Source organism: Neovison vison, chromosome 4 (genome assembly GCF_020171115.1).
Source record: "Neovison vison isolate M4711 chromosome 4, ASM_NN_V1, whole genome shotgun sequence".
Lineage (NCBI taxonomy): Eukaryota > Metazoa > Chordata > Mammalia > Carnivora > Mustelidae > Neogale > Neogale vison.
In genome coordinates, this window is record NC_058094.1 from 142,881,356 (window position 1) to 143,135,028 (window position 253,673).

General features: G+C 49.0%; 1 protein-coding gene across 8 annotated transcripts; it reads left to right on the top strand.

Moving 5' to 3' along the window:
* Positions 1 to 2,259: 2,259 nt before the first annotated feature.
* Positions 2,260 to 240,031, top strand: ATXN7L1 (ataxin 7 like 1). 8 transcript variants are annotated; one of them, XM_044245825.1, is made up of 13 exons: positions 2,260 to 2,489; positions 3,005 to 3,073; positions 86,096 to 86,200; positions 184,610 to 184,832; positions 207,785 to 208,068; positions 211,283 to 211,365; positions 212,306 to 212,562; positions 224,473 to 224,665; positions 228,311 to 228,432; positions 229,845 to 230,150; positions 232,709 to 233,645; positions 236,422 to 236,496; positions 238,083 to 240,031. In XM_044245825.1, the coding sequence occupies exons 1-13, from the start codon at positions 2,309 to 2,311 to the stop codon at positions 238,122 to 238,124; spliced, it is 2,877 nt and encodes a 958-aa protein (XP_044101760.1). In that variant the 5' UTR covers positions 2,260 to 2,308; the 3' UTR covers positions 238,125 to 240,031. The 8 variants fall into 8 exon arrangements, with proteins under 8 accessions (XP_044101760.1, XP_044101761.1, XP_044101762.1 ...); XM_044245826.1 differs by having other exon boundaries at positions 238,086 to 240,031; XM_044245827.1 differs by lacking the exon at positions 229,845 to 230,150 and having other exon boundaries at positions 2,261 to 2,489.
* Positions 240,032 to 253,673: the final 13,642 nt, after the last annotated feature.

The following is a 253,673-nucleotide window of genomic DNA, read 5'->3' on the forward strand; positions in this document are numbered from 1 at the left end:
AAATCACACTTTCTACTCACCCTTACGCACCAGAAAGCCCCTTTAGGGGCTCCCCATTGTCAAACAAAACCCAGACTCTTTAGGTGGCCATTCAGTGCCTTCCATAATTTGACCCAGGCCTAACTATACTTCCAAATCCCCAATAATAACTCATCATCCCAGGTAAACCACATTCACCCCCCTCAAACACACCAAGCTTGTGCTCAGTTTGAAACCTCCATGAATACCATCGATCCCCTTCCCTTGGCGAAACCAGTCTTCACCTTACCATGATAAATCCTCCCCAATCTCTAAGGTGCAGAGCAAATCCTATCTTCTCTGTGACACATTTTTCTGGTCATTCCAAACTAGAATTTGGTTCCTCTTTATGAATAGGCGCAGCTCTATGAGACCATACGGCTCACTGCCCTGGCCAGTCGCTGGGCACTTGTCTTGTTTTTCCAAGGAGTTGATAAGTTTTACACTTTCCTTCTTCCACAGAGACCACCAGACTGCATCTATACAAGGGACTAGGTCTCATTTGTCTTCCTCTGTGGAAGGCACTTGTCCATGATAGGCAATATTTGTTGGATGGATGGATATTTGGAATGAAATGTCAAGCACAGTGTCTAGCATATCCTAAGAGGTCAAAAAGTAACACATCTTTGTTAATACCCACCAATTCTTAAAATGAGAATTCTCCCAGGCATCTCAGCCACTTAGTGGTTCCTTTGTAGAAACCCTTCCAAAGACAGCAGAGGCAAATCAAACTTGTCTGGGTCTGATGAAACACAAGCCCATTCCCACAAATACCACAACCAATCCATAGGTCCACCTTCATTGCTCATCCTAGACCTGGTTTGAGGTACAGCATGCCGAGTGCAGGGACATTAGATAGATGGCATAGGCAGGACAGAACTCAGTACGGAAAAACCTCAAATCAGTGTGTTTCAGCCACAGGGCAGAAACAAAAGTGGTAAGAACTAAAAGAGTACAGGGGAAAATGAAATCGATAGTAGGGGAGTTCCATCTATTCTAGGTAATTCCTAGTAAAGGAAAGGATTCAAAGAGAGAGAAAGCAATACCAGAAGACCTTTTAAGGCCTTTGCTGCTTACCCCTAGGGAGAGGAGGAGAAATCTCAATTAAAGCGTCAAACACCCAAAATTCAGAGGAAATCTAACGCTTCCTTTCCAACTGGCTAGAGCAGTTACGCCTGGAGTGTATGCTCCCAGGAGTCCGATTCCTGGCCTAGGTTGCAAACGCTAATCCCGGCCACCGTCGAATCACGGTAGGGAGCGCTGGAAACTGCTCCATGGGCTTGGGCCAGTAAGCAGCGTGTTCCGTGCGGCGAGCAGGCTCTCCCGCTACCGTGATCCTGCAGCAAGGTCTGCGCAGAGGTTCGCGGAGAGCCCGAGACACGCATCGCGCAGAGCATCTGGGGGCACCGCGGCCCTGAGTTTTGAGCTTTGCAATGTCCCGCAGCCTGACTGAGCTGGGTAGGCAACTGGCCTTGCCCCAAACTCACCTGCGTTTTAGAACCACTTCCATCTACCCACGGGTCTCAGCTCCCAAAGGCATCCGCGGAATCCTCCACGGTCCCAAGGTCCGCCGTGACAGGAGAGAGAAAGGGACAAGGGAGTGGTGGCTAGGAGGAGAGGTCATCACCGGGGTCCCTCCCGGGCTTGGGATGCTAGGAGAGGGGAAAACCCTGCCCCGCTTCCCCTCACTGGGCCGCGGCGGTGGGGGTGGGTCTCCGTGGGGGGCGCCTCACCGTGGACGACCGGGAGCCGGAGAGGGAAGGACACGCTGGAAGGGCTGCGTGCAAAAAACTTTCCGTCGTCTGGCGGCCACTCTGCGGGGAAGACCTCCCCGCCTCTGGCCCCGGGTCGTGCCTCTCCCCGACCAGCCCACCCGCCGCCCCTGCCCCGCAAGCCCCGCAGGCCCCGGCTCTTTGGACGCGGGCTCCGGCCGCCGGGCGCACGAAGCGGCGGAGGCGGCGGTGCAGCAGCACCTCCACGCGCGCGCTCGCCGCAGCCTCCCGGCCCCGGCACGCGGCGCTGGTGGAGCGCGCGGCCCCTCCCCCGGCGCGCGGCCCCTCCCCCGGCGTTCAGGCGGGCGGGCGGGCGCGCGGCGAGCTGCGGGCGCCTCTCTGCTGCCTCTGGCGGCCGTGCACCGCCCAGCGAGCCCAGCCGGCCCCGGGCGCCGAGCGCCGGCCCCGGCTCCTCCTCCTCTCTCTCCCTCTCCCCTCCTCCGCCGCCTCCCCGCGCCCTCCTCCCGTCCCTCCCTCCCTCCCCCTTTCAGAGCACTCAATGTCGGAACGTTCCGAAGATGACGTCGGAGCGTTCTCGAATCCCGTGTCTCTCGGCTGCTGCTGCCGAAGGAACAGGGAAAAAGCAACAAGAAGGAAGAGCAATGGCGACACTGGATCGCAAAGTGCCCAGTCCGGAGGCGTTTCTGGGCAAACCCTGGTCCTCCTGGATCGACGCCGCCAAATTACACTGCTCCGACAGTAAGAACCCCACCGCCTCCTCCTCCTTTTATTATCCTGTAACCTTTCCATTCACCTAGAGCCACTGGGAAAAAGTGTGTGTGTGAGAGAGAGAGTGGCCCCCGGTGTCCTCCATGCTTCTCCCTCTCTCTCTAAATAAATACACACAGAGACAGATCATCAATGCACAGAGAGAGGCCCTGCTGCCAGGGTTGGCTGTCTGTCTGTCTGTGCCCGGCTCCCCGTGGCAGCCCGCGGGGTGGGCTTTCACAGCCCCACGGTGTATCTGTTTAAAAGGCTACTCTGTTGCTGCTTGCATAGTTTTTTTGGTACCTATCTGGGCCAGGTAGATGGCAATCCGGACTTGGGAGAAAATGTTGCATTGTCAATTTTTGAAAGATTTTCATGTTCAGTATTTAGATCGATCTGTTTGCAAATAAACACTCTCCCTCCCCCCCCTTGACTTTGGCTTTTCCCCCCTTTTTGATCTTTTTTTCCCCCTCATTTTCTTTTCTCCTTTTCTTTTTCATCTGCAGATGTAGATTTAGAAGAGGCTGGAAAAGAGGGTGGAAAAAACAGGGAGGTTATGAGGCTTAATAAAGAAGGTAAGTGGAGCTACTGGCATTTTAGTGTTAGCATGTGTGGTAGAATCTTCACAGGATTTCGACTATAATGTGAATTGTTCTGCTGGGTACAGAGTGACTAAGGCTTGTCAAAAATCGAGCACGCCCAGGTGACTACTGCTTCATGTTAACTTCTTTCAAAGTATAAATACAACTGGGGTGGTGGGAAGGGGGGTGACTGTGGAAGGCAGAAGTTTACAGCACTTAAGCTGGAGTCCCCCGTTTGGACCCTCTGATGCGTATCTGCCATTCACCTTTGGAGCATCATTGCCAAATGGTGGGTGGGCGGGGGGGGGTGAAATCTCTGAAATGAGGTGCGGGGCTCTCTTCACCAGCATCCCAGCCTTCCTTGTGGGCGAATACACAGCAGCTTAATGAGCCCCACATGGTCGGTCATTCCAGCAGCTACTTCTCCACTCTCCACTGAAAACCATTGTACATGGCAGACCTTCGCAGCAAGTTACGTTCGGCCACTTCGCGTTTGGTCACAGATGGCTGTGCGGCAGGCAGGGCTCGGGGTGTATGTGTGTGCAGCCCCCAGCCGGTTTGCACATCTCTGTTTCCCCAGCCTGGAAATACAGCCCAGAAAGGGGACACAGTGAGGAGATAGGTCATCCCAGACAGAGGCAGGGGAGGGAAGCCACAGCCTGCTGGAACTGGGCGTCAAACACACATGGTCATCATAAATAAATCATATCCTGGTTGCGTTTGCAGGCCTGCCGTATGTAACTCTGGCCTCTGGGCTTCACGTGGAAGCAACTCCAGAGGCCACTTTCTGTTGAACAAATGGATGGGTTCATTTGAATTGCGATTTACTCACTGGTGTCTTGTAAACATGGCTGGCTGAAATTGGGGTGGGAGGAAGGCATGAGGGGGCAGAAAAGGTTGGTGGGAAGTGTTGAAGGAGTTCAGCCATCACTAGGCCGTGGGAGCATTGCTCATCCAGAACGAATGGAGGAAAGGCCAGTCAGACTCCCAAGAATGGTCTCTCCCCTAAACAAGGATATCACCCTGGAAGGCAGTTAAAACCTACTTGGAAACGTTTTGTGGCTCAGTACCCGAGACGGTCGGGTTTCTGGGCCCAGGGATTTCCTGACCATCCAGCCAGAGGAGAATCTGTGCCTTAGAAAAAAGAGCATGGAGGTTAAGATATTCAAGGACAGTTCTCTAGCATAGTGTTCCTGCTAATTAATCACTTCAGGAACGAAACCTTATTCTAAAGATGTTTGCTTCTAAATATCTTAGTGTGATCCCTGCCATGTGTCTCCAGGATGCACGAGGGAACGATGTCAAGTGGAAATCTTACAAGTGGCAGCTTATTGGTGCTAAACGTCCATGTGTGTTGGCAATGGAACGTATCTCTCGAAATTGGTTTTCTTTACAAACTCTTGAGATCTTTAAGAGCTCATGGGACTCCATTGTCAGATCACCGGCCGTGAAAAGGTTTCCACAGAGGAAGATGAGGTTGTGAAAACCTTTAAATAAGTTGAGTAAAGGTCATGGTGTGTCACTGATTGGTACCTTTCAAGCCTGGACGGCAGATTCTGACCATACCCACCCAAAGTTTGTATTCTGCCCCCTCCTCCCTGCATCTGTCTCAAAATCCTGTTGTTCACAGATTCTCTTTGCCTCTTGGGAAACAGATTCTTTTAAGGAAAAATGAAAAGCTCTCCTTTCCTCAGAAGTCACAAGTGGTACATCCTGCTTATTACAGCCTTTGTCCTGTAAAGGTACAAAGATTTAGCTCCTAATTATATGAGTTTGCGTTAAGGATGCCCACTGTTCGGTGTAACGTGCGATTGCTGAGTTCACCAAATAGCCACACATGGGCTGAAATCTCTTTGTTCCTGGGCCTGGTGGAGCAAGCTTGGCTTAGCAGTGCCCGAAGGTCTCCCTGGTGTGTGCATACGGTTGTCTGCAGAGGTGGAGGATACAGTAGTCCATATCTATCACGACCCATCCCCACCCCTGCCATCATGGTGAGGAATCGAAGGGTCACACTGGGACTCTGCATTGGTGTGTTTGGTTGCCGGGATCTCCAGAAACACTGGTTGCATTAGTCTTGCCACGGGCCTTCTTGTCGGAGTCTCCACATGGGTGACCTCCAGATGGATATGGGTTTGTGGATGGGTCTCCAGGACGCAAAGTGACCTAGGTATGATCGTTGTTACCCATGTGTGGTAAGCGCACAGATTGGCTGTGGGAGGAAGCAGGTCTTGAGAAGAAGTTTGGGCTTTGATGGCAGCGAATGGGTGAGGAACGCCAAGTGTGAAATCAAGGGCTGTGATCCATAGTTGAATATACTTTAAATTGTGGTGAGAGAACTGTAATGTGAAATTTACCATTTTAACCATTTTAAATAGTATAATTTAGTGGTGCTAGGTGCATTTACAATGTTGTACAGCCATCATCTCTGTACGTTTCCTGAACTTTTTCATCATCCCAGCCGGGAACCCTGCAGCCTTTGTACAATAACTCCCCATTGCTCCTCCTCTCAGCCCAGGAAACCTCTGTGCTACCTTCTGCCTCTAGGAACATGCCTATTTTAAATTCTCTCTCTCTCCCTCTCCCACTCCTCTTTTTCTCTTCTCCCCCTTCTCTTTCTCTCTCTCTCTGAAATGCAGTATTTGTCTCTTTGTGTCTGGCTTATTTCAGTTAGCATGACATTTTCATCATTTATCCACACTGTAGTAGGTGTCAGAATTTTTTTTCCTTTTTATGGCTAAATAATATTCCATGGCGTTTATAGACCCCGGTTTATTTGGGCAGTCATCTGGTGATGGGCATTTGGCTTGTTTCTGCCTTTCGGCTATAGTGAATAACGCTGCTGTGACTGTTGTTGTGATCCGGGATATTTTATAGATGAAGCTTAGGGAGGAAAGTTAGGCTGGAAATGTGAAAGAAGAAACATTTTGCCTTCTGCCTGTATTTGGCCACAGCGTCAAAGACCCAGGAAGGACTTGCCGGCGTTTATGATAGCCTGGTTATTTGAATGTTCTTCCTTCTTCCTTTAGCTTTTGTGGCTTCGGTTCTCCACCTGTATCAGTAGGAAACATTAACCGGATGCTTCGGAATTGCTGTAGTGAATTCTTCACATTCATGTTGTTATTTCATCCAAAGTTTGCAAAAATCACAGACAAGAGGAATTTGGCAAAACACCCTCAAACCTTGCTAGCTTATCACCTGGGTTCAGAAGGTGTTGCGAACTGCGTGCTTGGTTGTGGTGACCGGGGGTTACGCCGAGGGCGGCCCGGAGTGCCCACAGAGCAGGAGAGAGGGCTCTGGGGCAGCTTCCTGAAGTACCCCTGTATGACCTTGGGAACATCGGCTCCCTTCTCCAGGCCTCTCCTCTCACTTGTAAAGTAAGGGAGTAGGATGACACGTCCCCCAGGGTCCCTTTGAGACGGCTGACCCTGACTCTCTCTACAGAATGTACCTCTGTTTGAGATCCAGTCATACCACTCCAGGCTGTTTTTAAAGAAACAACAGCCCTCGCCTTAAAAATATCTCAGCTAACTACTACACACTGGGTCTATTTTCTCATTTTATAATCTTTTGGTGGCAAACATTACTGTATCTCCTACACAAGCAAATAGTTTGTGAAGAGTGTGTGGCCTTTAGGCATCTGAGAACACTGAGGGTCTGAGTTTCAAAACCCAGGCTCCTGTGTCCTCCCGAAGTAGAGAGTAAGCGGACCTCAGTCAGCCTGGACCATTGAGGCACTGACATTCCTGCAGGGGGAGAAGGGTCCCAGACACCTTGTTAGTCTAATCTAAAGATGTGAAATTCATTCATGATAGAAAATTCCAAGGAAGGCCATTCATCTAGCTAACCTTTTAAAATAATTTTCTCCCTCTAGCTTCATAGATTTATCTGAAGACTTTTTTTTCCCCAGCTAATTGGGAAAAGGCTCTGTGATTTAGAAGGATGGTCTTTGTTTCTCATTGGCTCACCTGAACTTTTTTTTTTTTTTTAAGAATTTATTTATTTATTTGGCAGAGAGAGAGATCACAAGTAGGCAGAGAGGCAGGCAGAGAGAGAAGAGGAAGCAGGCTCCCTGCTGAGCAGAGAGCCCGATGGGGGGCTTGATCCCGGGATCCTGAGATCATGACCCGGGCTGAAGACAGAGGCTTAGCCAGCTTAGCCACCGAGGCACCCCTGAACTTTTTTTAAGGATGTCAATTTGTAAATCGGGAACAGTGTATGAATGGCTCATGAGTGCCTAGATCTGTATAAAATGGAGGTGCTAACAGGGTTGTGAGCACTGACTGAGATAATAGAACAGGAACCAGCAAACAGAAAGCACATAATGTTTGCCTCTATTCTTTTTTTAACTGTTATTATGATTATCATTTATTAATGAAACCAGTTCTAGAACACTTTATTATACTTAACTAGGAGTTTCAACTACCGGGTGACAAATGGAAAGAGAGATCCTGTATCAGAAATTTCATTTTTAGAGTAAACCGTGTTATCATAATTTTATAAAGCTAGCGATTTTTAAAAAAAAAAATGATTTCTATGACATCCATGTGTTTCGTGGAGTGCAGTTAATATGTAATCTTTTATAGCTTTTATCAGGAGTTAGAAAATATACTTAGACAGTTTCGGGCCTATGGCTAAGGAGGGTTTACAGACATCTCTCTGGGGACTGGGGAGATGTAAAGAATAATTCAAAAAATCGATCGATAAGTTGTTTTATCTTGTCACTGAGACAAGGAAGCCCTCCAGAGATCCTTGTTTGGGTCTTTTGGAAGTTGATGCTGGTTTCTCTGGGCATTTGTCTGTGTTTTAATGTTCCCAGATGTTCTGATTTGATGGAGGTAAACTTGTGGAATGCGTCTGATTTGGAAACTGTGCTGGGCCAGTAAAGTCTCGCCGTGACTGTAAGAGTTTGCTGCTGTCCCCGGAGGTGCTGGTGGAGTTGGGCTGGAACGGAGGAGGAAGCGGGGAACGTGGGAATGTGTTCAGCTCAGGTTTAGGAGGCTTGCCGTTGTGGCGGGATGGGAGCAAATTGGGGGCAACGGTGGCAGCTGACTGGGGAAGAGTGAGGCGTTCTTAGAAGCCAAGCCAGGGAGGACCACGACAAGTGGTGGGGATTCCTGGGAATCCGCAGGCCGCTTCCTTTTGTCATTACACAGACAACTCCCCATCTATGCTAATAGGAGGGGGGAAGACACCAAGTCCACAGATTACATAGATAGACCTCATTTTTGCATTAATTTCACCTTCCTTGCCCATGAAGTCTCCCCTTTGGCTAACAAGCAGCAACATTTGCTCGCTTTGACGTCTCTCTCGTCCTGCCCAGCATTTGGGATGAAAGGACAGGAGAGACAGAGCGGCCTCCAGGTGGCAGGGAGGCAGGCTGGAAAGGAGGAGAAAGGCCTGGAGAATGAATAAGCTTTGTAGTTGCCTCCAACTGATGGGGCAGGGAGGGGGATGCCAGGACCAAGACCGCAAAGCAGAGAGAGAGAGAGAGAGAGCAAGCGCACACGCATGCGTGTTTTCAAAGCCATCTAGTTTGGAAAACATAAAGCTTCTAAAATGAGTGACTCTTTATCCATACAAGCGTTTCCATGTGCCCGGGTCCTCATGTGGAGAAAATGTGGCTCTGGCTTCTTCCAAAACAGGAAGCGAGGGTGGGCACACTTTGAAACACTGTATGTGAATTTAGCTTCGAAGCACGGTTCGCTGTGCTGGGCTCTCATCATCTGTCATTCTACACGAGCCATTTTTTTTTTTTTTTAATCTCTAGAAGTCCACTTTTATACAGATGCAGCCATTCAAATGCTTCTTATTTTCTTTAATAATGGACACAGGTTACGAAATCCAAAAGAGTGTGCTGTGGAAAGGAAGTCTCCCTGCCCCCACCCCTTCCCCCATTCCCCTTGGCTTCCAGTAGATTCTTACACTGTTTTTCCTTCTTGCACTGCCGCCCCCCCCCCGCTGATCCCCCAGTGTGGATGACGGCACCCCCTGGAGGTGCTGCTTGGTGTCCCGCCGCAACCACTCATCTTGCAGAGTGGTCCGTGCCCTTCCACAAGGAGCTGCCACTTTCGCCTTTTGGTGCCTGTGCAGCAGGATGATCACTAAAGCCTCTGAGTGTCTTGCTGAGTTTTTAACACCCCCACCTGCATTCTTGGCCTCGGCCGTGCATTGGAGACTGAGCGAGCTCTCGCAGGGCGCCAGCCCTGGGCTGGGCCTGGGGAGACAGCCATGAAATAGCACAGTCTCTGCCTCATGGCACTGCCACAAATTTGTGGTCACTGCGGTGTGCGCTCTGAAAGGGAACATTGGGGTGCGGTGCCGTTGAGCAGCATGTTGGCGGGACCTCACTTAGATTAGGGGCTCAGTGAAGGCCTCCCTCTGGGGACATTTTATGTGTGCCAAAATCTGGAGGACAAATGGAACTCTCCATGTGCAGGGCTGGCCAGGACAGAGTTAAAGGAAGCAACATGTGCAAAGGCCCAACACGTGAGAGAATATAGAATGTTCTAGAAACAAAGAAGTCTGTCCCTAGAGGGATGACAGCAGAGCAGAGAGTTCTAACAAAGTTTCCCAACAGTGGCACTCCTTCTTTGTGGTGGGGGACCATCCTGGGCATTGCAGGCTGCTTAGTGGCATGCCTGGCCTCTACCATTAGAGGCCAGTGGCTCCCGTCCTCAAGATATCTCCAGACATTGCCAAAGTTCCACTGGGGCGGGGTAAAAATCACACAGATAGAGAATCACTGCTATAGAAGGATGCTAGAAAAGAAGACTTAAGATTTTCACAGAAATATTCTGTTCCTGCCTGCCTCTGTCTTAGGCCTATATCCTGGGGCTGGGGGGGCAGGGGGGGTCAACCCCAGTGAACACCCAGCAGGTGTCTATGCAGCCGTGACATCCCTGGGCTCTGGGTTGCATTTAGGAGGAGCTAAAGAGAGCGGACCCGCTCCCTCCAGGAGCTCTCCTCCTAAGGTTTCCAGGATGGCTTCTCCAAACCTTCCATTGCATTCTAAAATGGTGACAGTGGTGAGATTCAGGTTCTAATTCTGGGTGGCCCAGCCCTTCCTCGCTGTGGGTAGAGGAGACCCCAAGGCGCCGATTCCGATAATGGTGAAGCATTAAGGATCTCGGAGTATGTTTAAAGTCAGGCTGGAAATACAACTGGCTTTCTGTGCAGTTTGATTACCCACGGGATTTGTCTGAAATGGGGATGCACATGACAGAGAGCAAAGCAGCTAGCTTCAGGATTCCCATGTTCAAGATGAGGAGATAGGGTGGGCAGAGGAGGTCTCATTCCTGAGGGCTTCTGACCTGGGTGTCAAGTGGTCTGTGGCATTACTTAGAACTGGAAGGCCATGTTTACTGCAGCCTGTGGTTATCAGGGGTTGGCCGGCTCTGCTTCCAGAGTGATTTAGAAGAGTGAGGCCAATTCCGTTCCTGCTCACTCTTCTGTGTATGTGTGTTTCTGTCCTTTGGACTAACCTGTCCTTTGTAACACTTCATTTCATTCATGACATCCTTCAGAAGTAGAACTAAGGTGGTAGCAGACACAGTAAGACCCTGCCCTAGTCAAATCCCCTTTTACCCACGGACCCCATGGGCTGAGCTAGCCCTGTCCTTACACCTGCTAGGATCATTTAGTGACCACAATAGGAGTGATGTCCCCACAATGGTGACTTAGGTCATTCCTGACCTCATTCCTCCTCACAAGAACAGCTAACAACTATTTGTGAATGAGACACCACAGGGAGAATCCAAGAACATGGCGGGGGGCAGGGGCTGAGGCGCCCCCTGCGCCACAGAGAGCAAGACAGACAGCAGGGGAGGGTAGGAGGAGCACTGCTCACTGCCCACAGTGGCCTTCCCCAGGCTGGCACAGCACCACATGGAGAGGGCACCTTGTGCCCAGGCTCCTTTCAGGAGAAGAGAGCCCTGGGTCCAGGAAACATCCAGCTCTTGGGAGTGCCCTCTCTGGTCTCACCTTACAGTGGGAGTCTGTGGGGCTTGATTCCTGGGAGTCCAATTGTGAATGTAATAATCCAATATAGCTGTAATGGAGAGGAAGACGGTTAGCCAGCGGGTTGGCCTTTTTCCGTATTGTGGAAACCGAATGTCAAAGACTGACTTCTACATCTCTCTCCTGAAACTCCTGGTGCAATGTTGTCGATGACATGCTCCAGCCAATGCTGTTTGGCTGGCATCCTCCCACTCTCTCCTGTGGCAGAGCTCAGACTGGCCACTTCAGCCAAATGGACCTGGCTTGAGACCCTGAGGCACTTGAACTAATGAGGGGAGGCTAGGAAATCCCTTCCTGCAAGTGGGCTGAGCCCAAGGAGCCTTAGCATTCAGGGGCTACACTTGGCTTGTCCAGTTGCCTCTAAGCAAAGCGGGAGTCCCACTGTGAGGAACGCTTTTGTTTTTAGGCAGATGTTTTATCCTCGTACCTGTAGTTCATAACACAATCCCACTTGCCAAGTTTAAAGGATCAGGTACTTAAAGAAAAAAGGAAGCCCAGTAAGTACTCCCGACAGCAGGACAAAGTGGTACTAGGTCACCAGAGTGGGGAAGATGAAAGTGACTGCGTGACGGAAGGAGTGGTCGGTGTATCTACTCCTGGAGCTAGATGGGGTTCTCTGGCCGGAGTGGGGGACTGCACCTGCACACCTGGCGTGGGGACACAGGGCACCCAAACCCATGCCACAAACCAGGGTATAAAGATGGTTGAGACACGTTCTCAACTTGGTCCTATCAGACTAAAGTAGAATCTGGCTCTTTCTAAGAGTGTATTGGATACGGGGTGCCTGGGGGGCTCAGTTGTTAAGCGTCTACCTTCAACTCAGGTCATGAGCCGAGGGTCCTGGGATCCAGCCACCGATTGGTCTCCCTGCTCAGCAGGAAGCCTGCTTCTCCCTCTCCCTCTGTCCTTCCCCCTGCATATGTGCGCACATGCTCTCTCTCTCTCTCTCTCAAATAAATAAAATCTTTAAAAAAAAAAGGGGGGGGGCGCCTGGGTGGCTCAGTGGGTTAAAGCCTCTGCCTTCGGCTCAGGTCATGGTCTCAGGGTCCTGGGATCGAGCCCCGCATCGGGCTCTCTGCTCGGCAGGAAGCCTGCTTCCTCCTCTCTCTCTGCCTGCCTCTCTGCCTGCTTGTGATCTCTATCTGTCAAATAAAATAAATAAAATCTTAAAAAAAAAAAAAAGAGTATATTGGGCACAGAGGGGCCGAGACTGTATGTTGCACTTACAGAGGTTCCGAAAGCAGTTAAATTCACAGAGACGTAGTAGAGTGCTGGCTGCCAGGGGCAGGGGGAGGGTGGGGAAAGGGAGACTTACTGTTTCATGGGCACAGAGTTCCAGTTGGGAGAGATGACTAAGTTCTGGAGAAGGATGGTGGAGACAGCTACAGACCCATTTGAACATACTTCATGCCGCTGAACTGTATGCTTAAAAATGGTTCAAGTGGTAGATTTTATGTCCTGTGTATTTTAGCATAGGAGTGCATTGGCACTGCAGACCCAGAAGTTTTAGGGAGGGTTCTTTAAATCTCATCTGTGCTCCTTCCTAGCTGTGGAGTGGGACACTTCTCTGAGCTTCAATTTTCTCCTTTTCAGAATGGGGATAAGTTCTTGGGGTTGTTGTGAAAACAAATGAGATACTCTATGGCATACAGCAGGTGCTTAATAATGTAAGCTCTCATCACGATCGTTGCTTTTACCAGGTATGTGGGTCCTCTCCTTGGCCTTGGTGGAACTGCCACTTGCACGGTCCAGGCGGCATCCACTGGGGTTCTTTGAGGATGCCAGGAATCAAGTCACAAGGAGTCGGACTGGTGTCCCCATGCTATTAGTTTTCACGAGTGATTACCAGTTTGATTTTTGGAGTGTGGTCGTTCTGGGGACCGTGCATTGAAATCTCTAGGTCCTGAGCAACCCAGCCTGTGGTGTACTGAATCAGGAGCACCGGGAGTGGAGCACAGGAAGGTGGATTTTAAACAGGCTCTTGGGGGGGGGGGCTTTGCTATTCACCTAACTTTCTGAATCACTCTTTTTTTTTTTTTTAATTATTTGACAGATAAAGAGTACAAGTAGGCAGAGCAGTAGGCAGAGGGAGAAGCAGACTCGCCGCTGAGCAGGGAGTCCGATGTGGGGCTCGATTCCAGGACCCTGGGATCATGACCCAAGCCAAAGGCAGTCGCTTAACAGACTGAGCCACCCAGGCGCCCCTCTGAATCACTCTTTATGGTCTCTGAGAAATGACTCTCGGCTCTGCCCACCTTGAGAATCTGCAAAGGGATTTTGAAGAACAAAAACACAGGACCACTCCCAGAGATTATGACTCCACAGGGCTGGTTTAAGGGGTTCTAGGTCACTGCGTACATATCTTTAAAAATAACAGCCCTAGCTGCATTTATTGGGTATGGACCAGGAGCCAGATGCAGAGCTAAGTGTGTGTATTGTTTCACTTAACCCTTATGACCACCTATGAGGCAATTCCTATTATCAGCCCCCTTTTAAAGATTGGAAACTGGGGCTCAGAGAGGTTAAGTGATTTACCCAAGGTGATACAGTTGGGAAGTAGTAGAGCTGGGATTTGAACCCAGAGGCAGTCTGACTCCAGAGGCTGTATCCTTAAGCTCTGGGTCCCAGTATTGCCCCAGAGCAGATTTAGGACAAAGGTGAGGTAGGCAGGACCCCCAGAACCCATATTTGAGGAGGTACGTCCTTAACTATTGCACTCTGGGCGCCTCCCTAGCCTCACCCCAGGACCAGCCCTGTGACAGAAGGCGTGTCCTTAAGCAAAATGGTTGCAGCTTCCTTCCCCCCTCATGTGGGGGAAGAGAGGGCCCCACCCCCGCTTCCGTCCCCATTGACCTGCTTTCCCATCTCCGAGCCCGCCCCCCACCCCCATTCTGGGGCCTCTGTGGTCGGAGTCCTGGCCTCAGGGAAATCTCAGGAGCTGACTCAAACTGTTCCTTTTTGGGAGAAGGTGTTAGCAAAGATGGTTGCCAAGCAACTCCAGGGGCATCTATCTCCAGTGATGATTTCTCTCTTTTTTCCCCCCTTTTGAACATCTCCTAGGCCGCTTTTCAGGTTCTCTGTTGTTAGCGTTTTCATGAAGGGTGCACTCCTTCCGATGATGGAAAGAAGATAGCTTTTCAATACCCGCCACCTTAGAGGTGTCCTGTTGATGGGTGACGCGCCCGCTAAGTGGGTGTGAAAGACCTTTGCTTCCACAGCCACACTGACACCCTCCTTGTCACCGGCTCCAAGGGGACTGGAGCAGCCGAGAAAGGCACAGAATGCCTCTCCCACAGGAGGCCAGGGCCAGGGCCATGGGGTGACGTCTGATTCTGGGTCTTGGGTTCATCTACTCTCTGTTAACCTGGGCACTTGGGCTTTTGTGCGTGATGACCTGACGGGTCCCAAAGGAGCTGGTGTTTCTCTCTCTGCTTCTCTTGGTCTCTGTCTCTCTCACTCACCCTCAGTGGTTTCACAGATAAGAGCTCTTGACATGTGTTTTCTCTTCAGTATTGTTCCCACTTCTGCTTGGTCACCTCCTCAGTGTGAGGTTTCAGGTGGCCTTTGACAGACCCCAGACCCCTTGGTCTGCCGGCAGGTGACCTGACCCCTCTGGCAGGGGCCGGGAGCATGTGGGTTGGAGCACCTTCCACACGCAACAGAATCTGCCCCAGGCTGGCTTGGAAGAAAGACAAACACAGGGAAGGGAAACCAGTCTCATGTGGGTAAGGTTGACTCCATTTGGCCCACCCACCCGTGACAGACAGCCCTGGGAGCCCTGTCCCCAAACTCCAGGCTTCTTCTGTTTCTTGCATTGTATCCTTGACCTTGACCGTGGTGGCCTTCCTTACCGTCCTCTGAGAAGCAGGGCAAGGCTGGAAGAGAACACGGAACTCACATGAGTCCTGCCACCTTCAGAGGCTCGGGCCAAACACCGAACTGCAGAAGACCGTGGAAAATAGAGATACGTTCGGTTTCATGCAAGCGCAGTAGATAATAATGCAGCCTTCAGTGGAATGGTTGGAGATTTCATTAAATAGTGGACCTTTATGGAGCGTTTTAGAAATTATACTTTCTTTTCCAAAGTCTCGATGACACCCACTTTTATGCCTCTTCTGCCAGCTCCTTGTGTCCTGTCCATTCCTCCCTCCAGAGTTTGTTCTGTGTCAGGTGAACCCGGCTCCCAGCTCGCACCGCAGACGTTCCCTCTGTGTGGGGACGCTGGTGCGTGCGCCTCCAGTCCTGGCCTCTTCCCCGCGGAGTGCGCAGCTCATGCCTCCCGTGCGCTGCATTGGACAGACCCCCACAGGGGTCTGGACCGCACCCCGTGATGCCACTAGGCAGGTGCTGAGCCTTCTCTGTATCTTCCCTTTTCTACTGTCTTTAGAAAGCCCCCCCCCATCTCCCCACCCTCCCTCTCTCCTCTCTAGAGGGATTCTCTGAGCCTCCCCATTTCTTTCCGCACTCTCCCCACCCCCACCCCCAGGCTAGTCTGCCTCGTAGCCTACCTAGATTTTTTATAATAGCTGCTTACTTGGTCTCCCTGATGCCATCTTCCTGCATACCACTTCAAAATTAATCTGAAAAGTCGCATTGTATCAGATTGTTCCTCAAACGAAAACCTCTCATCACTTCCCCAGCGACCAAAGCTGACGCTGTACTCCAGGTCCCGCCTGCCTCACCCCTCCAAGGGCCATCGGTGGTTTGCCCCTCACCGCCTTAGACAAGCCCTGCTCCTTCCTGGTCCCAGTCTCTGCCTCGGTGGGGTCCTCCGCTTCGAGAACCTTCCCTGTGAGTGAATGATTCTCATTCTGCAGGGCCCCAGGCCACATCCTCTCTCTGAGGAAGCCTCCCCCGGCCTCTCAGGCTGCACAGCCCCAACCCCTGCGGGCTGTACCCGCCACGTCCTTCGGCATTAGAGTCTTCCCGCTTCAAGGCCTTTCCTGTCTACCAGACCATTCCACTATTGACCTGATGGAGGAGGAGGACTGGACCTTCCCTTTTTCCTTCTTCAGGTATTTTCTTTTCTTTTTTTTTTTTTTCCAATTTATTTATTTTCAGAAAAACAGTATTCATTATTTTTTCACCACACCCAGTGCTCCATGCAAGCTGTGCCCTCTATAATACCCACCACCTGGTACCCCAACCTCCCACCCTTCCGCCACTTCAAACCCCTCAGATTGTTTTTCAGATTTCCTCAGGTATTTTCAACCAGCAGAGCGCTTCGTTTCAGCTACGCATCCGATTTGTTTATCAGATCCCCATCTTGACGTACCTGTATTTTAATTTCTTTTCTTCCTTTCCTCTTTTTTTTTTTTTAATTTTTTTTAATTTTTTAAACTGCGGTTACATACAAATAACAAAGAATCGAGTCATCTTACTTCTCAAGTTCAGGAGTGTTAAGTACATGCACATTATGCAGCCCCCCTCCCGAACGGTCGTCGTCTTAGGAAACTGAAACTCTGCGTCCTTTAAGCAATTCCACACTTACATCTTCTTTTTAAATGCCGTCTGGAGATGACTTAGGAGTTTCCTTGATTGATCGCCTGATGTTTTCAAAGTTGTTGAGATTCTAAGCATTGGCAGGACTCCTGAAATTTCTGTCTTGGTGGATATTCCGAGCAAGAATGCAAAAAGGCCCGGCTCAACTGAGGGGTCCCTGTGGGTCCCTCTGCCAGCAGTGTAAGTTCAGTGGGAAAGTGCTGTAATTTGGGCCCCTGCACAGCCTAAAGGTTCCCAGTTCAGATCTGATGTAACCCCCACCCGGCATCCTCCTTTCTGTACCCCTCCAGCTTAAGCTGATCATGAAATTTTCACATGTACAAAAAAGCCGAAACGATAATACAGTAGTCCTTCATCTAAGCTCCACTTAGAGTGAAAAATTAGTGCACATTTCTTCTGGGCTTTCCTATAAAGATAGAAATTTTGGTAGCATTTGGAAATAAGTTGTAGACAGCATGACACTTCACCTCGAAATATTTATCATTTTGACACATCTTGGTTGCATAACCTTGGGCCACTACTCACTTAAGTTCTCAGAGCCTCATTTTATTATAAATATGTATGTGTGCTTTTGCTGAACATTTGGAAGTGTGTCGCAGACAGCATGGCACTTCACCTGTAAATACTGTATCCTGCATCCCCTAAAAACAAAGGCATTCTCCTATATCATCGTAACACCAGCATCGCATTTAGAAAACTAATGTTAATCCCCGGTAGCATCTAATATCCAGTTCATGTTCGTCCTTCCCCTGTTATCCTCCCAAAAACCTTTATAGCTACTCTCTTCTCAGCTGCTTTTTTTTTTTTAATGTATATAGCCAGATTCTATCAAGGTTCTTGCGTTACATTCGGCTGTTATGTCTCTTTAATCAGTTTTAATCTAGAATAGTGCCCCCATATGTGTGTGTATATCTGTATGGATGTTTATGTATATATTTTTGTGTATCATCTATAAAACATTGCCATTTAAAATGCTTCACATTCTGCTCATGGTGTCATGTATCTTGTTTTTCTAGGCCTTGTTTTTCCCTCATAGTTGAAGTTTTAGAGCTAAAGTCTCCAAGTTAGGCTCTGCATTTTGGCAAGAATTCTGAGTGATTCTGAGTGCCTCATTAAGCATCTCGCCATGTCAGGGCACCCCATTATTAGGCATTGGTCACACGGTAAGGGGGTGCCCACCTCTCTCCCTGGCAAAGCTGTTTTCCTTCTGCAATTGGCATGTGGTTCTGTGGGTGCTGCTTTGGCACCAAGTGAACGCCCAGTTCCCCGATAAGAAATTTCATGGAATTGACTTGGTATCCGTCGATAATCCTTGCTTGTATCACTTATTTCTTAGGAGGGTTGTAGAACGATCATTTTCAAATTCTGTCATTTTATCTACATTGATTGGCTGACATTCACCTATAAAGGAGACCTGTTTCTCATCGGCAGGGGTGAAATTTTCAATTACCCCTAAAAAGGCAAAATACAGTCTTTCCCTCTAATTACCAGTTTCCAGAGTAAGGAGTTGAACCCCCGTGATTTAAGGCAAAGAGGAACAAGGCCAAAGACTGGGCACACCAGCATTTCAATAGAATGTATGTGTAGTGAGAAAACCCATTATCAATAGGAAATCTGGAGAGGGTGAGTTTTATAGTGCAAACCTCAGAAGTCAAGTGTGACCCCATCTTGGTTGATAGAGCATGAGTTTACAAACTTTGAGCAACATTACCCCACACACTCAAGTGACCCTCTTCTCCTTTAATTTGGACCTTCTCTTCTTTAATTTGGAGAAGGAAAGAGATAATTACACCTCAAATAATCTTTCTGCCACCTTTTAGCTGGAGCCCAGCGTTTAACCTGGGTCTGGCAACCTGCTCCAGTTAAATTGTACACCAGGATGAGGGATGAGCTGTGAAGTTAGAGTAGTATGTTGCAGACCACTGATTCACTAGGAAGTGACCAAATGCCCAGGCACTGGGCTGGGCTCTGCACAGGACGTAATGGTGGAAAGGCCCTGGGCCCTCCCTCCCAGGAACTCAGGAAACTTCCACACAGGGGGCTGAAATCACTGACCACCTAGAGGGTGAAAAGTGGCCTGAGTGCCCAGGGACTCCAGGAAGGAAAACTCCAGTCTGCTGTCTGCACAGCCTTTGACCTGCAGGGGCTCTTTGGTTTGTGGTTCTATCTAGACCCTGGTGAAGGCATGTCATAGGAGGCAAGTTAATGTTTGAAGGATGAATGAATGAATGAATAAATGGATGCTTCATCAAGGATAGGATTTGGACATTGGGCACTGTGTGGGGACAGACTGACACAAGGAGAGCCCTGGTGAGGGCTGTGAGCTCCCCAGAAAGTCACTTTTAGGAAAAGGAGTCACAGAGAGGCCTGAGCCTGTCCTCGGCACTGAGGAGAGATAGCTCATCATCTACTCCATGTGTATACTTCCTCCATATCCAGCACAGTTCAGCTTCTTAGGATGTAGAATTTTCAGGAAGCATGCTCCTTTTTGGTTTGGTCAGGTTTGTGTGTTTTGCTTTTTCCATTCAGTACTGGGGGAGGGTTGTTCTCTCTCTCTCTCTCTCTCTCTCTCTCTCTCACACACACACACACACACACACACGCGCGCGCGCACGCACACACACTCCCCTTACTTCTTGCTGCCTGGTTCATCTGTCGTTCTTCCCCATCACAATCCCTGTCCTGCTATTAAATGTTTTACAACTTGCCCACTGAATAAATGGGCATGGATACCTATGTGTAGGATATATTTTACCCATGAGAGGCTGCTTCGCATACAGTTTACAAATAATAAAATAGTTGATACTCTCTTTTGTAAATTTCATATAGTCCATTGATTCTAACAGAATGCTTTTGTTGATTTTTGCCAAACTCTGGGATCTAGCCAACCTGAAATCGGACTTGACAAACAAGTATAGCTCCAACCTAAGTATGTTGGTTGATATTTTCATGTAAATCAGTGGGTAAGATGAAAGTGAAAGAACAAAGACGTGTGTTGTAACTTCACTGGATCTTTGGTGACAAGAGTGACTTCCTTTCTGAATTGGAGAATAGTTTTCAAGTACTGAGAGAACATGTCCTCATTTTTTGGTGCTATTCACAATACAGCTATAGACATAAAGCTATATACTTTTGAATAATTTTCTCCGTCACTTTCTCAAATTTAATCACCAAAATAATAACAACAACAACAATAATAATAATGCCTTATTTGTAGCATTTGGTAATTTCCATGGTGTAAATTCCCATCACCATACTATAAGCTAGCATGCTATCACTGAACTCAAAGTTGGCAAGGGATACACATCCAAACGCTGCAATATGGGATTTCCACCACATATATACAACAGGTGTAAATAACTTTAAGAGCATCAGTTCACAACCTATGGCCCATCAGTGAAATTGAGCCTGCCACCTGTTTTTGTAAATAAAGTTTTATTGGAATGCAGCCATGCTCATACATTTACATATTGTCCTGGTCCCTTTTGCCTTTAATGGCAGAGTGGAGTGACTGAGACAAGACACTGAAAACCTAAAATATCCCTGGCCCCTTCTAGAAAAAAAGAGTCAGCCCGTGCTAAAAAGCATAGGTAATAGTAAAAGCCAGCAAAATAAATAGGAACTGATCAACTTTGAGTTTTCTTTTTAAGATATATAACACATTTAACTGTAAGCTTATATAATTTTTAATAATTTAACAATTGGCTCACCATATTCCTGAAAATTTAACAATGGGCTCTTGCACGCGTCCATGCTGGACCCAGCTCACCACTGCAATGCGTTGAGGGCCTCTGTTTTTAGTGCCAAAAAGTGAGACCGTCACTAATAGGAAGAAGCAGCTGACAATGCCAGATTGGAGGGGGAACCACAGCGAGCGGATTTGAACTACTTGAAACTGTGGTCTAATTGAACCTAGAAATCAGAAGAAAGCATTTTTGAGGTTAGTTTTCATATAATTTTTTCCCTTCCCTCTTAGGGTCTGGGTTTGTTTTGTTTTTTCAAATGAGTTTCCTTCAGAGCTGATTTAAAAACTCAGTGCAGCATGCGTTCCTTACCAAATTTTGTGAGCATCTGTCTCGGGCCCGTGGAGCCCCCTGACAGCCACCCGGCAGCTTCCAGAACCCCCACAGATGTTCTGTGTCCCGAGAAGGGCCGACTTCCTGTTGCCGGCCGGGAGTGTGAGGAGAGGTGGTCCCACCAGTTGCGTGGCGCTGGGGTTTTCCTTGCTGCCATTTCCTGCCAGTTGCCTCTGAATGGATTACAGATGGTCAGAGAAAGACTTCTTGGCACAGCGCGAGCACCAGTCTCCAGTGCTTTGTGGGAAGGATTTATAACAGGATGGCAGTTCAGGCCTACCCAGAACGGGCCTGGCGGCCGAGGCCTTCCTGAAAAAACCAGCTGCCAGTGGGGATGGGGCCTGTGGGTGGAGGGGACCAGCAGGAGGGACAGCGTGTCTCCCTTTATGTCACACCGTTCATCCAGCGGGGTCTCAAATGGCTGTGTCTCCAAGGGGGTCAGGCTCCTGTGGAGATGGGAGCACCTGGGAGTCAGGTACTGAGGTCGTGTTCTGGTTGCGGCTAGCTCTTTGGGAAAGTAGACTAGATCCTCCTGTCTTTTCAAAGTGAGGTAAAGGCAGGTGGGCCGTTTCCATTTTTTTTTAAGCCACAATAAAAGCAGATTTAATTGTTAATTTTTTAAAAAATACACATAGTATTTACTACTGTAACCGATTCGGCCGCACCAAGCACAAGCATAGTGCTGTGCATCTGTCACCACCAGCCATCTCCAGAAGTTTCCCATCAGCCCAAACAGAAACTCCAGCACCCGTTAAGCAATAGCTTCCGATCCATCCCTCCCCTCGGCCCTGGTAACCTCTACTCTGCCTCCATGAATTTACCTAATCCAGGGACCTCAGACAAATGGAAGCATGCAACATTCGTCCTTTTGTGACTGGCTTATTTCCTGTACTCCAGTGTGCTCCAAGTTCTTCCGTATTGTGGCATGTATCAGAATTTCCTTCCCTTTCACGGATGGGTAACATTCCGTGGTGTGTGTCTACTGAATTTTGTTTATGCATTTTTCCCACGGATGGACACTTGAGCTGTGTGCCCCCTTCGGCCGCTGTGAATCGTGCTGCTGTGGACCCAGGTATGGGATGGAGTCAGATGGAGGAATCAGTTTGTCCAGGATGACTCGTCAGCCCTTCCAACGTTACTCAGTTCAGGTGCGTCTTTCTGTCAAAGCTGCCAGGAATAGGTGCGCAAGAAGGCCCCTTCCAGGCACCAGCCTGGGGCCCAAGGAATTGTATGTCCTTCTGGCTGCATCCACCCAGAGCAGACACCTTTTCCTAATTGGCACAGGGATGCTTTACTACCCAGAGGAGCCCCGAGATTGAAAACTGACAGGCCGGCGTTCACGTGGTGCTTTTGTGTCTGGAGCAAGGGGAGGCCTTGCTGGGCTGAGGCTGGGGCAGAGGGCTAGATTACCTGCGTGAGGATTCCTGGGTCTCCCACTACCAGAAATCCAGGCCACCATGGGCAGTTATAGGGGCAAGGTCCTCTGTGAGAGAGAGTAGGGCCATAAGCTCCCAGTGCACAGAGCCAGCAAAATCCATCAGAAGGAGGAGGGGTACGGGGCAATGTCCGAGTGCACTTGGGTTCCGTTATGAAATACTCCAGACTGGTTGGCTTGTAAACAACAAACTTGTTTCCCACAGTTCTGGAGGCCAGAAGTCCAAGATCAGGGCACCAGCATGGTTGGACTCTGGTGAGAATCCTTCCTGGGTCACAGACTTCTCATCATGTCCCCACATGGCAGAAGGGGTGAGGGAGCTTTGGTGGGGGGGGGATCCTCTTTTTTATCTGAGAGCCCTAATGCCATCCATTCCTAAGGGCTCGTGGCTCATGACCGGATCAGCTCTCATAGGCCCCACCTTCTAACACCATCCCACCGGGTGTTAGGATTCAACATGTGCAGTTAGGGGGACACAGACATTCAGACCAGAGCAGGCAGGCCTGTGAGGACGGGGTGTGGGCGGCATGAGGCTAGAGACCAGGCTGGAAGGCTCCGGGCCTGGAACAAAATGGTGGTGGAACTTCACAGAGGACGAGGGAAGATGGATGGTACAGAGACCTCAGGGTGTCATAAAGTGTCATAAAGTGAATGGCTGCATTCTTTCTGACCAAAGATGGTGGCAGGAGGAGGAGGAGAAAAAAGTGGTGGCATTTTTCCTTCATAAAATTATTATTCATTTTATGCTTTTTAAAAAAAATATTTGAGAGATTTTATTTGTTTATTGGAGAGAGAGAAAGTGAGAGAGCATGAGCAGAGGGGGAGGGGCAGAGGAAGAGGCAGAAGCAGGCTCCCCGCTGAGCAGGGAGCCCAATGCTAGACTCAATCTTAGGACCTTGGGATCATGACATGAGCCGAAGGCAGACGCTCAACTGACCGAGCCACCCAGGCGTCCCCTCCTTAATGAAATTATTTAGCACCACCTGAACAGAGCCCTCTGCCTGGCATAGGAGGGACACAGAGCAGTGATGCCGGGCTTGTGATGTGTAAAACCCTCCAATTGCATGAAGACTCTTGGAGGGCCTGATTTGTGTGCGCACACTTTTTCTGGGCAGCAGTTTTACGGCTTTCCTGAGATCCTCAAAGGTATGACCCGCCTTCCCCCTTTCAAAAAAAGAGGTGCTTAAGGAAATTTACAGCTCCTGGGGGAGACACACGTGTGCCCAGGTATAACCACGGTGCAAGCTGCACAGATGGGGGGATCCAAGCCAGCAGGGAGTTGTGGGCCTTGGCTTAAGGGTGGATTTCGGAGTTAGGCTTTCATGACCCTTTGAAATCTCCTTTGAGGAAGAGTCCTGCCTGGGCTGGGGTAGAGAGCTGGGGAGGAGCCTTGGCAGTGGAGCCACGTTAAAAAGTTAGCTCTGCTGACATGATTGCAGTCAGGCTTGCCCTGAAGACACAGAGCTCCAGAGATGGGTAACGCAGTATAAGCCACCCGAATCTTATGTCTGTGTCTGGTTGCCTATGGTAGAGCCTGTTGGTGGAGACGGAGGAACTCGGGCTTTGCAGTCAGATCTTAACCTGTCGTCTAGGCCCTGCTGCCTGCAGGCTGTGTGACTCCGGGCACGCGACCTCGCTGCTCTGGGCCTCCACTTGCTCATTCCAACCACAGTGCCGGTCACAAGGAGGGCTCCTCACGAGGAGAAGGCAGCCGTTACTGTCCCCCAGAGGGGACGGGTCTGAGAAGTCCAGGTGAACCGCTGTGTGTGCATAAATTACAGGAGGAGCGAAAAACAGGCCAGAATTTGAGAGCAAAGGACAGGAAGTGTTGTGGGAAGGTGAGTGTGGAAGTTCCAGGTGAAGAATGGGTTTAGAAGGAAGGGGGCCACAGGCCGGAGTAATGTCTGAAGTGAGGTGTTCTTGGGGGCGGAGACTGGACTTCTGCCTCCTTTGGCACCAACTCTCATTCTCTGAGCTCCCACTTGATCAGGGCCCCCAGTGAGGGCATGCCCAGGGCCTGCGGAGCCAGGAGGAGAGGCCAGGGAGCTCGCCCCCCTGCAGGCAAATGAGGGTTGCTTTTGAAACAAACCCCAGGGGGCCTGGACCCCTGTTCTTTGAACAGAGAGGGGACTGGGATGTTTGAGAGCAGACCTCTGTGCCCGTTCAGTGACTGCCTGTCAGGGTCAGAGCCCAGCCTCTTTCCGTCCTGGGAGTCACATCATGCCGCCCAGCTTCATTTTTCCCGTCTGTAAAAGATCCTCATCGGGTTGTTGGGAGGAGGAAGTGAAGGGGACATAACGGCACTTAGCACAAGGCCCAGAGCATCATAAATGCTCACTAGTTCTTTCCTTTCAATGCCGCGGAGTGTCCCCAGAAGGGGCGCCCGAGGAGCGTTGTTCACAACGAGACACGGTGCCTTGGCCAGGGCTGTGTTCTAGATGCTGCTGGACTTAACAACTCAAAAGGAAACCTCAGCTAGAGATAGCCACTATTGATTCTAAGAATCCATTTGGATTTTAAAGATGTTACAGTGTGTTTGGAGGGGGGTGGGGAATATAGCTTAGAATTAAGGAAACACAGCGGGGCAAAAATAGTCTCAAGCAAAATTTACATGAATTTTTAAGCTTAAAGCATGAAAGTTTAAGAGACACCAAAAGCTCTGGTAGAGCCCCACACTGCGACATTCCTGTGAATTAACCTCCACCTTCAGGGTGACTCTGTTTCAAGGATTGTGTAGGGAGGAGAAGCGCCCAGGTTTGACCTCCCTGTGAGTTTAGTTGGGACGTGGGGGGCGGGGAGGTCAAGGAAGTGACCCCAGAGTGTAGTAGGCTCAAAGTCATCTTAGGGCCTGAACATCCTCAGGCAGACGTCACTTGAGTTAACTTCGGTTAGGAGGAAAATCCACACACAGCACTTTGAGGAGGAGAAGGAGGTCATAAAACCAAGCAAACGAGCCCACACCTGGGAAAGGGTGGAAACCACAGTTCGCTGCCCCCCAGTGAGAAAAGGCTGCTTGCTGGGACCCACAAAGCAGCACACTTCCCAGGGGCTCCTAGCACTGGTGTTTTGATACCTCGATGGACATTTGAGGGGACACCCAGCTTTGCGCTCTTGCCCTTAAAAAACTTATGGCAACTCTCGGGCGGCTCAGAAGGGATTTGATTAAGCTTCCTTCTCCCTGCAGGGCCCTTCTGCTCCCACCTGCATATGGCCATGTGGGGACAGGTGTCTGGGGACTCTCAGTGTGGCCCAGGGAGCTTCTGGCACCTTGAAGCAGAAGGACTTCTCCCAGCCCTGTCGAGGCTGAACAGACGACTCATAATAATGGCACCACCAACTTCTGTGGAGCATGTGTCCTGGGAGTGCTGGGTCCTAGGGGTGGTCGATGAGGCAGGCATTACCTTGAAGGACTTGCAGATGGCAGGATGGAGGTGCTGAGAGACTTTGTGATTGCCCTGGGGTGATAGTGCTGGGGGGGAGGACCCGGACAGGAGCCGAGAGCGTGCCCCGGCCCTGCGAGATGGCACTCGCTGGAGGAAGAAGGGACTTGGAGGTGGGAGAGTGGATATTCGGCGAGCTGAAGCAGCGTGCTGAGCCGGCCTTCCTGGAGGCTCTGGGCCTCCGTGAGTCAACTTATTTTAAAAAAATATTTTTTCATTAATACAGAGGTGATGCATGATCGCTGTGGAAAATACATATCAACAAAAGACAAAAAGAAAAGTTAGGCTCATCCTGTCATGTACAATTAACCTATGCTGGCTCTGGCTGTTTCTAGGTAACAATTTACAAAAATGAGATTGTCTTGTCTTGTTTGGATTATGGTGAGCATCTTTTCAAGTTATTCGCTAGTCCGTTGCATATGTGTTCCATAATTTATTTAACCAGTTCCCTGCCACTGGCTATATCGGTTGTTTTTAGTGTTTCATCACGAAAAGTATTGCAATTAATAAATGAATATCCTAGGGGCACCCGGGTGGCTCAGTCAGTTAAGTGTCCGACTTTTGATTTGGCTCATGTCGTGATCTCAGGATGGTGAGATTGGGCTCCACATTGGGCGCCACACTCAGCAGGAAGTCTGCTTGGGATCTTCTCTCTTCTCTCTCTCCCTCTCCCTCTGCTTCTCTCCTCCCCCAAGCCCATCCCATCCCACCCCTGCACAAGCACACTTAATCTCTGTCTCGCTCTCTTTCAAGATAAATAAGTAAGTGAATGAATGAATATCCCTGTAGCTAAATTTTTGTACATGTTCATGATTATTTCCATAGGTATATTTTTTGAAGAGGACTGCTGAGTCCAGGGGTATGATATTTTTGAGGCTTTTGATGTCATTGTTAAATTGTCCTCTAGAAATATTTTACCCATTAATACCCCTGTTAGGAGTATATGAGAATGTTTCCTGAACTTTGGCCAATATCTCACTGAAGATTTTCAAATATTTGGTGATTTAATAAGTTTAAATGTTTCCTTCCTTTAATTAGCCCTCTCCTGATTACTAATGAGGGTGACCATTTTGTATGTGTTTATTACCCACTTGTGTATGTTTTGTGTGAGTTGCTTTTTTCATGGTCTTTGCTTAGTTTCCTCTTGGTCTCTTCATCTTTTTCTCACTGATTTGCAAAAGCTCTCTATATATTAAAGCTAATTTACCATTGTATTTATATGGGGATCACGTGATTTTTAGAAAATCTTGTAGCTTAAGAACTCTGACTCTTTGAGCTAGCCTGAAGGATGAAAGTAGCTAGGAAAATAGAAATTCCAGATAATTTCCAAGCCGTGTGGTAGGTGTTACTGAATGCTGGCAAGGGCCACACAATATTACTTATGCTGACAAGACAGGACTAAGAGTAAGAGCTACCATTTACTGAACAATTGTTATTTACCAGGCACTTTACATGTATTAGCCTTTTAATCCTATGACCCTGTAAAGAGCTGAGAAAAGTGGGGCAGAGACAAATGAAGATCTCACCTGAGCTCACACAGCTAGTAAGTGACAGAGTCAGGATTTGAACTTGGATCTGCCCATCTCTACGATCCACGTGCCTTCCACTCTACCAAGCTGACTCTCGTTCTCAGCGTTAATCGTAGTCTTACAAGATTTTCATCAGCAGTCTCCACAGAGAAAGGAGCAAGTTGGAGAACACGGGATAACTGATCTCCAAAGATGCCCCTGCAGTGAACACGCCTCCCATTATAGTTCCCTCCCTGGAACCCTTAGCCAAGCCCGTGATTCACGTGTGTGGATGTGCATGTTTTATAGTGGCTTTATTGAAATTTAATTCCTATGCCATTAAATCCACTCCTTTAAAGTATATCATTCTATGTTCTTGGCATATTCACAAAATTGTGCAAACAACACAACTATCTAATTCCAGGACGTTTTAATAACCCCCAAAAGAAACTTCATATCCATTAGCAGTCACTCACTTCCCCTCCTCCCCCAGTCCTTGGCAGCCACTAATCTGCTTTCTAGAATAGGATTTGCCTTTTCTACCCATTACATATAAATGAAATCATATAATATGTGGCCTCTTGTGTCTGGCCCCCTTCACTTAGCATAATGTTTTTAAGGTTCATTCATGTAGCATGAATCAGGACTTCATTCCTTTTATGGCAGAATAGTATTCCATTGTATGAATGTACCACATTCTGTTTATCCATTCATCAGTTGACATTTGGGTTGTTTCCACCTTTGGGCGGTTGTGAATTGCATTGTTATGAATATTTGTGTACAAGTTTTTGAGTGGATGGAATTTTTTTTCAGCTCTCTTGTGTATATATCTAGGAGTGGAATTGCTGAATTATAATGGTATCTCTATGCTTAATTTTTTGAGGAACTGCCAAACTATTTTCCAAAGCAGCTGCATCATTGTATCGTCCCACCAGCAGTGTCTGAGGCTTCCAATTTCTCCTCATCGTTGCCAACACTTGTTATTGTCCATCTTTTTGATTATAGCCACCCTAGTGGGTGTGAAGCTATCGCATTGTGGTTCTGATTTGCATTTCCCTGATGACTAATAATTTTGAGCATCTTTTAATGTGGCACATGTGTTTATTGGCACGTATGACCATCTTTTTTTGGAGAAATGTTTTGAAAATTCTTTGCCTGGTTTTTAATTAGGTTTATTTCTTTTTTATTATGTTGTGAGAGTTCTTTATATATTCTGGATATAAGACCCTTATCAGAGGTAGGATTTGCAAATATTTTTTCCCATTCCGTGGGTTGTCTTTTTGCTTTCTTAATGGTGTCCTTTGAAGCACAGTAGCTTTTAGTTTTTATCATGTCCTGTTTATCAGTAATTTCTCTTGTTGCTTGTGCTTTTGGTGTCACATCTAAGGAACCACAGTCTTATCTCAGGTCACAGAGATTTACTTCTGTGTTTTCTTCGAAGAGTTTTGTAGTTTTGGCTTCTACATTGTGATCCCTGATCTATTCCGAGGTGTTTTTTGCACATGATGTGATTCCGAGGTGTTTTTGCATATGATGTGAAGTAGGGACCCCAATTCATTCCTTTTTTATGTGGTTATCCAGTTGTCCCAGCACAATTTGTTGGAAAGATTGGTCTTTGTCCCTTTGAACTATCTCAGAACTTCTGTTGAAAATCAATAGACTAGGGGCACCAGGGTGGCTCAGGTGGTTAAGCACCTGCCTTTGGCTCAGGTCATGATCCCAGGGTCCTGAGATCGAGTCCACGTTGGGCTCCCTGCTCAGCAGGAAGTCTGCTTCTCCCTCTGCCCCTCCCCGCCCTCCTACTCATGCTTTCTAACTCTCTTTCAAATAAATAAATAAAATCTTTTTTAAAAAAAGAAAGAAAATCAGTGGACCATAAATATAAGGGCTTATTTCTGGGCTGTCAATTCTATCTCATTGACATGTATGTCTATCCTTATGCCACTAGCTCACTGTCTTGATTACTGTAGCTTCATAGTATTTTTTTTTAAGATTTTATTTATGTATTTGAGAGAGAGACAGCAAGAGATAGAGCATGAGCAAGGGAGAGAGGGAGAAGCAACTCCCCACTGAGCAGGGAGCCCGACTCGGGGGTCCACCCCAGGACCCTGGGATCATGACCTGAGCCAAAAGCAGGTGCTGAGCCAAAAGCAGATTCTTAACCGGCTGAGCCACCCAGACGCCCCTGTAGCTTCGCAGTATGTTTTGAAACCAAGAAATAGGAATCCTCCAACTGTTCTCTTTTTTAAGATCGTTTCTGCTTGAAACAATATGGGCCCCTTGAATTTCCATATTAACTTTAGGATCAGCTTGTCAATTTCTGCAAAAGAAAAGAAAAGAAAAGCTAGAATTATTATAGAGATTGTGTTGAATCTGTAGGTCAGTTTAGGGAGGATAGCTATCTTTACAATGTTACGTAGTCCCGTACATGAACATGAGATGCCTTTCCACTTATCTAAATAATCTGAATTACTCTTAACTGTGTTGTTTGTGGTTTTCAGTGTCCAAGTTTTGTCCCCCTTTGGCTAAATGTATTCATATTTTATTTTTTCAGTGCTACTACAAATGGAATTGTTTTCTTTTTTTTTTTTTAAGATTTTATTTATTTATTTGAGAGAAAGACAGAGAGAGCTGAGTGAGGAGAAGGTCAGAGAGAGAAGCAGACTCCCTGTGGAGCTGGGAGCCCCATGCGGGACTCGATCCCAAGACTTCGGGATCATGACCTGAGCCAAAGGCAGTCGTCCAACCAACTGAGCCACCCAGGCGTCCCTGGAATTGTTTTCTTAATTTCATTTTCAGGTTGTATACAGGGCTATTATCCTGCAACTTGCTAAACTTGTTTGTTACATCTAATAGTTGTGTGTGTGTGTGTGTGTGTGTGTGTTCTTTAGGATTTTCTGTAGGTAAGACCGTGTCAACTGCAAATGAAGGTAGTTTTACTTCTCCCTTCCCAATCTAAAGGCCTTTTATTCCTTTCCTTTCCTTTCCGTTTTACCTTTCCTCTCCTCTCCCTTTCCCTTCCCTCCCCTCCTTTCTTCTCTGCTCCTAATTGCCCTGGCCAGAGCCTCTGGTACAATATAGGTTAGAAGTGGCATGGCAAGACGTCATGTCTTGTTCCTCATCTTCAGAGGAAGGCATACCATTAAGTATGATACTGGGTTGTGGGCTTTTCATAAATACCTCTTAACAAGTTGAGTAAGTTCCCTTTTATTCCTAGTGTGTTGAGAGTTTTTGTCATGAAAGTGTGTTGTGTCTTGCCAAGTACTTTTGCCGCATCCTTTGAGGGGATCATGTGGTTTTATCCTGTATTCTATGGATAGGGTGTATTACATGGATTAACGTTCATATGTTGAACCACCCATGGATTCCTGGGATAGATTCCACTTGTTCAAGGTATAGAATCCTTTTTATATGTTGCAGAATTCAGTTTGCAGGTATTTTGTGGAGGATTTTTACATGTAATTCATAAGGGATCCAATCAGTAGTTTTCTTATGATACCTTTGTCTGATAGGGTAATAATGGCCTCATAGAGTCAGGAAAGTTTCCCTTTGACTCACTCCTAACCAATAGAATATGACAGATGTCACTATGCGACCTATGAGGCTAGGACATAGGAGCCTTGTGACTTCTGCCTGCATTTGGGGGAACATCCACTGTTGGGATACTCCGTTTTGGAGCCCCACTGCCATGCTATAAGAAGCCCTAGCCCCGGCGTGGTGGGGGGGTACCCCAGTGGACTTCCGGCTCCGGCAACATCAAACACCAATCACGGGAAAGAGCCGCCTCGGACACACAGCCCAGCAGATCTTTGTGTGACTATTGCTTCCATTGACATCTCATCCAAAGAGAAAACCGCCCAACTGAGTCTAGACTATTTGCAGACCCGTGAGACATAATAACAAATTGTGGTTTTTAAGCCACAGATTTGGGGGATAGTTTATAGTATGATGATAGATCAGGAATCCATTGCCTCAGCCTGCCTCTCAGCCATACCTTTCTGTAAGAATTATGGGGGCACACAGTGGTATTTTCCCTCTCCCCAGTTACTGAGAAGGCTCTGAAAAGTGACAAAACAGCCAGAAGGCAGCAATGAAAAGAAGAGGCAGCATGGGGCCCAGGACACCCATACTTGGTGTAATCATTCTTCCCCATGGTAGCCAGTGGCCTGTTTTGAGAAAAGGCACTTGTCCAGTTGTACTTGGCCCCTGCTTTTGGCAGAGTAGCTCAAAATTCACAGTGCTCATGCACTGGTCAACCTGGGGCCATTTTGCTGCCCTGATACCTGATGCCATTTTGCTTCAGTGAGTGCCTAGCCCTGGCATGGCTGGCATTTTAGGCCATCTGCTCCCTTCATATTCAAGATGGATCGGTCATGTGGCATTTACCCTTAGCTCCCACCTTTTTTCTCAGGTCTGCAGTTGGTTCCCCAACTAAGCATCTCCAAGCCTCTTGCTGATCCCACCTTCAAGCCCTTGGACAGAGTTGGGCTGCTATCCTAAAGGCAGAGGCAGCCAAGAAGGCCCACAAAAACAGATGTGCCCTAATAACCAGCAAGAGGAATGGGGCAGGGTGGGCCCCAGGTGGATATGAAAGCTTTTGTAGGCCTGTGCAGCCTTCTCAAATCCCAGCCTACCGTCAAAGGCTGCCATTTGCTTGCTACACACAGGAACTGACAACTCACCTGTCCGTTGGGTGTTGTGTTTGCCACTGCTGTCTGTAAGTGGGTCAGTTCTGTGCACGTATACCAAGCAATACTTCTTCGTCTCAGAAAAGGGGCCCAAGACCTCTTTTATCTCCACTTCCATCATATCAAGAACATAAAGATGTACTACATATGAAAAAGTGTTCAACATCACTCATCACTAAGGAAATGCAAGTCAAAACTACAATGAGAGATTGCTTCACATCTACTAAGATGGTTATAATTTTATATATATATATATATATATATATATATATATATATATATATAGAAAGGGGTTGGACAGTTCCTCAGCAGTTAGACATAAAGTTACTGTATGACCCAGCTCTTCCACTCCTAGGTATATACCCAAGTTCTCACAAAAACCTGTATAACAGTATTCATACAAGCACTGCTCTTAACAGCCAAAAGGTGGAAATAACACAAATGTCCATCAACTGATGAATGGGGAGACAGAATGTGATATATCCACCCAGTGGAATACTATTCAACCATAAAAAGGAATGAAGTACTGATACATGTTATAACATGGACTATTCTTGAAAACATGCTCAGGGAAAGAAACCAGACCCAAAGGACCCCCTATTTATGGCTCCATTTATATGAAATATCCAGAATAGCCAGAAAGAAAGTAAATAGCGGTTGCCCTGCTAAGGAAGGAGGGGCATTGGGACGTACAGGGTTTTCCTTTGGGGGTTCTGAATATTCTGGAATTAGATAATGGTAATGGTTGCATAATATTGTGAATATACCAAAAACCATCAAACTGTACACTTTAAAGTGGCTAAATATAAATTTGATGTTATATAAATTTTAGCTTAACAAAAATTTTCAGAAAAAGATGTGTTCTACTTTTAATGGTCCTTTCTGGGGAATGAAGATGTACCTTGTTTTCCCTGGAAGGACGGGTGTTTTCCCTGGGAAGACCCTTTTCCAGGAAGGATGAGGAACTTGCTAGGGAATAAGTGTTTCCCAGAGGAACTTGACACGACACCAAGAGCATGGGCCTAGGAGCAAGGAAATCTAGTTCTCTATCTCACACGCCGGCCAGACAACCCCAGGCAAGTTCTCCAGTCTATCAGCACCGTGTTGAAGTCATCTCTGAATTGGAGATCTTCCTTTCAGAAACACTTATAAAGTGCTAATTATGTGCTACTCCTTAGTATTAGTCCCAGGTTCCAGCTGGAGAGACTGAGGCATAAGGGAGTAGAGTACTTGTCCAAGGTCAGCCAGCCAGTGAATGGCAGAGCAGGGTTCTAACCCAGGCCCTCTGTCTGCAGACTTTATGCGCCACAAGTTGTCCCCACAGGAGTCTGTACCTCACCTACCTCCCATGTCATCGTAGGGATCAAACGCAATTATACACCGCAAAACCCTCTTCCAAGCATGAACACTGTGCCACACACACAAGGTCTAGGGTTACTCCTGCCTTCCATATTAGCAATTAGATTTACAGGAAGAACACCTGAGGCTCATGTGCCCCAGGGACCCACCTGGTCCCACCCTGAATGTGACTTCACCAAAGAAATTAGGATTATCATCTTAAACCCATGTTTCTTTTGGTTGCAGAAAAATGTCCCAGAAAGGTTTCTGGGAAAACTCCCAAGATTGCCTTATGCTATATGGGGCCAGGACTTGGAGGGTGCAGGCAGACCAGATAGATCCTGGAATTCCTCATACTGGCTGGGGCAGGTAAACCTAGAAGGGTGACCTCACCTCCAATAAGTCATTTGCAGTTTGTATTTGGAAAGGGGCCCAGTCATAAGATCAGGCAGTTTGCATACCCCCATTTCTTCTTGGGGCTTCTGGTCTGGAAGCCCACAGGGATGCAGGGGAGGACGTGAAGGCTCCCTGGCCCAGCATTTGATGGTTGGGTGGGCGAGAGGTTTGGAAGCTGTCGGGGGGTGGGGGGGGATGCATGATCTGGAGAAGATATAAAAGGTAGCAGTAGAAGCCAGAATGTTGCCTGGATTCTGGCAGGGGTGAATCCAGGGATCGGGAAATTCCAGTAAACGTGACCCAAAGAGCTGGTGCGTTGGCAGGCTGGATCGAGACGTGAAATGCATCAGGCTTTTTAACCTAGCAGCACACAGGCGGGCCCCAGGCAGGCCTCTCTCCCCTCCTGCCCGCAGCCCCAAAGCATTTCTGCTCCAGCTCTTCCTCCTCTCCCCTACAGGGGCGGACTTTGTACGTGCCCTCATCCTACAGAACCTTCACAGCAGCCCGCTAACTGACCTCTCTCCTGCTTATTGCCTCTCTAATCTGGTCTTACCGTCTCCAGAGGGGTTTTTCCAAAACTTACATCTGATTGTTACTCTGCTTCTTAAATCACGTTAGAGGCCCCCTGGGCACATGGCCTGTCACACATCCAGCCCCGGCTGCCTTCCCCTTGTTCCTCTCTTTCTCACTTCTGACTGAGACCACCTGGCGACTTACTACGCATCCATGAAGACCCAGTTCAAGGGAAGTTTCCCTGACCCCATCCCACCGTCGGCCCTGTGCATAGTTAACTGAGTCCTTACCTGGTTCCTGGCATGTCTCAGGTGCTTCTGTTATAGCATCTGTCATATCTTATTATTGTTTCTTTTTTTTTTTTTTTTTTTTTTTAAAAGATTTTTTATTTATTTATTTGAGAGAGAGAGACAGTGAGACAGAGCATGAGCGAGGAGAAGGTCAGAGAGCAAAGCAGACTCCGCGAAGCAGACTCCCCATGGAGCTGGGAGCCTGATGTGGGACTCGATCCCGGGACTCCAGGATCACGCCCTGAGCCGAAGGCAGTCGTCCAACCAACTGCGCCACCCAGGCGTCCCTTATTATTGTTTCTTACGTCACTTTTTTTTTTTTTTTTCCGGTGGGCTCATGGTTCCTTTAAGACAGGACCCATGGGGGCACCTGGGTGGCTCAGTGGGTTAAGCCTCTGTCTTCAGCTCAGGTCATGATCTCGGGGTCCTGGGATCGAGCCCCACATTGGGATCTCTGCTAGGCAGGGAGCCTGCTTCCCCCTCTCTCTGCCTGCCTCTCTGCGTACTTGTGATCACTCTCTCTCTCTGTCAAATAAATAAAACCTTAAAAAAAAAAAAAAAAAAGACAGGACCCATGTCTCATACATACCCCTTTTCTCCGCACACCCAGCACACCGTAGGTGCTCTATACATGTATTTTCCTATCAGTGTTTACGACCTATCCGAGTTTGAGGCAGACACTAGACACACCAGCGTTCTCTGTCCTGCATGTGGGGCTGGACCTAAGGCTACCGATCCTCATGGGCTACTGAAGCTCTTCCCTGTCTCCTGGGTACCCTGAGCTGCAGGAGAAGGGAAGGAAGACTCATCTCGCTGTGCCCCTTGCACAAACTAACGAACAGCTGCTGTCCAGACGGCCCAGATGGACTGTCCAATATAGGCCAAGTGGCCAAAACAGACTCATACGTGCTAATCAGGTACCATCTGGAACCCAGTCCAAATGGGGAAGCTGCCAGCAGTTAACACCCAAGTGCCCGACAGACTGAGAGTGAGGGCCAGTACAGTACCCCACCTTGGATCCAGAGCACTCAGGCCAGGAAGAGATGCCAAACCCTCAGGCAACCGCCTTCCAGGTTCAAGTTTTGATACTCATTGTAGGTGCACAAAACCCACAAGCTTTTTTTTTTTTTCCCCTTCCCCTGCGTGCAGCAGCAACAGCTTCCTAAAATTTCTCTCAGCTGCACAACTGCCCATAACCGCGTGCCTTTTGGCCTTTCTAAAAGGCAACACCTCTGCACTCGAATCTAGAACACCCACAGCCAAGTGTGTCACATGTTGTTGGCTTGTTTGGTTGGTGGCTGGGCATGGCGCCTCCCTCGAGGGCTGGCTTCCCCAGAGTTGAGTGGGCAATTCTGAGAGTTCTTCGGCGACGCAGTCTGAACCGAAGGACACGTATCTGTGCAGCAGTCACCCTCTGTGGGGGAATGGATTCCTTTGCTTTTCTGCTGGAGCGAGGGAAGTGCTTGAGAGACTCTCAAGTGGACAGGAAGTGGAGGTGAGCCGCTGCCAACCCTCCAGATGAGGCAGGTAGGTGGAAAAGGGCTCGCTCCTAGACCGGGCTGGCTTGGTTCCCAGGGCCCCAACACTTGGGGTCATTTCTGCTTGGCCTGGGGCTCTCGCCCTGGTGCCAGACTCTGACAGTCAGGAGAAGGCAGTGAGCCATTCAGGGGGAAGTGAAGGTTGCCCCTCAGAGCCCCTTTCCCTTGTCTCTGCAGGTTGCACGGGGGGGGGGGGGGTCTGACCCAGTGGGGAACAGAGATCACTTTTCTTACCTGGCCTCCCAGCTCCAGCTCCTGGCGGGGATCTCACAGAATCCAACAAATCTCTGCAGGGGGGTGTGTTGCGGCGGCACCCCTTGCATCAAAAGGCTGAAATCCTGGGGGGTGTGGCCTGCGCTGCAGCTGTTTCCCTCCTGATTTCCAAGGATAATGTCAAGTGCCTCAGTGTGTGAAATTCTGGCTGAAAGTGAATGATTGAAATGCTTTTTCCATTAAGCCGGCTCCCTTCTGCTATAGGTGTTTTCCTAACAACCCTTATGCAAATAGCTGTGAAAAGTAGGAAGTGGTAAAATGTCGAGAGTATCTTCGGCTCCTGGCTCCTGGCCGTGTTCTAAGCCGAAGCCTTCTGATTTTCCACCGCAAAAGAAAGAAAAAAAGAAGAAAGAAAAGCCGACAGACCACTAGCCCTTGGTGTGGCACTGGGCGACACAGCCAGGAGGCCTGTGCCGTTTTCTTGTCTGCATCTTGGAGGGCAGGATTATGTTAGAACACTGAGCCATTATGGGTCTCTAGGATCACATATCGCGCGTTATTGTCTACGCAGCCAGTGTAAGTTATTGATTTGCAAATGGGCAGCATTCCTTTCCAACTCCCGTGAAGGAGGTTGGAGGGGGAGCTCTTTTCCAAGAGAGAAGACTTGGTTCATTCTTTGCAAAAACATTTCCTGTGCAGCCCGACTCCTGCTTTTAGGACCTGAGCCATAGATAGCGAATGCACGGGGTGCATGGCGTTCATTCATGAGGGAGGTGAACACTTGGCAGGCGGCCCCAAAGGCCCCGCGCACCTGCGGAGATTGCAAGCTTGGCATCAGGCTCGCCATGCCAGCAGAGAAGGGTGGCCAGTGACCTGCGCCCCGCAGCAAACACACCTTCCACAGGGACCTAGTAAAGCAGATCCACGGGGAGCGCCTGCTTGCTTCTGTGGCTCCTTTGTCAGCCGTTCACCCTGTTGAATTTTTCCCTCACCCTGTGGAGATTCTGCACCCTTCTTCAGTTGGTGCCGATGAGGAGGGGTGAGGCAGCATCATGGCTCCACGCACGCCTCCCAGAACAGCGGGTAGCATCTGATAGACCTTGTGGATTTCATTGCTTCCAAGATGTGAGGTGTTGACTCCTCCAGCGCTGAAATGCGTCTTTAAAATCAACGCTGTTATCATAGTTGAACTGCTCTGTCAGTTCTTCTCTTGCTTAGCCGTCCATAAGATGAGGGTGCATTCTTCTAAGTCCTGAAGAAATAGGGAGAACCAGAAAACCAGTCCATTGGTCTGACCACTGCTTCAAGAGAACCTCAAATCAGAAAGATTCTTCAAGGATCTGCTCAGAACTAAGTCCTGCCCTCACTGGCTCCCCATCCCAACAGTTTTGGGGCCCACACGCCATCATGGTTGCCGTCTGTCCCTCATAATTCACTTTTCCTTCACTTCATCTCCAGAAGCCTCACCCTGTGCCATGCACAGGCCACCTCATTGTCCTACCCCTTAAATGTCCTACCCTGGCATCCTGTTTCTCCCTTATTGCCCTCTCCTGGGCTTCTAACGTGTTCATCTCATTCCTTTTGGTTTTTCTTCTTTCTTTCCTTTTTTTTTTTCTTTCTTTTTTTTTTTTTGGAGATACATTGACATACATTATATTAGTTTCAGGTGTGTAACATAATTATACAGTGTTTGTCTATATTGTGAAATGATTGCCACAATACATCTAGTTTTCAGCCACCACCACACACTTAACAGGATTTTCTTAACTTTTTTTTTTTTTTAAAGATTTTATTTATTTGAGAGTGAGAGTGAGTGTGAGAGGGGAGAAGGTCAGAGGGAGAAGCAGACTCCCCGTGGAGCTGGGAGCCTGATGCGGGACTCGATCCCGGGACTCCAGGATCATGACCTGAGCCAAAGGCAGTCACCCAACCAACTGAGCCACCCAGGCACCCAGAATTTTCTTAACTTTTAAAATCTACTCTCTTAGCAACTTTCAAATATGCAATATAGTATTATTAACTTTAGTTACCAATGCTGTCCATTATAGTCCTATGATTTATTTATTTCATAACTGGAAGAATATACCTTTTGACTCTCTTCCCCCATTTTGCCCCACCTTCCCTCCCCTCCCCACGCCACCCCCCCCCCAATAGCTACCAATTTGTTCTCCGTATCTATGAGCTTCGGTTTTTTGGCTCATGTCCTTGTTTTGTTTTTAGATGCCACATGTAAGTGAGATCACAGAATTTATCTTTCTCTGTCTGACTTACTTCACTTAGCATAGTGCCCTCAAGATCCATCCATGTTATTGCAAATGACAAGAATGAGTTCTTGTTTATGGCAGGGTAACACTCGTGTGCGTGTGTGGGAGTATGTGTGTTTGTGTATGTGTGTACCACATTTTCTTCATCCATTCGTCCATCAATGGGCACTTAGTTATTTCTATATCTGGACATTGTAAATAATGACGCAGTAAACATCTTTTTTTTTAAGATTTTATTTATTTGACACACAGAGAGAGATCACTGCCTAGAGAGAGGAGGGGGAAGCAGGCTCCCTCCTGAGCAGAGAGCCCGATGTAGGGCTCGATCGCAGCACCCTGAGGTCATGACCAGAGTTGAAGGCAGAGGCTTAACCCACTGAGCCACCCAGGTGCCCCGCATACATCTTTTTGAACTAGTGTTTTTGTCTTCTTCAGATAATACCCATTAGTGGAATTACTGAATCATATGGTCATTCTGTTTTGAACTTTTTGAGGAACTGCCGTACTATGGCCACAGTGGCTGCACCAGTTTGCATTCCCCAGCAGTGCACAAGGGTTCTCTTTTCTCCACATCCTCATCAACACTTACTGCTTGTCTTTTTGGTTTGAGCCATTCTGACAAGAGTGAGGTGGTATCTCCTGGAGGTTTGATTTGCATTTCCCTGAGAGTGAATGATGTTGAGCATATTTTCGTCGGTCTGTTGGCTATCGTGTGTCTTCTTTGGAGAAATTCAGATCCTGTGGCCATTTTTAATTGGATTATTTGGAGGGTTTTGCTGTTGAGTTGTAGGATTCTTTATATATTTTGGATATTAACACCGTGTCAGATATATGATTTATAAATATTTTATGCCATTCAGTGGGTTGCCTTTTTGTTTTGTTAATGGTTTCCTTTGCTCTGCAGAAGCTCGTAAGTTTGATGTAGTCCCACTTGCTTATTTTTGCCTTTGCTTTTGGTGTCAAATGCAAAAAGTCATCACCAGGACCGGAGTCAAGGAGCTTATGCCTATGTTTTCTTCTAGAAGTTTCATGGTTTCAAGTCTTATATTCAAGCCTCTCATCTATTTTGAATTAATTTTTGCATATGGTGTCAGATTGTGTCTGGTGTCATACTTTTGCATGTAGCTGTCCTGTTTCCCCAACACCATTTATTGAAAAGACTCTGCTTTCGCCATTGTATATTTTTGGCTCCTTTGCTGTAAATTAATTGACCCTGTATGCATGGGTTTATTTCTGGGCTCTCTGTTTTGTTCCCTTGATCTGTGTGTCTGTTTTTATTCCGGTACCATACCGTTTTGATGACTCTAGCTTCATGGTATAGTTTGATCATCTCATTTCTTAGATCATTTTTGGTCCTTGGATCACTTTGGTTGTTAGGGCGACCCTGTGGCTCTTGTGCGACTTGGGGCCTTATAGTCTCAAGCTGCAATAAGACGTTCGGCTAAATAGATATGGCCTCTTCCTCCCGACAGATACATACATTATTTACTGGCAGTCATTTGCCCCTGTTGTCACTGTTGTCTGTAAACTAATGATCCAAGGGCTGTGCTGGAGTGATGGGGCCTGCCCAAATCCTGAACTGTCAGAAGCTCCTCATCTCCGTGGCTGTTCTGAGGCTCCAGAATGAGTATCTGTCTGCTGCCTCCAAGGTCTGTGCAGTTGAGACATTTCCCTTAGGTTAGAGAGAGTTCAGGTTTCCAGTGGTTTCCTTTCTGATCCTGCATCCCACTCTCCTCCTCCTCAAGCCCCCAGGTCTGGGGCACTGCTCCCCTTTGAATTTCCTCGGGGGTTGCAGGAGGACCTGCTCCTTCTTCCTTCACCCCCTCTCACGCCTCAGAAGGAGCCTGTTCTCACACATTCACTGAAGACCCGTCACCCCTCACTTTCATCCCTCCACCTGTTACATCAGCAAAATTCTGTTTCTTTCTCTGCTATTCTTCCCTCTTAAAAAAAAAAAAAAGACATGAGAAATAAGGGTGCCACTAGCCAGACTACCCTAGAAAGGTTTTGGTTTTTTTTTTTTTTCTTTTTTAAAGAAAAGTGACAGCCTCTGTCACCAGTCCTGTGGAAGTCCCTTCAGGATCTCCACCGTCTGGGTTTTACGGTGCTCTATGACAGTCAGATCTATTTTGGTTTCATGAAAGGTCAGAGAAGCTCTTCCCAGCCAAAAGAGAAATTGCTTCCATTTTATAGGGAAATGTATTCCAACTCCCAAACAAGAACTTACAAATGAACTTTGGGAGCAAAACCAGTTTGTAAGATGAAAACTACTTCTCCAGAGCCTTTTAAAGCTGAAATCCGTGTACACGAAAGTCTAAACGGAGATACTGAGATGCCAGATCCAAACAGTAGTCTCAGATCGTCGTCTCCACCAACCCTGTCCCCTTTTCCTCTGGGAACTTTTTTTTTTTCTATAACTATAAAATCAGATTGTAAAATTATTTAAAAAACAACCACCCATAGTCCAGAGCGGCGTGGAGTAAAGAAGGTAAGCTCCTTTCACCTGCACAGACCTGAGGTGGCCGCCCTGCCTCCATTTTGCATTTTGCTTTCTGCTTCCCTTGGCGTTCATCCTAATCATCTTCCCACCGGAATTCATATGGCCTGACCTCATTCTGTTTAAAGGCCGCAAGAATGTTCCATTGTTTGAGTGAACCATTTCTTTAGCGAGTCCCAGAGACCACCTTTCACCCCAGCAAGAGCTAGTTCCCAGGGGCCCAGTGGATCTTGGGGAGACCTGGGCCCTTGCCTCCCATCTACAGGTCATGAAGGGGCAACCTAAAATTTCCCATAACGAAAAGTGCCTCTCCCTTTTTTCCTCCAAGATACGGCAGGATTGGTTCTGGTCATATGGTCTTTGCACATAATACAAGATACTTTTCTGAGCCCCTGCACCATGCATGGCCAGAGGCAGAGGCAAAGAGTTCCTCTCCTTTAAGAAATCTGCAGACTCACCAGATAATGAGAAAATATCCAGCAGTGGCCACTTTCAGGAAGGGAGTTGGCAGTATGTGTGTATCTGGATTCCCAAATGTGATGACATTTGACCCCAGTGATCGGACTTCCAGGAGTGTAAACTGAGTAAATAAATATCCTTGGGCACACAGATTTATACACAGGATTTTCATCACTCTATTGTTGATAAAAGCGAAAAACCGTGGCCGGTGTGTCCAAAGACAGACCAGTTAAATAAGTTGTGGTACATCCATTCAGTGGCATAGTGTGCCACCATTTGAAACCACATTTTCAAAGATAGTAATGACATGTGAGAATACAACAAAACATTCAATGAACCATGTGAGATACAAAATTATAGGCAGTATGCCCATAAATTATTTTTTCCAGTATTATAAAAATTTTCAAACATACATTATACTTGAAGGAATTTGCAGTGAGCTAACTACCAGTAGTTCTACAGTTAACATTTTACTGTATTTACTTTATTTTTTATATATATATAGGAATAATATGTGTCCATCCACCTGTGTTCCTTCTATCCCTCCAATAAGCCATCTTGGTTTTTTTGATGCATTTCAAGTTGCAGACATCAGTAAATACTGAAAGAATCCCATAAATATTTCAGCATGTGAATCATTAATTAGTATTGAATATTTGTCTGTACTTTTTTTATTTGAAGAAACATTTATATACAGTGAACATACAAACCATATACAATCTCATAGTTTTAACAAATCTATTTGTATAAAATTCAAATCCCTATTGAGATGTGGAACTTTGCCACCTGCAACTAATGTGTCATTGTGTGTAAACTCTACTCAAATTAAAACTGTGTGGAGAGAGAGCATTACAAATCACGTTTATTATTTTTCTTATTAGGCACACACTCTTATTTATATATATGTTTATATCTAGGGTATGTGTCTATATGGGTATATGATTTTCTTCACTATCTTATATTTGCCAGTGGTATACAATGAATACATCTGTTCATTCTTTTAGTCATCAGGGACTCATTGATCATGTGGTATGTGTCAGGCTGTGCCCTAAATACAGGGGACTCAGGGGTTTTGGATTTTTGGGAGTTGTTTTTAAGATTTTTAAGTAATCTCTGCACCCAACATGGGGCTCGAACTCATAACTTCAAGATCAAGAGTCTCATGCTCTATCAACTGAACCAGCCAAGTGTCCCTGGAGGATTCCGTGGTTAATAAAACTATAAAACTCCCTATCTTTATGGAACTTGTAGTCTACTAGGTGAAAGAGTCAGTAAACCAAAAATAATGCAGCAAGGAAATAGGGAGTAAGCAATGGACTGTGACTGGCACAGGAGGCCTCTCTCAGGAGATGGTATTTGACCAGAGAACCAAATGATGTGCGGAGAAAACCAACTGAGAGTCAGAGAGTCTGGGGTGGGGGGGATTGGCAGGTGCAAAGGTCCTGGGGCAGGAAGGGAGGGCAGCTGCCATGGCTGGAGGAAACTGAGTAAGGCAGAATACGATAGGAGGTAGGGTCAGAGTGGGAGGCAGGAGCAAGCCATATGGGGCTTTGTAGGTTACACAGAGAGTTAGAATTTCATTCCAGTGTTGAGAGAAGTCATTAGAGTGTTTTAATCAGGAGAGTGACTTGATCTAATTTTTGTTTCTAAAAGCTCTGTCTGTTCTGTGGAGCACTGGCTCTAGTGGAGTAAACCATGAAGGAGGGAAGCCAGGAAGCGGGGCTTGCAGTGGGGGTGGCCGTGAGTGTGACTGGCAGTGGGCACATCCAGGACAGCCTGTGAAGATGGAGCTGACCCTACTTCATGAGGAATTAAAGGTGGGATGGGACTGGGGATGGGGGGCAGGTATCAAGATGGATTCTTAGTTTCTAGGTCCAGGCAGCTGGGGTGAACGATCGTGGTATAACTGAGGCAGGTGAAGAGAAGTAGAGTCAGGAGTTCTGTTTTGGGCGTGTCGAGCACAACATCTTGCAGACCCTTCAGTGGAGAAGTCAAGCAGGCACGGGCTGGGGGAGCATGCCTGTGCCCCAGCAGCATTTTTATCAAAATGGGGGATTGGAGGTGCAGGTCATGTGTGACACCCTTGCGGGCAGTGGGGTGAACAGAGGAGAGAGAGGTCAGGTTGGAGGCCAGGCAATGAGGAAAGAGAAGAAGCCAGAGGGTAGGGCCTCGTGGCGTTTACGGAAGAAACGACTGCCCCTGCCAAACACTCCTGCAGAGAGGGGGAGCATGAGTGAGCAGTAGTGAGGGCATGTGACACATCCAAGGTCATGAGCAACTTTGACAGGAGGGAGGAGCAGCAGGAGTGAATTTCTCTGTGGAGTGGGCAGAGAGGGAGTGTGGTGGCTGCCATGTCCGCGAAGGGCCAGAGGGTGCATCTATGGAAGGCCGTCGTTCATTTGCCATCCACTCATTTACTCACTCATCGGCAGATATTGTGGCGTACCCCCAGGCCCAGACACAGCTCTCAGATTAGTGAATGCGACAGGCCCCTGCCCTGTGGAGAAGGGAGAAGACAGTAAATAAGTAAATAAGACAACCCAGGTGGTGAGACAGAGAGTAACACAGGTTTAAACTGCGCAGGTCTGCTTAGACAGTACAATAAAAAAATACAGTTACAGTCCTATAAATGTATTTCCTCTTCCTTAGGATTTTCTCTCTCTCTCTCTCTTTTTTTTTTTTTTTCAATTTTATTTATCTGAGAGCAAGAATGTGAGCACAGGCAGAGGGGGGCAGCAGGCAAAAGCAGAAGGAGAAGCAGGCTCCTTGAGGAGCAGGGAGCCCCAACATGGGGCTTGATCTCAGGACCATGGGATCACAACCTGAACTGAAGGCAGATGCTTAACCAACTGAGCCCCTCAGGCGCCCCACATACAATTTTCTTAATAATCTTTTCTTTTCTCTAACTCACACGATGGTAAGAATGCAGTATCTAATACACACAGCCTACAAGTTAAGTGCCAGTCAGCTGTTTACATTATTAAGGCTTCCGGTCAGTCAACAGTAGGCTCTTCCTAGTTAGGTTTGGGGGAGGCAGAAGTTACATGCGGGTTTTCTACTGCACGGTGTGCCCCGCACCCCTGCACTGCTTGAGAGTCTGCCACACAGGAACCGGACAGGGCAGTGTGGCCCAGACCGCCACTCTAGGGAGACTGCTCGGGAGGACTAGAGTTCACCTTTGAGCTGAGACCCAAGTGATGAGAAGAGGGAAGGGAAATGCAGAGCAGCCAGTGTGCTGAGTGGAGTGTGCACCCCATTCGGAAGACCTTTGTCCAGGACCCGGGTTGGGGGGTGCGCCTAGGGCCAGGTGGAAGGGCTTGGGAGGCCCTGGAGGAGGAGCAGGCGGGGCCTGGGCAGAGAATCCCCGGCTTGGGAGGGATAGGCCCAGGCTGTGGGTTTCATCTTCCAGCACATGGGCCTGGAGCGGAGGGCAGTGGGATCAGAGGTCTGCTGGAAGATGACTCTGGCATGTGCTGAAAATGCTCCAAAGTTGGCCCTGGAGGCAGAGAGCCAGTTCAGAGATGGTTGTTGGGGGCGGAGAGGGGAGTGATACTCAATTTGTGTCGTCAGTAAAAACTCTTCTTTGGTTAACAAGTCTGTACACCAGCATTGCAAACTTTTATTTTTCTCAAAATCATACATGTACACAATTTTCAAAGATCAAACCATACTGTAAGTCTTGTAAGAAAAATCATCAGTGGGTGGGAGGTTGGGGTACCAGGTGGTGGGTATTATAGAGGGCACAGCTTGCATGGAGCACTGGGTGTGGTGAAAAAATAATGAATACTGTTTTTCTGAAAATAAATAAATTGGAAAAAAAAAAAAAAAGAAAAATCATCAGTCCCCTCCTTTTCCTCCATTTCCACTCCCAGATGCAGGTACTCCAGAACACTTTTCATATTGTTTTGTGATAGTTACTTCTGGAATTTAAAATAACTGGCTTTGGGGCATCTGGGTGGCTCAGTCGGTGAAGCATCCAACTCTTGGTTTCCGCTCAGGTCATGATCTCAGGGTCCTGAGATCAAGCCCCCCCACCCCCCACCCCACACTGGGCTCCAAGCTCAGCAGGGAGTCTGCTGGAGTGAGATTCTCTCCCTTTGCCCTCCATCCTCCCTCTCCCCCTCCTGTTCATGTGTGCTCACTCTCTGTCTCTGTCTCTGTCTCTGTCTCTCTCTCTCTCAAACAAATAAAATCTTCAGGGACACCTGGGTGACTCAGTTAAACATCTTTAGCTCAGGTAATGATCCCAGGATCCTGGGATCAAGTCCCGCATTGGTCTCCTTGCTTAGTGGGGAGTCTGCTTCTCCCTCTCCCTCTTCCTACTGCTCCCCCTGCTTGTTCTCTCTCTCTCTGACAAATAAAATCTTTCAAAATAAATAAATAAATAAAATCTTTAAAGAAACAAATTTTAAAAAAATAAAATAACTGGCTTTTTTTTTGGTGCCATTTCTCAATTTTTTTTTTTAAGATTTTATTTATTTATTTGACAGAGAGAGATCACAGTAGGCAGAGAGGCAGGCAGAGAGAGAGAGAGAGGGAAGCAGGCTCCCTGCTGAGCAGAGAGCCCTATGCGGGACTCTATCCCAGGATCCTGAGATCATGACCTGAGCCGAAGGCAGCGGCTTAACCCACTGAGCCACCCAGGTGCCCCTCAATTTTTTTTTAGAAGTTTTAATTAGGGACGCCTGAATGGTTCAGTTGGTTAAGGGACTACCTTTGGCTCGGGTCATGATCCCAGGGTCCTGGGATGGAGCCCCACCTCAGGCTCCCCCTCCTCAGCGGGGAGCCTGCTTCTCCCTCTCCCTCCCCCTGCTTGTGCGCGCTCTCTCGCTCTCTCTGTGTCAAATGAATGAATAAAATCTAAAAGAAAAAAAAGTTTTAACATCATGTAGTAACGTCCTGCCCTGAGAAATGAAAGTTCACTTCCTTGATAGTCCCTCCACACACAGAACTTCTCTTCCATCCATCCCTCCAAGATAGTTGTGTGGCAATTTTTCACTACGTAGGTACTGGGGGCTCGTAATCCTTATGCCCATGGAGGTATCACAGCTGAGGCTGCTAGTGTACTATGATGACATGTCCTCTCTTACCCAGCTCTGATTCCCGCCACCTTTTGCCGCGGCAATGCAGAGGGTGTGAGGGTATGAGGTTACGGAACTTTCCAGCAAGCTCCCTATGGTTAGCTTCCCCAACCCCTCAACTCCTGGTCTTCCCATCCTTGGCCTCCCTGGGTCCTTGGGGCTCAAATCAGCCTGGGCCCACCCCCAGCTGGGGTTTACAAAGTCCTTCGCTGTTTGTCCAACTGCTCCCCAGGAGCGTCCAAAATTTTGTTAACCTCCGAGATCGCCCCTCTTCTCCTGTCTTATTCCTGTTGTTCATGTAGTTCATGCTTTTCAGACTTTAGATTTGCTGTCGTTGTCGTGGGACTTCAGAAGACAGTCGAGGTAACCGTGGTGACCCATCCGCCCCTTTTAGCCACAAGTCTCCCAGAGCATTTTTCATGCTTTCCGGCTCACAGCGTTTTCCTAACGGATGTCGGCACATGATTCCTACTTAATGATTTTCGCCAGCTGTTGCCCACCTCAGCCCACAGGGTTGGAACTTGGGAGTTCAGAAGTGCCCGTCACCACAGCTGGTGACTTCTAGGCTTTTCAAGCCCCTCCTGGTTTTTTTTTTTTTTTTTTTTTTAAGATTTATTTGACATAGAGAGAGAGATCACAGGTAGGCAGAGAGGCAGGCACAGAGAGAGGGGGAAGCAGGCTCCCCGCTGAGCAGAGAGCCCGACATGGGGCTCGATCCCAGGACCCTGAGATCACGACCTGAGCCGAAGGCAGAGGCTTAACCCACTGAGCCACCCAGGCGCCCCCCTCCTGGTTTTTCCAGAGCAGTCTGGGAGACCTCCTGAGTGGGCCTGATGTGCCTTCATACTCTAATGCTGAGACTATGGGGCCTTCACATTTATTTGGCGGTTTTGAAGCAGAACCCTTTCCGCAACCGAGGTGGCGAAAAGGGCAGAGTGATGAGCAGGCAGGCTGGAGCATGGCCTCCAACCAGCTGTGTGACAGTGCACAACTCACTCTCCCTCTCGGGGCCTCAGTCGCTTCATCTAGGACGTGAGAAAAGTGGACTAGAAAACCTCGTTTCTTACCTAAACCTTGCTTAGAGCCCTCTGTAAAAACAACAACAACAAAAACAAAAAATAAAACACACACACACACACACACACACAACTGTTCTGGTGGAAGGAGGAGTGACAGATGGCCCTGGGGTGATCTCTAATATACTTCTGAAGCACCTCAGGGCTCCTAGGAACCTGGATTGAGAAGCCCTGTACTTGAAGATGTCTCTGAAGTCTCGGTAGGGTAGCCCTGCGAATCTTCACAGTGTTCACTGCCCTGTAGTCAGTCTGTGATAAAATGCTGTTTGCAAGCAGGGTCTCAGGACAGGCAGCCCCCCACTGTTTCCAGGGCCCCTGGACTTATGGGGCCCAGCACGCGCTGTCCTCATCTCCCTTGCCCCCTTCAGAGGTGAGAAATATTGGTTCTTGCTTCTTCTAGAAGGGGTGGATTTGCTGATTTATGGGTTAAGAGCCCTGGGATGGGAATCCTCCCAACACGGGCTCTGTAAGAATACAGGAATTTGTTTTCCCACATTGTTTGCTTTTGATTTACTGTTTTGATGTAGGGCTGCTTTATGACTCAGATGTTATCTTCCGCTGCCAAATCACGTGTTAGGTATGTATAACATTTCCCACACAGCGACGTCTTATCCTCTTCCACAGTCACCACGGGCTGCACCCCACACCCCCGCGCCAGGGAGAGGGAAAGAAGGTTAAATAAATAAATAAATAAATAACAAAAGAAAAAAACTCTTCTAGTCACAATCCAAGGCATGCCGTGGGCATGTGGCAGTGGTTTGCAAAGTCATTGTCTTTGCTGTTGATGACAATGTTTGCAGAATAGGACCCTTTCCCCCTATTTTATCTGTCTTGGTCAACAAGACAGATAAAATGGAGTCCCAGCTCAGGTTGAGGGGTGGGATGGGGAGGGCTGAAACCCCCTCAGCCAATCCCACCGGCCCCATCCCCCATTGTGGGGACAGACCCTGGTGTCATTTTTGCTTCCACTTCCTGTACTTGGTGTGACCTGAACCAAATGATGTCACCTCGCAGAGCCTCCTTTTCCTGATCTGTATAGTGGGGTAGCAGCTGCTAGCTTTGAGCGGGCCATTTGGAGAGGCCTCAGCGACACAGACCCTTCCCCTGACCTCTTCCTCAGACTCTTGAGCTCCTTTCTGGGGGAGCGTCACGTGGGAATGTTTTCGAAAACCTCGCTGTACCCCAACCTCAGCAGTTTGTAATAACTCGGTTTTCTCTTTAATCCCTTCTTTCCAGAGAAGGTCCTTGTAAGGCCCTTGTAACATCAGCTGTTAAGTGCTTGTGATTTTGCTTGGAATGTAAACAACATTCTTCTGTCTCTGGCCCATTCTGAAAGGAAGTTTTCATGTTTTCTCCTCTAGCGGAAATAGCTTTACTCTGGGAAGTGCATTTTGATCATTTGCACTGAAGTCTGCAATTTTGGTCAACGCTGAAGGTGGGGAAGCCGGCGGCAGTGTGGACCTTCTCAGGGAATGTGCGTTTGTGGGGGTTTGTTGCTGTTCGCTCAATGCACAACATTATTTTAAAATTGCACGGCCATGTCTCCCCTCTCCTGCGCGTTGGCCTCCAGGAGCCTTGTCTCTGTGTGGGCAGTGGCTGTGTTTTCAACTCTGCTGTTGGAGGGCTCAGCCCGTCAAAGGTATTGATGCCTTCTCCGAGCTGGAAATTGGAAGCTATGTATTTGCTCATCTTTCCTTGTGAAAAAGCAAAGAAGTCTGCTTATCTAGTATTTAAATTCTCTTTTCATTGACTCTGTCAAAGGCCTTATCCCATGAAGACATAATTTGGAAAGTATCTTCATGGAAAATAGCTCTCGTTGTGTAAGCCGTGAATGTCTTCGCCAGGAGAGCTCGTGTGTTTTTCCTGTAGAGATCACTGCTGTTCACAACCTCCTCATGGTCCTCGTGAGGGTTACAGCTTCTAAACCCTGTGTTTTCCCTCCTCCCTTTTTTTTTTTTTTAAGATTTATTTATTGTGGGGGGGGGTAAGGGGAAGGGCAAAGGGAGGGAGAGAGAGTCTTAAGCAGACTCCACACTAAACTCGGAGCCTGATGCAGGGCTCGAGCTCACGACCCTGAGATCATGACCTGAGCTGAAATCCAGGGCCAGATGCTGAACCGACTATACCACCCAGGCACCCCTGTGTTCTCCTCTTACCAAGTCCTTCTTCCGTTTGGGCTCTGCTTTTCATAAACTGTGAACTGTGTGAGCTGGGCCTCAGTGTCCTCCTCTGTGAAATGGGAATAATCATGGTCCCTCCCTCAAAAGGCTATGGAACGGGTAAACGGCAGTAGTGCGCATGAAGTGCCCAGCATGGTATCCAGTGTAGAGCCTGGTCCAATACACAGCTCTTCTTGCCTCTCACGTTCATAGTCATCAGTCTCACGTGGGACAGAGACTGGTTTACCTGGCTACCCCTGGGACTTTCGGTATCCCTCCTCATCCCAGCCTTCCTGTGGAATTGTGGAATTCAGAGCAGGCCCAGCCCTCTGCAACTTGCTGTGCGCCCCGGGGTCTTTCTGGTTCGTGGTCAGCTGTATGTTACTACAAGCCTTGGCCTTCTAGCAAGACACCCCACCCTTGCTTTCAGGGACAGGAAGCACAGATGTCTCCCAGCTCTCTTACCGGGCAGCAGGGTTCTGCCGTGGTGTGAATACCGGGTTCCTCACCTGCTGGGATGGTGAAAATGTAATGTGTACCTCCCCCAGACCCAATCCCAAACTGTAAGCCATGCACCAGGAAGCCATGGGTCAGGGGAGTTAAGAGCCTAGGTGTGAGGTTGGACTGCCCGGGGTCACCTCCTGACCGCACCACGGACTAGCTGTGTGATTTTTGGACAAGTTCCATAATTTTTATGCCTCAGTTTCCCCATCTGTCAAATAGAGGTAAGAGTACTGCTTTAGTATTAGGGTCTGCATCTCTTAAACCCAAATACTCTGAAAATAGAAAGTCCCCCCACCCCCAAGTTTCTAGTACAGTCATCTGGCATCAAAATCTGACCAGAACTGGCATGTGGCTATTTATTATACTCTTTATTTAGCCAAATTAGTATGATTAGCCCTGTATTTCTCTACAGAAATATCAATGCTTTTGATTATAGGTGCAGCAGGTACAAGCCATGAGGCAATCATTTATTTTAGGACAAGCAAAAACTTACACATGAGAGGAAGTGTAAACGCCAGTGTCTAAAACTGATCAGCGAGAATGTCGTCAATACACACATTTTTGGGAAAAAGAAGAGATTAGTATTCCTTGGCTCTGCTGTAAACATTACAGGTGGTCCTCACTCTCTAGACCCTCACTGTCCATCCACTGGAAGGCAATATATTCGGATACCTTTTGGGAGAGCTCTTCCCCACTATCTGAACTCGCGCTGCTTATATCCGGAACCCAGAAACCACATAAGTATGGACCATGAGGTGCCCCTCACTTTCTGAACTTGGTATCTGACTCAGGAACTCAATAGATTTGGATACTCAACGCTGACAGCATCTTCCTGTCACCACAGTCCCTTCCCTGGGAGCCATGACATAGCCCCGGAGAGTGGGGCTCAGGGGTATTGGGGGCCAAGCCCTCCTTTCCTGTTCGAAGATGCAGGTGATCCCTGGAGTCGATAAATGAAGAAATACTCAATACTCTCATGAGCACATTTCCTGTAGATACAGAGTAAGACAAGAAGAAACTGTTGGAAGAGTGAAGTGGTTGCTTCCAGGGGAGTGGGTAGAGACAGGGCAAGGCGCTGGTATTTGGGGCTTCAACTTTGTATGTATTACTTTGAAAAGAAACAAAAAATTCTTAAGAAGCACAAGCAGCTTGGAGGTTCTGGAGAACTTTCAGTTATCAGCATGGGGAGACCTTTTCCTGAGGCTGTCTATTTTTTGTTTTGTTTTGTTTTGTTTTGTTTTGTTTAGGAGACTAATCCTCCCCTTTCCTGCCAGGTCTAATTGCAGATGGAGGATGGGGACCAAGAGCATCGTGTCTTTTAGTGTGGACTCCTTCACGCCATCCCACAGTTTTTAGCAGTGTCTGTCACTCTGTCCCTCCACCAGGCCTCCCGTCTCCTAGTCTGGGGATTCTTCTAGTTCATTTCCCTAGGAAATAAACCATCAGGCTTTCAAATAGCATCCCCCGCATCAGATTGCCCTTGTCATCTGCAGTGTCTCCAGCTCCCAAGCCTGCCCAGGTTGTATCCCAGACACATAGGCTCACCTTGCATCCATATCCCTTTCTGTAGACGTATTGGTCACTGTTTCCTCCCATCTGCACATTCCAGGATCACCTCTCTTCTGCCTTCTAGAAATATCACTTCTTTATTGATCTCTCCTGTTTCCATTCATTTTGCATTTCACCCCTATTTTCTTAACTGTCATGTTGGGGGTGTCTTTGTTGAGCTAGGAAAAGAGAGTGAAGGATAGTCAGTCAGGAGACCACGATCGTGTTCCCACTGGGTTGTAGGCACTGCTGGGGGTAGAGCAGTGAACAGCTCCTTCTTAAAACACCCCAAATCCTTTGCATGGGACGCTCCATGCTCTTTAGTGCCACAAAATGGCAGCCATGTGACAAACTATAGAAGCAGTTTGGGCTTGTTATGGTTCAAGAGTCAAAGTGCCCCCGGCCAGTTACCCCTTTACTTGCTTGAACCTTTGCTATCTGTAAGTGGTGACATATGATGCTGAAACTGGGGTGCCTCTGCTGTGTGAGCTGGAAACAACCATGTTTGCATGCCCCTGGACTCTTCTTACAAAGAAAGATGATTGGTCGCAGCCCTCGACTCCGTAGGAGAAAACACCTTTTATGAGTCTTTATTAAAACCAAGGTCCTATGGCTTTGCCAGGCTGAGGTGCAACCTGAAAAATGACACATCATTAAAATTTCGAAGTTACCAGTAGCAGTTTACGGAAGAGAAAGGAGCAGAACAATCTGTTAATGGTCGGTAGTAGGAAGACTCCTCCTTAGAGAAGAGATCCCCAAGCTATTTCCGCTGTACACCTGTATCGGTTAAAATATCGGGAGCTGGTCCCCCAGCCTGTGTGTATTTAATACACTGTCCTGTAATTGCAGTTACAATTCGTAACATATTGGGAGTATTATGAAACAGATCCAAGATTTAAAATGTTAAAAGGGTGAGCTAAAAATAACCAGAATAACTAAAACTGCGCTAAAAAAAAATAAAGTATTAATTAACAAATAAGAAGAAGAAAAAGTAACTAGAATCCGAAGTTTTAATATGTTTCGGCTCTCTAACGGATCTTGTTGGCCGTCCAGCCCTCACCAAGAACCAGTCACCGGGAGAAGGGGAGTGAGGACTTGGTCATAGATTGCACTGTAACCTGACGTGGAGGGATGTCAGGCAAGCCACTGGGTTCTGGGCCTCAGTTTCCCCATCTCTGAAGTCATAATAGAAATACAGCAGTTTCCTTGCCTTCCTCATAGGGTGGTGGTGACAGCGACTGGGCTGACATTTCTGAGCATATTTTATAGACCGTAGAGGACTCATTACGCAGACCCAGTCGTGTGACCAGCCACTGCCTGTCCCCGGCCAGCTGTTCTTTTTCACCATCCAGAAATCTGGCCTGCTGGTCTTAGAGGTCATGGGGTGGAAGTGGCCAAGCGAAGCCATGGAGGGCTCCCACTCTTCCTTAAAGAGACAAGTGCCACAAGCAATACAAGCCACATCCTGCAGCTAATGAGTCACCTGTCCTCTCCATTCACAGAGGGCCTCTTTCTCCCTGCAGCTCCAAGGGTTGTGTGCTCTGCTCATACAGACACTGCAAATATTGAAAAGAAAATCTGTTGTTGAGAAGCAGTGTCCATGAGACTTGGAGAAATTCAGGGCGTCCAGAAGTGTGAGAGGAGGGCTCTCTGGCCTCGGTAAGACCATTAATGAGCCACCTGATGGCAAGTCTCTGGGCCCTGCAGCTGGTCCCCAGAAAAGGTCCAGGGCTGACACGCTTTCAGCGTGTAGTAAGACTACATCTCTGGCATCAAGCAAAAGAAAGGATTAATTATTATTAATTATGCAAGAGGAAAATAAATGCTCCAAGTACCAACCAGTTAATGTAAGCAGCAACAACCCCGGTTGTCCATACCGCGCCCGGACTCTGTGCTTGCATGATCTCCTGTAATCCTCATCAGTTTCATTTACATTTTGCAGAGGGGGAAAGTGAAGATAAAAGAAGCAGAATGGCTTGCTCAAGGTCATGGTGGAGCCACAGTTCCAGCCCAGGTCCCTCTGTCTCCAGAGCCCTCGTGCCTAACTGTGCTCCCCTTCTGCCTATACAAAGAGCTATTTGCACCTTTGATGACAATTTACACCCCTCTTGGATATCTGTATAGCTGATCGTTTATGGAGTTATGAGAGGACCCCAAACTGGAAAAAGCCTGGAGATTTCCCAGTCCAGCCACTTCCCTGAGGCCAAGCTGGGATAGAACCCCAGGCCACTGCCGGCCACGGGATCTTCCAACAGCAGCAGCTGATCTGTTGGCTTCTTATAGGCGACTCCTCCAAGGACATGCAGGAGAGTTTGCAATTGAAGAAGCAATGCTCTCTCCTTTTACCCAAAGCTGGAGTACAAGGGGGAGAGCGGCAGTCTTTCATCCTGGCAGCCCAAGAGAAGAGCTGCGTATCTGAGCCTTTACAGTAATGAAAACCACAGCTGTCTGTCCATTCAAGTGGGGGCTCCAGCTTCTCCCAGGGGCCAGATGACCCTTGCAGATCCCACTCCAGGGCCAGCACCTATCCCCCCCATACCCATCCTTTCTCATTCTCCCCAAAAAGCCTTGCTCTCCGGAAAAATATCCAACTACGAGTCATCCATACCCCAATATGAATTTTAGACCAATACACTATTTCCTGGTAATATGTACACTTGAACTATTTTTCTTGAATATCTGTTGGCAACACTTTGCTTCTATTTCTATAACCTCTAGACATCAATATTAGATGGGAGAGAGGACATCTGAATGGGACACAACTTTTTTAAAATTAACATATAATGTATTATTTGCCCCAGGGGTACAGGTCTGTGAATCGCCAGGTTTACACACTTTACAGCACTCACCATAGCACATACTTTCCCCAGTATACATAACCCCACCACCCTCTCCCAACCCCCCTGCCCTCAGCAACCCTCAGTTTATTTTGTGAAATTAAGAGTCTCTTACTGTTGGGACACAACTATTTTTTTAAAAAATCCCAAAACAAGTTAATGCTTTCTACCTTTCTCTAATTTTAAACATTTATATTGTTAAATATCTGACACAAATGCAGAAAACTTCATAAAACAGATGCACAAATTTACATGAGGCCCACGCTACTGTAACCACCTCCCATGTTGAGAAAGGACCTTCGTAGTCATTTAGATGCAGAGCGACCTACATCCTGAATTTTTTTAAAGATTATATTCATTTATTTGAGAGAAAGAGCACACACACACACATACAAGGGGGGAGGAAGAGTGAAGGGGCAGAGGGAAAGAGAGAAGCAGGCTCCTCGCTGAGCAGAGAGCCTAACATGGGCCTCAATCCCAGGACCCTAGAATCATACCTGAGCCTAAGGCAGACGCTTTAACCAACTGAGCTACCCAGACGCCCCCATCCTGAGTTTTGTTTTTTGTTTTTTAAGATTTTATTATTTGACAGACAGAGATCACAAGTAGGCAGAGAGGCAGGCAGAGAGAAAGGAAGAAGCAGGCTCCCTGCGGAGCAGAGAGCCCGACATGGGGCTCGATCCCAGGACCCTAGGATCATGACCTGAGCTGAAGGCAGAGGCTTTAACAGACTCTGCCACCCAGACGCCCCCATCCTGAATTTTTAAAACAAAGTTAAATTCGATGTGAAAATTAGCTACTCATATGTTCAGCAATAAGGAATAACTATGGGCATCGTCTTTCCTAGCTGCAATGTTTTGAGGTCCTACGTGGCTCCAGAAACCTGGGTTTTGGTGATGCATCTCCACCGGGGTGCAGTTACGAATTATTGTAATACATGCTGACCTCAGTGCCTGCTGCAGACTTACCCAGTGGCATCCAAACTTTTGGAGACCCTCCCACTGCCTTGTGGAATTATCTTGACATTGGTCAGACGGTGGATGGTCCCTTTGCTTTGAACGGAAGCTGTGTTGTGCAGCTGGTCCTTCAGCCTTGAATTTGGGCCATTACGGCGTCAAACAATGCCCGGAAGACTAGTTTTCTTCCACCTTCAACATTCTAAGACTGCTTTGCCGCCTTTGCTGCTAAGAATCCCAAAGCTATTCCAAAAGACAAGGATTTTAGCTCAGGCAGCTTGTTAGAGTTAGCGTCTGGTGTCTGGCACTCGACCAAGATGCTTTTGGAATATTTGCAAAGCCATCGGTCATCTTCTTAACGGTTTCACTTGGGATACTATCCGTCCTGTTTTATATGATTTTCAACTCGTTATCTGGAAATAACTTCAAATTTACAGAGACGTTTCAAGAACAAGAATAGTAGCCCCCTCTAGGTCTTACCCAATTTGTTAATGTTTGGCCCAATTTGCTTTATCGATACGTCTCTTTAGCTGGAGAGATACATACGTGCATATGGAGAGGACAGAGTTCTATAGACGCGTACCCGTGTGTACTTTTTAACAGCCACACGTAATATTTTTCTGAGCCGTTTGAGGGCAAGTTACATTCTTCCTGGCACTTTACCAGTGACTCGAGCGTGTGTGTCTCTTACATAACCTCAGTACGGTCCTCAACTTCAGCGCGTGGAGCAGCTCAGCATTCAGTGCAATCAGAAGAAACCGCCAGCCAGCCGTGGTTTATTTTCTTCTGCACGCGGAGCAATAGGGTTCCATTTTCCTGTGGTTGGCGTGCAGCAGTCTTCGAGTCTAATTGTTTCAATCTTACTAAAATTGCCTTCTCCTGTATCCACACTAGGTAGAGGGTGAGTATTGACATTTCTGTTTTCAATCAAATGTTTGTTTACTCTCTGCCCTCATTAGGGTCTCTAAATACATCAGAGACTGAGAGTAAAAATAAATACTCCACCCCACTCCCGGGCCTTGCAAGTGAAAGAGTAAACACCAGTATAATTTAACACTTTCCTAATCCGGTGGGAACACGTTGCCTTTTTATGTCTCCCACCCTAAGGAGGGAGCTCTCAGTTCAGTGGAATATCCCTTGCACCCTCTGTGCCCAGGTTCCCCTTTGCTGACTGACTTGCCCCACCAGATCCATCAGCTGGGCTGAACTACTAAGTGACCCATGCCTGTTCTCCCCTGTTTGTCTTCTAAACTCTGAGGTCACGGTTTGTGACACCTGTCATCAGCTGCATCTCACCCTGCTCCCTATACTCTGTGGGTTTCCTAGAGTTCTTAGCTTCTCCCGCCTCGAAAGCAAACATTCCAGAATATTCCTGAACATTCCAGCTCACCGCTAGAGGCAAGTCTCAGTAGACATATTTCCTAATTGGAGGCCTCCCCTTGGGCCGAGAACAGATGTGGTGGGAGTGACAGTGAGTTTAGGGAAACTTCTCTGTGGTCGAACCCCTTCCTGGAGGTACATGGAATGTCCCTGGGCTCCAGGTGTGGGGAAAAGGAGCACAGCATTGCGGGAGTGCTGTGCTTGGAAGTTTCCGGCAGCAGGAAAATCACATTTGTGGTTTCTGAATTCAAATCATTTCACACTGAGAATTTTGTCCTATTTCCCCTTTGTCCTCCTCCACCTTAATCTCCACCATTTTGAATTGTTTTGTCACTGCATTTTCCGTATTAAAAGCTTTCTTCTATAAAAATGCCAAGGGACTGCATCATTTTCTTAAGTGAAGTTTTATTTTATCAAAGTATTGCAAAAACAAAGATTAAAAGCCTACCGCGGTACCCTTCTCAGCCCCTCTGCAGCCCCCCAGCCTCATTCCCCGGAGCAACCTCTTAAAAATCTTTTAGCTCTTTATTTTGGTATTGATCTCCATAAATTAGATGCTTATCCTGCATTTCCTGATGAACAGGTTTTAAACATTGCCTACTGACTTCCTGTTAGGGAAGTGTGACTCCTCCTACCACCCACACTCTCTTCCCCGCCCCTTCTTCCCAGTAGACTTACATATAAAGTGGGACATAGTCTGTGGGCAGTGTTTCCAGTGCTGTGATGATTTCAGTATGATTCCCTAGAGAACCAGCTCTTGGGCCGGAATTACGCCTCGTTTCTCATATGACTTCTTGTTTTTCTCAGAGTTCATCGTTACCTCCAAAAGATCGCTTAGTTGACTACGTACCTGTTGCATGTTTTTTTCCCAGACACCCCGTAGACCTATCAGATGCCTCCCAGTGCCATTCGCCAGATGCTCCCCAGCTTCAGACAATGTGCCGCTTCAGCCCTGCCCTCCGCCTCCTCCTCCAGTCCTTCCTCCTCCTTCGCCAGTCTAGACCCGTCACTCTCCAGAAGTCATCTAGGGACTTCCCTCCACTGCACCTCTGCGCCTTAGGTCCTTGTTTTTCTTGGACCCCATGGCTTTCTCTTTTTTAGCTTAGTCCTTCATCCGAGGGGAGCACTTCCTCCGGCAGCTAAGAGTACATGGGAAGTGAAGTTTCTGAGGCCACACAGGTCTGGAAAGTCCGGTGTCTCCCCTCAGCCTGAATGGTGGCTCATTGCTTATGGAATTTTCGGCTGAAAATAATTTCCCCTCCAAATTTTGAAAGTAACATTCCAATACCTTCCAGCCTCCTGGAAAAGTCAGATGACATTCTGGGTTTTTAATGTGACGTTTTCTCTCTGCGAGTTTATGAGATCTCCTCTTTATCCTTTGGAATAACATGCCTTGGATGGTTATGTTTCTCCCCCTCCCTCCTTCCCTCCCGCCATGCCTGCCTTTCTTCGTGATCCACTCCTTAAGTTGGCTATTCCCTGGGGATTTTCAACCTGAAGATGCCTTTCTTTGATTCTGGAATATGTTCATATTTCAGATGGTTCCTTTGTTGCCCCTGTTCTTCCTTCCTGGAACTTCCTGCTAGTTAGATGTTGGCCAACCTAAACTGGCCTCTAAGTCCTTTGCCCTTTTCTCCTTATCCCATATCCTTTGACGAGTCTGTGCTGCTTCCTGGCCTATTTCCTAGACTTTATTAGTACTCCAGTATGCTCCATTGGATTTTTTTTTTTCAGTTGACATATTTTTAATTTCTACGAGTACTTTCTATTCTGATTCTTTTTCAGAGCACCATTCTTCCAGCATGCCATGTCTGATCTCACTGATGGTATTAATTACCGGGATTTGGGTTTGGTTTTGCTTTTTATTTCTCTCTCTAGATTTTCTTATTCTTCTTGAATTGCCTATTTCCTTCGAGCTCCACTTTCCTTATCATTTCGGGCTCACCTTTTCACTTCAGGAGGCATTCCTCAAGTGTCTGGTGTGTCTGATCAAGAGGGGGTCCACCTCCTGCTGAAGGACGTGGAGCCATTCTTCCCTCCTGCCGGGGAGTCCTAAACCACAGAGGGCAGTGGCTCATGCTCGGTTCACTGTTCAGGATGTAGACTTTCACCTCCTTCCCTGTTTTCTTCCAGTACCACACTTTTGCCCCAACAGGAGCCTACCTGGACCAGTTTCCCTCTGGAATACTGCTCCTTCCTTGATGGCACTGGGCAGAGAGGGGGGAATCTAGGGGTTCCCTCTCGTGGAGGAACTGGGGTCCAGCCTGTTTCTGGTCAGCCTTGACCGTGGCCCTTCCCTTCCTCTCTATGGTACTGAGCACCCCCTGCCCTGAGCCTTCCCGGGCTGACGAACCGCAGGCTCACAAAGGAAGCCACAGCCTGTCTGCCCACAGGAAGGCACACCCAAGGGCTCCTTGCCTGTCTCTATCCTCAGTGTTCAACCACTTTAATATCTTTAATATATTCTTCCAGGGATTTATGAGGGAAAGGAAACACAAAACAGGATAACATGTGGTTGAATCGGCCATGTTTCAAGGAAACTATTAATTATCCCAACGTAGACCATATAGAGGGAAACAGCATCACTCTTAGTAAGGTAGAGAGGCAAGCTGCAATGTGGGTCCCTTTTCCTGGAGCCACCTGCAAAGGGCAGATGTGAGATCTTGATGCTGTCTGACTCTCTGATGTCTTGTACCTGGCACTCCTCCCCCTTGACTCCCCAATACCTGGCCCTCCAGACACAAGAGAGTCATCTTCCAAGTGTCTGGGACAGAGAGAACGAGCGCCCCTACTTGGGTTACTTAGGTTCAAGAATAATTGCTCCTCTTTCCCCTAAAGAGACAAAAGGGAGACGGGAGCCGAGAGGTGGGAGACCAGCCCCATCCACAGCCCTCGCACCCCCTCTCTGCAGCAATCCCGATCCTTCTATGCTCCCAGTGAATGTTCTTTTCTAACAGCCCTGTGAACTGATTGTTCTAGACTGGCAATTTCTGTGAAGCAGTAATAAATACAAAGCCCCAGGAAGAAGCCGTTCAGAACATTCTCTTCTTATTTAAGGAAGAATTTATTTTTACATCAAACTTTCTGTATCTTCTCTGAATGTCTAGCCATGAGGAGGTGAGAGACTAAGTAAAATGTTATCTTTTAAACTATGCAAGTATTTTGCAACTCTGTCCGTTCCCACTTTGGGTCCTTTCTTCTTCTGTCTTTCTTTTTCTCCGTCCTTACATGTATTGGAAAGAATTTGTGAGCAGTGGAGTCATTGAGTCACTGGAATGAGGGAGGAATTGAGAAGCAGTGAGGGAGAGGAAACTCCACCTGAAGTCCAAGTTATAATAAAATACCTATTAATATCCTATGAGTATATGTAGATATAATCTAGTAGCCAGAGGTATATGGGTATCCTAGCTTCTTTCTTAAAGACTGATTTATTTTAGAGGTAGAGAGAGCAGGATCAGGGGGGAGAGGCAGAGGGTGAGAGGGAATCCTGAGCAGACTGCACACTGAGCTCAGAGCCTGATGCTGGGCTCGATCTCAAGACCCTGAGATCATGACCTGAGCTTTTCGGCTCCAACCAAGAGTCGGGGCACTTAACTCACTGAGCCACCCAGGAGCCCTTTCCTAGCTTTTCTATTCCTCAGACATGAGACCCTGAGCAAACCTAAGTGGGAAATGCTGAATTGAGAGTTTCTTGACCCCCCCCACCCCCTTCTTCTTCAACATCCTTATCATCAAAACCTCAAGTATGGGTGGTGGGGGGGGCCATGCTAAGTTTATTATTAGAGTTTTTTAGAAGTTTTCTGGCCTGAGAGCAATGAACTGCCCGATGAGTTTTGGGTCCACATGGCTGTTTCCCTTGCTGTAGATGTTGGTTGGACGCTGGATGAGAGAATGAACACTGGACAGGCCGGGAAGGCCCCTGGCAGAGAGAGCATCCCAAAGGGCAGGGTCCGACTGCTGGTAGTGTGGAGGGGCTGCAGAGTTGCGGGGGGTGGGGGGGAGCAGCAAAGTTGGACTTTATCCACGAGTGTCCAGAGGACGCAGTATTCTCGGGGAAAGATAGCTTTCACCTACGGGAAGATGGGCGAAGAGAAGTCTGAGGCTACAGAAGCCTATTAATAAGAAATATTTTCAGGGTGCCAGCCTGGTTCAGTCGGTAGAACATGAGAGTCTTGATCTCAGAGTCGTGAGTTCAAGCCTCCCGTTGGGCACAGAGATTACTTAAAAACAAAATCTTTAAAAAGAAAGAAGAAGAAAGATTTTCTAAATGGATAATTTACTAATATCTGCATCATTTTAAACTTCAAATTAGCTCAGTCATTGGCTCAAAGTTAATGTCAACTGAGTTAAATTGGGCTTAGGGTGTATTTGTATGATATCTGCAGTACATTTTGCCCATGGCTTGTAAATATATGTTAACTTTAAAGAACTTGGCAAGAGTCTCATAGAAATGCTTTTATTATGTAAATATGTGCTGCATTAATATAATAATTTGCAATCTTTCCAAAAAAATAAAAAGGAAAGAAGAAGAAAGATTTGCAAACTGAGGGACTCAAAACTAGTAAGAGGAAATAGGAGTTCAGGCTAGATGGAGAAATTACCCAAGAAGACCCAGTTAGTCTAAGTTCAGATTGCAGAACCAGTTAGTGATATTCTAGGATAATAGAAAAAAGGAGATGGACTTGCTTCTGGTTAGCTTGGAAGAGTCACAGAGAAAAAGAGAAGTCCCAGAAGACTGAACGTAGTCAATGATTTTGTTTGTTTGTTTGTTTGTTTTCCCAAAAGGGAAGGAAACTAATTCCAGAGTTTCCAGAACAGAGGAGAGTCTAAACCACGTTGATAAAATGATAGATCGTGAATGCTGGAAAGGGAAGTTAGTGACCAACAGAAGCCACCCTGGGTTTACTAGAAATTACACACACCAGACAAATGCCATTTCCTCCTCTGAAAGGCCACTGGGCTAAGAGGTCAAGAAATACTTAAGATACAGTGTCCCTGATTTTAACAAGGCATTTGACAAAGGTCCCTCGTGAAATGTGTGTGTGGATAACAGGAGACTCTGATCCTGAATATCATCCAAGTAGGTAGATTTGTAGCCAACTTCTGAAAGGCTGTACCTGACTATAAGTTGTTGGGGGCACGGAGCTTTGTTTTGTTAACTGATAGCCTAGAACAATGCCAGGCATACAGTAGGTGCTTAATAAATATCTGCTAAATGAGAGTGCTGTTACCAAGCCAGAGAGAGAATTTGTGGGGAGCATGACAGGATTCTTCCCTTGCCCTACCTTGCTGAGTGTTATATTATTGACTCGAGTAAAGACATTGATGATCTACTCATTAAAGTTTGTAGAGAAGAGAAAATGAGGCTTGAAAACTAATATTTTTCCAGTTTTACTGAAATAGAAGCTACAACTTCCTATAGTTTAGCATGTATAATTTGATACATGTATATGTTACTAAATTACCACAGTAAGTTTAGCTAATATCTGTTGCCCCAATAGTTACAAACCTTTAATCTTGTGATGAGAACTGAGGTGATCTACTCTCTTAGCAACTTCTGCTGCCCTGTTTTCCCTTATACATCCTAACCTTGCCCAACCTCAGGACCTTTGCACTAGCTCTCCCCTCTGCCTGGAGCAAGATTCCCTAGATATCCTTCTACCTCATGATTGATGCCCTCCCCTTCTTCCACACTCTCCTCAGATATCATCTTCTCAGGGACGCCCTCCTCAAAATTCTAACTAGCCTTCGCACCAGTGTTCGCGAACCCCTATTTGCTCAAGTGTGTTTTCCAGAATACTTTCCCTCTCTACATACCACACATTATTTGAAATATTTATTGTTTATTCTTTGTCTTCCTTGCTAGAATGTAATCTCCATGAGGCAGGGATCTTGTTGATTTTGTTCATTTTTTGTTTCCCAAGTGCCTGGAGCCGGGATAGAGCCAGAATCAGCCCTAGGCCTCCCCGGCTCCAAGCTTCCTACTGGGAAGGACCGCGGCCAATTGTGCAAAGGTGAATCCTTCAGATACCATCTCTCACTTACTCTCACTGCCCCCCATCTTTTGCCGTCACCCTCAGTGATGTCAGTATTTCTATTAAACAGATTTGCCTAAAATAAAAAGTATAAATTGTTCCAGAATCAACTTTGTGTTTGTTATGTCCACACCAAGTGATCCTGAGCACATGACTTCACCTCCCTGTGCCTCAAAGAGAGATAGTAATGATCCTGTCCCTCACAGGATGTCCGTGAGGGTTCAGTGAGTTGATATGTCAGTACTCAGGTTCAAACAGTGGGTACCATGTGTTACTATAAGAATATAGGATGTTTCAACCTTGAGGGCATCCTGCTACATGAAAAAACCACTGAAATACCACATGATCCATTTATATGAGGTATCTGTAAAGTAGTCAGACTCCTAGAAACAGAGTAGCGTGATGGTGGCCAGGGGCTGGGAGGAGGGGGCAATTTGAGTTTTCCTTGGGTGTAGAGTTTCACTTCTGTGAAATGAGAAGGTTCCAGAGATCTGTACAGCATTGTGCTTATATTTAACAAGACTGTACTATGTTCTTTAAAAGTATATTAAGCTAGATCTCATGGGGGTTTTTTTGTTTGTTTGTTTTTGCCACAGTTCTAAAAAAAAGAAAAATATTTTTAGTCCCTAACCCCTTGAGTTTACTGAATTTTCTCAAGGTTAAGGGACTTGCCCAAACCTCCCAGCTAATAAATGGCAGGGGGACAGCAAGAATGGAGCCTCTGGGGACGCCTGGGTGGCTCAGTTGGTTGAGCAGCTGCCTTTGGTTCGGGTCATGATCCCAGCGTCCTGGGATCGAGTCCCACATCGGGCTCCTTGCTCGGCGGGGAGCCTGCTTCTCCCTCTGCCTCTGCCTGCCATTCGGTCTGCCTGTGCTCGCTCTCTCTCCCTCTCTCTCTCTGATAAATAAATACAATCTTTAAAAAAAAAAAGAATGGAGCCTCTGACTTCCAGGGCTCTTTGGCCTGCCCCAGGTGGGGCATTGGTCCTGTCTGTTCACGTCCAGATTTTTGAAGTGCCATGTTCAGCCATCCCAGAGGGGCACATGCACACTCCCTCAAGGGAAACGCCTCACGTTTTGGCTCCATAAAATCCTTCAGTGCCCCATAGGTTGGGCAGTGAGAAACAAATAATCCAGACATTGGTGTTATTGATGGGCAGCTAAGGCTTCGCAAACAGGGGGAGTAAACAAAAGAACCATCTTCATGGGGCGCCTGGGTGGCTCAGTGGGTTAAGCCACTGCCTTCGGCTCAGGTCATGATCTCAGCGTCCTGGGATCGAGTCACGCATCGGGCTCTCTGCTCAGCAGGGGGCCTGCTTCCCTTCCTCTCTATCTGCCTGCCTCTCTGCCTACTTGTAATCTCTCTCTGTCAAATAAATAAATAAAATCTTTGAAAAAAAAAAAAAAAAGAACCATCTTCATTTCAAGCTTCATTAGAACCAGCAAAGACCAAAAGTCATTTTTCAAAATGGTGGGCGGCGACAGGCATCTGTCCCCACCTGTAAGGGGCCCTTGGTCTATAAAAGCAGCAAAAATAATTGTGTCTTCTGTGTCACTTGAGTAGAAGCTCCAGTCCCAATTAATTCTTCTCTCCTCCTCCCTTTATAAACATGCTTGGGGAAAGTGACATCCTAGCATTTTGTTATTATTGTCTGTCTTCCTAACAAGGAATTCTCTTTGCTTAAGCATTTTGAGGTTCTAATTTTTCCCATGTCCTAGGGATGCTTCTAATTAGTTGATGCTTCCTTTCCATAATAGTTCACCCCAGAGAGTGGGTTTGGACTGGAGGAGGGAGCAGTTTTGTCACCGTATCAAAGTGCTACTGATCAGGTTAGTCTTCTTGGGTACTCATTCATTTTTATGCCTGTCTGGAAGCAGAAACAGCAAGCTCCTTGCTAAGCGGCGCTGGAGATTGCTGGGTTTTGCAGAGCCTCCCGAAAGAGCTCCTCCAGCACCCTTTGATGAAATGCTGCCTTGAAGCCTTTGCAGTAGTGCTCACTAAAGAGATGATCTCCTTCCTTTCTCATCAGTGGAAAAACACTAGGCTGGGGACAATATGGCAGAAGCATACTCCATGTCACCTTGTCCCCAGATAACCTGGCACCCACCAGAGGCTGTCTGCTGCCTGGGGGCAGGCCCACTGTGCATTCCAGAGGGAAGGGACATAGAAGGCCATCCCTTTCCCTGCTCTCTCTAGGAGCACAAGGACACGCCACACCAAGGATGGCATCGTACTGTTAGAGTGGTTCTTCCATTACCGAAGGAGTCTGTGGACACCAGAGACCCAGGACTTGCCTCCACTTTACAAAGCTAGAAGGAGAAGGCAGTTTGGGCTTTCTTTAAAAACTTATATCAGGGGTGCCTGGGTGGCTCAGTGGGTTGAAGCCTCTGCCTTCAGCTCAGGTCATGATCCCAGGGTCCTGGGATCAAGCCCCATGTCAGGCTCTCCACTCGGCAGGGAGCCTGCTTCGTCCTCTCTCTCTGCCTGCCTCTCTGCCTTCTTGTGATCTCCGCCTGTCAAATAAAATCTAAAAAAAAAAAAAAAAAAAAAAAAAACAAACTTGAATCAATCAGTCTTTGCTGCCAAACGAAGCACCCCAGAATTTGATAGCTTCTTAAGACAGTAAACATCATTTATCATGATTCTGGGGATCATCAGGGTAGTTCTTCCGGTGTGGATGGCTCAGCTGGGGTGGGATGGTCTAGGACAGACAGCCACATTCATCTGTCTCATAGTTGGGAGGCTGGTTGATCAGAAGTGACCTTCCCAGGAATGGCTAATCCCACTCCGTGGTCGGCTTCTTCGTGTGAGACAACAGCATTCCAAAGAGCAACACAAGAGTGCAAACAAACCCCAGTGCACAAGGACTCGGTGTGTCTCTGTCTGTGTCATATTTGCTGTTGTCCCGTTGGCCAAAGCAAGTTGCGTGACCAAGCATAGAATCAGTATGGGAGGGGAATGGTCAAGGGCATGGATATGCAGAAGAGTAAACAAATTGGGGTCATTCCTACAACATCTGCCCAGGAGTTGCATGTCGTAGAATATGTCCTATCCTGTCCCTAGTGGGCAGCATGCGGGGTCGGTACCGGGTGGCTCTTTCAAGGAAGACAAGAATGAGACACGGTCTTCTGTGATGGGCGAGGATAGTGGAGTTTGACCCATGTGGATTCCAATCCCATACCCCATTTACTATCCATGAGACTCTTGGCAGGTGACTTCCTTGTCCAGGCCCTGGTTTCTTCACCTGTAGACCGCACTCTGCCAACCAGCTTCGTGAGATTCTTCTGAAAGATTGGATGATACGATGTTTGTGAAGCTGTGTGCGTCTGGCCCTGACTCACTGGGGGGCAGCTGAAGGGCACTTATGGGAGCCACTTGGGCAGAGAGGGCAAGAGAGGGGTCTTCCATGTCCGAGGGTCTCGCCTAGGAAAGACCCTGGAAAAGGGCAAGGAAGGCTCTCCTGGCTTCTTGGAGACTAAACCCTTGTTCAGATATTTATTGCTTAAATCAAAACAAATAAATCACCTTTTCTTGGTTACTTGTGTCCTGAGGTGGCCACTTGGCTTCCATAACTCAACTTGTCCCCAAAATAGCATTTGATCCTTGCTGTCAGAGGCATGGGGCACTCTGCAGCCTTTTCCTACCTGATGTCCTGTGCATGGTCCTCTGCGGCCTGTGTTGTCTTTGGCGCCTACTGATGACTCCCCTCCCCTCTCTGCATGTTTCTTCTCAGCTTCCTGCGCCCATCCCCTTCCTCTTCTTGTCCTTGCCTGGTTGGTGTTCCCCAGCTTCCATCCTTTACCGTGTCATTATTTCACAGGCTGAGATGTCCCCCCACCCCATATTCCCAACTCAGGGACCATCTACACGCTCGCGGTTATCTTCGCTTCCCCTGGCCCCAGCTTGCTCTTGAACTGCAGATCAGTTGTTCAAACTCAGTAGGCTGCAAGCAAATATACCTGCCCCATCGGTGTTCGTCCATTTGGGCTGCCCTCTCCGCTGTGCCACGGGCTGGGGGGCTTAAACCACAGGCATCTGTGCCTCTCCATTCTGGAGGCTGGAGTCCAAGGTCAGAGGGTCAGCGTGGTTGGTTCCTAGTGAGGCCGTCTCCCAGTCGCATTACACTGGGAGTTAAGGCTTCAGCATATGACTTCAGGGGGACACAATTCAGCCCATAACACCTCCTGCGCGCCTGCTGTCTTCCCACCCACCTTCCTCTCTTCCCAGCATCCCAAGCCCAGAAGCTCTAAGTCATTTCCCACAGTGGGTCTGTGCAGGCTGAGTCTTGGGTGCTTCCTCCTCTTTCCTTGTGGCCACGCCGTCCTAGGTCAGACGTTCCCTGCCCTCCCCATAGACCTCTGCAGCCGCTTTCCCAGCTCCAAGCACGTCCCAGCATGCTGACCACTGCCACCAGCAGGAACATGCACCCCCATTCTCCACATTCCTCTCTTGTGCACATGCACACTCGAAAATCCTGCCTCCCGCCTCTCTGGCCCTGTCCCCCGCCCTTCCTGCCATCCTTGCTCTGTGCTACCTTCGGCTTCCTGCAGGGCCCTGACCAAGCCATCTCAGTACTCTGCTGGTCCCTCGCCTGCAGGGCTGCTCCACTCTCAGCTGCAAGAAGACTCCTGCTCACCCGCCAGGATCCGACACCAGGCTCACCATGGCCAAGCCTTCCCTGCCATCTGCCACAGAACAGGTTTCTTTGTACCCCGTAAACACCCTATTTATCACGCACTGGAGTGTGCTGTGGGCCCGCTTCCCCTCATGGTCACTAGGTTCCTTGAGGGGAGGAATTATCTCATTCGTTTCTCTGTACCCCACTGTCTGTAGTCAGGACAGTGAAGAAGTAGTGAATGAATGAATGAATGAATGAATGAACGTGGTTAAGTGTGTGGGTGAGGGTACTGGGTGAACCCAGCAGTCTTCTCCTTCCCAGACCTTCTCCCCCAGCCCACAGAGACAACCCTCCTCCAGCGGGCCCCTGGCCACCTCAGCAACTGCCTCAGCCCTGGTTCATCACTCCCCGAGACAGCCCGCTTGGCCTTTTCTGCCTGTTCTGCTCAGTTCTGATCGCTGTGTGTTGTCCTACTGTCTGACTGTCTGCGCTGGTTACCCCGTTACCTGGTCAAGCCCTTCAGCTGTCTGTCTGTCTGTCTGTTGTTGGACACGTGTGTGTTGTCCCAGCTGCACCCTCACTGTAGGAAGGGGCTGCAGTTCGTGCTTCTGTACTTCCCCGGGCATTTGGCAGATGCGACTCTTTATTCATAATGTACCTGGGCTTCCTGTCAATTCCCCACTGCTTTCTTTTCCTCCAAACTGCCGTCCCCTTTGGAAAGGCACAATGGCCCAGCAGTTCAACATCAGCAGACCAGGGTTCCCGTCTTGCCTCCACCACTCCCAAGCTGGGAGACTGGGAGACTGAGAGCCAGTAGCTTCTCTGTTGGAGCTTCTGCTTCCTCACCAGTAAAATGGAGACTCCATCACCCCTGCAGGGCTATCGTAGGAATTAAATGAAGCAGTCGATGTCAGGCACTTAGCACGGTGCCTAGCACGGGGTAAATAGTCGATAAGTATTGGCTGCTGTGATTGATGTTGTTGGCGGTATTATTTTATCAATAGATCTTCCCTGTAAGGATCTAGTATAGAGCAGTCCTGACCAGCAGCCAACATGTCAAATGAGTGTTGGTAGAAATATCAAACTAGCATGCAAATGATTTCATAGGGCCACCCTAAAATTCTACCCCTTACTCATTAGTTGGCACGAGAGACTAATTTCCTCCAGGATGGGAGGAGAACATGGGGCAGGAAGACCTCCCATCTTCTCCATGAACATGACTGCTCTGAATCTGATCTGGGTACAGGGTGGACTGCGCTGGCTCCTTTACCGTACGTGCGCACACCTGGGACAGCCCGACCCACAAGTCCCTCTCTAACCAGGCTTTCTTAGAGGTCATCTACCAGGCCCTTCCCATCCCGTCACGTCAGGAGGTGAGGGTTTGCTGACTAAGCCGGTCTCAGCACGGCTGCCACTTGTCTTGAAGGGCTTTTCTTAACGCATCAGTGAGGGGAAGGCAACCTGCGGGACCTGATGGGAGCCTGGGTGGAAGGGAGACCTGGGCCACACCTGTCTAGCACCGGGGTGTGGCTAGGTCAAGGCTGTGGCTGGAGGGAAGAGAGGGGAGCCGAAGCCTTGACACCCAACCCTCACCCATGGTGGCCCCTTACTGCCTTCTGTGGTTGGCCAGTGGCCATTCAACAGGGCCAGAGAGGGAAACAGTGTTCTAGCCCCATCCTGTTTGCTAGGGAGGCAAGTCGTGCATAAGACTCTTAGCCCCGTCCGTTCCCTTCCCTGTCCTGGTTCATAACTGGGTGAAAGAGTACAAAGTAATAGACAGTTTTTACGAGAAGGTTTTTATGGGAAGTCTTTATGGAGGAGCTCAGCCCAGTGCTGAGTTGAATGGCTACCGCAAAATCACCAGAGAAACTTTGGTCCAATATACAGATTCCTGGGACTCACTCCCAGAATTCCTAATTCACTTGCGCTGGCTAGGAGCCAGGAATCTGTACCTTAGAAACTCCTAAGAGATTCTGCTGCTCAGCTAGGTACAGAACCATCCCATGGCCTCATTTCACTGGCAGGGACCAGGGTGCTCTAGGGACCCAGAGAGGTCTCATGTGTTCACAGGTCAGATACAGAGGCCCAATGTACCATAGACACCGGTCTAGCCCTGTCTTCTCCCAACAGCCAGCCAAGTCAGGATGGCCAGGATCCGGTCAGTGGGGTGCTGACTCGGGGGGCCTCCCTCCCCATTGTCCGTAGTTCTGGGGGAGTGGAGGAAGGAGCCAGGGCAGAGAAAGGAGCTCTTCAACCATTCCTTACAGAGGCCTGTACTCCCTCTCTCTGCCCTCCACTGCCCTCTGTGACTGTGTCTTCGGCACCCCTACAACCCACCGTCACTGGCACTGGAGTCCTTTTAGGGGTCCACACTGAAGTTGGCTGGACAGTGTCCCAGCTGTATAGATATGACACAGAGGCAGAAGTGGAAGTTTACCGATACAGATCACCCCAAGGCCCCAAATACACAGGGGGGCTTCTGATCTGAGCATTAAAGCCTTCTAGAAAGATGAGACTGTCCAAAGATACCCAGCCCGGCTCCCAGCATTTCACTCTGGGAAACCTCTAGAATGGCAGGCACATTCTAGAGACAGAGACAGGCTAGGCATCTGGACCGAAAGCAGCATTAAAACCAGGAAAACAGAAATCTACGTACCCTGGGCAGCCCCAGAAGGGGAGCATGGTGCAGTGTGCACAAGGGAGCCTCCTGCCATGGGGAACTGAGGGCCCAGAGCGGTAGCCCCACTGGGAAGGTGTCTTCCTCGAGCCACTACCCCCCCAGGGCTTCAAGAGGAGGCCACCCTAGGCCTACAGGGATGGGGGGAGGTGGGTGGCCTGGCTCTTGCTGGTAGCATTCCAGGAAGGTGGGATCTTTCTGGTTTTTTTGTTTTTTTTGTTTTTTTTTCTGGCAAGTGAGAGGCGGTTTGATGGCACTATGAGAAAGCTTCCCCAGGCATGCAGACCTTAAGTAAATAAAAGCACAAAAATAGATTTTTCAAACCGTGTCCTTCCAGAGCATAGGAGGCTTTACTGAGAAATTGGATTGAATTCCCCTGGACTCACCTGATTGCTGAGTGGAAGAATGCAAAGGAAAAGTGTATGTTTCCCCCCGGCCTATCGGCCAAAACAGTGGCCACAGCAGGGCCTGCAGCTCTTAACGGGTGACCTTTCAAAAGGCAGCTAAGGGCGTCTCAACAGCAGGCAGGGGACTGGGGCTAAAGCTTAGCTCCCTCCCCTCCCCACACCAGAACCATCCACTCCCTGGGATGAGAGGGAGATTTATTTGAGAACCTCAGCCCTGCCTGGGCATTCTAGATTGGTTCCCTGAGGGTCTGAAGACCACTGGGCGGCCCTCGGGAGAACAACGTTTCTAAAAGGGATTGTTCCCGAAGCACCCACATCCGACTCTCTTCCACTTGGGGAATCAAGACCACACTTTACCTCCTGGCCAGCCCAGGACTAGGGTCCAGGGGGTTTTCTCGTGAGGACTTGAACACTGGAACACTGTTAGCCTCATGAGCACCATGGAGCAGGAAGGCTTTCAGAAGCCGGGCTCTAAATGGTCCCAGACTACCCAAGCACCTAAATATAGTGCCTAGTTCCTCATTCCGTAGAATTTGGGTTCCAGCAGAGAATTGATTATGGATAAGAACCAGTGGAGTGCCTAATTTAAGAGGCCTGATTGTACTAGTTGTGATTTTTGAGGTATAAGTGCTCCCACCGTGGTGACTTTCAGAAAGCCAACAGAAGCCACCAAATGCGGAGTTGGGGAAGAGAGGCGCACGGTTAGCTCAGCGCAACACTGTCTCTAACCCACAGACCCCCGGCGCTTAGAGTAGGGATACCTGGGGCGGGGGGCACGAATCCCCAGGCCGTGGGGACTCACAGTGGCACCTCCATATGCATCTACAGAACACCCCGTACCTTGCTAACAGTCTTTGACACACTGAGAGATTCCGTATCAGGAAACTGATGCGGGTGTGTTCCTCTGGCTGTCTCCGTATCCGCAGGTTCCATGGTAACAACAGCATTTGGGCAGCTCTCGGGGAGATCACCTCCCTTGAGGCCCAGGGAGGTGGGCCTTGACCTCCCTTGACCTCCCTAGGCGCCACCCCCAGAGAATCTTATTCCACAGATCTGGGATAGGGTCCAGGCCTCTGCATCTGGCCACCAAATAGCAGGGAGGATTCACACCTTGAGGAAGCCCCATTGTTTCCTCCCCGTGTGGCTTTGACAACTAGAAGTTCAAGGTCTGGAGGCTGTGAGCATCATGATGTCGTTCTCCACAATCCCTGTTTCCCTCCAGTGAAACAGGGCTGTTTTCTTCAAGTCCCACGGTGCAAAAGCAGATCCCAAATCCCAAGTCCAGCTGACATTATTGAGAACCTCGTAAGCACCAGACATCAAAGTGGGTGACTCCCATCGCAGCCCCACAACTCCCCTGTTATTATCCTTCCCGTTTCGTGGATGAGGAAACAGAGACGTGTCCCAAGGGTTCAAGTCCGGACAGTCTGACTCCTGCTCTGAACGTTACATTGAGCTGCCTCTGCGAAGTGGTGCTCCTCGCCAGGTGTGTGGGTTTCCATACAGCGACTTCAGGCTCCGGTTCTGCTGGGCTTTGTGGGTATGTAACTGAGCGCTTGCCAGACGTCGGCACTGGTATGAGCTCTCGTTTAATCCGCCGGGCAGCCGGATGGGGAGGGTATGACTGCCGTCTCCCAGAAGAGGAACGGTAAAGCCAGAGGGGCTCCACGGCTGGCCCCGTGTCACACAGCCAGCTCAAGGCCGAGCAGGAATTTGCCGCTCCGCCTGCCCTCCCCAACAGCTGCCCGGCTATGTCTCCAGGGCACTGCCTTAGTCTTAGGCCGCTGTGATGCACTGGTGCTTTTTTAAGCATTTGAGCATGTTTCTGGCTGCCTTGATTTTGGACTGTTCGGTGTCTGAGTCCGTATGTAAAATATCAGGGTACAAGTGGGGAAGATGAGCCTGCCCACCACTGTCTGTATCCACTGGGTACCGGGGGCCGAGTGAGCCAGTAAGTGCAGGAAATACAGAGGAGGGGCTTGTCGTGTGTGTGGCAGGCTCCCTGGAGGAGGTCACACCAGTGCTGGCCAGGACCTCCGCAAGCGTGGAGGGAGGGGCACAGGAAGGGCTGCAGGGGAGGAGGACACGGCGGAAGCTGAACGAGGGACCCAGGGGCAGGACCGGAGCCCAGGGGCTCAAGGACCCTACCAAGAGTCTCCCTTTGCCCCTCAGGCCCGTAACTAGCTTCACGCTTGATTTGTGATGGAAGACATTGTGATTTTTCTCCTTCAGCCGATCGATCTTATTTTCCATTAGTACCTTCAAACAGCCTTCCGTAATCCTCTCTGTGGTGGATTTTTTTTCTTCCTTGGTCTCTCCTCTGAAATCTGCCAGCTTGAAGCACCGGCCTGCGCAGTGCCTGCCAGGTGCGTGTGGCTGGTTCGAGGAGCCTACGTGCATCGAGATGCTCCTGTCTGTTCTCTTAGAGCAGACGTCCCTTTCTGTCCTTCACGAGCAGGGACAGCAGGAGTGGCTCTGACTCCCCCGTAGGCTCCCTTTCCCCAGGGGATGCCTTGGGATATCTGTCATCAGCCTGCTGCAGGCTGGCTGTCCCAGTGGCTTGAATGCTTTGGACACCGATTCCCAGGGACATTAAACAGTTCTTGCCACGGCCCTCTGGCTATGCCAAGTGGATACTTCTTGTGACAAAGCCAAATGACACACCCTCCTCCGAGCTTGGCAGCATCGTTTGGGTGATCACTGTAGTCCTAAAGGGCGCATGTGGGGCTCCAGAATCTTGATAAATGGCCCTCGGCGTGGGAGGGGGGTGCCGCCTTCTCTTTGCCAATTACAGCCAGAGCCAGCTCAGCGTGGTACTCAGCTGGTGACAGGTGCCACGGGATCCAGGGGTCTCTTAGACCCTCTGAGGGTGAATGAGCTCCCCACTGCCAAGGGACTCATCAAGACGCCCCAGGCACCAGGGCCAGCCATCATTCCTGGCCACTTGTCTCGTGGATTCTGCACGTAAGCTCTTCTTCGTCCCCAAATCTGTGAACGTCACACTGATGTATCCCCTCCTAGCTGAGCAGGTGTTGGCCTGTTGGAAATGATGGGGGCATTTTCTGGCACGGGCGTTTTCTTGACCCTGTGGTCCCCGTCGCGTGTTCTGGATGGCACTAGGAATGGTCATCTGATGGCTGAATCCTGCTGTATTATGGCCTCGTGAAGGCATCTTCTTGTGTCTTTAAGAATGTCGCATTTTCCAGCATTTGTGAGGCACCACTGGAGGGCTTGTTCATAGACGCTGCAGGTTCCAGCAGGTTCCAGCAGGTTCCAGCGACATGCCATCCAAGAAACGTCCCAAACTGCTAGGCTGGAACAGCGGAGCACCTGTGTGGTAGATGCTGCCTGGCCGCTCGGTCCATTTCTAAATTAAAATCTCTACGCGGTGACGGCAGGCCCAGTGAGACGTTCTTCTTACATAATTGTCCTGATCTTAGCAGGGCTGTGAAAGCCCTCAGTGTGGCATGGTTGGATTCCCACAGATGGCTGGGTACCCCAACCCCATCCCATTCCTTTGCCTGGGGCTCTTGGTCTTATTTTCCTCAAGATGGAAAGCCTCGGGGCACCTGGGTGGCTCAGATGGTTAAGCATCTGCCTTTGGCTCAGGTCATGATCCTCAGGGTCCTGGGATTGAGCCCTGTGTCAGGCTCCCAGCTCAGAGAGGAGTCTGCTTCCCCTCTCCCTCTGCTGCTCCCCCTGCTTGTTCACATGCTCTCGCTCCCTCACTCTCTCTCTGTATCTCTCTCAAATGAATAAATAAAATCTTATTTTAAAAAAAAAGATGGAAAGCCTCTCAGCATGTGAGTCTCAAGAAGCAAGGTGGCGGACATTGAGTCCTTCAGTATGCCTTAGAGCAGCCTTTTTTTTTTTTTTTTTTTTTTAGATTTTATTTCTTTATTTCACAGAGAGAGAGATCACAGTAGGCAGAGAGGCAGGCAGAGAGGGGGGAAGCAGGCTCCCTGCCAAGCAGAGAGCCCGATGCGGGACTGGATCCCAGGACCCTGGGATCATGACCTGAGCTGAAGGCAGAGGCTTAACCCACTGAGCCACCCAGGCGCCCCTTAGAGCAGCCTTTTTTAAAGCCTAAAGTCTATTCAGGTTTTGGTGAGAAGGCTGAACTCAGTGGCCTTCGTTTCAGACTTCACTTTGCTCCTGCTGTATGAACAGAACCGAGCCGGGGTGAGGAAGGCGTGGGGCTTGGTCCGTGCTCTTGTGTAGTTTGTGATGCAGCCCTTGAAAACCGACTAACACTCTTTTGGCGTTGTCTCAGTTTCTCATTATCTTCTGTTTCTTTCTTTTTTAAATTTTTATTTATTTTTATAAAGCCATCTCACCTCTGTCACCCCAAATTGTAGCATTTGGTATAGCAATAAAATGGGCTGAAACTAAGTTAAGTCCACCTCAAAACCACATTGCTCGAAGAATATAATGCTTCCTAATATATATATATATATATAGAGAGAGAGAGAGAGAGAGAGATGATAGAAGAAAGAGAGAGAAGAAAGAAATATAGAAAAAGATGTTAGAAGAAAGAAAGAGAAGAAAAGAAAGGAAAGGAAAGGAATAGAGAGAGAGATGATAGAAGTCAAAGAAAGATGAAGACATAGAAGATAGGTAAGAGACGTAGGTAGGTAGGATAAATATGATTGATAGATCAATATAGATGATGGATAGATCAAGATAGATGATTGGTGAGAAAGGTATGGGCGATGAGATAAAGATAGACAACAGATGGCTGGCCCTCACTAACTCCTTTTAAGAATAAGCTGCTCAGATTTTGTGCTTTATTTGCCTTTTCTAGAGATTTCCTTTGTAAAATCAGTGTGGTATCCTCCCCCCTTCTCAGCCATCCTTCTCCTGACACACTCCCCGTTGGACCTGTCATCATAACTGAGGAGCCAGAAAGGAATTAAAGGACCAGTTAGTCCATCCATCCTGCAGACTCTGTGTCAGTTGCCACAAGAAAAGAGGGTCAACTGTCTTATAGGAAAAGGCACTAAAGGGGATGTTCCCATTGATTTCCCCTCGACTCATTTAAGTATTCTTCACAGCAGTGCTCTATTCAGTATGGAACTTATTTTTGACCATCCCTGTCTTATTAGGAAAGACATCATCACCTCCTCATCCCCAAACCCACTGCCCTCTTCCTTGAGATATAGCACCCATCCCTACCTCTCAAAGATCTCTCTTGGGTGGGGGATAGAAAGAGGGAAGGCATCACAGACTTCACCAGGACATCCAACCTGGACGCAAGAAATGCTCAGAATGGAGGTGGAAGGAGTCACCCCAGAATGAACTGGAAACGGGCCTCACACATACCAGCTCTTAAATTTCCTACCCTTAAGGCAACCCAGGGTAGGAAAGACCTATTCCAAACAAAGAAGCAAAGCCAAGCCTCCTGAAGAAGAACTGAGGAACACTGTCCAGGGAGGCCTACTGATTTTGTGAAAACAACAATTATCTCAATCGTTGTCCTCAAGTTGAAGGTGATGTGGGCATAAAGATTCCGGTGAACATTTAAACGTTTAAATGACCCAAGAGGGAGGGGCGCCTGGGTGGCTGAGTCAGTTGAGCATCCAATTCTTGGTTCTGGTTCAGGTCATGACCTTAAGGTTGTGAGATGGAGCCCTGTGTTGGACTCTTCACTCAGGGGAAGTCTCCTTGAGGATTCCCTGTCTCTGCCCCTCCTCCCCTTAATAAATGAATAAATGAATAATGAGTGAATGAATGGATGAGTGACCCATTTGGAGAACCTGAGAGGGAATGAGGTGTGGTGATGACTTGCGGCCATTCCAAACCACTTGTAGGACCTTCTACTTAGCTGAAGCTGCAGAAAGGGACTAGAATTTCCCCCAGTAGGTTGATGCTTCTCTCTCTTGATGAGTCATAGTGAACTATTACAATTTTTACATAGCAGGCCTTTGGCTGTATATGATACATCCACCCTTGTCCCCTCCACAGAACTTTTCTCCCGCTGGGTCCAGGAAACTGGGGCTGATGTGGCAAAGGGGCTTGGAGGCTGTCCTGCCTGTGTAGCTGACCTCTGACCACGAGCAGCCCTTGCTTTAAGCAGAGGACACCTTATCAGGACTCAGCAACTGGCCAAAGTGATTCCATGTTCCTTATCTGTCCTAGGGCCAGAGTAGGGATGTCAGGCCAGAAGCCACCAGTCAGCCAGGCTGGAGTGGTGGACAAGGATGTGCGTGACTGTGCAGGGAGGAGCTTGGGTGTCCCTGCGGCTGCTGGATAGGGAGTCAAGGCTGGGTTTATATCCCAGGCAATATTTTTAGGAACAGATTATTGACATTGTTATCGAGGCCGTGCACAGGCGAAGGGGATCCCTTTGCAAAATGACTTTCTTAGCTCCCAGGGTCATTGTTGACCTGTAGATCCTCCACCAGGCTGGCCTCAGATGGCTCAGTGTGCCTTGGGCTGAGCCCAGATGCTGTGTCAGTCCAGCACCAGACTGGGAAAGGGTGCGTCAGGAAGGACTGGGGCAAGTCTCTATCTTCTGGGCCCTAGATCTCTCACTTTTTTGATGTACAAGACACTTTACAGCCCCAGGATGAGGAAGTGGAGAAGGAGACCAGGGGAGCATCCAGAAAACACCCCTATGCCTGCCCCGAATGCTGGCTCTGAGGGGGCCCCTCACTGGGGTGGAATGGGGAGCATCCATTTTTGCCAGACGGGGAAGGACACAACCTTCGGGAATCTGGCACCAGCAGGCACAGGAATGAACCACTTCTTCCCCACGAGGGCCCACCTGTCGTGTCTTAAAAATTCAGGCAGCACGTGCTTCCAGGGAGCCCAGAGAACGAATAAATGGACATAGTTATTGGCCCCATAATCTTAGATAGCAGCATGGATATGAAGGCAATTTATTATCATTTACAACTTCCCCCTTTGAGGGAAGAGAAAATTAAGGGGCGTAGAAAGTAAATCAACTTCTTGGGGCCTTCCACCCTCAGGAACGAATTGACATTTATTAAGCAGCCACCATGGGCCAGACTGTTTGGCTGGAGAGATAGAAAGGGCACTGAGTCACAACTCCTGTCCTCGAGAAGGTCCCAGTCTGGTGAGGGAGGTGTAGGCCACGTGCTCTGGGATAGCCCGGGAGCTGTGGGCACATGTGGACAGCACACTGGGAGGGAAGGGGGCCGACTCTGCCTCTCCTCTGGGGGAGGCAGAGAAGGCTTCCCAGAGGAGGGGATTGGAGAGACAGAAAGAATGCCGCAGATAAGAGTATTTTGTTCCCTATATCCTTACTGGGTGCCAGCCCCTTCACACATGTGCCCTTTAATTCCAGATGAGCCAGCAATTTAGAGGGGACTGTCATGCCAAACGGGAGAGTCGGGATTTGAACTCAAGATGGTCTGACTGCGGTGCCCAGCTCTGGGGCCCTGCCTCTTACCAGGCCCACATCTCACAGGTTTTGTTCTAAGCCCTGGCGTACGGTCTCCCCCGGGATCCAGCTGCATCCTGTCACCCTTCCTTGTGCGGCAGGGTGGGAGTTCTGCTGGGTCTGGGAGGAAGCACGAGGAGATTCTGCCGAGAGAGGCCTGAGGCCCAGGGAGCAGCCCCCCTCGCCACACAGAGCATGACTGCATGGGAGTTAAGGCCCTTCTGAGGGGGCGGGATTAGGCCGTGGCCGTGGCTGGCAGGGGCTTGTGGCTTGGTTGGGTTAGGGGTGGTTCACACAGCGTCACGGGGAGCGGCCACCTGCTACCGGACCTAGCTCCCGGCGGCCGCTGTGCAGGGGGGCGCCTTCCGGCCCAGCCTCAGCAAGAACAGGCTGGGGGCCCCCGTTAGACCTGGTCTGTCGGAGAAGAAAGGCTCTGTGCCTGCCGCCCGCACTCGCCCGCCGGCCCTCAGGGATGCTGAGGAGCTCTCTGCTGCTGCTTGCTTTCTAGTCCTCCCCTGGAGTTTCCGTTTCCAGATTTCATTGTTTTTGAAGCCCTCACAGTCAGGCCCTGGGTTTTCAGAGATCTGAAAGACGGAAAGTGACCGCATTTTTTTTTTTTTTTTGCATTTTCCTAGAGGGGGAGTTCAACATTCTGCCAGAGAAGTGGGAGGTATTGGGTCCGAGGTCACTGTTTGAAGACCCCACGTTGTTTTGATCTCTAGATTTAAGAAGATTCTGGAGTTGAGGAACAAACAGAATCACGCTGTCAGAGCAAAGGAGAAACGTTTTTTATATCCCCTCAAGCTTTCCATTTGACACAAGTGATTAAAATGCTGCTGGAAACTCCACCGGCAGAGAGAAAAGACGAATTAATAAAAACTGTGTAATGAGCGTATTAAGATTAATGGGGGACGGGAAGGCGCTCGGGCCCAGCCTCTCCCAGCGTGAGGAACGCGCCTCCCGAGGGAGCACGCGTCATTCCTGTAGGTGCCCTTCTGCGTCCAGATCAGAATCCGCTTGGAGGCAGTCACGTGGCTCTTTGAACCACAGCGACTGTTCTTCCTAACGATTTCCCCTGTTTGAGTTTATGGAAGGGGAAGACCACAGATCAGTGCCTCTGGCAGCCACCAGCTCGCCCTTCTGATGGTTCTGCAAGAAGCCCGGCGGCACCCCACTCTCCAGCCCTGGGCGCGGGGTTGGCGCTCCCTGAGGTCCTCCCGAGCTCCGCGTGCCCAGCTGCGTCCCACGGGCAGAGGCGTGCAAAGTTTCAGGCAGGGCTCGCATTCACCTTCCTGGAAAGGGCGTGGTGGGTTGCAATTACAAAAATGCAACCTCCATTTTTTTTTTTTAATTTCATTTTTCACAGTAGTTTTTTGGAGTCTGTGAAAAGGGAAGCGTAATTTTTAAATTAAAGGTAATTGTTATAATAGGGTGTTAGGGCAATGGCTACCTGGACATTTTGATCATTCCTATGGCAACTGGGGTGGTTTCCCAACCCTGGACCAGACTTTTGGGGAAAACTGAAGGGCATTTTCTGGGGCTTTTTTTTTTTTTAATGGAAACTGAAATTCAGCGTTGTCTGATCTGCTGTCTTCCTTTCCGCACCGTGGGGTTTTCTCTAGAAGGCACAGGTACCGCCGGTGGCCGAGAAGCCGTTCCACTGCCTTCAAAGCAAGTCAGCCTCTTGCGGCCTCTCTGTTCAGCCTGCGCTCCCACTCGGCATTCCCACTCGCAGGGGGAAAGCATCAATCCTGACTCACTCCTTCCCAACTTTTTCATCTTCTGAGCTCTCAACCGGTTGTTGCCTCATAATGTTGGAGTCTTGGGCTCTGGAGGGCGTCTGGGGCAAATTCAAAGGCGCACAGCACCTTGGCGGATCCCCGGGTCCACGCACACAGCTGTCTTCCCATCTCAGGAGCCACCTTGTACAGACAGTGGGTTGGACGTGTCACCCTGCCTTTTCCGTGACGGCAGCCGTTTTGCGAACGTGAGGACAGTTTGCAACAGAAGTTCGGGCACACACGTGGCTTTGCGTGTCGAAAGGTTCCCCTCAAAAAGCTGTGTATCTGGAGTAGAACGAGGCTCCTATCCCACCCCTTTCTTTTCGGCATTGACTTAAAAGACAGTCAGCCAGCGACACCAGGACACGAGAGTTAACTGTTTTACTTTCACAGAAACCACTCTGCGTTCTCGAACTGCATGTCTCCTTCCATCACTGAGCTGAGCTCTGTCCCCTACCCCCATCCTGTGCTGGGGTGTGGGGGGGGTGCGTGTAGGGAAGGTGAGGCTGTCTGTAAGCAGGCGGAGGGTGCCAGCTGCACGGATAGCGGTTGACAGTCCACTCTGCCACCAGTGAGCATGTTAGCAGTAGTAAGGAAGGAGGTGAAGGAGTGCCCAGCTTTAAATCAGGGCACTGAAAATGGCCTGCGGTGACCTTATAAGGAGCACTAGGTTAATACCGTGAGTCCATTCTGAGAGTATCCTCCGTGAATAACCCTTAGTAAGGAGGCATTAAGTTGACAGACACTGGAAAGTACTCCAGTAACTTAATTCTCACCCTCTCTCCCTCGCTGTGCCAGCCCCTCCCCCTTCTCGCCACCAAACCGTCTGCACGTTGTGGCCTCCCTGGGCTCATCGGATACAGGAAGCCATCCACACCCCCACCTGGCTCCGTTGTGCTTGCGTTCTGGGGCTCACAATCAGTACCCCAACCATGACTTTATAGTCATGTAACAATTTCCTCCCAAGTTCACAGAAGGCTCTCTGCATCCCACTGTGATAGAGGATGAATATACTTTTCTCCGTTTTTATAATTAGGGAAGTTAGTACAGGGAAGAGTGACCGCAGAATGGCTGCTCATCAGTGGTTTAAATGTTGACACAGCCCGCTCTCTGAGAGAAGAACCCAGCTCTCTCTGGTGTTGGGTGGATACCGATTCACCCAGTGTGAATATGTCCCCCTTGGCTGATTGAAGCTACCAGCGTGCCTCCTTGAATGCTGAGACAGGATGATACCGTCAGCTCCCGTGAGGGGGTACCACGGGCTCCGGCATAAAATTGGCACTAAAAATTCAGTTCCAGGCTCCCAACTCCCACGTGCCCACCGAGGACCAGCTCAGACCTCGGTGAGTCCCCAGTGAATCCTCAGGCGGAGCTCAGCCCCTGACTGCCTCCGTTGCCTTGAGCAGTGTTTTTCAGATACTTGGAGTTGTGACCCACTAAGGAGTCCTGAAATTGTGAAATCTCAATGAGCATTTTTTAAATGAAGTAGAATATAGTAAAACAAAAAGAAATGAGTAGAACAGAACCCATCGGAGTGTGATATATATGTTCCAAGGAGAGATGGTGGATGGATGGATGGATGGATAGATAGATAGACAGATAGATGTTTATAGTGGGTTAGGGTTCAGAAACCGAAAAATACTGACCTAGAAGCAAGCGTACCTGTTTTCTGTATCTGCAAAATGGAGCTGATGGAATTGACTCCCTCCCTGCTCCCTCAGGCCAGGGACGGGACTGAGGTCACCTCTGTGATCGTGCCCTGGAGGTTCTGGCACCCTCCCTGACCTGCAGGTGATCTATTTGCAGGGGCAGAATGAGCCAAAACAGAAGTTTGCCTTTCTCTGTTTGGGAGATGGTTGAACGCTGTGTTTGAAACTGGGCAAAGTCTCATCATTTTTGTGCACATGCTTTCCTGGAATCCAGCCACAGCCAGAGAGAGAGCCCTCCCAAAGGATTTCAGCCCTCATCAGTCCATGCACGTGTACAAATTCTGCAGGTGGCAGGGACCCCCATTCTTCCCAGGAGGTCTGTTGTGAGTGGTCATGAGGGAGACACAAAGGATATGTTGCCTAGAGCAAGAATTGTCCCGATGGAGAAAGAGCTAGTTAGTTCTGGAAAATAGGAGAGATGAGCTCAGTTAAGGGTTTCTCTACACTCTCTCCTGGATCCCTGGTGGAAGAAAACAAACTTTTATGAGCCATCACAGCAACCCTGTGACCTGTAAGCCCCATTTCAGATGAGGAAACTGACACTCAGAGGTTGGGCACCTTCCCTGAGGTTGCAGAGCAATGAGCACTGTCCCACAAAATCCCTCCTTCTGACTCCAGGCCTGTGCTCAAGCCAGTAACTCCCTCTGAGGCTTGGGAAAGCCTGGCAGTCACCAAGGAGACCCTTCCAAACTGGTTTCTTCATCTGTGAATTGGGCTTTTGCTCTCTTAAGGAAGGAAGCAGCCCTTTGCTGAGGAGGGGGTATCCCCTTCAGGTAGAGCGTCCTGGCGTCTCAGCCCGGTTTACAAATCACCACCCCGGGATCGCAAGCAAACTGCCTTTGTTCCCTTGCCTGGAAAGTGGAGGTGATGGCAACTTTCTGGATGCATTATGAGGATTAACCGAGGTAATGTTATCACATCACAAAGTTGAGAAGCAGCCCCTGTTTTCTCATCTGTATTCACTGGTACTCTGCTAAATGCTTGAAAACCAGCTCTCCAAAAGGACCAGACCTGATTGGTAGCCTCTGCCCCTTTCCATGGTGCAAATACCCCCACAAAGGCTGATTCCAAGCCCCCACTATGAAACCACTGAATGAACTGGGGAGAGATGTGTTGGGACAAGTCCACTTCAGCACACCACCATTGGTCTTTTCAACAGTGCACTGAATGTGTTGTTTGGGCAGTAAGTTGACAGAGAGAAAGGAAATTAATGAATAGAATACCTAGCATCGTTCTGGGCATAGTAGTTTTCAGTTCTGCCCGACCGACCTCCCTCCCCAAGCCAACAGCACAGGGACTGTAATGGCCGGTCAGGCTACCTGAGGCAGTGGTCTTCTGAGAGGCGAAGTGCCATTCTCTCGCCCCCCATCTGCTGGACTTTCAGAACCTGGGCGGCCTGCACAGGAGATTCAGAGACTGGCCAGCTGAGGAGTCAGCAGGCAGGCAAGCAGGTCCTTTCACTTTCTGTGGGAGACACACTTTTAACCAACATGGACAAGGCTGAAAGTGCCCGAGAGGAAACCAGGAAGGGTCTCAGTGGAGCGGAGAGCCTGAAGAGGCGCGCACAGTTAAGGGTTTCTCTACACTCTCTCCCGGATCCCACATTCGCGCACACGCATACACCGCTGCGGCCAGCCTCTGGCTAGCTGAACTCATGACCAGAGATGAGTGTGTGTACCTTGGAGGTGAGGGGGCAGTTCTGCAGATTTCTGAAGGATTACAGAAGCGGGAGTCCTGAGAGCCTCCGAACAGGTCAGCAGGCATGCACTACAGAAGTGCGGAGGCCACTCGCTCCCCGGAGCCTCCCGGACTCTGCACAGCTTCCCACACACAGTAGGCACTCAAGACATTTTTGTTCACTGTGTTTTGAATTCATAAATTTGTTCTGTTCCTGCATAGCTTAATCCGTTGCAGAAAGGATGCAAGGCCCCTCATTAAATGCTTGTCGAACCAGTAAGTCCTCAGTCTTAGCCCTTGCCAGCTCCTGGTTTCACATGTTCCCGGATGTAAAATGCGACCACATCTAAATGAGATGCAAAACGTGAATAAAAGTTACCGGTGGGTTTTTTTTTTTCCTTCTGGCTCTTTTGCCTTTTTCAAATGTGTCTTCAAAGAACATGGATCAATTTTGTCATTAAAAAAAAAAGGACATGTATTATAAAAATAAACAGAACTATATAATCCAGAGTAGAACCGAGTGGTGTCAGCAATGAAGGAGACCCACAGCCACCCTCCCCATGCTGCACTGCTTGAACCAGGGGCCCCGGACACATTGGCTGGGCCCAGCATGGACCTCCTCATGCTTCAGGACACTTGTCACGGCTGGGTTCTCTCCACCTCTCTTTCCCGGGGCCTCCCGCCCACGAGGCACTGACTCATAACGTTGCCCTGTGGTAACAAGTCTTAGTCAGAAGTGGAAACAGAGGCGAGTCCTCGAGAGGGGAAATAACAGGCCGCGCCCAGGGCCACTGACAAGTGAGAATTTCAGGGGGCCTGTGTCCCCAGCCCCACCCCCGCCTTGAGAGGACCTGCTGCGGCCAGAGCCAGCAGCACCCGCACAGCCACGCGCCTCCTTCCGGGGCAGCAGAGGACTCAGCCCCTTGCCCAGTGACAAACGTGTCTGTTCCCCTTCTCTCCGGGCAGTGGGGCTCTTCCGAGGGCGTAGCGCTGAGCGTGCCCCTGGGAAGGCAGCTGCTGGGTGATACACGAGTTACCCCCGCATCCCTGGCGACCAGGCTTTCCCTGTGATCTAACTCGACAGCTGGGGGAACCATCCTGTGTGTGCTGGGGTTTTGTGAAAGACACAAGTTGAGTCTAGAAGATGAGGCCTTGGGGGGTAAGGAGAGGAAGTTCGGGAGGCTTGCGACGGAAAGCGCACTCACACAGGCACTGTCTTCTAAGTCCTGCGTCCGCTGGTCGGTGTCCCTGAGCCTCCTGCTGTGTGTGATTCTGGAGCGACTCTAGAGCTGGCGGGCTGAGTGGAGTCCGGGTCAGGTGTCCCCCAGGGCTCCGTGTGCACCCAGTGGTACTCCAGGGGATGTGACCGTGTCTCCTCAGAACTTCTCTTTCTTTCTTTTTTGACAACTTTTATTCACATACTGTACAGATTCACCCATGAGGGGCACCCAGGTGGCTCAGTGGGTGAAGTGTCTGCCTTCAGCTCAGGTCATGATCTGAGGATCCTGGGATCGAGTCCAGTCTAGGGCTCCCTGCTCATCGAGGAGCCTGCTTCTCCCTCTCTCTCTCTGCCCCAACCCCTACTTGTGCGCGTGCGCTCTCTCTCTCTCACTCTTTCTCTGTCAAATAAATAAACTCTTTTTTAAAAAATTCTAATTTTTGTCTCTGAATTTGCCTGCCCTGGACAAACGGAATCCTACAACATGTGGCCTTTTGTGTCTGGCTCCTTTCGCGTCACCTAATGTCTTCAAGCGTCATCCAGGATAGAACAAGTGTCAGCACTTCCTTCCTTTTCGTGGCTGAATAGTATTCCATGATCCTGCTTAGGACCCATTTTATCTGTTCACCGGTTGACGGACATGTGTCTGGGTTGTTCCCACTGTTTGGCTGTTGTGAATAATGCTGCTAGGAGCACACATGAACAAGTTTCTGTGTGGATGTATGCCTTCATGTCCCTTCGGCCACACCACTGATTTTTTAAATGTATAGCTGATCGTGCCCCTGCTTTGCTCAAAAACCTTCAGTAGCTTCTGTCGTTTTTAAAATCAGGTTTAAAATATTTACCGTCCACAAGCCTTACAGCTTCTGGGCTCTCCCCTTGTTCTGTTCCTCAGAGAACCAAGAGGTTCCTCAGACACACAGCGCCTCCTACCTTGGCAGCCCTGGAACCTTCCTCCCCAGCCCTTTGTTGAACCCACACGCACCCCGATGTCTCAGCCAAAATACCCCGTGCTCGGGGAAGCCTCTTCAATGCCTCTGAGCAGGTTGGGGCCACACGCTGTCCTGGGACTCTTCCATCCCTCTCCTTAGCATGAACCCCAGGGAGCGCCACATGGTGATCTTTGTCTAGTACTCGTCTCTTCTGCCGCCGCGCGCTCCAGGAGAGTGGGGCCCTCGTTGGCATTCAGTGGTCCTTCCTGGCACGAGCCCAGTGCCTGGCACTTGGCGCTTGGTAAATATCAGGCAGATGAGTACAGGTAATGAGGGCAGCAAACAAATCGCTTGTTTGGAGGTTTTGCCATGGTCTCCATCAGGCAGTGGAGAACACAGGCAGCAGCACTCCCAGGCCTCTTGCCCCCCCAACCTACCTGAGAGACCTCTGCTGAAGTTGGAATGGGCTTGGGGGAACCCCCCCACACACGTCCTCAAATAACTGGAGCCCCGTCAGGTGCCCACTAGCACGTGGGCTCTCTGTCGGGACGAGGTAACTCCCCGCAGCATAGGACCCCGGGCAGCCCCCCACGCTGTCCACACCGAGGGTTACCGTGGTCCACCTCCAGGGGTGACATGAGGAGGGGGGTCCGTGAGGCTGCAGTTTCTGTGACAGCTGGGAGCCCCATGAGCACAGACCATGTTCCCTTTAGTAAAGATCATTGCCTTTCTACGCGTCTCGTTTGAAAAACTGTCCTTGAGGAAATTGCGAGAGGAAACTGTAGACCTTCTGAGACTTAATTGCTTTTTTCAAAACACCGTGTTTTCATTTCCCCCACAGATATGCACTTATTTGGCCATTATCCCGCACATGACGACTTCTATCTCGTAGTGTGCAGTGCCTGCAATCAGGCCGTCAAGCCACAGGTTTTCCAGGCGCACTGCGGTAAGTGGACCCCCGCACCCCGCCGCACGTTCGCAGCCGCCGCTCCCCCCGCCACTTTGGCCCCCAGACAGGGTCGGCCCCCTGTGCCTGCCTCAGCCCAAGGCGGTGGGGAAACTCTTCCTGCGGCTCTGCCTCTACTCTCAGGGGCACTATTTTCTGAGCTGTAGTCCTTCTTCCGAAAGGCTCAGCCCTGTCAGAGCAAAGGAGAGAAAACGTGCAACTTGTTTAGGGAAACGGGACCAGACGGCAGCCGTCCGCCCACCCTTCCGAGGGCCTCCGCAAGGTGACCAGAGGAAGGGCAGAGCGGTGGCTTGAGGAATGGGCCCTGCAGCCCGATATCCCTGAACGAGGGGGCCAGACTGAGTCTCCTGGGGTTTCTTCCCCCAGGACTGGCTGGGGCTGAGGGCAGCCTAGTGAGGGGGCTGTTGGGAATGCTGCCCCAAGGAGATGCCTGGTACTTCCCGCCTCAGGTTCAGTTTCTGTCTCCAAGAATGCTCTTTGTGTTTGGGAACTTGCTTTCCCTCTGTATCTTTACATCCTTGGTGTCATAGATGCCCTTTGGTAGGTCACCAGCAAACCTAGGCCCCCCTTCAGAGCAGGTGCCACGGACACAGGACAGATAAAGTCCATGTGACTGCTATGTCAGGAACGTATAAACAGCTACTGACCTCGGACAGGCAGTCGCTGAACCTCTGGGGATGGACGTTTCCTTATCGTTGAACAGGGAGTTGTACCAGATGGTTTCCAAAGCTGTGAACTCCAGAAGAGGCTTCCCCGATCTTTGTATTTAAGCCCCACTCTCTTTGGGTAAATGTAATGTCTCGCTGCCCCCTTTTTACTGTTGTAGCTCAAAGCACATTAAATATCGTGCCTTAAAAAATCAAAGCGATAATAATCCTGGGTATGCTTTTGTAAACCACACATTTCCCTTCTCACACTTGAAATTTCTGGCTCTCTCCCACCCCCTTCAGTTGTCACTGTTCGGTAATAAATGGGTTTGAAGTAAAGGGAGTTGCTTATCCAAGCTCTTCAGTAAGTGTTTTGGGGCCTTTAGAATAGTTTTTATGTATTCTAATATCATCCATGAATATGTATGTGTATGATATATCCATATCTAAATATATATATACATATATATGTATATATATATATAGTGGAATATTTTGTGTTTTTAATATGTAGATAGAGAATGCAGGATTTAGAGGTGCTTTCCAAAACTTCCTTACCTACACAAGGTAGAGCGGGGGGCCCGAGGGAAAGGGCCATACAGCGAGCTTCTGCATAGAGGCCCAGTCTCCCGCCGTCCCTGCGGCCAGCTCCGTGAGCTTGGTTTCTGCGTGTCTTCCATGACAGTGATTTCCAGAGGTGCTTCTAGTTCTAATATTTCCGCTTCTGGCAGGCTGAGCCCGAAAGGAGCAAGTTGTGTGCTCGGCATGAGCTGACCTTCTTGCTCAGTGCTCTGCAGCGAGTGACCCTCTCTTCCTCCAAGAGGAGAGAAAAGGGCAGGCCTTTCCAAAGGGAAGCTCTCAGAGACCCAGAGGTGACACCTAACAGCTAAGGTGACAGGTGGGGGGATGGAAAGCAGAGCAGTGGCAGGAGGATCCCACACAGCTGGTTTGTTCAGTGAATGACCGTGGAATCCGCGTGGCCAATGGCTTCTGTTTGTCTCGGGAAGATGCGGAGGCTAGAGCCCTCCGAATGTGGTGGGCATTCATTCATTCGCAGGGCCTTGCTGCTGTTCTGCACACTGGGGAATGGGAACGGATGAATGGGACAGATGCGAATGGGATAGATGAAAATCCCATAGGCCATCAAAACCTTCCCTGGGAACTTGATTCACTGGCAGAGTCTGTGATGGAAGGAACCAGAAAGGGACCTGGGACCTCACCGTGCCTTGCAGAGGTCTGTCCAAGGGGATGCCTCATCTAGCCAGTGAAAGAGGTCTCGAGGGCTTGGCTCCACTGATGCTCCCTCCTCCCTCTGTTCTAGGCTTTTCAGTTCAAGAGCCAAGTCGAGTTCAGGGGGACAGCCTGGGGTTTTGTGGCCATCTTCTCTGAGCGGTGGCAGTAAATGAGTATGGGGGTTTGGGGTGACCGACCTCGTCACTCGAAGCCCAGACTCCACCAAGCTTCTTGCCGAACGAGCTAATGAGTAGCGGTTGGAACACAACCACAGCTCAGCAGACAGAGGCGGCCAAACCTTGTCTTTCAGGTGTGTGTCCTGCTGATGCACAGCCCACACTTATCAGACCGGGAGAATGCAAGGCAGAGCTCGGAGCCACAGCAGTTCTTTGGGAACAGAGAGGAGTTCTCACTGTCCCTGAGAATTCTTTCAGTGGCTTCATGATACTTCTTTTCTCTATGTTTTATCCCCTCTGACTAGCCTTGCTATTTCCAACAAGTTCATAAGAGGGACATTGTGCTAGGTGCCAGGTACCGTGCCGTGCGCTTTCCCGATCTTCGCGTGTGTGATCCTCTCAGCAGCCCTGTGCGGCAGGTACCGGTGTGATCCCTGTTTTGACTGGGAGGAGGCTCGGGCTCAGGAGCTCTGAGCCTACGGTCTCCAAGCGAGGCAGGTGCGGAGCGAGCCTGGTTCAGTGCAGGCAGCGTCACTCCAGAGTGAGGGACGTGCATCGTCAGCTTGCTTAGCCCTTGTCCCTCATGCCATCTGCAGGGGTCCCCTGCCCTCCCCGCCCTGCCCAGACTCCAGGAGCTGCCCCAGTTCACTGGCCGGGTAGTACCTGGGAGTACGGATCTTTATCCCCTATTTTGTTATCAGAACTTTGTTTCAGAAGGCATCTCATGGAGAACCCCACCAAAAATATATATGCAACGGGAAGCCACTGGCGTTGAACTTCCTATAGGGGCTCAAGCCCTGCCTGCCCGGCCTCTCCTGAGCCCCAGCCTGCGGGGGTCCATAAGACAGCATTTGAAGTCTGTTGTAATGGGGAGGATATGGGATGGAAGCCAGACAAAGAAATTCGTGTTAACTGGGTGACCTTGGGCAGGCCGCCTCTGTCTCTCTACCTGGTCTGCCCCATGGAGTGGTTGGTGTGAAATCACTGGCAGGAAGCACCTTCTTGCAGATACCTCCAGAGCACGGGTTCTTCATGGCACCATGCCCCCGTGGCCCCCAGCTAGACGCAGTTCGTCCCTCCTAGGAGCCATCGAGTTCTGTTCTCCTGTGCCATGACATCTTCTGCCATGTGCTTCAGTTGTCTGCGGACTGTCTCATCCCTCTACCTGCCTCTCAGATCTTTTCAGGACCAGGGACATGTCTTGTCAGCTCTGTATTCCCACGTCCCGAAATGAACCCATCATCACGAGTGCTGACCCCAGGAAGCTGAGCTGGGGTGCACTGGGAGGGACATTCCTAGAGGCCAGTGCTCCTGGGGCCAAATCCAGCTCAGCCGTGCCCAGCCCTGAGACCCTGGACTTGTCACTTTTTTAAATGACACGGGACTGGATAGGGTGTTCTCTTAGCCACTTAATCATTCACAGCACGTGTGACTCAACTCCTGGATTTTACAGTTACCGGCATGGAGAGCAAGAGATAGGTGTGTGATGAAATCCGAGATCTCGATGTCCTGGTTGCTTAAGTTAAACTGAAAAAAGTTCATGGTGTGTGTGTGTGTGTGTGTGTGTGTGTGTGTGTGTGAATATTTAGGCAGTTGGTTCTGGGGACTTTGAAGGTTGATGGTAACATGAAAAATGGAAAGCCATAGTGGGAAAATCATGAATTTCGGAGTAAGACAGACCTGGGCTAGAATCTGGACTAACGTTTACTGTCTGTGTAACGGTGGGCTAATTGCATGACCTTTCTGAGCCTCCCTGTCCTCTAAAATGAAGGTGATAGTTTTTGCCTCACTGTTACTGTGAGGAAAGGAGAATAGGGTAGAGTTTCCTGGCACATGGTAAAGAAATAAAGAAAGGGTCACTTTTATTGTCAATAAAGTGTGGCTCCTTCTTATTAAGTTGAATGTTTCTTATGAAAAATGAGAAAACCGATTCAGTAAAATGCTTCCTGTCTTCGTTTCTTGCCCTGTCTCGGGGGACGTGAGCCCTGAGGTCAGCCTGTACACATTGGCCTGTGACTGATCTTCAGCCTCGCATACTCTTGGAGGCAAGAATTGTCAGCCTGGAGATTATTACATGGCCAGGAGTCCCGAGGATATGGCTCTATAGATCGGGTTTACGTTCGCATAAGGTCCCAGTGTCAGATCCTCTGGAAACGCCATGAAACTCCAGGACCCTCTCTGAGGACTCTGCCAGGGTCCATCCTGCTTTGGCCGCTTTGCCAATATGGGGTCCCATGAGTCCCCACTCCCAGGACTCTCTGCATTCCTGTTTGCTCCTGACTTTGTGCCCCATGCTGATGTCCCAGCCATAAAAAGCTGTGCTTTGCACAGGCGGGGGCTCTCTGGGAGCCTGTGTTGGTCCTCTGAGTTCTGTTTCCTGAGTCTGTGCAAGAGTCCTTTCAATGCATTTTAAACCTCTACTCAGATCTAGAATTTTGAGGGCTTGCTCTATTTCTAAAGCCCCTTAGGTGAGTTGATGAGGTGATTTAGGGATAGTCACAGAAAGGGGAAACAGAAGCTTCGCCTTGGAGGCTGTCCAGCCCAAGTTGTAGCTTGATACGCTGCCATGGTGTGATTGGCTTATGACTGGGAATAGCCCCTCTGGGGTCAGTCTGCTTGGAATCAAGTTCTAGCTCTACCATTTGTTAGCTGTGTGACTTGGGCAGGTTACTTGGCCTCTCTGTGCTTTAGTTTCCTGATGCTTAAAATGGGTAGAGAGGTTTAGCCCATAAAGTGATTGTAATGATTAAAAGAACTTGGGGCTCCTGGGTGGCTCAGTCAGTGAAGCGTCCGACTCCCATCACAGCTCAGGTCTTGATCTCAGGATCATGAGTTCAAGCCCCATGTTGGGCATAGAGACTACTTAAAAAAAGAAGAAGAAGAAGAAGAAGAAGTTGCCTTTGCAAAGTAGTTTGTACAATAATTAAACAAATTTTGCTCTAACAAGAAAAAAGTTAAGCTATCGAAAACCAGGCGATAAGCTATAGAGATTTGTAATGAAATCTTGTCCAGGGACTGCCTGGGTGGCTCAGTCAGTTAAGCGTCTGCCATCTGCTCAGGTCATGATCTCAGGGTCCTGGGATAGAGCCCATTATGGGCTCGCTGCTCAGTAGGGAGCCTGCTTCTCCCTCTCCATCTGCTGCTCCCCTTACTTGTACTCGCTGTCTCTCTCTCTCTCAAATAAATTAAATCTTTAAATAAATAAATAAAACAGAGTCGGAGGACGGCATGTGAGACCTTCCTCTTATGTCAGTTGCTGTGGGGCCCACCCTCATTTCAGAGACGCAGTTGTTACCATCTTTCCAAAAAGAACCCTCTCTCTGTGATACGTGTATTGCGGGTGCATGTGTGCATGTGCATGTGTACACGCGTGCACAGGGGTCTTACCTGCGTGCACAGGCGTGGATATAAGCTCAAAACAAGGAGGCGCGAGGTGCCTACCATGGACAAAAAAATTTAGTATTACTTTCAGTAGTGGCACACCTTAACAATTTAGAATATTGCAGTCAGCCGAAAAGAAGACTAATAGATTTAAGTAGTATCTTTGTAATGGGGTTGAACATTTATGAAGTTGTAGTTGTAGGATTTGTCCAAATGAAAGGAGTATGATTTTTTTTTTCCTCTCCTTATCTCCAATATATTTGCATAATGAGCTACTACAGTAAAGCAGGGCTTCTCACCAGTGACACCGGTCCCGTCGGGCGCTGGCTAATTGTCTGTGTTGGGGACCCCCTGTGCAGTGTGGGGCACCGAACAGCTTCCCAGACCTCTGTCCACTCGACGCCAGTAGCAGCCACCACCTCCATTATGACAGCCAGAACTGTCTCCAGCCACTGCCAGTGTTCCTTAAGGGACAAAAACCACCCCCGGTTAAAAACGACTCCCATAACATAGAGCACCCCCACGTGTTATCGCATATCCTGTGCTTTTCTATATTTAAATTTTTCTCTGTATGAAAGCGAATGTGCGTGCACATACACACGTAACCCAGAAATAACTGCCACAGAATATCACACACGGCAGCGTGGAGAAAGTTTACTATTTCGGCTTCCACAGAGCTGGTCACCGGGCTAATTTCCCCGTCACATTTGTATGCCAAGCCTAATACAAGCTCTCTTCTAGAAGCCCCGAAGCCGCCATTTTTCCCACCTCAAACCAAAAAAGGGGAGAAGAGGCAAAAGAAAGAGCACGTCCATAGACACAGATCATTCAGCCACATTTGGTTCCTGCCCTCCATGCCGAGGAGAGCCCCGCAGGCCCACACCCCATCCATCAGACAGAGATAATCCTGGGATGTCACTGCTACTGGGAAAAAAAAAAAAAAAAGAATGTATTCGAACCAAAGAACCTAGATGTCATTCAATAGACAAGAGAGGATTAATTTTTCCCCTCTTTCTCAGAGAGGGCTTTTTATTCCCTTCCCTGATTATATTTTTGAATGCCCTTCAAGTAGCTGTTTTGCATGTTGATGGTGAATGCAGCAGGATTTAATGAACTGTGAGCTAAAGCAGAGAGGCTGAGCAGGAAAATAAATGAGTGACAGCAACTCACCTCCGTTCCTTGCACACATGTCCAGATGCCGGTGTCGGTTGGGTCCCGAGAGCGACACAGCCCAGCAGCCCTGCACACGGGAGCCTCATTAAGGAGGTGCCAGGCTTTCCTGCCATTGTTCTTTTCACTTTGGCTGTCTCCGGGTGACCTCTAGTTGAGGAGGAAACACACCATTTGGGCTTCTGAGCCCTAGAGACAGTCAGTCCCTCTGAATGTCAGTGCCCCCTGGGCTTCTCAGGAATCATCAGCGACTAATGATCCTAGAGGACTTCCTGTCTGAAGGTGCTTGTGTTCACCACACGGAGACCTTGGGTCTGAGTGTCAGTGCAGTTGGATTTGTTTGCTGAGATTACATTTCTGTTGTTGTTACTGTTCGTTGTCTTTTATGAGACTTACCCTGGAGAAGTACAAAATAATTAAAGGAAATTGTTCTCATCAAACATAGTCTTTGTCGAGTCTGACAGCATTAATTAATAAGGCTTGGCAAGAGCATGGGAATATGTGCAAACTTTATTTTGTTAGTAGGGTTCTTTTTTACCTTTAATTTGATGAATGGACCCCAGTCTGGAATGAGCTCCTAGACCGGTATGTCTTTGGGGTTTCCCTATGATCAGAAGCAGTGTCTGCCATTGTTTCTTCTGATAGCATCTTCCCATCATCCTGGTAAAGTGTGGATCCTATGCTAGGTCCTCAGGAAATTCCTACAAATCCTACAGAGATCCCTATGGAAAGAAGCGACAGACCAATTAACAAACGGTTATACCTTAAGTCAAGCATTACATCTGCAAGAACCCACAAGTAGGACTACGTTGTGCTCCAGTTCAAGTGTTTATATTTTGAACTTGCATCTGCCCAAGTTACAGTCAATGCTGGGTCTGGAACAGAGCAGGTTGACCTGGTCCCCAACCCGGACTTTTCTTTTTGCTCTGCTAATGGGAAACAAAAATACCAATAACAACAATGATGATAAAGCTGACGCATGTGGTGAGCCCTCACACGTGCTAAGCTTTCCGTGTGTTAGCTAATCCTGTCACCACATGGTCATATTCTCCCCGTCATCCAGCCAAGAAAGGGAAATTCAGAGGGTTTAGGAAATCTGCTCCGGATCCTGCTGATGTAAGTGGCAGATCCGGGATTCCAACCTCTGTCTGACTCAAATCACTTTAACCATGGTCCAGGTGGAAAGTTTTGAGCCTGGAGCTCCCTGCGGCCCTATAACTAGGCTTGGCTACAGAGAGGTCATCGGGGTCCCCTGCGGGATCTGCACAGGTGCTCTCGGGCAGCTGAGCTCCCTGTCTCTTTCTTACCCACACTGCTGACCTGGTCTGCTCACTGGCAGAGGTGAGGAACTTGGGCACAGTCTCGGGCACAAGGAAGAAGGGAGGAATAAATCAGCCCTAGTGAGTGTGTTCAGAGCCTCAGCCCCGAGCCCCTTTAAATACCGACAGGTAAAAAAGAGGGAGCTTCTCATGGTGGTGGAGTGGGTACCTTCAGCAGTACCTGCGCCTGTAGGTTCTCCTGTATCTCCAACAAAAGAATGGATCCCTGAGGCCCACAGAGGAAACTCTACACTGATCGAAATTCCCTTTTTGCATGTTTCTGTGAATTAAGTAGAAATGCTCACAAACGGCAGATGTAACAGTTCAGCTCAAACTTAAAGCTAAATCAATAGGCTCTTCATAACCTTAGGATTGTTGAATTCATCTTTAATTGAAAAAAAAAATTCTACCTTATAATCTCATCAAAGCCTGTTTCTTGAAGGCTGAATCTCGTGGGTCACCTTCAGAGTCGCATGGCTTTGACTCATTCATTTATTTGAAAAATGTTTACTGAGCACCTGTTACACGCAGGCATTGTTCTTGTGTTGCGGGTGTCGTGGTGAGCATCACAGACAAGGGCATGGCTTTCTTGAAGCCAATATTCTGGGAGGTTAAATGACATAAACAAAAATGCAGTCAAGTCCTATAAAGAGCGGGCACAAGAATGCCCCAGCAGGAGAGGTGGGTGGGGACCAGAACCATAAGCCCTGTGGGCTAGGGCCCACAGTTTGGGTTTTATTCTGGGTGCGGTGAGAAGACACTGAGGGCATCGAGTGAGGCAAAGACATAATCTGGTTGATATTTTTAGATGATCACTCTGGTGGCTTGGAGCCTGGGAAACCTCCTAGGGATGAATGCAGCGCTGTGCAGATAGAAAAGGATAACTTTGAAGTCCGTTCTGGAAAAGTAACTGACAGAATTTGATGATGGGCCACACTGGAAAAGAGAGGGGTCAACATTTAGGATTAGTTAGCAGCAGAGGATGACAACATGGAAGCCAAGGCAGCAGAGCCTTAAGTAGACCTGGTCAAATGCCAAAAGGTTGAGTGAGAGGAGAAAAGAGAAAAAGCCCCTAGATTTGCCACCAAGGCTGTAACTGACCTTGACAATCCCCATCTCAGATGGGTCTTGAGATTTTTTTTTTTTCCCCAAGTGCGGGTGACTTCATTTTTACATCCCTGATGGACCTCTTTTTAGGCTGACAGAGCCCCAAGTATTCTATCTGCATTTGTGCTGAGGTCAGCTGCCACCCAGTCAAATTGTCAGCTCGTTCCTCTGCCCCCATGTTCTATGACTGATTACTGTGCAGCAGGATCACCTGCAAACACCAGCGGATGAGCCGTATGCATCCCTGAGTCCCGGCATGGAGCATATTTCTGGACTTGATATGCAGTTGGGTAGAAGGAAAGACTCCTCTGATCCCTGTTAGGGTGCCCTTGGCGCCCTCCACTTCACCAGCATTAGCATCCGTCAGGGCTATTAGAAGTGCTCGCTGACTTGTCCGTCCCATCTCTCTCCCTCTCTTTCTCCCCCTCTCTTCTGTCTGTGTCACACACACACACACACACACACACACATCAGACCAGGAGTAGTTCCAAGGAGCCAGGACCCCTGTCATCACCAGCATGATATTGCCTGCGTTAATGATGATGCTGGATACGCAGTTGCTGCTCAGTGTATGTCTTTGAAAATGAAGGGAGAAGAGAGGGAGGAAGAAAACAATGAAGGAAAAAGAAGCCAGATTCCACATGTAAACGCGTACATTCATTTGAAGACACCATTCCTTGAAGGGGAATGACCAGCTCTGTTCCAGTCCGGTTGGAGAGGCGGCATTGGGGAAACGTCCTTCCTCGCCAGGCGGCTTGGGAGGCTGCTGCTTTGATCCTTGACCACAGCTGATTTCTGGAGGGCTCTCCCCGTAACATGACCCCCGGCTTCTGACTCATCACTGGCTTGTCCCCGCTATGCGGCTGCCCTGCTCCGTTCCTCGGAACTGTATCAACCAAGGAAAATCAGGGGAACAGTCATCGCTTTATTTAAATCCGAGGAAAGAATGTGGCCAGCACAGATTCAAAGGTCATTTTGCAATCCTCTGCATCCCAAGCCGTGAGGAGGGCAGCACTTCGCAGGCAGTGGTCCCTCCCTGGTGTGGCAAACCATACCGTGAAAGCTAGAGCTGCGGCTAGACACAGCTGGGCGCACGCACACTGGGGGACCTGCGCCCAGATCCCTCCGGAGTTTCGCGGCTGCTCTCTGAGGATTAAAGTGATCTGAGGTCTTGGAGTGAAACACAGGAATATCTCTTTCACTGGGGAGTCTAATCACCGAGTTTATCTTAATCCAGCCACAAACACGGGGTAACTATCATGGTCATCGTCAGGCACTTCTGTTTCCAATAACGTGACCCCAGACACAAACCCACTTCGTCTGGTGCCGGAGCGGAGAAACAAAGATTTTTTCTTTTTCTACCCCACCAACCCTGGAGGAGAAACTGGCCATAGAGAGAGTCCACGATCCCCAAACCCTGGGCTCTGTGCTTTCTAACAGAAGGGCATTTGAGGGCATGGGGATTATACACCATTTTGCCTCACACCCAGATGCAGGACCCCAGCTGCTGTCGAAGCTCGAAGTCTGCTGAGCGCTAGTCCTCTTAGAAGGGTCTCTGGACTTCTCGTTCAAGGGGCTGATTCTTAGTGCATGGCAGGGGTCACTGAGAGCGTCCCATACGAGGAAGCCCTGTATAGGTTCACCTCGGGGATGTGAAGGAAGGTTCCAGGCCCTCTTGTTTCTCAAGTCAAAGCCCTTCTCCCCTCGTGTGTACATTGACTGTGTCAGGTTTCTTGTATCCTCCTCTGGAGGAAGGTGCTGTTAAATTGCCGTGGCTTCTTAGCAGTTAGTGGTGTCCTGGGATTTAGGGAGGGCTGCACCGAGCCAGGCCCCTTGGAAAACTGGGCACAAGTTAGGCGAAGCAGAAGACTCGAGAGATAAGTGGTCTGGGGGCAGTAACAACTGGGAGCAAGCAATCCGTTCCACAACGATGAATCCTGCTTCGTGTGCAATGAATAATAACTTTCTTTCCGGAGAAAGTTCCCTTTGCTTTACAAAACAGCAGCTGTCGATCTCTGTCCAAGGTGTGGCCTCTGGCAAACCCTGTGATTTGCTTGTCTATGAGTGTTGTCGATGCTTTGCTTTTCTCCCCCAGGAATCACTTCTTCAGATTCCTGAGCCTCCTGCAGAGGTGCGTGCGGCGGCATCCGTGCTGGGTCCGTGCTGTCCACCCAACTGCACTTGACTCTCTTTGGCAAGTGCCTGCCTCCAGCAGGGGTGCACTGCCTCTGTCCCCATCAGCAAGGTCACACTGACCCAGGCCCCGACCGACGCCCTTGCTCCGTGACCCACACTACTGTCAGCTCTGGGTGTCCGCTTGATGGTGGCACGATGTCCAGAGATATAGATGACCAGGCTACCACGTGTTTAAGGAAGCAGGACCTGGATGGCAGGTGCTTTCAGAATCCCAGCCCTGCTTTCCCAGCTGTGCTGTCAGATCCTTACCACTGGTGACACTCATCGTGGGAGCTGGTGGTAGGGCACCTCTGCCCTTAGGACAAACCTGGGTCTCAGCTACTCTTCAGAGAAGGGGGAGCAGTGGTGGTGGTAGTGGGTTTGCCGCTGCTGCAAGGAGCCAGGAGACCCGCGGGAAGGCCTGGAGGTGGGGGGGATTGCCCCATCAAGCTGGCCCGCCTGGTGGCCAGGGGACATTTGTGCCCCAGGAAACCACCAGGCTGTTTTAACCACAGCAGATGCACCAGGCACAGTCAGAAGAGCTTCATCCCCTCTCTCTTATCTTCCATCTTTCTGCCTCCTGCCTCCATTCACCCACAGAACTTACAGACCTGTCAATAATTCAGTTTGGGCCACATTGCCCTGATCCTGCGTACCATCCATTTTCCGTGGTTGGGCGGTTTTCTTTTTAATATTTGTCCCCTCTGGGATGCATGGGTGGCTCAGTCAGTTAAGTGGCAGCCTTTGGCTCAGGTCATGATCCCAGCGTCCTGGGATCGAGTCCCATACCCGGCTCCTTGCTCGGCAGAGAGCCTGCTTCTCCCTCTGCCTCTGCCTGCCATTCTGCCTGCTTGTGCACTCGCAGTCTCTCTTTCTCTCTGACAGATAAATAAATGAAATCTTATTAAAATATATATATATAGGGGCACCTGGGCGGCTCAGTGGGTTAAAGCCTTTGCCTTCAGCTCAGGTCATGATCCCAGGGTCCTGGGATTGAGCCCTGCGTTGGGCTCTCTGCTCAGCAGGGAGCCTGCTTCCTCCTCTCTCTGCCTGCCTTTCTGCTTACTTGTGATCTTTCTCTGTCAAATAAATAAATAAATAATCTTATATATATATATTTGTCCCCTCCATCAGCTAGCTCTGGAACTGAATTGGGTCGGCAATGCAGTCCAGGGGACGGAGCATCTGCCTGGTTGGGGTTTTGTCTTGAGGGAGTCCTTGGGCGAGACCCTTCCTCCCCGCAGGATAACCGGACCTGTATTTTTCCTGGGCTTCTCCTCTGCAGCCTTCCCAGATCATTTTTCAGCAGTGGTTGGCCATGGAAAAGAATGAACAGGAGGCCCCATACACTCTGTTACCTGCAGTGTTTGCTCGATTCCAGGACACTGTTCATTGTCAGATGCCACATCAACCGGATAGCACCTTCCCCCAGGTGCCAGTGGCACTTCCAGAACAGTCTTTCCAACCAACCCACATCAGTGAGCGGAGGGAGATGGGCGTAGAGTGGGGCGAGCCGGCACCGCCTGGGGAATGAGCCAGGAGCAGCTTCCAGGCTTACACGCTGGGTCGTAATTAACCCACGCACATCCCTCTTTTCTTCCAGGACTCCTGTACTTCACCTTCCCCCTGGTGTAGAATTAAGTTCAAAGTACAAAAGAATGAAGTTATCATGGCTCAGGGAGTTTCCTGTTTCTGGTGATAGCCCCTGACAAATGTCATGTAAATTAACGTGGTCCCATAGCAACTTGGCCACACATAGAAGAAGAAGAAAAAAAAAAAATCACACAACCACCAAGTGGTAATTTAGGAGTGTGGTTTTAGTTTTCAGATGTAAGAATAGTTGGGGGAGGCCGTACTGTTGTTTTATTTTTGATTTCTGGTTTAGTTTACGATGGACAGAGAATGTCAGCTCTAAGTTGTCCGTTTTAGAACTTATGATATTTCCTTTGTGACTAGTTAGCATGCGATCATTTTTTTAATGTGTCATGTGTGATTAGAAAATGTGTTTACCCTCTCTTTTGTATGCAAGTTTCCCTGTATTTATTATTTTGTTCAAATAATATATCCTGAGCATTTTTGGCTGCTTGGTCTATGATTTCTGAGAAAGGGCTTTTTGTGGTTTTTTAAAAGATTTTATTTATTTATTTGATAGAGAAAGAGAGTGTGTAGGCATGAGCAGTGGGAGGGACAGAGGGAGAGGGAGAAGCAGACTCTGTGTGAACAGGGAGCTCGATGGGGGGCTTGATCCCAGGACACCAAGATCATGATTTGAGCAGAAGGCAGACACTTAACCAATTGAGTCACTGAGGCATCCCTCTGAGAAAAGGGTCTTAAGTCTCCTATGACGGTTATAAGTATGTCAGGCTCTCCTGGAACTCGGATAGCTTTTGATTTACAGTTTCGAGACTGTGCTGTTGGGTGCATATAAGTTTATGACACGTGTCTTTTTAATGGTGGAGTCTTTGTCTCATTAACTTTCCCTTTAGGTCCTATTTTATCTGATTAACTTACCTAGTTTTCTTTTGGTGAATAAATGTTTGTCTTGTCTCCTTCCAATCTTTTATTTTAAATTCTTTTATCTTTCAAGATTTTATTTGTTTATGATAGACGGCAAGAGAGGGGACACAAGCAGGGGGAATGGGAGAGGGAGAAGCAGACTTCCCGCAGAGGAGGGAGCCCAGTGTGGGGCTCCATCCCAGGACCCTGGATCATGACCTGAGCCAAAGGCAGACGCTTAATGACTGAGCCACCCAGGCATCCCTATTTTCAGTTGTTTTGTGTTCTCTTGTCTTGGGCTCCTCTTTTGTAAACAGTATATAGCTAGCTTTTGTGAAAGTCCAATCTGATAGTGACTTTTAATAGTTAAATCTTATCCATTTACATTTATTGTGATTATTTTATATGTTTGGACCTATTTCTGTCTTTTAATTTGTGTTTCTATGTACCTTGCTTTCTATTTGTTTCTTTGTTCTCCTTTCCGATCTTCCATTAGATTAGCCATTAGATTAACCAAGTTTTCTTAAACTTCTTCCCATTTTTTTACTCTGCTAGTTTGGCCAGAATAGATTTTATTTTATATATTAAAAAATCTATCTATCTATCTATCTATTTATTTATTTATGTGGTGATTGCCATTAAGTTTTTAACATGCACACTGAACAATAATTTTTTTCCTAATAAAGGCTACAATTATCCAGGATTTCGGTGTTCTCAAACAACACAAAGACCTGTGTACACTTTTTTCTTAACTTAAAGTCAAATGGTAATTACAATAAAGAGTTGAAATCTTGGCCCAAAACATTGCCATGCATTCTCAGCCTACTAACTCACAGGCAGATTAGAGGCACCCTTTTTGATTTCTAAAGTATGAACTTTTGGCTAATTCACTCCGTTTTTCACCCTGGGGTGCTCTTGGACATCTGTCTAGTTCAGAATGATACATTCATTTCCAGTCTTTTAAAAAAGCTTTCAAGTTCCTGAAAACATTCTGAAGTAGAAATGGACAACAGAGAATTCAGAACCCTATGCTGTACTGCTGGGCCCTGTTCCCATACGTCCTGTTTGTCATGTGTAAGATTTTTAGTGAGAAAATGAAGGGGCCCCTCCTGCTGACTCCTGCTTTCTTATCCCTTGATTCCCAAACGTTAGTGTGCATATGAATCCCCCAGGTGTTTGCTAAATGCTAAATTGCTAACATGCAGATTCTGATTGAGTATGTCTGTGTTTCTGATGGCCTTCCCGGTGATGCTGGTGCTTTCAGTCCATAGACCACATTTGAGTAAACAAGTGCTTAAAGAGTAAAATTTAGCTAGGAAAGTCAGGGCTTCAGTCCTAGGTCAGGGTTCCATGACACCTCACAGACCAGCAGATAGCAGAAGAAATACGCTCTTCGAAGTGTTGAGGGGTTCAGGATCATTCAGAGTCTGAAGGTCTCCTTAAAGCCTTCAGGTCTGGCAGAGCCCAGCTTCAGTGCTCATTCTGCACACCGTGAGTCCCTCTCACCCCCGTGGGCTCTGTCTGCCTCCCTTCTGGAGGTCAGCACAGCACATGCTTCAGGTAGACGTGACTCTGTGAGTCAGTGCCCCAAGAAAGAGCCTGCCTGGGGCTGGGGGCAGGTTTCCTGGTAATTTATGTTTAAGACAAGCTTTTAATAGAACTACACTTTTAAATAGTAACCAGGAAAAAGATTCTCTCTTTTTAACGGGGAGCCATTTATAGGACTCAGCTGTTGAGGCTCAAGGGTAGCATTAGGCTTAAGTTTAATCTTCTGTATGCCATAATTTACAGCACTGAGTAAAGCATTGTACGTACAACGATTTCAGTCATTTGCTGTGATAAATAGCTATCGCTCTTGGCGGAACAGAAACACCGTCTCTGCTTTCCACTTATGAATATTGAATGGTCTCAGGCAGGCTTTGCCTATAAGTTTTTAAAGGGGAAATCCCCGCCGATCACAACTCCTCACTAGCCCAAAGTGTACTTTCCCTGCTCCCTGCACCCGCCAGCCCTTGATCCGGACGGTGATTCTGCATCGTGCGTGTCCTGGGGAATAGCGCACAGGGCACTTCTGATGGTCCCTTGTGCAAGCCCTGCAGTTTGGCACCACACATTCCCCTGGTAGTTTGGTAGATTTAACTAGTGGCAGGAAGCCAGTGACAGAGGTCAGGGAACGAGTTTAAAGGTGATCATCTGATAGAGCAGAAATTCTGTTTGATGCCTCACAGTGAGAGGATGGTGTCAGCTCGGGAAATGGAAACAAATGGGGGCCCAAGGGGGAAAAGAAAAAGTCAAGATTCTAAATCTCTAGGGATCCACTCTTTAGGAGCTCGGAGACACACGTGCCTTCCACCAGACTTCCCTTAGTTCAGAGACTTTGTTCCCTGCCACCTGCCACCTGGGAGGAGGCAAAATGGGTATTTAAGTATGAAGCTTGGTAGAGTGACCAGCTTGTCTTGGGAAGTCACTGGGGCCATGTTGGCCATTTACCCTAGACTCGGGCTTCCAGAAATTCTCCCCTCAGCCCAGCTCCTTTCCTATGGGTGAATTTTCTACACTAGGGACTGAAATCCTTACACTGGCACCCATTGATTTGTCTCATGTTTGTGAGCACCCACTGTGTGCCAAGCCTTGCATTGGGTGGTGAAAGGACTCAGGAGTGAACATGAGTAGAGAGGGTGAACAAGTAAAACAGTGTCCCTTGGCCTCCTTTTGAATGCCATGACAGAGACTGCCTTCCTGTGGCCCATTTGGGAGCGGCCCAATGCCACTTAGCTACAGCATCTCCCTAAGATGATTCCTTTGAACACAGAGACTAGAGGCTTCTATTCTCGCTACAGCCTTCTGAGGGTGAGCATGTATCTCTGGAAATATCTTCAATTTCTAGAGCATCTTGTCATTTATGAAGCACTCTCTAGTAACTTCTTCATTCTCACCGTGATACAACTCAGTGAGGGGGACTGGGCTCTGGCTTCCCAGCTCTGGAAGCTCAAAGAAGCTCCGCGACCTTCCGAAGGTCGCTGACGGCTCGCTGCAGAGATGGGACGAGTGCTCAGGACTCCTGAATCTAACCTCAGTGTGTTTTCCGTGGATCGAGACCCCAGGGAAGAAATGCACAGCAGCAGCAAAATATTGGAAGCAAGTGTACCTTTATGAAACTTCCAGCCTCAGCCAGTTTCTAATTCCAGACGGACCGGCAACCCGCGCCTCCCTCTTCTTGCTTTTTCGTCTCCGCTTCACACGGGATCCAAGCTTTCTGTAATAACTACTTGAAAAACAGCCTTACTGTCCTGATTATTCGGCCTGCTCATAGGCTAGGATCCATCCTTTCATTTCCTGGCCAGAAGATTCCATCAGAACAAAGTTACGGTCATTTGAGCAGACGCTGAAGGCGTTCGGTTGCGTTCCGCCTGAGAATAAATCCGCTCGGCATTCTGATTAGTTACAACTGGTGATGAGAGAATTGTGTGGGCCAAAAACTCCAAGTATGTGTTTCATGCCTGTAAACCTACTAATGAGAATGGGGTTTGGCAGAAAGCTGGGCTTAGTGTTGCTTGTTAGTATTCTGAGAGCTGGATTATAGACACAGATACAACACAATTTGATCTTGATAGCTTCCCTCATTCCCAGGCCTCAGATAAGTTTGTTAAGCAGGAAGATGAGAGGAAGCAGTCGGGAGAGAGAATTAGGTGTGAGTGGCTCAAGAGACCAAACCGTTTAGGACTCCTTGGCAACCTTGCTGTGACTTCCCGCCTCTCTTTGCCCATCTGTGGAATGGGCTTGGTGGTGCTGCTCCAAGGTTATGATTAGAAATGAAGACCTTGAAAATGCCTTGGCATGTGACTTGCGCTATAAATATGCTTTGCTGCCATGTGGAAAAGGGAGTTTTTAGCTGCGATGTACCATGAGGTGAGGCAGGGAACGTCAGTCCCTGGCAGCGGAAGCCTTGCCAGAGTCGGGAGAGGTGTGAGGGAGAGGGCCAGGTGCTTGTGTACGGAAGGAGGATGCAAAGACCATGCCGCAAACACACACGGCATGTTCAAAACAAACAAGCACAAAATAAACATTTGAACGCCTGGCCTGAACTTAGAAGCACATAGGGGATTGGAGATGAGCCTCTGTCCTTTCACATTATGGTCTCTGCTGTCCAGCCCCAGCCATGCACTGAATTCCAGAGGGTTGGGGCTGGGGAAGCAGGAAGACCTAGGCAGACCAGTGGCCGTGTGGGGTTCAGCTGCCGTGTTTGGAAGAGGATTGTATTAGGAGAAGCAGCACAAGTCAGGAAGGAGCCAGCCCCTGGAGCAAGCCGCTTCTGTGTGCTGGTGTCTCTCTCTGCTCCTCGCCAGCCAGGGGACCTTCAGCCAGTCCCTCAGTCTCCACGCCTCTTTCCTCATCCACAAAAGAGGGTGAAATTAGCGCCTGTCTCAGAGGTTTTTAGGAGGATGAAATGAGTAACCGCGAGTGTGGCATTTCCAAGAGCAGCCGGCATCTGTCCCCGTAAGCATCCTGAAGGCTTCCCCAGCCTTGCGAATTCCGGCGTATGGCAGTGACAGGACACACACCAGACTGGCTGAGGGGAGTTCACCTCCGGCGGACTGAGGGTGCTGACCACGAATTACGTGCCCGTTGTCAGAGAGGCAGTGTCGGCTGGAAAGAAGAAGAAGGGTCACAGCCAGACGATAACCAGGCTTGGCTGGACTACTGGCTGTATCCACAAAAGCAGATTCCAGTGGCCAGTCTCCTAGAAATTTCTGTCTGTTTATCTCATGCAAGTCTGTCTTTCCCAGAGTCACTTGCTGATACTGTATCTCGAGTCTGGAATCCTACGAAATCATTCCCCTGTTATCTGTCTGCCTCAACAAGGGAAAAATCCCTGTCATCTGGGACTCCTGTCCAATGCCTGCCGCCCTGCCTGCCAACGGTGTGTGGGCAGCTCTGCTCTCTGCTGCACACGTCTTCAGAATGACGGGATTTCGGGCTTTCAGAGCAAGTGTCTTTAAATCCGCTGGTGAAAGGAGACAGCAGTCATCTGCGGGATGGTGTTTGCCAAAATGTGGCCTCATGACGGGAAGAAGTGATGGCTCCTGGCATGAAACCTGGTTCCCCCTGGGCGTACCCCCAGCCTGAACCGCTCCTTTAAAACCAGAAGCAATTTGTCATCTTTTGATTCTCTTCCAGTACTGTCCCTGTCACAGGTAGATAAATGAGGCGGCACATGGGTGTCCCAATGCAGGAACATCTAATCCCTGCGGTTTCCCACGAAGCCCTCACTCCACAGGGATGGAGAGCACGGTGGGGTAGTCCCTGGCCCCAGGATCGTAGCCATAAGCAAATTTTTTCATCGCATGCCCCATTTCTGTGCACGAAATGCTTTCTCAGAACCTCCCAGCCCCCAGCGTGCCAGTGATGGGTGCGTTTCTCATTTCAGACTCCTGAAATGAATCATACGTTTGCGAGCCCTGCCTCTCATGTCTCTAGTCCCACAGAATGCCACTACTCAAATCAATGTCTCAGCAGAAGCCAGCAAACGCCCCTGAATTAGAAAGAGAGAGGGGTGGGGCTTGGTGTTCCAAAAAGCACTGATAATAGAAAGTCAATGGGAAAGGCAGGTGCGTTTCCTTCACCTCAAGTTCCATGCTCCCTGTATGGCCGGAGAGAAACCCCCATGGTCTTCTACACAACCCACATCGACCATAGATTTTCTTGGTGGCCTATAACTAAAGTCACCAGGTCATTCCCAAGGATGCAATAGGCAGAAGAGGCCTCCAGGGGCCTCTTGCTCGCCAAAACACGGGAGACCTATGACGCCCCTGTAAATAAAGGCTAGTCCTGTGGGCGGATGAACTCCACGAGCCAGGGCAGGCCTGGTGCCCATTCCAAGGTCTGAATGTGCTGCTGGTCCTGCCAGACAGCTTTGATGTCTTCTGGGGTCATTGGTCACACCCTTCCCCCTGTGCCTGCCGGAGTCACCGGGCAGCCCCAGTCACGGGAGCCCAGGCTTGGCTGGATCAACTCAAGCTCGTCCCTAACCACAGGGAGATCATCTGCCCTGATAGTATTACAGTGAGTCACTGAGCATCCCGGGGGCTCCCTGAGAAAGGAGCAAATGTGGAGCGTTTCCTCGGAGCTGGATCTTCTGAGCATGGACCAGATTCTCCGCCATTCTCCGCCACCATAAGGACTTCGGAGCCAGCTCCTAATTACCTGCGACACTGAAGGAGAAAGCCAGCGTGACCTTTATCATTTAGAAAGAAGTCCCCCAGTTGAGCTTTAGCCAGCGGTTTCCTACTAGAAATCTTTGAGGAGAGCATGGCATTTCCTTTTACGTTTTCCCCAGTAACCAGTAGTTTTAATGAGCGACAAAATGACCCAGTGGGACTGGACTAACAGCCCTGGAGGGTAATTGATGCGAGCTTGAGGGCTGGGTCTGGGCCTCTTTCTGCCTCTTCCGGCCTTCGTCCTTCCTCTACCCACTGTGTGTGTTTGCAGCATCTACTTTATAAGGGCAGGAGAAGATCAAATGTAGAAATGTCCCGAGCTTCGCAGTAGGAAGCGCACAGTACATCTTAGCTCTTGTGACTTACCTAGACTTACGGAAACTCTTACTTCATCAGGAGGATGAAATGAGAGAATCGTTTGTTCAGCAAGACAGGTGTGAATTTTAGTGCCTCTCTAAGGTAATTCTGTATTTCATTCATGGCAATATCACATCATCTTTTTTTTTTTTTTTTAAAGCTTAAAAGGCTAAGCCAGCTGACATGATATATTAACCCCACATGTTTACTTACTTTCAAAAAGTTACTATTTTGAGAGTATAATCACTCCTGGAAAAAATAAACAAATAAAACCTTTTGGTGTGCCTCTTGCCCGTCTGGAAAGAGTTGCATGTGAAGAATGATCTCCACTCCTTGGATGAGTGTCTGCAAATTCCTGCTTTCTTTTTAAGCTTTGTCATAAAGCTAGAGAAGGGCGGACTGCAGACTGCTCTCGGAAGGAGTTCCTCGTAATCCCTCTTCCCTGCCCCAGAGTGTCTGGCAAACAGGTACTCAGTCAATGTCTCATGAATGAAAGAATGAATAATTTAGATGTTTAATCCTCTAAGTCAGTGATACTGAACCGTTAGCCATGCATCAGGATCGTTCAGGGGGCTTGTTTAAAACACCAATCGCCAGGCCCCAGCCTCAGAGTTTGTGGCTGGGCGGGTCTGGGCTGGTACCTGGGAATGTGCATTTTTACTAGGCCGCCTGAGGATGCTGATGCCATGGGCCCAGGGACTAGACTTTGAGAACTACTGCTTTGGGGTCCATTCCGCTGCTTCAGTCTTCTGGTACTTCACCTGTTTCAGGACTTCCAAGAGATTGACATCCCTTTAGTTGTCTGACCTTGCCCCATCAACCTAAGATAGACTCTGTAAAAAGTACCAGGATTTAATCAGATGGAAAAGTGACCTGAATTTTTTTTTTAATTTTTTTTTTAAATCGCAAACCACATTTTGTTCCTTGTACATTTAGAGGAGAAGTGAAAATCAGATCACCTCCTTCCTCTTGATGGTGACCTCTGCAGGCGGAATGCAGCCAGGAGGGGTGGAACAGGGTGGTACAGCTTGCAACACTTGAGCCAGATTATATCTCCCTCCAGTCTGGGAATCCCTACTTAGTGTTGGATGCGCTTAGCAGGAAAGTTGAAATGAGACGCGACCTTTTGCAGAAACTGTAGATGAGCAAAAAGGATACAGGAGATGAGCATATGAGACAAAAGGGAACAAATTCCTTGCAAAAAGACTTTTTATGCTGCCTGTCGGCCTGACCGAAGTCATTAGGGCCCCAGGATTCGGAAACACAGAGGTAGCTTCATGGCCTAAGGAAGGCTGCTCTTTGCAAAAAGTCGTTCTAAGTCTAGATGTCACTTTGAATGGCAGGCAAAGAGCTAGAATTTCCAAACCCAGGCCCGAGAGAGTTCCCCCCCACCATGCATACCCCCTCTTCTCAGGGAAGGAGTCCTCGAGACCATGAGGACACTCAGTAGAGGCCAGCGACAGGTCAATAGAAGGTACCAGAGGGACACCAGACTCACTAAACAGAAAGAAGAGATCAAAGCAGAGTCTAAGAAGGGAATTGAAGGGATGGAGGGGACCAAGACCTTTCTCTGAAGTAGGGAAAGTTTATAAGTAACCCATTGCCATGTGACAAGTGACCCCAACATTTGGCAGCTTAAAACCACAAGTATTTCTTGTCTTGCATGGTTTCCACGGGACCCAGGCCTGGAGAACCATAGCTGGTGCTTCTGGCCCAGGCTCTCTCATGACTTGTAGTCAAGCTGTCACCTGAAAGCTTGGCTGGGGCCGAAGGACCCTCTTCCAAGATGGCGAACTCAGCTGGCTGTAGGCAGGAGGCCTCAGTTTCTCCCAGTCAGAGCAGAACAGTTGCCTTCCCCCCGGCGCCTGCAAGCTGAGAGAGAGAGGAAACAAGTGCCTCAGGCTGGCCCCCACTCCAGGGGAAAGGAAGGAGGGACGCCACCACAGAGTGAGCCCTTCCCACCCTCCCGTTGCCAGAAAAGCACAGGAGTCTGTGATATGGGGACTTTGGTGAAAGGCCTTTGGAAAATGACTCCAGGGGCAGCTGTGGGAGTTCTGCCTGGACGGGGCTGAGGAGGAGTGGTTGCGTAGAGGAAGGGGCATTGGAAACTCTGGGGGCTTGGAGCCCATGATCCTGTAGGGGTCTCTTTCAGGCTGCGGGCTACCTTGCTTACAAGGGACTGAAGCCCCCTGTGAGTCCCAGGGCTCAGGTTGGGTTTCAGAGAAGAGGAAGTAGGGCACCTGCTTAGAGCCACCTCTGTGCTAGAGAAAGAGCAGTCGACAGCTCCGGCACCTCCTGGGTCATTTGGCCTGGCAGGTGCCCAGAAGGCCAAAGAAGGGCAATTCCAGGCAGAAGTGGTGTCCTGGGATAAAGGGGAACTTGCAGGCTGTGCCTCCCGGGAAGAATACTTGGGGGGAGGGGATGTTAGGAAGCGGGAGTGGAGAAGCCTCACTCTTTTTTATTAAAGTGACCCCATCAGGGATGGTGGCTCGGTACTGCCAGGCACGGAGGCCATCAGCCCTTCGTGGCTGTGGTTCCCGGGTCCCACACCAAGGCCCTCCCCCGGGGGACACACATCTGTTTCGGCCGCCCCAGCCGCATACATGGATCCCGGTTAGCCGTCTTCTTCTGAGAATGCAGAATCATGGGTGGTCATATTATACTGTGTCTGTTCTTATCTCCCCTATCATCCCTGGGGAATAAGCTAATCAAACTTGCTGACGATCTTACACTAAGAAGGAGATAGCTAATAACTTGGATGACAAGTATTAGAATACAATGTGATGTGGATAAATTGGGTCCATGTATTAAGGGCTATAAAATGAGATTCCATCAAGGCATGAATAATGGTGCCTGTGGAAAGGATTAATCAAATACCCCATTAAAAGGTATAGGAATTCTGGTCAGACAGCCCCTGTTTAATTACACTCCTGCCCCCCACCCCGCCCTCTCACTCGGTTCCCTCTGGAACTGCTCTCTACTAGGAGAAATGTGGAAACGAGTTTAGAGGAAATTATAGAAAAATTGGGGACATACGTTTTGATAGAACAAGATCATGAAGACAGATTTAAGCAACCAGTGTTTAATTTAGGGGGGAAAAAAAGATAAGGCAATTGGCGTGAGTAATCATTTACAAATGTAATTTCCAGAGGAGCCCTGTTGATACCATTCGGCAAATGCCAACAAAGCATTTACTTTCCAAAGGGAGGAAGCAAGACAACAAGACAAATGAAGCCATCTCCAGGAATGGACCGGAGAACAGCCAAGCCATAGAGGAGAATCAGGTGTGAGAATGGACAGTGCAGAAGGTAGACAGAGCTTCTGAAAGATCTTGGAGGACTGGCCTTGTCTGGAGAAGGCTTCCTGGAAGAGGAGACTCCAGCGGAGCCCTGCAGTGTGGACAAGCTTCCATGTGCTGCAAACTCGTGAGCACACTCTTGGTGACAGGGTTTAGGGAGAAAATGGGCTTGCACAGAGCAGGGGGCCTCTGTGGGATTCTTCTCCTCATTTCCACCACTACCACCTTGGTCCAGGCTATCATCGCTTCTCACCTGGACAAGTGCAAAAGCCTCCCGGCTGTTTTTTGTGCCTCCACTCTTGCTCCTCTACAATCCATCCTGCACACCAAAGTCAGAATCAAAGATCAAAGTTAATCATACCATTCTCTTGACTTGTGGCTTCCCATTGCTTTTAAGCTCAAAGGAAATCATTCTCATGGCTGTAAAGTCTTGCATGGTCTGAACCACATCCTGTGCCAGGCCCCTTTTCACTCTCTGTATGCCAGTCAAGCCAACCTTCAGCGTTTCAGCTCATTGGGTCTTTCTGCCACAGGGCCCTTGCATATGCTTTTCCTTCTCTGTATATAATTTTTTTTTCTTTGTCTCCTCTTTCTGAAGCTAACTCTTTACTCATCCTTCAGAATGCATCTTAGTGATTATTTCCTCCTAGAAGACTTCTCTGATTTCCATAACTAAGTAAGCACTCTCTTATACCCCCAAAACAAATGTTTATTGTGTGAACACATGATTAATATCTGTCTCCTCCCACTAGACCACAAACTGTACAAGGGCAGGGACCCAGTCTTTGATCCCACAGAGCCTAGCACTGTCTCATAAATACATATTGACTGGATCATGACATTTAACTAGTAGAGAGATTATAGTCGACCAGTATGCAGTAGAATGCCATTATGAATTCTTTCTGGGATGAAAAGCTGAATGCACGCTCACACTCTGCCACCTGCTGGTTGTGCTGTTGTAAATAAATCACAGGTCCTCTCAGGGTCTGTTTCCTCATCTGTAACGTGGGGGTGCCAACAGCCACTTCACTTGGTTGTAGTGAGAAATTCATGAAATAATATAAACATCTTTTAATTGTAAATCCAGATATGAATATACTTTGTCATTTTTTCCAGTGCTTGTCACTAGCTGTCGGAAGCCTGGATGGATGGATAGATGGATAGATGGATGGATGGATGGATTGATGGACGAATGGGTGGACGGATGGATGGATGGTTGCATGGACAGACGGACAGATTAACGGGGAGCCAGCATGAGAGCCAGGAATAGTGTGATGGAAGCCAAAAGAGGAGGGAATTTCAAGAAATGAGAGGAGGCGTGTTGATTGACCACAGCATCACATACAGTAAAGCAAGCAAGGAATGAGGGGAAAACAGTCTTTCAACTCAGTAGTCGCTGGTGACCTCAGGACAAGTCCTCCTCAGCCTTTTCACGTTTTCTGTGCTTTCAATGACGTACCTTAATTGTAACTTCATCGCTTTACTGCTTTTTATCTTTTCGGAGAGAAATCAAGTTGATTTGCACACACAGCAGAATTGGTGAGATTACTCCAGCTGCCACCAACAGGTGCAAACAAGTGAAGAAGTGAGCGTCTGAGGATAAGAGAATACCCCACACACTTATTGTAATAGGGCCCCGTGAACCTCAGTTATTTCTTACATTGCCATGGATAAGTAGGGTCGTTTCATTTCTAACTCCCTGCATTCCGATAGGAGGAACAGGGCTGGATGTTTAGGCTGCTAGCCGTGGTGTGAGATCCGTTTGAGGGAAGTTTCACTGCTGTGAGCTTTTTTGGGGTCTCTGTTTACATTTCACTTTCTACCACAACTGTCCATGCAGGGTAGGTCACTCTAACACACGCACACCCCAGCTAAGTCCATAGGCCCATGGTTACTCCAACATGACATCTTAGGCCTCACCGAGATGCACCCTGTCTCTCTGTGTGCGGGCCCTGGAGGCGAGTGGCCCAGGCTGCACCAGAGCCCCACGCTTACCATCTCGGGACGGACTCCTGTTGAATAAGAAAGATGAGATGAGTTAATGAATCTCTAGTGGCCAATCTCAGCGTTCATCTTCACCCCTCCATGCTCTAAACCCTGGCTGACAAAACTAGATACTCCACAGGAAGAATGTTAAGAACAAACTAGAAGAAGGGTACCTGGGTGGCTCAGTGGGTTAAGCCGCTGCCTTCGGCTCCGGTCATGATCTCAGGGTCCTGGGATAGAGCCCCACATCGTGCTCTCTGCTCGACAGGGAGCCTCCTTCCCCCCACCCCCCGCCTGCCTCTCTGCCTACTTGTGATCTCTGTCTACCAAATAAATAAAGTCTTAAAAAAAAAAAAAAAACCTAGAAGAAAAGACCACTAGTTATTTCATTTCCATGTAGTAGTTGATGGTGTGGAACATGGGTCTGTGAAGTAAGGAGGCAGTCTTCCAAGAAGACTTTAAAATGGTCCTGGGAGGGCTCGAAGACCTTGAACATGATGGCTGAAGCCCCTGTTGCCCATCTAAAGACCAATCCACGCATGGCTCTGCTGCTTCCCCACAGCTCCCAGGTCTAGAACTTTCCTTGACAGTCATAGGGCAAACGCCTTGTACCTGATTCAGTGGCAGATCCTCACGGGGAAGCTGGGTGGTCGGTGTGAGGAGGCAGGGGTGGAACCTCTCCCATGGCTGCCCGGCAGGGGCAGCAGAGCTGAAACCTGGAACCACTGATCTGTCCTCCCTCTGGTCCCCCAAGGAGCAAACCCCAAAGCTCTTGAGTCCCTCAGATGTCCAGAAACACAAGGACACGGTCTCCTGCTTTAGACGGAAGTGCTTGGTGGTTCAGAGTTGGGTTAAGAGTTCCCCTCCGCCCCACCGAGTTCCTGTCCTCTGCTGGCTGAAATCTCCCGTGTAGCAAATGGGTGTGATCATGCTTTCTCGGGGAGGCAGTGTGAGGATTAAACACCATAATGCATATAACGTGCTTCGACTGAGCCCTCCCCAGCAGGAGAAGTGAGCTAACAGAGGCATGGAAGCCGTGGTAGATTGAACCCCCTTTCCAAGTTCTGGTCTGCCTTAGGACATCCCCGCTGGGCCCCAGCTCAGCCTGCGCTTCCAGAACATCGTACGCTGGGTGGTTCTTAGAGGCTGAAGTAGGGAATCTTGAGAAGACAGGAGTCCATGATGGGGTTGGGGTAGAGGACAGGTACAAGGAAAGGGGTCAGGGAAGAGCTCTCTGGAAGGCCTAGTGAGCCAGAGAGGGGCTGGAGGCACAGGGGGAGCAGCTAGGAAGAGAAGCAGCTAGACTCAAGCCCCAGCATGACAGTGCCACAGAGCCCAGGCAGGAAGGAATTCCAGGGAGTGTCCGATCTTTTAGGAAGGTAGCCTAGGACGGGCACTAAGAATAAGACAAAATCTTCTGAATCATATTTGCCTTTTCAGTGAAAGTGAATTCAAGTTAATTCGGTTGTAGAGCTTTAAACACACATGTCATCATTGGAAATACCCTAGAGCACTGTAAAAACTTACCCAATTGCAACTCACTAACCATCGACACTCTTAAGAGCAGGAACCCAATCTTGCAAGCAGATTTGAAAAACTCCTGAGGCCAGGTGGGGCGCCTGGGTGGCTCAGTGGTTTGGGCCTCTGCCTTCGGCTCGGGTCATGGTCTCAGGGTCCTGGGATCGAGCCCCGCATCGGGCTCTCTGCTCAGCGGGGAGCCTGCTTCCCCTTCTCTCTCTGCCTACTTGTGATCTCTCTCTGTCTATCAAATAAATAAATAAAAATCTTTAAAAAGAAAGAAAAGAAAAACTCCTGAGGCCAGGAAAGACATCAGTCTGCCTGTCCACTGTGCCTAAGTTCTTCTCCCAATCATAACCAGAGAAGTTTCCTTAAGTTTCCATGCCTGCTCCTTGCCAGCCCGCATCCTCCCCACTATTAAGAGCGACAAACAATCCTGATCTGCTTCACAAATAAAACCCCCTGGGAGAACCAGGATGTGATCTGTTTGGACCTCTGCCTGACTTCTTTTATTCCCCTGACGTCTTTCAGGGCCCTTCTGTGGCTTTTATATGACTTCTGCTGTACTAAAGGTCTGAAGGTAGTATTGGGAGCCTATTGCGTTTGAGGAGTGCCTTGGCTTTTGAATTTTTGCTGTACCCATCAGTTTTGGGAATTTTTTCTTTCTGTGCAAATCAAAACAAACCCCACATGTGTTTAATTTTTTTTTTTTTAAGATTTTAATTTATTTGTCAGAGGGAAAGCAGGAGCAGGGAGAAGGGCAGGAAAGGGAGAAGCAGATTCCCCACTGAGCAGGGAGACAGATGAGGAACTCAATCCCAGGACCCTGGGATTATGACCTGAGCCAAAGGCAGATGCCTAATGACTGAACCACCCAGGCGTCCCTCACACATGTTTAATTTTAAGTGTTATAAAACCTCTCATCTCCTAGTACAAGAGTGCTCATTTCTTTTGTCCATTTTGGGGTGTCAGGGCCCTGGAGCATGTAACTTAGGGTCCTGGACTTACTGGAGGGGGGATCTAGAGGTCACCATTAAGTGGATGCACTCTTTATTAAGTCAATAGTTGATAACGCGATATTATTGCAATAATGCTAATAATTGTGTTTGTGGGACTGACTGCTGAGATTGGAGAAAGGAAAAACTTTCTAAGTGTAACTGTTCTTGCTCCAGACCATAAGTGAATGGCCCGTCTTGTCTTCCCTTCATCTATCATTTATTTATTACATTTGGTGAGTCTGGTTAGTGGTCGAGATTCCTTCGGCTTCTTCTACATCCAGGCTGCTATTATGCAATCATCTTTGATAAAACTTAACAATAGACAACCCTGGGCCCTGGAGCATAGTGCGATGTCAAACCCCATTCCAAACTATATTGAAAGGCATGAAAGAGAAGCATTCCCCAGTCACTTCCAATTGTTTAAAAAAAAAAAGTCGTAAATCACTAGTTCCGCAGAGAGCTCCTCCAGATCCCATTCTCCTCCTGTCTCATGACAATTAATGTGAGAGCGTGATCACGGTGAGGTGCGCCCTCCTTGTGTACGGGCTTTTTCTCAGACGTGATTATTTGGGTTAAGAATGAGTGCCCTTGGACACATTTGGCGTGCACCAAGACAAAATCCGGAGGGTGGGAAAAGGCAGGTTTGGTGGCCTGAGCCTTCCACAGATCATGTGCAAGGAAAAGGCATAGATGGAGGGAGAACTCGTGGCCACTTATAAGAAATGTAAAGGACATCTAAAAGTACGGGTTGGGACGCCTGGGGGGCTGAGTCGGTTAGGTGTCTGCCTCGGCTCAGATCCTGGTCCCTGCTCAGCGGGGGGCCTGCTTCTCCCTCTTCTGCCCTGCGTGAGCTCTGCACACTCTCACTCTCTGACAAAGGAAGAAAATCCTCAAAAATAAAATAAAATATGGACGGGACTGGCCTACAGCCTCTCGGGATACGTGGGTGATGACACCATAAATAAACACGAGGAACTGAAGTAAGGAGAGCGGTAGCTTCTGGGAGCCAGGGAGGGACGAGGGCTGCAGTTGGGACGGGTGCGTGGAGGGGCCTCTTGGGGGGAGCGGCACAGTCCCCTCCCCTCCCCTGGCCGGTGCTTCCTGGGGCGCTTGCCTTCTCATCTTGCCCAGTGCAGTCTGTTTGCCTTGTGTGGTTTTGAGTGTCTATGCTTTGTTTTGCAATAGAAACTTCTGTTTTAATGAGTCCACTTGGGGTTTATATTACCTACAGTCCTTCCAGAATTTGGCTTGGGGGGAGGGGGAGGGGTGGTCATCTTAAAATATGTCTTCGTTTTCTCACGGAGAGGTAAATTATAAATCCAGCTGGAAATCCACCAGTGGGGGTTTCTGGCAGCTTGGTCGGAACTGTGAGCCTGGGGCTGGAGCGTTTTCTGGGTTCTGGCTACTGAAAATCCTGTGGTCTTTCTTTTTTCCCTTTTTCTTTTTAATGTAGCTAATTATCTAGTCAGATGCTTTTGGTACTGGTATAAACACCTGCAAACCCACCCTCCCTAAACAGACTCTGCGAGCCTGACAACATCTTCTCCCCATCTTCCTCCTCCCTGATCTCTGGAAATTGCTAAAGGCCACAAAGGTTTGCTTTGGGGACCTTCCCCCTGCCATGAGCTCCTGCTTTGTCCACCTCGCTGTCCCTGGAAATGCCTGTCTGCAGCAACTAGCCTTGTAGTATGATCTTAGGGTGCCCTTTCACATCTCTCTGTCCAGCGGGGATATCATTCCTTTACCTCGAGGCTTTCGTCCCTGTGAAGTGTCGTTCCACGAGAGCACTGACCACCTTAGCACGAGGAAGTTAGGTGAGAGCTAGTTTCAACAGGGGATACACTCAAAGAGTAGGCTCCTGAAGCCTGAGGTGAGGACACAGTAACGGAGAACGCAACAGGGGGTTGGTAGGACTCTGGCTTCACAGAGATGGTCCAAAAGATTCCTGCTGGTGCCTCTCAGAAGGTTTCTCTCTCTAAACTATTTACAGAGTACGGGTAAATAAGGTATAATAATAACAAGGGTAAATCAGATTTATGGGTACGAGTATGGGTAATAAGAGTATTGGGAGGTCACCTGGGTGGCTCAGTGGGTTAAGCCTCTGCCTTCGGCTCAGGTCATGGTCTCAGGGTCCTGGGATCGAGCCCCACATCGGGCTCTCTGCTCAGCAGGGAGCCTGCTTCCTCCTCTCTCTCTGCCTGCCTCTCTGCCTGCTTGTGATCTCTGTCTGTCAAATAGATAAATAAAAATCTTTGAAAAAAAAAAAAGTATTGGGAATGGGTATGGGCTATGGGTTAAAATAAGAGTGTGGGTAAATAAGGGGTAATGATAGTAAGGGTAAATAAGGGTGGCCCAGCAGGCTTTCACAACTGTAATGGGGAGGCCATAAATAATACAAACCCAGAGGAAATCCCAAAGACCTTTTTTTTTTTTTTTAAGATTTTATTTATTTGACAGACAGAGATCACAAGTAGGCAGAGAGGCAGGCAGAGAAAGAGGAGGAAACAGGCTCCCCACCAAGCAGAGAGCCCGATGTGGGGCTCGATCCCAGAACCCTGGGATCATGACCTGAGCCGAAGGCAGAGGCTTTAACCCACTGAGCCACTTAGGCGCCCCCCAAAGACCTTATTTTGACCAGTTGTGTCAGTCTCACACTTCAGCCACAGACGTCATTAGGAACGACCATGTTGTGGCTAGGAGAAAGAAAGCAATGGGTCGAATCCGTCATGGAGATGACCATTCCTGGTGACAGAGTTACTCCCCGGCACGAAGAACCGCCCATGCTTTTGGACCTACTCCCCTGCCCCGAGCTCTTCCGCATCCCTCTCTTCCAGTGGCGTCTGTTGGCAAAGTGCCCGCTGACCACTTGGCTGTGTTATAATCCTTTAATTCATCTATGCCTAGGAGGAAGAGGTGCTTTATTTAGAAGGTTACCAGTGAAACCTTCCGGGTCTCTAGTTCCCGATGAGCTTGCTGGCATTGGGATGATCCCAGGGTCTGCCCGCAGTGCCCCCGATCTACTGAGCACAGAAGGACTGATAGCCAGGAAGCTTGGTCCACTGAGCAGCCAGCGTGCTGCGGACTGAGGGAAGGTTGTGGCTGGGTTCGTGCACAGAGGACAGACTGATGCAGGAAGGCAGAAGAATGAGAAAACCTTCAAAAGAATAACCAGATCTTGTTATGCTCCTCCTGGGGCAAAAAGAGAGAAGAATTGATCGTCTTGAGCCCCAGGTTGGAGCTAGTCCCCAGGTTGCCAGGCAGTGGTTCTTAGCCACGACTGTACATTAGGGTGGCCTGGGAAGCTTTCCCATAATGTGGTGCTAGTCCTGGCGTCTGTGTTTTTAAAGCCACACGTCATTCCAGCAAGTAGCCAGGCTTGAGAACCAGCAATTAGACCAGCGTCAGAACCAGCAATCAGGGTGGTGGTGGCTTTGTCGTGGGTAGGCGTGGCTAGGCTGAACTTCATCTCCCAGAATTCCCTGGCCTGTGGGTTCCTTGTTGGGTTGGGCCACAGAGGGCTCGGGGAAAGCTGGAGGACAGAAGGGAAGCAGTATGTGCATTGTAGTCTACCTGCTGGCTCACCCGATTGCCAGGTAGCAGTGGCCAGGCCTGCCATCCCTCCGCCTTTCCGGGCATCCCGCTTCGGCTTCTCTGACTCTCCGGCCAGCTGCAAGTGCTTAGCTCCATGGCTCCTGGGGTATAGATATCCCTACTGTGAAGGTCAAAGGCAGTAGGAGTTTTAATCCATCCTCATGGGATTCTAGATTGCTCTTGGTCTACCAAGGTCTTTCCTTCCTAACTGCCTGCCCTATGGACTTCACGCTCCAGTATCGAACACCAAAACAACAGCCCTATAGGGACTGTTAAACCAGCAAGTCCTGTTTTGAAAGGTCCAAGGCCCGTCCTTGATGCATATATATACAGATCCACCCGGACCCCTCCTCATAGGTCTATTTCCTCCACTGAACCTACCGATACGGCTAGCTTTCAGGACTGTGGAGTGAGGGCTTGTTTCCATCCACAGAGAAGAGGCCTTTCTTGAGCTGGAGTCTCCGTTTAAGAAAGAGATCCCGGCGGGTCTGACACTTCCCTGCCTCAACCGCCATCCCCCAGGGTGACACATGAGGGGCAGTTTGAAAATTCTTGGTAGATTCCTGCTCTCCAAGTCCAGTAGGTGCGTGGGAAACCAGACTTCTCTGGGGAAAACCTTAAAGATGTAAATTCCTGGACTTGACTTGTGAGATTCAAAAGCCTCCTTCACCCCGGCCTTTCTGGGTTGTTGATAACATTCTGGTTCCTGATGTGGATGCTGGTCACATGAGGCTGTTTTGTACACCCAGAGTTAAAGGGCATACACTTGTGATTTTTGCCCATCCCTATATACATGTTCTATCTCAGTTTAAAAAAAAAAATGCACCACCCCCCACCCCTCACCCTCCCACTGCCCATAATCCCATATTCCAGTGACTGGCCAAAGTTGACAACCGCTGGTCTAGACGATTCCTTGGACCCTTCCTGACAAAATTCAGAGAGGAGCAGCAGAAAGATGTTTGGCCATTGGGAATGGTTAAGATGCATCCATAATCCTGATGATACCATCCCACGCAGTTACTGGAACACTCGAGGAGAACATGAAACAATGAGGCTGCCGGCCAGCTTGAAGCAGGGGGCCTGGGTTGTTAAGGAGAAAGAGAAGCTTGGAGGATCATACTGGAGCCAGATCATGGAAGGCTTTGAGTGGCAAACTGAAAAAAAGGAAAAGCCACTTTCAGAGAGTTAAGGCCTTATTTTGAGGAGAAGCGAGGGGGACAGTGTGGTTGGGAAGGGGGCCTTACAGATTTGGAAAGTGATGGGTAAAAGTAACATTTTTTAAATTTTTTTTTAAGATTTTATTTATTCATTTGACAGAGATCACAAATAGGCAGAGAGGCAGGCAGAGAGAGGTGGGGAAGCAGGGTCACTGCCGAGCAGAGAGCCTGATGTGGGGCTCAATCCCAGGACGCTGGGATCATGACCCGAGCTGAAGACAGAGGCTTTAATCCACTGAGCCACCCAGGCGCCCCTAAAAGTAACATTTTAAACAGTGCATTTGTAAAGGTAACATTGAACTGTTTGCAGTGCATACTGGTGAATGACAGCAGAGAGCAGGCCTTGGCCTGGAGATGGGACATGACCTTCCTTTGGTGTTAAAACAGACTACACTGCACTTCCTCCTGAGGTGCCTGCAGGCTATACACACAGTTCTGGAATGTTCTTAAATAGAAAAAAATGGGGGGTAGACCCCCAGTTCTCCCATTTGAAGGCCAAGGAGATCGCTATGAGGCACAGCTGTAATAGGTACGTGAAGATTTTGAAGTCAAAACGCAGGGAGAAACTTCACGGGCTGATTCACTTTAGGCCTTAAGTGTCCAGAACAGGTCCAGCCGTGGTTCTCAGCAGGGCGTCTGGACCTGGTGACCAGAGGGTATGGGGACAACAATAGACAAGCAGGTTGAGTTGCATGTTTCTGGGGCTTTTGAAATAAAGAACAGGCCCTACCCCAGAGGGATTCTGAAGCTCCCCTCAATTTAAATCCACCAGCCCACACGCTGTCTTGTCTCTACTTTAATATCCAGGGACGGAGTTTCCATGGCCTCTTTTAATGGCCCTTTACTGAGTGTGACAACTCTGTGCCCCTCCCCCACACCGCACCCCCAGGTCCCAAAAAACACCTCCAAAGACTAGAGCTCCTGAGCTTTCACAGTAAGGGCAGAATTAGGCTTAAATACATGGGTTAAGAAAATTGGTTAAGAAAATCAAACCTGGCTGGTTCAGTCAGAGAAGCATGCACCTCTTCATCTCAGGGTCATGAGTTCGATCCCCTGTAGGGTGTAGAGATTACATAAGTACATAAAACTTTGAAGAAATAGGAAGAAAATCAAACCATAGGTATCATCCAACTTCTTTTGAGAGATAGACGTTCTTTCTCCTTCCAATCTGACTTAAAGGATTTTCATTCACCCTTGAGTATTCCTCCCTGCTGTAACCACGCCCTAAACTCAATTTTGAGGACCAGCCACTGAGAACCCTTTAATTCCCCAGGGAATTCCCTCTGGAGCCCCACAGACTCCCGAACCTCTCTCCACCAGTTCACGGGCATGTGCGGAGGGAATGCGAACCAGTCCTCACATCAGTTGCGGTCTAAAATAGCTAGCAAGGCAACTGCAGTCATGAAAACAGTAACATGCAGGCACTCCAAAGGGAGAAGCCAGTTCCTATGCCCTCCTGCCATTTCCTTCCTTCTCCTCCTGCAGATAATTTGAGAATCAATGTCCACAAGTTTTCTCTCCCACTGCCCACTCCCCTCCCCTACCTGAGGGCCTTTCATGGTTTTTTCCTTGCCAGCATCTTTCAGGAAAGGGAATTTTACTTTAATAGTCTGGCCTACTGGCTCATGAAACCACCTGACCTTCTCCTTGCTCTCCTGGGTGGGCCCAGCCCCGAGGACGCAGACGAAGCCCTGTCCACACCAGGCTCCGGTTGTTCTGCTCAGATCATGTGTAGCAGCTCTCCAGAGCACTTTACTTGGCTAATACAAGTTGGCAGAGACACAGGGTACAAAAGCCCCAAATTCCAGGGCTCGACAAGGAAGCCTCTGGAAGCAGGAGGGTGAGCCTTAGCATTCTGACTCAGTCATGCTCGGGTTCAGGTAGCCCAGAGGACGCCTGGCTGGGTCACTTTCGGACAGGAGGGCTCCCGTGATGTCAGTGTCTTGTGTGCACGGATCTCACAGAGCACCTGTCCATTGGTGAGGTCCAACAGGCAACATCTACTCGAAACAGAACTACAGAGTGTTAGAACTGGAAAGAGTCCTCTAAGATGACAGATCCAACCTCCGCAACCCTCACTATAGTAATGGGACCCCAGACCCGCTGAGGCCATGCAAGTGATTTGCCCAGAGCCCCTCAGGTGGCAAGAGAGGTGGCCCACGCTCCCGGGGGTCAAGGTCTAGCGCTCCACTACGGCCCCTGGCCCCTTTTCGCAGGTACGATGTCTTTTCATATTTCTTGTCAGGAGCCTGAAGGGCCGGGACATTACCAGGTACAGCAGAGGGCCCCAATGCCCCTCAGACCCAGAAAAGTCACAGCCCCCACCTAGGCTGGGCCTTGGGGTTGGGCATACTTTTTATTTTTTTTTTTTTTAACCACCAGTAATCCTTCCAGCTCATTTGCCTTTGTTTCTTCTGTCTCAGTCTTCCTTTCAGTTACTTTTTAGTTAGGTCTCTAGGGGACTGCATGTGTGTGGGGGATGTTTCTGAGAACTCTGACTGTAGGCACGAGATATCATGTCTCTTAGTCTCGACTAGGATAAACTTCACCAAACGGTGTTACAATTAAAAAAAAAAAAAAATAGGGGGGGATGTACCTGCCCAAACAAATCTGTGTATCACAATTTTACATCCATAACATGTGTGTCCACATGGGTGGAAGTGTGCCTTATAACATTTGGGGTGGGGGGCAACGTGGATTTCATTACAGGTGGCCTTTTCTTTAATTGAAATGTAATTGACATATAACATTGTATTCGCTTTAGGTGTCCAACATAATGATTTTATACACATATGTATCCTTAATTAATCAAATCAGTAACACATGTCCCTATGAAAATATTCGAAAGGGGGTGCACCTGGGGAACCGAGTCAGTTAAGCGTCTGCCTTCGGTTCAGGTCATGATCCCGGGGTCCTGGGATCGAGTCCTGCGTCAGGCTCCCTGCTCAGCAGAGAGACTGCTTCTCCCTCTGCCTGCCTCTCCCCCTACTTGCGCTCGCTCTCTTCTCTCTTTCTTTCTCCGACAAATAAATAAATAAAATCTTAAAAAAAAAAAAATTCAAAAGGTACCAAGAGGGTCTACACTGACAAGTCTTCCTCCTCCCTTGCCTCCAGCTACCCGTTCACCCTCCCAGAAGCCATAGCTATTAACTCCTCCCAGAGTTAGGCAAGCATAGATGTGTTCATTTCTTTTTCTTTTTTAATAAGTGGGTGTGTATTATAGACACTGTTCCGCTCCTTGCTTCTTTAACTTAACAATGCATTCATTCATTACTTTAACTAACATGTACTGAGCTCCTATTAGGTGCCACTCAGTAGCTAGAATACAAAGGGAACCAAATAGATCCCAGGCCTCTAGGAACTTAGTGAGGGGATAGAGACGAGAAAAATCGGCATGGGGGAGGGCGGGAGTGCTGTTTCCCATGAGTCAGTCAGGGAAGGCCTGTCTGAAGAGGCTTGAGGCCGCTCCTGCGTGAACTTGGATACTCGTGAACTTGGGCCTCATGGATACTTGGCAGAAGGACTCGGCAGGGAGAGCAGCCGGGGAAGACCCTGAAACGGGGGCGTGCCAGGCAGGTCATGCTCCTGTGGCAGCAGAGCTAGGGTGCCTGGAGCTTCTAGGGTGAAGGACAGGGAGAAAGGGGCATGACTCTGCAGGAGACCCGCAGGGTAGACCCTTGTGAGGGTTAGTTCAGAGTGAGGCGGAAGTGCTTGGGCAGGTTTTGAGCTCCCTCTGGTCACCGGTGGAGAACACACATGGAAAGGGATCCGATCAGAAGGTGCTCGTGCTATCCCTGGAGAAAAAGTGCCATGGCCTGAGTCAGGCTGGTGTCACTGGTGCTGGGGAAAAGCCAGTTCTGGGTCTGTGTTGGCGGGAGAGGGGGCAAACAGGATGATGTAGCTGACGGTGAGGCTGTGGGGGGCCAGTGAACAGGAGGCTGCACTGACCCTCCAGGCTTGGCCTGAGCAACCAGGCAAGTGGAGGGGCTGGACTGAGATGAAGAGTGGAGGGGAGAAGGGGAGCTTTTGGCTTTGCGTGCTGCCTAGCGGTGCCCCTTCAACAGGCAAGAGTTGGATGTTGGATCCAGGAGTGGGGACTTCAGACAGAGATCGGGGTTGGGGGACAAATTCGAGACTCATTTGAGCCCCGGGAGCAGAAGAGATCAGAGCTGAACATTTTTCATACCCCAGTCCCTCTGCAGGAGAGGAAGAGGATGCTGACACCGGGGCCTCTTCCCCCTCTCGACAGGTCTCCATCCGTTGCCCTCAGGCCAGAGGGATCCATGTCCTGTCACAGCTGTCACTCCTTTGTAGCCAAATGCACGGTGCAGTCGCATAGTGTGGCGTGGAAGACAGAGCATTGGGTGGGGGGTCGGGACACAGAATCCAGGCCGGCTCGGGCCCATTCAGCCAAGGGATGACAAGCCACGTCACCTGGATGGGTTCGAGTTGGGTGGTCTCTGAGGACCCTTCCCACAGTAATGTTATATGCCCATGAGTCCAGTGGCCCAAAGGGGACAAAAGAAATCCCTGCACACCCTTTTCCAAGGACATTCACAAAGTGGAAGGGAGGCAATGTGGTTGACTATGCAGTGCTTGTCTGGGCTGAAGGAGGATATTTCAGACTCACAGAAAAGTTGCAAAAAATAGTTTGACCCCCTCCCCATATATATGTGTGTAGATAGACATTTTCATATGTTTTATATATTGTGTTTTAAAGGTTTTTTTGAGCTGTTTGAGAGTAAGTTGCGAAGGGTCATGTCCTCTTACCCCTTAATATTTCAAAGTGTATTTCCTAAAAACAAAAACCTCTCTTACATAACGGTAGTATAATTATCAAGATCAGGAAACCAGTGTCACCAACAGAGACCTTATTCAAATGTTGCCAACTTCTCCACAGAGCCAAGAAAAAAGGTAAAGACCCAGAATTACATGTTGGGTTTCTCTGTCATGTCCCTTTAGTCTCCTTGAATCGGGGAGAGTCCTATAGCCTGAGGCTCCCAGCCTTGACCCTAGTCAAGATTACAAATAATAATCTTACACAATGTCCCTCAGTTTCCTTTGCGTGATGTTTTCTGAGGGTTAAATTCAAATTTTGTATTTGGGGCAGAAGGCCCTTGCCACAGGGTGAGGTCTGAGTCTGAGATGTTGGGACAAGGACAAAGGGAGGACTGGGCAGGGCCACTCCGGAGAGGAGGGGAGGCCCTTTTGGTGGGGACCCGACAGCTCAGAAACTGGACTGGGACCTAAAGAGAAGGTTCAGCTGGTATGGATGCCATGCATGTTAAATACTTTCTGAGCTAATGTTTGGCAGGAAAGTAGGTTTATTCTCCCCAATTATTCGGAGCCATTAAAAAATCATTGATTCCAGGGCACCTGGGTGGCTCAGTGGGTTAAGTGTCTGCCTTAGGCTCAGAACAGGATCCCAGCATCCTGGGATAAAGCCCCGAGTTGGGCTCCCTGCTCAGCGGGGAGCCTGCTTCTCCCTCTGCACCTCCCCCCCACTCATGCACACACACTCTCTCTCTCAAATAAATAAATAAAATCTTCAAAAAATCATCACTTCTGTGTAGGGCCTGTGTAGGATACACACTTAACATGCCTCCTCTCACTCAGTCCCTCAGTGACCCGAGGCCTGGCAGTGTTTCCCTTGTTTTACAAATGGGGAAACTGAGGCCCAGGGAGCAGACGCGGTTAGGGGAGTATCTTCGGGCCTCTGCCCCCCGCCCGAGCTCGTGTTCTTTGCACTCCACGGCGCTGTTTCAAACCTAGGAGAGGATTTCCTCAGCAATCAGCCCTTGCCTGGCTTTGCTCACAACAAGCAAAGCTGTGAATAAAGACTCCAGCTCTATTTTCCACTCATGTCAGTGATTGATACTTGATTAATGTTCAGGATTGCCGTCATCTAGAGCATAATTTTCACAGATGCAAAGACCAATTTTGTTGTTACTGAGGCGGAAAGATCTATTTCCTCCTAAGTTAGCAGACAGAGTTGGGGGGAGCCAGTAAGCACCGGGGCGTCTCGCTGGCTAATTCAGAGAGGAAGCTGTGCTGCATCTGGCCTCCTTAGCCTCTGTGGTGGGCGGGGCAGGAGGCGGGCAGGGGACGGCGGGCTCAGGGCACAGGCATGGGCACCGCCTGGACTACGATGACTCCGTATCTGGGTGACTCTCATCTGTCTCGGGGGGGGGGGACCTCTCAGCTGCCTTCTCACTGTCTCCCTGAGGGGCTACATGGAATCATGGCCAAATCTCTTTGTGGACTTTACAGATGCCGTGAACATCACTTCCCCACCCAGCCAAAAATCCTCGTGGAGAAGAGTCCTGCCCTGTCAGAATTGCTAAGCCAGGCTGCTGCACCCCACCACACACCCACCCCCCGCAGCTCTCAGGGACACCGGTTCGGGTACTGGGTTCAAGTCCAGCTCTGTGCAGCAGGCTACCCAGCCTCTTGGGGTTTCTGGCAGTGGGAAGAGTGTGCTGAGTACCTAGCCCCCGTTCCTGGCACAGATAGGCAATCATCTTCGGTTTTCCCTCTTCTCCCTCCATTATTTCTGCCCATTCGCCTTCTCCTTCTCAGTGTTGCTCTCCTGCTCCCTCCTTTCCCCTCTCTAACTCCCTTCATCAAAGTGAGAGTTGTTATTTTGTACCAGTATCACGAACCGAGATTGGGAGGCCGAGTCTCCTGCACGCTGACCAGCAAAGTAAAAAGACCCATCAAATCCTAGTTTGGAAAGCAATGACCTTGGCCTTAGGAGGTCTTGCTTTCCCCCAGAGAAGCATTCATTCACTTCCTCATTCTAGCTGGAGGACCAGGGCTGGAAGTTGGGGCGGGCGCCCTGTGTTGAGAGGGGCAAGGGCAAGCAGCTGGCCACTGGAAGATATCCACTAGGGGTAGCTGTGGGATCAGCAGCCAGTGACCGGCTTTGTAGGAGGGACCCGGTCGTGTGTGTGTGTGTGTGTGTGTGTGTGTGTGTGTGTGTGTGTGTAATGGAAAATGGGGTGGGGGCTTTTTTTTTTTTTTTAAGATTTTATTTATTTATTTGTCAGAGAGAGAGCACAAGCAGGGGTAATGGCACACAGAGCAGCCAGAGGGAGAAGCAAGCTCCCCGCTGAGCAAGGAGCTCCATGCAGGACTTGATCCCAGGACCCTGGGATCATGACCTCAGCCAAAGGCAGCAGCTTAACCCACTCAGCTACCCTGGCATCCCAAGGTCACGGGGGTTGGGGGAGCTCTTAAATTCAACGTTGAAATCACTTTCCTGGGATGCCTGGGTGGCTCGGTGGGTTAATGCCTCTGCCTTCAGCTCAGGTCATGATCCCGGGGTCCTGGGATCAAGCCCCGCATCGGGCTCTCTGCTCAGCAGGGAGCCTGCTTCCTCCTCTCTGTCTGCCTGCTTCTCTGTGATCTCCATCTGTCAAATAAATAAATAAAATCTTTAAAAAAAATAGAATATAAGTATTTAGAGAAACAGTTGCCCCAGGGTAAGCGCTCAAGCCAATGGTAGCCATTTTTTATAGTGGCCAAGGGCCTGGACTCTCCAGCCAGATGGCCTGGGTCCACATTTCAGCTCCAACATTTCTAGGTTCACAGCCCTGGGGAGAAAGACGTTCCTTTACCTCTCTGTGTCTCAGTTTCTGTATCTGTGAAATGGGTATGATCAGAGTACGTACACGAGAACATTGTTGTGAAAATTCATCAAAATCAAATGAATTCATATCCAGAAGGCACTTAGAAAGAGCACCAGGCGCATATCAAGCAAACCATATTAGAGCTATTACCTGGGGCGCCTAAGCCAGTTGGTTAAGCGTCTGACTCTTGATTTTGGCTCAGGTCATGATCTCATGCTCACGAGATTGAGCCCCGAGTCAGCCTCCTCGCTGAGCATGGAGTCTGCTTAGTATTTTCCTTCTCACTCTGCTAGCCTCTGTGCTCACATGTGCACTGTCTCTATCTCTCCAAAAAAAAAAAAAAGAGAGAGAGAGAGAGAGAGAGAAAGAAAGAGAGTTATCGCCTGCTGTACTGGTCAATGAGAAAATTACCCCTGGATTTTGCTCATATCCAGACATATTTGAAAACCTCAACAAAGAGACTGGTCATCTTGAACTTGGAACACAAGCTCTACTTCAAGGCTAGGTCCCTGCACCAAAGAAGACAGGGCATCTGCATCATTGAGTAAGTCACACGAGAGACAGAACACTCCTATTCCTTCGAAGTTCTCATCTTTGCCTTGGTGCATGACAGCGTGTTCTTTGAGCAAGGATCTGGCGCAAGGGATATCTGTTTCTTAGGGCAGCTGTAACAAGTACCCCAGCAGAAATTTCTTGTCTTACGATTCTGGAAGCTAGATGTCTGAGGTCAAGCTGTCTGCAGGGTCTCTTCCCTCTGAGGGCTGGGGGAGAGGATCTGCTCCATACCTACCCCTAGCTTTTCGTGCTCCACCAGGCATCTTAGACCTTCCTTGGCTTATGGAAGCCTCACCCCAGTCTCGGCCTTCACCTTCACATGCTGTTCTCCCTGTGTGCATCTATCTCTGTGTTCAGATTTCCCTTTGCTAAGGACACGATCCTATTAAATCAGGGCCTACCTTCATGACTTTGTCTTAATTCGATCATCTGCAAAAACCCTATTTACAAGAAAGGTCACATTCCCAAGTACGGGGGAGGTTGGGACCTCCACATCTTTGGGGGAGCCCAATTCAACCCATGGTACTCACAGTTCCTCAAGCCCTCACACTGGAATTGCTGAAGCCACCTTCCAGCTGGCCGAGCTCTCAGCCCTCACCTCCCATTCCCGCCCACCTTCCACACGGTGGGGGAAGAATCATTCTTCCACTCCATTGCCCCCATTGAGGTATTTCTTTCATTCCTGATATTGTGATCAGAAAAGAACTTTGAGCTCATATGGGTCAGAATCAAACATGTTGACAGCCAAGGCTGGACAAGGTTATAGGGAGGGGGTTGGCCTGGTTCTTAGGTAAGGAAAACTAAGGCTTTACTTTGTGTGAGGGACTGTCTATTGGCCCAGTGCTCTGGCCAGAGTTCAGTGTGGTCATTTGGGGTCGTTTAAGTTTCCTCTGGGCTCTTTCCTGTATCCAGAGGAGGCCACACAGTGAGGTAGAATTAGCATTTGAAGCAGAGTGACATGTCTGTTCTCCTGCTGCCCAGGTATGTGAACTTGGACCTGCCTTACTGGGGTTTAGTGTTCTCATCAGTCCACCGAGGAAGCTGGATTCACAATGAAGTGACTTTTGACTGAGGTCAAAGGTATATGTGACTTTATACTTAATCCTCACAACAAGCCGCTAGTATGGATGTTGTTATCCCCATTCCACAAATAGAAAACTCCAAGAACTGAAAAGACCTCAGAAACCCACGTTCTTGGTGCTATGTGACCTCCACATCTTTCACTGACCCCGGTGGTTTTCCATCATACTGCATAGTCTAGTCACTTAGAAGAACTTCAGGTTCGAGGTGGAACATGTCAGGGAGGAGGGCCTCAGTCCTTTTCAAGAGCCCTCTAGGTGAATCTGATACGTTTCCAGTGTGAGAGCCACAGCTCTAAATGTTCTGCGGATCTCCCCTGTCTAGAAGCTATATGAGTGCCCATGGCCCCTGAAGCCCTTGCTGAACTCCTCAGGCCCAGCCCTGGGAATTAAAATTCACTTGACCCAAGAATGTGTATTTTCTGATTCTGAGTGTCATGAACCACTGATCGAATCTGCTTTCTTCATTTGACACTGAGTGCCGTGCCCAAGGCCACACAGCTTGTTAGTGGCAGAGCTGGAATTCTCCCTCCCCTGCCGTTCCTCCATCTTTCTGCTCCACAGGTCTCCAGGGAAGGCATGGGATGCATGTTACAGTTACCTAAAAATGTTTTTTTAGAACTAGATGTCCTGGCCCCAGCCCAGACCAATTAAGTTACAGCCTCTGGGGGTGGGCCTCAACGTCTAGCCTTATGGTAGCCTTTTACCAACTTTAGTGTCCATATTGACTCCTGTGAAGGTCTGGTTAGAATGCAGATTCTGGGGCACCTGGATGGCTTAGTCGGTTAAGCTTTCAACTCTTGGTTTCAGCCCAGGTCATGCTTTCAGGGTTGTGAGATGGAGCCCCACATCTGGCTCCCCACTGGGTGTGGAGCCCGCTTAAGGTTCTCTCTCTCCTGCTCCCTCCATGCCTCCCACCATCACACACAAGCACATGTGTTCGCTCGCTCTCTCTTAAAAATATATATATATATGAAGTTCTGTATCATCATTTAAGAAAAAAAAAAAAAAGCAGATTCTGCTTCCATGGTCTGGGATGGGTTCTAGGAGTCTGCATTTTGGAACAGGCCCCCTGTGGTGGGTCCAGGGACCACACTTTGTGCAGCAAGGCCTTATGACGGTATGGCCGCAGGTCCCTCAGAGCGTGCAGACCTGCACACCACTGCTGGCATCCCCCTTGCCTGCCTTAGGTTGTGCTCACGCATTTGCTTTTGCTTACTCTCCAGTTGAGATTTTCCACTGCATCGCTTGTCCAAGTTGGCCTCCCTACCCACACTTTAAAGTGTCTTGACCCTGGGGACCTTGGTTCCAAATTCCTCACCCCTGCCCTGCTCAACCCATCTACCGAGTACTGTGTTCTTCTCCGGCTGGGCAGATACTTAGGGCACATCCACTAAGCCATTTCTTTGTTAAGTAATCTCTACGCCCAACGTCGGGGCTTGAACCCACAACCCAAGATCCAGAGTCACGTGCTATGTTGACCAAGCCAGCCAGGCGCCCCATTACTGTAGACGTACACCAGAACCATAGGCACAGCCCTTCCTGGAAGAGCGTGCTGTCCTATAGGGAAGGTAAGACAAGTGTGAAAGTCACTGTAACTCACCCTGCGGAGAGTCACAGGCACCGTGCGTCCGAGTTAGGGGTGTGGGGCCAGACCACCTGGATTTGAATCCCAGCTCTGCTATAGCCCTGAGGCCTTGAGCCAATGACTGAGCCTCAGTTATCCCAATGATAAAAGAGGGACAGGAATAATACATCCTTCACAGGATTGTTCTGAAGGCTGAATGAACCAGCAGAATCAAATGCTGGCGCACACGGTGAGCTGTATGTCAGTGCTGTATGCTAGTGCTATATGCTAGTGCTGTGTAGTTACAGGAAGAGAGGATTGACACCCGTGTCGTGACCGGCTAGAGCTTGAGGGACTCGTCGCATTCGGGTATCCAGAGCTGGAGAAAGGGCATTCGTGGTGGAGGAAAAATCATTGGCAGAGATCCGGAGGCAGACATACAAGGACATACAGAGCCTGGAGTTGAGACTGACAGATGCTGCCGGGCTTAGAATGGGCTTAGAATGCCTGTTGGGGCCAGGTGGTGGGAATCCTTCAAGGCCAAACTGAAAAGTCCAGATTTTATTCTTGAAGCAAAGAGAGAGCCACTTCTGGGAGGGTTTTGTTTTGTTTTGTTTGAAGATTTTATTTTTTTTTAAATATTTTATTTATTTATTTGACAGAGATCACAGGTAGGCAGAGAGGCAGGCAGAGAGAGAGGAGGAAGCAGGCTCCCCACAAAGCAGAGAGCCCGATGCGGGGCTCGATCCCAGGACCGTGGGATCATGACCTGAGCCGAAGGCAGAGGCCTTAACCCACTGAGCCACTCAGGCGCCCCTTAAGATTTTATTTTTAAGTAATCTCTACACCCAAGGTGGGGCTCAAACTTATAACCCAGAGATGAATTGAATACTCAAGGCCCTTGAGTTCAAGTCACCTCGAACTAGGACATGAAAAGAGTCAGATAGCATGGAATCCGTCTAAGCACGGGCGTTCACAACCCCAAGCCTTGGGCCACTCTCTGCTGGTGGAATCTTGTCCCTTCCCAGCCACACAACTCTCAGATTATCCACTCTAGTTAAGAACTTCAAACAGGAACACTATTGTTGTTCCTTTCCCCTTCCCCTTAATTCTTTTTTTTTATTTATTTATTTATTTTGTCAGAGAGAGATCCCAAGTAGTCAGAGGGGCAGGCAGAGAGAGAGGGGGAAGCAGGCTCCTCACTGAGCAGAGAGCCCGATGTGGGGCTCGATCCCAGGACCCTGAGACCATGACCTGAGCTGAAGGCAGAGGCTTAACCCACTGAGCCACCCAGGCACTCCCCTTCCCCTTAATTCTTAAACCTAGAATAACAGACTCGAATGGTAGGCGGCGTCTCAGCTCATATACACAGGTCAGTAGGCAACATACAGAGCTACTGGCGAGTTACGTAACTTCTCTGCGCGCCTACAGGTGAGGAATTTGTCTGTAACATGAGGCTCTTAAGAGTACCTATCTCTCTGAGTGCTCTTGAGGGTGAAAGGAGCTACTGCGAGTAAAGCAGTTAGCCCCCTGTGCCTAGCATGTGGTCAGTGATCAGTAAGCACTGCTATTATTTCAGCAGAGGAGATCTGAGCAGCTCCTGGTCTGCAGCATTAGAATGAGAAAGAAAATGTGGTTACCCAGTGGGAAAGGAGTAAAAGAATTGTAAAAGCATTGTATGTGAACATCTATGGCAATAAATTTGAAAATCTTGAGGAAATGGAGAATTTCCTAGCAAAATATAAATTATCAAAATTGCCCCCAAAGAGGTAGAACACCTTGAATTGACCAATAACCATAGAATACTTTAGAAAGTTTATTAAAGGGGCCCTTTTTGAAAGGCCTTCATGGTCTCACAACTGGACACTGGCTTGTCTTCAAAAACCAGGTATCTTCTTTGTTATTCAAACTATTTCAGGTCGTGGAATAAGATGAAAATTTCCCTCACTTCGTTTTATGAAACCAGCATGACCTCAGTGTTTAAACCTGAAAAGCACATGTCTCTTCTATCTGAAAAGCTTTGAGGGAAAAAATGACCCTACCAAAGAAAGATGGGGAAGAAAGCAGGACTGTGTGCACAAAGCATTTGCTCTAAGGCCCCAGGTTCTGCCCTGAAGGCGGGTAAGAATCACTGGGGAACGCCAGGCCCCACTCCCAGAGATCCTGAGTTCACTAGTCTGGGAAAGCACCGGGCCATGGATGCACTTTTCAACTCCCCAGAACCACCGCTTTCAGGGAACTGGAGATTATGTAAGTCCGCAAGCCTGGGTTGGGGAAACCGTCCCAGCACGGCAGAAGCAATTCGAGGAGAGACTTTTAGACAAAGCTTTGGCACAGTCAGAACTAGAAGAGGCAGCCATTGGCCACAGTCACACCAAGGCTCCCATCAGAGCCTAAAGGTCTCCAGAAAGCTCCACGTGCTGCGTCTTGAGAGACCAAAGACCTAGCCAGCAACAGAGGCACTTGCATGGGCAACTTCTGAGCTAGCAACCTTGCCCGCCACAAAGGAAGGCCAGGAGAGCCAACAGAGTTTCAGTCTCTGGACCCCAGTAGGATTTTAATGACAGACCTGCTCACTGTCGTGCCGCAAGGTCATTAAGCGCACGTGCTAAGCAGTTACATAAATCATTAATTCTCAGTGTGGGCACACACTCAATCCACGGTCAGGCTTTTCCTCCTTCATCATTCCCCAGTTCCCGTGCTCGGCAGCAGCAGGGACAGCACTGTGACCACGCAGGCTGAAGCCTCATCAGACAGTCCTGTCGGCTCCCTAGAGGACAGATGTCCTAGATATCCATCCCAGACCGGGGCCGTGGAAACCCTTCCAACCATCCATTGTCCTCAGAACTCAAGGTGACAGTAATAGTTTTATATCCATCTTCAGTTCCGGCGTTAGGTGTGAATCTACTCTCCATCCCTTGTTTCATTAAATAATAATAATAAGGCAATTTGAACAACTTTCACCATAAGACAACATTTTTTTTTTTAAATGAACAGATTGTTGGCTTAGGTTGGGTTAATTGATAGAGGAGAAATGCAAACTGTATTCCTGTGTGCACCACGCCACCTCCTTCCAAGAAAAAGAACCAGCAGGAAATCTCACTGGGTTCTCAGAGGCACCGCATCATTAAAGCAAGTCAAAGAACAAACGAAAGATTCCAAGGAGCGGTGGTGAGGTGGCCCAGTGTCTGGTGTTCCCTTTATAATAGTCCCTAAAAGGAGCCTTTGGGGTGGGAATAGAAAACAATAGGAATGGCAAAATATTAACTCCTGCAGCGGGGAGGAGTGGGTACAGGTGCCTCTAATGTTCTTCTTTCCCTTTGTGTGTTTGAAGTTTTTCCATCAGAAGAAAGAAAAAAAGACTGGGAGAGTCCACATGTGAGTAGGGATGAGCGTCCATGGCCACATGACCCATGGAAGCTTCTGGACCCCGAAATATGTGGGGGAAAGTCCCGGAAGAGGGACAAGGGTCTCAGTGCAGATAAGCTTCTCAGGCCGTGTGAGCCATTGGCAGATTAATACTTAGCGTCTCCCTGGCTCAGAGCAAGGGCCCTGTGAAAGGCAGCCAGCCGACAGCATCATTCCTATTATAGATGTTGTTATTATGCAGTCCGGGACATGGGGATCTCGTATGGAAGAGGCTGAGGAAACAGGAGTTTCTTCTAGTATTTACCTTGAAACCGTCTTCAGCCCTGAGAGGACACAGCACACGGCAGAGGGACGAGTCTTTGTTCCCTTAGAATAAATGTGCCAGCTCTGTCTGCAAGCCTCCCCCTTCTCAGTGAGCGCTGACAATTTCATGCACCCCATCGGGAAGTGAGAGCTTGAATACAAAGGCGAGAAAATGCCAGAGCTGATGGAGGAATCCGGCCATGGCTCCAGGAAGGACAGTCTCCTGTGCATTCTCCTTGGCTCCCTCTGTCGCCCGCTCGCCTTGGCTCATGCCTCCTTCCTCTCTCTCCCCTTCCTCCTCTCCCCCCCACCCCGCCCCGTTATTCACTTTGATTAGACTTTGGAAGACTTAACAATATCTTCCCTTTGAAGAAGGCCTAGCCTGGTCAATGATGTTTATATGTCAACACTCAGGAATCACTTTCATTTGCTAGCAAGCCCCATCTTGGAAGAAACTCCAGAGCCGGCCAAGTCAAGGTTTTTTAAAAAATATAAAAGGAGATTCTGAGGGTTGTGAAGGCTTTAGAACAGAACACAATAGCCGACAGGCCGTCAGCTGCAGGAGAGGCCGGGGTGGGAAGAGCTGGTGTGTGCTTGAATCAAATGGTAACCAAAGATTATTGATGGTCTACTTAATCTGCAAAGGATTACCTTGACAGGAGTTGGGCTGCCTCTCCTGATTTGTGTCCAACCGTTGAGTTTTTGAGTGATGGCGGATCGGCCCCCGCCAGAAGCCGCAGCTGCCTCGGGCTCCGAGGCCCACTGAGAAGCGGTCGAAGCAAAAGATGGGAGTTTGGGGTTTTGTTTTGTTCGGTTTTGTTTGTGTGTCTGTCCTTGCGTTTGGGTTTCGGTTTTATTTTTAAGCATTTGCTGCCTGAGAACCCCGCACGTGTGATCAGGGATTCACAGTGTCCAAGGCGCATTTCTTTTGGGGTCTCGTCCTTTGATGTTGCCAGCAGCTCCCGGTGTGACAGACTGGCTGAGGGTCTCAGACCCTCGTTTACGGATGAGGAAACTCATGCTCAGAGTTTAACGATTTGAGGGTCCAAAAATTATCAGCAGAGCCACAGCTAAATTCTTCAGTTCTCTGCCATGAGAAAGACAGGGGTGTGTATCCAGTGCTACTTAAACCTGCAGAATCTGGGGGTGCTGGAGGGGTGCTCGGTCAGTTAAGCGGCTGCCTTCGGCTTAGGTCATGATCCGGGGTCCTGGGATTGAGCCCTGCGTTGGGCTTCCTGCTCACCAGGGAGCCTGCTTCTCCCTCTCCCTCTGCCCCTCCCTCTGCTCATTCTCTCTCTTTCTCTCTGTCTCTCAGATAAATAAAATCTTTTAAAATAAAAAACATGCAGTGTCTGGCACTTACCAGATCCCAAAAGGATGGGAGGGATGGATGGTCGGATGGATGGATGGATAGAACTCCCAGACATTGGAAAGTGGGTTTTATTCACCTCTGTGCCCTTGGTGCCCACCACAGTACTTTGACATGCAAGGCCCACTTCCCAAATATTTGTTGAATGAATAATCCACTTATATATGCATATACTTCTGTACAAAGACAAACGAGAGTTTGCAGAGAAGTAGCTTTTTGAGCTGTAAAGAATCAAAGGGACTGAGAAATACGTTGTGAGTGTAACTGTTATTATTTATCAACACATATCATTCACCGTACTGCGGTGTAAAAAAATCTCCCATGCATTCATGTATTCACTCAAGATATCACTGAGTGCGGGTTAAGTACTAAGTTCTAGTCTTGATGTTGGTAATAAGCAGCGAACAAGAAAAATGTGATCTCGGCTCTTACAGGAATCGCCTTCTACTTGGAGATAACAGATAATAAGCCACTAACTAGATAGCGTGTTAGTACACAGAAAGAAAAAATTCAGCCAGCCCGGGGAACGTAGTGATGATGCCAGGGTTTGCTATTTTAGCCACAAAGGCCTTTCCGGTGCTGTGACATTTGAGCAGAGACCCTAAAGAAGTGGTGACAACAAGTCATGAGCTCTCCCAAAGGTGGAGCATTCCGGGCAGAGGACCAGCAAGTGCAAAGGCCCTGAGGCTGGGGCTGTGCTTGTTGGATTTGAGGAACAACTAGGAGCCCAGTGTGATGGGATGGGGGTAAACAAAGCAGATGGTTACAGGAGATTATAGAATTTTGAACAAAAGAGTGATGGATTGTCGCCAGCCTCTGGCTCTCGCCGGCTACTGCTCACATCGAAACCAGCAGCCCGTGGGAGGAGTCCAGGGGCTGACAGGGTACCTCATGAGTTACACACAAGGTGGACAATGACCCTGCCCCACCCAACTTAGACTCCAGTTGCCTTGGTACTGAGTACAAATGCCCATCTGGGCAAGTGCACCCTTGACTTGCCAGGGCCTCAGCAGCCATCACTGCTAAGACTAGACTAGAAATTCATCCCAGCTGTAGTCTAAAGTACTTGGCCTCCTTGTCCTGAAATCTCTCCCAAGGGAAAAAGTCTATGATTTATCCTTGTAAATCTGAAATCTGTACTTGGGTTTCAGGGTGTTTGGGGTTTTTAAAGAAGGAATAGGAAATAATGTATACGTTAAAAGGTCTCTTCTTTTAATAGATTTTATTTTTTAGTGGCACCTGTGTGGCTCAGGTCGGTTAAGCATCCAGCTCTTGGTTTTAGCTCAGGTCATGATCTCAGTGCAGGCTCTCCAGCAAACTTACTCCCCCTGCCGTTTCCCATCCCATAGTCTTTGCAAGGAGGTCACTATGCACAGCCCACACTTATGAAATGAGGAGTTGTGCTCTCCCTCCTTAAGGATGTAATATCTATGTATATTATTTGGAATTCTTTTGAAAGGGAAATCTGTCTTATTCCCCATTTATTTATTATTTGATCACTTATTTATATCAATATGGACTCACAGATCTTTATATTTTGGGGTTCCAATCCAATACTACTCTATTTTTTTGCTCAAATTTTTCCAGTTTTGGCCATTGGGAGCTCTCTCCATTGACCTCCTGTGTTTTGTTTTGTTTAAGATTTTATTTATTTATTTAACAGAGAGCGATCACAAGTAGGCAGAGAGGCAGGCAGAGAGAGAGGAGGAAGCAGGCTCCCTGCCAGGCAGAGAGCCCAACGTGGGGCTCTATCCCAGGACTTGAGCCGAAGGCAGAGGCTTTACCCCACTGAGCCACCCAGGTGCCGCGACTCCTGTGTTCTTTTGACATATAGAAGTTGGAGGGGTTTTGCAGGGGAGGGGATAGGTTGAGCTTGTCCTTACCTTTTGGCACCAGCAGACCCTCGAGGCTCACCTTGTATATCTTGCCCCTGTTGAAAATCAACCATTTCCCCAAGGAGTCCTGGTTCCTTTTGCTGAAGAATGGTATTAGAAACCAGGATCTGGGGTCACCTGGGTGTTCAGTAGGTTAAGCATCTGACTACTGATTTTGGCTCAGGTCAGGATCGCAGGGTCACGAGATCAAGCTCTGTGTTGGGCTCAGTGGGGAGTCTGCTTGAGGTTCTCTCTCTCCCTCTGCCCCCCAGCCCCTGTGCTCGCTCTCTCTCAAATAAATAAATTTAAAAAAAAAAAAAAAAAAAAAAGCCAGGATCTGGGCACAGGGTGTGCTCGCTGCTATTGGAATGTTGTTGCTTCCAGGCCCTCTCAGCTGACAGAGCAAGAAAATACATGTGTATACTAACCTAACTCATGTATATATACATATCTATAAATATTTCTGTATATAACCATCTGTAGCTTTAGGAACGTAAGCAGGAGTTCTTGCTGATGTCTCCAGCTCTTACCTGTTACCACACAGATCATTCTAGCTTATGCGTAAAGTTAAACCTGCCTTCCCCCATATGCTCTCCATCCCATTGTTCAATTCCAGTCGGCATCGACAGCAGTATGGGAATTGTTAGCCAGTGTCCCCGTGGAGAACAACTTTATCCACTAGCATACAGCGCTTACGTGTGCTTGCCTTTGCCTTTAGTCTTGGAGACTCCCCTCATTTCGAAGGTTACTTAGGTCAACACTTTTCCCCAGCCCTCTTCAGTGGGGTGGTTTCATAATTTGTAATACAAGTAGAGTCTCTTGTCACGATCTATATTCCTTCCTGAGATCTAAGGGGATAATTTTTTTTTTTTTTTTTAAGTAAGCTCTATCCCGCTGTGTGGCTTGAGCGCACAACCTCGAGATAGAGAGTCACATGCTGTACCAGCTGAGCCAGCCAGGGGCCCCTAAGGGGACATTTTTTTTTTTTAAAGCTTTTATTTTTTAAGTAATCTCTCCACCCAACATGGGGCTTGAACTTACAACCCCAAGATCAAGAGTTGCAACCCCAATATGTGAATATCGTGAATTTGAGACCTGTGGTGGAGGTAGAGATTACTTAATAAATATATATTTTTAAAAAAGAAAAAGAGAGAGAGAGACTCACATGCTCTACTGACTGAGCCAGCCAGGTGCCCCACAGAACACTTTTTAAACTCTTTTAATGTTTTATCTCTAGCTAGGATAATAAATCCACAGAGAAAAACTGCCGTAAGAAACAAAGTGGTACAATCATACGTTTTTTTCATTTCCTTGGTTTTTTTAAAAGTAATTCTCACATTACACAATAGATTTATTATAAGTTAAACTACTTAATACTACTTTTTTAAAAAGTTTTTATTTATTTATTTGAGAGAGAGAGAAGAAGTAGAGCAGATGGGAGAGGCAGAGATAGAGGGAGAAACAGACTCCCTGCTGAGCATAGAGGCCCAGTGCAGGGCTAGATCCCAGAACCCTGGGATCATGACCTGAGTCAAAGGCAGACATTTAACCGACTGAGCCACCCAGGCGCCCCAGTGTAATACTACTTTCCTACTGCTCCAACCCCAGTTCCCCTCCTAATGATGAACGTTGCTGTTCATCTGGTCTGTGTCTGTGCTCACTTTTTTTCTTGCAATTATATCCTCATATATATATACTCATAGAAAATGTGTGGTAATGCTAGGGCACCGGAATAGCTCAGTCAGCTAAGCACCCGACTCTTCATTTCCGCTCAGGTCTTATCTCCAGGTCCTGAGTTCAAGCCCTGTGTTGAAAATATGTTTTTTTTTTTAAAAAAAGTGTAGAAATGTTCTCGTTTTGACACAAATAGTTTCACTCGTAACTGCTGCACCTCGATTTTCACCAAACTACTCAGCTTGGCTATCTTTCGAGTCCATGTGTGGCTTTGTACCCCATGAGCAACATTGCACAGAATGGACATGTGGGTCTTGATTGTGGGGTCCTGCTCTACCCTCATCAGCCATGCTACAGGGACAGTCTTGTACGAGCACTTCTCCAGGAATTGCTGGGTCACCGAAATGCATGTTTTCTGTAACAGCTACTGTCAAAATGCCTCTCGGTATAGTTAAGCCAGGAAAAAACCTTGTATTACATAGCTGAGTGGGTCCAAGAAGGGAATCAGACTGCCAGTTTCTAATTTGTCTTAATGTTTCTCTCCAGAGAATAGTAACTGGGGGGTAAGACTTACTGTGTGTTATTTAAAAGAACCTCACGCTGTGATGATTTCCAGGGCTTTTAAAATGGTAATAGTTAAATGATTAGAAGAGGGACAGTGTGGTATAGAGGGCTCCCGCTCTGGGTCAAGATTCTAAGCAGATGTACAGCAATTGTCTGACTCCCCAGGAACTCCTTATCGGCTTGACAGGGACCAGAACGCCACAGACACTGAAGGACCACGATGGGAGACGCCAGGGGAGATATTTCACGGCCTCTCACGTGCTCCCTCGGAGTAGGGAAGCTCCTGAGTTCATTCAGCAATCACGCTTGATCATCCACTAAGGGCTGGCCACGGGGTTGGCCTTGTGGCATCCAGTTACTCAGACGGGCTGAAAACTTCCAGAATCTCTGTGACAGAGGCGGCCAGTGCATTTCTGCACCTTCATTTCCCCTTTGGCTGAGCGTATGTTGGGTTCCAGACAGGAAGCCTGGCACTGGGAAGACACACGTGAGAGGGTGACATGCTCTGGTCCTGGGTTTGCTCACGTGGCTCCGCCGGCCATCACCTCGGACTCTCAGCTCCGTCCTGATTTGGTCATGCTAAGGGGCCAATGAGGCAGTTTCTGTGCAAGCTGAGGGACAGGAGAGGTTTAAGCATCCTTAAATATGGTGAATGGTGGATTCAGTCCTCCCAGAAGTGCAGCGTTTCCAGCTTCACTCTCAAGGCCGCTTTATGCTCCCGGAATTATTTCTGAGGTGATTGGGTATTTGGATGGATGTGTGAAAGCTAATAACTTGCTGGGCTGCTATTTAATCAGATGTGGAAAAATTAAATTAAAGTTGCTCACAATGTCCCTGTTCTGATTAATCAGAATCAGGTATATGCTTCACATTTTAAGAGCAGATTCCCCACGAAGCAGGCTCTACGCACGCAACCTGCCAACCGTGGGAAGTCGTAGATGGTGCATCTGAGGAGGAGGTGCGGAAGGAGTCAGACAGATTTTTTTAAAGGTTTGCGAAGGAGCTTTCATCAGGACGCTAATTACTGGGGACTTATTCTCCCTGTGGTCCTATAATTTACCACAACCAGCTCCAGAGTGGGGAGTGTAGGATGGAGGGAGACTGGTTGTTTCCACTTACTAGTGGTTTATAGCTTTTCTCAGAGCAGAGGTGATTTCTCTTGGTCTCTCGTTGGTTAAACAGTAAATTCTCTCCTCTCCTCAATTCCGTGTTCTGGACCCTGTCCATCCTGCATAAGGGGTTGAACTGTGGCCCCCTCCAAAAAGATATGCTCGAATCCCAACACCCCTACTTGGGAATGTGACCTTATTTGGAAATAGGGCCTGCAGACACAATCCGGGTAAGGTGAGGTTGTATTGGATCAGGGTGGGCACTAGATCCAGTTGGCACCCATCTTAAACCTAGAGGCTGGTGTCTTTATAAGAGAAAAGATAGAAGGATTTGGATGCAGCAGAAGCTAGGAGGGAAATCTTGGACAAATTCTTCCTCAAGGTCTTCAGAAAGGACTCACCCTGCCAACACCTTGATTTCAGAATTCTGGCCTCCTGAACTGCGTGAAAGAATACATTTCTGTTGCTTTAAGCCCCCCAGTTGGTGGTACTTTGTTCCAGCAGCCCTGGAAACTAATACACCCTGTCTTTTGGTTCTCTTGAAAAAGGAGCCTTTGAACCCAAATATCCTGTTTCCATCAAAGAAAGATTCAGTCCCACATCTAGCAATGACTGTCAGTTCCAAAATCTAGCCTTCTCCTGTTCTCCCTGCTTTGCACAAAATCAAGTGCCAATAGAGGATCTTAGCGGCTGCGTGGACACTGGAAATCCGTTTGCTCTGACCCCAGTGGCCCAGCTTATCTCAGAGGGACGGTTTGAGGGCAGTGCTGCAGCGGAGGGCGTGGAGCTGCAGCCGGGGGGTGGAGCTGCAGCCGGGGGGCGGAGCTGGAGCCAGGGGGCGGAGCTAGAATCCACCAACCGGCCAAAGAGAAAGGGTTGTGGCCTCGGTGCTCTATAGCATTCATGGGGAACAGACTAGAGGACCGACAGCCGTCCTGCTTTGTACCAACCGGAGACACACGAGCTTTACACAAAATGCACATAGAGGGGCCAGGAGTAGGGTGGGCAACCTAGTCCTAGGTTCTCCATGGCTGATGTTTTCCTTCAAAGGATACGCTCAGAATTCATTGAATCTTCCATAATATAAAATTTCAAAGCTGCAGAAGACCTGGGTTATGATTCAGTCCAACTCTCCACCCCATTTTATTTATAATAATGCCATCTGCTATTGTTGAATAACAATATAAATAATACCACATACTTACTGAATACATATTGTTTGCCAGGAAATTTTCTTTTTTTTTTTTTAAGATTTTATTTATTTATTTGAGAGAGGGAGAGAGCACAAGCAGAGGGAGGGGTGGAGAAGGAGGGATAAGCAGACTCCCCACTGAGCACAAAGCTGCTGTGGGGCTTGATCCCAGGATCCTGAGATCATGACTCAGCTGAAATCAAGAGACCTGAGATGAAATCAGACACTTAACCGACTGAGCCACCCAGGTGCTCCTGTGCCAGGAAATTTTCTAAGTGGTCTCTATATTTTAACTTATTTAACCATCGCAGTAACACATTGTCACCTGGGCTCTCGATATCCCCAGTCTATAGATAAGGAAGCTGAAGTACAGAGAGAACAGGAGCAACAGCTCACAAATGGCAGAATCGTGTTTGCTCTACCCTGATCCCTCTGCTCTGCAGAGATGCAACAGGAATAGGATATTCCTATCCTCTCCTAGAGCCAGAGCCAGAGAGCAAGAGAGCAAGAGCGTCACGATTAGAAGCCACAGAACCTAAACACTGGAAGTGGGACTACGTTTTCTTAATATAGACCCAGAGGCACGTACGAGCGTGTGTGCAGGCATGCGTGTGTCCATGCACGTGTGTGCACAGGCACACACACACACACACACACACACCCTTCTTAAATAGAGGGACCACCAGTCACTTCCAGGAGAACAGAAGCTTAGAAGAAGGGATTTAGGAGAAGGACCCTATTGTGTTATCAGTTAGGCTACCCAGTTCCCATTAATGTAAAAAGTTTCTCCAACGGCTGAGCGTTTCCCTCCCAAAAACGCACTGGTCAGACTTGGATCTGCGAGGAGCAGTCACAGGATGAGCACAACCAGCCATATGGTCTCAAGATGAGGACCGTGGGTCCCGCTGGACAGAACGGTAGCCTGACCCTGCCCCCTAGCCCCTGGGAATTCTTCCCAGTTTCTTCTGGGCTGGTCCCTCCCCACTGCCCTGGGGCCTTCGCCCTGTTTTGCACCATGAGGTCCCAGAGGAATGACAGACACCCCCATCGGTGCAAGCACCTACTCCATCCCCAGTGTTCCCCACCCCCGCCCTGGGACAAGACCCCTTCCCCACATGGCTTGGGCTACAGGAGCGGCTGTAATAGATGCGCTGTGTGCGGGAGAACAGGACGCACACAGGATGGCGTTGCTGCCCTCCAGCTGGCCTGGTGTCTTCCGGAGACAGGTATTAATGACGAGCCGCTTGAAGGCCAGCTGTGCCGGAGGATCCAGGAATCGGTCCAGCAGCTAGGTGCGGCACGTCGTGGGCCCCTGCCCGTCGCTGGGCTTCTCCCTAAGCCTTCTTCTGCTTCCTTGGGGTGGGGGGGCGGTCGCAGGGAGCGGCGCTGGAGGCCATGAGGATATCAGCTGAGTCAGAGATGTGGGGGGACTTCCATGCCCTGTCACACCGTGACTCTGTGTGGGTGTCCTCTGCCTCGTTCCAACCGACAGCCCTTAGGCTGGAGGGAGCAAGGTAGGGCAGGAAGGCCCCGACTATCTGAAGCCACCGTCCTGGCCCCGCCATTACCCACCCCAGCGACAGCCTCAGAGGTCAGGTGTTTGTGGTCACGGCCGCCCAGACTGTTGGGTGGATGAAGGGTCATCTTGCTAGAATTTCTGGGGGGTCAGGCCACAGACAGAGAAGCCATGTATGTGAACCCAGAACAGAGGTCCTGTTGCCCCGAACAGGACCGAAGAAACTAGACGGGCCACGGGGAGGGAAGTGAAACAAGTACTCGTGGAGGGAGGCACGGCTGCCCTGGGGAGCCTGCTCAGTGCTTACCAAGGTTTTTCTCTGCCTCGGCCAGACAGGTGGAGAGCACCCTGGGGTCCTCCGGTAGAAGCCCAAAGGACGCCAGGTCCTCTGAGGTAAAGGGAAGTACCTGGATTACTACTAAGCCAGAGTTAGCTCTGCCCACTCCTGTCTATACTCTGCAGGTGTTAATGAATTAACCACCTGCACCAAGGATCACAGCCCAAAGAAGCTACTGTGGGCCAAGGATGGCACCAAGATCAAGATCCCAGCCTTCAAGACCTATCCAGACTATTTAAAGGAGCAGGAAGCAGAGTCTAGGTCCCACATTCCAGCCCAGGCCCCCAGGCTCTCTAGGGCTTAAGATATAATTCGGCTTCTGCAGACCTTGAAGGGATTAGACAGTCACCCCGGGTTTCAGAAAAATCCCGAGTTTGGGGCACGGCTGAGGGGAGTCTCCTTTCCCTGGCTCTCCGGCAGCGCCATCTTGGAGTGTGTTCTTGGTCAGGCCTTTCACCGAGGCTCTTTCTCTCCCCTGCCGTTCGCTGAGCAGCAAAAATCAACTTTGAAAGCAGGGCTCACTCCCTGTGCTGTTGCTTTTTCCTGTAAGTGGTGGGTTTCGGTCTGTCCTCAGTCTGTTGGGCTGCCAAACCTTAACTTCCTGTCTCCACTGTGGACTTCAGGTATGCCCCCGATTTAAGTAGGTGTCGGATTCACCCCAAATGTAATGTAATTCCTCTTTCCAAGGAGGCTCCAATTCCTGACCTGCATCCTTTGTACTCCCCTCCTGCTTCAGCTTCAGAGGGAGCTCTGGGATGGCTCCTAGGATCTGGTCAGTGCCACGAGGGCCATGGGAATCCTAACACAGTGAACTGAGACACACAGTCGTGCATGAATTTAGGAAACCAGAAAGACCCAGAGCCCAGGTGGCAATTGTATCTGTGGAAGCTCTTTAATCTGGAAAGGCTTGCACAAATCCCTGGGATACTGGTTTTGTCCGCTAGCCATGTTCCCTAGAGAGGGTCTCCCAAGCCTCCAAGAGGTGAGAGGTGGGGCAGAGCCTATCCCATGAGGGCCTCCTATACTTGAATGTGGGAGAAGGGTGTTCCCCAGAGGAAAATTAAAGCCCCTAATTGGAAGAAGAAACAAAAGGGGGAAGTACCAAAAGTTCTCCTTACCTATCCCCTGCCTGGTCTCTTTCCTGGCCTACCCTTCCCATGTCTGCCCTTCAACTACTGATTGCAAAAGGAGAGGAAGCTCTCTTGTAGTGGGCAAATGTGTGAGCCTGGCGAGCACCATGGATGGTCTGTGACCTGGTCTTGTTCATTTGGGATCTGGATGTAATATGGACAGGCCTCAGGCAACGCGCTACCTGACTTCCCACCCTGGAGCCCGTGTGTCCTTGCTCAACTCTGAGCCCTTCCCCACAAGCTAAATCCTTTTTCCCGGAATGTGCTCGACCCACACTCGGATGCTGCAGCCTCCTCTCGGCTTTTGTTTCGTTCTGGACTTCCTGTTCTATTTGTGCACAGTTGTAGACCGGACAGATGCCTCGGCAGACGCAGAGCACGTGCGAATGGCTAGCGTCCAACATGAACACCTGCCCTACCGTAAGCGACCTGGGTCTGCCCCAAGGTGGCTGCCTGCCTCCTGTCCGCCCTCGCCCTCCACCCTCCCGACCTGGCTGGCCGCATTCTTTCCTGCTCCGTCAACAGCTCCTCGAGAACTGAGAGCTTGTAACCACCTGTGCCCCCCTCTCCGGGGACCCCTCAGGCATCCACACCCAAAAGGCAGATGTGGCCCTGTCCCTTGGGAACAGTGGGTCAGGACACCTTGTGGTAGCTTTCTTAAACCTTCTTCCATCCTGTCCACCCCGAGGGAGTGGGTGGTCGCATGGGTCTTCTATTCACTCAGCTTAGGCGAAGTGGCACATGGGAACTCAAGAATTCGAACCCACTGGCTTGCTGGCTCTCACCCAAACAAGAACTTCTGCAAAATGCCCTACCCTTCCTGTGGCCACTGTGGCTGGAACCACGTGGGTCAGTGCCCACGTGACCACTCTTCTCCCCCACCACCCCGGGCATCCTGCCACAGATGAACTAGGCTACCTAGCACAGGCTTGGGACTCAACCTAAGGGGTCACCCTGTCGTTATTTCTATGTCTGGGGTTTTGGTATTTTTGCTGGTATTTTAAAAGGGGAGAAGTTTTTACTTATTTATTAAAGATTTTATTTATTTGAGAGCAAGAGGGAGAAGTAGATTCCCCACTGAGTGCAGAGCCGGATGTGGGGTCCAGTCCCAGGACCCCGGGATCATGACCTGAGCCGAAGGCAGAGATTTAACCAACTGAGCTGCCCAGGCGCCCGCAAGGGAAGCAGTTTTAAAACAAGAATTCCGGAATCAAGCTTGGTGACAAATATTTTTTTAATCAGATTTAAACTTCACCTGCTCCCATTTCTTCCCCTCCAAGCCATCACAAAAAAACTAAACTAAAAAAAAAAAAACACAAAAACTAAAAACCACCTTTTAATGCTGGATATTTCCCAGTTGTCTTATTAAGAAGTAATTATAATTTTGAACTTATGATTTTAAAATGTTACTATTCATACTATTATAAAAAAATTCTTGCAGATTAGTGACCAAAAGCAAATATACTAATGCCAGAATGGATATAAACAGGCAATTCATAAGAGAAGAAACTCAAGTAGTCAATGAACATGAAAAATATTCAACCTCAATGGTAAACAAAAAATAAATAAGTAAAACAAAAACTTATCAAAATGGCAAATGTTTAGAAGTCGACAATACCGAGTTTTAGTGAGGAAGAAAGAAAACAGACTCACTCCCAAGCTGATAGGCATATAAATGGGGCCTCCCTTTTCCGCCAGGCATTTGACTCATGAATGAAGGGCCTGGAACCCCAATTTCTGCTTCTAGGAGTTTACATAAGAAAGTAAATAGAAATGTGTGAAAATTTTACCTAAAGGATGTTCACTACACAATTATCTAGAACAGCAAAAAATTGGAGCCAATATGAATGCCCTGACAATAGGGCTATGAGAATACTAAGTAGACCTCTCAAAATAGTTTCAGAAATTTTTTCATGGGGCACTTGGGTAGCACAGTGGGTTAAGAGCCCCATCTTGGTTTCCGTTCAGGTCCTGATCTCAGGGTTTCCAGATTGAGCCCTGCATTGGGCTCTGCGCTCAGCACTGAGTCTGCTTGGGATTCTCTCTCTCTCTGCCTCTGCACCCACCCCAGGTGTGCTCTCTCTCTCTCTCTCAAACAAATAAATAAGTCTTTAAAAAGATTATTTTCCATAACGTGAAGAAATGTTCATGATGCAAAAAATAAATAACATTAAATCCACTTAATACACAGCCCTTAGTACAGTCTCATTTTTTAAAAATATGCACATACGTGAATTTTTAAACAAAAAGGTGTAGTGACCACAGGTGATTCCAGTTTTCTTCCTCATTCATTGTCTGAATTCTCTACATCTTTTATTACACACACATGTATTATTTATATGATTCAACTGGTTTTTAAGATTTTTATTTTTAAGACATCTCCACACCCAACGTGGGGCTCAAACTCACAACCCCAAGATCAAGAGTCACACGTTCCGCTGACGGAGCCAGCCAGCACCCCGTACGATTCGCTTTTTTATTTAACAAGTAACATGATAACAGTGACCGAGTTACGGTGCATGAGAACCCACATTGATCTTGGCGTTTGTTAGGTGTTTTGTTTGTTTCTAGATCAGAATCTAAATGGAGCGGGGTGGGGGGGAGGAAAAAAACTGGGCCCCCCCTTGCAAAATATCTAATATTTTGGTGGCGATTTTCAAATCCTGGAGGGAATAATGAAAAGATGAGGTCTGCTCAAGTTTTCAATTTACCACCTACATCCCGTCATTGAAATTTTTCTTTACAGATATGAAGAGTAACTACTGACATGTCCCAGTGGGGTTTTAATTTATATAATAGAGCTAGGATTACATTTTTTTTCTTACCGTTTTAGAAAATCCTTTGAATTCTACTTGTACCCCCTGCTCTTGAGTGAAAAGCTGATTTGATAGCAGCTTACTGAGGTAGAGATGACAGAAATGCCCCCTGAGGCTCCTCCTCTACCACATCCTTTCTCTTTCCCCTCCCCCACTTTGGGGAGGGTCCCTTTTCTTTGCTTATACCCGAAGCCTGCTGGTGTCTGATTGGGATGCCCCAGCCCTCCCTAATCAGCGTGACAGCTGCTTCCTCCGAGGTGTCTGTAGGACTGGAAGTGGGAGGGTGGGTTTGGTTCCGATAGGACTGGAATCGTCATTGTAGTATGGGGTGCGTACTTGGGGCTGATTTTTCACACCATAATCCCTGCTGCACTTCTGGGGTATGGGATTGGGTAAAAAATTTTTTATAAATGTGCCATGGGTAACAGCTTTACCGGGTGATGGAGGGAAGTAGTCAAGAGCAAAGCGATTGCTTTAAATGTGAATGTCCGCCATTCACAAGTGAGCACTTCTCCCACACCATGGGGCTGGCAGCTTTTTTGATAGTATTAGAGACACTCACAGCATCTGGGTGATAACAGTAATGCCTTTGGGCATTAGTTAGATAGCTCAACACTCCAGTTATTCAAGATTATGACTTCCTTATTCTTTCTGAAAGCTCTTCTCGGTTTGGCACCAAAGGAATTCAGGATTCAGACTGATAGATAGCACCATACGAAAGAATGTGAATTTTAGAAAATTGGGCAGCTCTGAGAAATTCCTGGGGCCGCCGTTGCTGGGCACCTCATGAGTGCGCTTTATACAGTTCTCTCTCTTAATGCTCCCCAGAACTCCAGGGGGTGGATATTGCATCCCCCTTCTCCAGATTGGGGGTGGGGGGACGCTCAGATTAAGTTCACATTCTCTGCCCAAAGTTTCTGAGCTGGTAAGCTGCTGCTGGAACTGGGTTTCGCACCCTTGCCTAATTCTTGCTGGCATACCAGGCCGCCTTCCAGAACATTCCTCTAAGCAGTGAAATCTGTGCTTCAAGTTAAACTTGTGCTATGGCTATGGGTCTAGCCTGGGAAATGAGCGTCCACCAATTTTGCTTTGGATATTATCTTCTCCAATTGCAGCATGCAGCGGAGCGTGCTGGGGTAACGCTCAGGTCCCAGGTCAGCAGGTCTGGGCTGGGTGCCTGCTGATGCCAACACTGCAGACGGAGGCCTCCTTCTGGGGTAACAGGGCCCTAGGTACGGAAGCAGCACTCGGCCGGCTGGCGAAGGGCGCATTACGCAGAATGTGGATATAAATTCTGATCCTGCCAATGAGTAGGTGGCTTGGGCAAGCTATTTAACCTCTCTGCACTTGCTTACTCATCTTGAAAATAAGGATTTAAATAGCAGCTACTTCTCCGAGGTCTGAGGATTAGATGAGATAAGCCTTGTGAAGTACTAACAATTGATAGTTCTTAATCAGGATTTGCTTTGATTAGTAACACGTGGAGCCACACCGCCCTGGGGCGGAGGAAAGTGCTCTGGCAGGGAGTGGGAAGGTTTGAGGTCCTGCCTAGACCACTTCTGTAAGCGCCAAGAGTCTCGCTGGGGGTGGGAGACCCACAGAGCCCTCCTGTGGCTCAGGTACCTGCATAGCCTCTTGCTCCGGGGACCCGTAACAAGCTTGGATCCCGGGAGTCCTCCGGAGCCTCCCGACGGGGGCTTCCCACAGATGCCTACGTGGCTTCCAGGGCCCACATCAGATGGGGCTCAGGCAGGGGACACATGGCAAGCGCCCTGTGCTTGCTGTCCCCCCAGAGCCCGAACTCTTCCCCCGACACCGGGGCCTGGGCTCACCCTTATTGCCACTATACCTGATATAATTTAAGGGCCTCAGGCCCTGCTTCCTTTTCATTGTATTTTGTTTAATTTCTGTGTCGCCAAGGCTCTGTGGACCCACGTGTTAGCTGTGTCTGTGGGGCGGGCACTGCCCTCAGAGCCCAGCCTTGAACCCCCACTCCGCGGCCGAGTGTGGTTCCCAGAACAGCAGCATCCGCACCCCTATGCCCGGCCCCTGGAAGATGGAGGTTTTACTATTACTCAGGGCTGGTGAGTCCGACAGATCAGGAGATTGTTGCCTTTGTTACCGTTCCAAAGAGGAGGAGGTGTGCTGTGTCACTCAGGACCACACAGGGAAGCGTCTAGGTCAGTCAGGCGGCAGAGAAGTGGGGAAAGCAGAGGCAGGAGCCTTTGCTGTGGTATGCACGGGAAGGACCAGGTGAGACAGAGTAAGCAGGCATGGCAGTAGCTGGTTGGAGTAATCAAAGCAGGCTCCGGGGTGTAGGGGCCGTCTCTGATTATCTGTACCCCACCCTGGGGTGACCCGGACAAGGGAGCAGTGGCCTAGACTGTCAAGGAGATGGTTGTGGGTATGGGCTTTAGATTGGTTGATTTGCATATGAAAGATACATTGTGTGTGAGTCCTTTGCTACCTCTAGGGAGTTGGACAGCCCATGGTCAGCAAGACTCTTGGATGTTAAAGCATCAGAAATACAGAAAAATAAAAAGGTGTGATTAGATGCTGATGTATGGAATCTGCATTTTAACCAGATCTCCAGGTAGGTAATGAGCAGTCTAAATTCTGAGAAGCACCTGTAGGGCACTCTTCTCCGGCAGTCAGAATGGGGTCTGCTAAAAGCAGCAGAGCAACAGAGGCCCTAAGGGTTGGTGGGTCGCCTGGGGAGCTCAGTCAGTTAAGCCATCCAGCTCTTGATTTCAACCCAGGTCATGATCTTAGGGTCGTGAGATCGAGCTCCGCATCCCGGCAGGCCTAGAGCCTGTTTAACATTCTCACTCTCTCTCCCTCTCCCTCTGCCCTGGCCCCCGCATGCCCACATGTGTGTTCTCGCTCACTCTCTCAAAAAAAAAAAAAAAAAAAAAGTAGGAATGGTGACTACGGGTCTGGGAGACAAGCTACACTGAAATCTTAAATGGATAGCTAAGAGAAGAATGTCCCAGAACATTAACAACGCCTTCCATTTCCTGGGCAGATGCTACTAATATCCTTTTGATCATTAATAATGATCCGTGTAGCAGTCATAGAAACTGGGAAAACAAATGTGGTATTCATTTCTATAACAGAACTTATTTAAAAGTAGGGAACTTACCACCTCATCAGTGAGTGGAGAGAAAAACCAGTGTTTTTATCCCCTTTTACAGTGGGAAAATTGGTCAATACATTATCCTATAAAACTCAGGTTTTCTCTCATCTCAGACGAGTAGTGCTTCAGTTTCTTGTAATGGGACATTCATCTCTCTGGTCGGACCAGTTATCTCTTCAGCTGACCGGTGCCATTTCTGTTTGTCAGCACGGACAGAAAGTCCTCTAGAAGGAGCCCCGACTGGCCCACTCCACTTGGAGAAGAGGCAGTATATTGAGAAAGAGTCGAGAGCACGAGGAACCAGAGCCAAGTGTGGGTGTGGCTTAGAATCCCAGTGCTAGGACATAAAGGGATCTTTGAATCCATCCAGTGAAATCTCTCGTTTTAAGGGTGAGGACCCTGAGGCCCAAGATGTTAGTTAGCTTGCACGAGGTGCTGGGACTCCTGGATGGGGACAGGGCAGGACACGGGCTCCAGGCCCAGGGCCAGCCTTCGCTGTTCCCCATGGCACTGGAGTCGCGCCAGCTCCCCCCACCCCCGTTTCGGCCGAGCGCCGCCTCCTCTGAGATGTGAGCCAGGCTCCTCATGCCCGGTCTGGCAGTGCTGACGCCGCAGCCATGTATTTCATTTCTTTGCTTTATTTATTTATACCCAGCCTTGTTACAAAAGGATTTAAGGCCGCTTGTAAAATTGCAAACAACAGAGCAAAATAAATTTTAAATAAGTGAGAAAGATGAGACCAAGGAATAAGTGGCTTCCTAATAGCTCTGCCCAGTGCCATCCCGCTCTGGCTCTCGAGCGTCCAGCCCCGAAATCCGAGTGATGGCTGTGGGGTCTCTGTGCCTGCGGCCCCTCCAACTCAGCAGCACTTCGGCCGGTTTTTCTCCCTGGCTACTGTTAGAGCCTCTCCCGCTTTGGGGTCAGGATGCCCTTTGGAAGGTCATGTTGAGAGACTTGGAAATTCTCGGCAGGGGGTGACGTGGACAGGGCTGGCCACGGCGGTGATGGTGGCAGGGATGGGGCTGTTGTGTTGTCGGTGCTCCGCAGAACCTTGGGACCATTAGCGCTGTCCCGAGTCCGTGTCCTCCTCCGCCCCTGCAGGCTGGGAGGAGGAGGCCTGGCATCACCCGAGTTCACGGCCATTGTTTTCCGCCAGCCCTTTTGCACCGTGTAGGCCTCTGCTTCAGCTCTGATCTCTTGGTTCTGGAAGGCCAGCTCGCTGGATGCTTTGACGTCTTCACACAAGGGACCCCGGCATCCCCCCTGCTTTCTGGACCTCTACTGTCTCCCAGAGGCAGGCCTCGTTCTCAGGCAAGGTCCCACTCAGGTGCGCTCTCTCTCTGACTTCCTGGGACTTGTTCCAACCCCCCACTGGTATGGGTGGTTTGTTTGATCCCTTCCAAGCCCCTGTGGCCACCAAAGGAATCAAAGCTAACCCCACCAGCAGTCCCAGGACTCGCAACAGCTCTCACCCCTGGACACATCTGGAAATGTGCATTTTTGTGGCCGTCCTAGTATCCGGAGGTGCTAAGTGCTCTGCCATGTCTGGGACAGCTCCGCCCAGGGAAAAATCATCCAACTAAAACTGCCAGGTGCATCCCTGGGGATAAACACTGATAAGAACTCAGGAACGCCTAAATATTTACACGCGTACAGTGTGCATCCCAACAGCCAAGCTGCAGACTTCTTGGTTGGTGCCCAAGAGTTTAGTGGGAGGAAATCACTAAATTATTTTTATCTACACAGTGTGGTTAGAAAGAATTACATTCTGAAGGGTCAGCCTCTGCTGGGAATTGTTTATTTCATTAGGCCAGAGTCCCACGGTCAGATCAAGCTGCGGCTTTCCTCGGGTTGTGCATATGAGACCCAGGAACTTCTCAGCTCAGCGGGGCACCCTGGAGTTGGTGAGCACCACCCCATGAACTGCCAGGGCCACCTGACCTATGGGTGCTATCAGGTCACCCCCAGCCCCCAAGGGGATGCCGGGAGCCAGCAAAACACTAGCAACCTTGTAACTGGTTGCATCGGGGAAATTTCTCCAGAGCTCCCCCCCCCACCCCGTAACAAGCAAGGGAGAACTCTCAAAATTAAATAGACTGTTGCCTCTCATAAAAACCCACCCTCGTTGCTCTTAGGCTTCAAAAAATAACTTTTGAACCCGCTGGCTAAGACAAGTGATTAAGATTAGCTAGCCCTCTGCCCACTCAAAACTTCTGGCCTAGCTGATCCCTGCATTCTCTCTTGCTTTACCGCGGACTGGCGAAGTATTTCCCGATTCGTCCCTGCAGTGTTCTCTGACACACTTTGAGTGCCTGCTGTGTGCCAGCGCCGAGATGAGATCTTTGCGGCTCTTTTGGGAATCGTGGGAGAGGAAGGCCGTCCCGCGGGACAGTCCAGATCCGTGGACCATGCACTAAGTGGAGGTGTGCCCAGCGTGTCCTGGGAACCCCGAGAAGGGAACCGGAGGCGACCCGGGAGAGGTGCAGGGTGATGGGGTCCCCAGCATAGCCCAAATGTGGTTCTGTCTGAATTGGGTCTTGACAGAAGACAGAGTTAAGAAAGGTGAGGAAGGCCAGGGTGGATTCCAGGGGAGAGCAGTGTGCACCGAGTCACAGGGGCATGAAACAAAATGCTGTCCGGAGTCCAGGGTGGCAGGAGGGAAGGATGCCGGGGGTGGGGGGGTGTCTGAGCGAGCCAGAGCGCCCGGGGCCCTGGAGATGAGTGCTGTGACAGATTCCTAGGGACTGATTCTTCTGCGGCTCAAAGACGCGAGAGGCCATTAGACATTGAGAGCAATGCCACATGTCAATCAAAATAATTAAAAGCAAAAGAACCGGAAAGCTGGCTCCCATATTCCAACATCCATCTAGCTTTCCTCCCCCGCCCAGAAAACGCTTTTGATAAAATACAATGACGTGCCAAAAGCTGTGTGTGTTCAAGAGCAGGACGTGAAGTGAGTAGCGTACAAGTAATAAAAATAAAACAAAAATTTTAAAAACTCAATCCCTGCCCTACTGAGGAATTGCTAACTCCTGACAGCAGAGCGCACTTGAGTTTGGAGTCCGACAGAATTCACGTCCTAAACTCAGGTTCTGCCTTGATTCACTTGAGTCTGAGCGGCTCTGGGCTTTGATTTCCTCATCCAGATGAGAGGGCGATGATACCAATCTCAGCGTGCTGTTGTGAAGATTAAACCGTGTCATCCCCGTGGTTTTTATTACCAACTTGTTGTGTTTCGTGTTTTAAGTCATCTCTCCTCCCAACACGGGGCTCAAACTCACAATCCTGAGATTCGGAGTTGCACACTGTACTGAGTAAGCCAGCCAGGCCCCTCCACCCACTTGTTGTTACCTTTTAAGGTACTGACTTAATCCAAAGCAAGCAGCAGGATATGGTATATGAAGATCAGTGATCGTTTAGCGGAGTAAAGAACAATCACAAATTAGTTAATAAAATGCATGCTAGAAATAAAAGAATTCCTATTCATTTCTGTTATTCATTGGATGAGTGTCGGGCACTGCATGAGGCTTAGGGACTAGAAGAGGCTCATAATCTGGTATGAAAAGGAATATGTTGGGGGATTTTTTTGTTTGTTTTGGGAGGTTCTGGGGGGGTGTTGTTTTTTAATATTTTATTTATTTAGTTGACACAGAGAGAGAGATCACTTGTAGAGAGAAATGCAGGCAGAGAGGGCGTGAGGAAACAGGCTCCCCGCTGAGCAGAGAGCCCAATTCGGGGCTTGATCCCAGGACCCTGAGATCATGACCTGAGCCGAAGGCAGAGGCTTTAACCCACTGAGTGACCCAGGCACCCCTGGGTTTTGTTGGTTTTTTTTTTAAGTTTGTTTTTAGTATTATTATTATTATTATTATTTATTTTTGAGAGGGAGAGAGCAGGGGGAAGGACAGAGGGAGAAGGAGACTCCCCCCTGAGCAGGGAGACCCAACACAGGGCTCCATCCCAGGGCCGAGGGATCATGACCTGAGCCAAAGGCAGACACCCAACTGATTGAGCCACCCAGGCGCCTGAAAAGGAATGTGTTTCAAGGGATCCCTTCCTGAAATCTACCCACTAGAGACTCACCTAGAGGCATGCTCACTGTGGACTGACCTCAGCTGCTGTGGCGATACAGAACTCCTCAGGGTTGCCATGGTAGAAGGTTGTAGAAGGTTGAGGTGGTGAGGGCTGCTGCTCCCCCATAACCTCGCTACCAGGTTATAGTGGGTCTTCCTGTCGGACTGAAGGCTGCGGTCGGTACAACATTGATCAAACAAATGTGTGTCAACCAGTGGGAAGAAAACAATGAACTGAACCTCCTCGGTAAACATGATGAAGTCCCCGCCTCCTCTCCTCAGAGCTATCCCAGCCATCCCTATACAGAAGGTTCACTCAAGGCAGGGACGAGAATATTCCAAACACAGGACTCTGTTTCCCCAAATCAGCATCATGCTGTCTTCAACCCTCCTAACTCACTGGCTGCCCCAGGCCACCTCCGGTGCCTTCCCTAAGGATGAACGGACAGGCCTCGTTGGATTTGAACACTGTTCATTCAAGCGTGGGATGTCTCTAAGGCCTTTGCCCCGGCCAGCTATCTTGAATACCTCTAATTTCACCAAAAAGAATCGTTTCCTAGCATTCCTTATACTAAGTCAAGGTTTCACCAAACAGAAGCCCATTTTTTATGTTTATAGTGTTGATCAAAAAACAGATAGCGAAAGGATTTAAAGTAGCGGACACTTGGGAATTTTTTGCGGGTTTTTTTTTTTCTTAAGTTGTATTAAGTTTTTAATCTCAATTCCAGTATAGTTAAGAAAAAACAGTAGCATATTAGTTTCTCACGATTCAGCAATTCTCTGCATTACTCAGTGCTCATCAGTGTTCAATCCCCATCCCCTATTTTGCCCATCCCCCCACCACCTCCCCTTAATGCAGCCACTTTTGGAGTGTGACCTCTAAGATTAATACTGTTTACCCAAGATGGACTTCGTGTTCTTTTTCTTTTTTCTTTTTTTTTTTTAATTTTATTTATTTATTTGAGAGAGAGAGTGAGAGAACAAGTTGGGGGGAGGGGCAGAGGAAGAAGCAGATCCCTGAGGAGCAGGGAGTCTGATGTGGGGCTCAACCCCAGGACTCCGGGATCGAGACCCGAGCCAAAGGCAGACGCTTAACTGACGGAGCCACCTAGGCGCGCCTGGATTTTGTGTCCTTGATAACTTGTGAGCTGATCACCCCTAGAGGGAGAGCCCAGACTCACAGTACACCACCAGTCAGACTCAAGTACTTTTTTTTCTCTTTTATTTGTTTGTATTAGGTACTTTAAAGTAAATTACAGACATTGTAACTGAGTTCCATTTCTCCATCCCGTTCCAAAGGTATGATTCCCGGTGGCGGGCTGGGGGGCCAGATGATATTCAAAGTGACCATAAAATCCTGGATTGTTCAGGAAAGTTGCCTTGGGGCCGGCCCATGCATTTCACACCCCCTTTTATTTTCATAAGTGTCCAGTTAGGATAAGAAAGTTTATGGTTACTCTATTTATAGACAGTGCTGTAGCACAGAACGAAAAGAACACACCCAGGAGAACTGGGTTTGAGTCCCGTCTCTACCAGTTCCAGTAGGCAGGCCTTGGGCACGTTGCCTCACCGTGATAAGTCTTCCTTTCCTCATTTGTAAACTGAGAGTGATACACTTGCTTGCCCTCTCTGCCTCGTCATTTCTTACGGGAGGTACCAGTCACCCCATGGACGTGAATACACTTTGTGGGGAGAAGAGCACCGACAAGCGCTGGGGGTTATTCCTGTCCTTAAACCCAACATTGGTTCATGCTTTGACTTGACTCTGGCTTGGGAGAAAACTAGCTTTAGAACAAAGATGACGGGGGCGCCTGGGTGACTCAGTGGGTTAAGCAGCTGACTTCCAGCTCAGGTCATGATCCCAGGGTCCTGGGATCAAGTCCCACATGGGGCTCCTTGCCCAGCAGGGAGCCTGCTTCTCCCTTTCCCTCTGCCTGCCGCTGTCCCTGCTTGTACTCACTCTCTCCCTCTCTCAAATAAGTAAATAAATTCTTCAAAAAAAAAAAGACTCTCTCGGCCCCTCCCTCTATCTACTTGCGCACGCAAGTGCTCTCTCTCTCTCAAATAAATAAATGTTTAGAATATAGATCATGTCAACTCTTTCCCTTGTCTTCCTATAGAATGGAGAGACCCCATGAGTGACCTTGCTTTTGCAGGGAAGTAAAAGCCATCCCCATCCTGCTTGGAGATTTACTTTCCCCCTTAATTCCATCAGAGAAGAGAGAATGAGCCTTGCAAGTACAACCTGTAAGCCTTTCCTTTGCCGTAAAGGCATTCATGTAAAAATTTTCCGGTAAGGATTCCACTTACCCTTCTTTGTAGAAGTAGAACTTTTTCGAAAGTTTGAGGAAACCAGCTAATGAGATCCAAAGGTGAAAGGCCCACCCGAGTATGAGTATCCCGCCTTGTTGATGCCTAGTCCAAGCAAATGTTCCCATGGCAACAGTCACACCAGAGGTGAGGGTGAGTGGGGAGGCCAGGCGGCTGTATACTGTTTTGCATAATAAAGCAGGGTTGGTTTTTTTTTCCCCCAAAGTGAAAATTGCTTTTCTTTCTTATTATGAAAGTAATACATTGTAAAAACTGCCTAAATTTCAAGAAGTAAGAAAGTAGGGGCACCTGGGTGGCTCTGTCGTTAAGTGTCTGCCTTTGAGGTCAAGATCCCCGGGTCCTGGGATGGAGTCCTTGCTCAGCAGGAAACCTGCTTCTCCCTCTCTCTCTGTCTGCTGCTCCCCCAGTTTGCATTTGCTCCCTCTCTCTCTCTCAAATAAATAAAATCTTTAAAAAAAAAAAAAGTAAATATTTTGGTGTAAAATGTAACAGTCATTTTTCTGTGTTTCTGTGTTTGTCTCTGTGTTATGTGCGTGTTTCTATATGCATATATCTTATATTTTAAAAAATAAAAGTGGAAATCTGCCTTTTGAAATTTGCCCTTTTTGGGCGCCTGGGTGGCTCAGTGGGTTAAGCCGCTGCCTTCGGCTCAGGTCATGATCTCAGGGTCCTGGGATCGAGTCCCGCATCGGGCTCCCTGCTCAGCAGGGAGCCTGCTTCCTCCTCTCTCTCTCTGCCTGCCTCTCTGCCTGCTTGTGATCTCTCTCTGTCAAATAAATAAATAAAATCTTAAAAAAAAATAAAAATAAAAATGAAATTTGCCCTTTTTTTCCCATTTAAAATTGTTGAGGACGCACTTCAGTGAATATAGATCTACATCATCACTTTTATAGCTTCCCAGCATTCCATGGAGTAGCGGGCTCAGTAATTTACCTACCCAGGGCCCAATTGCTTGTTATTTAGGTTTGGTTGGGCGCACAGTATCTACCCCTTTTGCTGTAATTTTTAAAAATCAATGTACGATACCTATTCTCAAAGGGAAAAAAATAGCTCTATACTCTTTTTTTTTTTTTTTTAAGATTATGTATTTATTTATTTGACAGACAGAGGTCAAAAGTAGGTGGAGAGGCAGGCAGAGACAGAAAGAGAGGGAAGCAGGCTCCCTGCTGAGCAGAGAGCCCCACGCGGGGGCTCAATGCAAAGACCCTGGGATCATGACCTGAGCCGAAGGCAGAGGCTTTAACCCACTGAGCCACCCAGGCACCCCAAGCTCTCTACTCTTAATGTAGCCATGCACGCACACACGCACGCACACTTTTCAAAACCCCGACAGGGGGAGGTTCATTTATTGATTAGTTTGTCTTCTTTGCATTTGGGTGGAAAGTGCACCGACATTTGACGTATTGACCAGGAAGAGCTAGTCGACAGCAGGGCAAAGGGCAGCTCGGCTGGGAGCGGAAAGCCAGGCTACAGCATTGCAAACTGCCTAGAGTAGGGTCAGCGGCTTGCCCAGTAACCTCGTACATGGGAACCTGGGTCTGGTCATTCACGACACAGCCCTGCTGCTGCCTAGTGAAGTGTCCATGTATCTTTTGTGGTGTACGTTAAGAGGAATTTCAATCATTCATTCAAAACACGTATTAAAAACTCAAATCAAGGTTTCTGTGCTTGGTGAGGTGTCAGCCTTCAAAATAAAAAAGGCTCGGAATTGGAGCCTTCAAGGAACTTACAGCCCGGTGGTCTGAGTCCAGTAAACCCACAGTTAAAGCCACTTTGCAAATTGTGGTGCCATAGCACTCAGGCTGGCAGAAATTGATACTCTCCCCAAAGCCCAGGGTATGTAGCCTCCGTGTGGATACCACTGGCCCCGTGGCTTTGATCATGAGTCCACATCAACAAGGATTAAGCCAAAAGCCAGTTCCAGGTTAAGATCTGGAAGGCTGGCTCAGCCCCTATGAATCCAGGCAGAAGGGAAGAACATGGAGCTGGACCACAGGTCCTGACCTGAAAGTGTGCAGGGAGCATCAGGGACAAGAACCCAAGGGACAAGAAGCCAAATCCGTGGCCACAGCTGCTGACGCGCTTACCTTGGCTTTCTGTCCCCTGACACCTCAGGCCTCTGTCCTTTTTTTTGGCTCCATCCTTTTCCTGGTCAGCTTTCCGCACATCCGTCCGGGCTATGTTTTGAAGACCTTGCTGGTCCCTGACCAGCTTCCTCCTGTGTGGATGAACTCTGAGGCAGCTGCCTTCACTAGGGGGAGTCTCGACACCCAGAGAGTGGGTCCAGGGCCTCAGCTCCGTCTCACCCTCTGCCATCGGCCATCGTCCTCAGGGGCCTGGATGTATTGTGCTCACCTGCCTTCCCCAAACCACCGTATCCACCGACAGAGTACTGTTTGTCTGTCTGTTCTGTGGTAGAACTTGCTTTGTGGAGCACACGGACACTAACTACAAGTTTCTGCTAATATTCCACAGCCCACTCCTAGCCCACTTTTACTAATTTGATCGTACAGATCGGGTGGTCATGCCTCAAGGATTTTCAGAAGTTGCTGATTTTAAATAGCCCACCCTGTCTTCCCTAAATATACCAGTGCCTGCTGAACCATGTGTTCCATTTTGGGATTTTAAAAAAGTGGTCTCTCTGCTCATAAAAGCCAAAAGTTATGTGGAAGTACTCTACTCGCTTTTTATCTTGTAAGCAAATGAGTTTTCCTACCGAGACTGTTCTCATTTACCCAGGCCCTATATTCTTTTCAGGGAGCATGGATGCAAATGTCCTGTGGTCACCAAACCAAAACAACCTCAAATAAACCAGTGAGAGGTGCCACCTGTGCATTCCTCTGACCACAGAGCCTCTGCAGCCAACAAAACCTTCTGCATTTGATCAGTCCTCACGAGCTAGGCTGCGTAGACACTTTGAACATAAAGTCTGCCTTGACCCCCAGCTCCTCTGGCTTTTGCTTCTATGTTTTCTTATTGGGTTTGGGGGGAGAAAAGAGGGGGAGAGGTGGATTCATAAGGCAGTGGCCAAACACTCTAGAACTCTGCAATCTTTGCCTCCGGACTGTCTTCCTCTGCCCTCCACGTTTGGCATCATGATCATGGCCCTGAGCTCTTGGGTTCCCGACACATATCTCCATTCTCCCCCACAAACCCTGTGGCCATTTGCAGGAACTCACTACCATGTTCCCTCAGAGGAAGCGCCCCAAATCTGCAATAAACTCGCTCACGGTGTATCACACAATAGCGATACCATTTTCTATCAGGGTGTGAGCATGTCCACTCAGCACAGACCAGGAACACGATAGTGGGACCCTCCATTTGATCCAATATTTTCAGTGGCCTCTGCTGCTACAGAACTCAGCAGAAGCATAGCCCGGAAACACACCCGTGAAGAAGACATCCACCAAACTGTAGGCTGAGCCCAATCCCTCCTACATTGGAGACAGCACACCTTGGAAATGCAGACTCCCTAATGTTCAGCTTGGCAGGCCTGCTGGGATGCTCTTCTGGGGCTTCTCCTTAGATGAGGATTAGGGGAAGAGACAGGGGTTAGCGTGGGTGAAGTAAGCAGACAAAGAAGGACAGGGTTCTCACGGGGCGGAGATGGTAGCTTCCCATTGACATATGAGCTCTGCTGTCCAGATGTTTGAAACTCACAGGCGTGGAGAGGCACCTCTTGCACTGGGGAGCGGCACTGTGAACGGCTGCCAAAGAGCTGTGCAGACAGTTCTGAGAAGACTCTAGAGATGATGTGCTCTTAAAATACAGCCATGTTGGTGGCCTTTTTGGGTCAATCATTAAGTGTTCTGGGAACATGGTAGAGGTAAATGAGAAAGGTTGGATGAGCAATTAGGAGACCTAGTGCTGCATATTATTTGCAGTGTGGCCTTGGACATGACCTGTGGCCTCCCCAGAATCTCGGTGTACTTGTCTGGACATGGGAAGGATAAACCCTGCCCCTTTTAAAGTGCTCTGCGAATAGAAAGCACCAGGCCAGCGCGGCACGTGAGTCTTCTCGCTGGTGGGGCTGAGACAGAGGCCTCACTGGGCCTCAGCTTGCTTCCTTCCTTCGTTGCTCAGGACCTGCCCATTCAGGATGTCTCTGAGGGGCAAATAACATAACGAGCTTGTATTTTAACGGGACCCGTAAACCGTGGCGCTCTACGTGGAGGGGACGCCTTGCAAAAGTTCTGGGGTCACTCTCTAGAGTCAGTTGCCAACCCAGAGCCCAGAGGTGGTTGGAGATCGCCTGGCCCGACCCGATCCTTCTCTCCCACGAAAGCCCTTCCCCCATTCTCCCCTCCCCCACCCCCAGCCGTCTTCCTCCTCAGCTCCTTCCTTTGTCTTGGATGCCTTTGCTCTTCACTCTTGATCTGTCAGGCAGCTGCTGTGTTTCGCTCCAGGGGGTGTGGCGGGGGGGGGGGGGAGGGTTCCATTTCAGATCACAGTGAAACTATTTCTATATCTAGTTTGTAATAAAATGTGGGCTCGTAGTCACCAAGTGGGCTCATGTCTACCATGGCACTGCTGACCCCCAGAACCAGAGAACAACATTTACTCTCCGGAATAAACACGAATCTGGCCTAAGTCACAGTGGTTATCCCAACAACCTGTTACTACTTACTCATTGCTTTTTCCTAACCCTCTGGAGTGGGAAAGTGGCAACACTGGATTCTTCAAATCAAAGGTAGATGATAGATGATAGATAAATAGTGTGGACCAAGAAAGAAGTCATGAAAAAAAATTTTTTTTAAAGATTTTATTTATTTATTTGACAGAGAGAGATCACAAGTAGATGGAGAGGCAGGCAGAGAGAGAGAGAGAGAGAAGGAAGCAGGCATCCTGCTGAGCAGAGAGCCCGATGCGGGACTGGATCCCAGGACCCTGAGATCCTGGACCTGAGCCGAAGGCAGCGGCTTAACCCACTGAGCCACCCAGATGCCCCAAGTCATGAAAATTTAAGCCAACAGGCATTCACTTGTGCCTGTTGGAATTGAGGAGACACAGATTCAGGTAGAAACTGCAGCCGTGTCCTAAGGAAGACAAAGAAGGGGTAGGGCTAGGTGTGCAGTCCTCATTCAGGTCCTCTGTGCAAAGGAGGCATTGAAACTAGGCTAGCTGGGATTGGTCAGGTTAATATACAAATAAGGGACTGAACCCTGTCAATTGCATGGGCTCTTTCTGAGATGAAGAGTGAGGATGATTCAGGTGTCTTGAGGAGGAAGTTAGGTCCCGGCTGAGGGCTTGCAGCTGGCTAAAAGCTCTTTTTAAAAGTTCTTGGCTCCTACAATAAGGACGTGCAAATATTCCCCTTCCCTTATGGCCTCCCGAGCCCGTTTTAAAAAGAGATTGTCTTAGCTAGGCTTGCTTGCTGCATTTTGAAATCTCCGTAGATAGAGAGATAGAGAGATGGTAGATGATAGATAGGTAGACAGATAATGGGAGGAGGGCTTGAGTCCACTCAGCAATTTTAAAATTCCTCACTCTTACATCTATACCCCAGTTCTCTTGGAATTCACTTTTTCAAATCCTCAGACAATCCGATTAATTCTCTTGCCTTGTTCCTCACCTGAGACGGTGCTGAATGCCTTCTGGAGAAGAAATGGAAATTTTGGTTAGACGGGCGATGTAAACATTCCTTTTTATTTTATTTTGCCAGATGAAAATACTTTATTCACTGTCACCTAAAGAACACAGAGTACAGTCCCGGATGAAGGCGAAAGCTTGACCCCAGCAACCCTAAACCCAAAGAAGGCAGGGAAACCTTTCTCAGGACCAGGACAGAAACAAACCAGGGACGCAGGCCCCTGCGTCTGCTTCCTGAGTGGCTCGGCGATCTCACATCACGGAGCAGGACGCTTGGAAGTCCCTTTCCTGTGTCTTGAAATCTCTGTTCAGCACGCCCCTTTCTCCTCCTGTGGGATTTGCCAACTTCCAAATTCCAGGGCCTCCGCAGTCACCCCCAGATGTGCACCGAGGCCTCAGCATTTGTGAGATCTCTTAAGTAGATCTCAAAGTAAAAGATGCTTCGAGGAAGCACCCGGTTCCTCCTAATAACGGCAGTTCGTCATGTGACACCTGCCCCTCCCCCCCCACTGATTCTCTCCGAAAACCCCCCACCCACCCCACCGATAAACTAGGTTGACGTGTGTCCTTTATCTGCCAACATCTCCATTTCCTTCAAGGTGGTAATCTTTTGCTTTTGTTCTTTAAGTTCGGCTTTATTCGTAATTGTTCCCCAATCGCTTTGGGGCTTGCATAAACAGTTAACAAAAACACGGCACACGAGGCAGCCGTTTCGCTTTCTGTGCTTGTTGTTCTTGGCACTGGGTCAGTTCTATGAACTTCTGGTGTCCAACTGGTAGGACCTGAAACTCTGTGTTTAACAAGTGCCCGTAGTCAAAACAGTTGGCGTGTGCAAGCCGGGCTCGCTGCTGCTACCGCAGCTGGTCACCGCGGGTCCGGACCGTGCAGGGCGCCGGACCGTGCTGCTCGGTTTCAGGGGTGGGCTTTTGTTGTTTAGCTGTTGTTGTTTTGTTTTTTTTTTTTCTTTTTTCTTTTCTTTTCTTTCTTTTTTTTTTCTTTTGCGATGGCATCCGTGCTAATGTGGATCTCTTCAGGTTCCAAAAGTACAACATGTTTACAGTCGTCGTAGAATCAGATTAAGTTGGCAGCCTGAGTCTCTCTGTAAGTGGTTTTAGTTTACATTTCTTCTCCTAGCAGGGTGTTTTGCATAATTTTGCTGATCCTCAGTTATTTATAGACATTTCTGAAGAAACGGGGATGCAGGAGTGTGTTCTGTTCTGGCTGGGGAAAGTGAAAATCCGCGTCTGCAGGGAGGGAAACTGGCCGTGCCTGGGCAGCAGGCGGTTATTTTAGCTCCTGAAAATTAATTTCTCCTCGAGGTCACTTGATAACATTCCGGAGCGTCCCGCCCAGCCCCTGACATCGGATACCCCAAGGATTGTCTTAGGACGAGTTGTTTTCCTTGGGTCGGTCAGAAACGGAGCAAAATGAAAGTCATGATGCCATTTCCTCCGGGGCGCTCTAGGAGGGTGGATGCAGTGATTGGGTGTTGTTTCACACGGGCCGAGTGGGTTTGTGTGGCTGTGCTCTCCCACCCACGGGAGCCGGGTCCGCCGGCTACCACCGCCTGCCCAGAAGCCACCCGGCAGGACCCACCGAGAGCAGGGGCTCGGGGGCGGGGGGCGGTGTAGGGGCAGAAGAGGGCCGGCCGCTGGAAAGTTCATGGCTAGCAAAGTTTGTCCTCCTCTGCGCGTCCGTGATCCTCGGGTGTTCGTGACGTAAAAAAAAAAGAGAGTCATAATCGACGGCAAGGTGGCATCCCAGAAAATGCATAATCCATTGGATCTTCTGGCCCTGGCAGGGGGTGGGTGGGGAGCACCTTCCGGTGGCACTTTTGTGGGGTGGGTATATGCAGGAATGAGGAGGAAATCTGGGCACGCTTGAGATCACTAAGCCGGAATGAACTCTCTGAAAGGGCTTCCATAATATTTAGTAGCACAGTTGGCTGGAAATCGCCCTGCTTTGCCCACTGAATGGCTGTGTAATTAAATCACCCCTTGATAGCGTACCTTGAGCACCTCCCATCTCTGGGTTGTAGGCTCCTGGAATTTGCATGGGGAGTAGCACCTTCTCCAGCGTAAAGAGTGCGGAGTCCCAGACTAATGGTCCAGGAGAACGCTTGTAAATGAGACAATTCATTGTGCCTCGGGCTAAATATTTCAAACGAACAAATCGGGAGGGAGGGAGGAAGGAAACAGTAAACATCGTGTGGGCCTTGCGAAAGGCCTTCGGAGTGGGAAGTCGGCCCATGGGAAGCGGCCCTGGTCCGTGGGTCCCTCGCAGACCGGCCCACACCTACCATCAGCGACTCGCACATGCAAATGAGAATGGATGGTTGAGGCGGAAATTTTCAAGGTACTAAACGCGGCGTCGTTGTAACTGCTGAGCAAGGCCAGGAGCCGATTTCTTTTTCTCCTCCATGTTTCTCTAATCTGTTGCAGAGTGCAGTTTTCTTGGTGGTGGTTTGGTTTGGTTTTTGGTTTGGTTTGGTTTGGTTTGGTTGGCCTCCTCTCACCTTGCAGACAACGATGATGAGGCTGTCCGGCTTCTCTTAATTGAGAGCGTGCCCTCTGCTTCCTCACGGTAGCCCCGCCAAGCTGGTGAAGGACAAGAGAAGCCTTTGGGTCCCAGCAGAAAGAGGCTGAAGGAGGGGCCAGGCTTGCCCCTTGTCGGACCTCCCCTCCCCGTTGCCCATCCAACCCCAGGAACCACACTGCAGAAGTGAGGAGCCCCTGTGTTCCCGCGTGATTCTAATCCACCCCCAAGGATGCGGTCCCTATGACCCTTCCCTCTTCCTCCTCCTGTACTGAGGTTCAGGGGTTGCGGGAGGACTTGAGGCTCGCCTTTGGAAGGGGCCCAACGTGTGTGTTGGTTTGTGTGCTCTCAGATAGCGGTGATTATGGGGGCTCCCACTCCTCCGGGTAAATAACCTCACGGCCAGAGTGAATGAAGGGACCTGGAGGGAACCTATAGGCCTTTCTGATGGAGCTGGAGAATGGAAAGGTTTCCCAGTCTTCCTGCCCTGAGGCTTTTGCATTTGATTAGCCAGTCCCGCCCACTCTGGAATCCTTGAGAGAGTGAAGGCACAGCCCTAGGTCCACCTCTCAGAGCACGCCGCCCCTCCCAGCCCCTGCAGACATCCGCCTGCCAATACCTTTCAAATACCCTCCTTCCTTGCTTTGATCCTTGCCGCCGGCCTGGAGAGAGCTGTGGTTGGATTGATAATGGATTGGTGTGTCTGGGCCCCTTAGCAGCAGTAAGCATTTGTGGGTCCCTCTGGGGGTCCACTCCTGGCCCCCAGGGAGTGGTTTGGCTGGGCCCCACACTCACTGGGAAGCCCAGGGTCTGGCAGGGTCCTGGAGGCTGCGGGAAGGCCAAGGCATCCAGGCAGACTTGGAGATTGCCAATTCCCAATGCCAAAGGCAGCAGTTGGGCCAGATTTGAGTTGGTTTGTCAAACCTATGAGAGTTTGCAGGGTGGCCACCTCACTTGCTAGCCACTCATCCCCAAGGTCTTATCCTTTTCTGGAACAACAGCCATGACATACAGATTAGGCAGAGTTTGGTTACTCCTCAGCCGTGGCTTAGTCATCTTGTTTCACCCCAGATGCTTGTGGCCCTATGGGCTACCTCAGCCTCGGGCCACCGGAGAAGGCAGGATTTGGCAGTCCTCGGTGACCAGTAGACTGTCCCCACTTGGACCTTGCTACAATTTGCCATCAAAGTGGCTCGTCTCAGACTAAGGAAGAAGCTCCATTTGCTCCACAGCATCCTTTGCTTCCGAGCTTAGGACTCTGCCCTCTGTCCTCTACTCTTTCTCTCCAATCTGGGGAACAGCGAGGGTTTTTAGGTAAATCAGTTGCATGAATTTGCTAGGGCTGTCATAACAACGTACCACAGCCTGGGTGGCTTAAACCACAGAAATTTATTTTTTCACAGTTGTGGAGGCTGGAAGTTCCAAGATGAAGGTGCTGGCAGGCTCGGTTTCTCTGGAGGCCTCCCTCCTTGGCTTGCGGATGGCTGTCTTCTTGCTGTCTCCTCATCAGGTTGTCCCTCTTGTATCAAAGGGCTCCAGACCTCCTGGAATAGAGCCCACCCCCACTGGCCTCATTTTTAACTTAATCACCTCTGCGAAGGCCTTATCTGCCCATTCATCCAGTCACATTCCAATACTGGGGATTGGGACTTCAACATACGGATTTGGGGGCGACGTAATTCAGCCCACAGGGCCAGTGCACTGAGCCTGGTCCCACCGTAGCTCCGTTCCTTAGCTGCCTCAGAGCACTGCCGCACCAGCAAGATGTCGAGGTTCATCTGTGCCTTGTTCCTGCACATATGAGTGTAGAGAGCCAGGCACCGTCTCTCTGTGTGGGTGCACAGTCAAAGGGAACACAATGAGAAAAAGACAAAATATGTTCAGAGGCACAAGAAGTCACCAGTGGCGGTGAACGTCTGAGTAAGCTTTCATGTGTCCTGTGATAATTTTTCGATGATTTCAGCAGCTCACCTGCCTTGAGGAAGGCTGTTTGTTGTAGGGGTGGTCTGGGCAGGGGTAGCTGGTAGACCATTGGGCCCCAGAAATCATCCGACAAAGTGTTACCTTCCCTTCTGGGCCTCTTCCTCCCGGTGCCTTTCTGGGCAGACTCCCTGATCTGTGAATAGATTCGTTGGCGTGATCCTCTCAGTGTCTTGCCAACAATTATGTATATATATTTAAATCTGCCCTCAGTGTTCATTCCCTCTGGAAGTTGGGAACCTAGCCTCACATGGGCTGGGAGAGGAAAATTTAGCCAGTTATGTCTCCCATTTCAACAGCTGCTCTTTTCCCAAGGGCCTGTGGGTGGCCGTCCATCTCCTTCCCTCTTCCCTTGCTGTGGGACATCTTTGACCCGGAGATGCTAGGAGCCAGCAGGTGGCCCCCTGATAGCCCTTGGCACAAAATTTCCCCCAAGGTCTTTTTCCTCGGTAAAGAACATTTGTTCCCTCAGAAGGTACCCACCCTCAACCAAGGCAAGAGTGGGGTTCCCGGGGGCCCACCTGGAGAATGGCAGAGACGAAAGCCTGGTGTTCTTGGAAACTGCCGCCCCACTCAGAAACCCACGGATGAGTTGTGGTCATGCTTGCTCAAGCCACAGGGAAGCTAGGAGAGGAGAGCTAGGAGCTAGGAGCAACCCTCCCAGCCCTTCATTGTGTACTGGGTTCCTGCTGCAGATGACTCGAGTTCGGGTCTAGACCATGGAGAGACGATGTGTTCTTGCGGGCTGGTGGGAGGATCCATTACCCTTTATGAGCCAGCCTGGATTTTGGTCGGAGACAAGGAAGAAGGGGATTGCTGTCCCAAGAGGAGGTCAGGCGTCTGCTCCCTTGCAGCAGTCCAGCTGCTCCGTGCTGAAAAGCCAGCTTCCGGCAGCCTAAAAGCTGCTACTGGTTCCTCCTAGGTTTAACAGGCGGGTTTCTGCCAGGGGAGAGGGGGAGTCTGGGTTATTTATAACGGCAATAATCATAAAACTCTTCTTTTATGTTTGCATAGCCTGACTCAACTTTTAAACCTTTTTTTACGTGCCTGATCTCATTGACTCCTCCTTATAGCCCTGGGAGGGCAAGCATGGTTAACCCCAGAGCATGGAAATTCTGGAAGGAGAGCCGGGGTTGACACTCCAGCTCCTGGACTCCAGTGCTCCTTCTCTTGATTTCAGCTGCCCAATGTCTGTATTTGGTTGCCAATAAGGTGGTAGTCTGGGAGCACACCTGGGTGGCTCAGTCATTAGGGGTCTGCCTTCGGCTTAGGCCATGACTCCAGAGTCCTGGAATCAAGCCCTGCATCGGGCTCCCTGCTCGGCGGGAAGCCTGCTTCTCCCTCTCCCACTTCCCCTGCTTGTGTTCCCTCTCTCTCTGTGTCTGTCAAGTAAATAAATAAAATCTTAAAAAAAAAAAAAAAAGGCAGTAGTTTGAGAATTGGAAAACCAGGTGGTTGGGGTTTTTTTTTTTTTTTTTCAATTGTGTTTCCTGTCAGTTATAAAAGCAACATTTGATTGCTCACTCTGTGCAATGCCCTGCTCTATGACCTTTATGCTTAATCTTCACCACCACTGGTAGGAAGATGGGGGTTGTTAGCCCCGTTTGTCGGTTGCCCATGAGATCCTTCCAAAGGAAGATGAAGAAATGTGGGCTAAGTGACACACCTGCACTGAGTGGCCAAGAGTGCTGTTCACGGATCACGGTCACTCTAGGGGATGCGTGTCTGCAGTCACACACTTGGCCGCGTCCTCCTCCGCGTTGTGGGGTTTGGAAGAAGAATGGTATTGGCGGCAGGCTTCTCTAGTTTGCAGGTGGCAGATTTGGGAGGGAGAACGGATACGTGAATGGATCAGGGTCCAAAACTATTTCAGCAGGCCAGACTAAACCAACCAGATGACATTTTTAAAGGATACCTGTGGCTTCGTGGCGTGGCAAGAACATGTGTGAAATAAGACTTAGGGGTGATACAGTTGTCAGAAATTAAGAAATTGAGGTTGGCTCTCTAGCCGTGTGGATAGGAGGGTCATGTCCAGGATGGACAGCTACGAGCTGCTCAGATCCCATCAGACCCCAGTTCTCTCTTCTGAGTTCCACAGTTTATGAAGGACCGACAGTAGAGCCGAAGACAGCCCAGAGATGAGAATAGTGAAAATGATGTTTTGTGAGGTATGGTTTAAAAAGATGTCTGGGGTGTTTAGCCGGGAGAAAGATTTCAAGGAGCAAGTATTTGGCAAGGTGTCAGTGAAAGGGAAGTAAGACTGGGTCAAGGTGACTCCCGCAGAGCAGAAATGGGATTAACATGCAACATTGCAGAGCTGCCCAAGGAGGGGAGGAGGCTCCAACAGCCAATGGAAATGCCGTGTTATCCCACCTGGTGCGTGCTTGGAAGGCGCCATGCACATCAGGCCTCCAAGGGTTTGAGAAGCCAGGCTGGGCAGCCCCACGGCCAGAGTGCTAGGGAGGCAACAACAGTCCCAAGAGGGGGCTGGCAGGGATTAGCAGAGAATATTATCTGTGGGGCTTCTTCTTGCCTCTTGGGAGTCTGTTACTCTGTTCCAACGTCAAGGTCTAAGATGGCATCATTGGTGGCAATGATGATTCCGTCACGGGAATGACAGTCCCTCTGATGGAAATGACGGTTGTAGCAGAGATGAGGGGCTGGCAGAGGGGAACTGTGCCTCAATGCCTCATGTGTGTGTGTGAGTGGACGTGTGCAAGCACATGTGTGTGTGTGGATGTGTGCAAGCGCATGTGTGATATTGTTTGAAGTAAATTCACACTTCTTCATGGACTCAAAGTGGCTATCCTGGAGTGCCTGTGAGCTGTCTCCTACTGACTACCTTAATTCCCTTATCTTAAAAATTACCTCGTTTAGGGACACCTGAGTGGCTCAGTTAGGTAAGCAACCAACTCTTGATTTCAGCTCAGGTCATGATCTCAGGGTCATAATTTCCTCGCTCAGCGCAGTCTGCTTCTCCCTCTCCCTCTGCCCCTCCCCTACTCTCTCTGTCCCTATCTCTAAAATAAATAATTACTTCATTTAAAAAATTATTAGTGATTCCAAGAAGGGTTTTGAAAGTAACTCTGAGTTATCCTTTGTATTTTATATTTTTTTAAGGATTTCATTTATTTATTTGACAGAGAGTGTAAGCAGGGGGAGCAACAGGCAGACGGAGGAGGGAGAAGCAGGCTTCCCACAGAGCAGGAAGTCAGAGGTGGGACTCAATCCCAGGACCCAGGGATCATGACCCGCGCTGAAGGCAGATGCCCAACCGACTGAGCCACCCACACGCCCCAGCCCTCATATCCTGAAGCAGTCTGTTCCTAGTATTACTATGAACATTTGTATACAAGGATTTGTTTGGGCACATGTTTTCAGTTCTTTTGGATATATACCTTAGGGCAGAATTGTTGGATTCTGTGATAATTCTGTGTTTAATTTTTTGAGCAACTACCAAACTGTTTCCTTTATTTTTTGTTGTTTTTGAGAGACGGAGCATGAGTGCAAGCAGGAGGAGGGACAGAGGCAGAGGGAGAGAGAGCATCTTAAGCAGGCTCCGTGCCCAGCGCGGAGCCCGACACAGGGCTGGATCTCATGATCCTGAGCTCATGACCTGAGCCGACATCAAGAGTCAAACCCCTACCTGACTGCGCCACGCAGGTGCTCCCCCAAACTGTTTTCCATAGAGGCTGCACCATTTTAGTACCACTGATAGTGCCTGAGGGTTCCAACTTTTCCACATCCTTGCCAACACTAGTCATTTTACATTTTGGTTGTTTTGGGTTATTTTTTATATACAGCACCCTAGTAGGTGCGAGGCTGGAGCTCATTGTGGTTTTGATTTGCTTCCTACTGACTAATGATGTTGGGCATCTTTTCATGTGCTTGTTGGCCGTGTGCATATCTCCTTTGGAGAAATGTCTGTGTTCAAGACCTTTGTCCATTTTTTAACTGGGTCGAACCTGCCTGTTTTTGTATTTAGAATTAATGTTCTAACGTTAGAGCAGTAGAGGTAAATATTGCATCTTTTTATCATAAACCACCTGTTTGCTGAGAATGTAGGCCACCAACTCATTCCCTGGGTGCCGGAGGTAATAGGAGAGCACAGGGTGAAGGAAGCAGGGGAAGGTGCTCCAGAAGGATCAAGGGCTCTGGGAGAGTTGACCCGAGGAAGCTGTTCACAGCTCTTGCCCCGTGGGCTATCCTGGAACTCAGCAGAGACTAGGAAAGCTGTTCACATTTGTCTCTGGAAAGGGTAGGGCTCCTGGGCCACAGAGCCTGCCCTTTCATCTGTGAAACATGACAGCATCCTGCAGACCTCCTCTTGACAGTCCCCTAAGCGTGGGAAGTGTACCAATGGGCCCTTGACCTACTGGCCTAGGGTTCGGCAGAGAAGGCCCAGAGCCTTACCCACACAGGCAGCCTGTCTCTAGGCAAAGCTGCAAGTAACCTGGAAAGGAGGTCCGGACTCTCCTTCCAGTGAACCTGGGTCAGGTCGGTGGTCGGCTCACACCCCCTCATTCCCACTGGCTCCATCCCAAAGAAATGGAATTGTGGAGACCAGTTCTGCTTGGCCAACCAGCACTACACCCTACCTGTCAGAAACTGATGAGTTCTCCTTCATTCTGGGAAGAAACTCTCCAAGAGGGGAAAGGGAGCCAAGAATCCAGAGGCCCGAAGTCACGTCCTCTTAAATTAGTCTCCTCAGGAGACTCCCTCCGGCCGGCTTCAGTTATGCTGATAAGCCATTGAGGGAATGGTCCCAACGTGGGACGGTCTTGCAAAGGCAGGAAGGCCCTGCTTCACCAGGAAGGCCCTGCTTCACGTATGTGGCCTGGTTTGAGAGGATACTGTCTTCCCCTGGGCTGAAAATTCTCCATAGAGCTGTACTTCCGTGGCTTGTAAAACCCTTTGTCTCTTAGAAGTTTGTTTTTAATTCTTATTAGAGGGCATATGTTCCTCAGCCAGGATTGACTTTAGACTTATCAGTTAGTAACCAGGTTTTACAAAAAAAATGTTGGAACACAGCAGAGATCTCAGTAGAAGATAAAATTGCCCAAAATGCACTTTGCCATTTTTTTTTTAATTGAGGTGAACTTCGCCTAACAATTTATTTATTTATTTGGGAGAGAGAGAGCAGGGGGGAGGGGGTGAGGAGAGAGAGAGAGAGACTCAAGCGGACTCCACACCGAGCGCAGAACCTGACCCAGGGCTCGATCTCACGATCCTGAGATCACAGCCTGAGCTGAAACGAAGAGCCGTGGGAATTCAGTCGACTGAGCCACCCAGGTGCTCCCTCACCTAACACTTTCAAAGCATACAGTTCCGTGGCAGTGAGTTTGTTCCCAATGCTGGATAACCATCACCTCTACCTAGTTCTAAAACATTTTCGTCACCCTCAAAAGAGCCCTTATACCCACTAAGTAGTCCCCCTCCCACTGCCTTCTTCCCCAGCACCCCGCAATCACTGATCTGCTTTCTGTCTCTGTGGATTTGCCTGTTCTGGATATTTCTTATCAGTGGAATTCTACAACACGTGGCCTTTTGTGAACTGTTGGGTTTTTTTCCGGACCGTTGTCTTCCCCCCAGTCTCTATGCCAAGCTCAAGGAATGAACTCCCTAAATAGCCAAAATGAATGAAAACTCCCCTCTGGAATTAGTGGTTAAAATGTCCCACAAAAGTATCTTTCAGTCTTTATAACGATGTCTCTACTCTCGAAAGCACGGGGCCGGGCATTGCCGTGGACTCTGCCCTGCGTGCTGGACGGGCCCTGGGGGAAGGAGGAGTGGAAAGGCCTGAGCTCCCGCAGGCGGTCCGGACCAGGCCCGAGCGGACAGCTCCGGGAGCCGGGCCCATGCAGTTTGCACGTGGCCATCAAGCCAGGGAATGGGGGTGGGGGTGGGGGTTGTGGCAGGCCCCCTGACCCACCCAGCCCTTCCCAAACACCGACTGCTCAAATCAGCCCCCAGGGGAGTCCACGGCCTCTGACCACACCTTGTGAGTGCAGTTCAGGAAAACCCAAGTTCATCTGCCAAATTCGGGATACAGCCCTGACTGTTCCGGGCTTTTCTTTCTGCCTTTCCCTAATCGCATCTGGGCGTGCTCTCTTAAAGGGGAAGTGGTGCGTTCTGACTGGCCAGGGCCCTCAGCCAGGAGCCAGGAAACGGCTCCCACGAGTCGCGTCGCCCAGCGTGTCACTGGCTCAGCCTCCTTATCCAAACGGCAAGGCTGTCTCCCCGGGATGTGTAAGTGTGAGCGCAGGGCCCGCCTGCCACACAGGATGGCGTGGGGCTGGGCCCAGGTCACGGAAGAGAGAGCCCGGCAGGCGGAGCGTGCTGTCAGCCCACGATCCATTTAGCAAGTCCGAGGTGTAGCACAGACCGCGCTCTGGGGCTGTGGGCTGGCGCCGGAGCCCCAGACAGGGCTGAGGCATGCGGGGGGGAAAGGAGCTGCCTCAGAAAGAGGTCAGGAGTAGGAGGCTGGGTTGGGGACCAGTCTATTTTGGACAGCCCTTCTGGAGGCACTAACCTCGGGGCCTGGGAAGGAGTGGAGTGGAAATTTTTCTGGCACACCTCCCCTAGCCGCAGGAACCTCACCCACCCGTCACCCCCTCTTCTCTGCACCTCTGTGCAGCTCACTTAATGCATAGACCTCCCCGGCCATCAGTTGGGTCATTTTTATATGTAATTTGCATGAAGAAATAGTTCGGGTCTCTTGCCCTCGAACTTTGAAAATCACTTGACACTCGGGACTTGTGATTTTTCCCATTTCCTACTTGGGGGCGGGGTGGGTCCTCGGTCCCGGGTGTGCCCACAGCGGGCCCTGGGCAGTTGCTGCTGGCCGGCCCCCCACCCCCCAACCCCGGGTAGGCTGGCCGGCTCCCTGGGGTGGCTGGCGGTGTACCTGCCCTGGTTTCTTGCTCAGGTTTTGTTTCCTGTGTGCCCACGATGACGTAGAGGAGAAAGCTCATACCGGCTCACACACAGTCACTAACTCAGTCACTAACTCACTAGCCACAAGCAAGTGACTGACGGTCCGAAAACAGACCCTCCGTCTATGTTAGACAGCCTTCTGCCCGGGTTTTTGTGCGTATGTGGTAGTCAGTGGGTGATCTTCAATCAGGTAAAAAGGCTTTGTTCTCCCCAAAATAATTCAGACCTTCCACTCCTGAAGAAGGAGGGCAGGGGCAAACAGAAGGGGGCCGGGAAGAGACAAAACAAGTGTGTGTCTCTGTACGCACATATTGACAGGGTACAACCACACCCTATTTCAAGACAACTTCCTGTTTGCCACTGCCAACTGCCACTCCAAGGAGAACAGAAGTGGTTCCGTTATTAGTGGTTGCTGCAGGACCCCAGCAGCCTGTGGGGTGAGTGGTTCTGGGTGCCGCCGTGGGCTTCGCAGGGAGCTGAAACCTCGCAGCTTCTCTTGGAAGAGGCTGTGGCCCTGCACTCTGGAGACTGGAGGTCAGGACAGAGACAAATCGAGCCCCGGTGGCCTCTCCTTCCTCAGCCTGTGTTTTGTTTGTTTTTTTTTTACAACAGTGTGCTCCCAGAGGATTCTTGTACATGGAATCGTTTTAATTCAGGGGCAGGGAGAAGGAGCTACCCACTTAGTAAGGCTATGCCTGGTATTTTTTTAAAAAGTTGACGTTTTCATGCGGATGGGGAACTTAAAATAAGTGAGTTGGCACTTATCACAGTAAGTGAGTTGGTCACTACCTCCTCTGGGTCATTGATCCTCCCAACACTCATTTCTTCGACGCTGAACGCAGCAAGTGCCTATTAGGGCAAGACACAGGGCCGACTGCCAGGGATAAGAGGGAACGAGGCACCTGCCCTCGAGGTGATAATGTCAGGACGCCTAGGCCAGTCAGCCAGGGATGACAGCATGAGATGTGTGGCGAGACAGGGCGCATCAGTGTCTGGGGGGGGGGCACCTGCCCGCTTGCAACCCTATGACGTGGACAGTGTTGTTCCCATTTTATAGGTAAGGAAACTAGGGCTCGGGAAGTGGGTTACATTATCTGCACAGTCACAGAGCTAATGGGTGACAGGTCTGGGATTTGAGCCCAGATCCTTCCGATTCCAAAGACAGCAGTGTCTGGTCCACATTTCCTGTGACTCCCAAAGCTGGCACAGAGCATGAGAATCACCTCAGTACCTTTCTTTTTTTTTTTTTTTTTTTAAGATTTTATTTATTTATTTGACAGAGAGAGAGCAGGAACAGTGGGGAGGGGCAGAGGGAGAAGCAGGCTTCTCGCTGAGCAGGGAGCCAGATGTGAGACTCCATCCCAGGACCCTGAGATCATGACCTGGGCCAAAGGCAGATGCTTAACCGACTGAGCCACCCAATGGGTACCACCTTGGGACTTTTAAAAAAATATAGATTTGGGGCACCTGGGTGGCTCAGTGGGTTAAAGCCTCTGCTTTCGGCTCAGGTCTTGATGCCAGGGTTCTGGGATCGAGCCCCGCATCAGGCTCTGTGCCCGGCAGGGAGGCTGCTTCCTCCTCTCTCTCTGCCTGCCTCTCTGCCTACTTGTGATCTCTGTCAAATAAATAAATAAAATCTTTAAAAAAAAAAAAAAACAGATTTGGGGGCCTTGGTCTTGCTGCACCGAGTGGTCCTAGAGATAGGGGTATGGCCTGGTCCCTTTCTCTACCTCTTGCTGCAGGATCCTCCCCACCTCCTGTGGGGTGTGGACAGGGCATGCCTGTGACAGGGACTCTTGAAGCACTTGCCGCTGGGGAAAAGCTACTGATGGGAAGATTCGGTCCAGCTGTTCAGGTGTTTTAGACATTGGGAATCCCCATTCGCATATCTTCTCCCCAGAGACACAGCAGTCCATGCCTCCTGCTTCACCCAGCTTCCAGCTGCCTGTCACACCTGTCCCTGTGGCACCCTGGGGCGGGGACGAGGTTAGCTGTGCCAGCCTAAGGTAGAATCCAACAGCTTATCCTAAAGCCAGAAGCCACCAGTTTCCGCCTAAGCTTTGGAGGTTCCTGTGTTTGGACTCGTGCGGCTTGTGCAGTGGGTCTGTGGGGTGGTTGTTGGAGGCAGTCGTTCTGATGGAAGACTTAACACCTTACAGAGGAACTTCTCAACCCCTCCACTACCGTGTTGGCTCTGGGCACATGAGGACAGCCGGGACCACAAAAGGCCTGGTATTATTAAGAGAATCCAGGCTCTGGCTGCAGGCGGAGTCCCACAAGGCAGGAGGGCTAGTCCTCGGGTCCTGCCGGCAGCAACCTTCCTCCACCACTCAGGGTGACCACGTGGTGGCCGGCCCGGGATCTGGAGTGTCCCCCATCCTGAGGGAACTCTCTGGCAATGACAGTGTCTCGTCGCGACCATCCCAGTGCGTGGCACACAGTGTCGTGCCTAGGAAATGCTTTACATGTGAATGAACGCGTGAACGGGGGTGACTTAAACACATTTGACTCCTTCCTACCTTTGTATTTGCACCTGTTCGCCCTCCTTCGCCCCCTCTGAGATTAAGGATGTGTTCGTAGTTGTTTTTGTTCGTTTTGATTTTTTTGTCTTACATGGACTTAAACAGCTGTAACAAAACTAACCCTATTAAGCAGTCCATCCTATATCCTTGTCTTTTTCCCCATCCGTCTACATTATGTATTCATATAGATGTGAGTGTGTGTGTTACATTTTTTTTGTTTTTGTAAAGTAATGATTCATGGTTACACATGATTTGTGATATTTTAATTTCCTTGTGGGCTTGGGCACATGATCTCACATACACCTTTCCTTAGGTTGGGATAATAATGACCCTTGTTCCTGTCATTTTCAGTTGTTTTATTATAGCTCGTTCAGGTCAGTTGTGACATTTTTTACTATTGTAAACAGTGCCACACTGAGGCTGTCTTTGAACTTTTTTGCAGTGGGGGGAGGGGGCGAATGATTTCCTTGAAGTTTGCTTTCCAGACTATAGCTACCAGATTACCAGATCAAAGGCTATGGATTCCTGTTTGGTTCTTGCTATCATCACTGGTTGGTCTCCAGAGAAATGTCATCCCTTGAAAGTACCCCAGCAGTGTCTGCGTGAGTTTGTTTCCCCAGAGGTCTATATTTGCTGTGGTTTTTTCTTAGAGCTAGGTTTGGTGCCTCTTGAGGACTGGGGTTCACCCCTGAGGGCTGATGGAAGTATTTTAGGGCCCTGGAAAGTCCCTGGGACTCCCCAAATCATGCCCAGCAGGAGGTGATGCCAGAAACTTGCACCTTAGTATAAATAACCAAGAAAAGGAGAGGGAAGAGCTCACGGGGGAGATAAAGAGGATCTCAAGTTCTCTAGCTTCAGAGTTGTGTCTCAGGCCAGCTCTGAAAATGGGAAATGCTTTGTGAAGAATCATGGGAGAAGCGCGTTGCTGCAGTGTAGAGGGGAAGAGAACGTCCAAGCAGGGTGGCGTGGTGTGGGAAGAGTGTTGGCTTGGGCTGAGTGGACATGGGTTCTCCTCTCAAATGGCAAGGGCTGCATGACCTTGGTCTTGTTTCATAACCTTGCTAAGCTTTCATTTTCCCGTCTATAACAAGGAGGCTAACAGCATCCACGTTGTCGGGCTGTTGGGTAGATTGCGTGAGCTGAAAGGCAGGAAAGTAGCTTGCATGGTGCCTGACGCAGAGGCACTCAAGAGCGCCATCTCTCTTCCTGACTGAATGAATGGACAGAGTGACCAGATGACCAAGAAACCCAGCTAGAGCCTGGAGGGATTTGAGAACCAAGCTGGCATGACCCACCAGCCCACAGTGGCATTTGTCTAGGTGCTGCAGACGGTGCCCGCTGCCTGGCAGTAGGAGGTGAAAAGGGTAAAGAAGACCCAGTATACGCTGATTGGTGGTAGGCACCCATGCCTTCGGGAGCACTTCCGCTCAGGCCGCGGGATTTTTTTTTTTTTTTAAAGATTTTATTTATTTATTTATTTGATAGAGAGAGATCACAAGTAGGCATAGAGGCAAGCAGAGAGAGAGAGGAGGAAGCAGGCTCCCTGCTGAGCAGAGAGCCCAATGCGGGACTCGATCCCAGGACCCTGAGATCATGACCTGAACCGAAGGCAGCGGCTTAACCCACTGAGCCACCCAGGCGCCCTGGGATTTTTTTTTTTTAAGATTTTATTTATTTGACAGAGATCACAAGTAGGCAGAGAGGCAGACAGAGAGAGAGAGGGAGGGAAGCAGGCCCCCTGCTGAGCAGAGAGCCCGATGCGGGACTCGATCCCAGGACTCCGGGATCATGACCTGAGCCGAAGGCAGAGGCTTAACCCACTGAGCCACCTAGGCGCCCCGGCCCTGGGATCTTTTAAAGAGGTCCTCTGGCCTGAGGAGGGAGGAGGCATTCCAGAGGGGCTCACAGCACTCTGGCAGAAGACACGGCTCTGCCTGCCACAGTCCCTTGACTGTGTCTTCATTTCATCCCCTGCTGAGAATATCCCACCAGGTCAATACACTTCCCCTAACCACCATGGCACTACATTTAGTGTCCAACGACCATCGTGGCAAATGAGACCGCAGGCTCCGATTCTAGCCCCCACTCTGCCACTTAATTGCCTTGTGACTCCAGACAAGTTTCTCTAACTCGGGCTGCCTTCGTGTCCATGGCTGTAAACCGGAGACTACCTGCCTCAGGGGCAGGGACGCAGGGGAGGTGACAGGTTCCCTGTGCCAGGGTCCGTGCTGCACCCCTCACCTTCCAGCTCCAGTTTTCTTTTGGAAGACGGTCACTTGGAATTCGGGGTTGTCCTTTATGGATGGCATCCCGACTGCGGCTCCTACTGCAGATGGAATCCATTGATAAAATGGAGCCGGGCTCATCATCTGCCAAGCACTTGCCCTCCAAGCTGGGGGCCAAAAGGGAGTCCGTGCTGCTGAATGAGAAAGCCAGAGGCTAGCCTAAGCCCGAGTGAGCCGACACAACCGTGAAGGCCACAGGTGACAGCGGTGCTCAAAGTCTCCTGGGAGGGGATGGGTCCCCTAAAAGCCATATTGGAAAATTCAGGACAGTTTCTTTCTAAAGCTGGTATAGGGAAACACACTGGGTGTTGGTAGCTGGCTCAGCCATTCAATGAGGCGTCTGCGCTGAGGCTTTCAATGCAAGATATCCATGCTGTGAGTATGAAAATATCTCAGTGAATAAGCATGGGGTGGGGGAGGTCCGAATTTTTACTGAAATGGAATTGCTCAAGGACCAGGTGCCTCCAGTCAGTGGAGAGCAAGGGAGAGAAAGGACTGTGGAGACACCAGGCTCCCCACACTTACCAGAGATTTCCAGAACGCTGGGAGGCGATGTCTGCAAGCCCGCTACTCAGCTGGTCTCCAGCTGGGCGCACTGGAGTCACACCTGGATGGTTAAGGCCTGTAGGTGAAGCAGGTAGTCAGCCTAGCTGCTGAGACCACGGTCTGGACTTCTTGTGGCAGAAATGCAAAACAAGTAAAAGGATTTGGTCTTCGGTCCTGGGGTCCCCAGCTCCTCCAGGCCGGGGCCTCAGGCTGTGGGCGTGGGACTGCTGACCAGGACCTAAAAGGCATCTCTTTCCTCTTCCTAAGGGAGCAGGAGTGCCGTGCAGGAATGCCCATACAGGTGGGCGGGATGGGGTGGGGGTCCCCCTGTCCACTGCACCGTCTTCCAGGACTGTCGGGTGGTAGAGCTCAGACCACGGGCTCTGATGTTTTCTAGCGTTGTAACCTCGGGCACGTTCTGTCTCTGAACTTCATGCCTTTCATCTGTGGTAGAGAGCTAGTAATAATACCTCTCATAGGGTATTGAAAGAATTAAATGCTCCAAGGGAAATCAAGTTTCGTAGACTGCCTGATACAGGGGACTTTCTTAATAAATTATTAGTAGTGTTGGCCAGAGGACTGAGGGGTGGGACCAGAGGTTGCTAAGCCAAGATCAGTCACAGATGTTGTTCTTGAACTTACTTCCGTACGGGTGTTCTCACAGTGACTTTGTTTCCACTTTAGTAGTAAGTGCAATATTTATTTATTTATTTATTTATTTTATTATTCGTATTTAGCTTTAGCACAGTAGATGGGTTTGGTCTTTCTGTCCAGAAAGAAACGCGTCATAAGAGCGATGAACTGTTGCAGTCTTTTGCTTTGGAAACGATCCCTCAAAGAAATAATCCTAAAACACTTTTTAAATAAATTACTATTTTTTTAAAGTCAAAAAAGAAAACCAAAAAACCAGATAGTAAGCACATGGCTTAAAAAGTGGCTCAATAATATAGAGCAATGATTGACTGTTACCTAACCATTTTAAGTGACCGGTGACCGGTATATGAGAATCAGTAGGGTATAAATAGAATAACGGTATTTGAAAAAGAATAATCCAAAACAGCAATTAATTGCCGTTTTGCTAACGCATCTATTTACATTAACAAAGAAAGAGGGGCGCCTGGGTGGCTCAGTTCGTTAAGACTCTGCCTTCGGCTCATGTCATGATCTCAGGGTCCTGGGATGGAGCCCCGCGTCAGGCTCTCTGCTTAGCGAGGAGCCTGTTCTTCCCACTCTCTCTCTGCCTGCCTCTCTGCCTACTTGTGATCTCTCCGTCAAATAAATAAATAAAATCTTTAAAAAAAGAAAGAAAGAAAGAAAGAAAAATTGGAGAAAAAGAATTTTTCTCTAAAAAAATTGTAAAAGTCTATAATGTATTTTAATAGTGAATAAAAAATTCAGTGTTCTATCAACTCTTCCTGGGCAGGGCAGCTAGAATAAATATAATTATAAGGATCTACCTTGGGCTGTCCCTTGAGCAAAACAGAAAAATATAAGCCCAGGGTAGGTGAGGACTCGTGTCAGAATGATTGTCATAAATCTGGAATGCTTTACCCAAGGACATTGCCCCCGCACAGAGTACCTTTTTACGAGAAACCGGGACCCCGTCTGCCTCTATCAGCAGCCCACCCACCTCTCCACCAAAAGACAAAACCATGTGAGTTCTGCACGGGCGGATCATCCCAGACTAGAGAAAACACCGATTGAATAGGAATTGGATCTTTCTGAAAAATCTACTCACTCCGCGCTACCCAGGACATCAGTTCTCCCCATTTTCAAAAGCTTCGCCGAGTGAAGTGTGCAGCTCGCCTCCTAAGGGAGGCTCTGATCACTGTGACCTGGGCTCCCCACTTTAAATCCGTACACAGCGTTTCTCGCTCGTACCAGTGGCCGCCAAGCTTGTTCTCGAAGCTCAGGGGACAGAAGTACGGGTCTCTTTGTGGGGGACCTTGAAAGAGTGATACATTTACTCCTGTCTGAACAATAAGGAATAGTTCAATAGGAAACACTGCTTTAATCTGTTTATTACAATTCAAAATCACACATTTTTAAAAAATTTAAGGGTAAAGGGCTATCTTCAGGTTTTGATGAGTAATTCTCTCCTTTACAACTTGTTCTTCTAATTGGTCATTTGAGGAGAATTTATGGAACTAAAAACCAAGAAATAAGCGGATCTGTTGATTTCTTTTTTTTCTGTGAATTCAGGAGTGGAACGTGTTGGCTGGGTCACTAAACAGAGTTCCCTGAGAAGGTGATTTTAGAATCATTGGTGTGGCTCATTCATTTTGTCCTTAATCACACCCTTTCTTGTGATTTATCTTTGTTTACTATTATTATTATTATTATTTAAAAGCTATAATTCTAGTAGAGATAACATACAGTGTTATATTAGTTTCAGGTGCACAATATAGTGATTCAACCATTCTGTACGTTACCCCCTGCTTATCAGGACAAGTGTACTCTTTTTGGTTTTTTTAATAGGGCACGCGAGTTAGGTGAGGAGCAGAGTGGGAGGGAGAGAAAGAATTGTAGGCAGGCTCCACGCACAGCACAGAGCCCAGCACTGGGCTCTATCTCAGCGTCCTGAGCTGAAGTCAAGCGATGAACACTTCATCGATTGAGCCCCCCGGGATATACTCTTAATCTTAACCAAGTATACTCTTAATCTTAATCCCCATCACCTATTTCCCCCATCCCCCCCCCCGCCCACCTCCCCTCTGGCAACCATTAGTTTGTTTTCCCTAGTTAAGAGTCTGTTTTTTGGTTTTTTATTTTGTTTCGTTTCTTAAATTCCACATATGAGTGAGATCATATGGTATTTGTCTCTCTCCATTTACTTGTATTATTTTTAACTCTTAGTTTAGCAAAACAGAATTTCTCTTCGTTATCAAAGCCCACCTCTCTCCCAGAGCTGAGAACTATTTCTGCACATCCTCTCCCCCCACCCCCCCACCCAACGCCACTGTGTCAGCTTGAGCAAGTGATCAGCAAGTGAGTAAATGAAAATGTCAAAAATGTCAAAACAGTGGTGGTAAACATCAGAGTTGTATTTTCATTCTGGAAACCTCCGGAAGGGCAGCAGGAACTATGGATTTGAAGTGAGAAGACTTGGTTCTGGTCTTGGCGTGGCCCCCAACTGGCTTCGCCCTGCAGGCTGGTAACCGATAGCCCCTGTAGCCTCGTCCATCAGCACGGAGTTCGGACCGCTGACTTTCGATCCAGTTCAGATCTTCTGTGATTCTGAGTCCTGCACTTCCTAATTTCCTGGCTCCAAATCTTGCTCGCAGTACATCCCATTTCCTGTCTTCCTGAGAAGCCACTCGGCCCCCTGCACACGGCACAGAGGCCCATTCCTCGCGTAGCCATTGGCCCTGACCTTGGCGAGTCACCTCGCCGCTCTGGGTCTTCTTTGACCAGTCAGCCATGAGGAGGGTGGAGACGCCTGGCTGCTTCCTGCCTGTCTCGCAGGGGTTGTAAAGGCCAGTCCAATTTCACAAAGGATGAATTCCTCCAAGGAAGACCCTGCCTGAGTAAAATATTTCAATACTTCAGCAGTAATTATTGCCATAATATTCGGGAATCATGAGGGATGAGGAGAGAAGCAGCAGGTGTTAGTATCCTTGTATTTATGGTAATGGAGAGGCAAGAGACCTTAGAAGCCAGCTAGGGACCCTCTTCATTTACAGATAAAGACACGGAGACTGAGCCTGCTCGAGTGGCAGACTCCAGGCCCAGGACTGCAGGGTGGCTGGAGTCAGAGACTCGGTCCCTGGCTCGCAGCCCAGGGTTCTCCCACCACTTCAAAACAGATGCCCTGGGACCAGCTCTTGGTTTGTAAAACCTACAGCAGAATGGTTCTGGGACCGAAGCGTGGATGGAGGGTCTGCTCTGACTCAATGAAGAAAAACTACCCAGGAAAGTTCCTGAGTATAGGCAACCTACATGCAGTGGTCAGGCAGAAGTACCCTCAACAATCAGATGGTGCTCGAAAATCCGCTTCTCCCCCAGGCCCCACTTCATCAGAGGACGAGAGAGAGTCTGCATGAGACAGTGTGGCAGCCCATCAGTGTGAGGGAACTCAGAGAAACCCCCAAGAGCCCATTCCTGATCACCAAGTGAACTTGGCTTTCTCCTCCTAGGTCAGGTACCCGGAATAACTTAACTGCCAGAAATGTCTCACTCATGAGAAAAGCCTGATACCCAGCTTGGAGATGGAGGGACAACATGGACTGTCATTTTCAGCTCCCATCTTGTTCATTGTCACGTTCAACCCAGATTTCCAGATCTGTGATATCTAGTTCTTCCCATCAGGACATCTTTTTTTGGGGGGGGGTTATTTTTTAAGTAATGTCGACCCCCAGGGTGGGGCTTGAACTTACAACCCCAAGATCAAGAGTCGCGTGCCCCACCGACTGAGCCGGGCGGGTGCCCCACATCGGGACGGCTGATGTAATTTTCTTTATTTATTCAGCACTTGAACGAACAGCCCCCCCCCACTGTATGGGGGCCCCAGAGAGCCAGAAGGAACTTAAGATTTCAGAGCCTTTGTCTTTTGGAGGTCCAGGATTCCTTCCCATAATTGTGTACGAAGTTTTCGTGCGTGTATAAGTGCACGTTTTTCTTGAGAGGGGGTTCCCTAGCGTGGATCAGACCTGTTACCCTGCAACAGTTAAGGACTTTACGTCGTGCACCTGTCATCCTGGTCAGCATCCCCATCCTGCCCAGTGAGTCGAGACCACACGGGCTGCCAATGGGAGAACAAGGGAGGCATATCTGCCGAGAACGCTAGTATTTTCTGTAGAACCTCAGGAAGCTGTGCCCATCCGCCTAGACCCAGCCCCATATCTGTGACTTCTCCCTCAAGCACGGATGTCCTTCTGTGGGTCCGAGGCCAGCAGCTGGGGCCTGGCCCTCAGTGAGCCCTGGAGAGGCCGCAGGGGCACGTGGACAGAAGCCAGGCCACTTCCTGGCATTCAATGACCCTTTCATTCAGCCCTCCTGGTCCTTCTGACCTTCATGCTCCTGCTGGGGGTTGGGGTGGGGAGGGGGTCAGGTTCAAGAATTTCCTATTTGTTCTCTTGAGAGCCCTGCTCTATCCGCTGCCGAGGGACCTTGTGGCCTCCGAGGAGCTGTCTGGGGATCACTTGGGCTGTATGGTTGCCCCATGGTGTTCTGGGAACACCTGGTTCTCTGCTAGTCCTTTGGGGCTGGTTTTGCAGAAAGCAAGCCCAGTGGACGCCTCCTTGAGAAGCCGGGTATTCGTTGAACGTGCCATTTGATAGAAACATTCAAAACGTCGTCACTCCTCGTTGGTGGGATAGGAGCAGATGTCCAGACAGAACGTAGTCAGAGCTGGGGCTTTGGGGTCCCAACCCTGCAAGATAGACGCTTTTCTTTTTGCCTCTTGTGTATTTGAGTGTGCGTGAGCGTGTGGGGCTCGCCTGCTACCCGTGATGTGCTGAGTTCTCTTCTTTCTTCCTCCGCAGAGAGAAGACACGGGTCAATGTGTAGGCCTTCTCCCTCTCCGGCATCTCCACCCTCCAATTCCAGGACATCGTTAGTACAGGTGAAAACTAAAGCCTGTCTCAGCGGCCAGAACTCTGCCAGCAGCACCTCAAAGCCATTCAAAACGCCCAAAGACAATCTCCTTACCTCCAGCAGCAAACAGCACACGGTCTTTTCTGCAAAAGGATCAAGGGACAAACCATGGTGAGTGTCGGGCGCTGGCAGCCCGGCAGCGGTCTGTCCTGGGTCACCGCAGGAAACGGTGTTTACCCTCTGGCTTTGTTCCTGGGATTTGTCCAGGAATTTGGGGAATGAGGAGGGAAGGGCAGAAAACCAGAATGACGGGACTAGGGACGAGAAACCTAAATCCCGAAAGGGCACACGGGGCCTTAAGGCAACGCATGCCTGACAGGGGAAGGCTTTCTGTCCCTGAGAGCTGAGCCAAGCCGTGTCTAAGAACAGAGTGCCAGGGAAGTATTCCTCAGTGAGGCGGTCGTCTCAATTTTCCGCCCCAGTGAAGAGAAGCACTGATGAAAATAATCAAAAGCAGGGACAGTTTGCCCAGCGGGGAGTGAGGCCCTATGAGGCGGGCCCCCCACCGAGCCTCCGCTCCCGGATAGCAGCCCACAGAGGCAGGTAATGGGGAGTTGACCACTGAAAGGAAAAGAGGAAATCCAAAGAGAACGTCACCCCTTTGAGGGGTGGGAGAGGGCTGGTTGCAAGTGACTGTGGAGAATCAGAGGCTCTGGGTTCGTTTTGTTTTGTTTTTATCTCAGTCTTTACCCAAAAGTCAGGGAAAGGTCACCTGTGGAGTGGACAGATAGGAAACGAGACATGGAAAGGAGGACAGGAGGCAGGGGGCGAACGTCTTCAAATTCGGACAGCCCCAACGTGAAACATTTAAGGGACTGGCTTCTGACAGAGCCTCTAACCTTCTCGTTCAGGCATCGTGGAGGCAGACGAGGGATAAGTGTGGAGCCTGCCTCATTTGTATATTTAAAGAGAAAAAGTGTTCTGTTAATTAATGATAGTTAATTACACTTAAGTTCATACCTAGTAAAGCTGTGGACTAAAATCATCCATCAATTAGTTTGTCACCGCTCACTGGAAATTATGATGACTTTGTAAAGAGCTAATTATGCCAGATCAATTAGAGAGCCTCTTGTGATAGAGTGGAAAGGTTTAGACACAGCTGTCAAGGAGGGGAGTTACCTGTCATCCAGGTGGGTCTCGTGGGCAGGCTTTGTTCTCTCTGCTTGTTAGGATCCCAGGGCCATCCTGTAGGAGGATGGAGCAGGTTAGGGAAGGCCCAGCCTGAGAGTGACGGTGGGTGGCCCCTGGACCCTGAGAGTGACGGTGGGTGGCCCCTGGACCCGCTTGCTCAAATGACATTTGCCACATTGGTTGATACACCCTCCCTTGTATCCGTGACCTCAGCAGCCTCAGGTGTCTTGATAAGCACATGCACACTCTGGCCATCACTGCCCCTGTCCAGATCTCAGCTGGGTGACCCTGGGCAAGTTGTTCCATCCAGTGTGCCTCAGTTTTCCTCATCTGTAAAATGGGGCTACTGAGAGCTCTACCCTGTGGAATTGCTGTGAGGCTCTAGTGAGCTAATTTTTATAAAGGCAGCAAGTGCAATGTCTGGAGAGGAGCACGCATTTGATATACTGGGAGGATAATGTTACCATCCTCATTGTCATCTGTGCCAAAGGTCAGAGCTCCTCTAAATGGTGACAAAGGTTGGGAAGTCAAATCTCTCTGCAAAACTAGAGAAATGAAGTTGAAAATGGAAAAGGATCAAGTCCTTTCTTCAGAGTCCAGAGTACTGAGAAACCACTGGAGAGAGCTAGACCAGGGGCCCGGGAGGAAGGAGCCAGAAGGAAAATCGAGGGTCACTGAAGATCATAACATGAACACAATGGACCACCGATGATAGACGTCCCAGCGGCATGAGACATGCTCTAAGACGTCCAAGACGTCTCCTCAGGGAGACCGCTGGGTTAGATCAGGCCCCACACTCCATTCAGACCAATGCCACATGCCCTCATGTGGACCGCTGTGGGCCAGACCCATCAGCCCAAGCAGGGTGGTTCTGGAAGTCGCTGAGAACATTGGCCAGGGCCCACAGAAGAGCAGCCAGAAGGATTGCAAGGAGGGAAATCCTTCTTAGGGAAAAAGAAGCTCCAGACATTAGAGCACTCGTCTTGTGTGAAGAGCGGAAACCTGGCTGGTGATTGCCCACCTTCAAGGAGGCAGACCTGAAGACTGACAAGGGGTGGGCTATGCAGGAGGCTTTCTCCCTGGCCTCTAGCCGAGCTATCGGCCCCCAACCCTCCATTGCCAGGAGTGTGTCAGGAAGGCTGGGAAGACTTTTCTTGGAGACTCGGAGGACTCTGCCTTGGTTCTGGCAGGCTTCCCTGGAGAGCAGTGTGAAAGAGCCAGCAGGGAGCTGGGGGCGAGAGAAGCCAGTTCAAGTCCGGGCTCAGCCAGGAATGTTCTGTGTGACCTTGAACAAGTCACTTCACTTCTCTGAGTCTCCTTTTCAAGCCTGAGTAGTTTGTGAGTCTAAGTCACAGTCATCTCAAAAATTTTCAAAGCTTCCTCATTGCCTTCTCAACTAAGGGTTAGACCCTCTACAAACTGGCCCCAAGCTTCCCCACTGTGTCTTTCTTTGGTACCTTTCTAGAATATCCATCCATCTGTCGTTACTCAATTTAACATTTAATAAGCACCTACTATAATACTGTGTGCCAATTCTGTAACGAGGCCTATATATAAGGTATATATGGGGGGCCCCTGATGTCCTCTATGACATCTTTGTGCAAATAGAAAAAAGCTTGGATACAGCCCTGTCCCAGAGTGCACTGTTGGCTAACTGTCTTCATCCCCTACTCACTTCCTCAAGCAGAAATCCTGGGCAGTGCATAACCTGTACAACTGCACACTGTAGCCATAGGGATGCAAAATTAAATAAGACAAAGACTCTCAGACTGCCTCAGTGGCTCAGTCATTAAGTATCTGCCTTCGGCTTAGGTCATGATCTCAGGGTCCTGGGATTGAGCCCTGTGTTAGGCTCCAAGCTCAGTGGGGAGTCTGCTTCTCCCTCTTCCTCTGCCACTTCCCCCACGCCAGCTTATATGCTCTTGTGCATGCTCCCTCTCTCTCAAATAAATAAAATCTTAAAAAAAAAAAAAAAAGACACAGACTCTCTTAGGGAGTGTGTAATAAAAAGAGACAGATGCTAACAGAGTACAACGTGTTAAGAACTAAGATACTGGTAGAACAAAAGATGGGCACCTACCCCAGTCTGAGGACTCAGGAAGGGTTTTTCAGAAGGGGTCACCCTAGAGCTGAATTTGAAGGATAAATAGGAATCATCTAGAAAAAGAAAACTAGATTCAAATAATGAATGTTTTATCTATTTTACCAACATGTTTTGGTTTTTTTTGAACTTTTTTTTAAGAAAGTGGGAAGAGGGTCCCAGGCAAAGGGAATGGACTGCACAGGGGTAGCTGCACGTGGGGAGAGGGGGGAGGTGAACCTGGGTAGGTGGGCAGGGCCATATTATGAAGTTCCGCTCTGTGTGCTAAATTCAGGGATTTGGACTTCCGGAAGGCTGCCCGGAGCTGCTAAAGGATCAGCTTCTAGGGGCCTGGGTGGCTCCGGTGGTTAAGCCTTCGACTCCTGATCTTGGCTCAGGTCACGAACTCAGGGTGGTGAGGTCGAGCCTGCGTGGGGCTCTGTGTTGAGCGCAGAGCCTGTTTGGGATTTTCCCTCCCTCTGCCCCCTCCGGCGCCCCCCACTACAGCAGCTTTCCGAGGTGGTGGAGCCCCCTGCCGGCTGTGTGAAGGATGGCTTGAGGCGCCACTCGGAAAGCAGCAAGAACAGTGAGGGAGCTTTGAATATCCCGGGTGAGGTGCGGGGACATTCTGCAGGCAGGCAGCGGCGCCGGCGTGTGCAAAAAAGGCCAGGTAGGAGAAACAGCGGGCAGAAAACCACCACAGGACCTCAGCGCTCATTGCACGCAGGGCTTGGAGTACGTGAGAAGAGCAGGATGCCGCTGTCCTCCCGGGCCGGTATAGCGGGCTGCCTGGTCCTGCTGCTGTCTCTTGAGGAGGATAGGAAGGGCCAGGGTTTAGGGTGGGAAGGAAAGGCGGGATTAAACTGGGAAGCCCATGCGTGTGAAGTCCAGACACCTCGGAGATGTGCAGGTTCCTGTCCAGACCACCGCGATAAAGTAAATAGCGCAGTAAAGCAAGTCCTGTGAATTTTGGGTTTCCTGGTGTATATAAAAGTTATGTATACACTACACTGTAATCTGTTAAGTGTGCAACAGCATTGTCGTTAAGAAATAGTGTATTCACCTTACGTATGGATGGATGGATGTATTTTAAAAGATTTTATTTATTTATTTGACAGAGAAAAATACAGCAAGAGAGAGAACACAAGCAGGGGGAGTGGGAGAGGGGGAAGCAGGCTTCCCGTCAAGCAGGGAGCCCGATGTGGGGCTCGATCCCAGAACCCTGAGATCTTGACCTGAGCCAAAGGCAGATGCTTAACTGACTGAGCCTCCCAGGCGCCCCACACCTAATTTAAAAATACTTTATTGTGGGGTACCTGGGTGGTTCAGTCAGTTAACCATCTGTCTTGGGCTCAGGTCATGATCCCAGGGTCCTGGGATCAAGCCCTGCATCCAGCTCCCTGCTCAGTTGGGGGCTTGCTTCTCCCTCCCCTCCCTGCTCCCTATCTCTGTCTCTCTCTCAAATAAATAAATACATAAATACATAAAACTACTTCATTGCTATGAAAAGTGCTCACCGTCGTCTGAGCTTTCGGGGCGTCGTAATGTTTTTGCTGGCAGAAGGTCTTGCTCGTGTGGATGGCTGCTGACTGATGGGGGTGTCGGTTGCTGGAGCCTGGAGTGGCTGTGACAAGTTTTTAAAGTAAGACAACAATGACATTTGCCACATTGGTTGATTTCTCCTTTCAAGAGGGATTTTTCTGTAGCGTACAGTGATGCTCAAGAGCATTTTACCCCCAGTCGCCAGAATTCCTTTCAACCCCGGAGACCATCCTCTCAAACACTGCTTTATCCACTAGGTTTCTGCTGTATTCTCAATCCTTTGCTGTCATTTCCACGGTCTTCGCAGCATCCTCTCCAGGAGTAGATTCCTTCTCTGGAAACCACTTCCCTGGCTCCTCCATCAGGAGCGACCCCTCCTCCGTTCAAGTTCTAGCGCAAGATCGTAACATTCAGCCACGTCTTCAGACTGCACTTCTCACCCTAATTCTCTGGCTGTTTCCACCCTCCTGTAGCTACTTTTTCCACCGGAGCCTCGAACCCCTCTTCATGGCATCTAGAATGGTGAATCCTTCCCAGAAGATTTTTAGTTCATTTGGCCCAGACCCCTCAGAGGAATCACAATCGGAGGCAGTTACAGCCTTAAGGGAAAGGTATTTCTTCAGTAGTAAGACTTGAAACTCAAGGTGCTTCCCCGGTCCATGGGCCGCAGAACCAGACGCCGTGTTCGCAGGCATGAGAACAACACAAATCGCGGCGTCCTTCTCCATCGGAGCTCTTGAGTGACCAAGTTCATTGTCAACGAGCAGTCGTATTTTATTTTTTTTTAACTTTATATTTTTTTATTAAAGATTTTGTTTATTTATTTGACAGAGATCACAAGGAGGCAGAGAGAGAGAGAAAGAAAAGGAAGCAGGCTCCTTGCTGAGCAGAGAGCCCCATGCGGGGCTTGATCCCAGAACCCTGGGATCATGACCCAAGCCCAGGGCAGAGGCTTAACCCCCTGAGCCACCCAGGGACCCCTAGCAGTTGTATTTTAAAAGGAATCTTTTTTTTTTTTTTTTTTTTTTTTTTAATTTTCTGAGCGGTAGGTCTCCACAATGGGCTGAAAAGTTTCAATAAACCATGTTGTAGACAGATGTGGTGTCAGGCAGGCTTCGGTGTTTCATTTAGAGAGCTATAGGCAGAGTTGATCTAGTGTCATTCTTAAGGGCCCCAAGATTTTTGGACTCGTAAATGAGCATTAGGTAGAACCTAAAGTCCCCAGGTGCCTATCGGGAGAGCCAGCCTGTCCTTTGAAGCTTTGAAGGTAGGCATTGACCTGTCTGTAGCCATGAAAGTCCCAGAAGATGGCATCTTCTCCCAGTAGGAGGCTGTTTCCCCTACACTGAAAACCTCTCGTTCAGTGCAGCCGCCTTCATTCATGATCTGAGCTAGATCTTCTGGAAGAACTTGTAGCTTCTCCATCAGCACCTTCTGCTTCACCTTGCTCTCTTACATTCTAGAGACACCTTCTTTCCTTAAACCTCATGAACCAACCTCTGCTCGCTTCCGACTTGTCTTCTCTTACTTCGTCTCCTCTCTCAGCCTTCAAGGAATTGAAGAGTTAGGGCCTTGCTCTTGATTAGGCTCTGGCTTAAGGGAGAGTTGTGGCTGGTTTGATCTTCTGTCCCTATCACTGTCCATATCCATGACCCCTAAAATGTTCTCCATTTGTCAGCAGTAAGGCTGTTTGGCTTTCTTATCATTCATGTGTTCTCTGGAGGAGCACTTTTAATTTCCTTCAGTAATTTTTCCTTTGCATTCACAGCTTGGCTATCCGGTGCAAGCTTTTGGCCTGTCTCGGCTTTCAACATGCCTTCCTTGCTACGCTAAAGAATTTCTAGCTTTCAGTTTAAAGTGGGAGATGAGTGCCTCTTTTTACCCCTTGAACACTTACAGGCTGTTGTGGGGTTAGTCACTGGGCTGATCTCAAGACTGTTGTGTCTCAGCGAATCGGGGAGGCCCGAGGAGAGGGAGAGAGCCCGAGAACGGCTGAGAATGAATGGTCAGGGGAGCCATCCGAATACGCTTGTTGCTCAGCTGCATCTGTGGTCTTATACGATGTGGTCTTATATGGATGCGGTTTGCGGCGCCCCGAAGCAATGATTACAATAGTCACATCAAAGATCGGCCGCTGCCTTCGGCTCGGGTCATGATCTCGGGGTCCTGGGATCGAGTCCCGCGTCGGGCTCTCTGCTCAGCGGGGAGACTGCTTCCCTCTCTCTCTCTCTGCCTGCCTCTCCATCTACTTGTGATTTCTCTCTGTCAAATAAATAAGTAAAATCTTTAAAAAAAAAAAAAAGATCGCCCATAACAACCATCATAATAATGAAAAGTTTGAACTACTGCAAGAATTACCAAAACGTGACACAGAGACACAAAGTAAGCAGGTGGCTATTGGGAAAATGGCACCGAAAGACTTGTTCGACGCAGCGTGTGCGAATTGCGACCAAGCGAAATGCACTAAAACATCCACATAGAGATGTCCAGTTGGTGGCGTTGGATGTGGGGACCCAGAGGTTAGGAGAGCGGCGTGGGCTGGGAATGGAGCTGTGAGAGTCATCAGTGTAGACACAGGCGTGGAGGCTGGAGGTACAGATGGGTCCTCCAGGGAAGCTTGTGTGTCTTGAGAGGAGCAGGGGTCAAGGGCCGAGGATGGTGAGGGGGTGGGGGGTGTGCGAGGGAAGAGGGTCTGAGGAGAGAAGGACAGCTGAGCTGAGATTCTTCCCACGACATCCTGGCCCTTCTTTCCTGGTCCAGATCCTCAGCGCGCTCACTGCCTGTCCGCCCGGCCACCTTCTCCGTGAACCCTGTGCCTCACCGGCTTCCGCCCTGCAGGCCCCCGATACGCTGACATCTTTTAATTCCCACAGCACTTCATGTCTAGCTCTCCTGCAACTCTGTCCAGGGTCTGCTCCAGGTTAGACCTCCTGCCACTCCTTCTGCTCCGTAGTAAGTGCCAGGCCTCACACTCGTCCAACTTGGTCCCCTTGTCGGTAAATATTTGTTGAATTGAATGAAATTGATCTGACCATTGAAAGGGTTTGTAAGATTTCTGTTCTTGAAGACAGTTAACCTTTTACCTACAACTGTTTGGACTGGCATTCTCCAGTGGAAATATAATGTGTGACACACGTGGAGTGGTAAACTTTCTAGTAGCCATGGTGGAGAAAGTGAAAAGATGACAATTTTTTTTTTTTTAAGATTTTATTTATTTGAGACAGAGAGGAGGAAACAGGCTCCCTGCTGAGCAGAGAGCCCAATGTGGGGCTCGATCCCAGGACCCTGAGATCGTGACCTGAGCCGAAGGCAGAGGCGTAACCCACTGAGCCACCCAGGCACCCCAAAAGATCACAATTTTTAACAGTGTATTTTATTTATCCTAATGTATCCACAGTCTTCTAATTTTAACATATCAGTGGGATCATTTTCATTCTTTTTTGTTTTCTCTACCAAGTCTTTGAGAGCCTGTATTTTACACTTAACGTACACTCAATTTGGGCAGTGCGTTTTCATCTTAAATACTTAACGCTATATTCAGACTTCGTAAACAACTAGAGATTATAAAATATGAATTCACATACCCAGGTTGTTCCAACATACTGAAGCATTTTCTAATAACTGAATCAAGTTCCTCAGATTGAATAAAATTTAAAATTCAGTTCCTCAGCCCTTTTTAAAATACTCTATAATGGGATGCCTGGGTGGCTCAGTGGGTTACACATCTGCCTTCAGCTCAGGTCATGATCCCAGGGTCTTGGGATCGATCTCCGCATCGGGCTCCTTGCTCAGCGGGGAGCTTGCTTCCCCCCTGCCTCTGCCGTTCCCCCTGCTTGTGCTCACTTTCTCTCTCTCTCTCTAACAAATAAAATCTTTTTTTTTTTTTTAAGTGCTCACTAGCCACAAACAGCTAGTGGTTGCTGCATCGCACAGATCTGGGCACCTAGGCCAGGCGACCCTGTGTGGGGCCCTCTGGTTCCTTGATTCACAGGTGCGTGACCGTGGCTCCTGACATCTCTGTGACATCACGCTCCCTGCAGGAGCTGACAGATTTCAGGGTGGAAGGCACGTTTGCCCAGCCTGGTTTAGCCAGCTGCCGCTAGGTGTGAGGTGGGGATGGGCCTGGTGGACGCAGGCAGGCCGTGCCAAGGATCCCCTGCCCCAAAGCAGTTCTGCCGCAGCCCCTAAAGGTTAGGAAAGCATAAGACTTGCGTGCAGGTGATGGAGCATGGCCTTTAGATTAGACTTAACAGGAGTTGAGGGGCCCCCTTTTCCAAGTAGCTCAAATCCCCATGTACGGCAATAAAAACCACCACTCCTGAGTTCAGGCTGACCTCCCGGTATCTCACTCAAGGTTAAAGGGCCTTCGGGTGTGTTGTTTTCTCCCTTTTGTGGCTGGGAGGTTAAAAAATAACTCTGCATTAGAAGAAAGGGAGAAAGGGGGCGTCCCTACGCCACCACAGCCCCCGTTCAGCACCGCCCAGATCCCCCCTCCACCAGTGCCCTGCCCTCAGGGGGCCAGCGGTGGGGGAATACTGTGTCACCTCACCCTCTCGATGTCCACCGAGCCCAGAAAGGCCGAGGGATAGTGGCAAGATGATTCTGTCCCTAGGTGGACGTCGAGAGGGAATTATGGCTGTTCGGCTCTTTTGAGCTAAAATGAACATTGCAGCCTTTACTTCTGAGCCCCCTGCTCAGCCAGGGGGCTCGCCCTGCCTAGTGAACCAGGTCGGCCCGTCTGACTTTCCCTTCTGCTGTCTCTCTGGCCACCCGGGGCCAGGAAGGGAGCCGCAGGGACACTTACACCTGCAAACCTGTTGGTGTGGGCAGGAGCGGGTGAGGCTTCCCTCCTCGCGTGGCTTGTTGCCTTCTTTTGGGCCTGATCCACCCACATGTGTGTGATGAATGCTGAATATGCCCAGCTATTAAAAATGCAGGAGATGAGCCTGCCGCCCCAGAAAGAGGATGAGCCAGAGCAAGAGAACAATCAGCAGGCTCCCTGGCCTCCTGGGCATGCCTGACAGTGAGGTGGGGGTGACGGGGTCACTGCCCTCCCTTAGGCAGGGCTACTCTGGACACCTAGAATGGGAGGCATGGCCTCCTGGAGTGGTGGGGGTTTGGGGGTTTGGGGAGTACACGTGCTCTTGAAGCCCTTCCCAGTGTCATATGGAAAGGCCCGGGCCCCACCCCATGGGAGAAATGAGTCTGGCTTATCTGGTCTTGCCTGGTGTTGGCATGAAGTGGGGGCAGGACCACGGCTTGTTATTAGTGGCTCCTGGAGGACATAGGGACTCATCTCAGGGCTCCCACTCAGGCTGGGAAACCCCAGACATCCAAATGAATGAATGATGCGTGAATGAATGAAGTAGTCCGTGACACAGAGCGGCTCCTTCTACCTCACAGAGATTTTTCTGATGCGAAAGGAAATGACGGGTATAAATAGCCATCTTTTTTTTTTTAATTTATTTTTTTTAATTTAAAAAAATTTTTTTTAAAGATTTTTATTTATTTATTTGACAGAGATCACAAGCAGGCAGAGAGGAAGGCAGAGAGAGAGGAAGAGAAACAGGCTCCCGGCTGAGCAGAGAGCCCCATGTGGGGCTCGATCCCAGGACCCTGGGATCATGACCCGAGCCGAAGGCAGAGGCTTTAACCCACTGAGCCACCCAGGCGCCCCCTACCTTTCAGGTTCTTGATGAGAAATCAAAGTGCCAGTTTCCATCATGGAATTGTTGTCTCTGTCCCAATGACAAGAGCTAGGAAGGGAGAACTGTGGTTCTGGGATGATAAAAAGGAGAAGCCCTTTGCAGTCTGGCAAGAAGGGGAAGGTTTGGTGCTTCCCGTACCACTGGCCGGTCTGTGTCTGTACCTGTGTCCCGGCGTGCACTTGACCAAGTCAGGAGGGAGCTGAGACGTCGTCGGTACGGCCTTGCCTAGAAGCCCCTCCCTAGATCCCACGTCCACATCCAGCCCCTCATACAAGAGATGGGGGAGGGGGGCGTTCAAAGGCCAGTTTTTACCACCAATGGTGCAGGTTTGAGTGGCGAGGGAGGAGGGGTGCGACAGAGGGTCAGGGGGGAGAAAAGTAAGACGGTGGAGGTTACCGGAAGGGGCCCCAGAGGGAAGGAGTGAGTGGGAAGAATAGCTGGTGAGAGATTGGGAGGGACAGGCCAGAATATGCAAGCATTGGGGATGGGGGTGGGGAGAGGATGGTGTCCTTTCCAGGACAGGCAGGCACAGGAACCGAAACATCTCAAAGGCTGCATGGATTTCCAGATGATTGAGATAAGGACAATGGACAGCTCCTTGTGTATTAGACTCAACTGACCTTGTCAAGTCACAGAAGGGCTCAGAAAAAAGGACCAGAGTCCAGGGGAGGAAACCAGAGATTTGGAGAGCTGGGGAAGGGGGAGAACAGTGTGACGGAGCCACCGAGTCCTCTGTGTTTGTGCCACACCTTGTAGCCCCACCCCTTTGAGCCTCTCGCCTGCTCAGTGATGAGAGGAGGAAGCAGGTGCACCCTGATGAAGAGAATGGCCAGAGCGGGAACCCCACCCCCGGATCTCTCACTGCCAGTGCCAAGATCAAGGGCGCCGTCCTTAGAGCTGCCGGAAGTCAAGCCCCATGGCTGCCCTTCTCTTTGCTGAATGAAGGCCCTGGGACAACCTTTTTAAGCCCCAGGCCCCTTACCTATCCAGCCGGCCTGAGGGTGACACACGTGTTAAAGCATAGCCTCCTGGCCGGCATGTGGCAGTGTCAAGGGACAGTGAGAGGAGTAAGAGGCCAGGGGGAGGGTCGACAAGCCCTCAACCTTCGTCGTCGCTCTGGCACCAGGGAGAGAGAGCTGTGGGCTGGTCCTTACCTAAAGCATTTATTTGTTCTGGTGGAGCTCTGGTTTGGTTTTTATCCTGACTTCACCTTTACTGAGAACAGTCATTCATTCATCAACCATGTCTTGTGCCCTTCTGAAGCGCCCAATAATGCATCTGTCCCTGGGATCACTCCAGAGCAATGTATACACTCGGTCAAGGTCCTCGTCCTCAGGCAGCAGCTCATTTTCTGGTCAGGCCACAAACACAGAACTGAGACCTTGACATTTGACATGATGAATGTGGCCCAAACACCTCGGAAGGACCAGCCAGTGCTGCGAGAGAGGAGAACACTCCACCCGGATCCCGGCAGATGGAGGAGTGTCCCCCGGAGAAGGGAGGAGGGCACACCTGAGAAAGGCACCGCCCAGCCCACGTAAAGGCCCAGAGCCAGGCCATGCTCGCAGCATGTTCAGGGAGCAGTGAGAGCCCCACGAGGTTATGCGGAGGGTTCCCCAGGGCAGGAGCTGTGGTGGACTGGGCTGGGTCGTGGGGAGCCTGCTACACCTGGAACAGCAGGGTCAGACGTGGCTACCAGTGTGCCTGGTAGCCAAGTGGAGGCAGGGGAGAGCCAGGGGGCAGGGCGGCAATGCTGGTGGTGGGGTTTTCCTCCAGGCTCTGGGGAGAGAGGAGGACAGACAAGGCCAGGTAGACCCCGTGAGTGACTGAATGTCGTGCAAAACCCAAGGTCTCTAACTGGTTGGTGATGTTGTTCACATGCGGGTTTTTTTAAAAAGACAAAGCCTATTAAATTTGGGATGAAGAATTTCCTGCGTGTGCTGTAGGTCCTGTGAAGACTGTAACGTCAAGGGTTTTAAGGAAGTGTGCTCGGTGTTCTGGGTGGAGACGGTTGGGGTGCCGGGCTCGGGGGTGGAGAAGGAAAAAGCAGGGCGAGTGACAACCTCTTGTAAGGGAAGATGCCCGCTGGGACTCCTGGTCTCTGAAGGAAGCTGGGGAGCAGAGGCTGGGACCCCCACAGGTGGCCAAGGATGCTACGCCATTTCCTCGTCCCCTCTTCCTCTCAGGATAAGCTCCCTGAAAGCAGAGGCTGAGACCTGAGGTCAGGGCTCGGCACCCGGCCTCCACTGGCAGGGGGACAGAGACTGTTCTGTGAGGACTCCTCTTCCCTCCCCCAGCCAGCCCAGCCGGTGATGGCTCCTGGGCTTGAAAGAAACTATAAATGTCTGGGCTGCTCTGGCTCCGGGAGGCGAGGAGCCGCTCCAGGAGCGGGAGCCTCTGACCTCTGGTGGCTGCAGAGGGGAGTGCACCTGCTTGCTGCTCCGGAGCTGAGCCTGTCCCCGGGCTGTCTGGGTGTCTGGTGCTCTGTTCCACTCAGCACCCGTCGCTCACATTCTGCCCTCCAAGGGCAGACATCTCACATTCTGCCCTCCAAAGCTCTGACACCCTTTATGCATTGATGTGAATTTCACTGAGTGTTCATTTTAGGGGCCATTGGTTTGGCCCAGGGTTTGTGCCAAACCCCTCATGGCAGCGCTGCCCAAGGCCGTACCACTGCTGGCAAGCTGGTCCCAAGTGCACCCCAGAGACAGCCTGTCCAGCATGCGTACCCTACTGTGCCAGGACTGTTTCTTCCTTCTCTATCCTCCTGTCCTCTGGCTTGTCGATTTTTCCTACAGTTTTAGGGCATCATGACTCCCCGGAGTGTCATTTAGTGCCTGTTGATCTCCCAGCAGGTTTGGAGACCACCTCCCGAGCTCCCTGCCCTGGGAAGCCCTGATTAACAAAAATGCTGGAGAGACTAGCAGAGGCTGGTACTGGGGCCTCCCATTTCCAGGAAATCTGGAGCAGCTTAGAAAGGGGCCCATGCAGTTACTCCTCCAGAAGACACACTGTAGAGCCAGAAGGACCCCCCCCATTGCCTAACATAATTTGGGGTCACAGCACAATGTGTTTACATTAAGAAGGAGGAGGCTGGAGGTTTTGCTCACTCTTCCTCCAGAATGTGTTCTCCAGACAGGAGCTCAGCCCATTAGTCCAGGCTTGGTCTGTGCATGGAAGACCAGGTATGGAGAAGCAGTGGGGAAGACGTCTTCCCTGGCTTTGGTTTTCCTCTTCACTGCACCCCCCCAGAAGTGGTCCTCCACTCTGTGTAAATATGGAAGGTCCACCAGCTCCCAGCCTCTGCTGTCCCTGCCTCTCCCTACCTTATATACCCCCCTCCCTCTGTGGTGGGACCAGAAGGGCAAAGAGGACATATATTTCTGATGAGTTGCACCCCTGATGTATACCCCAGAAGAAGGAGCAGGGTCAGTCGGGAGAGGGGACAGCAGGATCCTCTCTCCCCTTTTTGTTTTCTCTCCAATTTATTGAAAGCCAACCATGCGCCCACCATTCTACTGTGCACTTCCTATGAAAATTTCATGTAATCCCTTCAAATCTCCACCATCATCTTCATCTTACTGATAGTGAAACTGATACTGATAGGGAAACTGAGGCCCGGAGTGGTAAAGTCCTGAGATAAGGTAGACAGGGAAGCCTCCTATGCCTGAGTGGGTTTTGCCCTTCACGAGGCTGTCCCTTCTTCTAATTCTCTCAAAAGTCCTCGTCCCAGAATTGGGAAGTCAGATGGCCTACCCTTATGAAACCAGCAGTAGAAAAAGCAGGATCCAGATCTGGGTTCATCTGACTTGAAGCCTGCGTTCCTAACCATCATCTTCCACTGTCTTGCGTGCGACACCCTCTAGAACAGTGACCAGGCACAGCCCTTGGAGTCAGCCCTACTTGTGCTCGCTGATTTTATTTCACTTGCCTCCGGCCACTTTTCCAATTCATCAACTCAGCTTGTTCGTCTCTCCCCCGTTCCTAACGGGCTTAAGGGAGAGTCCCACACCATTCTTCACGGCAGCTGATCGTCTCTTCCCCCAGTTGACAGACGAGGTGTCAGCCCATCATCCAAGTAACGGATGAAGATGCTTTCACCTTCCTGGCGGGTGAGGGGCCCCTCTGAGCTCTGCTCAGGGTGCTGCCCGGGGCTGCATAAGTCGATGCTAGCTGGTCTCTGCTCTGTCACCAGGGCAGCTCACCCCCAGTGGCTGTGTGGTCTGACCACATTTTCCCAGTTTACTGAGGGTGGGTTCTATGAGAGCGAATCCAAAGTCGTGCAAAAGGCCAGGAGAGATTAGACACCATGCCTTCTCTCTGACTGCCAGACCTGACACTCAGCCACCAAATAATATTAGATTAATCTGGCTGGTTTTTTATGGACTGTGCCCTGTGGCCGATTACCCTGTTTTCTGTTTGCTTAAGGTGTTTACAGATTGGCCTTCTGAAAGTTTCCCCAATCTTTTCCCAGATTAAAAATGAAAAACAAGGGCGCCTGGGTGGCTCAGTGGGTTAAGCCGCTGCCTTCAGCTCAGGTCATGATCTCAGGGTCCTGGGATCGAGTCCCACATCGGGCTCTCTGCTCAGCAGGGGGCCTGCTTCCCTCTCTCTCTCTCTCTCTCTGCCTGCCTCTCCATCTACTTGTGATCTCTCTCTGTCAAATAAATAAATAAAATCTTTAAAAAAAAAATGAAAAACAAAAACAAAAACAAAACATTTATTCGTTCGTCGGGATTTCTGCCGTACCTCCTCTATGCGCTGTACCATGGGAGGACTTCGTAGCTCTCTTACTGAGGCAGATCCGTAGCGATTGTCTGACTCTTGGCCCTCAGGAACATCCCAGGTATTTCGTCTACTTAAAGAATTTAAATGTGGGGGCGCCTGGGTGGCTCAGTCAATGAAGCGTCTACTTTCGGCTCAGGTCATGATCCCAGGGTCCTGGGATTGAGCCCAGAGTTGGGCTCCTTCTCAGCGGGGAGCCTGCTTCTCCTTTTCCCTCTGCCTGCTGCTCTGCCTACTATGCTCACCCTCTGTGTCAAATAAATAAATAAATAAAATTTTTAAGAATTTATTTTTTTTTTAATTGGGCGCCTGGGTGGCTCAGTGGGTTAAGCCACTGCCTTCGGCTCAGGTCATGATCTCAGGGTCCTGGGATGGAGTCCTGCATCGGGCTCTCTGCTCAGCAGGGAGCCTACTGCTTCCTCCTCTCTCTCTCTGCCTGCCTCTCTGCCTACTTGTGATCTCTCTCTGTCAAATAAATAAATAAAATCTTTTTAAAAAATTTTATTTATTTATTTGACAGACAGAGATCACAAGTGGGCAGAGAGGCAGTCAGAGAGAGAGAGGAGGAAGCAGGCTCCCTGCCAAGCAGAGACTCCCATGCGGGGCTCGATCCCAGGACTCTGGGATCATGACCTGAGCCGAAGGCAGAGGCTTTAACACACTGAGCCACCCAGGCGCCCCTTAAAAAAGAATTTAAATGTGATGTAAAAAATATCTTGATAGCAGCCCCCCAAAATCACCCAAGAGAGCCAAATAGAATTCCTTCTCTGAGGGTCTTTTAAAATAGAGCAGATCGGGACAGCTCGGTGGCTCAGTGGGTTCAGCGTCTGCCTTCAGCTCAGGTCATGATCCCAGGGTGCTGGGATTAAGTCCCACATCGGGCTCCCTGCTCAGCAGGAAGCCTGCTTCTCCTGCCTGCTCTGCCTGCTGCTCCCCCTGCTTGTGCCTTCTCTCTGACAAATAAAGAAATAAAATCTTTTTAAAAATTTTTAAATTAAAAAAATAATAATAAAATAGAGCAGATCCCCTTTCACTTGGGATGACTTCAATGCCGTCACTGCTTACAAGGCAGGAGGCTGGGTGGTGTGCAGTAAATCAGAGATCCTTGAAATTCTGCCAGACCAGGAGGACAGGCACAGGGGCCTTTGTCAAAAGAGTGGGTGGGAAGAAATCAGACCACTGAGAACTCTCCACCAGACACATAACCCACAGCACAAATACCATATGTCTCTGCAGGCTCCTGCCTGTCAAATCCATCTTTGCCCCGCGCTGGTAAATGGAGCTGGGCTGGCACCAATTTCTGCAGGCCCAAAGGTTTTCCGAACCGTTCTTTTAAGGCTTATCCATTGACGATGAAAGAATAAATCATGGGGCGCCTGGGTGGCTCAGTCGGTTAAAGCCTCTGCCTTCGTCACGATCCCGGCATCCTGGGATCGAGTCCCACATTGGGCTCTCTCTCTGCCTGCCTCTCTGCCTACTTGTCATCTCTGTCTGTCAAATAAATAAAATCTTAAAAAAAAAAAAAAGAAAAAAGAATAAATCATGATCCCCAAGCACGGGGAGCAGCCGGAGAGCTCTGGGCCCGAGAGACACGGGCAGCCCTTGGAACAGCGCTGTAAGACACTCCACTTCTGCTCATTTGCAGACGTCACTGGGCAGCGAGAAGAACCCACTCAGTGCCACGAGAACCATTTTTCTTAGAGCCAGAGCACCCTCCTTGGTCCAAAATGATAAATTCAGGCAGGCCCCCCGGGAAGAGGATGTGGCAGCCAAACGGCCCAAACTCAGCAAGGTAGACCTGTCCCCACAGAGCAAGGAGGACGAGGGAGGACTGTTCTCAGCTGCGGGATCCCTTCCCAGACCAGAGACAGAGGGACTGCGGTCACCGGGAGCAGACGACTCCCAGGGTGTTCCACACAGCAGGGAAACAAGCTGCCACCTTGGGCTCCCGGAACGAGTTCATCTCAACGGAATAAAGCAGGATTATGAAAGCAACCGGGGCCGAGTGTGGACTCCTCTCTCCCTTTCAGACACGGCTCCGCAGAGAAAGGCCAACAGCAAGGTGACCTGTGTGCCGAATTGGGAGACTCCATGGGGCGCGTGCGTGCACCCCTCCAGACCGCAAGGACGGGACCTCAGGGGTCACTGCCAGGCTTGTGGATCACCTAAGCACGCAGAGTAATGAATCTGCTTAGTCATCTGGGTGTTGCCAGCTCCCCACTCCTCCCAGCGCCAACAGCACACGGAGGTGTTTGAGTTACCCGGATTCCACGCAGGGAGATGCCCGCACCATGAAAGCGGGGGTCAGCATCTTCTGGCTTCTTACCAGTGGAAAGAAATTAAATCTGTTTTTCAGGGTCCACTGCCCAGGGCTGGGACGCTGTCTTGGCCAGGGGTGATGGGAGGGGAAGGGGGAGCAGGGAGAGAGGGGACGGTGGGAGAAAGCGGGAGGCGGTTGCCACAGAAGGCTTCCAGACAGCCGCACTCCCGTGCCCTGGAGTGTAGATTCCCGCGGGGATCAACGTGCTCCTGAAGCAGCGGCCCGGGCTCTCTGCACCTTCCTGAGCTCCTAGCTGGAAAAAGATGGAGTCTCTGGGATTGGTTTTTCCAAATCAGGTGGTACCATCTTGCCAGCATTTCCTCCTTTGTTTGTCAGCTTTGGATCTGAGGGCTGTTGTCAACAGTGGTGAAGAAAAGAGACTAAATATTCCACTGGACGGACGGCTGACATTTATCCTGGGGAATGAGGTTGGCAAGGGGCAAACGGGAAGGCTTTTCACCTCTCTCTGTCTGTCTCTGATTCTCATTTCTTTTGGGGATGGGTTTGATCCTTCCCACCATCACCGAGATGCCTGCTTCCCTGTCGTCTTTTACCTCCCAGCAGAAGTACCGTCTCAGCTCAGACCAGAGGCAGGTTACCTTAGCAGGTAAGCCCAAAAGCGGGGCAGAAGGGACACCAAAGATAAAAGTATCCACGTCACGGCTGCCTGGCTGGCTCAGTCAGAAGGGCATGTAACTCTTGATCTTGGGGTTGTGGGTTCGAGCCCCACATTGGGTATAGAGATTACTTAAAAAGTAAAATCTTAAAAAGAAAAATAAAAGTATCCAGGTCAGGTTCCAGGTTTTCCTCCTTCATTCTTTTTAAAGATTTTATTTATTGGAGTGCCTGGGTGGCTCAGTTGTTAAGCATCTGCCTTTGGCTCAGGTTGTGATTCCAGGGTCCTGGGATCGAGTTCTGCATCGGGTTCCCTGCTTTGCGGGAAGCCTGCATCTCCCTCTCCCACTCCCCAGGTTGTGTTCCCTCTCTCTGTGTGTCTCTCTCTGTCAAATAAATAAAGTAAAATCTCTTTAAAAAAATTTTTTTTAATTTATTTGTGGGGGTGGCCCAAGCAGGGGGGAGTGGCAGGCGGAGGGAGAAGCAGACTCCCCACTGAACAAGAAGCCCAATGCGGGACTCAGTCTCAGGACCCCAGGATCATGACTTGAGCCAAAGGCAGACACTTAACAAACTGAGCCCCCCCAGAAGTCCCTTTCCTCCTTCATTCTATATACAGCCATTCTCCATTAGTTACCGGACACCCTTGGAATTCTCACCCAAAACAACTAGAGTCTCCTATCCTCTTCGCGCTGCCAAGATAGAGTGCCCCCAACCAGCTGGTATCAGAGGCACTTACTCAGCAGCTGAGTCCCTGCTACTCACCTGGTCTGTGGAACCCAATGAAACCCTCTTGATCAGACTTTTTCCCCTAACACCTTCCATTCCAACACAGGAAAACTCAATCCAGAGAACTTCACGTTAGGCTTCTCATCTAGTGTGTGATGGGCTTCAATTCCACATCTTGCTCATGGACGCTGGGATCACAGTCCAGCTGGAGTTCTGGAAGCGTGGGCAGTACCAGGTAGCAGTGAGGCACACTTGTTATACAGCGGATCAAGTTGAAAATCAGGAGATCGGTCACCGGTATTAGGGGGCCTGGCTCAGGCTCAGATCCTAACACAGCAGGGCAGAAGCGTGACCAAAGAGGAGTCAGCTGGCACTGCGCTCATGGCTGAATTAAGGAGCCCTTTGGAGCTGGACATTGACTTTAGGGGAGAAATGCAGACTGTACTGTGAGCGTCGGAGGACCATTTGGCTCAGTTTTGAAATTTATTCTGGTTCATACAATCGCTCTGGATTATTCTCTCCCAGTGTCGTAGCTTTGTCCGCTGAGATCGCGGTACTCAACATGGGCCCCGGCCATTTTTCACAGAGACTGGAGGCCTTTCCTTTTCTCCTACCAGCTCATGGGACAGGAGCTGGCCTTGAAACCCAAGGGTCCTAGTTTCTTGTCCTGAATTTACGATGAAGTACGTCCGAGAAGGCCGCTCAGGAGCGGGAGAATCTTCCCACCTGGAATTCCATCAACATTTGAAGTTGAACTTCCTTCTTTAAAAAAAATAAAAATCAACAGATCAGAACCAAGGTGACTAAATCGACAAGAGCTTTTTAAGCAGCTCTAGTAATGAGTATTTTTAAAGTCAAGATATTGATGTATAATTTAAGTTGCATGAATTTGGGGGCTGGGGAGTTCGACTGTATTTTTAATTGTGGCAAAATACACACATAAGGGGACTCCTGGGTGGCTCAGTTGGTTAAGCGGCTGCCTTCGGCTCAGGTCATGGTCCCAGGGTCCTGGGATCGAGTCCCACATTGGGCTCCTTGCTTGGCAGGGAGCCTGCTTCTCCCTCTGCCTCTAGCCTGCCACTCTGTCTGCCTGTGCTTGCGCTCTGTATCTCTCTCTCTAACAAATAAATATCTTTAAAAAAAAAAATACACACATAAGAAAATTTACCGTCCTGGGCACCTGGGTGGCTCAGTCAGTTAAGCATCCGACTCTTGATTTTGGCTTCCGGTCACGATCTCAGGGTCGCGAGATTGAGCCCCGCGTCAGGCTCTGCACTTGGCGGGAGTCTGCTTGAGATTGTCTCTCTCCCTCTCCCTCTGCTCCTCCACCATACCCTCCATCCCACTGTTTGCACACACACATGCACACACACTCTCTTAAAAAAGGAGGGGAGCTGCCTGGTGGCTCAGTGGGTTGAACATCCATCTCGGGTCATGTTCTCATAGGTTGTGGGATCAAGTCCTGTGTCTGGCTCCTCGCTCAGGGGGAGTCTGCTTGAGATTCTCTCCCTCTGCCCCTCCCCTCCCTCACTCCTGCATGCTCGCGCTCTCTCTCTAAAATAAATAGATCTTTTGGGGCGCCTGGGTGCCTCAGTTAGTTGAGGCACTGCCTTTGGCTCAGGTCATGATCCTAGAGTCCTGGGATAGAGTCCCATGTCGGGCTCCCTGCTCTGCAGGGAGCCTGCTTCTCCCTCTCCCTCTGCCTCTCCCCCTGCTTGCGCTCTGTCTCTGTCAAATAAATAAAATGTTTAAATAAATAAATAAATACATAAATACATGAAATAGATCTTTAATAAATTCATTGAATTGAATTTTTTAAAAAAAGAAAGGACAAAAACCTGATCATCGTAACCATTTTTAATACATAGTGCAGCCGTGTTAAATACATTCACGGTGTCCTACAACCAATCTCCAGAACTCTTCATCTTGCAAAACTGCAGCTTCACACACGCAGACCAACGGCTCCCTATTTTCCCCTCCCCCAGCCCTTGCAACCACCTTTCTACTTCCTGTCTCGGAATCTGACCCCTTGAAGCACCTCATGTAAGTGGAATTCTGTAGTATTTGTCTTTTTCTGACTGGCTTATTTCACTTAGCGTAATGTTCTCAATGTTCATCCGTGTGTCAGAATTTCCTTCCTTTATAAGGCTAATATTCCGTTGTATGGCGAGCCCACATTTTGTTTATCCCATCGTCAGCCAATGGATAGTATTTGAATTGTACCACTACGAACAAGTGTGGGAACGGCTCTTCAAGACCCTGATTGGCGTTAGTGTCTCTTAAAATTGAGTGAAGGAAGCCTCGAAGAATTCCGTGTCCCGTTGTTTTATTATTATTTGTTTTAATTATATATTATTTATTTATTTATTTATTTGACAGACAAAGAGGCAGGCAGAGAGAGAGAGGGAAGCAGGCTCCCTGCTGAGCAGAGAGCCCGATGCAGGCCTCCATCCCAGAACCCTGGGATTGTGACCTGAGCCGAAGGCAGAGGCTTTAACCCACTGAACTACTCAGGCGCCCGGGTTTTTTATTATTATTATTATTATTATTATTACTATTATCTTACCATTTGGAAAAACTCAGGAATGCAACACTAATTTCACCAGGTAGTATCTTTACAGCTTCTCAGTGTGCTGACTTCAAGGGCTGCCTGTGCCGTTCTTCAGCCCTGTGTGTGTGTTCTGAGAATTGCCGTTAAATAGAAAGTTGCCGCAGTCCAGCTATACCTCCGTGACTGAGACACTGGTCAAAGGCAGAATTATCAGGGACTTGGTGTATCACTGAAACCCGCTGTTCCAGTTTCGCCTCACACGGGGCTCGAAGTCCCACACCACCCTTCCCCGGGCCAAGAAAGCACGTAGTCCCAGGACAAAGTCGGGGACGCCCAGCTACAATCCGTTTCACCACCAAATGCCCTTCTCCCTGGCAAAGACCTACAAATAACATCTGTGATCGGGTTTCAGAGTAAGCAAAGTGTCAAGGGCTGAGGGGTTGCTGAAATGAGTTCATGAACAAATTGACCAAAAAAATGATCTGTGAATAAATCATAGAGAAGGAAGAGCTCACCAGCCATGTGGATAAGACTCCTCCCCCACAAAAACCAGCCTCTCTTTCATGCCCTACATTGTCTGCAGGCGTGTATAAGCTATATTCTAGACCATTTGGCATTCAGATAGCTAAGTCGGCTCCACTCAGCTCAGAGATGATCGGGGGGCTGAAGTGTTAGCGTTCTGCCCTCCTTCAAGGAGGAAAGGGAATCTAGTTCAGGAACCAAAGGAAAGCGTATTCATCCCATCTCATCTTTTAAGACCCTGAGACAGACTCCTCCACTGCCCCCAGATACAGGGCTCTCAGCATTAAATGCGCAGAAATCAAATGCATATCCATTACGGGAGAAATCGTAGGGAAGGGGAGCTGAGGTGACAGATTTTGAAGAGCAAACATGCACCTTTGTGCTCTGTCTTCTTAAAATTCATCCTCTCACCTGCCAGCCTTGAGAATTGCCTATTTACATAACTAGCTGCCTAAAATGGAATATTCAATAACGTTACACGGTGCCTCACTCCGCTGGAGCCCATCCCCAGGATAGGAGTGCTCCCGGAATCCTCCAGCAGCATGTGGCGTGTTGTGCTGGCCCGCCGCCGTGCCTCCGTGTGGTGTGAGCCTGTCAGCGCTCCCGAGCCAAGCAGATGTCAGGCCTGATCGCCGAGGTGGGAGGCCAGCGAGCAGCAGGGGGAGGGGACGTGATTCAGCAAGTGGCATGGTAGCACACCGTCTTCAGGGGACAAACAGCGTCTCTCCCTGAGCTTCCCAGCAGGCACCTTGTTCTGCCCAAGGTGCTGTCCCAGAGACCGCCGGCAGAGAGGGACTGAAGAAGGGGGGAGCTGCAGGATCTATGGGGACAACCCGGTGCCAGAGGGACTCAGTCAGCTCTGAGCCGGCCCTGGCCCTGTGCCAGCCTTGAACCCCCTGTTGGTTCTTTCCGAGGCACAGATCTCCCTCCCTTCCGAACGGGAGTCCTGCTGCTCACTTATGAGAAGAGTATAAATAAGTGATAAGCAAGTGTTCTGATGATGAGAAGCGCGTGTACCTTCTCAGCGGACCGCATGTATCAAAGAAGGCAATTGTGTGTGTTTGTTCATTTATTTTTCAGCGTTCCGGTTCCTGTAGTCAGTTTAGAGAAAATCCCTAACCTAGTGAAGGCAGATGGTGCCAATGTCAAAATGAACTCTACAACCACTACCGCGGTCACCTCCTGCTCCATGTCATCCTCTGCTGTCTCCACCCCACCTTTAATTAAGCCAGTCTTGATGTCCAAGTCAGTGCCACCTTCCCCAGAGAAGATCTTAAATGGCAAAGGAATTCTGTCTGCCACAATAGACAAGAAGCACCAAAATGGCACCAAAAACAACAACAAGCCTTACAGGAGACTTTCAGGTACGTGTCTGTGTCCTTCGAGCCTGGCTCACGATTAGATCTGCGTCACATTCCATGACCAAGCAGTGCTGTGTTCTTATCATTAAGCAGGTCCATTTCGTTGTAAGGGGAACACGGGCTTTACCTGCCAGCAGGACCCCCCTCCCCCAACTTAAAAATGCGAGGGAAAACGGGTTCTCTTATTTCCGGGCCAGACGAGAGCTCTCGCTCTCTGCTCAGTGCTCAGCAGGATGGGTCTTCCCGGTCCAGAAGACAGGATGCCTTATACCAAACACAACAGCCCATTCGTTCTCGAGGGTCTTATCAGGCTGACAGGCTGAACCGGCCCCGGGTTCCAAAGAAGCTTCTCCGCAGGGAAGTCGGACAGCACAGGGATGGAAACCTCGCAGTAGGTCAGGGCCGACACGGGGCAGGACCATGAGTGCTGTCTGCCCCGCTCCGTGCTTGGGTCTTAGTTGATCGCCTGGTTGATTCCATGGTCTGGGACTACGACCACATTTCCTATAAATTCAGGTTGGAATTCCCACTTGAGAACCCTCAGACCAGCACAGCCGGTGCGAGGTTGAGGGGTATCTCTTGGATCTCCTTCTAGGTTGTCTGCTTAGACACTTGGGATGGCCAGAAAGGGGCACAGGGCTGGTCTTGGAGGCAGTGGTTGCCCTCAGGGGCCCCCATGTGGATGATATTTGCTTTGGATTTGTTGTGGAACTAAATCTGGCGGTTCTGCTTTCTCCAAAAGACCAAGAAAAGCTATAAACTTTATTACTTCTTCACACACCGGGGGCATTTATCAAATGTTGACTGGAAAAAAAGAAAGAAAGAAAATACAGTGAAAGCCACCTGGTGAGAGAGAGAAACCGTGCCTTCCAGTAAGAGCGTAATTCTGAATCAGCCTAAGAACTGTGGGTCATTTTTATTTTTTACTTCGTGTTAATCTGTATTTCAGGTGTCCTATTTTAACATCTGTAACTGTTCAAAAAAATCATTTCTTAAAAGTTCTTTGGACCCAAAGCATGCAAAAGATGTTTACCCTAAACATCTCCCTCGGTACTGTTCACCCACTCTCAAGAAATAGAGGTGGAGCCTGGCGCACTCTTTGAGCATTGTGGCGGGGGAGGGTTGCTGTGTGGACAGGAGCCCCCAGCTCCTGGCTGTCTCCTGAACGGAAAGTTCAAGTTCACTCTGCAGGGGTGGGTGGCAACATCCCTGGAAAAACCAGTAGGCCCAGCTGGGCAGCGTCCAGAGGCAGAAGCATGACCATGGCTTCCAGCCTGCGGCCCAGCCTGAAGTCATAGAGGGGTGGTTGGGGTTCTTTTTTGGTGTTTGTTGGTTTTGCATTTTGTTGGTTGTTTTGTCTCATTGGGTCTTTTGCTTGTTTCTATCTCGCTTTCACATTTGGCAGCCAGCTCCTACACCCACCCCACCTCACCCCCCCACCCCCCCACCCCCGCCAAACAACCTGCTGGGTTGCAGGCCAGGGTGAGCGCTGGTGTGGATCTGGGCCCGGGTGTGACTCTGACAGGCCCCGGGGAAAGAACTCGGTGGCAGGCAGCCTGGGACCTGGCTCCTGGGGCGTCCTCAGCAGGCAGAGGGGGCTCCGAGGAAACGGGCCTCTTGAGGCCTCAGTTTTCTAGTCTTAAAAAAGAAGCTAACAACAACAAAAAGTTGTAGGCGGTGTGAGGGAGCGCCTGACTGGCTCGGTCAGAAGAGCCTGAGATGCTTGATCTCCGGTCGTGAGTTCAAGCCCCACGCTGGGTGTAGAGATTACTAAAAATAAAATCTTTAAAAAGGAAGAAGAAAATGATGATGATGATGACAATGACAAAAGCAAAAAAAAAAAAAAGAGGGGGGAGGGGGAGGCATTTTGATGACCAGCCAGGAAACCTGTCTCGAATCTTAGAATGGTTTTCGTCGCAGCCGTTGCCCCTGTTGCAACCACCCCACAGGCCCCAGACTTTCTTTTAAAAACAGAACACGTTCATTTATTATGCTGAGTTTCCTCCACCAATCCCAGACGGTTTCTCAGGTAAAGCCCTGTTTGGTTTGCAGCCATTCAAATCTTAAGGAGACTCCCTGCAAACTGATATATGAGCCCCCCATCCACCCTGCGACACTGTTGCCTACCTCCCCAGATGCGCAGAGGAGCTGTGTTTTCCCTGTGCCAAAGGACCCAGGTGGTTGCTGGGTGCCTTCCAGAAACAGCACTGCCTATCCGAGACGTGGACCTTTGAAGCGGAAAGCGTCCATCAGGGCTTGTCTCGCGTCCCCTCATTTTCCAGGGGAGGGGAGCGTGTTGGTCATCCAGAAGGGGCAAGGGATCCGAAGTGGGCATAGACAGAGCAGACTTCCTAGAAGGAGCGTCACCGAGAATGATCCACAGCCCAGTAAGAGGCGGGAACCAGAGGAAGCCTGGCCTCCTCCCTGCAGCCGTCCTCCGTCCCCAGTGGGTGGGCTAGCCCGGGCTCATCCCCACGGAGGAGTGACAAGAGCAGCAGGCCCCACCCTCTGTGCCCCTTCACCTTCACATGCACAGACAGCACACACCCAGCCTTTGCCCCTGCCCCTGCCTGTGACACTGCCAAACATGCCTGAATCAGGTAAACCACGTTTCTGGTCAGCTGGGCCGCGTGGAAAGCCCGGTACTGAGGACTTGGCAAAGCACAAGAGAGGCAGGTCACACTGACATGGCAAGGAACACTCTCCCACTTACTTGGCGAGAACTAGTGGGAAGGTAAGGGGCGGCCAGGGGCGGGGAGGGGGGGGCACGGGGAAGGTGACGTATTCTTGGAGCTGCCCCGGGAGAAACGGTGGCCCTCCCTGGTCTGCAGCCAGCTGCGCCCCAAGTGCCAAGTGCTTGGGGAACAATTTAAGTGAGATAAAGTGTATGAGCATCAGGGCTCCCTGCCCTCTGTGCCTGCTCGCCCCTCCCCTCCTTAGTCCTTGCGCCTAGGGCTGTGTCCCGCATCCCAGTCTAAGCTGGACTTGAACTCTGGGGTCAGAGGGGAGTGTATTTTCCCCTGAGCGGTTCTTGAAGCATTTTAGCAGCCGGTTGGGGGAAAAAAGAGAAAGAAAGAAAAGAAAAACAAAAAACCAGATTGCCTGACAATGTCTCACTTGTTGGTGCAAATGTGCATTTTTTTAAAAATGTAGTCTTAATGCCAAATCCTATTTAGTCTCCTTTTTTCTTATATTTTTTGTTTGTTTCTTAAACCAGAGAGAGAATTTGACCCAAATAAACACTGTGGAGTGTTGGATCCCGAGACAAAGAAACCTTGCACAAGATCCCTCACCTGCAAGGTATTTCTCTTTCCATAAAAAATACTTCCTGCTCTCGCTGGGGCCTTTGTCGAAATGTTTGCATGCCACTCTCTGCACACGGCAGGGTGTGGAACCTCGACATGACCCCCAGCTGTTCTTTGTAAGGGAAATGCTTTCTTCTCTTCCATGGTAGCAGAGTGCCTGCCTCGAGCTGGCTGGCTTTTTAAGAAGAAAAAAAAAAAAAAATAGGCTTCCCCTGTTACTTGTGAGGCCAGACAGTAAATTGTATTTATAGGCACTCACAGGCGGTTCTAAACCCTGCTACGTTTTAATGTATGCAGGAGCGGCGGCAGCGGCGGCGGCGGCGGCCTGAAAGGCAGCCGCGGAGGGGAGGACCAGCGGCCGCGCCCCTGATCTGGCCACACCGGGTGGCCAGGGGGACAGCTGAACCCAAGGCAGCCGCCATCGGGCAGCCCCCAGCCCTGTATTTCGTACTGAACTGCTAGTGCTTCTTGGGATCGAGGCCGTGGCCCCCTCTGCCCGGTGGCTCTATGGGTCTGGGCCACGGCGAGCCTCCCACCTGCACCCGGATTAACTCTAGCCCGTCCTCCCCGTCGCCTGGCCTCAGAGAGGTTTCCGTGGGCTCTGCGCTGAGGCTCGTCGTCCTGCACCAGTTGTTGTTGGGTTTTGGTTTTTGTGGTTGGTTTTGGTTTTTTATTGTTTTTTTGGTGTTTTTTTTTTGTTGTTTTTTTTTTTTTTGGAGGAAGCTTTGGCTTCTTAACGCCAGGAGTGTAGGGCATGGTTGCATTTGCGTGGTGTCTGCCTCTTCCCAGCCACAGCACGGGAGCTGTTGCCTTGAAGTTGACTTTTCAAGCACCTCTAAATTCCCATGAATTGCTGTATCTGAGATGGAGGGCCTGGGGAAGCAGGTTTATGTGCTGATCAAAGAGGCTGTGCTTTTCATCTCTCTTCTCCTTAGACACATTCGCTAAGCCATCGGAGGGCAGTCCCGGGCCGGAAAAAGCAATTTGACCTCCTTCTGGCGGAACACAAAGCCAAGTCCCGGGAAAAAGAAGTTAAAGATAAAGAGCATCTCCTGACTTCGGCGAGGGAAGTGTTTCCAAACCAACCCGGGCCGGCAGAGGACACTCTGCCAGGACCTTCAGGGAGCTCTGGGCCAGAACCGAAAGTCGCCTCCCCTGCAAAATCCAGGCCACCTAACTCTGTGCTTCCTAGGTAAGTCCCACTTTGCCGGTAGAAGCCCCAGGTCCTAGGTCAAGTGACTGGCCGGGTCACGTGCGGTCTGATCACATAGCAGGCGGAAGTTCTCATAGTTCTTCCTCGTGAGGCGGTTGTGAAGTTTAAGCGAGATCCTGGGCATGAGGGGCTCAGCCAGTGGCCGCCACGTAGCTTTTGGTGGATTTTACTGCCGTCACCATCTTCATCTTCATCTTCATAGCAGACCTTTAGCAGACGGAGCAAGACTAATCTGGGAATTAATACGTGGAAGGGTGACCGATCCGCCCCTGGGCCACTTTCCGGTTGCCTGAGTTTTTAGATGTGTTGGACACTCCTGATGCTGAGAGTGGGGCAGTCATCACACCTTAGGAGCCCAGGTGCCATGTAACTTTGTGGATTTTTTTCCCCACAACTCTCCTATGATCAGGGCGAAAGGAAAACTGGCATCACTGAGGCCATTTGTCCTTCCATCTCTCTCCACACCAAGAAAACTGAGCCATCTGTTTGGGGTTTTATGTGGTTGACCTGGACAGAGAGGAAAGAACAGAAAACAGAATTAAAATCCGTGTGGATTAAGAGTGATTTAAAGCCCATGCATGTCTGTTTTGATGGGCAGTGGAATCCTGAGCGGCCAACCAGTTCCCAGGTAATAAGACAGGGAGCCCTTCATCCAAAAATATTTATCTAGTGCTGGCTCCATGAGCAAGGGACCAGCATACCTCTTCCTTATTGTGCTTCGCAGATATTGCTGCTTTTTTTTTTTTTTTTTCAACAAATTGAATGTTTGTGGCAACCCTGCATTGAGCAAGTCCGCCAGTGCCATTTTCCCAACAGGGTTTGCTCATTTTGTGTCTCCTTGTCAATAAAGTATTTTTTAATGAAAGCATGCACATTAGGTATAATGCTACTGCACACTTGATAGACGGCAGTATAGTGTAAACATAACTTTTATAGGCACTGGGAAGCCCAAAAAATGTATTTGATTCACTGTATTGCGATACTGTCTTTATGGCAGCGGTCTAGAACCAACCCCGAGCTATCTCCCAAGTACACCTGAACTATGTCAGTTACTTTCAAGCAACAGTGCAGAGATGAATGCAATTAGATCCCACTTTTTGAGAATTCAGAGTTTAGAAGAGACGAGACTCAGTTACTCATAACTTCATGGAAAAGAAACGTTAATAATAAAATAATGAGACATGCAGGTAGTGGTATTATCTGATCACTTTTAAGGCGTACAGCGTGAATCTCAAAGGGTAATTATGCAGTTAGCAAGCAAGCATTAAGAGAACACAGTTACAAAACAAGGGGAAGGGGTTGATTTTTAAAGCAAAAACAAATATTTGGTGACAGCTGGCACGGAACTGCCGGGTTCTCACCCTCCTGCCTTCCACTTTGGTGTAAGCCTGATCCAGATGGATAGCCGGAGTCCCATTGTCAGAACCGCCAAGGGTGGCTTCAGGTTCAGGAGGATGCGGTCAGGTGGAAGGGCCACCAGCACCCATTTCCTGCGTCAGAAACAACTTACACGTCATGTCATTTTGCAAGATCATTTTTTTTTTAATTTTTTTTCCAATTTATTTATTTTCAGAAAAACAGTATTCATTATTTTTTCACCACACCCAGTGCTCCATGCAAGCTGTGCCCTCTATAATACCCACCACCTGGTACCCCAACCTCCCACCCCCCCGCCACTTCAAACCCCTCAGACTGTTTTTCAGAGTCCATAGTCTCTCATGGTTCACCTCCCCTTCCAATTTACCCAAAAGTACATACCCTCCCCAATGTCCATAACCCTACCCCCCTTCTCCCAGCCCCCCTCCCCCCAGCAACCCACAGTTTGTTTCGTGAGATTAAGAGTCACTTATGGTTTGTCTCCCTCCCTATCCCATCTTGTTTCATGGATTCTTCTCCTACCCACTTAAGCCCCCATGTTGCATCACCACTTCCTCATATCAGGGAGATCATATGATAGTTGTCTTTCTCCGCTTGACTTATTTCGCTAAGCATGATACGCTCTAGTTCCATCCATGTTGTCGCAAATGGCAAGATTTCGTTTCTTTTGATGGCTGCATAGTATTCCATTGTGTATATATACCACATCTTCTTTATCCATTCATCTGTTGATGGACATCTAGGTTCTTTCCATAGTTTGGCTATTGTGGACATTGCTGCTATAAACATTCAGGTGCACATGCCCCTTTGGATCACTACATTTGTATCTTTAGGGTAAATTCCCAGTAGTGCAATTGCTGGGTCATAGGGCAGTTCTATTTTCAACATTTTGAGGAACCTCCATGTTGTTTTCCAGAGTGGTTGCACCAGCTTGCATTCCCACCAACAGTGTAGGAGGGTTCCCCTTTCTCTGCATCCTCGCCAGCATCTGTCATTTCCTGAATTGTTGATTTTAGCCATTCTGACTGGTGTGAGGTGATATCTCATTGTGGTTTTGATTTGTATTTCCCTGGTGCCGAGTGATATGGAGCACTTTTTCATGTGTCTGTTGGCCATCTGGATGTCTTCTTTTGCAGGATCATTTTATAACGACTTTTCACGGTCATGCCAGAATTTGCCAAAGGATATTTACCTTTCCTGAGCTTTAGAGTTAAGCAGGCAGTTATGTTCCAGATTTCTGGGAGGGGCTTCAAGTTTCTGTACAATGGCTCTCAAACTCTTCTGTAGCTGTAGAGCTTTCTCACTTCCCATAAAACGTTGTGTGTACCCAGTATAAAAACAGAGACCTGCTCCACCTAACGCCAGCTCCACTCTGCTCCCTTCGCACATGCATCCAGAGCCTGCTGTCCCCTAGCCCATCCAAGGGATCACCTGGGAGTCCCCCAGGGCTCCAAGGAACCCAGTTTGAAAACCATCTTTTATTATAGGTTCACCATAGATTTTGACTGATGGAGGTACTTCTCACCACCGCCCCCCACCCCCAGAGTACCTGGGTTAACGGGGAGCCAGGGCCCAGCCAAAACAGGTAGTGGAGGCTTAAGTTTGATTTCTTTTTCTTTTTTTCCTTACTATTTCATGTATTTATTTGAGAGAGAGAACATGAGTGGCAGGGAGGGGCAGAGGGAGAGGGAGAAGCAGACTCCCCACTGAGTAGGGAACCTGATGTGGGGCTCGATCCCAGGACCCAAGATCATGACCTGAGCTGAGGATCGTGACTAAGAACGCCCAACTGACTGAGCCACCCAGGCGCCTAAGAGCAGATTCTTAATGTTCTTTTTCATATAATTTTCAGGGAATGTTTGTTAATAGAGAAATGCCAGGTGTTTGTATTCTCTTAAGGAAGATGAAGAAAGGGGCATCTGGGTGGCTCAGTCGGTTAAGCATCTGCCTTCATCTCATGTCCTCTCCAGCTCTTCTCTCTCAAAAAAAATAAATAAAATCTTTGGGGGGGGGGGAAGGAAGCAGAGGAAAGACAGAGAGTAAAGTTCATCAGCAAAAAGAATGGCTCTGAAAGGAAGGGGGCAGCCAGGGGTCGCATTACAAATGTTGGCTTACAGAGTAATCATTAAGGATGCTTTTCAGTGTTGACATAAGCACCAGAAAACTCAGGGATGAACTCAGTTCCAAACTTTGTAGGAAATAATGTCCTTTTTCACTTGATTTTAGTTAGGATGAAACCCCATACAATTAGTGATTGAAAAGACATGATCAGAATTTAATATCCTCCTTGGGCACCTTGGCTGGCTGGCTCAGTTGGAAGAAAGAGCGTGTGACTCTTGATCTCAGTGTTATGAGTTCAAGCCCAACGTTGGGTGTAGAGATCATTTTAAAAATAAAATCTCTTAAAAAAAAAAAAAAAGGAATTTAATGTCCTCCCATAAAACTTAAAACAACATTTATTTTCCTCATATTAGTGCTATACAATATATATTATAGCTATTTCAATCACAGTAATCAATTATAATTGGCAAAAAAAAAAAAATTATCACACAGAAGTGGAAATACTATAATCCCTCCCCAGTCATGAATTTCTTTTGTCGGAAATGCTTACACATGTGAATTTGTTTTTTACATATCATTTGGTAACCTTGAAAATATTTCAGTTCTCATAGTCTTGAATTACAACCTACTCTTGTCAAGGGTTCCTGAAAAAAGAACTTAGTCTACTGCTGGAAAAGTGAGTCAGTAGCCAGGCCGGAGCAAGGTTGGAAGTGCATATGTCAGCTGTGTGCTCACGAAGGAGATGAGCGCCGCCATGTTTCTGAGCCTCGATGGCTTCAAGCTACCCGTCTGTAAAGTGGAGCTAAAAAGAATTAGGCGAGAAGTACCAATTTCCTAATAAGTGCTTAATTAATGATAGCTTCTAGTAGGCGGTAGTGCTGTCCCATAGAAAGCAGTGTGAGGAAATAAAGGCCTTGGGGCCCCCAGATTTCCATTTGCCTGCCCTCCTGGGCACTGTTCACCAACCTGGGGGCCTTCGAATAGGGGCTCTATGCTCTGTTTCTTGGCCCCAGCTCCAAGGGAACATATTATGTACCCCCAGAGAGTCCAAGGCTATGGATGACCAGCCCAACCAAACCCATCAGGACTTTTGTGGAAAGAGGGTTGAGGGTTGAGCTAGGTGCTAACAAGCCAGTCTCCGGCCTCCAGGAGGGAGGGAGGAAATGTAAGCCATGGAAGCCCATGCTGACAAAACCTGGGCACATTCCCCTCTGTCTTGTGGATGCTCACATATCTAATCTTAAAGTATAAAAATAGTGGGAGCCTGGGTGGCTCAGTCAGTTGGGCATCTGACTCTTGGTTTCAGCTCAAGTCGTGATCTCAGGGTCCCAAGATGGAGCCCCGCATAGTGCTTGGCGCCCAGCACAAAGTCTGCTTGAGTTTTTGGGCCTCTCCCTGTCCCTCTGCCTGTCCCCCTGCTCATGTGCTTGTGCTGTCTCTCTAAAATAAATAAATTTTTTAAAAAAATTTTAAAGTATAAAAATGGCAAAATCTAAGGAATTTTAGACTGGCACAGGTAGTGGAGAGAGAGGCAGAAGGTTCTAGATACCTAAAAAAGGGCAACGATGGTTCTGGAATGAAAGCAACTCTAGCTCATGCCTCATTAGGATAAGTGTCACTGCTACCCTGTAACCCTTGACTTCATGCGTGTCCCTCTGTTTTTTCTTTTTCTTTTTTTTAAAGATTTTATTTATTTATTTGACATACAGAGATCACAAGTAGGCAGAGAGGCAGGCAGAGAGGGGGAAGCAGGCTCCCTGCTGAGCAGAGAGCCGGATGTGGGGCTCGATCTCAGGTTCCTGGGATCATGACCTGAGCCAAAGACCAAGGTTTTAACCCACTGAGTCACCCAAGCGCCCCAACCCTCTGTTTTTTTCTACATCCATTTCTTAATCTGAGGGACTTTGAAGTCAGGCAGATAGTATCAAGTCTCATTTCTGCTTCTCATTAGCTTTGCCACCCATTCCCTCGTCTGAGAAATGTGGATGAGTTACACCCACCTAAAGCAGAGGGTAAATTGAGTGAGAAAATGTACGTTGCATGCCTGGCACATAGTTGGGACTCAGTTAAGGTCGATTATCTTGTGCTGTCTTCCCCAAAGCACTCAGACAGACTGATGCTCATGCTTCCTCAAAGGGGAGGAGGAGGAACTTTCTTTAAGTTTCCCTGAGTGGAACTGGAAGCACAGGGATCACTGATTGTCGCATGGTCTTTAGACCAGACTGGTAAATGGAGAATGGTGGTTGATGCCATGTTGACCTCAGAAGGATGGGTGGCAGCTTAACTCAAGTGATTTTTTCAACACATTCTCATGACTGGTTGCCCCATTCCCCATCATTCCTCACCAAGCCTTATTTTTCTGAGAGTCAACTTGGTTCCATCAAACTCCTTCTCTCCAGGTTCTGCCCTGGGGTACAGTGATCAGAGCTGGAAGATCTTGAAAGCATCCCCTACCCCATTATCGCCAGGAGGGTGCCTACATCCTGAGTGAATCAAGCCTACAAAGGAACAAATTCAGAGCTTCTTCTCCGTGTGCACAGGCACACTGTCATCATTCATGATTCTGTCTCTGCTCTCAGAGCCCTTTCTGCTCTAGACACAAATTTCCATGCTTGGCTTCCCTCTATAGGATTCTCCTCCCCTTATCTCTCTTTTATTCAGCCAGCAATTAGAATTTATTATTGTCTCAACCATTTTTTTCTTATTTTTTTCCTTAATTAAACTTTTTTTTAATGAAAGTAAAATGGGCACATAGTTCATAAGTCAAATAGAACTGAAAGACTTAGAACAAAAAACAGTAGTTCCGGCCATCCTGGGGAGGGGGTCTCTACCCAGTCTGTGTTAGAGTGCATGTTTCCTAGATCCGTTGCCTCCCTGTCTATTGGTTTGCTCCTTATTCTGATGGAGTAGCTCTTCCATCAGCTTCCTGTAAAAGTGCAAAGGGGGTCAGTTTTTAGAAACTTGTCTTTATTCTCCCCTTACACTTAATTGATAATCTCTCCGAGTATATTACTGAATTGAAAATCATTTCCTATAGAATTGTAAAGACATTTTTTATTGGCTTCTAGCACCAAAGGTTTTTATTGGGGAGTCTGTTGTCCTTCTCTTTGCATATAACCTGTTTTTAATCTCCGAGACCTGGGTCTCTGAAGTTTCACAGGGATCATTCAATATGGGTCTTTTCTCATTTGTGGTACTTGGTACTTAGTAGATCCTTGCAGTCTATGAACACCCGTCTCAGGGATAATTTCCTGTGTTACACCTTGGCTAACTGTCTCCCCACTATAGTCTTTTTTCTCTTTATTGACCTCCTATTAGTTGGATGTTGGACCTTTTGCTCTGATCTTTCCTTCTCTTATCTCTTTTCTCCTGTTATTTCTTAATTTCCTGTTATTCTTTCTTAAAAAATGTTCTTTTATCTTACCTTCAAAACTGTATATGAAATAATCAATTTATGATTTACTTTTTTAAATCTTTGGGATCTGGTTCTTATATAAAAAGAACTTCTTTTTAAAAAAAAAGAAGTTACTTCTTTAAAAAAAAAAAAAGTTTTATTTATGAGAGAGAGAGAATGTGCAAGTGAGGAGAGGGGCAGAGGGAGAAGGTCAAGTAGATTCTCCACTGAGCCAGGAACCCAAATGTGGGGCTTGATCTCAAGACCCTGAGATCCTGACCTGAGCCATAATCAAAAGTTTGATGCTTAACCAAGCCACCTGGGCACCCCTATCCTATGACTGCTTCTTATAATATCCTACAAGATACTATCATTTTGCAGTTAATATCATTCCAATATCTTTAAGGTTGGTTTTTAAATTTTTTCCTTTTTACTTCATTATCTTCATTTCTTTCATGTGTGTGTTCATGCGTTTGATATTTGGCTGGTAGGTCTCATTATGGAGATGTTCCAGGAATGTTTAGTGATCCCTAACCATTCACATTTAGAAGAGAAGTGCTAACGGGCTGGTTGGAAGTCTTTGTGTGGGACTGTCAACAAAAAAATCATCAAGTCACCAATCAGCCTTTCTTTAGAGGATTCCCAAAGGCAAGATCTGGAATCCTTTTCTCCAGAGCCATTCAGTTTCTCAGGGTAAAAGACTCCTCTCTGCTGATGTGCCAGTGATAGGCATTCTGGGGAGTGCCCACTAAGGATTTGACTAGAGAAAGCTAATGGTCACTTTGTTTCCAGCCCTGTGCCTCTCTCCTGATCTCTGCTGAGCCTGGCAGCCCCTTATCTATGATCTCTCCAGTTCATTTTCTCTGAAGAATAATTTTCTGTTCTCTTGTTGGAGAGTTGATTGGAAGGGGTGGGACCTGGCAGGGGCAATGGTGAGTTATCTGGCCGTGTAAGGTCCTAGTATTGACCTTTGGGTCCAGCTACCACATGGGAAGACTTTCAACTTTCCCACTAAGTTTAGCCTTCACCGCACCCGTGACCTTTGCAGCTTGAGGTAGCTCCAGGTGCCCTGCTTCTCAGAGGTTTTGTGGTAGGTCAGCTCCTTGCCCTGCATCTAACACTTCTGCAGACACATTCTGTATTCTGGAAATATGTTCAAGTCTCACGTTCACACTGTATCAGTTGGGATGCTACAGGTGCAAGTGGCAGAAAACCTAGTCTTCCTAAATGTTTAAATAATTAAAAATTTTCTTATCACACGGGACAAGAAGTCCAGAGGTGAAAGGGCACCAGTCCCCAAAGATGAGGAATCAGCTCTTGTTCCCTGACTTTCTTTTACTCCATCCTCATCCAGTCTCATCTTCAAAATTTATAGCAAGATGGCAACTGCACTTTCAGGGACATCCAGAAGATGGTGGAGACCACTTTTTCCTTGTGTCTCATTATAAAAGTGAGAAAAATCTTTGCAACCACCCCCCAGAAAACAATGTTTATGTATTTCTCATGCCCTTTTCCAAACCAGTCATTAGCCGGATGAATGAGATTTCCATTATTGGTTTAGGGGTTAAATGGAGGCTGGGGAGTAACTGCCATAAGGATCGCTGTATTTCTGCTGATCTCTTTGCTCTTCGGAGCCATGCCTTTTTGATCCCTTTACTGTGATTTTTAGTAGTGTTTTGGGAGGATGAGGAGATAAGTGTGTTCAATCCATGTGGCCCATATAACAAAGTTCCTCAACTACTTCCTTATACATATCTGTACTAGTAGCTCGCTTTCTGGTTTTTTTCTGTTGTCGTTGTTTTCTTTTTGTTATGAAATTTTACCCACGTACAGAAAAGTAGAAGGAATAATAAAATGAACACCTGCATACCTAGTTTTAACAGCTGTAATATTAACATCTTGCTATTGTATTTACTTTATCTATATTTTCTGGTGACACATTTTGACGTAAATTGCAGATAACATGGCATTTCGCCTCTAAAGATTTCCAAATGCATCTTTAAAAAGTAAAGATATTTTCCTATATAACCAAAATGCTATTAATCACACTTAACAAAATGCAGCTCACTTTTATCTCCTGCAGGACAAGGAGGCCCTATCACCATGGAGAAGGCCTCAAAAAGAGCCTGCTAGAAATTTTGAAAAAATGTCAATGTCCATCAATAGACTAGTTAAATAAATTATGATATATCCTTACTATGGAATATTGGGGAATATAAAAAATGATGATATGGGGTGCCTGGGTGACTCGGTGGGTTAAAGCCTCTGCCTTCGGCTCAGGTCATGATCTCAGGGTCCTGGGATCGAGGCCCACATCAGGCTCTCTGCTCAGCGGGGAGCCTGCTTCCCCTCCTCTCTGCCTGCCTCTCTGCGTGCTTATGATCTCTGTCTGTCAAATAAATAAATAAAAATCTTTTTAAAAAAATGATGATATAGTTCTACACATTGAAAGATCTCTACAATATTACTAGGCTGGGGGGCTAAAGCACATCTCAAAATAGTATGTACGGTGTGATCCAGTTCTTGCTTAAAAACGCATGTGCTGTGTATGCACAGTAGAGAAATCTGGAAGGATATAAATCAAAATGGTAATAACACTTGATCTTGAGTGGCAGGATTATGGGTGCCATTTTCTCTCTTTGTATGTTTCAGCATTATCAAAATTGTTTCAGTGTTTGGGTCTCCAGCTATAAATAGGGAATAATGTTGTTGCCCCTTCTGATACAGGAGAGTAGGCATCTAGGAGTACACTTGAGGTGATGTATTCTCTGGACGATACATGTGGAACATGCAGAATGAATGGCATCCTTGCTTGCTTAAATACAGGAAGATGACAGTCAATAAACTGTCACACCAACAGAGTTTTTATAGTGACACTGCAAACTACCTGTGGCCTTGTTTTTGGTTTCTTGTGGATTTTGTGTGTGTGTGTGACAAAATATACATAAGGTGTGTTTACCATTTTAGCCATTTCTAAGTGTATAGGTTTGTGGCTTAAGGACATGCACATCATGGTGTGACCGTCACCACCATCCATCTCCAGAACTTTCTGTCATCTCGTAGAGAGACTCTGCACCCATCCCCAGTAGCTGGTAACCACTGTTCTACTTCCTGTCTCTGTGAACGTGACTATTGTGGGTATCTTACATAAGTGGAATCATACAATCTTCGTCCTTCGTGATTGTCTTATTTCACTCATCGTCAGGTCCTCAAGGTTCATCTGTGTTGTCGTGTGTCCAGATTTCCTTCCTTTTTAGGACTTAACTGATAGTCCATGTATGGCTATATCATAAATATGTTTTATCCATTCATCTATTTATTGATGGACGTTCAGATTGTTTCCACCTTTGTGGCTTTGCTTTTAAAGGACTATTTCGGGGATCGGTTTGAACTTAGCTGTTTGACCCCTGGACAGCACTGAGAATGAAAATGAGGGAGAAGGGAGAGCAGAATGCAGAAAGCCCATTTTTTAAAAAGATCTGGATTTTGGGGTGCCTGGGTGGCTCATTCGGTTAAGCGTCTGACTTTGGCTCAGATCCCGATCCCGGGGTCCTGGGATCGAGTCCCTCATCAGGCTCCCTGCTCAATGGGGATCCTGCTTCTCCCTCTTCCTTTGCCTGCTGCTCTGTTGCTTCTGCTCCCTCTCTCTCTTGCTCTGTTAAATGAATAACATCGTTTTTTAAATAAAGGATCTGGATTTTTTTTTTCCTCCCAAACTTCTTTTTTCCCTGTATTTCTCCCCAGTCACCTTCTGAAAGTGGAGAAGCAGGAAAAACAACTGATAGCTAACTCTGACTATTCTTCCTTTAAGTCTTTCACGGATAGCGATGTGTTTGGTTTGTTTTTGCTTTCTCCTTGTTTTGGTTTTTTTGCTGCTCGTGAAATCCGTGGTACCTCCTCTTGTGACATTGCTTTTCAAGCTTAGCCATCATCCAGATGAGATCTGCTGGATTGTTCATACACAGGGAACTTCTTCATTCCTTCAGCGAGAAACACAGTTCCGCAGCACCTACTGTAGGCTAGCCATGCCAGCCTGTGGTTCTAGTGGTTTGTCAAAAGTTAAATGGAAACATTCATCCTCAAAAAATATGATTAAACAACATGTGGCTTGATACTAAGAAACCCATCTTGAGCTCTCAGATGGCTCAGTTGGCTAAGCATCTGCCTTTGGCTCAGGTCATGATTCCAGAGTCCTGGGATCGAGCCCTGTGTTGTGCTCCCTGTTCTGCAGGGAGTCTGCTTCTCTCTCTGCCCCTCCACCCAGCCAGTGCTTTTCTCTCTCTCTCTCTCTCTCTCATAAATAAATAAAATCTTTAAAAAGGAAAAGAAAAGAAAAAAGAAACATCTGGGGACACCTAGCTGGCTCTGTTGGTGGGTCCGTGGTGGAGCATGCATTTCTTGTTCTCAGGGTCATGAGTTCAAGCCCCACATTGGGTGTAGAGCTTACTTTAAAAAAGAAAAAAAAAAAATGGGGGAAAAAAAAGAAACAGATCTAACTGTGGGGTAAGAGACTTCTGCCGCATCAATGAGACAAAGGCTTTTTCCATGCCAGTGTGTTAATTTCATAAAGCTGGAGTTTAGTAGCTAAAACCAAATGTGAGGCCATCTTCCCTCGTGACTGATATTTCGGTAATTGGTTTGAAGTTGTTTACTTGGTTGATCTTCCTGTCAGGTTCCACTTTCAGGAAGAAGCAGCTACATGACGAGTACAAATTACTTACATGCAAACGGATGAGTTATTATAACAATTCGTTAGAAGACCGGTTTTAAATTAATTCTCTCTTACTGTATTTTATGTTCCACTTACATCGTTGGAGTTTTCCCTGGTTCCTGGACTTAAGCAGGGCAGAGCCTAAGCGCCCCTGGATCACTGTAGAAAGCTCGTTGATCCCTATCTGCTCCCAGCCTGAAGTTTTCCCTCGTGTGAATTTACCATTGGCCCGCCTTCCTTGATGTGTCGGGAGAGAGCGGATCAGTCTGCCTTCGGAGCTCCCTTCAACCTGGTGGGTCTTCCTCCCTCCGCCAAGTTCATTCTTTCCGTTCTCTCTTGCCCTCAGACCATCTTCTGCAAATAGCATCAGCAGCAGCACGTCTTCAAACCACAGCGGCTACGGCCCGGAGCCCCCCCTGCCCCCCGCCGGAGGGGACCTTACCAGCCGGCTGTCGAGTGATGAAGGGGAGATGGATGGAGCTGACGAACCCGAGAAGTTAGACTGTCATTTCTCTACCCACCACCCCAGACCTCTTGCGGTAGGCCACCGTGTTTCCACCCATGTGTTTTCCGCCCCCGCCCCCTGGTGCCCTGCAGGCGTTTGGGTCACCCTGCCCGCCAGCGCCCATTCCTGGGGAGAGGCTGCCAGAACAGTGGTTGATGGAAAGGTTTACCCTGAGGTTGAACGTCTTCAGTTTACCCTTGAACGTCCCAGAAGGAAAGGGCAGGGCTCCCACCTGGTTATAATCCTTTAAGCGTCTGAGTAGCCGTGGTCCACCTTGCATCGAGAAGGCCTGAGAAATAGTGTTGATGTATGTGTGCTGGGCAGCTGACCTTGCGGCCGTACCGGGCTCAGAGTGGAGCCTCTGGTTTCCAGAGTCCGTCTAGCTCACCTGCTTTGAAAACCGTCTGTCTTAGCAGTAAACCAGGTGCCAGCCCTAGCTGCTTTTCTCCCCTGTTGGTTCTGAATTTTATTGTTATTAGTAAGTATGACCATATGGCACCAGAACTGAGAGAAAGAATGTGTGTGTGTGTGTGTGTGTGTGTGTGTGCAAAGAGAGGAGGAAACATTGCACATCAGCATGATCACTGGTTAAAAAGTCCAATTCCTTGAAAGAGTCTTCTTTTGACAGTTCAAAAGGTCATTGGAATCGAGGTGGGAAGTGTCAGGAGGCATGAGCTAAAGGCTTTTTTACATTTGCCCTACAAGCACTTAAGAAGGGACTTCCTGGCTACCATCACGGAGCCAAATTCGGGGGGGGGGCTGGAATGTGGGACCCCATGGCCTATTTGCTCTGGTCCCAGCTGGAGCCCTGCAAGGTTTCCTTTGACTATCCCTAGATGTCATGGGCCGTGTAGGGACAATCAGTCCTGTACTGGGGCACCTGGCTGGCTCAGCGAGTGGAGCATGTGACTCTTGATCTCAGGGTTGGGAGTTTAAGCCCCACACTGGGTTAAGAGATTACTTAAATAAATAAAATCTTAGAAAAAAAAAAAAAAACAGAAACAGTCCTGCAACAGGATAGAGTGAGTGCCTCCTCCCTTCTATCCGTATGATGAATAAAGGCCAAACTCCCTTCCCGTTTCTGGGGATGATGATAACCTGTGGTTTACCAACACCCTGAGACTTGGCTGCTTAGACAGAGCAGAAATAGGGATGGGAGGAGTGCCTCTGACTGCCAGGAACAGAATGTCGAACTCATGTGTAGTGTATATACACACAGTCATTGGTTCATCTTATGGAACAAGAGGTCCAGAGGTAGGTGGTTGCCTTCTTGGTTCAGCACCTCTGAAATATGGTGCTACTCAGCGAGAATCTCTCAAGCCTCTTTGCGTGTCATCCGTGGTCCCCTGTGCCTGCGACAGCTCCCATGTCACACCCTCACCCACTGGCATTCTCCAAAGGCCAGAAGGGGACAAACAGAAAGGGAGTCTTCTTCTAAGGTGCTATCTTATATCATTTCTTAAGGAAGGAAAGCTTCCAGGGAGCCCCCCAGCAGGCATCTGCTTCCGTCCAGCAGGAAAGGGTGACGAGCCTACCCCTGCACCAACTGGGGCTCAGGACGAGGGGATTGCAGTGACACAGGACAAAAGTAGCCATGGTTCATCTCAAGGTTCTGGGAAGGGACCCTCATACACACCCCCACCCCATTCCCTACTTCGTGTTCTGTGTCAGATACCGGACCAAAAGGGCGGCTCCATTAGGCAGGAAAAGGTGGGGGGAGAAGTATGGGTGGGCTGGCAGCAGAGCCAGCCACAGTGGCTGGGGCAGTGAGGACCTGCAGCGCCATCTAAGGCACGATGGGTGGCAGAGAACAGGAGCCTCTTGGGCGTTAACCTTGCATCGGTATCAAATTAGAGACATGGGTAGCAAAGACAATAGGGAGCCTTCAGCTTCTGACTCTGAAAGGGAGCCTGGGCTCTACCAGAAGGCCAGACTACAGAGCACGGGATGTTTGTCCAAATGACAGGCTGCCAGGCTCCAGTGGCTTAGCTCAACTCTGGGCATGGCGGATTTGTGTGCCCTTCATATTTTGCTGATTTAAATGTAAAACCCATGGACTGTTTCCTTGCTTTGTCCTTTTCCTCATGGTCAATTGATACATTAAGTCATTTTTTGTCATGAACGGTCACTCAGGGTGTCTTTAGCAACTGGGACGAAGGAAGAAAAGATGTCTAGACCTGGAACAGCTCCCACATGCTGCTGGGGACTGGCTTCCACATTGGAGAATCCCTTTTGTTTATTTTCTTGCTCCATCCGTAAGCACTTGATAGGAAAGTGCAGGAAAGAGTTTTTCATCAGGATTACCAGATTTGACGGGTGACAAAATTTTCATGCAAAGCCCCCAAAACATAAGCAGAAACAAAACAAAAGCAAGGTCTTGCATTTCCTCCTAAGAACCGTTCCAAAGGCTGGTTGCAGGAAGGGTTTGTGGAATGAGTGCCAAAGCCTCTGTGTCTGGGATGGAGGCCAGGGAGCTGCTGGGAGGTCTGGGGGAAGGGGGAGAAGCTGTATTTGAGTTAGAGAGTCTTCTGCAGACTCGCCTGAGCTCTAGACCATACAAATGTCACCTTCTCAGAGGTTGCTTCTTGAATTTCTGTCTGCAGGTCTTCTGGTTGCCCTAACATCATAATCCAGTGACGTTTGTTAAACATCTTACTGCACATACTTCAGCCACATGTTTTAAATGTGACGATTTGCTTTAAAAAACATTTTGTCGGGGGGGGGGGAAAAACACACATTTTGTCGGACCTCATCTCTGCAATCCATTCTTTATCCCAGATCTCTTCCCTACCATCCTCACACTAAGGAGGAAGAAGAGAACGAGGCTTCCAGCCTTTATACACTTAAAATCAAGCAAGGCACATAGATATTATTTACACAGAACATAAAACAGCCAATTCCAAGGTGACATGTAATAATGCATGCGATAGGTATGTGGTGGGAGCTAGAGGCATGAGGCTGGTCACATAAGAGCCACTGGAAATGAGAGTCTTGATTAGGCCACTGGGGAAGGGGAGAATTGGGACTTCAAGAGAAGAGGGAAAGAGACAGGGAACAGCATGAACGAGCCAAGGGAACAGCATGAACAGAAGCGTGGTGACGGTGACATGTCACAGGGCAGCCCTAACGTGCGGAGAGGTGGACATGAGGTCGGGACTGGGGAAGGAAGGAGTTTCTAGCCTCCCTGGAAGTAAAATGGCTCTGTTGGCAACAGATGGGAAAGCTCTGACCAGTTGGCGGACTGTGTCAGGACAAGCAGTGTCCATTACTGCAGGGAAGAGCAGGGAACCACCAAGTCCCTGGAGAAGATGGATGATATACCATAAGCAGGCAGTGCTGAAAAACCCTCCCCACTGCTGGTTTGGTTTTGTTTGATTTGGTTTGTGTGTTTGTTTTTAACCTATAATACTGGCTCGATCCCAGGTGTAGAGAAGGTAGCCCTCAGGGGCACAGAAAATTGAATGTCACTACTGTCGAGTCCTAACGCGAGGTTCTGCAGAAAATCTAGAGCACAGACGAGAGCACCACAGAAATATTTTTGGCTTCAGTACTATTTGCTTCTTTATTTTGAGTAAAATTGTACCCCTGTGTGTTTTTGTGCAAACGTTATTTTTCTCTGCATGGTTTATATTAGCTTATTAACCTATAATCAAAATTAAAATTTTTTTTCCCCTCACAGTTTTGCTCATTCGGGAGTCGCCTCATGGGACGAGGGTACTATGTGTTTGATAGAAGATGGGATCGTTTTCGATTCGCACTAAACTCCATGGTAGAAAAACACTTGAATTCACAGATGTGGAAGTAAGTGAGCCGTTTTTGTGCAATATACACTCAGAGCTGCCCCAAGACTGTCTGAACCCTAGCTTTCTGGATGAATGTGGTAGTTGACTTTTCATGGAACAAAATGATTCTGAAATCGGGATCCCCGCTTAATTCATAAGTACCAGGTCTTCTTACTGGCTTTCTGGCAGTTTCTCAGATATGCGTACAACGTGTGGTATGCCTTGTCCTCTCTGGAGATCATTTTTGCGTTGGTAATCTTATAAACTATGTGAAAAAGGCATTAGATAAGATCTCGTCTACTTAAGACTGTTAAAGGGCCTTTTTGCTATGACTAAGAACATCTAAGGATACTAAGAATATGCCTCTGTCTGTAATGTTAATGCTACAATGTCGATACTAAAATTTTCACAATGGTTATGGACCAATTTCTAATTGTTTAATGTCCTGTGAGAAAAGTACATATGGCGGCCAACAGGGCGGGTCCTGAGTGATGTTGGAAGTTGGTTAAGCTTGTCTTTGGCCCTTCCCGCCTGGCTAGAGCTCTCTCCTCACCTCTCCCTGTACTTCTCTGCCCCCCTGCCCCAGCTTATGTTCCATTTCTCTGAGCCCCCTTTCTTCTCCAGCACCTCCCAATGTATTTACATCTTAACAAGAGACTCATAAAAAAGGGGAGGAAACCTCCTGCCTTAGCCAAATGCCCTTGTGAAAGAATGACAAGCTAGACCGGCTGAGAATGCACTGCCAGCCCGCACCCCCACTCCCACAGAAGTGAGCCCCTAGGACATCATAATCCACTAGAGTCATGGACCCCTCAGGGCTGGTCCCAGGTGGGTCAGGAAAGCCACAGGTGAATCCCGAACCCCACCCAGGGAAGCAGGGGAAAGGCGGGAAGGCATTCCTGAGAATGGGATGGGGTGCGGTGGGGGGACATGGGAACAGAATTCAGAGCTGACCCGTGTCCCAGGCAGCTGTGGCCCCTCAGCCCCTTTTCACTGCGATGCCCAGAGAGCCTCCAGACCCGACCTTCTAGCAGAAGCCAGCCCCGCGGGGTGTGCGGGCTGCTATCCCAGGGGACTCCGTGGTGACACTTACTACCAAATAGGCAAGGGCCACAAGAGAAGCTTATCGCTTCTTCTCACGGAAGTGACAGCTCAGTGTGTCTGAAGGGCACCCTCGGTATCTGCCTGTGACCGCCCTAAACAGCCGCCCCCGGGCGCTGCATGTGGGGTTCCTGGGTTCCCGGTGTTTGGGTGGTTGACCCTGGTGCGCTTGCTCCCCCAAGATGGCAGCCCGTCCCGGGGGTTCCCGCAGCTCTTTGCGCTCCTGTGTGGTGGAAGTGTAAATCCCGGACCCGTGGAAGGAATGTGTTGATCTGTATTTCGCTACCTGGTGTCCTGTCAGCTCAAGCTCCATATTCCTTTCCTCCTCAGGCACAGAAACCCGAGCCCCAGGGCGTCAGGTCCCTCCCCCCTTTTCAGGACTTGCCTAACCAATCTGCTGTCACTGAGCAACATTGGGGCTGCCTGGGTGTCAACTCTGGAGAGCGTAGCACCCCGCTGCCCTCTCAGCCTCGCTGCCCCAACCCCAGGCCCCGACGGGCCCGAACCTGGAGGCATGGCAGCCGATGGGGGCGTGGAAGACATTAGGAAGAAAAGGAACGGCCAAGACTCTTTTTTCTTTAACAAGCATTTAACTCTGCATCAGGAGACGCCAACACAGTATTCTCTTTCAGCCAGGTCAGCATCTGGAGCTCCATGCCAGCTGGCAGGGGAGGAGGGGCGCTGTCCGTAATTTATTCGCATCTGTGGGCTTTTGGATGGGACTTCCTAGGCCAGCGTGCAAAGTTGAAACCAGGGCACAGCCTGCAGAGCTGAAGTCCACTGCCGTCCACCTAGAAAAACACATAAACTGTCGAGCCAGGGAGGCAGGGGCTTCCTGAGACAGTGAGCCTAACCACATGCCCCTCACCCTGCTTCACCCCTGCCCTCTCTCTCCTCTGCCTCTGCCCTCCACTTAGGGCTACTGGGGAAAAGAAGACAAGGGACAGAAAGTAGATGAGGAAACTAGCATCCACTACCCCCACCCCCATTCCGAGGGTCCCGGGTAAGAGGGACGACTCCAGCCCTGCTTGTCCACGCAAGTCAAAACACACTCACATGACTCAGTGGGAAAGTTGCAAATCAGGGCATTCGGAGTCGATCCCGGTTAAGGCCATTGCTCGGGGTCCTCCCTAAAGGAGCCATCTGGTATCTGTAAATAACATCTGTTAACAAGTCACTGCCAAACCTCTGCCCGCATGTATTTCTGTCCCTACGTTAGCTGGGGAGAAACTGGAGTCAGGGTAAGACGGCGCGGGCTGGCGACAGACGGCAGGGAGAGGGAGAGCGTGCTAAGCCCGCACAGCCCAAGAAGTCTGCCCGAAAGCGTCAGGGCGGCTTGTGCCTGCCAGACCGTTTGGAGGGCGTGTCCAGGCCTCCGGGGTCTGCTCTCCTGGGAGTCCCTTCCCCGCATGCATAGTAACGTTGCTGCTGAGAACTCACCCGCTCACCCGTCCACCCTCCCGTCCATCCATCCATCCATTCACTCATCGGTTCATTGCAACAAGTACCGAGGAGCCCTGGCTGGGTGCCGACAGGACCTTTTATGTCCTTTGGGCTTAAGAAAAAGTAGATTTTCGAACGCCATCATGGCCACAGTGGATTTGGCAACATTTTTTCTCTTATATTTGACCCGTTTGGTCTGATGTTTTCAAGGACCCTGTGCTGCTTCTGTATTCAAGGATTCCTCTGGATTCCACCCTAAAGATGGAAGCCGTAAGCTCCACCAGATTGCAGGCAGAAGACCGAGTCCTCAGGGCAGCGCTAGGAGAGGAATGTCCTCCTCGGTGGGGCCTCTTTGGGGAGTCCAGGGGCACCCCGTCCTGCTGCTCCTCCAGCTGAGAGGGTGGCCAAGGAGCCAAGGAATTTCAAGAGGCCGAGAGGCCCCATCTCACACCTGCTAGAAGCCTGGGGGTTCAGGTCCCAAGTCTCCCCACCTGCCAGTGCTGCTTTCAAAGAAAGAGCGCTAGTTCCTGACTGCTGGAGGGTGGGGGGACTCGGCTCCCCTGAAAATGATTTCCAGGGAAGCGGGGAGAGGTGAGCGAGGGGAAAGATAGGAAAGCGCCCGTTTGGAAATATTCACCTGGCTCCTGAGGTCAGTATCCTTCCTTGCCCCCAAAAAATCAGGAACAAAGGGTGACCCCAAGGCCCCTGGGCCCCTCCCAGTTCCCAGAGTAGCGGCGACACCGAGCCAACCATGGTTTGGAGGTGAGAGTCAACAGTCGGAGTTGACAGGATGGCCTCAAGAGTGACCCACCACCTGGTGCTGGCCTGGGCTCCCCAACCTCCTGGAAGAACCCCCCCACTACCCCTCAGTCCCCTGTGTTTTCCTGTGCCCATATCCTGCATCTGTCTTCAGAACAAACTGGAAATTCCTGACCCCCTGGTCGGGATCCATGGGGGTCGCTGTCCTCTCACCCCATCCTAACCCAGGGGCGGGAAGACCTGTGCGAGGGCCGCCGCACCCCCATCATAGCTCTTCAGAGTGAGAGCTGAGGTTGGGTGCGGTGAATAAGAATAAATCGGAGCCAGCAGCCCCAGCCCCGAGCTCACGTGTTCATGCCTCTCTGCAGAATAAAGCGGAGGCAGCAGACAGCAAAGGCAAGAGGATGCTGGCCTGCCAGCAGAGTGGGGAGGCAGGGGAGGGTTGGGCAGAGGACAGGAGGGACTGGGAAGCCCCGAGAGGCAGTGTGCAGGGCTGTCCCCCCCAGGTACAGGTGGCAAAGCCCTGTCCTCACACTTCTTACATCAAGCCAGGACCTACCTGTGAAATGACTGCTTCTCATTAAAACTCACCGTCATCACTGCCAAAAAAAAAAAAAAAAAGAAAAGAAAAGAAAGAAAGAAAAAGAAAAAGAGGGAGAGAGAGAGAGAGAACACTGTCGGGGAAATTTTTATTCTAAATGACATTCGCCTTTATTCATGAACCCAAATCGGCCATTATCTGGTAGCCAAGCATGGAGAAAAGGATCTGAGAACCTGAAAGTGACTCAGACTAGGTTGCTGGCTGTTGCAATGGGGGGAACCGCAGGGAAGGGCCATAATTCAGAGTCTGCCATCCTCCAAGGCTTCATCTTCCATAGTGTGGTTCGACCCGGGGTTTCCGTGGAGCCCTGCCGCTCACACGTGCTCGAGCCTCTGGAGCGCTGCCAAGCCTGTTTCTCACGGTTTCTCTTTCACTCTTCTCTCATGTTTAGGAAGATCCCTCCTGCGGCAGATAGCCCCATGCCCTCGCCAGCAGCCCACATCACCACCCCCGTTCCAGCATCCGTTTCCCAGCCTTTCAACAACCCCAGTGCCGTGTATCTTCCTTCAGCTCCCATCAGCTCGAGACTCACCTCTTCCTACATAATGACATCAGCCATGCTCTCAAACGCACCTTTTGTGGCGTCGCCGGACCCGAGTGCCCTCATGTCACACACCACAGCTTTCCCCCATGTGGCTGCAACCCTCAGCATCATGGACTCAACCTTCAAGGCCCCACCCGCCGTGTCCCCGATACCAGCCGTCATCCCTTCCCCATCCCACAAGCCATCCAAAACCAAAACCAGCAAATCCTCAAAAGTCAAAGACCTGTCCGCCCGTAGCGACGAGTCTCCAAGTAACAAAAAGAGGAAGCCGCAGCCTTCGACTTCCTCCTCCTCCTCATTAACCCTGCCGACATCCCTCTCGTCTCCATTGTCAGGGCCCCACAGAAAGAACTGTGTCTTGAATGCCAGTTCAGCCTTGAACTCCTATCAGGCGGCCCCTCCCTATAACAGTCTGTCTGTGCACAACTCAAACAATGGGGTGAGCCCACTCAGTGCCAAACTGGAGCCCTCAGGACGGACCTCGCTGCCCGGCGGCCCCGCGGACATAGTGAGACACGTGGGCTCGGTGGGCGGCAGCAGTGACTCCTGTCCCCTCTCTGTGCCCTCCCTTGCAGGGGACCTCTCTCTGGCCTCACACAATGCCGTGTCTTCGCTGCCCCTCTCTTTTGACAAATCAGAAGGAAAAAAGCGTAAGAACTCGAGTTCTAGTAGCAAAGCCTGTAAAATCACTAAAATGCCTGGTATGAATAGCGTTCACAAAAAGAACCCTCCCAGCCTTCTCGCACCGGTGCCCGATGCCGTTAACAGCACCTCCTCTCGGCAGGTAAGGGACCTGTGCTTCCGGGGGCCTCCTAGCGCTGCCTTTGTGGGCTCTGGGGGACGGAGCAGGCCGGGCAGTGCCCCTGCTGAGCCGGGTGGCTCAGGTCAAGACCAGAGCGGCCTCTGTTCTGAGGATGGTTTAGTGAACACATACTTAAGGCGGCTGTCGCTGTGTGCTGGGCCGTTCGAAGCACTGTGCAAAATCACTTCGTTTAAACCCCGCCACCCAGAGCGGTTGGTGCATTTGTTACCACTGCGTTACAGATGAGGAAAGTGAGGCATGGGGGCAGGGGATGCTGAGTTCCCCCGCCACTCCTGTCTCTTCTGTATCTTGAGCTCTGAGGATGATTGCATTAAATCTGATCTCTGGGAAGCCCCCGAGGAAGAGCCCAAAGCCCAGGCAGGTTCAGTGATAGGCGGAAGGTGGGGGGCCCTACCTGGGATGTGGTGGCTGGTGCTGCTGCCCCCCAGGTGCCTGAGCGTTCCCGCTTCTCACCCCAGCCGACACAGACGTGTCCAATGATGCCGCTGTGCAAGTAGGAGGGTGTACAGTGAGGAAGCCCGGGAAGATGGGGCGAGAAGAGTCCAGGCTCAGGCATTCTCAAGCCTGGTCTTTTCCAGTGGGGGTGCTATTTGGAGAGGCCCCACCCCCTCCTGGTGCCGCTGCTTGGGTGTCCAGGAGTGGGTGGAGGTGGCAGAGGGCCACACTCACAGGCCTGCCTCAGAGCCTGAGCCCCACAGCCCAGACGGTGGGCTGCGGCTGCCCAGGTTTAGAGTTAAGTGGGCCGGACCCTCGGCCCTGTGTGGGGATGAGGACTTGAGGGGGATTCATAAATCACAAGTAGACACATGAGAGACAGCCCGTTTGCGTCCCAAGGGCCAGACTAGCTGTGCACTAAGGCAAAGGTGAGACCGGGGGAGATGTAGGTCCTTTCGCTGGAGCCCGGGACACTCAACGCCCGTCTGCAGCTGTGGCAGGTGTCCCACTGTTCTGATCCCCGCACCCCCAGGCATGTAGGGGAGGCGGGCTAGCACCCACAGGGCCCTCTCCTGAGACTACACTGCTGGTCCAGGCCACCTTCTGGCTTCAGGATGATGAAGAGCAGAACCAGCACTTTCTGAACTTGAATGTGTAACAGGAATCCCCTGGGGTTGTGTATTCGAGCGGAGTGGAGGGTCTTATTAAGATGCAGACCAAGTCAGCTGGTCAGGGGTGTCACTGCATTGGGTTCCAGGCCACCCTGACAACGAGGGGCTTGAACTCAACCCGGAGATCCCTCCTGCAAGATTCAGATTGCAACAGTCAGGTCTTTACCGACTGAGCCGTCCAGGCGCCCCCTAGTGGCACCCGTTTTAGATAAAGTTCTAGGCGCCAACACTTAGGGGATGAGCTCTGTTCCAAGCAATTCAGATATATTCATTCACTTAATTATTACCTTACCCCCCATTTTACAAATGAGTAAACCAAGGCACAGGAAGGTTAAACAACGTGCCCAAAGTCACACAGCAAGGAAATAGTGGGGCAGAGATCCAAACCCAGGCAGTCTGGCTCTGGAGTCTGGGCCCTTAACCTCCATGCCTCTGTGTTCAGGGAATATCTCTGTACTGAGTCAGCGATGTCCTCTTTGCCCTTGGGGTCAGCAGAACCGTAAGAAATGTTTAGCTAACACAATGAATTAGTCAAAGCGAGGGGTGAAAGGAACAGACGGGTCTCTACCAGAGCATCTATCAAGAGGGAAATTTAAAAAAAAAAAAAACAAAAACTGATGCCTTGAACAGCTGCCTCGGGTCTAGCTCACACTGGCTCTCGGATGCGAGTGATACCTGGGTGCTTGTCACCAGGCCATTTAGAAAAGCCTTTGTCTAGGGTCACCACCCCCCCCCCCAGTGATGTCCAAGTGCTGAGGAAAAGCCTTTGCAATCTGTGTGGATTCTTTTAGGAGACTGGGAGAAGCATGACCTAGGTTGAGAAAGGCAGGATAAACATGCTTTGGGAACCAAATGGGGATCTAATTGTATCTGGTAGGTGTAAGACCAGAATTTCTCACAGAGGTATTAAATTGAACAAAAAAACAAGGCTGCGAGTATAAGGCAGACGTCTTTCTGACGTCTTAAGTGAGACGTCTTAACTTAAGGTGAGTTAACAGAGAGGATGAGCTCTTTATAGGCCCAAGGAGCTGCTTGTAGGCAGGGTACTCACCTGAGGAACCCGCCCACCACGTGCGCACCCAGGACGCAGAGGAAGGGGAGGAGCCTGACGGCCACACCCACAGCCGCCCCGCCCCCTCACTTGGCTAGTTTCCTGAAGAATAGCAAGGTGTTCGCTGTGTCCGGTGGCCAGGAAAACGCAGCCAGAATAAGAGGCAAGCTTCTATCCTGAGCTAGTCCCAGGAAGTCTGGGCTGGGAGCAAGACAGGTCTGGGACCTGTCTGGGAGGTCAGAGGTGGAGAAGCAGGGGCCTCTGCGGGGGTAAATGCCACCCCCACCCCCAGGAGGGACGAGGCCTCTCGCCAGACGCCTTCATCCTCACCCCTGAAACTCAACGGCTACATCTGGGAAGCAGAATTAAGAGTTACCCACTATTCCGTTTTCCCTCTGGGATGGGAAGCGCGTCCTCAGGGTGTCCCCAGAGCCATTGGCGTCTTTTCCGCCATCTAAGAGGGAAACGAGCGGCTCACCACCGCAGGGCGCTGTTGTACCCCGGGCGGCGCCGGATACCGGGGGTGTCGCGCCGCAGGCTGGCTGGTGGATCTGAGGGGGACTTCGCTGGTGTCTTTCAGGTCGGGAAAAATAGCAGCCTAGCTTTGTCACAATCCAGTCCTTCAAGCATATCCAGCCCAGGACACAGCCGACCGGTAAGTTACTGGGAAGGGGTTGTGGGGGGGGGAATACACGGGGTCACCAGCAGAGGGAGCGAGGGAGTTCGGGCAGACCCTGACTCACCTCAGATCCAGTTAAGAGTGTAGCTTCCTGGCTTCTAGAGCTTAGCCTTCTTGTTAGTAGCTGTGCGTCGTTGGCTAAGTTACTTAACTTCTCTGTGCTTCAGTTTCCTCACCCACGACGGGGATCATAATGGCCCCTACCCCATATGGCTTTTGTGAGGACTAAATTAATTTATCTGCGTAAGCCTTCTAGAAAATGCCTGACACAGACTAAACACTACAAGTCTTAGCCCGATTATTAATCGCAGCCGTATGATATTAAGCAGGTTCCTTCCCTGAGTCCCAGTATTTTCATCTGTTCAGTGGCAAAGGTGATGCCTACCTCCTAAGGTTATCGTGAAAATGAATGGTGTTGACCAGAAGGCCTTGCTTGGGGCACTGATCCATCAGTCCTTTCTCAAGGCCTCTGGTGAGCTGTGGCTGCTATTCAATATGTGGTTTCATGGTAGGAATATTCAAGGTGGATCTAGAAGTTTCTACAAACTCAAAGTGCGAGAGTAGTCAGCGAACAGATGATTTTCTCCAGTGGAGTGTGTGTGCGCCTCTGAAGGAGGCCAGGGAGAGTAGGCAGTGGGGTGAGGTGTGTTCTACATGGCTGGAAAAAATACATGCACAGCTGTGTTACATCATTTTCAATGTTGCAGAGGTTTTGTAGATACCAGATTGCAATATGCCTTCACTTTGACCTTTTGGGGTTTCTCCTCTAGTGCTGGGTAGTGTTTGAGTGAAGATTATGGGAAAATAGTTTTTGTATCCCTAGATCAAGGAGTGTCTCAACTAATTTGAGTCACTTTTTGTGTCTGAGGACCTGCAGCCTATTCTCTGTGCTGGGGTGGGGGCGGGGGGTGGAGTCATCTATGCTCTGGTAACCTGCCCCTGTTTGTGACCAGCCTCCTCCACAGGTTGCGCAGTGCACCTGTTGGCTACACGGTCACCCTTAACAGGCATAATAGTAATAAAATAGCATTTGTTGAGGCTTTTTTTTCTCTGTGGGTGCTGTGCTGAGCCCTTCACATACATTTCATGCATATAACCCTTGTAGCAATTGTATGAGGGACAAATGATGATCCTCATGTTATAGGCTGAAGATGCCCACAGGGAGAAGCTAAGAAACTTGAACCCAAAGCCTCTGTGGTTAACCTGTTATTAGATGTCTTCCTTAGAGAATTCTCCCTGTGGTCTACAGGTTAGGTAGGAAAAGGTGAATTAAGAGAAGAAAAAAACAGATGGTCCCATTTTTCCAGATCTCTCTGTAGTAGGGAACCCCCACCATGCATGTCCAGGAGCTGTGTCCCTGTGTCTTCCCCCCCAGAGAGGATCTGTGTGGCTGCAGATGCAGGCAGCCCTCCACACCCGGCGCCTCACGTGCCTTTCACCGTGGCCTTGGGCCCAAGGTTGCTCTGTATCACAGCCGTGAAAACTGAGCCTCTCTGTTCTTGAACTCTTGCGGGTCATCCCAAGTGTACGGTTTTGAAACAAGCTTTCCTTTTCTTTCCTAGAAGACCACAAACCGAACGGGCAGGATAAGGACTCTTCCATAACAAGACTGTGAAGCCACTTGGAAACCAATGCCTGGCCACCTGGCCAAGGTGGGAGGAGGAGGGAGGGGAGCGCGCAGCCGGGGAGTCTGTTTCCTGCGCCGTGACTGTGGCTTGGGCCGTTCTTCTTCCTTCTTTAATTGACCAGTTTTTAGTTTTGAAGAAAGAGCAAAAGGCAAAAGAACGTGAATTTAAGATTTACAGAAAACAATACCAGTGTTCTGTTTGGGTTCTTTCATTTGCCTTGTGTACACGTATACGTTCTTCCAAGTTCGGGGTCGCCCCTCTAGCTTCCCATGCTGCTACTGCTCCATCATTTCGCTCCAGCCACGAGCGCAGACATGGCCCGATGTCCGCTCCCAGTTGGCATTGTCTGAAACTCTTGAACTTGAGCACGCGGTGCTCCTTTCCTCAACCTCTCCCACCCGTCCCTTGCGTCCCCTCCCACCTGCCGCTCACCGGGTCCACACTGGCCATGCAGAAGGAGCCGGCTCCCCCTTGGACAGTGTGCTGGGGGTGGGGCTCTCCTGGGGAAGAGCCTATGTTTGGGGCGCTGAGAGCAGGGAGCCCCGTGAGGGCTGAGCACGCTCATCAGGGTTCTGCGCCGCACCAGCACTGCGGGAGCCAGATGCTATGAGCAAAACCAAGAAGAGTGGCCGTTGAACTATGTCGTTTAGCCGATACCACTGTCCAGCTGTGCAGCTCAGAGAGGAGCTACAGGGTCAGGGACAGGGGCTGGAATGGTCCTGGAAGGTGACAAGAAGCAGAGCTTCTGCGTAGGGGAAGATACCTGTCAAAAGACAGAGGAAAGCCGGTGTTAGGCATCTCTGCGGCAGAATCCTTTCCAGGGTGTGGGTCTACAAGAGCGCCAAAGCCAGGCGAACCAGAGGCGGAGAAATCCCAGGAAGGAGGGCACAAGACCCCAGGAGGTCCCTCAGGGCTTGAGACACAGCTTCCACGGTGCAAGTTCTTAAGCTGCCTTCCAGGGCTAGGCAAGAGGAGTAGAAGCAGGGCTGGGCGTGCAGGAAGAGTCTGAGGGCAAACTTCCATGAAGGTTAAGCAATAGACACCTGGGAGAATAAGTAACTTGTAGCCCAGCCCTCCTGCCTCTGGAGCCCCCGGCCCCAGGGTCCCGGGCAGTCAGCACACCCATCAGTCAGCTTGTGCTAGGCTATCCCAAGCCCCAGCCCGGACACAGCCACCCCAGGGAGGTGTGGTCAGCCCAGCTACCTACCCCTTAGTGCAGAGCTGTCTGGAAGTGTGGGAAGAGAAAAGCTAGAGCCTCACAGCTCTGCAACTGTTCACACTGGAGTTTTAAAAGAAATAGCAATAACCACAAGCTGTACTATGGAATGGTAATCAGGAAAGGAATTCACAACATGAAATAGGCATCCTGTGCTATTAATCATGAAATTTTGTATACGATATACTAGCAAGAGAGACCAGAAAGTTTTGCTTCATCCCTAAATCAGAAATGAATGCCAATTTCACAGCTGGACCCAAACCTTCATCCCAACCCCGAAGTTTCCCTTTTCCTTCCCATCCCCACAACCCAAAGATCAGACTACTGTTACGTTTCACCACATTGGATTTCGCGAAGACGGGAGGCAAATGGAGTGATTTGTATCAATGGAATTGCACTGACCGTGTTTCTTATAGGATTCCTAAAATTTTTAATATAAAATGAAGATTTTTTTAAAAATCAGGAGTTGATATTAGGTACCAGGACATTAGTTCAGATGATTTCATTTTTATTTCTACAGTGTTAAAAGTGCACTTATATGCCGGTTTATTTACGTCTTGAGAAAAAGAGACTACAAATTGAAGGGAAGATGGTTACTTTTTCTTTTAAAAAAAAAAATTAAGGCAGATTTTAAGACTTATAAAATGTTTAAGAAATTATAAACAGGTTAGACCCTTTGGAAAAAAAGTTTAGAAAATATTCTTAAAGTAAATTTTTATAGTGTTAATTTTGTAATAATTTATGTTTTACTATATTACAGAGCTAACTGACCAGAATAGTTTCAGAAACAATATGAAACGTAGGAAAGTTTAAGCAATGTTTATATTTTTAAAATGTTCTTTGAATTATGTTTTTATTGTACATTTCTTCAGACTGAAAAGTATGTACATATCTTTGTTATTTTTGCACAATTTTTGTCTTGTTCGGTTTTAGAAGTCTGTTGTTTTTTTTATAATTTATTTTAAGTTGTAAAACTTGCAGGAGTAAAAAACAAAAAAAATAACAAAAAAATCTCAGCAACAAAATAACCCTCTGATTTATAAACTCTTAAACTCAAAAGAGGGAAAACAATGGTTGAGAGATTAAGTGGCTGCTTCTGAGAAATAATGTCTCAACAGGGACGAAAGGAGCAATTCAGTAGGCTTAAACATTTTAGCTGTCTGCATCTTGAATTGCAAGCTGGAATAAAGAGGCTCCCCACCGAATGCTGCTTACTTGGTGAAAGACTGGCTCTGACCAAGGTGAGGACATTTCTGGAAAACTGAGCAAAAAGGGAAAACCCACGGTGTTTCTTCCTTCACAGTCAACCACAGGTTTACTTTATAATGATGTATTAAAAATTTACAGCTTGAAAAATGGAATGCAAATAAAAGGTTTTCTTTGGGTTTGTTTTAACGGAGTTCGACTGGACCAGCCTATAAAGCATTACTAGGGTGAGACCCTTTGGGTACTTCTGTTTCTGCGCATCCCGCCCCAGCCCTTTGACTGCACACACACACACACACACACACACCACCCTTCATTTGCCTGAAGATCTCATGACTTGTCGTCAGCCATAGAGGCTCGAAAGCTCTGGTTGTTAAGCATAACACAATGCATAGACCTGTCAGCCATAAAAAAAAAAAAGAAAAAAAAAAGAAAAAAAAAGCGACTTGGATAACTTGTATGCCTTCTTTTGTATCAATGTACCAATTGTAAATAACGCTGATCAACCTTTGTAGAGAATAGTTTCTACAGCATATTCTATTATTGCTGATTCTCAGTGAACTCTTGTTTTAAAAAAGAAAAAAAAAGAAATTTTCTATTTACACCTTCTATTTTGTTATGCTGTCGGCCCATGGCACTTTAACAAAACTCTGTGGGTTTTACGTAGCTGGTCAGTCATGGGGTATATTCAATAACTGTTGTTGCACAGACGAGAATTTGCACCTGCTCATTTGTCCTTTCCTACTACCGATTTTAGAACCTTTTCCAGAAGAATTTTGGAGAAAGCATGTCCCAACATTCTAAACAAATGCCACACTTGTGGAGTGGGTTTCTTTTCTACGATCCATATTTTGTAACACTAAGTATTTTCCTTCTTTGTCCCCGCACCTTTACGTATTAGCACTATTGGATAGAAGTCATTCCATGCCTGTGATGTTGTAAGCAGAATAAATGTCTAAAGTAGGTGTAAATAGTAAATTCTACGGCTTACAGTTTTAAAAGGAAAGAACAAACATGTATCCATTGATACTGCCATGGTTCAGCACCAGGCCTGGAGACATTCTCCAGTGAGCGATTGTACTTTTTTTTTTTTTTGCCTTTTTTTTTTTTTTTTTTTTTGTAACATGGCTTTGTAAATAAAATAATTTATATGTTTGTAAAACAAAGTCTTTGGGTTTTCATAAAATTTAGATTTTTTTGCTATTTCTTTTGTCTTCCGGGTCAAAGTATCCCTGCTAGAATGCACATTTGCTAGAAGAGTGTGAATTCATTCACCAAATATTTATGGAGCATCGTGGGGTGGCTGCCCCTCAGCGAAGCTCTCTGTGCTCAGTGAGGAGAAACAGACATGGTCCCAGCTGCTTTCTGGAAGCTACCCAGTGGGAAAGACAGTAAATAAACACATGATCAAATGTGTAATTACGGTTTGTGGCAAAGGCTGTCGTGGAAAGAATCGGATTCTGTGAGAGAAAAGAACAGGAGAAGCTGACATACAGTGGGCGATAGGGCGCCATCAGGGAGTCCCCTTCGAGGAAGTGAGCTGAACGCACAGTGCAGGGGAGAGAATCCCCGGCAGAGATGGTCCAAGGTAGGAAACACTTGGAAGTACTTAGAGCCTGAGGAAGATCCACTGTGGACAGAGCAGAGGGAGAGAGATGGACAGAGGGCAAGGCAAAGTCAAAGAAGGCCTCACAGAATTTGGATTTCATGCTCAGTTCAGTGGGAATCCTTGGAAGGGCTTGAAGTAGGGACATGGCATGATCCCCTACATATGAGCTGTTGCATGGAGAAACACTCAGAAGCTAGTTAAAGAGACCAGGTGAGACGCCATGTTCGAGTGGTCCCAGGATGATGACAGTGGAGACAAGGGGAAGTGAATGGAGATACAGCTTACATATTAAATTGACAAGACTTGCTTGGGAATTGGATCTGAGAGTAGGGAGAAATGACTCCCAGGCTGGGTTACGTGGAGATGCCTGCCGTTTCTTGAGATGTGGAAACCAGAGGAGGAATGAGTTTTTCAGGGAACAGGCAGGAAGAGAGATTGGTGAAGCTCAGAAGTCCTGTTCTGGGCACGTGTGTTGGCTCATCAGTGGGATCACTGGATCACTGAAGCTGCTGTGCCAAGTAGGTGTGACAGACGTATGACTGAAAGGATCAGCTGCTCTAAGTTGGAAACACCAGTTTGGGAACCTTTGGTATATGGATGATATTTAAAGCCCCAAGCATGAGTGGGATTGCTTCAGAGAACATAGTGCAGGAAGAGCAGACACTTAGAGGTGAGGCAGAAGCAGAAAACTAACAAAGAACCCGAAGCTGAAGGAGTCCCAAAGAGAAGAGAGAACCCAACAGAAAGTGGTTCCCTCAAGGAGAGGACTGTGAGCTGTTTCAAGGAAGGAAGAGTCAACTGAGTCAGATACCATTCATGACGTTAGATCTAGATGGTTATCGTGTTTGGACTTAACGCAGCATGGAGGTCATGGGTGACTATTAGTTTCTTAGGGTGGCCATAACAAATTACCACAATGTGGTGGCTTAAAGCAGCAAAAAGTTACTCTTCCAGAGTTCTGGAGACCGGAAATCCCAAAATCAAGCAGGCATGCCTTCCCTTTGACAGCCCTAAAGGAGAATCCTTCCAGTTTCTGTGGACTGCTAGCAGTGCATGGCATTCCTTGGCTTATAGACACATCCCTCCCATTGCTGCCTCTGTCTTCACATGGCTCCTGCATGGCCCCCATGTCTCTCCCACGTCAAAGATTTCCCCCTGCCTTTCTCTTGTGAGGACATCCGCAGGGGACTTACCTCCCACTCTAAATCCTGGATGATCTCATCTCCAGATCCTTAACTTAATGACATCTTTTTCCAAATAAGTTCATACTCACAGGTTCGAGGGCCCTGTCGTATGGGGGGTTACTATTCAACCCACTACAGTGACCCTTGCAAAGCAGGTATGATGGTGTGGTAGGGCCCACAGCCAGACTGGAGTGATTTGAAGGAAATTCATGTTTGTCATCAGATCTTAAGGAGATAAGAAGGCTCAAGAGAGTGTTTGGATTTTGTTTCTTTTTGTTTATTGTTTTTCAGGGGAGAAGAGACAAGATTATGATTCATATGCTGGTAAGAATGGAATGGTAGGGGAGGGGAAGAGCAGAAGAAGCAGGGGGTGATTTAGAAAACAGGGAGAGGCCCCTGGGTGGTTCGGGGGGTGGGGGTCAAGTGATTAAGTGTCTGACTCTTGGTTTTGACTCAGGTCATGATCTCAGGGGTATGAGATGGAGCCCCACGTCGGGTGCGGTGCTGACCCGCTTAAGCTTCATTCTCTCTCTCTCTGCCCCCTCCCCACTCATGCCCACTCTCTCTTGCTCACATTCTCTTTTGGGGAGAGCCCCCACCTCCCCCAAAAAAAAGAAGGAGGGAAGGCTTTGAGAAGGCAAGAGGGAGGTGAATCCAAATGCATGTGTCTGTAGGGTTCAAAGATAAACTGAGGCATATTTTTAAAACTCTAAGAGTTTATTTAAGCCAAAAAGAATTTGAATCGGCAGCACCAAACAGGAAGTGGTTGGGGGCGCGCCACCAACAGGGAAGAGACTGTTACAGAGAAAAGGTGGAAGCAAAGAAGTTCTTGGATGGACTGTAGCTTAAAGCCTGGTTGACTTTAGAGATTGATTGACCTTGTTAGTGTTCTGTGCTCATGACCTTGAAGCATTGATGAGCAGAGATTTATGGTGGTTTACAAAGGCCACTGGGCATTAGTGTCTCCTCAGTCTCAGGGCCTCCTTGTTTAATGGAAGGACCAGTAGGAAGAGGGGCCCTTCCTCCAGGGCAGTGGGGAAGAAGTCAGCTTGCAGACTGACTGTTGGGAAGACGGGAAATTCACACCTGGTGGCCGCCATTTTCTCCGTGACCACGGGTAACCTGAATTTGTGTGGGAGCATGGGAGAAGTGTTAAGAAAGAATTAAGTAATTACTAGTGAAACTAGATTGCCACAGCGTTGAGAGCACATTTGAGATCCGTTGTTCAAAGCAAGGTCCCGGCTCAGGGAAGACGATCTTGGAGAGTGGTTCGAGCGTACTAAGGGCAGAGCAGGGCCATTGGAGATCCAAGTCACACTAAGACACATTTCTTACCATGCTGCCTCTGCCTTTCACTGTTGTGCAGAAAAGAAAATCAGGGGAAGCGGATTAGAGATTTGGCACATAGCGAGCACCTTGCAAATAAATGTTTGTACAAACGGATTATCCGTAGTCACAAAACCTGTGTCATGCTTCTAGCACCAAGGATAGCCATTTGTTCTGAGCTTTGTCTCCGACTGGCCACCCAGCACCTCATTGGCCTGGGTGACCTTTCCCTCCATTTTGAAAGGAGCCTATGTATTCTGTGTTTTCCAAACCTAGACTGAGATGCCTCCTTTGGTTCTAGTCACAGGCTCAGAGACCCCCTAGAAAACCGGAAGTGATCTTAAAGACCCTCTTCTACAAGTGAGGGAACTGAGACACAGAGAGGTCAACTGAGGTACAAAAACCACACCGCTGGCTGATGGGCAAGCCTGTTCTTTCAGTCTAGTGCTCTTTCCATGGTATCTCACTGCTTCCTGTAGAAATAAACTCCACCGGGGCGCCTGGGTGGCTCAGTGGGTTAAAGCCTCTACCTTCAGCTCAGGTCATGATCCCAGGGTCCTGGAATCGAGCCCCGCATCGGGCTCTCTGCTCAGCAGGGAGCCTGCTTCCTCCTCTTTCTCTGCCTGCCTCTCAGCCTACTTGTAATCTCTGCCTGTCAAATAAATAAATAAAATCTTTAAAAAAAAAAAAAAAGAAAGAAAGAAATAAACTCCAACTACAGACTCTTCCACAATGGGGTTTTAAAAGTCTATGTGACAGGACACCTAGAAGGCTCAGTTGCTTAAGTGCTGCCTTCGGCTCAGGTCATGATCCTGGGGTCCTGGGATCAAGTCCCACATTGGGCTCCTTGCTCAGCAGAGACCCTGTTTTTCCCTCTGCCTGTTGCTCCCCCTGCTTGTGTTTGCTCGCTCTCTCTCTCTCTGACAAATAAGTAAATAAAATATTTTTTAAATTAAAATAAAATTCTGTGCATCTCTTACTTGGCTTACTCAGGTCTCTGGGATTTCTTTTACTAAAATATTTTTCTCCTTTTTTCCCCAATGGATTATTTCTTGCTTTCTGATCTGGTTGGGATTAGTCCAGTTCCCAGGCATGTATTTTAATAAGTGTATTTTTATTCAGTACAGCCTCGTAAGCCATTCACCTAGGCAGGTAAATGAGGAAAGTGCAGAAAAGCTGAATATCTCAAAAACTAAATCAGTCCCATAAAAGGCCACATCAGGACAGAAGGGCTGTAGGAAGCTTGCCAGCATCTTGGAGGTGTATCATTCATTGTGATCTTTTGAAATACAAATCTGATCTAAGGTCACAAATATTGGGAAAGTTCTCTTGACTTCAGAAATTTGGGAAGTTTTCTGGGTTTCCCTTTCACCTTCAAATATTTCAGTAAATTTCTAATCAAAGCAAACCTCATCATCACAAAAGTGTTTGCTTCCTCTGAGACCTGAGCAAGCACTGTGGAAGCTGCTGGAAAAATTGGAGCTTGTGCACCCTGTATTGGGATTTTCGGTTTCTCTAGGCTCCTTTCACTTCTCTATCTGATTTCCTAGCCCATTATTACTAAGCCCCCAACCAAACACACACACACACACACAGAGGCATCTCCCAATTTTCCTGAGTAATCCTGACACCGTGATGGGGCTTACAGGAAAAAGACAGAGTTCCGACACATTATCAGAATGGGGTAAAGGCAGAGAGCCCCAGAGAAGTGAGGCAAACAGGGAGGAAACCATGATTTAGAGCTTTTCTTTTGGAAAAAAATCAGATGCATGTTCCTGGTTTTGTTTGCAATTTTTGCAAGTCTTTTGGTTCTGTCCAACTCAATAAACTGAGACAAATTTGCTATGGACTAGATGCACCGCCCTGAGTATGGGACTGACTGAATCAGCGGAGAGAGTCCCCCCAGGGGCACTCACCTTCAAGCACTTGGCAAGATGTTCCTCCAGGTCTACGCTGAACCCGGCACTGTTCAACATTTTAATTAATGAATTGGCATTCAAAGTAGCCTTGTGAATTAAAGCCTTGAATACCAACAGACGGCTTTGTAGAATAGCTCTTACCTTTGGGGGTGCACAAGGGAGGTTTCTAGTGCTGGAAGTGTTCTGTATCTTGACCTGGGAACTTGTTACATGAACATAATTGTTGGTGAAATATTTATCATGTTGTAGGCTCAAGACTGGTTCATTTCACTGTGCACTTTGAGGTTGAAAAGTTTACACACAGACACGAAAAGTAAATGGCAGACTTGGAGTGATAATTGTGTCAGCAGAAAGAAGAAAGTTGCAAAGCAGTTTAAGGAGAATGCTAATGAGAGGCTTGCTTTCTCCCCAGCTCCCCCCAGGGGCGGCAGGTGCCACAGAGGGGAAGGGGCAGGAATGAGCTGAAAATGGAGAAGGGCGTGAAAAGTCTCCTAGGAGGTTGTTGGAGCCCGGTCGCCTCCCCCATGCAGCCAAGCAACTACTCCTTCCCTACCCGCCCAGCTGGATCCAGAAGGGGTATTTTCTAGAAAAATGGAATGGGATACTGAGATTCAGGATTCCGGGTTACCAGGCTCAGCAGAGAAAGTTAGCATCGAATGGGATGGGGGCTGCGATGAAGCATGAGCTCTCTCCTCTCATCATTTTAATTTGTTACCATTTGGGTGTATTGCTTTGATATTTTAAAAATTTAGGTAAGCAGGGGTGCCTGGGTGGCTCAGTGGGTTAAAGCCTCTGCCTTCAGCTTAGGTCATGATCCCAGGGTCCTGGGATCAAGCCCCACATCGGGCTCTCTGCTCTGCGGGGAGCCTGCTTCCTCCTCTCTCTCTCTCTGCCTGCCTCTCTGCCTGCTTGTGATCTCTGTCAAATAAATAAATAAAATATTTTTTAAAAATTTTAGGTAAGCAAATACCTAAAATACCAGAGGCCTAAGTAATGAGGAAATATAATGAAGCAATGAGGTAATCTCACATTTGTGCTTCACAGAGTACAGTGTTTGGCTCTGGGCTTGAAAACTTGAAAAGTCTGGAAATAGGACCAGAGAAAAACGGAAAGTGAGGGGCACCTGGGTGGCTCAGTTGGTTAAGCATCTGCCTTTGGCTCAGGTCATGATCCCAAGGTCCTGGGATGGAGCCTCACATTGGGCTCCCTGCTCAGTGGACAGTCTGCTTCTCCCTCTGCCTCTCTGTACTCACTCTAGATCTCTCTCTCTCTCTCAAATAAATACATAAATAAATCTTTAAAAAAAAATAACTGAAAGTGAGCAAGTATAATTGATTACAATGAATGCACTTTCTGGAGGTGGTTAAAAATGGACCACGGAGGGGGGGGTGTTTAAACGCAGTCCTTCCCACCAGCCATGTTGAGTTGGAAATTCACGTGGGTTACCCTGACATTCAGGTGCTTTTTCTTTCAAACCATGTATATTTCATGTTTCCTTGGACTTCGAATTTACTTTTAGGGGTCCCCTTAGAGTTCCAAGGAGCTGTCTTGTTCAATGCCACATGGTTCTTAAAATAGTGGCAGGCATACAATAAATGTTGAATTAAAAAATGAAGCATTGGGGCACCTGACTGGCTCTGTCGGTGCAGCCTGGGACTCGATCTCATGTCCCCATGTTGGGTGTAGAGATTACCTAAAAACAGAATCTTTAAAAAAAATAATGGTGACATCGATGGTGTGTGGATAAATGTCAAATATCGGGCTTCGGAGAATGACATGGGAAGCACTTGATGATTTCTGTGATGTTAATACTTCCACAGTGGCCTACCCATTTCAAGCCATCAGCCCAACTTTGCTGCACACAGAGAGGGAGGAGAGGTGTACAGCTGAGTCCAAATGAATCCATTTTGGCCAATGCAACAGGTGTGCTTATAACCAGTAATTCTATATTAATTAACGTCAAACTACATGAAATAATTTTTTTTATTTATTTGACAGACAGATCACAAGTAGGCAGAGAGGCAGGCAGAGAGAGAGAGGAGGAGGAGGCAGGCTCCCTGCTGAGCAGAGAACCTGATGCGGGACTCGATCCCAGGACACTGAGATCATGACCCGAGCCGAAGGCAGAGGCTTTAACCACTGAGCCACCCAGGCGCCCCATACATGAAATAATTTAATCCATTAGTAAGACCAGAAAGGAGAACTTTGATATCCCTTAGAAATGACCAACAATTAAGCCATCCAATTTTTTTAACCCCTTTTTGTCTTCTAAACTTATTTCTGCTGAAAAAGGGCATTGGGCAAAGTGGGTCTCTTAGTTTCAAAAAATAATATACAAAGCAATGATCTATCTTTCCTGTAAAAGCTGTCCCCGCTCTGTGGGCTGTGCTCCAAATGCTTCATTTGGAACTGAATATATTCTTCCATTTAAGTGTCATATCAAGGGTGATTGGCTTACAGGACAAGCCACAAGAGTCCACAGACCCACGATGCACTTGAAGTCTGACATTAGTGCAGTAGTGTTGTTTGGGGACATGGATTCTCGGTTTCAGCTAGGGAAGACAGCTGAAACCATGTGCCCCCTGGTCACCATCCATAGCCATGAGAGACCACACCCTCCACTCCATCCCACAGGCTGCCAGCTGTGGGCAAGACTTTGCCATAACTCCATGAAGTGGGTGAGATTCTTGCCCCCATTTTACAGATGAGAAAAACCAAAGCTTGCGGAGGTCAAGTCATTTGGTGAGGACCACACAGCTCATGCACAGGAAGCCTTTTGGGAAAGGGTCCTCGATCCCCCAGGTAAATTGTATAAATAGCAAATCACCTGAGGTCATCCATCATAGAAATAATTTAGAAGCACAAAGAAGGTTTTTCAAAAATTTTGTTCTGGGCTTCAATTTGGTGGACCTAATTCAAGCTTCAGCAGACCCAGTCAGTGGGATGGAAGTTAAATTTAGTCTCAGCTTATAAAATGAAGCTCCGTTTATGTGATATTCTGAAATACAGAAGTATCCTCAAAAAGGAAATAGAACTGGGGTGCCCGCCTGGCTCGGTCAGGAAAGCATGCAACTTTTGATCTTGGGGTCATGAGTTCAAGGCCCATGTTGGGTGTAGAGATTACTTTTTAAACAAAAAGTGAAACAGGACAGAAAAAGAAAAAAGAATTCAGGTAAAAACTAGTGAAATGCAAATGAGGTCTATGCCCCAGTGAATAGTATGTACCAGTGTTGATTACCTAGTTCTGTGGTGATGTTCTTTTTTCTTTTTTTTTTTTTTTTAAGATTTTATATATTTGATAGAGAGAGACAGCAAGGGGGAAACAAAGCAGGGGGAGTAAGAGAAGGAGAAGCAGGCTTCCCGCTGAGCAAGGAGTCCAATTCGGGGCTCAATCCCAGGACCCTGAGATAATGACCTGAGCCGAAGGCAGACACTCAACAACCAAGTCACCCCGGTGCCCCGATTGTGATGTTCTATGGTTATGTGATGTATTGTCATTTGGAAGAGCCAAAGGAAGGCCGCATGGAAATTTCTACGGTTTTTTTTAAAGATTTTATTTATTTATTTATTTATTTATTTGAGAGGGAGAGAAGGCAATTGAGCAAGAGAGCATAAGAATGCAGAGGGGCAGAAGGAGAGGGAGACACAGATTCCCTGCTGAGCAAGGAGCCTGGACCCTGGGATCATGACCTGAGCCGAAGGCAGACACCTAACCGACTTAGCCACCCAGGTGCCCCTTTCCCCTCCTTTTTAACAGCAAGCTCCTAGCTGACTTACTCCTGGTTGAAACATAAAACAGAGAGGAGTCACCCACAGTCTGTTGTGGAGTCTCAGCTTCCCCCTATACAATGCTCCCTGACACACACACCATCCCCTTGAGCTACACATCCCCGGTGCACGGAGAGATCAGCAAATCTTACGTCAAAGTCCATGCCCTTGTGCTAGTGGTCCACAAACAGGGCGACAAGGTGCTCAGCTGACCTGGGACTTTCCTAGTCTTGTGGTGATAAGTTTCCAGAACCGCCTGCCTTGGAGTCCTGGGCAAACAAGGGGGGTTAGTCACTCTGTGCTCTAGAACCACCCAGGAAGCTGTTAGGAAAAGTCCTGATGCCTGAGACAGCCCCCACACGCCTGGTGTGTGCGGAGCAATCACATCAGGGTCCCTGCAGGAGAAGGGACAGACACTATGTTTATAGAAGGCTCCTGGGAGATTCCCGCGTGTGTCCTGTGTGGAGATGGGCTGCGGGACTCTACTCTCGGGGATCCTGAGCAGTGGTACTCAGACCTTCAGCCCAGGCCTCCCAGGCGGCCATCAGGCAGGATCTCAGTCCCGCCCAAGCACCAGGCTCGCCCTGGGGGGCCTTCCATAACCACTAGTTCGGGGAGGTAAAATGGCACAGCCACTGGGGAAAACGGTTTAGCATTTTCTCAAAATACTGCACTTCCCATATGATCCAGCAGTCCATTCCTAGCTCTTTCCCTAAGGGAGATGAACTCACGTGCCCACCCCAGATCCGTATACCAATGTTCATGTCAGAGCTGTTTGTCATAGCTCCGCCTGAAGTCTTACTCAGCACCAGCACGGGAGGAGGTACGGGGCTGTGCAACGACATGGGTGAGTCTCAAAACATAATTATATCGAGGGACTCCTGGGTGGCTCCGTCGGCTAAGTGTCTGCCTTCAGCTCAGGTCATGATCCCAGGGTCCTGGGAGGGAGTCCTACATGGGCTCCTTGCTCAGTGGGGAGTCTGCTTCTCTCTCTGCCTCTGCTGCTCCCCCTGCTTGTGCTCTCTCTCTCTCTGACAAATAAATAAATAAAATCTTTTTAAAAAATTATATCAAGTGAAAGACACTCACTGAGCCAAAACAAGAACAGCAAACCCACACTGTGTGGCTCCATTTATAGAAAATTCAGAAAATGTAAACTAATCTAGAGGGATAGCTAGCAGGTCAGTGGTTACCTGGCAATGGAGGAGCAGGGTGGAGGAGGGGTGAGGGGGAGGAACTAGAAAGGGGCACAAGGCAACCTTTGGGGGTTATAGATATGTTTCTCATCTTGACTGCAGTCATGGTTTCATGGATGTATATTTATCGATGAGTACACCTTAAAGATGTGCAGTTTATTTATTTATTTATTTATTTATTTATTTTTAAATTTATTTGACAGAGATCACAAGTAGTCAGAGGGCAGGCAGAGAGAGAGGGGGAAGCAGGCTCCTCGCTGAGCAGAGAGCCCGATGTGGGGCTCCATCCCAGGACCCTGAGATCATGACCCCAGCAGAAGGCAGAGGCTTTAATCCACTGAGCCACCCAGGCACCCCAGTTGTGCAGTTTTTAAAATGTTAATTATACCTCAATCCTTGCTTTTAAAGCAACAACAACAGAACTACCAATGTTCAGGCCCCAATTCAGGAGATTCCATTTCGTGCCTCGAGAATGGGGCCCCACCTCCAGTACTCTGTAAAGGACCCGGTTGGTTCTTAGGCGCAGTTGTGACTGGGAACCACCACCTTCATGTCTTCCAACTGGAGTTACTCTCCCAAACCACTAAAGGGTTAGCAATAACAAGGAGAGGGGCCAGGGGGAAGTCGAAGGATGGCGATGTTGATGACGGTGATTAATTAAGCCCAAATTGCCTTAAGAGATGGCACCAGCATGGGGCACCTGGCTGGCTCAATCTGCTAAGCATCCCCCTTTGGGTCAAGTCACGATCCCAGGGTTTTCGGTTCGAGCCCCACATCGAGCCCCGCATGGAGCTTCTCCCTCTGCCCTCCCCCCTGCTCATGCTCAGGCACACACTCTCTCAAATACGTAAAATCTTGAGAGGAAAGGCATCAACACAAATAGCTGGCTCCACTAGGTGGCATCTGGATACTTCTCTTTAGCATGACTTCCGCAGGAATTGTAAGAGGGAGCACTGGGCATAGCAACTGCTGCCAGGCCTTTTGGAACAGAAGACAGTGAGTCAGCAAGACGTCCGCAGGGTCCAGCGTGCAGCCTGACTCCACAGTCACAGAAGATCAGACCGCTGCATTTCCAGGTCAAGGTTCTAGGTCATCTGAGGTTCCAAGAGCAGAGCTATTTATTCAGGGTCCGAGTAACCCAGGGAGAGTAAGTGAAGCTCCCACAGGGAAGACCAAATGTCTTGAGCTTAGAGCACCAGGCAGAAATCACCATCTCCAATGGACCACCACGCAATCTTCTCTCCCTCCATTAAAGAACAGTCCTGACATTTTTAAGATTTTATTCATTTATTTGAGAGAGAGACAGCACAAGCCAGGAAAGAGCAGAGGGACAAGCAAACTCCACGGGGAGCAGGAAGCCGCATATGGGACTCTACCCCACAACACATGGGATCATGACCTGAGCCAAAGGCAGATGCCCAACCAACTGAGCCAGGCAAGCTCCCCAATCCATTGTGTTCTTGATGAACTTTGGGGCTGTTGTCAGTGTTTGTTTTTATGGAGTGCTGCTGTGAACATTCTTGTGCACATATCCGGGTACACCTGTCCAAGAGCGGCTGAGTGCAGAAACATGCTTGCATTATCCAGATAATTCCAAATCGTTTGTCCAAAGTGGGTGTTCCAATTTGGGCTCCCATCATCACTGTTTTGTCACAGTGTATCCTTGCCAGCTCGATCTTGTCCAACTTCCTAACTATGACCAGTCTGCTACATGTAAACTGGCATTTTCTTGTAGTTTTGTTTACAGGATCGTCGAAGAGGCTGGGAATATTTTCGTATGTTTATTGGCCATTTGTCTTTCCTCTCCTTGAAGTGCCTGTCCTGGGATCACTCCCTGTTGAAGGTAAGGCCACAGGCTTCCGAGCTTGGCCCTCAAGGACAGAAGTCCCAGCCTAGAATCCAGTTTCCGAGGCACACCGACGACTGAAGCGCGGGCCCTGCTATGCACCTCATCCCGTAGTACTCAGTGACTCTCCCTCAACACTACTGTCTTCGACACGACCCCTCGGCGCAGCCTAGTTAAGCTGCAGAGACGTTGGCTCTCAGGATCCCAGCACGCTTCCCAACCCGCAGCCCAGGGCAGAAAGCTAGCCGACTCCTG

Excerpts from the sequence above, each read along its gene's own strand:
- ATXN7L1 (XM_044245825.1), top strand. The coding sequence starts at position 2,309 with ATGACGTCGGAGCGTTCTCGAATCCCGTGTCTCTCGGCTGCTGCTGCC. Across the intron at positions 2,490-3,004 it reads CAAATTACACTGCTCCGACA|ATGTAGATTTAGAAGAGGCT; the intron begins GTAAGAACCCCA and ends TTTCATCTGCAG. Across the intron at positions 233,646-236,421 it reads ACAGCACCTCCTCTCGGCAG|GTCGGGAAAAATAGCAGCCT; the intron begins GTAAGGGACCTG and ends GGTGTCTTTCAG.